Source organism: Molothrus ater, chromosome 8 (assembly GCF_012460135.2).
Source record: "Molothrus ater isolate BHLD 08-10-18 breed brown headed cowbird chromosome 8, BPBGC_Mater_1.1, whole genome shotgun sequence".
Taxonomy (NCBI): Eukaryota; Metazoa; Chordata; class Aves; order Passeriformes; family Icteridae; genus Molothrus; species Molothrus ater.
In genome coordinates this window covers 31320651-31595437 of record NC_050485.2, presented here as the reverse complement: position 1 = coordinate 31595437, position 274787 = coordinate 31320651, and the positions used below count along the sequence as shown (strand labels likewise).

At 42.2% G+C, this 274787-nt stretch overlaps 4 protein-coding genes across 8 annotated transcripts; 2 read left to right on the top strand and 2 right to left on the bottom strand.

Moving 5' to 3' along the window:
* Positions 1 to 42241: 42241 nt before the first annotated feature.
* LOC118688530 (CD59 glycoprotein-like) lies at positions 42242 to 46551 on the bottom strand. The gene is made up of 3 exons (XM_036386186.1): positions 45977 to 46551; positions 45053 to 45169; positions 42242 to 44494 (listed from the first exon to the last, which is right to left on the bottom strand). Exons 1-3 carry the CDS (start codon positions 46029 to 46031, stop codon positions 44292 to 44294), a joined length of 375 nt encoding a protein of 124 aa, XP_036242079.1. The 5' UTR covers positions 46032 to 46551; the 3' UTR covers positions 42242 to 44291.
* Positions 46552 to 46636: 85 nt separating this feature from the next.
* On the bottom strand, positions 46637 to 175245 carry TACC2 (transforming acidic coiled-coil containing protein 2). The gene is given in 26 exon segments (XM_036386185.2): positions 46637 to 47205; positions 47956 to 48076; positions 48896 to 49002; positions 49337 to 49497; positions 54865 to 54908; positions 59000 to 59076; positions 59499 to 59642; positions 65455 to 65535; positions 66431 to 66571; positions 66695 to 66866; positions 67610 to 67725; positions 68544 to 68605; positions 72332 to 72539; positions 73627 to 73687; positions 78291 to 79593; positions 86156 to 86319; positions 115962 to 116093; positions 121550 to 121675; positions 136848 to 141244; positions 141246 to 141472; positions 141475 to 141724; positions 141726 to 142506; positions 150241 to 150416; positions 160919 to 160996; positions 165717 to 165847; positions 175207 to 175245. Coding segments are annotated over 24 exon segments (9150 nt in total). The 5' UTR covers positions 160952 to 160996; positions 165717 to 165847; positions 175207 to 175245; the 3' UTR covers positions 46637 to 47139.
* A 4786-nt stretch (positions 175246 to 180031) lies between these two features.
* Positions 180032 to 190289, top strand: NSMCE4A (NSE4 homolog A, SMC5-SMC6 complex component). Its single transcript, XM_036385972.2, has 11 exons — positions 180032 to 180263; positions 181401 to 181481; positions 182020 to 182150; positions 183141 to 183289; positions 183602 to 183701; positions 184975 to 185065; positions 185541 to 185635; positions 186411 to 186459; positions 187122 to 187213; positions 189603 to 189694; positions 190195 to 190289. Exons 1-10 carry the CDS (start codon positions 180059 to 180061, stop codon positions 189684 to 189686), a joined length of 1077 nt encoding a protein of 358 aa, XP_036241865.1. The 5' UTR covers positions 180032 to 180058; the 3' UTR covers positions 189687 to 189694; positions 190195 to 190289.
* Positions 190290 to 191194: 905 nt separating this feature from the next.
* Positions 191195 to 260121, top strand: ATE1 (arginyltransferase 1). Of its 5 annotated transcripts, none has more exons than XM_036385712.1 (12): positions 191195 to 191292; positions 192455 to 192518; positions 192873 to 192935; positions 193413 to 193516; positions 194261 to 194533; positions 197007 to 197236; positions 199945 to 200073; positions 209174 to 209206; positions 214559 to 214740; positions 217564 to 217663; positions 241767 to 241887; positions 256998 to 260121. In XM_036385712.1, the coding sequence occupies exons 1-12, from the start codon at positions 191205 to 191207 to the stop codon at positions 257174 to 257176; spliced, it is 1566 nt and encodes a 521-aa protein (XP_036241605.1). In that variant the 5' UTR covers positions 191195 to 191204; the 3' UTR covers positions 257177 to 260121. The 5 variants fall into 5 exon arrangements, with proteins under 5 accessions (XP_036241605.1, XP_036241604.1, XP_036241603.1 ...); XM_036385711.1 differs by lacking the exon at positions 199945 to 200073 and adding an exon at positions 198917 to 199045; XM_036385710.1 differs by lacking the exon at positions 191195 to 191292 and adding an exon at positions 191470 to 191586.
* Positions 260122 to 274787: the final 14666 nt, after the last annotated feature.

Sequence of the window (274787 nt, the reverse complement as noted above, 5' to 3'; positions counted from 1 at the left end):
ATCCATGCAATCAAAAGCCATTCCACACCACATGGAAACTACAGCAGCCTGCAGTCTGGTATGCCTTAACTTGCAAATATTTTCTCCAGCCTCCCACACAAGGTTTGAATAACCATGGATTCTGACAGGAGGACTCAGGAAAGGCTAAAAAGATGGTTACATTTAAAAGAAGGAGTGTATTTTATTGGAATTTGGTAGCAAACCTCATGTTGTACCTTACCATAGTTTCTATCATGGAACGCTGCTGCAACCTGGCTTTTAGGGTGGCCTAATTCTCCCAATTTAGTGAGGAGACAATCAGGTATATAAGGAACTATTTTTACTTAATCTGAGACACAAACACTTTAAAATAGCCACATTCTGTCAGCTGTGCTGTTCACAAAAGTATTTTCCTGAAATTCGCACGTGGAGAACCAAAGGATGAAGAGTTGTGAATCTTTGATGTCCAAGACATAAATACAGTTATCCCCAATGCCCCAACTTAAAGCAAAACTTGCTTTCAGTAGAAAGCTTCTCTTATTCTGGTCTTATGAACTGTAGTGGTGCAGAGGCCACTTAAAGCTCAGCTGAGCTCCCTGGCTTTGAAACAACTCAGTAATTTCAGTATTCCTCTCTGTGGAATGTGCAAATGCAACAGTTGAAAGTGATTGTGATGACAAACAGGTAAACTTTGGGTGTGAAGTGAGTGGGTGGCCCAGGGACTCTCCTGTTCTGCACTACAAAGTAGGCACACAGAGATTACAAAGGACAGAATCTATATTTTACCCCCGTCTAAAAATATTCAAGCACAAGCTCTGCACTGGCTTCTTCTCCATGCAATGCCACTTGACTTCAGTGTAGAAATTGGTCCAGAGCCCAGGATATTCCAGCAGAACTATGAGACAGACACTTATTTCCTCTCCAGTTGTCTCTATTCATAGTTTTCAAATGCTGGCAGGTATCCCCACAAAAGTCTTCATGGCTGGCAAAAAAATGTTGGCAGAACCCTGCTGTGCCAGTCCTTTACTCAGAACCTGCTTGTGATTCTCCTCACTGAAACAGGTTTGGACATCAATTCCTGCTGAGATTTCAGTTACTCAGAATACAGATTATAATAAACAACATTTGGTGAGTGACCTGCAGCAATATGTACCATTAAGAACAAGTGTTTATTTCACAAGGTGTAGAAACTCCCAGAGGAACAGCATTACCTGAGGAGCAGCATGTATCTATCCATATAAATGCAAACACACAAATTGAAATATGCAAATCGCATACATATCTTGTAAATATAAATACACAACTTGCATGTCTTGGCAAAGAAGCAGAAATATCCAAAAATTCCAAAATACAACTTTCTAATTGTACTTTCATGATGGATAATTTTACCCAGCAGAGGAAGTTCAGCAACTTTATAGATATGCAGAAATAAAGAGCTATGAACAAAACCTCACTTCATTGCTCTAAAGAAATGAATTCGGCCTGGGACAAAAAGGTTTTGTGAAAACTAACAGTTATGTTGCCGTGGAAAACAGGAAAGAAAGCCTGGCCAGTGAATTACTGAGTGCAGAGCAAAATGCTGTCACTATATTCTGTTTTTATGGGTTCAATATTGCAAATTCCATCCACATGCAGTATGCCTCCTGTGCACTATTTTAAGAGGGGTGTTGCTGACCTCAATGGGGCTGCTTTTCATAGAGGCTGTGACCAGGCAAGGTCATTACTCTGCTGACACCTTCAGTGTTAGCATCCAAGGAAAGCTTTTCAGTCATTAAACTCCATCCCAGAGAATGAATGTCTGAGTTTACTGCAGTGGCATGGGGCTAATTAGGTAGTGTTTATTACCTAATTAAATTATTTGCCATAATGGAGAGAGACACACCAAAAATTCTCCAAGGCTGCAGCCAGAGCGACCTGGGGAAGAACAACCCTTGCTCTTTCAGGGTTTCCAGTTCTGAGCAAGACAATCTCTGAGAAATGAGGTTGTCCTGTCCACCTCAGGAGTAAACCCTTGTGTATGGCCAGTTTCTGAATCTGGAGAAGATGACACTGATTCCTGAGCCAGCCTAACAGGTAATGAAGGAAAAACATCCTCTCCAGGCCTGCAGGTAATCAGCTGAAGCACTGCAGAAGGTTTCCCTGCAGCCAGTGCCTTTCAGCAGAGCTCTGCATGTCGTGGGCACCTTGAGAGCAGCGCAGACAAAACCTCCCTGTGCCTCCCCCAGGAGCAAAGGAGCAGCAGCTTCAAAATCCCTGCACGTAGGAGCAGATAGTTTCATTCAAAAGCTGCTTTAAAGCACATTTCCAATATGCATTTTAAGGCTAAAACTTCATCTCTTCTGATGAAATGATGTTGACAGAGCTTGGGAATTTAATCTCACGTGGAGGTTGAATTCGTTCAGCTTCGGCTGGGTCTTGTTATTAATTTGATGTTGAAGTAGAAAAGCATCCTGATGTAGCTGCTGTGGATAAGCACTGGTACACAATGATGAAGTAATTTCCCAGCCTTTTAAGTACTCTGTTTTCCTGAAAGCCATATTTAAACACTTTGAGTTCGTTAGGAGTTTAATATTCTTATGTTGCAGTTGTTTTCCTCATTCCTATGTGCATAGCATTATACTAAAATACATATGGTGATTCCTCATTTTCCACCAAACAGTGAATTTTTATTTTGCTTCCATCATTCTAAATATAAAATTTATCAGCAAAAAAAGAAAAAAATGCCCTTTCCCCCTCTTTTGTCTATTTTAACCTAAACCCGTTCCACATTACAAAAAAAAAAAAAAAAGTGAATTGTCTTTAAAATACAGTGTCCCTGCAATAAAAGGATTGAAATGCTTTCATTTCGTTTCAAAGCTTAAAAGATGAGAGCTTAATCTTCTTCAGAAAAGGGCGTATTCTGCACTGCAATGTATGCAAAGTGCCCGGGGGGCCTTCAGCTCACCCTGCTGCTGCAGTCAGGTCAGGACAGTGCCTTGCTGCTGTCATGGGGCAGGATGGGAGGCAGAGGCTCGCTATTTTCTGTGTTTTATTTGTTTAATATTTCACTATGCACCGTGTTACAGAGGTAATTTACATTTATATTAGCCACTACAGTGCAGAGTAAAGCTGGGGGTTGAAGCTGCTCTCATTTGTGCTTTTACCAGGAGCTATAACATTAAACTTTGCTGCAAGTCCCAGTCCTCAAAGGGCTGGGGCTGGAGATAGTACTGGCTGTGCCTTTTAAATTGTTATAAGCCATGATTTGAGTTGTATTTCACAGGAACTACTACAGCAGGAACAACCTGAAGCAGGGGAAGAGAAGCAGTTGCAGGGCAGCAGTGGCCTGGCCTGAGCTGGCTTTGGGGCACAGGAGCTCCCTGCAGCCTCTCCTGTCCTCAGTGACCACCAGAAGGGATGGAGCCCCAAGTCCTGCCCTAAATCAATTCAACAGACATGTAAAAACATGTTTTTTTGGTCTGTTTTTACCCTTTGGATCCCCTCCCCTGTCTCTCTGGTGGGGAGTGAGCTGTGTGGGGCTTGGTTGGTGGCTGGGGTTAAACCACGACAGAGTGAAAGGAAGAAAAGTTTTACTCAGTTATAGCAAGACTCCAAATATCCCAAAGATTCTTGCACACCCTTCTGGCTTAGCTGTGGCTGGTATTGCCCAGGCTGGGGAATCCCTTGGTGATGGCACTCTGGGTTTCCCCCCCTGGTCACAGCAGTGTCCCATATGGTGACAGTGCCACTGCTGGTGCCACCAGCCCTCAACCCCTCCCTGGTACCCCCCTGTGGATGTTCCCCATGGGGATGCCCACACAGGTGGCCTGTTTTTCAGGGTTTTTCACAGGAGGAACAGCTCTGCAGGCGGAGATCCAAGCAGAAATGAGGTGTTTTACATCAGAGGAGGAATTACAGGGACGCTCAGTGCAAGGTAAAAACTGCCACAGGTCTGTAACACACAGGAGAGCACCAGCACAACCTCAGCTGGTAATTTCAGATGGGGTTAACATTTTTCCCAGCCCACTCTTGCCCTGGCAGGTGCTGTGCCAGTTCAGGTATCACCTGGAACTCTGAGCTGGCACAGAGGCAGCGTTCAAGCCCAAAACTGGCACAAGCTCCAGAGAAAACACCTTGGCTCATCCACTGGCATGTGGTTGTGTCACCCAGACAGCCATTAAAAAAATCTTCAAGAGCTGGAGTGTATGGAGGCTCTGGTTAACAGCTAGCATTGTAACTTTTAAGTTCATAAAATAAAGTAAGCTGTTAATAAAGATTTATTTAAAAATAAGGATATCTCTATAAAATCCACCATATTACATTATACAACTTGAAGGAGATAGCAAAAAAAAAAAAAAAAAAACCACCCAAACTCAAAACCCAACTCTGTGCCTACATTTAAAAAGGAAAATATAAATACTTGTAATAATTTCAGAGTATGTAGGGAATGTAGAAGGAATACAAAAACCTTTGAATATTTAGGTTTAGGAAATATGTGAAACAATGAGACTCTGGAGACATTCCCAAATGGCTTTTTAGCCTATTGGTGTCCCCTTCCCAGGTTGTTCCTTGAGTGCTGCTCTACATGTCCTTCAGAAAAATTATTTTGTGATCACTTAGATTGGTTTCTGAGCAGAAAAACTGAGCTCCCTTCAGCCCTAATAGTTCCTGTTTCTTGGGTGAAATGCCTGTCACCCTTTTTGGGCAATCACCATTTTTCCTATCTCATGGTTTCTGAAGAGCTCCCAGGAACTCCCAGCATGATTTTCTTTTTATACCTCCCTTTGTGCCATCCCAAAACCTCTGCTGCCTTCAGTAATGTTCCTTTTAATTTACGTTGGAGGAAAGATTACAACTGACCATTGCAATTAAAACAGCTCAAATTTGATCCCACACTTGACCAAATTTTGGTGTTTGTATCTTCCAACTGCTCTGATTTGTAGTGTGGGAAGCCACAGCCTTTGCACATGGTGCTCATTGCACAGTGGGTTACTGCTTGTAAATCCATTGAGAATATTCTGTCATCAAAAGCTACCCAAATTGGGTCTTACCAATTCACAAACTTTTGTCTTTATTACATTCTCTCTTGTATTTGTACATTTTTAGTCAGTGTACGAATAAGGCTCTTTTGGTATGTTCTTAATAGATGCAGTAATGACATGATCTATAAAATCCTCTTCTGCCAACAGTTCCTATCCATAATCCACCCTGGATTTATCACTGATGGGGACAAACCTGGAGCCAGAACCAGGAAATTCCCAGGAAAATACAGAACCAGCTCCAGGCCTGCTGAGGTGGGGAGCAGGATTTTACATGGAGATAGCAGCCCCTGTGCCTGGGGCACAGTCAGGGCCTGCCCCAGGGCAGGAAGGCAATCCTGGCCTCTCCTTTTGGTCCCCAAGGATGCTTTGGGAGACAAGAAGTTTCCTCTGGACCCCTTTCTCCAAGCCCTGTTGCCATCAAGGACTCAGAGCTGCCCATGGCTGAAATTGAACTGCTGCTGAAAATTATTTCACTGACAATGCACTGCAGATATTGCTCCAGCTTGTCTGGCTTTTCAGCATTTCCTTGCTCTCCACAGAGTTTCCACTCCTGCTAAAACCAGCTCCACAGGTTGTGGCAGCAGCTTGGAGGGGTTGTGTAAACAGCAGCCCTGCCAGGTCAGCTGCACCTCTGCTCAGCCGGTGACAGCGCTGGCTCTGCTCCCTGCCACCTGGCATCCCCAGGGACACAGATGTTGGCAGCTGTTCTCCTGCCAAATGCTGCCTTTGCCATCCAGCTACTGTGCTCATCCAGCCATAAAATTTATCTGTGTTAGCCTGGTGGCTTTCTATTTCAAAGGGAGAGATATATATTATATCCATATGTTTACACTGTAAGGGGGTTGGATTTTTGTTTCTCCTGATATCTGGAATGACAACATTTCTGGAAGGTGCATTGGGTTTTTCTGTGGCATTTCGGGGTTATTACTATTCTGTAGATAGCTAAGTTATGAAATGCATAATTTTTCTTTTTTAGTGCAATTCTGATATTAATGATGAAAAGATTACTGCTTCTGTCAATCCTGCTTTGTCTTGGGAAAAAAACCCACAGAACTGACTTTTCTTTTAGATCATTCTGTAGGTTCATCACACCTTAGAAACCTTTACAAGTGCCTATAGTGGCATGAGGCATGTGCCTGACTGGGAATGACTTCACTTCTAGGAAAAATACCTCTGCAGATGTTAAATAATGTCTTATGGACCACTAACACAAGGATTAATTAAGTTTAGAAAGAATAGACATAGAGCTGATGCAGTGTGAAAAAAATGAAATAAATATTTGATGCCAATTAAGAGGCATAGCTTCCTTTTTACAGGGATTAATTGAGCTACAGTTTTGTTAAAAGCATCCTTCAGTTTTGTTAAAAGCAATACAAACTCAATAGAAGTATCTCATGGTCCTGTTTTAATTAATTATTAAGGAGCAAGAGTAGTCAAAATCATCAAATAAATTAATCTCTCTCCATTAAAAGCATATCAGGGTGGTTTGCAGTGGCAAACCACAGCCAGATCTGACATTTCTAAGGGAAAAAAAGAGTGGCCAAAGAAGGACAAAAAAGAGCAGCTGTTTTTGTGGCTGGGAGAGAACAGAGGAGAACCTTTGCTGGGGAAAGCCCCAAGCTGTACTGGGCACAAAGCTGCCCTTTAGTGTAACAGTGGTCACAGGGGTCTCAGGATGAGGGAAGAGATGTAGATCTGACTCCATATTTCAGAAGGCTTGATTTATTATTTTATGATATATATTACACTATAACTATACTAAAGAATAGAAGGGAAAATTTCATCTCAGAAGCCTAGGTAAGAATAGAATAGAACAGAATGATAACAAAAGGAGCTGTCTTGGACTCTGTCCGAGATAGCTCAGCTTTGATTGGCCATTAATTATAAACATCTAAGATGAGCCAATCAAAAATCTACCTGATGCATTCCACAGCAGCAGATAACCATTGCTTATATTTTGTTCCTGGAGCTTCTCAGCTTCTCAGGAAGAAAAAATCCTAAGAAAGGATTTTCATAAAAAGATGTCTGCGACATTTAGGGAAGAGCCCTGCAGGGTTCCCTCATGTAGTTGCAAGTTTATCTCTGGGTGCATACAGCTTTTTTTACAGCTTTAGGGATATATTTTGTTTTATTTGTAGGATACAGGTTTTGGATTAAAAAACATCCCAAAATCTTAAAGCAAACAGTTCCCTTGGTTGGAATTTGGAGTTAAACTATATATATATATTTTTTCCTTTTGCACCTTTTTCCTTTGAGAAGTCAGGAACTGTATTTTCTGGAATTTCAGCATTGCTCCTCCTGGGTGAGGGCTGGGAGCAGGAGGTGGCTCCTGGATCTGGAGTGGTGGAACCCACAGTGAGGGGAACCCCCAGGAGCAGTGCCTGTCTGCTGGGGAAGCATCTTCCTCCTGTAGGGTTAGGGAGCCAAGCAGCTCCTGACTCCTGTGTCCTTAATTTGAGTTCTTTAAATGAAGAGACTCCTGTGAATGCTATAAAATTGCAGTTTGAGAAATCAAGGACCAGTGGGCCATGAGAGAAAGCCAATTCAGTCCACAAAATATGAGAGCCACGATAAGGAAGAACAAAGGACAAAAGGAAAAAAAAAGGCAGAAATCATGGCTAGCAATTCTATGAGTAACCCACTCACTCCTCTGCAATGATTAAACATTAAACTCCCACAAGCTAAGCAAACAAAAAAAAAAATCTTCTGAATTCCCCCAAGGCTTTTGTCTTTGTAGCAAGGTTTGAACTTGAGGGTAAGTGCAGCTGCATCCTGAGATGAGTTGAGCTGTGTCTGCCCTGGAGGTGCTCTCTGGGTGAGGTGTCTGCACAGGGGTGTCTGCACAGGGGTGTCCCTGGCCAGGCTGGCCTCAGGTTGGGGTGATGAGCACTTGGTGCATAAAGCTCCTACACCATCCCTACAGATGCAGCAGTGTCAGACTTCCTGTCCCCCTGCTCCACCTTTCCTGTGTGAGTTCCACTCCAAGGAGGCAGAATTGCACCTCTTGACTTTCCCTACAGAGGAATAATCTGTGCTTGCCTCTCCTTTGCTGTTATAGCCCCAGCAGCTTGTCCTCCTTTAGCTTCACTTCATTCACCAGGCAGATCCCAGGCACATGCAGACTGCCTGTAGCCCCAAATTTGCCTTTTGCTACTTATCGCCTCTCTGCAACTTTAATTGTCCCAACTAACTTCAAAAAGCAGAAGGAGATTTTAAAATCATCCCAGCTGACAAAGCAGGGAACTCAATTGACGTTTGCAGAGCCGCCTTGCCAAAACAAAGACTGCAAAAGCTGCGCTCTCCTAGGTGGACTCAACCACTCAACCACTCGACTTTATCAAAGACAGGAACGGAGCAGCAGCTTCCCACACGGCTCCCTGGAGCCCAGCTTCCCTGGGGAATGCAGCACAAGCCTGCACAGGCACGCCAGGGCGAGCAGCACACAAACAAATCTTCCTTTGCAGGGTCCCACAGCGCTCTTGCCCAACGCAAAGCTTGGCTTTCCACCTCCACTCTGCTGGAGGTAAACAGGGTCAGCAGAACCTGCTGAGGTGGGAATCAGGGGGATTTTTAGCCTGTGGATAGCACAGGATGGTAGGGGGTGAATTTGAGGTGGTGTTGTCCCAGGGGGCAGCTGGAGAAATGGGATTGAAATCCCCAGTTGCTGACAATGGGACTTTCCCACTGGAGCATCTCCCCCACTGCCTGGGCAGCAGTGAATGCCAGGAGGGTCTGTGAAGGAGCTATGATATGATTCCAAGAGCTACAACATGATTTTGGGTATGTAAAGTCGGCAAACAGAGGTGCCCTGGCTGCACACTTGCTCACAAACACACCAGCTTTGTGAAAACACCAGGATTCATCCAGACACACCAAAGGTCAGAGGTGCAAAAAGGATCCCTGTTTGCTAAATTTGAAAACAGCCCTCTCCTGCAGCTCAACCCTGTACACCATCTCTTGGAAGGGAGTGAGGCATATGAAATCCAAATTGGAAGTATGCTATCCTGGATGATTATTTATTCAAAGCTCTGGCCAAAACAATGAGACACTCACAGTCTATGCCTGGCTGAAATAAATGGGGCTGTATCCTGGTGGGGCTGTTCCTCAGCAGAACCAAAGGTAGGGCTGGGAAATTGCATCTGGTTTTGTTATCATGTCTAATAAGTTAATTCAGCCGTGTGAGAGGCTGAAAGACTTAAAATGTTAGGGGATTTTTTGATCTTTGCAATAGGCTATGTTTGTAGCTGGGGAATATGACACAGTGAATGAGAGGTGACATATTAAACTCAGCTGCTTCAACAAATGCACGTGTAAATAACACTGGTGGATTAAAGACTTTTAAAGGAGTTTTAAGGAGTACAGATGTAGAGCTCTAAGGGAGTTAAAGAGTTTAACAGAGAAAAACTAAATGAAAATGGTAAAATTGGAGAGGAAAGAAGGGGAAAGGAGAAGGAAAAACAAAAACAAAAAAAAAAAAAGAAAGGAAATGATGGAGTAGACATAAAAACAGAGGAGATCACTAGGAAGAAAACAAAAACAGAGACTGGCCTGTCCCCTTTCAGATGGTGATTGTGAAATGAAAAAGCTTCACTGGAACCCAAAGCGGTCACTTGGGTTCATCTCCCCTGGAGAAGGCTGCAAAGGCAGCGCGGCGTACCCAGAGATAGGAAAATGGTGAGTGCTGCTGCTGCTGCTGGGTGACCTGTTTTCTTTCATCTGATGAAGGTCATGACTTTGATATTTTCCACCAGACTGGCCCGATTTGGGTGTCGGGCTGTTTGTTTGTTTACAGATGGAGAAATGTTTCCGACATCTGTCTGCATTCTCCCAGCAGCTACCTCATGTTTCTTGCAACTTCCCAGCCTTGCCCACGGCCTGTTCTTGGAAGGTTAGTTTAGTTTGTGTTGGTTAAAACACTCTTTAGCTGAACTCACTTAACACAACACCACACTGAGGACTGTCTTAGCCTTTATGTAATGTTTTGCTAATTTTAACAAACAGGCTGAGTGGTTGGAGCCGCTGGGGTTGCTGAAGAGCCATGAAGAGATTACTCAGTCAGATATTTCTGGAAACGTCTAGATTTCTAGAAATACAGATGAAATCATGCCGAGATCAGAGCACAGCTGTGCAGAGAAGAGGCAGCTCATTTATCACCCCCATTGTCAAGCCCAAATTAGTCCAGCACTGGTTGGAGAAGTGATGTGATCACTTGGTTTTACAGCAGCTTGAGCAGAGAGCTGTGAAATGGGCAAAAGCTGAAATCCCCTGGAGCTGGGGGTTAACGAGTCCCCTGAGCCCTTGGAGCAGCTCCTGTCTCATCCCTGTGTGCATCACACAGCAGGGTCAACCTGCATCTCATTTCCTGGGACATCCCTTGGGCTTACCTGGTGCAGGAAACCAAAACAGTTTGGGAAATACACAGAAACCACAAAGTCAAAGCCTCGAGTGGAAATCTTGTGAAAAGCCAAGCTGTTCTCGGCGTAGCCAAGTAATCAGGCTTACAGAGTTGTGTCTGGCCCTTATTCCCACCCCCTGTGGGGCTCCCAGCTCCTTCCCACGTCCTCCTGGCCATCCCCTGGGGTGAGCCAGGGCTGGGGGTCAGCTGCCCAGTGGGCAGGACGGCAGCCAAGGGACCACGTGTCCTCTCCACCAGTGTCCCCACACACGTCCTTCCTTCCCTACCCCCGCTGATTTTTATCATATGGGCAGCCACATCCTTGGGTTTCTTAGGCTCTTTCAGATTTGATTTTAATGAGCCAGCAGGCTCTGAGTTCTGACAAAAAGTACTTTAGCCTTAACTCTGCTTTAAAATTGACTTCTGTGTAAGAAGATGTGACAAGCAATGTTTGTGAACTTGGAGCTTATTACCTGTGCAGTTTATCTACTAATGGCTATCCCTAAATGTTTTACACTTCCTACAGTATATCAATGTTATAATTGTGCAACTAATTGAACAGGGCTTTCATTGAATTATCCCTAGGAACAGTTTACAATTAAACACTCAACCAACCATTACCTAAAGCTTTTACAGAAACGATTACCATAAATTTCCCTTCAAAATGGTGATTTAGTGCAAGCATACTGCCATTTTTTTTAGCAAGAAGAAAAAATAAACTTTATGCTGTAGAAATGCGCACATGGTAGTTGGCAGACTGGCTCCTGACCTCAGAATTACTACGAAACATGTATTTTAAATACTGAGAAACTAGAGAGTAAATGTATGTACAGGAATGAAAGGCTGACCAGAATGATAAATGAATCAGGCTTAATCAGAAACAAACAGTGACCTATTCATAGCTCTTTCAAAAAGGCAAGAATTTTGCAGATGTTGTTGGGTCAAGTTATATAAAAAGACAGTTTATAACAAGCAGAATGTGTGTGCTGAAGTCAAGGGAAGTCTTCACAGACACATGTTTTTCCCATAGCTACGTGACTTTATTCCCCAGCGGCGTGGTTTCATTTTGATACATGCTCCTTTTCATCTCTGACCAGGGCTCCATCCCCATGGTAGAGGGATTGCTGGAGAGTGCACTGAGAGCTTGGAGAGACATGGGAAACTGGAGTTTTAGGCTTAACTCCCTTGAGACATCCCAATCCATGTTGGTGGGAGCCGTGCCCAGTGCCCATCAAAACCTGTGCCGTGGGCAGCACGGGGGTGGTGCTGCAGTGCCCAGGTCTTGAGCAAGGTCAAACATTGCTGGGACGTATCCATCAGTGCCCCTGGGGTGCTCACAAGTGTGTGGGAAACGCTTTCTTGGACAGCAGCTCGGGCTCCCATGGGCAAGGCTTGTCCTGGCTGCGAGCGAGGTTTTGAGAGCCTTGTGTTTAGAGTCCAGCAGGGCTAAGGAGCTCATCAAGAGCTGGAGACCATTTTTCTCCTGACTCAAGTGGTGGGAGAGTCAGGCAAAGGGCTGCAATCCAGCCGGCAGAGGAGCTGGGGAAGAGCCAAGATGAGCTTTTAAAGGGCTCATGAGTTGACACTGATTTGCCTTTGAAAACCCTGAGCATCTGCACTGAAGCTCAGAAGACCAGAACCCATTCACTGGCCTGGAGCCCAACACACGCTCCATTAAACCATATTTCATTTCTTCTAAATAAATAATCAGCCTCCTTTATGGCACCATAATATATCTGAGGTAGTGTCTCTGCTGCTATTGAAGTAGAAGAAGAGGGGAAGGAGATTGATAGCCAACGTTTCATGTGATGAAAGGCAGAATTAATCATAACCCAAGTACAGGATGGCACTGCTGCATCAGTTCTGGCCTGAGCCTGCCTCTCTGTGTATCACCTTGTTGCACAATGTTTCATAAAACACAGAAATGTTGAAATAGAGTCATCCTGGAGAGAACTGTTTATTCCCAAATTGTGGATCTGATGGCATTAAACAAGATCCCTTGCCTTGAATCAGGCTGTGTTTTGTCCACTGTGTGGCTGCAGAAGAAGTCAGACCCGCAGGGTCCAGAGGCTGCCAAGAGCTGTGCACTGAAATTTAAAGTGCAGGAGTGGGGTAGGACAAAGGAACATAGGCTGGAGGGTCAGAAAGGGCACAGAGTAGTCTGTAAACCCAGAAGGATTTAAAAAAACATTTGCACAACTGATCTAAAATAAGCTCATTCATGGTTCATGTAAAATTAGAATCCTCTTGGAAAATATTATTCAATTGAACAGAAATTAGAAAACATGTGTGGATCTGCAGGAAATTTGAGAGGTGAACACCCCCAAACTTTCTCTTCCTGTAATCTAGAGCCAGGTTTTGCCGTCTAAGCCCATGCCTTAATACAGTGGAAATTGTCAATTTTCAGCAAGAACCTGCAGGTAATGGAAACGAGCTGCTGATTGAATTTACCCTTCCAATGAGCATGACAGGAGGAGAGGCTGCAGTTGCTTATTTTCATTCTGTGACAAACATGATTAATGGGCTAAATGCATAAGTCCTGGTCCAGTTTCACCACCTCCACAAGGTGCTAAAGTCATTTCATTGAGAGAGGAAACACCAGGACTGACGCAAGGAAGAAGAAGAGCATGTGTGGCATAGCTTGGAAGGAGTGCAAGCCATGTTTCACCACCTACACCCAGACCTGAACCAGGATCCATATTGGAGGAGACAATCTGATTTTCAGTAATTTAAGATTCTCAGATGACTTCTGGCTGAGCATTTGGCTTGGAGAAACATCTGCAATTTCATGGCTGTGAACTTTTAGCAAAAAGGACATTTTCTTTTTAAATGAGGAAGGGGTAGCTCTAAGCACTTTGTTTTCCTGCTATGAAGCAGACAGTTTTTATCTCTACCTGCAATCTAAGCTTTGCAGACGGGGTGAAAAGAGACTCCTGTGTAACTATTCAAAAGTCCCAGACGCACAGAGAACCACAGACATTGTCTCTTAAATAACTTCTTGCAAAAGCTGTGCAGGCGATTCGCAGGTCTTCACAGGAACTCAGGTGTTTTGCTGGGGAGCATAATCTTTTCTAATACTGTTAATTTTAATAAGCCCTTTCTTGTCTGGTGGTTAAACCACAGGCCTACAAGTCACAACACAGGCATGTCGTTCCTGCTCTTCCTTGGCCTCGTGTCTCACCTCCAGCAAGACACAATTGCATTGTTACATTTTTCTGAATCTTGAGCCCTAAAACTGCGAGATATTTGCCCATCCGTGTTGCTTCGCTGAAATAACATTTGCAGAGCACTTTGGGTTGTCAGAGGACAGACACTATTTATTAATGTCATTTCTGATTTGGGCTACGCCCACGCAACCTGCTCGTTCATGTGGAACGGCGTCATTTCTCTGACTTCCTTTCTATGCAAAGGCTCGGTGTTATCTGCGTTAGGAAGTGTGATTAAGGAGAGAACTATGCTTCTTTTTAAAGGTTTTTTTTTTAGATAGATCAACTTAACATGTGCTTTTCCCTTCACAGAAGTGATTTTAGTTTTTGTTCTCTGAGCTGAAAACCCTGCGACAGTGAGCTACAATCCTGAGATAACAATGAGAATTTTCTATGATGGCTTGAGTCCACGTGCCACTAACATTTTCCTTGAGGTGCTAAGCCTCTCCTTTCAACACCAGCATCAGTAAAATTCAAGGGAACTCCAGTAGTTCAGAACGAACCTTGGCTGGAACAATTCTTGTGGAGGCTGTGCATGCTCGGGCATCACTTATAGGAAGGACTGGCACTGACGTACGAATATTTTATTTACAGAATCTGTGCTAATGAACTCTCTAGCTAGCTGTGACCCAGGAAACACTCTGCAGCTTCTAGAAAGTGCAAACCGAATTAATGCTCATGTGTGGACGTGAAGGTCAATGGGTAAAGGCTGAAGAAATCTAGCAAAACCCCATGTCAGCAGCCTGTTGAATCAGCTCTTTAAACAAGCTGCTGGATGTGGATGTAGGGTTTTGAAGTCTTATGTGCTGACAGGCCCTTGTATTTGCCTACTGATGGCAAAGGCATTATATTTCTCATCAGCTGCACAGCAATAATTGGAGACAGCATTTTTATCACAGGCTCAATAGATGTTGCAACAAGCCTGGTGTGTTGCCTCTGTGTCTGTCGCCACATTTTAAAATTCACGGACTATGCCTAATTTTTTTTTCCTGATATGTCATATCAGAGTCCAAGCTGTTTTATGAGCAGTAAGCATTTACTTACCAGAAATACCACATCAGCATCCAGACATAGCAGGAATAACTGTGGTTGAGCTCATCCTTTCCTAAATGCCCATTGCAGGAGGACTGTGTCACTCCAGATTTTGGGTGAGCTGGTCAGCACCCATCTGTGTGTCTGATTCTCTGAAGAGATAAGTAACCAAATTCAGGCAAAAACCTGTGATGTGTGTGGGAAAACCAATGGCCAGATATTGCTTGTGTCAACTGGTAATTGCAATTCATCTTGGGAGTCTGTAGCCTCTGGTTATGTGCATCCTTTTTCGAGTATAAACAGAGATAAAGTTCTCTGAGATTTTCAGGAAGAGTGAAAATATTGAATCTCATGTCAAGGTTTGCACAAAACATTTGATTTCCCTCCCATTTTTGCTGTTAGTTCAAATGAATGGGATGCTCTGGAGTTTTGACCCAGAATCATGGAGTTCTGTGAAATTGCTTGATGCAGGTTAAAGCAGGATGTGTTTCTGTGAAAAGTAAAGGGATCCCATGTAGGGGTGGCCATCCCCATAGCAGCAGTAGAACAAAGGCTGGAGAGGACCAGGCAAACACTTTCTCTGACATCCCAAATGAGAGATGCCCACTCCAAAGCTGGACCTGGTGCTTTCAGTGCTCACACCCCACCCAGGCTTGGTCCTGCAAATGCAAATTATTAAATGTTTGGATGAGAAGAAAGATCAATTCTGCTTCAAAATCTCCTCCACACTGCCTTGGTGTTCAGTTCTGAGGGCAACTTTCCAAGCTGCTCCTGGGCCAGCCCAGCCCTGGAAGCTCAGCTTTTGTCTGAGTGAGAGCTGAGGCTGAGCCTGGTGAAGCACCAGCAGTTCTGGAAACCCCCAAGCAGCAGCAGCAGCAGCAGCAGCTAGGCAGCACAACCTGTATGCTGCAAAAAAACCCCTATTCACCACCATCCCAAATATTATTAATCAGCCCACAGTTTGTTCAGACAGGAAATTGTTACCGACCACTTTAATTTTACTAAACAAATGAAACCACCCCATTACTCATTCAAATCTAATAAACCGCAGCACACAGAGGAGGAAGTGAGCACTTCAGAATGGCTTGGAGAAAAGTTCTCACTTTGTTTTGCCATTTAATTAAAGCCAGGCTCTTTACAGGAAAGGGCATAATTAAATGGCAGCATGTGTACCATGATAATCTCCTCCATTGGCATCTCAACATGCAGCTGGCTACTGAAGGCAGGCAGACTCTTTGTGCTGCTCTCTACACTCCCAGAGCCTCACCTGCTCCTCAGGAAGAAAATGCACTGGGTACCAGCACAGCTCTCCTCTTCACACCATGCTGGATGATGCAGGACTTCATTAGCAAGGTGCCAATGAAATAAATTTCCTTATTGCTTAATGCCTGCAGATGTTCAGAAAGCAGCTTCCTGAAGATGGGCCCTGCAAGTCACCTGGCAGCCGTCGATTTTATCAATGCCTTGGCATTTCCCGATCATCAGGTCTTTAAAACATAAACAAAATAGTCCAGCTTTAATATTTGCAGTCCTAGCATTAGTTCAATATGTGATGTGATTTGTGTGCATATGTAAATATTGTCTTTGCAGGCAGAATGCAGACAAAGCATGAATGTACTTGTACCACAGAGAGGATTGCTGTAATTGTTTGCCTTTCTTCTCAACATCAAATTACTGCTTTAAATGAAGGGAATTTCTCAAACAGGCAGAAATGCCATTTTTGCTATGGGAATTCTACTTACTCCAGCTGCATGATGAAGTTTCACCTGAGAGAAGAGCTCATAAAGTGGAATTATCCTTTGTGGTGTTTTGGCTCCCAAAAGATGATTAAAGACAAAAAACACAGATAATCTCAATGAAGGGCAAATATCACAAAGAAACTTAACAGCCAACGTATTTTTGTAGCACTGGAAAGGCCATGAAGGCGTTTTCAAGCACACACGAGTTTGTTCCTGTCTGTACAACACCCCCTCCTTGGGACTGTTTGCGTTTGGCACCTTTGCACTCAGGGGATGGACAGTGTTTGCTGGAAGGTCCTTGCCAATTCCTTTGGTGTCTCACCTGCTTTGCCCTAGACAATCCTTAATCCAATGCAAACAGGACTAAAGTCAACAGGAAGATGTATTAAAGAAGCCTGCATAGTTAATAAATCCCCTATTAGTCACCATCAGAATGAACTGGTGTGTGATAAATCCTTTTTGTTACCGTGCTCCAGTCCCGTGCATGGACCATGTTATCCACATGAAACCAGCCCCTCTTCCCTTCCCCATCACAGATGTGCTGCAAAATCTGCAGCACTCAATCTGCTCTCCTTCCCATTCTTCAAAATGTTGTCCCTACCACTCTCATTAGTCTTACTTAATTTGTTTTGCTCTGTGGAAGGAATTACAGATTTGCCATCCTAGAGAACAGCTGACATTTTTACAGGAAAAGAAGTACATGATTCATAATTTTCCAGAAATCTGCACATTACATACGAAGCACATTAGGACCTTCTGAGAAGCAGGAAAAATCCTGAAACTTGTATTGTTCCTGTTTGTCTGCTTTATGTACCTGTGCAAACAGCACAACAAATCTCACAGGCAGCAAGGAAAAATTGCTGTGCCCTCTTGTGCATCATCACTCAGCTGAAAGGAGAGTGGCTGCACCTTGAGGAGAAAATGATTTTAAACAGTGCCATTTTGCAATGGCATTTTCCAGTGGTGCAGAGGACTGTGGAAGATCCAAGGAGGTGGAATTTTGGGAGCTGTAGGATAGACCTTTTTTCTAAGCCAGAACATGCATGAGAAATTTATAATGCAGTTCTGATTCAGTGTTCGATTTCAGTCATCCCTTTCTGCTTGTTGGTTTGCTTTTGTGGGATTTTTTTTCTCTTTCCTTTTTAAAAGCAGCATCCTCAGCTTCTCTTATCAGGAGCCATGGGGGGAAATGCTGTGATGAAACCAGACTGTCACAACAAGGGTCCTGAGGAAAGCTGGCAAGAAATACTATGGAAAGGTGCCATGGTCAAGGGGACATTCAACTCCATCTTCTTGTCATTTTGAGAGGTGAACTTGAACATGATGTACAGAGCTCTGAGGTACTGGAAAAAATATTAATAATTCAATCTAGTGAGTGTTTTATGTCAGTGAACACAGTCTCAGGAGGAAGAGCTGGATGTTTTTAATAATGTACTCCTCAGAAATCCTCAGAAACTCAAGAAATTATTTATGAAGTGCATGTGAGGACAACAGTGGTCTATCCACTAAACTAAAAATGCCTTTCTTTCTGTCCTCTACTTTTTAGGATCACTCACAGGTACCTTATATCCCAAAAGATGCACCACAAAAACTATTTTATATGTGCAACAGGGAAGCAGAAGCTTTGCAGAGCAGAGATTGTTTCTCAGTCCCTCTGGCCTTAATCAGAGCAGGACTTCAAGGCACTTTTTAGGATGCAATACCCTGCCTGGAGTGCTGCATCCAGCTCTGGGCCCTCACCACAGGCAGGTCCTGGACCTGTTGGGGCCAGTCCAGGAGAGGCCATGGAGGTGATCAGAGGGATGGAGCAGCTCTGCTGGGAGGAAAGGCTGAGAGAATTGGGATTGTTCAGCCTGGAGAAGAGGAGGCTCCAGGGAGATCTTAGAGCCTAAAGTGCTGAGAGGTGCTCCAAGAGAGCCTGAGAGGGACTTTGGACAAGGGCATGGAGCGACAGGACAAGGGAGAATGGCTTCCCACTGCCAGAGGGCAGGGTTGGATGGGATATTGGGAAGGAATTGTTCCCTGTGAGGGTGGGCAGGCCCTGGCACAGGTGCCCAGAGCAGCTGGGGCTGCCCCTGGATCCCTGGCAGTGCCCAAGGCCAGGCTGGATGGAGCCTGGAGCCACCTGGGACAGTGGAAGTTGTCCCTGCCTTGGCAGGGGGTAGCACTTAAATTAAAGTCCCTTCCAACCCAAACCATTTTGTGATTCCACGATTACAAAAAGCAGCAATCTGAGGTTCAAGGAACAGGCTCCCACATTTTCTGTGTCTGTTTTGGAGTGATCCCTCCAGCCCCTGCAGGCTGAGGCACTGGCAGGATCCATCCTTCAGGCCCCTCCAGCTGCAGGAGCTCCTCCAGAGCCGCCGCTCCCGCCCGATGCCACCCTCAGCCCTGTCCCTACCCACAGCACTGCTGGGACAGTGCCATTTCCTGCTCTGGAGCTGCACATTCCCTTTGCTTCCTCTGGAAGAACAATCCAGAGTGAGCAAACAGCAGCCTTGGGAGGGAGGCTGCTCTGCAGGGCCCTCTCCCTTGGCTCGCCCCAGCTCTGGAAGTCCCCGGCCCGCGGTGTCACCGGGACAGCTCCTCCCTGGTTTTTCCCTACAGATCCCGCTCCAGAGAGGTGGGACAGGGCCAGCCCTCCTCTCCAGGGCTAGTTTCCCTCATGCAGGCTTTTGTGACATCCCTGGGCTGCAGGAGGCTTTGGAATGACAAATTCCCCGCAGGAGCTCCCCAGCAGCACAGGTAGCCACTTGCCAGTAAAGAATCCCTCTCATACAAGGGCTGAGGTTCCTCTTTCTCCCCCAGCACCTTCCCAGAAGTTATATAAAATGATGGTATAGCTTTGTTAAACAAAACAAAAAAAAAACCCCCAAAACACCGAGCCCTAACTTTCAGAGCATTTTTAGAATCCTTTCCAGTGTACCTCATCCTTCATGTTTGCTCCAGCCACTGTTTAAACAGTTTGTGTTTGCTCAGGCAAGGAGATTTATATCCCGGATCAGTAAATAAACCTGTCACTGTGTGCTTTCCTACAGATACTCCTACCTGATGATTGCAAAACACAGCAGGCAGGAGAAGATGACATGTGCACAAAGAAAACTGGTGTCTTTAAGGAAAAAGAGCAGGAATTACAGCTCTGCTTTGGTGTGTGGAAGCAGACACACAGGCAGTCGTGGCTGCTTAGCCCCAGGATTTAGGTTTAGAAGTGTCTCTCTGAGCAAAAATGATGTCCAAGCTGGATGATAAAATATGAATCCAGAAAGTCTGTGGGTTAGATTTCACTGAGCTTTGGCTGGAGTTGCTGGATTGAGGAGCTCTGTCTGCTCTGGCTTAGACATTACATAGCAAAGCTTGTGATTTTTCATCTCCTCTGGAATGCCATTTTGCAAGAAATAACAATTCTAACTACTAGGTGCAAAGGAATTTTTTTAAAATAAACTTTTACCTTGTCCACCCGTGTTCAGAGTAGGTCAGAGAATGGAAGGAAGGTGCCCCCCTATTCAGGAGAGAGGAACTGAGGGGAGCTGGGCTGCACACAGACTTGGCTGTGGCATTTCAAATCCTTCCATCTGAAAACAGGGGCTGGTAAGGTTTAAATCACAAACACACAATAAAACCCACTTGAAATGAGTCCATGTAAACGAAGGGATTGAAAAACAGCTCTGTATCTCTGTCCTATTTCCCTTTCCAGGAAGGAACATCTCTTGGGTAACCTAAAAACAAAACAAAGTAGCAGAAAACTTTACTTAACCTCCAGCTAATTTCCTATCCAGACTAAATTTAGCAGGTTGGATTTTGTTTGGGGGATGTGCCTCCAGCGCAGTAAATTCAGAGGGATGTTGCCATTCCCCTAAAGCAACTCTTGTAGTGCTCTGGTTAAAACTGGCTGAGTTAATTCCACATCACAGCATAAATTTTTAACATGAAATGTCACTTTTGGTTTAAACAGGGCAGCACAGGGGTCTGGTGGAGCTGTGGCTGAATTCTGCTCCCTGGAAAAGCCCAGCAGCAAACACACAGCAGCAAACCCACACAGCAAACAGCTGCTGGAGCTGCCTCGCAGCCACCTCTGCCTCTCAGAGAGCACGGGAGGACAAAAACTTTGTCATGAAAGCTCCTCCACGCGTGTTTTGAAACAGACAGTCCTTAATTGAAGGAAGATCAAGTCAGGGACCAGCCCAAAACACTTGGATTATTTTTCCATGAGTCAAGGGTTATACTCAAAACAAAAATTAGCCTACAAATACCATGGCCAGGCTGGTGCACTGAGCATTTCCCAGCACAGGTCACTGCTGCCAGCCTCCTGCTACAGAGAAAAAACCATCTGACAAACGACTTGGAAAGTTTCTGAAACTTTATTCACTCTGTCTGTCTTTGCCTTGCTAAAACCTTTCATTTCAGGGCCTGCAATTATTTGCACTGCTGTCAGCTTGAGGTGTAGAAATTGTGGAAGGAGCATAAAAGGACAACAAATACATTTAGAAACTCTCTGAAACTGGCAGCAAGAGTTTCTGCTGTGTGTGTGGGGAAGCTGGAGACCAGGACGAGGTGCTTCTCTTACCTAACTGAGAATTGCATCTTCTTTGTGGGGAGAATCTTTCCGGGGTATGGAGATACCAGGTTACCAAACTGTCACAAAAACCATGACTAAGAAGTGCCTGCTGCTCACCTCAATCCTAAGATACTGGAGGAAGAAGAGGAAAGGAATAAATAATTTTTAAGTAAGTGAATTAAAAAAAAAAATCATAAGAACTTGTACAAATAAAAAGCAACACCTTTATTAAAGTAGTGCTTGAAGTTAATGTTTGAGCAGACAGTGTCTTTGATCCCATCAAAGTGAAATAATTGAAAGGGAATGACAAATGCACTGTCAGGCTGGCTGGAAAAGGTGATTTCAGGACACTTCCCTGCACCACATCCCCCCAAGACCCACCAGAGCCCCTGTTCCAGCCCCTGCCCAGCCTCAGCCCTGTGCACGCAGAGCTCCAGGGGCTGATTGGTTTTCCAGCCTGGCATCCAAGGTCCCTGTTTTGCTACAAGGCAGAATCTGAACGCTTGAAATGACATAAAAAACCTTTTTGTGCTCATAAATGCAGGGGCAGAGGCTGCAGCCGAGTTTTCCTGCTGTGCTGGGAGCAGCAGCACCTGGCACAGCTCTGGGAAGGGGCATCTTGCTCTTGACAGATCTGTGGTTTTTTATTTTCTTTTTTTTTTTCCTTGTTTGTGAGCAGAAAATAAAATTAAACTGCATAAACCACCCTTGTTAAACTGGACCCTTATTTTCTCCATGAACTAAAAGGTGCATTTGAGATTTTACTACTCACATTAATGAACTGGATGTAAATGAAAAGAAAGCTGTCTTACACATAATTTAGCATTCTGTAATCATTAACACTCTTTCCTAAGTCTATGGTTGATTCACTTTGACATTTTTTGTGGGATTTACAAACCCATTTAGCCTCTGTTGGACAAATGACACCGTGCCAGATGCAAGCCAGGGCTGAAGATGATTTAAGATTGTTTCCACTCTTACAGCAGCAGTTTCTCCTTCTGTCTCTAGCATTAACAAATAAACACAATTACAGACAGAGGAAGAACAAAAAGTTGCTTGCTAGCATGAAAGAAAGCAGCAAACTTTTAGGAAGAAGAAAGGAAAAAATAGTTTTGCAGTAAGGGTTGTATTTTTCATCTGGTGACAGCTCTGGCAGGGATCTGTGAAAGCTGATTCAGGGCTGGTTTGCAGAGCCCAGTGCAGGTGGTGTCAATGCCTTTAACAAAAAAAAAGCTATGAATAATGAATAATACATAACCAAGCTTTTGTTGAGTAATTATTAATAGGAAACACACCATTTGAGATAAAGGAGATTCGTAGCTGGCAGAAGGTGGTAGGGATCACCATAACACTGGAGCTGGCCATCCATGGGGTTTACTTGGCACTCAGCAGAAAAGGAAATGTATTTTCCCTGCTATCTCCCTGAATAGTTGAGAGTGGAGCAAATCACCATCAGCAGAAGGCAGGAGAAAAAAAAATCTGTTTCTGATGCAATTTCCCATGTTTTCAATCAACATTTTCCATAAGCTGCCTTTTGGTGATGCATTTAAAAGTGATGTAAATGCTGTGATTGCAAAGAGTATACATATATTAAAGGAGCACAATAATAACATAAATAATAACAAACAAAAATATATACATATATAGACACATGTATATACATATACATATATATATATATATATAAATGTATATATATATTTATGGATTGGCTGAAGAGAGCCACTGCCATGGTTTCTGGAGGAAATGGGAGAGAAAAACAAATTATTTGCTTCTTCAAGCAGCTGTGCATTTGTGGGCCCTGGAAACACAGGTACTGTTTTGCAAAGGGGTCATTGCAAATGAGAAATGAGCTCCAGCTCCATCATATCTCCTCCCCCACGCTGTGAAAGGTCACAGTTGGCTGAGCTCCATTGTAGCTCCCCTCAGAAAGTGGGGAGGGAGTTCAGAAGTTGTTTTTCCCACCAGAAATAAAAAAGAAAAAAGAAAAAGAAAGAAAAGAACAATTGTACACCATTTCCATTTTCTGAAGAGGAAATGGTGATTTGTCTCAGCCATGCCATTGCCTGGGAATTCAGCAGCCTTTGGTACTAAAGGAGTTAAGCAGCAGGTTTGCCTTAAATCTTGAGGAAAACATGTTTGAATTGCTTTTTTTCCATGGTAAATAAGCATGAGTCCTTCCTAGCACCTTCTGTGTTTGAGGTGCACCCTGCCCCTGGCTTGGCTGCTTTTTGCTGAATCCCACCTCAGCTCTCACCCAAATAATGTGCCACACCTGAAAGGTGCACCCACGCAGGAAAATCTCAGCTTAAGGAAAACAAGTAAGAAATGCACTGAAATGCTCTGAAATTCCATCTCCTGAGCAGACACGAGTTCCAAAGCACCAATTTATTGTGTTCTGTGGGCTCCCTCATCCTGTGGGTCAGGGTGGAAAACCAGATGAGGATCCAGCAAATGAATTTTTCACTGTGACCTTTTAAATCATCCCAACAGCATGGGTGCCACTGGAAAAGCCCCAGATCCTCTTTTGTTGTGAACCAAACCCTACTGCAAAATTTCTCTCTGGGTCTCGTGTCCAAACACAAACCTTTTCTGTCTCCTCAGCATGAAATTCTGTGTTCCAGCTGTGCTTTGGGTGAATCCTTCCCATATTTTCTATTTTTTCCTATGTGAAACTAGCTGGTTTCCCTCTCTGCAGAGGATCGAGCTTGTCTGGGCATGACCCAGGCAGATTAGGGAACGAGGCTGGGCTGTCTGTGCCACTTGGATGGTTTGAGATAATCAATTCCTCACACAGGCACCAGCTATTAATGGGCTGCTTTCTGGAAACTTCTGATTCAGAGCTCCAGAGTTGTCAGTAACTCATTCTGATCATTTATTTTCATGTCAAGTAAACAAAATGCTGCCTGCCTCTAATCCTCTGAAGGAACCCCAAGTGGAGGCAGCATCTGAGCAGAACAGGGGGGCACTTTTGAACTTTTGATGTTCATTTCCCTCTGTCCTTCTTCCCCTGTCTTCTGAGTAATTCAGAGGAGCTGAATCTTCACACCTCGAATTCATATAAAATCGGATTATTAATAAATTATGCTCACTGGGTGAGAGTGAGATGAGAATCATGGCAAACCTGATGGTGACATTTAGTATCACAACTTTAAAAAGCTGTTTTCAACAGCACATTGCAGGGTGCAGTTGCCAACAAGAAGACAGAACATGCAGACACCTCATTTTTGCAGGGTTTTCCACTCTGCATCAGCCATGTGATGACAGAAGTGGTTCTTATAACTATTTATTTAAGGCTTTATTATAATGCTCATGCCAGAGGGCCCTGGATTAAGATGAATTGCGAGTTTTAATCATGTCATTTCATTGTTTTTGTGGACCTGCCTTGGCGCTCGCTTGTGGGCAACTGCTGGCTTTGCAAAGAAAACTGTGTGAAAAGTCTGTCTTGTTCACTGCCCTAACAATGGACAAACCCCCAGCCCGCAGGAGGGTACATCCACTGTTCTGCACATTGTTCATGCTCTGAAAAGGAAGAGGAACGGGGCTGGGCTCCTCCAGAAATGAGACAGAAATGCCATTGAGGTCTCATTTCCTGCGCGGGGCTGGCGAGAGCTGGGCTAGAGCTGTGTCGTGGTTTGTAGGAGCTGCTGCATCCTCCTGAAATCACTCACCCAGGGTGAAAAGGGCTGAGAAAGGGTCTGCTTTTAATCAGTTTAACATTCTGAGCTGGGGACAGTCCCTGTGAGGGGGGAGCAGAGATCCCCTCAGCTCCACCCAGTGAGGAGTGGGAGCGAAGCCCCAGGAACATCTCAGCATCCAGAGCAGCCCCAACGTGTCTGGGCATCCAGAGACCATCCCTGACCTGTCCAGTGATGGTCAGCAGGGCCCTGGCCACCAGCAGCCCCACATAATGCCCAGCTGGGCTTCAAACCCGCTGAAGTAATTGTTTAAAGTAGTCCCAGCCAAGCAGAGTGGAAAATGTTAGAGCTGTTTTAGGTGCTGCTTGTACACACTGCCACTCACATTCATTAATCAGACTCCAAAAATGATGGATGCCTTCAAATGTTGTTGCTTGTAAGTGAAAGTTTAGGGGCTCTGGTTGTTTGACACTGGTTTTGTGCCATTTGAGGGTTTTTTGGGTGGTACATGATGATCCAGCTCCTTCCAGGGTGTGGGGCTTTCAAACCCATTCTTCCTCCCTGCTAAAAATCATGGATTTGTGAAAAAAAATTGCAGTTTAGCAACACTGGGCATGTATTGGGTGGATTTTAAGGGACAAGAAATCATTGGTAGCTTCTCCTTTCCCCTGTGTGCTTGGATGGAGCATGGAGAGGCAGCTTCATCTCTTCATGGCTGCAAGAATATTCAATGAAATTGGCAACACTGCACTGCAAAACCCCTCTTCACTTCCAGGAGCTATCCTGGGAGAACAACATAATGTTCATTTCAACCAAAAGTAAACATTCTGAGCAATATTTTCGTTTATATGTGTATTTTAAATATATATTGTGTTTTTTTCTGGGAAATTAATTTCCTCATCTCATCTTCCTCCTCATTCTGTTTCACCTGAAGTGATGGACACCATGAAAGACATTTCTTGATCCCAGATGTGTTCCATTTCCTGCAGCTGAAATTGAAATCATTGCCTTCTTCATAAATACCTGCCAGGGATGGAGATGCACTACTTAAGAACTTTCTGCAACTGCTTTGGTTTGAAACAAATCAATCAGAAGGATTTGAGGAGGTAGCCAGCATTTTCTAATTTGTTTCTACTGGCAGAAGTGCTGCAGTGAGGTTACATCCAAACAAATTTGGTGGCAGCATCTGCTTTAACATGACCTAAACGTCTAAATCTAACTTTAGAAAGTGACTTACAGCAGGTTCAAGCAAGGCTTTCAGAGTTTTTATTTCCACTGCTTTAAGTGAAGAGCTGGGCCATGGGGTTTGTGATTTTGGGATCCCTGGAGGGATCCTAAGCCCAGCAGAGTCCCCAACATGTCCAGAGGAGCCCATCAGTGCTGTTTGTGCTGTTCCACAAAGGGTTGGACTCACCAAGGGATGGCTCTGGAGGCAGAGAGGGTCTGTTTCGATACCCCACCTGACAGCACTGGACTAAAATGGGCAAATGTGGGTGTTTAACAGAAAAATTTCAGCTGTTTTATGGTCCAGATCACGTCTCTGGACAGTGCTTTAGTGCACAGGACTCCTCTGTGTTTTATTTCTTTTTATATATATATATATATATATATATGTATATTATTTTTGCATCCAGGCTAAATAGATGTTGAAAAAAAAAAGCTTTATTATGTTGTATCAAACACACATTAAAAAATATAAATGTATAATGTATAAACAATGCCACATTTCTGAGCTGCATGAGAAAATAGGCTCTTTAGGGGTATTTTAAATATTTAAGATGCTATTCTGGAATGAAATTAGTCACATTAATAATCCTATTAAAATGTAAGATCAGTGTCCAGAGATGTAAGGGATTATTACTGTACATGATGTGAAGAAACAATTAAGTTGCATGTAAATGCCTCATGTCCTGTGTAGCTTTGGTCTTTAGGTATTTTATTGCAGGATTTTCTTTTCTCTAAAAGTTAGTGGTAAAAACACATCTCAGGTCAAAATAGTAAATAGTGAATCACCCACAAACTCAGCTCATTTCCTATCTCTCACTGAAAAAATGTTGATTCCAGGCATGGGAGCAGAGCTGTGAGCCAAACAGTAATTTCTTTATGGTGTGGATGACTCAGAGGAAAGAATGCCTCATGGGGATAGCAGGAGAAAAAAAACTAAAGAACAAGGAAAAAAGTAAACTTTCTTTAAAGAAACAGGCAATCAAGTAAAGGGCAAAAGGTCAGAAAAAGCCCTCAGCTGTTTCTGTGATGCTCCTGTGATCCTCTCAGTGCCCTGCAGCTGCTGCTCTGCCCTGGAATGCCAGGTTTGTCCCCAAGGCAGGGGACAGCCAGGGGCCAGCCCAGGGCCATGCTGAGCCCAGCCCCATCTCTGGGTCCAGAGCCCCAAATCCAATCCAAACCAAGACTGGGAACTCATTTCACACCATCCTGCCAGGCACTGGAACAGGAGTTTTCTTCCCAGCACTGCTCCTGGTGTGAAGCCCTGGGAGCTGATCCTGCACTGGATCTCTGCTGGGAGAATGATGCAGAGCCAGCACCTCTGTTTTGGGGAGGGGAATTTAATGTTTTTAATGTTTTTAATGTCCAATCCCTCTTCAGTAACTCTACTTAATATTTAGAGTTAGAGTTATTAACTCTACTCAAGGATTTTGGGACCTCCAGCAGCTCTTTTTTTTGTCACTGTTTCCTTGTTCACAAATGTGAATAAAAGCAGTTTAACCTCCTCCATAAGTTGCTTTGTGATCTCTTGATGGGCCTTTAATGATTACAAATATTCCTTGCCCTCCCTGGGAAGTGTCTCCTCCCCCAGGCAGATTTATCCAGTGGGGTGAATTGATATTCATCAAGCACATTTCATGAAGGCTGATTGAGAAATGGAACAGAATTTCAGCTCAGCTTTCAGCAGCAATATCTCATCTCATTGCCATTCTTTTTTTTTTTTTCCACAGTGATAATGAATGATTAATTTCAACAAGCATTGCTATCTACATTTACATAATTATTTATGTGCAATTAAAACATCTTGCCTGCTGTTCCAGAGTCAATATCATGTGGCCAGGAGCACAAAACGAGATAAGGAGGCAACATTAAAATGTAGGGTAGCTCGTCCCTGTGGGGTAACCATGTGCTGCTTTAATGTCACATATTTAAAGCCATGCTCAGGACCAATTAATTTCAGTCTGTGAAGACTAAGAAAATTATTTGTGTTATCTCAGTACAGATCATTACCCTCTCCCACGCATTTTAGGAGCATTCCAAAAAATGTGATTCAGGTTCCAGCACGATATAATTTGAGGCCTGAGGCAAATTTCCTCTTCAGCACCTTCACTTCACAGGGATGCTGCAGCAAATGGCCTGATCTTTATGTACAGTGATTGCTATAAGAAATAAAACAGATTTCTCTGATATTCCATGAACACTTAAAATACGAAATAGAAACGTGCCTTTTGGAAGAATTCTTTAAGAGCTAATTCTTGTCGGTGTATGGAAATGCATTAAAAAATTAAAGTTTCTATTTTTAAACAAAGCTTGAATTGGAATTGACTTAACTTCTTTCCACTCAAATTCATTTCCTCACCTGCTAAAATATAGTAGAACTGTTTCAGGAGTTGGATTTATCCCTAGGAGTTGTTTCCAGAAGGTGAAATTCACAGCGTGTAAATAATCCGCAGGAAGAAAAGACTTGTTAACAACAGATTGGCATAAATTATTTATTCCCTGCTACCAGGCCAGGCAGAGCTGGGCCCTGTGACAGTTTCCAACCACAGCAGGTTGGGAAGCACTGGGTGGGGAGTCAGAGCTTCCACAAACATTGGGGAATAATGAGACTGTAAATCCGGAGTGACCTTTGCTGCTGGGGTGGGATGGAGATCAAAGGGCTGAGATTTCCCTCTGCTGCTCCCTGCTCAGGGCTGGGACATCTGAGCTCCACCTGGCCCTGAGCAGCTTCTGACAGAGCACAGGGGAGAGCCAAGTGCCTTCCCTGGCTCTGGGCTGTCCTGTTTTCCTTTGGGTTTGGGGTGGTGATGGCCCACAAGGAGCAGGGTAGCAAAGCTGTCACCTCAGAGGGCACTGCAGCCGTGCCACTTGTGCCACCCCTTGGTGCCCCAGCAGCTCTGGCAGCTCACTGCCCCTCACTGTGCTGCATCAGAGCTTGCTGGAATGCTTGAGGTGAGTCCAGCAGGCTGCTTATCAAATGTCCTTATCAAAAGGATAAATGCAGTAGGTCCATGCTGGGCCTTCCTAACTGGAAACACACTGACCTCACTCACTTTTTGTGAGAAATAATTTCTCTTTGGTACAGATCTGCCTGATTAACAGGGAGAGAAATGGCAGGTTATTTACTCATTGGAAGGCAAACAGCTGGAGTAGGGATACCCACACCATGATTTCCCATGGGCTGTGAGGATTTTGGGGCCTCCAGCAGCTGGAGGATGAGTGCAGGCCATGGCTCCTCCATTTGGGCATGGTAGGATGGAGGGAATTGTGGAACAGAGGTTCTGAAACAAGCTCAGGCTGCAGGAGATGGAGCACCAGGAGCCCTGTGCTCCACACCCAGCAGAGGCAGAGCCCAGGATCCCCCCTGAACCCCAACAGGTTCTCCCAGCCAGAGGGTGGAAATTGTCCCTGGCTGTCCATAGGGAAAAGCCCTGCCAGGGACAAGGTACACGTGGAGGAGGCTGCTCTGAAGGGGATCAAACATGTGGAGGGATCCACTGCCAGGGGCATTTGTGATGACAGCTGGGGGAAGGAAAAGCTCCAGGTTTTCCAGTGGAAAAGGCGACGTCAGGCGGAGCGGCCTCAGGAGCTGGGAAAGCCCAGCAGGAACAGCTGAGATCTCCTGGTTCCACTCAACACTTGACATGGAAATTGGAAAACTTGGTTTGGGAAGGACAAGACGCTCAGTGTCAGTGGTAACCAACACATCAGGAGTCTGAGAGAAAGGGGAGCCCCTGCAGAGGAAGAGCAGGAGGTGCCCAGCAGGCTGAGGGTGATGGTGCAGATGTGTCCTGCTGAATTAAACATCTGCTCTGGGTTTGTCCGTGATTCCAGCAGCCCACACTCGGTGCCTTCAGCACAGCAGGGGATGGTGGGACACCCACAGCCCCAAAAACAGCAGGACAACAGCAAGGAGAGAGGGGATGAGTGAAGGAGCCAACTCTGCCTCAGCATCAGCCCTCGCTGAGGCACCACTGAGAGATCCATGAGCAGCTCCATTACAGTTAAAGTTTTGCAGGCTACTCTTTCATTTGGAGTTAATTAACAGTAATGAGAATATTACATGGATTAGGGGGTGGCTCTTGTTTAGCAGAGCATGGACTTTGTTTGTCTATCAGGACTATTCTCATTTTACTGACTCTCAGATCCTCATTAGATATTAAAACCAGGAACCTGCAGGGGAAAAGCCCTTCATCACATTTCTACTAAGTCAGTGTTTGTGTTGTGTAGGCTATGGTACTCTCTAATTATTTCTAACTTTCATTAAATTTGAGGTTTCTTTCTTATTAAAACATAATTAACTGGATGGGATTGGAGAGAAACTATGCTTAATATCAAGAAATTGAATGTGGCAGAGCTTAGGAACAAAAGCAGGGAGGTGAGACTGTCAATATTTTGAACCTTCTGACAAATCCCCAGACTGTTTCATTTTAAAAGGGCAGCAACAACAAACCTTCCAGAAAATCTGCTTTCATGTTTTCGTGCCCATGGTCATTTCTTTGCTGTTTGTTTGTTTTAAAATGCTCCACTCCACTGGTGGCCATGGTATGCTGGGTTACAACACAGTGTTTCCAGACATGGAAGAATGTTTATATATCTGTGGGGAAACATTTAGCTATCTTTTAAAAATAAGCTATTTATGTATCTGGGTGTAAAAGACTGATGTTCAGTTCAGAGCCTGGTCCCATCAGCCTTCCCTCTGCTCTGGGTCACTGTGGTCAGATTTACAGGCAAGATCTGCAGTTATTTTTTTATGGTTGTCCCTGTAGCTGGAAGACACCATCATGAACTTCAGAGCCTTCATAACAAGTAAACTCTTAACATAGAATATTTGCAGGAGTTTGAAATATATCTGGACAAAATAGCTAAACAAGAAGAGGCTTTAATATTTTTTTAGATTATTTTATTACAGTCTGTGTTCAGTGTTGGAGTTCTTACTCAGAGCACAATGCATTACACCAGTCTTACATATTGATTTTTATTTTTTGGCCATTTCACAGTGCATTTGCCTGGTTCTGCTTTCTGCACTGGCATAAAGGTGCAGCCATTCTGTGTGAGTGAAAAGCTGGAGCATAACTAGTCCAGACACCAGCCTGGTGTCTCTGCAGGAAGCAGAAATTCCAAAAGGGAGCGGGACAAAGCTCACAAGTCTGAACTCATCCCACGGGAAAGGCTGGTGTGTGCTCACAGGGCTGCTCCTGAGTGCATCCCAGGGAAACTCTGTCCTGCCTGTCCTGGGGCAGGGAATGGCAGAGCCAGGGTTTGCACACAGGGACAGCTGGCAGGGGAGCAGCTTCTACCTCTGCAGACACTGACAGGACAAGGGGGGATAATTTCAAACCAAAAGAGGAGAGGTTTAGGTTGGATGTTAGGAAGGAATTGTTCCCTGGGAGGGTGGGCAGGCCCTGGCACAGGTGCCCAGAGCAGCTGGGGCTGCCCCTGGATCCCTGCAGTGCCCAAGGCCAGGTTTGGCTTGGAGCAGCCTGGGACAGTGGGAGGTGTCCCTGCCCTTGTCAGAGGGCTGGAAAAAGACAATATTAATGTCCCTTCCAGCCCAAACTATTCTCTGATTCTATGAATAAAAACAAACCTGCGAGCCCATGGTTTGGGAGACAGATTTTTGGTTTAACTATTACAGGGGTGCTTTACAGGTAAGGTGACCCAAGGACAAGTTTGGCTGCTTTGTGATGTTATTTTCATTGCTAGTGTTATCACCACCCTCCTAAAGAGCATGAACCCCCACAAATGTATTTTAGGGTTTATTTTGTGTAGAAATGCAGCGTGCACGAGGCTTTATCTCCCTAATTCAGGGTTGGAAGTGGAGATTTTTTCACGTGCCCGGCTCCCTGGGGCTGGCGATGGCTGCGGTGGTTCCTCATCCCCGGCTCCTTCTGCAGCACCCACGGGAACGGCCGGAGCTGATGGATGCAGCGGGAAGCACCTTTGGGAGGGCAGTAAAATAATGTCTACCCCAAAGAAGGGGACCTGGCATCCCGTCCCACCTGGGCACGGAGGCTCCGGGGAACGCGGGTGGGATGGAGGCGCCTTTGGAAGGGGCTGTTTGCTGCTGGAACACGGAGCGGAGCTGTTCCTAAATGCCGGGTACCATCTGCTGGCCAGCGGGAGCAGTGCGGGATGGAGCGGGGACAGGGACAGGGATGGGGCTGGGACAGGGATAGAGCGGGGACAGGGACAGGATGGAGCGGGGACAGGGATGGGAGAAGGGACAGGGACAGGATGGAGCTGGGATAGGGATGGAGAAGGGACAGGGACAGGGATGGAGCGGGGACAGGGATGGGAGAAGGGACAGGGACAGGGATGGAACAGGGACAGGGATGGAGCGGGGACAGGGATGGGAGAAGGGACAGGGACAGGGATGGAACAGGGACAGGGATGGAGCGGGGACAGGGATGGAGCGGGGACAGGGACAGGATGGAGCAGGGACAGGGATGGGAGACGGGACAGGGACAGGGATGGAGCAGGGACAGGGATGGAGCTGGGACAGGGATGGAGCAGGGACAGGGATGGAACAGGGATGGAGAGGGGACAGGGATGAAAAAGGGACAGAAATGGGAGCAGGGACAGGGAGCATCATCTGGGGCTGGGGACATTCTCAGAGCCTCTGAGGATGGAGCAGGGCTGGAAGCATCACCCAGGTCTCAGGGCATTGCCCAGTGGGAGTTTAAGAGACAGAATCCTGGTTAGGATTAACAAACAGGCTGGGTTCAGCACATCATTCATGCCATACAATTCAAACCCCACAGAGAGTAAATTAATTGTCTGAAAAATTCTACAAGAGAGCTGGAGGACTTTTTGTAAGGGCGTGGAGTGACAGGACAAAAAGAAAGGCTTTAAAGTGCCAGAGGGCAGGGCTGGATGGGATTTTGGGAAGGAATTGTTCCCTGGGAGGGTGGGCAGGCCCTGGCACAGGGTGCCCAGAGCAGCTGGGGCTGCCCCTGGATCCCTGGCAGTGCCCAAGGCCAGGCTGGACAGGGCTTGGGGCAGCCTGGGACAGCAGGGAGGTGTCCCTGGGGCTGGAATGAGATGAGTGTCAGGTCCCTTCCAACCCAAACCATTCTATCAGCTCATAAATTGACCTCAATCAATGGGCAAATTAATCAGCATCTCGGTTTTGTGTAGGTGCCAGAGTTCACCAATTTCAAGCCCAGTTTTTATCACCTAACACAATAAAAGCCAGGTACAGAGATGCTTTACTCAGCTCAATGCCTGCAGATGTTTTTTTTTCAGAGCTCTGGGGTGTCCACCAGCAGTTTGGAAGTTCCTGAACCAGTGCTCAGCTCAGTCACTTTGAGACCTCCTGCCCCTCTCCCCAGACCTCAGAGCTGCCTCCACCTCTGGCCAGCAGCTGCAGATGCAGCTTGGCAAACTCCAGATTTGTTGAAACCTGTGATGCAGAGAAAAAAAATATATATATTTATAAATACAATATTTTTAAGCATATAGAAAGAAATATCTCGATATGGTAACCAGAAGTCAAAAGAATTGAGTCTAAAAGGCCATTTTAAAGGTTAAACTGGAGTGGGGGGAGGACTCTGGTTGCTAACAGCTGTTTGCCAACAGAACATTCTCTGGCATTTTCTTTGAGGAAAGCTCAAAAGATCTTTTCACATTAGCAGTCCCCAGAATGGGTGTTAAGTTTCCTATTATTGTAAGAACGGCCTGGGAATCTCGGTGCCCTGCGTGGGAGCCAAGCGCAGGCAGCAGCTGGGGAACAGTGGAGAAGTGCCCAAGAACTGCTGCCAGTTGGGAGAAAGGAAAAATTCCCAAGGAAAAAGGAGTTTGCAGAAGGAGCTTGAAGTTGAGTTGGGGTGAGGAAACATGAATAAGTGATTATTTTAGTATATGGAGGGAGAAAAAAAAGGGGGAAAAATATGTTTTAGTGATTCTGAAGAGATCAGAGTGACCAGGGATACCAAGGAGGAGCTGGGGAGAGGGAAGAGCTGCAGAGCTCCAGGACAGGACAGCTGCTCCTGCCCTCCATAATCCCTGGGAAAACAGGAGCTCTGAGCTGGGAGAGAGTCTGGATGGATTCCACACCCTCAGAGGAAAGGGACATTTGTTTTTGTATAGCCTTGTCTCTAAAATCAAATTGATTTTGGTATCATCAGTGGTTATTGCCTCCATTCCATTTTTCTCAGCAAGAAGAGGCAGCACTCTCCAGGCCTGCTGCAGTTGGGTGGAATCAGTTTGGAGAACATCAGGCAGCTGTGGAGGAAATGAATGAGCCAAAAAAGGGACTCTGGTCCCCTGATCAGACAGTTCCCTATTGCTGTTTGAGATCTTGCTCCATCACAGGAACAAATCACAGGCACAAATTAAATGCAATTTAAGGACACTTAAATATTAACAGAAGGGGGCTGCAGATGAAATTGCAGTGGCTCTGAATCTTCATTTTCAGCATTCCTGTCAATCACTGTCATTGCTGTCATTACTTTGGATTTTCAACACAAATGATGAATAAATTGTACACAAACACAGGCGTGTATCCCTGTCTGTGAGAGAAGTTTGGTTGCTGCATGCCAAGAGGTTTTTGTGCTCTGAGAATTCAAGAGAAACGAAAAAGTTTAAATATTTCTACATTGCTTCAGTTTAAATTGCCAACCAAGAGGACTTTTATATTATTTATATCAAATATATTATAGATATATTCTATTTTTACTTTAATATGACTTATTTATAATATTTGCAGCAAGATAATAGAGACAATGTTTTGCTGTTCTCTCACTCTGGAGATGCTGTGGGTGAGAAAAGGAAAGGAAAAGGAAAAGGAAAAGGAAAGGAAAGGAAAGGAAAGGAAAAGGAAAAGGAAAAGGAAAGGAAAGGAAAGGAAAGGAAAAGGAAAAGGAAAAGGAAAGGAAAGGAAAGGAAAGGAAAGGAAAGGAAAGGAAAGGAAAGGAAAGGAAAGGAAAGGAAAGGAAAGGAAAGGAAAGGAAAGGAAAGGAAAGGAAAGGAAAGGAAAGGAAAGGAAAGGAAAGGAAAGGAAAGGAAAGGAAAGGAAAGGAAAGGAAAGGAAAGGAAAGGAAAGGAAAGGAAAGGAAAGGAAAGGAAAGGAAAGGAAAGGAAAGGAAAGGAAAGGAAAGGAAAGGAAAGGAAAGGAAAGGAAAGGAAAGGAAAGGAAAGGAAAGGAAAGGAAAGGAAAGGAAAGGAAAGGAAAGGAAAGGAAAGCCTATGGAGGGTCATGAGTGTGATGGTGACCAATTTGCAGCCTCCTGGCTGTATTTCAGTTGGAGGAGCTGTGACAACTCCAAAATCAGATGAATTCTGATCACACTCACTTGGATTTACGTGGTTATGATGAAAAGCACCTCCCCACTCCTGGGCCAGATTCCTCCCTCGATGGCCCTGCTGTTCCTCAGCCCAGCAAGGAGTTCTGCAGATGCTCTCATGATAAGCTATGCAAAAATAGGCTCAGTCTCAAACTAATTCAGGCATTAAGATAAGCTGAGAGTCTAAAGCTTTATCTGAATCTGCTCACTGGATTCAGAGTGCACAGGAGCAGTTTCCACTGATACCTGCACATTACAGATCAGCTCATCCCCTGCCCTGTGCTTGACATAATTACCTTAAATCAAATTACTGACAAGATGTAGATTCTCCTCCTAGTCCTGCCACTTATTATCAATTTTAAATTGTAATTACTTTTTTTTTTTTTTTTAAATTCAGAAGGTCCCCAGCTTTCAGAAACAAGTTATTTCATCCCTACAATTCAGGAAATGATGTGCTGAGAGGAGCAGACACTGTGGCAGGGGTTTCTCTTCCTGCCTGTGATGTAGTTCTGTCACTGCTCCCATTCCTGGGATAGCTTAAACCACCCAGCAGAGCTGGGCTTTATCATGGTGTGTACAGAATTATCTGCTCCAGCTGTGTGCAGAGAACAGCTTGGGTGCAGGACTCAGGCATTGCTGAGGAGCTGGGCCAGCCAAGGGCACTTCAGGGATGCTGAGCAGCACAGGAATGGCCTGCACAGCTCCTGCTGCCTGCCAGCCCCAGCACGGTGCAGGGAAAGTGAAAATTGCTTTATGCTGCCATCAGTGTCCCTCTGTGGCAGCTCTGGGGGTGTGTGTGCTGTTCCTGGCCACCAGTGGGGTGATCTGACTTTTCCAGGGTTAACACCTGGCTTTGTGCAGGCTGCTGGCCTTAGAGGCAGTGAAAAAGCTGAGAGGTTGCCCAGCACTCTGCTGATCAAGGTGGTCACCCCCAGCTACCTGTGCCTGCTTTGGTTCCACTGAGAGAGGCAATTCCAGTTCAAGTGGGGGTGTTTGAACTATATTTTAGGGTAAAAAAAAAAGCCACAAAACAAACAGCTGCTCCTGAGAACTCCCTGAGTGCACCAGAGCCAGTGTGGCTGAAAGTTGAATTCATTTTGTCCTGTCTGGAAGCCCTGGCCGTGTTCTGTGAGAGCTGCAGATTCTGAATCACTCCCTCCTTCCTGGGGGGGCTCACCTCGACAGGAGAAGGCTCCAGGGAGAGCTCAGAGCCCCTGGCACGGCCTGAAAGGGCTCCAGGAGAGCTGGAGAGGGACTGGGGACAGGGGAGGGAGGGACAGGACACAGGGAATGGCTCCACTGCCAGAGGGCAGGGATGGATGGGATACTGGGAATTGGGAATTGTTCCCTGGCAGGGTGGGCAGGCCCTGGCACAGGTGCCCAGAGCAGCTGGGGCTGCCCCTGGATCCCTGGCAGTGCCCAAGGCCAGGCTGGACAGGGCTTGGGGCAGCCTGGGATGGTGGAAGGTGAAATTAGCAGCAAAGAAATGAAGGTGATTTTTCTGCAGAAGCAATAAAGAACAAGAGCCCTGATGCTCAATGCTCAACCTTAAATGAGCCCTGATTTGGCTCTGCAGCCTCTTCAGGCTTTTCATGCAGAACCAGGGGAGCCTAATCTGATTTAAAATGAATCCAAAAAATTCCCAGCATCAACCACAGGGAGTGGGACAGAGCTGACATCCAGACAGGCGGCCCTGGGAGGGAACCTGGAGCTGGGACAGGCTGGGACACCTGAGGGTCAGTGTCTGTCTCTGTCTGTCTGTCTGCAGGCACCTCACTCCAGCCAGGGCAGCCTTCCAGGGCCACCAGCATCACTGAACATTGTCCCACTTGCAGCCACTGGCCCCAGTCCCAGCTCCTCTGCCTGACCGGGGCTCGTGGCCACCTTGATCTCAGGTATGGAAATTACAGGAATGGAAATGCTTCTGCAGGAGCTGGGCAAATCTAGAGCAAAAGTGGTTTAGACAAGAAAATAAAATTTAAAAGAGAGCTATTTTAAGCCTGTGAGTGACTGTATTTCTTGGGACCAGTGCAGCCCACAGGCCATCTGTCTCCTGGAGAGCTGCTCTGTGAGACTGGGCACAGAGAGATCCTCCAGCACACCATGCCTTAGGAATCAGCCCCAAGACAGGCAGCAGTGTTTTATCTGCTGGCTCAGGACAGCCCATCCATGGGCAGTAATCCCCTCCTCATCCTCCTGAGGAAGCAGCTGAAGGAGAGGTCACCAGGATTTGCCCCGAATAGCCTGGGCTCACAGTGCAGCCCAGAGCCAAGGCTTGGATCAGCATAAAAAGCTTTGGATAAGCCCTATTAAAGCAAAGGTCAGATGAGATCACTCCACTCCTGATCACTCATGAGCAAAGTATTGTTCTCAGTTTCCACAAGGGAGCCTGGCTTTTGAGGAGCTGGGTTTTCCAGGGACTGCTTTGCTCTGATGTTAACAGGAGGTGTCAAATCAAAGCAGGATTTTTTTCTCTCCCCATGCTTGTCATCTTCCTCAGAAGAGTTCCATTGAGGCCAGCTCTGAAAAACTTTCTGGCTGGCACAGACCCTCATTTCTCCCTAATTTATCCCTAATTTATTATTTATTTATGAAATTACTAGCAACTGATGAAACTCTGCAAACCCCTCCTCATTTAAAGAGCACCAGACATCCATGTGCTGGCATTCAGAAGAAAAATCTCCTAAATCTGGAAAAAAAAAATGGCTTGGAAGGTGTTGGGAAGATGCTTTAGGAGAAGCTCCTCCTGTCCTAAGCCTTGGGGTGAGTGAAACAAAGCAAACCAGGGACAAACCTCTCCTTTTCAGCTGCTGCACAAAGCACTGCAGAGGGGCCTGGTGGATCTCTCCTGCTCACAGCCCTGATTCCAGGAATGCTGATAAACCTCTGCCAGTGCCCCCAGGCACAGCCCAGCTCGGATGATTTCCCCAGGAACATTTTTCCCCGGCCCAGTTCACTGCCCCCACTCCTGGATTTGCTTCATCTCAGTCACTGATTTGCTCTTTGCAGAGCCCTAATCACTGCAACAGAATATTTAACAAAACCAGACGTGTTTATCCAATATGAGGAGTCATAGCTGGCTGGGAGAATGTGGAAACAAGAGATGGAGACTGCCAAGTGCTCATGAGCACTGTTCATGGTACAGTGCAAAAAGACAGCTCCAAAAAGTGAAACTTAACCCTTAAGGACTAAAGGAGAGGAGGGCAGAGCTTGTTCCTTGCTGCTCTGTCCCAGCCACACCTGTGGTGGTGTTCACAGAGGTCTCAGGATGAGGGAAGAGATGAGAATGTTGACTCCATGTTTCAGAAGGCTGATTTATTACTTTATGATGTATATGATATTAAAACTATACTAAAAGAATAGAAGAAAGGATTTCATCAGAAGGCTGGCTAAGAATAGGAAAAGAACGATAATAAAATCTTGTGACTGACCGAGACAGTTCAGACAGCTGGGCTGTGATTGGCCATTAATGAGAAACAACCACATGAGACCAATCCCAGATTGCATGACCAATCACCTGTTGCATTCCACAGCAGCAGATAATCATTGTTACATTTTGTTCCTGAGGCCTCTCAGCTTCTCAGGAGGAAAAATCCTAAGGAAAGGATTTTTCAGAAAATACCATGGCTACACACAGCCAGCTCTCAGGGATGCAGAGCATCAGAAGTGAGGCTCAAATCATCACTGGACACTGCAGGGTGCTCATTTCCCTTCTGTGACTGCAGATCTCTCCACAAGTGTGCCCTGACCCCAGCTCTGCAGCCCCAGCTGTGGTTTGATCGATCCTGTGCTACTCTCAGCTCCTGGCTGGCACCAGCGGGGCAGAACTTTGCTCTGGAGCTGCCTCATATGAGTTTTGGCCATTGGAACTTCAAATGCCCACAGAACAGCAAAATTAGAGCACAACTTACCCTGCTGATTAAGGCTGGTAATCAGCAGAGTGTGAGGAGGAAATTCAGAGGTTATCCTCCTATTAGAAATGTCATTCCAGTGACACATAAAGGTGAGAGCTTGAATTTAATAACTGAACACTTGTGGAGATTTTGCTTGCATTGGAAAGCCCTCAAAAATTGTAAAAGGGTTAAAGAAAAGTTCCTAAAAGGAGATGAACACCCTCAGGATCTCAAGGATATGTTGCAAAAGCTCTCTTTAGGTTGGGAGAGCACAGGACCAAATCCACGAATCAAAAGTTTCTTTAGGGAAAATCAGGCTGTGACCTGGCTGAAGAGAGAGCAGCCAGTCCCTCTGAGCTCCAGACCTACAGACACTGATTGTTTTTTCACTGAAAATCAGAAACTGAGAATGGCTGACATTAAAACATGACATTGAATGTCTCCAGTGAAGGCAGCAGCAATCAGTGATTTGGACACCAGTCTTATTTTTTGGCTGAGTCTCTGCCAGTATTCAAATACCTTCTCCCCTTGGGCATTTAAAGGAAAAAATTAAAACTATTTTGGTGAGGATGAAAGGCAGGAAGTCCTGAGAGAAGGGAAATTGCTTCAAGAGAGAAATTCCTCCTCACCTGTCAAACATTATCTCATACTTGCAAGTCTTTTGGGCTTGCAGCTAAGAGGGTTTTAAGAGGAGTATTGCCTGTGGGGCTAAGTCAGGCTGCTGTACAAGTTGTAAGGAATTTTAAGGAAAAGTGCACTCCTTAAGGGATTACTAGTGCTAAACATGGAAGAAAGGAGGGTTGGGTGGCTAAAGAAGAGGGCAGGGTTAGATGGGAATTTGGGAATTGGGAATTCCTCCCTGTGAGGGTGGGCAGGCCCTGGCACAGGTGCCCAGAGCAGCTGTGGCTGCCCCTGGATCCCTGGCAGTGCCCAAGGCCAGGCTGGACACTGGGGCTGGGAGCACCTGGGACAGTGGAAGGTGTCCCTGCCATGGCAGGGGTGGCACTGGGTGGGATTTAAGGTCCCTCCCAACCCAAACCATCCTGCGATTCTGTGATAAAATGCTCAGCCCCATCCTCCCACCCTCATCCCTCTGCTTTAGTTTTGTTCCAGAAAAGTGCATTACCTGTCTCCCTTGGAAACCCATCCCTATGGCAACATGCAGGAATGTCTCCATGCAGACATGGCACAGCTTTGACAGCCCCTTCTTTTTGTCACACTTCTCATGGCACCGTCCCGAGGCTGTCGGGAGATGATGGGAGCTCGCCTCTCTCAAGACGCCACTTGGAAGATTTTCCACTGAGAACTTGCTTTTTGCAGTCTTTCACTCTCCTGGCTCTTGAACTCTCAGTCTGTGTATCACAACTGTGATTTTGTATGAAAAGTGTTGCAAAAAACCCATGTATTTGCCTTTATCAGCAAAAAGCCCTAACCCCAAATGTGATGTTTTTGACAAGACCTACTTTCCACGGAGCCACCCTGCCAAGCACGAGCTGCTTCTGTGCTTTTTCCCAACTCAATCCCACACTGGCTTTTCACTTGTGGGGTTTTTTATTTTTTCTCAGATGCTAAGAAAGTTCACCTGCACCTACACTGCCAACACTGTGAATTTCTTGCTACACTCTTCATGGGATTAACATTGTTATCATTTTCCCCACTCTGTTGTGAGTAAATATGCCACCTCTGAGTATATCACAAATTTTCCAATTAAAAACACCCCCTGCACTGCTGGCTGTGGGTGATAAGAGGGCTCCAGGAATTGCACTCAGGAATTCTGATTGAGAAGCATGAAATCCTCCCCAAGGGCATGTTACCAACCACAGCCAGCAGCTCTGGGCTGTGTCCTGAACATCTGCAGGTCCAGAAAGGTTGAGACCCTTTGGAGTGATGCTCTCAGTGAAATCTGCCACAGTTGGGCTTTCTTTGCACACAAAAACATGCTAACACAGGCTGCAAGGGTGGTTTTTGTTTAATCCCTACTGCACAGAAATGCATGACTGAAATTTCACATGAGGAAAAAAGGTCAAAAAATAAACTGTGGTTTGTGACAAGCAAGATGTACTTGAAACTTTCATCAAATTGCACAGTCAGAATTGAGCTGATCTTGTCTGATCTAGATTTTCAAGGCCACAAGGATTGCTTAGAATTGCACCAAGAACAAGGGACAACTTGGTACCTTGTGCTCACTGTGGAAAAGGCAGGTGTGGAGGAACAGACACAAATTAAATGGCAAATTCTCACTCTTATAGAGAGCTCAAGGCTCTCTGCTCAGCTGCCCCCTCCTGAGAAGTCCCAGAGGCAATGGATGCCCTTGACAAGACCAGGAAAACAAAGGAATGCTGTTTGTACAGCCAAAAACAAGAGGATAGAAAGAAATAGTGGAAGTAATGATTTGGGGCTGTAGTTACAACTGGGATTTTCTCTCACTTAGAAAGGAATTTTTTTGGAGATCCTTCCTGGAGGTGAAAGGGCAGAGTGACACTCACACCCAGCTCTTACCCAACTGAGCCATTACATAAATCCAGCTGATACAAGAGATGAAAAGGAAGTGCTGTCATTCTAAGTTGCAGCAGAAAGCATTTCAGCATCAGCCTCTCTGCTGCTGACATTAAAGGAGAAGGAGCCTGTGGCTGCAGCAGGAATTAACCTCAGAACAGCCAACTTTCTATTGCACCTGTGACTGGGAATAGCTTTGCACAGTCACGACAACAAAAGCATTAAAATATTTTCTGCAATTTAATGGAGTTTAAAAAAGATCCCTTCTATTTTGTTTTTGTTTCTTTTGCTTGTCTTCCTGTCAATGCTTGCCAAAAACCATCACGAAACCGCTCTGAGAACACCAATCCACAAAAGTTCCTCATCCTTCCTAGATATCCACATGCAGACACTTCAGGGTCATAATTGGGCAGGAAAAAATGTCTTTTTTTTTTGCTGTAAAAAGCAAAGCAGGGCCCGTGATGAGCTGGGAGGCAGGAGTGGCTGGAGGCGTTGGGAGCTGCCTGAAGATCCCAGTCCTGGCTGCTGTCAGGAATGACAGATGGTGTTTGTCAAGAGGATAGAGATTTACCTTCTTACTTTACCATGGAAATATAGCAGCAAGAACACTACCAACATCCACTATTTTATCCAACAGATTTAAGAAATATATCCCACATTAAAAAAAACCAACAAAAAACAACAAAGCCCAACAGGATTCCTGCAGGGAAACAAAGCACCAGATGCAGCTGGAAATCCCAATTAAAAGAAGCAGTTGTGTTTACCAAGAGACAATGTCAGCCATTGCATGTAATTTATTTTCTCATTAAGGAAATGCACTGAGCACATACAGAGATTACATTCAATACAGATTTATCATCACAGAACCATACGAAGATAAAGATACAATCAATACCTGCTTCCTGTAGCAGAAGAGATTGAAGGAACTGCTTCAAGCTGAGAATGAAATGAAAAATACTTACACCAATTTAAATGATTTTTTATACAAATGAGACACTGGAGTCCAAATTAACATTCTCAGCCAAGATCTGCTGCATTGTTGCAATCTTCATATTTAACAGCTTTATCAGAGTGGTGCCTAGAGACTAAAAATAGACCAAGCTGCCTTGTCTGAGCCCACCTGAACAAAACCCAGGAGAATCCAGCCAGTCTGAAGCCACAACCTACATGAGATGATGGAAGGATCCACACTGGGAAAGAGCACAGAAAAACAAGGAGACAGCTCAGCCCCTGTGACAGCTACAAGGCAGGCAAGGGTTACACTCGGCAGGGAGGGCTCACTCATTGACCTTTGCAGCAGCTCTAGAGTTTGCAACCTGAATAAAATTTTGGTCAATGTGAAGAATTCTACTACACACTGCCCAGAACTGATTTTTCAAAGAATTGTACTGAAAAAAAGTCACAGCACAAAGCTAGAGGAAAAACTACTTTGCCACGTATTTTGTGAGTTCCATGAATTTCATTACCTAACCTTTTTCCTACTAGGCAACTAAAACTAGAACTGGAAGGACCACCTCTACTTCAGTTACACCAGCTGGACTTTCAGCCAGTCCTGTGCATGTTGTGTGCCAGGGGTTGGACCAGATCATCACAGCTGGACATTAAAATCTACAAATTTCACTCATCTGCTTGCCTGGTGCTCTGAGTTTTGGATCAAAGGAGGTTGTGATGCACAATGCCTTCTACTATGTGACCCCTTCTGGATCATTTACTTGGTAAAACTGCCAGGAATGGGTTTATTAAAAATACTGATTTAGTCCCTCTTTACACCTCTAAAGACCTCCAAGTAATTTCATTCACTTTGTAAAATGAAAAGATAGATAAACCACCTCAACTCCACCACATCACTGAAGGAGGAGACCTGTACAGATATATACACTCTTACTCTCAAAGACTGCAGTTTAGGGCAGTGGAGAATTATTTACATAACTGAAACCTCAAGAATTATAAACTTAAGTTATAATTTGCCTACAAGACAGGGATTAATCACTTGTTTTTAAAACCAGCAGGGGAGATAGATTGAGCCAATCTTTGGATGGAGTACCAGTTCAAAAACAACTTCCAAACTCTTTTTTTTCTTCTTCTTTTGATGCTGTGGCAAAATTCTCAAAGGATCAGAAAAGAGAAGACTGGAAGGTGTTTTTTCCAAGGAAATACACACACAAGCATAGAACCATTGAATGGTTTGGGTTGGAAGGGTCCTTAAAGACCATCCAGTTCCAGCCCCCCTGTCAGGAACATATCATATACAACAGAATATACCTCCATGCATTATTCTCTTAATCACCTTCTCTTACCAATTTGTATTAATACTAAATCATCTGTATACACTAAATAATCATCATTATTAATACTAAATCATCTCTTAATCACCTTCTCTTACCAATTTGTATTAATACTAAATCATCTGTATTTCAAGTTTCCTTTTGTCCAGCATGCCAATATGCTCTGAAAGATTAACTTGCTTGCTAGAATTTTCAGTCACTTTGTGCTTGAAAATTTTAGCTTGGTTTTGAATATCTGCCAACAGCAAAAAGCATTTGGCAGCCATTTGCCCTTGACCTTACTACCAGGTTACCTGCAGCCAAGATTTCTCCTTATCCAAATTGCAGGAAAATAAGCAACAGGGCAGCATTCCTTACACAGAGATCAAGACCTATTTAGCAGATGAAACAATTTTTATCTAAACATCTGTCAGGTCTTCCTACAGCTTTTTGCCTAGTGAGATAAATGGTACATGGAGCAACATGATTAGCAAATATTATCACCCCTTGCTAAGAAGGCAGAGCTGTTGCTTGAGGATACTTTTTGTTTTCATTTTGCCCCTCATGTCAGCTTCAACAAGGGGTGCCAGAGCAGAGTGAGGATGAGGAGGGGGAGGCTGCAGGAGCTGGTGACCCTGGGAGCCAGGCTCCTGGCATTGCAGTTGTTGGAGTAGCAGCAGTGCACGCTCACCCCGGGCGCCCTCGATCCGTCGCGCCTCGCCCGCTCGCAGAAGGACCTGAACGAGCAGGACTTCATGATGCCACCTGGAACAGAGCCACAGTGAGCCCAGAGGGGCTGCAAACGGCCCCCTGCTCCCACCTGCACCCCCCCAGCACCAGCCTGACCCCCCAGCGCTGAGCAACAGCCTCGGGTTTGGCTGCTCATCACAGGAAAATGAGTACGACCTCAACAAGGCAGCGCACCAGCAGCTCCCACTAAAATAACTCTGATTTATCTCAGAGGCAACTGGTGCAGCTAAAATACCTTGGGATGTGCCCAAGTGCAGGGGCTCATTAGCTTCTGTTCCATCCTAATTTCCAGCTAAGTCACTTAAGCAAAAAGTGGGCAATAGTTAAAATGCTTCTTTTTAGCTTTCCCACAGAGTGGGTGCAGCTCATTGTGGCACACTGACAAATCATTCCCTGTGGGATTTTGTGACAACAAAACTAGGACTGAGAACCATTAATGGGGTTTATTTTAAGAGGAGACATTTAATTTTGGTTTTCTCCTTAACTTACTCAGCACTCTTCTCTTTCCAACACTGATTATTTCTTTCTTTCTTTTGACAAATGCAACAGGTCTGACACATTTGTGACACTTACTTGCTTGTCCTCTAATGACTGCACAGGCGTCTGCGTGGCCTGGGCACTGCTGACTTCCTTGTCTGTTGCAGTCATCATCACTAGAACCTACACAGGTGTAACACTGCAGTGCTTCACCTGGGTGGAGGGAGAAGAGACCATTTAGAATTTACAAGAAGTATTTAAAAATATCAATCTTTCTAGTATGGTTTCGAGCACACATTAAAAAATGAAAAAAAAAAGCTTTGGAAAATCCAAAGAGTCTGCAAATCTTTTCAATGTTTATTTTTTTAGAAATGGGTCAAATATTGATTAAAAAATAATAAAAAAGATCAACCACAGATTACTTAGTTGTTATAATCTGCATTTAAAATAATACAAGAAACATTTGATGTTCTGTAACTGCATCCATATCTTCTTGTAATGTTTTCAGAGCAGAGCCCAAATGTTGTTTTTTTTCCCCCCTCCATCATGATCTTTGGTCCACAGTACCATGAGAAAGCCCATTGTATACACATAAAATCTTACAATGATCCAATTTTCCTCTTCTCCTGAAGTACCAATTCAGCTGGAAAGCACAGCAATGTATCTTGAGTTTTGCTCTTGTTTAAACACCACAACTATACCTCAATCCTCTTTCTTGCCTCAAACTACATGGCATTTTCAAAGGAAGGCAAGCATGAGTTATGAAGATATTTCCAACACCACATTTGAAGCTTGCAGAGCAGAAATCCCACCCTTGCTATCAGTGGGGACATTTGAATCTGTTAGCAAACACATTTATCTTTACAGAGGTGCAATTCTGTGCTGCTAACCACACACACAAAACGACCTGAAACCAACCCAGCCCAGGAGAGGAGCCCAGAACAGCAGAGAGGCTCAGCCATGCTTGAGGTAGGGAATGCAAATGAAGTAAAAAAAGGAAAGAAAAAGGAGCTGACTTACTTTTGAGGACCAAAAGGGAGCTGACAAGAAGCAGGCTGAAGACTGTCCACATCATGGAGATCCAAGAGATGCACCATTAGGCAAAGAAAGCAGTTTGTTTGCTATTAGAGCCTTAATGCTTCTCCTCCATCCCTAATCCTGTGCAGAGGATAACTTACAGGATAAAGAGGTGTTCAAGAGTGCTACTTATGGAGCCTATTCTGGTTGCACCTCTGATCACACCAACCTCAGCTCCACCAGCCCTGCAGGCAAATTCTTCCAGGAGCAGGAAATTATTCACGTTTCAGTGCCAGACATGCTTAAAAACCATCCTGTCACCACATGGCACAGCCTCTGACTCCTCCAACAGCCTCATTACATTTGCCCATGGGATTTGCTGGATCAGGGTCAGAGCATTAAATATTTTGGAGGATTAAGCCTATGCTTGAGACTTGAGTGGTCCAAATCCAACACATAGACACACATATATATATATATTTAGAGAGACATTAAGATATAGACCTAGATATGTGCATATAAGCAGCAGACTCTTGTGACCCACAAAGTGCTCCAAGCAGTGACCCATGAAGTGCTTTCTGTGGAGGAATTAATTCCCAAGAGCATCTGGTGCTGAAATAAGCAAGTAGCAAGTGAAGGACACAAAAGAGAAGAGAGCCATACTTATCTTCAACTTTCAACGAAAAAATTTATTTACAATAGAGAATTTCATTTGTGACATGCATTTTCCTTTTTTTTTTTTTTTTTTAGATTTTATTTTACAAATCAGCAAATGCAGATAAAGTTTACATTCCTTAAGGCAAGAGTCCCCATGCAAGTAATACATGTTTATATTAAATCCAAAAGACATCCAACATGGGAACTCATGTACAAAGGGAAGGCTAGGATCAGCAATTTGTATTTTCTTAGAGAACTTGACAATCTCCCTGATACAGGAACTTTGAGATCAACTTGCTATGAATTATACTATGAAAATGCAAACAATAGCAAGAAATTCTGATAGTCATCTTAGTACTGCATACAATTAAATCAACTTTATTTAGAAAGAAAATACAGTAGTGCATACGAAAAAGTGAAAATATAACCTGTCCACATAAATGTATGGACATCAGTGTGCCAATGGTCATATTGCACTCAGTATCGAAGTCCAGAAATTTGGTTAAAAGTTAGCTTTTCCCCATTTTGGCAATCAGTTCATCACAAATCTTTGTTAATTCTTCTATCTCTTTATTCTGGAAAATAAAATATGAAGTATTATGAAAAGGATTGTTGCATTAAGATGAGGAGGTTTTTTGAATTTTAATGTTATCTAACTAGTGAGAAAGGTGTGGGAAAATTAACTTTTCTCCAGTGCTGAGAACAGGAGATCTATACATACAGATATATGTGCATATATAGTACAACTAAGTGTTCATATTCATAGTACAGCTACATGCATTCAAACAAATGCTTCCTTTCTTCCAAAAACAGCTCCTCCAGTTTGAATAAATCAAATTTAGCACCAAAGCAGACAGCTTCACAGCAGTCATTCCCAGCACTCCACAACAATACAGAGTGGAAATTTGTTTCTAGGCTGCACTTTTCTATTTTTTTTCATTATTTTCACCCTGCCTTGCAGAGCTGCAAGCAAGGACGAGCTGTTCTGTGCCAAAGCAAGCTCCCTTGGCTGAGCTAGAGATATAAATAGGCATTTCCTACAGACACTTTGGAATTAGCATTGGAATTACAGCTAGCACTAAAAAGGGAAACAGAACCTGAGAGAAAAACCTGAGAACTGAAGCAAGCCAAGGCCTGGGCTGCAGAGGTGCACCCTGAGCTCTGCTCAAGGCTGAGCCAGCCCCAAACACTTGGGCTCAGACCAAACCTGGGTCCAGCTGGGGCACACAGGGGTTTTGCCTTAAAATTTGGGGAGTGCTGCTGTCCCCAAGGCCAGTGGGCTGCAGGACAATCCTCAGGCAGAGCTTGGCTCCTGGTTTATTTACCTTTTGTTCCAGTGTTCTCTCCAAGGCATCCACTTTGAGCTGCTCCTTGCGAAGGCTGGCCTGGTACGCTGCCTGCTCCTGCTGGGCCTTGCCTCTCACTTGTGCAATTTCAGCATTGGCTCTGCAAAACACACAGGGTTTGGTCACATCAGGATCTCCACAGGAAAGGGAAGAGGGTGCCCCAGGGTGGACAGCACCTGAACAAAAGGGGGGAGAGGGCAGGGCTGCCTTCCTCACAACATCCTGGGTATGTTGTGAGACTTGTCCCTAAACGCTTTTCACAAATCCCTCTCTTGCTCAGCAGGGGCTGCAGAGCCTTTTCTTAGTGTCTGTGTTGCTCCCTTTGTGCTTCTCTCAGACATCTCTGCTGAGGTCACAAATATGACTCAGGTGGAAGTGTTTTATGGCAGTTTCCAAACCTAATCTCCAGTTCAGGGGACTGTACTATGAGTCCTGAACATGATCCCTAGAAAGGCTTAATTGGTCATTATGTGGAGATCTAGAAAAAAGGAACTGGCTAATGGCTTCTTTCTTGATCCTCCCATGAAAATACATTAACAAGTATAAAGAAGACATTACCTAAATATAGAAATTTTAAGGGGCTCTGTAGGGTCAGGAGCTGGAAGAAACACAAGCATATTGCAGGAATTCTCATTATTGCATTTCTTTCCACCTCTATCACAGAGCAGCCTGTGCTTTGCATATTGCAGGATCAGTTTGGGATGTGAGGTCCAGCCATGGGAATCTTTCTGCAGCATGAACTCCTGAAAAATGTGTACAGTCCATGCACCAGCCCTGGAAGTGTCCAAGGCCAGGATGGACAGGGCTTGGAGCAACTTGGTCCAGTGGGAGGTGTCCCTGCCCATGGGAGAGGGTGAAACAAGATGGTTTTAGGATTCCTTCTAACCCAAATCATTCTGTGAATCCATGACTTGATTACCTGTCCAGTTTTTCCTCAGCATGAATTTTGAGTGCCTGGTACCTCTGCTCCTCCTTCTTCACTCGTGACAAATATTCCTGCGCACATTTCTTCAACACTTCTTCATTCTTAAAAGAGAAGATGACATCAAATTTAAACCAAGAGGTAAAAATGCAGGACAGGCACCTGTTTGTGGGAGTCACACACAGCTGTTTGAAGGGCTGCAGTCCAACACTGACACCCCCTGAAAGAGAATATTACACAATGTAAAGAGATTTACAATTTTTCTGTTTGCATTTGATAGCTGGCTGCAATCCTTCACCTGAGGACTATGGTTTGGCATGCAGAACATCAGCATCAGCTGGAAACACAAGTCCTGCCTTCTGCTCAGCAGCACAGCACGTTCTGGTCCACAGAATCTGCTCAGCTCTGTTCTTTAAAGGAGATGTTAAGGTGACTGACCTTCCGAAACCCCTCCAGGACTTCTTTCATCTTCTCATATCTCCTGAAAAGATCTGCCAGGGATTTCTCCACTGAGTTCAGATCAGCCAGAGCTTGCTCCTTCTCCACTATGAGCTGCTGAACAGTGTGGTGGGAGACAGATTTCTCTCTCTGCTCATCCTCTGAAAGAAGAGAGGAGTAGAGAAAAGAGAGGTTTTCAGCAGGGTAACAGGAGTAAGTCCACTGAGTTCACTATCATCTACAGTTTCTACTGTACTCTGCCCTATTTGTGTATTAGTAAGTTTACAGGATCCAGAAAAGTCAGATTTATATAAAGACACAAACCTGTTTTGGCAAACAGTTGCTAAATACAGTGATATTTAGATATTTTGATGTTGGGGGAAAATGTGAATGTATCTCTGTACTGATGATTTCTTCACTCTGAACTCAGCTGTTCCCATGAAAAGGCAGGTGTTGGATTTCCCCTGAAGATGCACTAGCTGAAGGAAAGGACATTTATGCACATTCCTAGCACTGGCCACAAGTTATCTGCCACTGTTGATAAATGCCTGTCACCTCCTGGCACCTTCTAATCCTGCACAAACAAGGCACTTTGGTCAGTGCAATTCAATTCTTCCCTTGGAAAAGCAGTGTTTTACCAGCTCTCAGGATTGCTGGAGCAAGTAGCAGAAAGGAAATCTAACATCAGTCAGACTTCCTAAGTGTAAAAAAACTGCAAAAAACATCTGCCAAGCTCCTCCTGTGTATAGTTAAATTTGAGCCAGGGGTGGTGGGAAGAACATAACAGGAATACAAATCCATATGGAGGAGGAATTTTCAAGGGAATTGACCTCATAATAAGTTGGAATATCCACGTAACACTGGAAGAAAAGGTCTGGCATTGTCTTCCAAAATGCTGCATTGTTTCCTTCACATCCTAAACTATGATTCTTGTGCCCATGTTTTAAGGGGTACTTTGCATGATACTGAAAGGAAAACCCACCCACAAAACACAACAGTTTTATATTACCATTTTCCTTTGTTTATGACAGAAATTAAAATAAGGTAAAAAGTTCTGTGGAAAAAGCATGGGGCATTTCACAATGTACAACTTTTCCTTTGGGCCTTTATATTTGGAAACATAAAGAACTAAACAAGTTTGGTGTTTTTATTTGAATAGAAGATTTCATCTGAATTATTTATAGTGCTGGTCAGCTCCAAAATGCCAAAGCTGATACTGTCAATTCCCAAACTGAGATTCATCTCTTCCTCTTGCATACTCCATCCAAAAAATAAACATTTTTGTTGGCCTGACCAAGGCTAGAGCAGAGATGATGCCACACTGTGCAGGAGCTGCTGGGCTCCTCTGCTCACCTCTGACAGCACCTGGCTGGGGCAGAGCCTGACCTGAGCTTTTTTTGCTCTGTGTGATACAGAAGATGAAGGTTCTCAGGACCTGCTTGTAACACCTGTATTTTACTGGTGAACAAATGCCTTTGACATGGCAGAGAAGCCCAGCTGTGTAACACAACATCACTTGGATATATTTAACACTTCATTAAAAAGAAACATTCTTTTCTATTTTGCTTTCTTAGAGACACCCTCTATTCCTCTGCAATGTCAAAATTAATGTGTTCTCAATTAAAACAAACAAAATTGTTGTCTTTTGTTTATTTTTCTAAAGCTCAGAGGCTGTCTCCTTGTGTTCCAGCAATAGATTTGCTTAATTGTGCTGGAGAATACACCCTGCCCAGATAATTCCAAACCCTTTCCTGGCAGGATCCTGTTCTCTGGCAACACTTCTGTCACTGTAACTCCATGGGCAAGAGATCCATTTGCATCCTCATCCAAAATATTTTAATGTACTTAATATCACATCCCTACTTTTTCTGAGACTTTTGTCTGAGGTATTTTAGCCACTTCCTTACTTGTTTCCAGGGTGATCAGTAAGTTAATCATTCATGTCACACTCCCTCACAGCTACTGAGCTCCTCCTCTTCCTCCCTCCCCCATCGTGGTCCCTCCTCTCTCCTCAGCTGGATCAGCTCCTCCAACACTCAACCCCCAGCACCATTTAAACTCACTCACGGGAAACCAGGGCAAATGTTACAGAATCCCAGAATGGTTTGGGCTGGAAGGTCCCTTAAAGCTCATTTAGTTCCACTCCCCTGCCATGGGCAGGGACACCTCCCACTGCACCAGGTTGCTCCAAGGAACATCCAAGTGATGCTCCCAAACCAAAGTGGTTAAATACAACAAAAGGCAGAAACCTGGCTGGAGGGAGACTAGAGTTTTATGTGATGTTTTCATAAAATCACAGAATGGTTTGGGTTGGAAAGGACCTTCTATTTTCTAAGACTGTGATTTAGTTTCAATAGAATGTGCTGGTAATAGTCTGCCAGTCAAATCTTAGACAATTCGCTACACATCCTTAATTCTAAATATGTTTACGAGGTTATGGGATAAAAATATTTGAATTAAATGACTTCCACATCTGCAACCCACCCTGCCCAGGGCTCACCAACAATCACAGCAGTATGCTCAGGACTAACACTATCCAAATTGACAGAATCAGAGCAGCACCACGGCAGATCCGCTTTCAGGCTCAGCTCACTACTACTCACACGACTTAATGGGAATGCAGCAAACAGAGAACAAAAGCAAAAGAAACTAAAGATGCAAAATGCTGGTGTGAAAGTTGGTGTAAAGCTTTACTTACCAGGCTTGCCTGTTTTGTTTTTGCAAGCAAATAGCAAGAAGCAACGAAAACGGAAGCAAAATAGAAAAATCGGGAATTGTTAGGAAAGCAGCAAATAAGTAATGCAACAACCTGTAATGCACAAAGCATAACAACTGTTTGTTTTTCACAAGGAGAATCTCATCATCTATTCAAATGTAAAGTAATAAAAAAAATCTCATAATGTAAAATCTCATAATGTAAAATCTCATAATGTAAAATCTCATAATGTAAAATCTCATAAATCTCATCATGTATTCAAATGTAAAAATAAGGATACATTTTTAACAGGAAAAAAAAAAGAACAACAAATCAACATTAGAAAGCTGTCAGTGAAAAGGAATTGGGGTGGGGATTTTGGCTGTGAGCCAGGTGTGTGGAGGGTGCAGGAACATTGGGGTCACCCAGGCTCTGCTCCCTGGCTGTCAGAGCAAACAGCACCAAGCACAAAGCAGCAGCACAGCCTGGAAAGCCTGGTCTGTCCTCTCCCCACTCCTCAGAGTAAACTAAAATGTGTTAGGAGTTGAGGCAAGTGTAAGGAAAAAAAGGGAAAAAAAAAATAAAAGCACAAGTAAAAAGATACACCAAGCGACACTAAACAGGGATCTCCACACTGGCAGCTTGCACAGTGTGGCATGAAGTAATCACAGCAGCTAAGCTGGGTAATTTTGAGTTCCATGTATGTGTGACAGCAAATACTGAACCTTCCACAGCCCTTGGAATCAAAGGCAATTGCTGTTTGCAATGCACATTTTTCAGTGCCTTTAGAAGCAAACATGGGCAGTCATATATTGTTAATATGGGACATTTTCAGTATTCATTATGCACACACCAGCCTACAAAAAGCTCAGCAGGACCTATCAACCTCACTGAATATTCATCAAAGGGATTGGTGAAATTGGTTTATGTGCAGTGCCCTTCTAACAGGGCTGTATAAATAGTTCAGAAGGGTTAAATGATGAACAGAAACAGCACAGGCATTTCTTTTGTTAAGATGCATATTCTGCTTCAGCACTGAGGCATCACTAACAGGTCACTGAAGTACATGCAAATAACAAACACACATTTTTCCTCCACATGTGGCATTCGGATGAGTGAATTCCTTTATCGGAAGGCACAGCAATTTACAAGAAATGGCATGACAAAGTGGGACAATTAGATCAAAAATTTACATTAAATGCAGGGAGAAGCCTCACATTTAACGTATTACCATGCTGTAGGATTTGCATACTGCTCTAATGAACACAGAAAGGATGTTTTCTGTGTAGCTGTGGTTGGTTCAGTTCCTTTGCAAACGGACAGCAAATTAAATTACTTATAGCCTTAGCCCTTAAATACTCACCACAGAGCATCTGAGAGGCTCTGACACTCTGAATCTGAAGTTTAAAGATCTATTTACTCATAGTCAATGGCCCAGTACTTACTGAACCTTCACTTCTTTGCAACAAGAGGAAGTGGCAATGGTGGAATGCACCAAGGCTGTGCCTCTGCCCCAGGATTCCTATTCTGTATCTTACTGTTGCACTGCAGTCTCAAAATCTGATTTTAAAAAAAATCTGTTTCTCAAAAATAGAATGCAAATTTATCTATTGTTTACTGTATGCATAACTTGGGGAAGAAAGGACAGGTCTTTTGTGTGTCTGTAGGACTGGCCAGGTTCAGAGTGGACGCCACACCAGGGTATGTAAACCAAAATGAAATAAGTTCTTTGCATACTCTGGTCACTCCTGCTTGAACACTTGCATGATGACAATGACACACACCATGTCAGAAGGCAGCACACTGGCTCAGTTGTGCATACAAAAGGCAATGGAGGCATAATACCAGAGAGAATGAAGCCTGGCCTCTTATTAGTGGGTTTTATTCCGTATTATATATATTTCATTAATTTATTTATTATAGTTGTCATTCTCACAAAATTTATTTGCAGGTCCATTTTACCCTTCACTTGAAATGAGGCTGGGATGCCTCCCAATGGCCAAGAAATCCAGGAAGGCAGCAAAAGCACCAGACACTGGTGCTCTTCTGAGCAACTCTGGCCTTGGAGATCCCAAAATTCCACTCAGCCATTTGCCTTTCTGGGGAACAGCTGGAGCTGAAGCAGTACAAGGCAGCACAAGCCACTGGTGCTTGTGCCTGCTATAGCCAGACTAATAAAAAGAGCTTTGGAAATCTTAGAGGAGGCTTTAAAATCACATCCCAGGGGCAAGACCTCACGTGCTGAGGAACCACACAAGCCCTGCAACCTTAGGGTTTGAAGTGCTACTGAGGGTAGAGGTTTTTATCTGTGAGACATGCTGTTAGCAAAGGTGGTTTTTAATTACTGAGAGGCAAAGCTTGTCACAATTTAGACTTGAAAGGAGACCCCTGTGTCAGTAAGTAACTGGGGGGGTGGAGGATTGGGCACTTGTAAAGTCCCAGCTGGGATTGGAGTTAATCTTGGTTTTCGTCTGATCGATGCACTTAGCACAGATAATCCCTGTTGCTGTGAAGAGCTAACTTTGGGATCTGCCTTTAAACAGCTGTGAGCTGATGCCTAAGGGGTTTTTAGGTCACTGAAAGTCTCTCCTGGAGAAACCCATGAATTTGAACCTGTTTCCTATGGGCTCTGCTGCAGAAGGGAAAGCCCTGAGCTTTCTGTGTTACCTGAACTGCCCGGGGGCTGCTGGCTGTGAGATGAGCCCTGACTTTTCCTTTTCTGGTGTCCTCAGATGCATTCACAATTCCCTGCAGCATCAGCAGATGCAGCCAGCATCAAAATGAAGCCCACAGACTTCAACCAGGGAGCACCTTTCACAGCAGGAACACCTACCTATCATCTGAGCAATCGTCTTCTCATATTCCGAAACTATTTTTCTGTAAGAGGGAAAACAAAAAAAGAAAAACTTTTGTCAAACAACATCATTGCTCATGCTTACTTAGCAAATAACACTATCATAAACTGAACTGTGGTGCTTTTAAGAGATACAGAACCCCAACACATTTTTATATGTTCTTTATTGCCCAAATAACAAATAAAACTGAGAATTTTAACACTGCATCTGATTTTTAACTCTCCATGGGAATCAATAAAGGTGAGGGGAGGAAGAAGAGATTGCTTTGAAACAGATTCTGTTTTTTGAAACATCACCCATCATGATTATAAACATAATCACACTGGCCTAACTCAAGTAGACCAGTGAAGACCCTGGTTTTTCCATTGCTTTCTCCCCTCTTCTCCAAATTTGTTTTGGTTTCTTTTTAATATAAACTTCAAGTAAACTTATAATTGGCATCAAGTAAACCTAACAGTAGTGTTGGCTATCATCCAAACTGTATCTTATCTTCTAAATGAATCTTTTCATGATTAAATGATTCACTACCACTTAAAAGAACAAGATCAAATTATTCAACTATGTAGCACAAAATCCATCATGTCCCATTTCCCAAATCTGTTTTTGAAGCAGAGGTGGCAAAATTCTACTTTTAAGACCGTTTTATTCGTACACTCACGGCAGGCTTTGAATTTCCTTCTTGAAAAGAGGTTAGCCAAAATAAGCAGATTAAATGTGATTTAGAAAGATGATCCATCCCTTCCCAGAGCCAAATAAAGCTAATGAAATGAGACTAGCTTGATCTGTGCTTTGATTCATGAGCCACGCAGGACCGTCTACAAAAAACAAAATTACCCCACACTTCATCAGAAGTGGATATTCCAAACAGCTCACTGGAGTTGGAGTAGACCTCTTTTGAAACTCACTTTCACTTGCTCCATTTTCAGAGCTCTGCTGCAGTTGGTGAGGTTACAGAAAGGATGTGGGAATAAAAGTCAGTAAGGAAAGGAGAAACTTGCAGAGCTCCCAAAAAACTACTACAATAACTCCAGAACTGCCTCAAATCTGAATCACAGACAGAGCCCAGAGCCCTGAGAAGGCCACCTGGCCCTAAAGTCAGCAGAATCTCCCCTGCCCTGGTCCTGCAGAGCACTCAGAGAGCAGGGGCTCTAACCCCAGCACTAGGATTTTTCCTTTCAATCATAAACGATGCTTTGGAGAGCAAAGGTAACAGCAAGGATTTTGCCCTAAAAGGAAGGGTTTGGTTTCATGTCCAAAGCAGATTACCTCAAAAGCCTGCTGTAAGCAATGAGGATTCTAAAGCTTTGTCATGTCTTGTGACAGAAGGCACCTTTGGGAAGTTTTAGCATCCAAGAAGAGGAAGCCAAGGACTCAGGGCACTCAGGGTAAGGAACACAACATTACAACACTGCAGCACTTCCCAGGGAAGGATTTGCTCCAGATTCATGTCCAAGGCCTCTTTCAGTGCAGCAGCCTAACTAATGGTCATTACAGCTGGGGAACCAAAGGATGCTGCCACATCATCCCTCTTGGGGAGGGCACATCTTAACCCCAGGCTGACACATTACACAGGCTTAAATGCTGCTATTTGAGACACTCAGTCTATTCACTGACTGCACATTTGTAAGGCATAAAACCACCAGAATCTAAGGCTACAAAGGGCCTCAGAGGTCATCTGCTTGACTCCCCTTACAGAGTCATAATCAATCAGACCTCCAAAAAACCATAATTAAGTATTTCTTGCCTGCCTCCAGTTAGACTCTTGGATCATGGTATAGCCCACTGTGGTTCAGCTCTTTGATAGCTACTGCATTATTAAACCTCTCATTCTGGCTTCTGTTCTCTGGAGTGGAATTTCCTCCAAATGATCTTTTCCTGGTAATTTAGATGAATTCAGGATGTTCCAGCTACACTATGCAGGACATGGGTACAGGAGCATTGCTTCTCCTTCTCTGGGAAGTGAGGCTTTTGTGCTTGCAGCTCTAAATAATCCCTTCACTCCCTGCTTATCATTATGTCATATCTCATTGCTGCATCTCTAATTTACCACACATGGACTGCTTGAACATTTCAACTTCCAAGAGAAATCTTATCTTGGTGCACATATGTGTATTTATCATTTTGTGACAATATTAGCCAGATTTTTTTCCTTTCATCCACACGTTCCAGGCATGTGCCTGTGGGAAATCTGGCTTGGTTATTGTGTTTTTTTTTTTTTTTAAATCAGATTTTCTGGAGGGTGGAGACACACACAAGCAAATTACTGAGTGGAAGATGAAGGTGCAGAACTACAGCGTGCCAGCTGCTCTGTGTCACCCCTGGCTCTCCCTCCATCAGGGAAAAGGCTGGCAGTGCCCACTGGCAGCCAGCAGACACGTGCACCCCGACACAGAACAGACCAAGCACCACACTTGAGTGTGAGCTGCACACTGAGACATTCCTCACAATCCCTCATTTTGTTCCCTCCTTGTTTGGCTCCCTGGGTTTGACTGCTCACAGCCACTCTGTTCTGTTGCTCCTCATTAAGCATTTCAGGGCTATGCCAGGGCTTTGTTCCCCATCCCAGCAGAGCACAAGGGAGGTGAGAGAACTCAGCTGGGCACTGGGAGGTGGCAAAAAAGAAATAAAGAGGCTGCCCTTGCCTTTTGCAGATGCTTCTCTTAAGATGCTTTGGCTCAGAGCCCCGTGCTGCTGCTATTCCAATCTGCCATGTGCAATTCCTGGCATCCATGCAAGCGTTTGTGGAGCTCTGCACTGCAGCTCCCTTCTACTCTCCCTCCCTAAGCACAGTTTTCCTGGATATAAGTGATTGCTTATGTAGGTCATCACTAGATAGAGAGTTTAGCTTTAAATCACTGAAACTCTTCATTTTGGGAAGAAGCTGGTGCTAGAACAGAGGGGATTTTAAAGAAAATACAGTCTCAGAAGCTATTTGTATAAATTATTACTTAAAGAGGGATGCTAAAATAACGTGACAGTCTCCTTTTCTTTATGAGTTAAGAGGGGGGACCATTTTTTCTGGTTTTTGAAGGTAGAAAATAATAAGCTTTAAAGACTCCATGAAGTATTTTATACACTCTCTTTTGCAATTGATGGCTTTCTCAGATTCAGATCAATGAGCAAGCCAAGCTCATTGTTTTGTCCTCCTTATGGTCCTACCAACTGAAAAAAAAAAAAAAAAGCTGAAAGCTTGAAAGGTTTTTCAACTGACTGAATGGAAGGCATCAGTGCTTCTTTGAGCAGCACTGCTCACATCATCCACTACAGGGAATTTGTTGTCATCCTCGCAAGAGGAAGGACCTGGGCTGGAAAGGGGGGTCAAACCATGTTCCAGTGTACAGATATTTAATGTACCAGAGGCAGGATGGAACAGAAATAGAACAGATACAACCAGAACAAACTGAAAACTCCGGGTCCTTCTGTCAGCTCTCAAAGGGAACAAGAGAGCAAAAGCCAAGAGAACTATTGCTTAACTAAAATCAACCTTAGTGTGTGCAGCAATTAAAAAATCATCTTAGTTCAAAGAAAAGGGTATAGAATCTCCCTAAAAGCCAACCTTGATAGTCCAGAGTGGTTCCTTTACAAGAAATGCTTTTCTACTGACACTGGCTTGATTTCTATTGTTGAACAACCTTACAGTGATGTCCTGGAGGCAGCCTGTACTACTGCAAACCTGCATGTTCTTCCCTACATCCCTTCCTTTTTCCAAGCAGAACTACTTATGGAGAGTGAATTTAATGTGCATTTAAGGTGCAACCCCTTGCCAGCTCTGCAGGCAACTCATCCTGTCTGCAACAAGAACCTCACCATGCAATCCTAGTGAGAATTCACACACCAACCAGAGGAAATCCTTCCATGGCATTAACCTGGAGTAAAACCTCCCTTATAACTCAGTATTCTGAGGGTGTGAATGAGATTAGCAACACAGAAGTTTTTAATGATTACCCTGAACAGTGGTGGCCACCATACAGAGAAAAGACAAAGGATCAGTTCAGGATCAGTGCAAAGCCTTAAGTTAAAAATAAAGCTAAGCAAAACAATTGTATGAGCATGGTACTCTGTTGTCAGGCTGAGATGAGGCTCTCTGACAGAGTAATCAAGTTAAAAACCCACCTCATTTCCATCACTTCCCTTCTGCTTTCTTCATATTTCTCTTTCCACTCAGATACTTCCCTTTCCTTGGCCACAATCTGAAACAGAAAACAAAGGGAATAAACCCCACTGGATTATACCCATTTATTCATTGCTACTGTTAGCCACACTAATATGATACATAGCTTTGTAAAATACATTATTTTATTCCTATTTTAACCAGCTTACCCTTTTTATATAACTATATAGCAATGTCAAGATGCACAGTGTACACCTGAAGTTTAATACCACAAAGATTTATTTTGATATCATATCTGCTTTTCACATCTGTAAAACAAATAAAACTTGCAGTGTAGCACCTTTTGCTTTAGCGTGGCTGAGGATGGTTCCAAGAACAGAACGACATAAAACAGAACAACATAAACAAGAACAGAACAACATAAAGCATTTGGGAGAAAACAGGCAAGAAGGGAACAACAAGGGGCAGGTTTTTCCTTTCCCAAGTTGTGGAAACTGTTACCTCTGCTCTGGCCAGCCGTAGTGCAGAGTCCAGGTCCTGCTGGGGGTAGAGCAGAGCCGTGGTGCTTTCTGCATCTGAGGCGCCGATGCGGGAGTACAGAGCACTTTTGGAGATGGAAACATCTGCTGGGATAGCAGGTTCTCTCTGTGGGTTTGTTTTTTAAATACAAAGAAACAAGCCATTAAACAGGTGTTTAGCTCATGGGTTTTCTGGGTGTGGTGCTAGGACTAGAGTTCTGTGCACCTTTAAATTACAACACAAACAAGGAGCTCTGAATTCAGCAATCATAAAATATACATTTGAGATCCATAAGAAGCACCAGGAGAGTCATATTACCTCTACAGAGGGAAAATAAAGACAGCACTTTGTTATCAATATTTTAAAGTCTTATCCTAGAAAATGTACTGCTTTTCACCACAACATCCACAAGAAATGCACATCAGCAGAAAGAATCAGATTTGAAGGCAGAAAGCTTGTTACGGTCCATAAAAATAAATCAAGAAACCAGAAGCAAGAGGACAGCTCACTTTCTTAGGTCTGGCCTGTCAATACATGGCATCTATCATAAAGAATACCACAGAAAAAGTGTGACTATGCAGGTGACACTGCTGTGCCACTGGTGTCCAGCATGCGATTAGTCAGTTAAATGAGGCTTTTTTTGCAGCTGTCAATTTTGCTCATATCAGCAGCCCAGATTAAATAAGGGAGAGCAGCATGTGAAATGAGGAGAGCAAAGAACAGGAACGTGACACTGAGATGCAGGAGATGTCTCACAAACAACTCTCGATGCAAACAACCCAAGCTACAGCACATTAAAACTGAGGAGATTCCAAAGGATGGTCCACAGAACCCGGAATGGTTTGGGATGGAAGAGACCTTAAATCCCACCCAGTGCCACCCCTGCCACAGCAGGGACACCTTCCACCATCCCAGGCTGCTCCAAGCCCTGTCCAGCCTGGCCTTGGGCACTGCCAGGGATCCAGGGGCAGCCACAGCTGCTCTGGGCACTGCCAAGCCCCCACCACAAGGGCTGGACCATGAGTGGGGAGGAAAGTCAGGTTGATCAATGCCTTTTTCGATTCAGTGATGGAAATGGATATTCAAATCCTGTTTTCCTTGCTGCTGAAAAGGGGATAATGTATTTTCCCAGTTTACCTGTTAACTTTGTGCATAAAACAATGTATTCTGTTCATTCAGGTTCACTAATGCTGTAGCTAAGTCTTTAGGCTTTATCTGCAATAATTAAGACTAGTAATCAAGAGTATTTCAATTATTTTTTACATAAAAGAGAAAATAATTATTTTATTGTATTTTATTGTCAAAGAGAGTGATGTGGTTTTGTTTAAGTTGTTTTGTTTGTATTTTTTAGAAGAAAATAGCAGAGTCACGCTCTAGTGACTGAAGCACAGGGATGTGAAAGGAGTAGATAATGTCTGGATTAAGGTTCAGTCCTCATTAATTTCAACATCACATATTCTTGTCTCAACATTGGTAAAGGAAACTTGCCAGATGCTATTCCATAAACAGTTATGCTATTCCTCACAGTTCTTCTCACACTGCCCAGCATCACAGAAAGCATCCAAACCCACTGCTCATGTTGTTGTAATCCCTTGTGAGTTCTTGTATCACACCTGACTGAAGAAGCTGTATTAGAAATTGTACACAATGCACACAGGACCAGATGTTCTGGATATCACATCTGTAAAGAACATGAAGAAACACTAACAACATTAAAAGACTAGGCAAGAAAATTTAATTAGAACAAGAATAACCTAAACAGTACTTACAGAACAACTCACTGCATCTTCATTTACAGGAGACTCTCACTAATTTACTTGGTATTTTTTGTTTTTACACCTAGGAGTCAATTGACTCTTCTGGGATTTATGGAGCAGGCTATCCCTTCTCTGTTTTTGCTACCTTTAACATGAACATCCAAAATAAGGATCAATTCTAGCAGAATTAGGAGGTGCAAGCTCAAACTCGGTGGATTTTCCTACCAGAAGAAAAACCATTCCAAGATCTGTCAAAACTGCACAGTCTGTGCTCTTAAAAGTATCTTCCAATGTAAAACAACTACATAGGAAAAAAATTCACCTGGAATACAAGCTCAGACACCTCTGTAAATGCAGAAATACAAAAAAAAAAAGTACTTTACTCCCTCCTTAATCACAAAGTAGGAATAACTGAGAGATAAGAGAGAGCCATTAGTTCATCAAAGCTGTCCCCCAAAGAAAGGCCACCCCTCAGATTGATCTGCTGAACTGCATCTGTCACATTTCAAAAGCCTCCTGCAGCTTAATTTGCTGGATCTCATAAAGAGATTGCTGGAAAATATTCATTGTGCCAAGAAGAAACACAAACGTTTTTCAAGCTCATATAAAAACATGTCCAAGTAACTGCTGGGAGGATGACAATTTTTAAAGAAAAAGATGTTTAGAGCATTTAATATGTACTTACAGGTATTTTTATGTAGTGCACAACAGATCATTAATACAGTAATGTTTTCTCTAGCTCTCTTTGCATTTGATGAAATTGTACAAAACAATAGCAATAATGACATGCAGAATAGCTTGAAATTTCCAAAAAATGACCATAAAAACTCTTGGAATTTAACCACTGAGCAGAAATGCTTGTAGCAGTGGTCCAGCCAGTGTTGCCCTAACTCTGGAAACACCCTGCACAAGTCACAGCTGGGCTCTCTGGCAGGAGTAACCAGTAAAAGTCATCATGGTTTTACTGCAAAAGTCAATTTTACATAGCTCCTAACTGATGCATAACTCAGTAACTGTTATTTGCTGCCTGCAAAATATTCCTACCCTGAGATAATAACAGCACCTGACCAACAGGATGATGGTATTACCCAAAATAACCCAATAATAATGCTTTAACATCTAATTGCTGAGAAGGTAAGCAGTTAATTGGGGTAATAATCATCACAGGGATTTGTAAGTCACTAAACCTCGCACAGAAAGATTAGAGTCTTCAGGGGAATTACTACAAAATGTAGGTCACTGCAATCTCAGTGTAAATATTTGAGAGCTCAACACACTTCTCTTCCCAGCACCTTTCACAGAGACCAGATATCTGACCAGAAGGGAAACAAATGCACATCTATTAACCAGCTGCAGTTATCTCACTTCCAGGAGGTCAGAGAGGAAGAAAATAGAGAAATGGAAGGAAAATGAAAACTAGTTTTTATCACAGCAGTTAGAGAAATGTGTGTTTAGCCCTGCTGAAAATGAGGCTTTCCAAGCCCCTGAAATGCTGCCTGGGTGTGCATGGAATGATGGACTCTTCTGACTGATGTATGAGCAGACAGGTCAGTGCAGGCAAAGTGAGAGCTACTTGTGCTTGCAAATACATGGAAAGCCAAGGAAAACCCAAGCAGAAGTTTTCTGCCTGTAAAGTTTTGCTAAAATCAATGGCATTGCTGCTTGAAGGAAATAATCCTTCTCCACTACCATGAGAGGCCCACAAAGCTGTAATGCACTAATCCCATTTTTGCCCATGCCCTTCCTTTCAGGTTTCTATTTTCCTTGGATCCTATCTCAGCACCCACAGGTGCTGGAAATTAAAAAATTACCTCACAACATCCAAATGGAGACTGTTCAACAGAAAAGAGCTAATTCACCTCAACACTGGAAGACAGAAATACTTGGCAATGTAAAAGTAGATGACTGGTCCTGCTGTTGTTTAAGTCTGTGACAAGAAATTTGGGAGTGGCCAAATAACTCCCCTCTGCCTGAGAACAGCACATCCTTATTCTCACTCCTAGTGCTAGCACAAAGTGCTAATATTTAATCTTTATTTTAGGTGATTTAATTTGTCATAACAAGTGCTTCTGTCTTTATTTATCATCCTATTCTTGTTACCCATCCAGTCATCATTTAGCAAATGTTAAATGCAATTATATAGCATTCAAAAAATAACAGAGGCCAGCCATCCAGAAGGGAATTCTGCCAGAGCATCTAAATTTAAGTCACTGCAGTCATCTGCTGGTTTCTGTTCTACTTAATCCAGGCCATCAGTCACTGTAGGTCACAAGGGGTGTCATCACAGGCTAATTTAACACTGAAATAGCAAAGCTACACAAGGACAAAAGTCCTTCCCAGCCTAACATGACACCCATGGTGTTGGGCTACAAGCATTGCTGGGCCTGGACCAACATGGGGCACTGTCATCTTCAAAAACTGCTGCCAGTTCTCTGTCAGAGGGGGGGAGTTTTGCCTGTTTTTCTCTCCTCACCTCTGCTTATCATTTTGTTTTCTTTGTTACACACATTAATGACATCTTCTAAAAAGTCACATGAAGTCTGTTCCCCATTTCTAAGTTCTAAGGAGTTCAAAACTTGTCTCAACAAAACAAGGTGCTGTGATGACGCTGAACAGCATCTTTAAAATGTAACCCCACATTCTGTAAAACTTCTGCACAATCTCCCCTGGGTAACTCACAAGTATTCACAAACACACAAATGCATTCTCTTCAGTCTAAAATAGTACAATTTGTGAGTTTCTGAACAGCTGGCTGGTTGCAGAAATGCAGATTTTAAGCAGAAGTTTTCTGTAAAGCCCATGAAGAACATCTATGTAATATTATGTGTTTCATCTCAGGTGTTTCCTGATGCTGGAGGTCCTGAATCCTTCATGTTCCAGCAAAGTGTTGGGAGGACAAGGAATTTGAGAGAGAATAAGGAGGTAGAGAGCATCTAGAGAGGATCTCAGCTCATTCTCTTCCAATACCTGACACTCAGGACAGTAAAGCAAGGGGACAAAGTCACATAGAGGAAAATTATTTTTGTTTTTCCTCCTTTGCTCTTTATATTCCTCATTACGGTTTCAGCTTGGTTAGTCCTTCTAATGAAGACAACAGCATGCTTTTCTTAATTAAATAGAAGATTGTAACAACATACTCTAAAATAGTTTTAAATCTGTGAGGAATGTGTTTACCTTAGTAAATATATGTGCACAGGAGAAACAAGGTGGCTCCTGGGCTATTTAAGGTATGTGAAATGAATCAAAAATGATCATTGTTTTTCCAGAGGAGCACAGTTAACCTGAAAAAAAAAAATCTTTACTTTTATGAAGTAGCTACTTGATAGCTGATCTTTAAAGCACCAAGAAATTCTACCCTGAAACCAGCCCAAATGCTCCAAATGCTGTTGTGATGCAATGAACTCCAGATCATTTAGGACTGGGCAAAGACTTTGGGCTGACCTATTAATGGACAGTACAAGAGGAAGGTTACTGGAGAAGGGCATGTCAGTAGCACATTCTCCTCAACTGGAATGAGATGTCTCACTGCAGCAGGACACTGCCATCCCATTCAGCTGATAGCCTTTTCCAAGAAAGCCACCAACATTTATGGAATGACTATTTTGGCTTTCCAAACACAGTGAGTTCCACGTGCATCCCTACAGCAGAGCAAAGCATCACTGTGAGGCACAACCAGCCAGCAGGACTTGGAAGTAGCAATGAAAAAAAATAAGATTTAGATCTTTATGAATAAAGACACATTGTGATGTGAGGCCTTTTTTCCTTGCGAGTTCTGCAGCCCTTCCAACCCTGCTGCAGTCCCTTTCTTCAGATGCCTGAGGGCAAGGTCGACTGATTTCTTCACTTCCAAACATTGAGGGTCAAAGGTGCCTGACTTCAAGCTGAAAATGCTATCAGAAGACAGAATGTCCTTATGGCCAAAGCAGGCCTGGTATTCTTCACCATCAAACATTTTAGGACAAATCTTGCTTCAGAGAAATGACAAACACCACCTGGGCCGCAGAATCCACCTCCTGCTGAAGGAACGCTGCTGCTTCTTGCCTGTTGTTAATTGGGGTGTGAGTGGGGTGACAGCATTTCTGTGTCAGCTCTGCTGCCAGCATGCTCCTGGTGTCCCCCCAGGACAAGCAGCACTCGGGCTGTGCACACTCACACACACAGGGCAGGCACAAAGCAGGTACCTTGGAGCGCAGGGAGGAGAGGGCAATCTGCCTGGCTAACTTCAGAGCTTCTATCCTCATGGCAGCAAACTCTAGCTCCTCCTGTCCAAGGGTTTGGTGGGGGAGTCCCCCACAGGGAAAAAAATGTGGTAAGAACATGGTAAGAAATGTCTGACACGCTCAAAAATGGGTTGTTAAATTTTAACGTGTAACTCAGATAATTCCTGGGTGACAAACACCCCAAATTCCTCTCATGGTCAGGGCAGTGATGCAAAAATCCAGGGCTTGGTTAGTTTTGAGGTAGCTGTGCAGAAAAATATTATTTATTAGGTGATCAGTACAAACAACACTTCATGTAAAAGAAATGATTTCTGAAGCTAAATCTTTATCACAGATTTCTCTCCTTTCATTTCCATTTTATGTGAATTTATGCCACATGTCAATCTTAGTTCAACCTTTGCCTTTTTTAAAATTTCACTGCAAATATTCCAGAAAATATGTCCTGACATACAGAACTGCTCTGCAGATCCATTTGCTTTTCCTAGAAGAAACCATGCCAAATTTTGCATTAGAGAAATTACAAGAAAAACAAAGCCTGATTTTCATTTCAGCAGAATTATGTCCTGAATCTCAAAAAATTAATCTATATACAGACTTACTAAGGCCAGATGACAAGACAACTCTCCACACATCAAGTCCTGTGCTCAAGCTTAAAAAAAATTTGCTTTGAAAAGACTTCTGGAAAATACATACATTAGAGGTACATAGGAAAGGTGTTGATGAAATTCAAGGTTATGGATGATATGAATTACATGAGTTAAAGTTCCTCAAGTCTTTGAAAGGGAAGAGTTACTTTGGAAAGAATTAAATAATTATTTTAATTCTTTTCCACATCCCCTCCAAGCCTCCTTCTACCCCTTTTAGATGAGGCAAAGCATTCCTTTGCCTGTGTATGGACAAACAGAAACAAAAGGACATTTTTATTTCTGCTACAAACCTGAAGTTTCTGAGCAAATACTGGGGGGTTCTTTTCTGCCAGGTCAGGATCTAGGTATTCAGGCTGATCACATATTGAGGCTTTCTTAGATATCCTATTGAGAAGAGCATCAGCAGAGACAAAGGAGTCTTCAGGAGAAGCCTGAAGGGTAAAGAGGAGGCTGAATAAGCAACAGAGATTTTGCCCAAGTTGTTCGGGACAAAAGCAAAATGCAAAATTTCTGGAGGAAAATGATCCCAAACTCTTATATCATACAGGACTCACGATTTCAATGGCCTCTGGAGTTGTTCCCAGAGTCATGGGCTCCAGGTCCTTCTGCTTGGCCTTGTCAGGGGGCTGTAAATGTGCCTCTTGGCTGGCAGCGAGGACTCGGGAAGCTGGGTGTGGGATTTTCATGCCAGAGGACTGCTGGCCTTCAGGGTCTTCAAAACTTGACCTGGAAAAAGATTGTGCACATGTTTTCAGGCTTCACAATTCTGCTTCTGGTAACAGCTGAGCAAGTCCTCTTCATCACTTTCATGTGTATATATATTAAAAATATATTTATACACACATTGTTCCAACTCAATTTTACATCATTATATCTCGTAACACTTTGCAATATCCTTTCAAAGCACTGCACTGGAGACATCAAAATAAAACCAGTTCCATCAGAAATGCCACATTTCTTCAGTATTTCTCACTTGCCTTTTTACCCCTTTCTCACTACCTCTCTCCAAAACACAACTCTTACTCACAAGAACAGATGTCCTTGATATGCAAAATTATTGGAAGTAAACACAACTCCCTTATCCTGGTCTTATGAACAAGAGCCCTTGTTCAGAAAGTGTATCCAGGGAAAACCAAGTGAAAAACTGCAATTAACAGATTTCTACACTAATGTGAAAATTACCTGAGTATTTGAGGAAAAAGCTTTAAGTAGGAGGCCACTGCCCAGTAAAACAATTGCTACACTGGCTATTTAGTTAAAATGTGAAGGAGAAATCCATGTCCTTATTCCCTCCTGAAACTTGTATCTCTTTGCCCTCTGTTCTCTATCATATGTGTACACAGATGGAGATCTATTTTTAAACAAATAACTTGGCAGCACAGAGGCACAGAGAGGAAGAAGTTCCTGTGTATGTGCTCTGAGGGTAACCCACTCCCCTGACAGGCTCTGCTCTGCTCACTGTGACCTACCCTGAGCAGGGAGTTGTGGAGTCAGACAATCTGATGGGAGGTGATTTCACTGGGCTCTCCTGCTGTGCATCAAACATTAGGTACAAGGACTGCTTCTTCTGGGTGCTGTCATCCTGCTGGCCACAGGGAAAGAGAAACTCATTAAGCAATTCAACCATTCTCCATTAAAGATAATTCAGGTCACTGAAGCCTTTAGTGAGCAAATGAGTTGACAGAAAACTAATAATACAGGGTTGTAATGCTGATACTGAGATGGATCCTCCTAGGAAGAAACTATTAAAGGACAGAACCTAAACAGTTCACTCTTTGTAGTGGCTCTTCTTCTCCCAATTTGGGGTTAATCAGATTTCTGGTTCTGTCAGGCAGGAGGCACCCCTTGGCTGAGGGTGTTGCTAAAATGTCCACTGAATATTCTCATTGCTTTAAGCACCACCTGAGTGATTTTCCTAATGTCCCCAGTGGATATCCCCTCATTGGATCCAGTCCAGCTATCAAATCCATGATTAAAAAGAAGGTGAAAAAAGGGATAATGTACAGAGCAGCATTCCAGACCTCACACTCATTATGTTTCTCTCCTGATTCCCTCCAGCTTCTTCAAACTTTTACTCCCAGTTTCTAAAAGAGTTCAGCAGTTGGTGTAGACAGCTCTGCACTCTGCACTGCTGGAAATACTGATTGGCTTTGAATCTCCAGAGAGAACTACTGTGATGCTAGCTTAGAAATAAAATCATGAAATGGAACAAGCTTTACAGGACACAGGACAACAAAGCACAGGCAATTTACCCCAGTTATGCCAATTTCAAGGAACTGGTTTTGCAAATCTGCTGCAGGCACATTATAATTAATTTAAAGGGTGGTGAGGCTGAGGGCATTACCAAGATAGTATATTCTGACAGGGGAATGCAAATGAATGGAAATGGAGGTGAGAACTTACAGGCACAGAGGAGCCTATTTTCTCCATATATTCTATTTCATATGAGTTGCCATATTCCAATTCTGCAACAGAAATAAAAAAAGAGGTGTTAATACAAGCCATGACACGATTTTTTCAGAAGTAAATGAGAGCTCATTGACAAGGGCCACTCCCACTCTGCTCAATACTTTCCAATGACATATTAAAAATAGATTATACAGAGAGAAAGTAAAAGGTGCTAATATTCACTCATTTTCAACAATGAACCTGACACTTTTCAGGCAAATCAGCTTGCCAGAAAAAAATTCAGCTTTTTAATTTGCCCCAGGGACCAGAATATTGAGAAGGTTTCAGAGTAGTTTCAGAGTACAGGCAACTTTCCCCTATCATGTTATCTTATCACAGAAAACACATTTTTTCAATAAATGTCAATGCTGATGCCAATTTCTTTTAAACGTATTTTAACAGCTGTTGAGAAAAAATATTTTCTATTTCTTCATGTTTATCACACTCCTAATTCAGAAAAACTACTGGGCTATCACTGAAGAAAAAGGTACCTAAAATGCTCATGAACCAGGAGTGAGGCACCAGCCCAGCTTATGGGGCTGTTCTCACATTTTGTTTTCTGAGAAAGAGTCTAAAGCAGGAATATTTACAAAGAATCCTAAGTCTAAAATGTAATAAAAATGCAAATCTTTACTGCTTCTCTGCTTCTAATCTCCCAGTTACACTGGGGGGAATAACCAGCATTTCTCCCCAGTCTTTGGTCACCCAGTAGTTGATACAGAAGCAGACAAATCTAACACAGGAAAAGAGATTATACCTTCCTGCACTCAAATAAAAGCCAACTCCCTACAATGACAACTTAATTTAAAATTAAAAGCGTAATTAATTTGTGCAAATGCTGTACTTTGTTCTGTTTCCATGACTTAATTCAATAAACCACTTGCATAATTTGATTCTGACTCTAAAGAAATCCTAAGGAAATGCATGCTACCATTTGCATTATGATAAAATCATGTGCTAAAATCCTTCTAGATTTGGGCAGCTTTTGAAAAGTAGAGCTTGCATTAAGAAGATGATAACCACCATTAAAACTTTTTATGTTTAAAAACAAACAACCCTGAAGAGAATCTCTAGTCTGATTTGTTGATTTAGAAAGTTTTTGAGGGTTCAATGTGATTTTACAATGCTTGAATTTTTTTTTTTTTTTTATTTAGTAATAAAAAGCACTGCACAAGGACTGTAATTCCACAAGCTATGTATTTTGTCAAACAACCACTGAAGAGGAGGAGCCACAAACCCTCAGTACTGGTTGGGGATATTCACAGTAAGTGAAGAGAAAGCTGTAATAGCAGGCTCCTCACGTTGAAATTCCTAGCACCATATGTTTTTAATGGTAATAGGGAGCCAGGCAAGATGGACAACCTCCTGGTGTCAGATACCAGCAACAGCCTTTTTCATTCACTTCTCTTCCCAGTGAAAGCAAAACCCAAATTGGAAGGGTGAATTCAAACCCTCTATGAGGGGCTGAACTTTAGGAGAAAGGCTGAAACCCCAGGTAACAGCAGCAAGTGTTTAGAAACTGCCTCTCTGTATCCCATTTATGCACAGACAGCCCAGTCAGGTGCATCAGGAGCATTTATGGAGCAGCTTTATGCTCCAGAGAGCAAGCCCTGAGTGCCCAGGCAGCCTCAGGGGCAGCAGACGTTCCAGCACTGTCCTCTGCTGGCACAGCCACGGGGATCCTCCACCTGCCTGCAGCACTGCCAGCAGCTCTGCAATCCCAATCCAAACTGACTGCTGGGACAACACGCATTTAACTTCACTGCTGACAAAAAAAAAAACAAAACCAAAAACCAGGCAGGACACAGATGGAAATAGTCCAAGTAGAAACAAAAGGAGTAACGCGGCTGGTTAAACGCAGTTTGTTTCGTCTCACTGCTCTCAGGAGTCTCCAGCACAATTCCTCTCTCTCCTCTCCTCTCAGACATCATCTCCCCTCCAAAATCTTAGGCTCCAGTTATCTCTATGCATTCAAAATCAGAAAAGCCCAGGATATCCCACGAAGCAAGACAATTATCTTTTATAAACACGTACAACAGACTTACTAAGTGATGTCCTCCAACTCCTCCTACAAATAGCTGCAAGATTACATCAGAATTTTCTGCTAATAATTACAGCTTATTTCGGGTCTGTGCAACAGGAAAATGGCAGCAGCTACAGGCAGTGCCTGACACAGATAAGGGCTGGATGCAATGGCTGGCTCAGGAGCTGGGCTGTATCTGTACAGAAGCAGTGTTAGGTTACAGGGTAACACATGGGTGTCTGGGAGAGGTAAAAATATCTACACTGAGAAATGGCCCTCAAATTACTCAGAAATTTCTCAAAGCTGCAGGAGCAAGACTGACAAGGAGAAAAAATTATTATTTTTAAGAGATATGAAAAGCAGAAGCATTGTTGATTATAATGAGTGTGTAATCTGAAACCCCGACTGTACCATGCAGCACACATGAGACAAGACAATTACCATTTAATTAGGAGCTTTGCTCACTTTCCTCTACCCACTTTGAAAGCTAAAATGATTGTTTCAGAGTGTCTCTTACTATTCCTTTGTTCCATTTTCTTCCATATAGTTTCCATCTTCCCAGATTTAGGGGGGCTTATTTTATAAAAAGTGTTTTTTAAGTTATTTTTAAAAATTCAAATACAGGGAAGTCAATGTCTAAAATTTATGATTTGACAATAAAGACAAATGAATTCTTCCAGACTGAAATACTTAGCTGTTTAGAATACTCAAAAGATTTCAGAAAAGCCCAGGGCACACAAGCATGTGAATATCAACAAAAGCACTGTGACTGTTGTTGCTTTTTGATGTCAAACACCTTGACCTAAAAGTTTTTAATCAGGCATAAATTTAGACCCAGCCTAAAATGGCAGAAAGTAGATTTAATGGTAGATTGGGACAGGGACTGAAAGGATGGGGGGAAAAAATGAATTCTAATCAAGAAGAAAAAGTTGAAGCCAAGTTAAACTCAAACATGCTTCCCACCCACAAAGCTGAACATCTGCCTTTGGAGCAGATGTTGCAAAGCAGAATTCCCTCTGGTAGCCCCAAGGAAGGCCACACACAAATTTTCTTAATTCTGTCCCTTCCAAATTTCACAGACCTGGAATGACAGCTCTCTAAACAGAAACTTCCAGCTTTAGCTCCCAGCTGCTCATAGGAAAGTATGGCAGGAAAAGACTTTTATAGTTGATCTAGTAGGGAATTTTATCTGGAAATATGAATGGTAACTCTCTTACAGAGGGGATATCCTGGACACTTTCATGCATGAAAATAATAAAAATATTTAGAGCCCAAGAAGCTGCAAGAGAGATGGCATGGTATGGGTGTTACTGCAATACAGAAAATCTGAACAGAATTTTAACATGGGACCTTTCCCCATGCAGGTTAAGGAACAGGCTCAGGCAGAATCAGTAGTTCAGTGACTCTGGAGCAGTATCAGACCCCATTCTCCTGTGAAGGCACTGACAGAACACACTGCTCGCAGAGAAGAACAATTAATCACACAAAGAAAGCAAAAGCCTTTTTCTGAAGGGCCCTCTCATTTCCCTTTAAGCACCTTTTCTTTCCTGAAAACTCAAGGCTGGACTGTTGGGGTCTTACATTCAGCTCCCCAGAATGGCCCAGAGAGCACCATTTTTAGGGTTCCCTAATAAGAGTCTGCATTCAGCAGAGCACAGACCAACACCCCTGGCCAAACCAAGGCCTGTCTCTCAGCAAAAGCCCCTGGCTGGAGCAGTACCCTCAGTGGGAGAGCTGAACTTGGTCTCATTGACAAAGGTGGACAGGTCAGAGGGCTGAGGGTAGTCCTGCTTGTCCGTGTTCAGGTCCACAGTCATGCAGGTCCACTTCTGCCCCGTCACGGAGGACGCCAGCTTCTCCTCATCCGTGGCGTGAACCACCGTGGAGATGACAGGAGGTGTTTCTGGAGTTGGCAGTGGAGTGGGATCCTGCAGCAAACAAGAGCCACTTAATTCCATTATCTTTCACTAACACATGGAGCAGCTCCATCTCTGAATTCCCCTGCACCAGCAGAGCCATCTCTTTAATTCCATAATCTCTGCTGCAGCGCTGTATGAAATACTTAATGGAAAATACTAACTCTACCAGCAGCAAGTTTTCCCAGTATAACTCAGCTCTTTGATGATAAACACTTGCATTGCAAAGCTGCTTTGATAACAGGGAAGAAAGAAGATCCAGAGCTGTTAAAATCTGTTATGCACTTGACACAAGTGGCACCCACCACTGAAGTCCCTGACTACCAAAACTGACTTTTCAGGCTTCCCTCATAGGAGCAAACCCTTGTAGGACCATGAGGTCATGAACCCTTTCCCCTTTCTTCACTTCTATGCTGTCAAGCAGCACAAATAAAAGGGCAGGATGGAGAACAGGAAGAGGAGCAGTAGCATGGAAGGAGCTGTGCCACATCAAAGCAGTCAGGCCTTTGTGGAAGGGCAGCTTTTGTCAACTTCTCTTCCAAGAAAACCACCTGCCAGCAGTTTACAACATGGAATCAAGCTATCCAAGCACATGCTCCTGGGAGATCAGCCCACTTGGTTTATTTCTATTTCCCTTCCAACCCACCAATTTGGCACATTTAGTTTCTTACTTCCTAATCTAAAAATTCCAGGGTGGATAGTGATAGTCTTGTTTTTCAGACTGAAGATATTTACTCATATCCTTGTTTCATCTTAACACAGGGCTTTCCAAAGTACATTAGCTAATACTCTAGCTGGAATTCCCAGAGAAAATACAAGAACTGCTATATATTGTGTATACACTTTATAGGACAAAAGGTTAATGCTTTATGGTAAGACCCCAATGCATATAAAGAATATATTTTGTAAAGAATATATGCATACTTGGACTTATGCATATATTCTTTACAAAAATCTCCTTTATTATTGGAAGAACAAGTCGAAAACAAAAATATCTTGTGTTATTAAACATTCAATTCCAATTAAATTAATAAAATTTCCTTCTTTTTACCCCTTCAAGGACACAAATTACATGCATCAAAATAAGGCAGCACTTTACCTGAGAAGGAGGATCTGATAGTGGGGATCTTTTTGGTGATTTTTTCACCCTAAATGTATCACTGAAAATAAAGTTCAAACTGTTAATATGGTAACAGCAGCAAGAATCAGGTCATTTCACACTTAGCAAGAGACAGCCACAGACAATGCAACCTCTGTAAGCCCTTCTGCATTAAAATCCCATCCATTAGGAAGCAGCACCACAGAGAACCATGCCATGGGTACATATTTTGTCATGCACTTGGAACAGGCCTCCCTCCCTCCAAAGCTGAGAGCAGCAGGATTGCCATATTTTTCATGCGAGCTCCTGACACATTCACAGAGCAGACTGCATTTCAAATTCAGCGGCAATTCACATCCCTGCTCCACCACAGGCGCCCTCCAGGGCCCTGTGGAAATGATTCAGCTTCTGTCTGCTTCAGTTTCACATCCCAAAATAGGTCTAACCCACACCTTCACCTGAGAATTCAAACTGTGATAAACTTAGGCTCCAATGACCCCAAAAACCAGGAAGAAAAAACCTGGTTTGCTTTAGATGAACTATATAAAACCATCTGAGGCAGATGCTGCTCCCCAGATGCAAGAATGAGCTGTGTCATTACAAATGGGCAGAAGAGACCTTTTTAAAAACAAATAAAACAAGAAATATGGCAATTCTGCTTCCACTTCCCCTGACACCTCACAGTGCAGACTGGGAGCACGGACACTGTAGCCCTCCAAAATCCCACAGGTTTAAGTCAAGCAAAATGAATGAAGAATATAAATTGTGTCATGACAGTATATAATTATTACTGTTGCCTTTATTCACAATTGGCTAAAAATATTTTCTAACCAGGAATAAACTAATTATCTGTCTGTTCTCTTGATGCACATTGCCAGAGTTATTCAAAACCATTGATGTTACTAGCTACAAAAGGGAGAAAAATACTCTAGCAAACTCACTGATAAAGACTTTATGTTTGAACAGAGATGCAGCAGCAAAAATTACTGAGCCCACCAGCTCATCCCTGATCAACGAAGGCAAGGCTGACACCAGAAATTCTAATGGTGGGTTTCTAATTCTAATTAATGGTGGGCAGAGGGTAAATCAATACCACATCTAGAGGGGAAAATAAATTGGGCAGCTGAATATTGGTGTGTTCAATGCCATTAATTATCCAGTTATGATGGCAGAATTAATTAGGATAACTTTTTCCTTCAAGAAAGACCAGCATTTTATGCAGTATTTACAAAGAATTGATTGTACAATGTTGTTCAGGGGTAGAAATAAAACTTCCATATTTTAGCTGAAGGATACAAAATTTCTATAGGTTTTAAAGGAGGATCTTCTTTGATAGGCAACAGATAATGAGGCAAACTCAATCACAGTCAGGCATCTTACTTAAAATAGCTTTCATGTGTGCAAGTGAAATGAAATCATTAACATAAAAGCTGCATGCTGAATAATAACTGATCATGCTGCAAAATAAATAAGTAAAATTAAAAAGCCCATAAATCAAAGAGGAAATTTGAATTGTTAGCTTAGAATTACTTACAACAGAGAACATACAGACATCACATCTTCTACCATCCTAAGACAAATAAGACAAAGAAAAGAGAGACAGACAGAAGGAACTGACAAAAAAGATTAACCTACAAATACTCTGTTAATGTTAATGTGTTAAGGCAATCTGATCATGCATATTTTCTACCTGTATAATCTTAACCCCTACTTTTTATTTTGATGTACACAAGGAGAAAATAAAAATATTCATCAAGTCCTTCAATGTTTTCTAGTCCAATGTTACACTTTTAAAACGCTTTCATCTTACAAAACACATTTTTCAAAGCTGACACCTTCAAGTTAATTCCTCTCAGCACACTAACTGTCCTTGCCTGCCCTGATGGAGGCCACCTGCTTGCTTTTCAGAACACAGTATTTGTCATTATATGAGATGCAAAACTGTTCCTGAATGGCAGCTAAGCTTAAGGAGAGGGCACAGTTATTCCAGGTTTTGTCATGTTTGCTGATGTGTTGTGACAGCACAGAAAATGCTACTTGACCATTTCAAGCCATTTACCCAGGTCAGGATAGAAAATGACATTTCTTTAAATCTCAGCTGGTTTGGCTCTCTCCAAAACCTAACCTGGTGTTCCAACAGAGCAAACTGGTTACCCCCAAAGCAGAACCAAACCTTGCCAAACATCTTGAACTAAGAGAAGTTTGCATTTACTTATAAGCTTGGCTGCTTCTGCTCATCTCTCCTCACATGCAATGCCCGTGACAGCTGGCACCTTCCATTTCCAAACAGCCTCCAGCCATCCAAGGGCTTCCACAGCAATGCCTGCACAAGCAATATCTCTAGAAACCACTTATTTTTGCTCATCACTGTGAGCTGGCTCTGGGGAGGCATCAGCTGCTCTTTGCTCAGCATCACCTGAGCAGTGTGATTGTCTCCAAGCAGCTCAGCACTCAGGGAGATGAGCAGGGAGCGGTTTGTGTCGAGCTCACATCTCTTGTAAAATCATTTTTCACAGGGAGGTCAATGCTTAAATTCTTGCAGTTTCATTCAAGAACAAAAACGGCTTATTTTTATTGATTTAGCACATGTTAGACTGAGCACATGGCTCAGATTCAAGGTAGTACAAGCTCAGCACAGGCTTAAACTCATGCCTGGCTTCTTCACCTCTAATCTAGAACTCACTGCCTTTCCACATGAGGAACTCATTTCCAAACAGGGTTTGATTTCTGCACCCCTCAACAGGGCTAATAAAGCCTGCTGCCACTGCCTACCCTGGCATCCCCTCTTAAGCCTGAAGGTGATTTTCTTCTAGAAAGTACCACAGCTGCAGGCTGCAATGGGTTATTAACATTCAGTCTCATCTTTGTAAAAAAAAAAAAAAAACAAACAAAAACCCACTTGCAAAAGTAGGTTACAGGGCTGCAGTGAGCAACACACAACACAACCCAGGGAAAGCAATGGCAAGCACGGGCTGGGAATTCCTGCAGCCTTTCTGACCCAAGAACTTGTGAGCCCTGAGCTGGGGGAAGCTTCACCTCCCCACCCTGATAAACACCAGCACTGAACTTTGTGATTTCAAGACAGAATTTTCCTGTGATGGATTTTCTCAAGGACAAACATGGCTTTGTAAACTCTCTGTAAACTCATTTTCCCCCTAAATTAATAACTTTGGAATTCTTTCCAGTATTCAAAGCAGATGGAGAACCCAAGAGGCCCACTCTGGGGGTCTGTCAACTCCAGCTACTGGAAGACACAAGGAGACTCTGGCTGGCTGCAAAAACTTAAAGATCTGGTGACATTAAAATTCTCCTCTGCACATCCCCAGTAAGATTCAAATTGTTCCTCTCTTGCTGTCAGACTTTTAAATCTTCTTGGTTTGGACCAAATCAGTTTGGACTGCAGGCTTGGAAAAATGTCATTTGCCACAAAGTTTCAGGTGAACCTCAAAAAGTAGCAACACCAGGAAAAAAAAAGGCTTCTCCCCCAAAGAAAACAACTCAACTACACAACTAAACTATCAGTAAGTCAGAAACTCCCCTAGAAAGAAAATAAAATAAAGTCACAAGCTTCCTCAAATCTGACAAGGGACTTGAATTAGAAGCTTAGAAGGTAGGAGGCTATTCAGAAAAATCTGAATAATCTCCATTTCACCCTGTACAGGAGATCAGCTTTTGTACTGCTTTACATTAACCATGTTATCTTCTTATCTTAAATTGGCATTTTAAAAATTTGCTCCCATTTTTGTTAGTCAGCTGGAACATTTAAACCATAAAGGAACCTGAACTGAGATACTTTCTTACAGATATACACAGGAGATAAATTTCAGATATATGGGACACTTAAACTTAGGGATCAACAACTCAAAATAACCATATCTAAGCAGATAAAGCAACATGCAAATCAGCAACCAGCTAGAGAGGTTTTTAACCAAATATCTAATAGCAAATTTATCCTGGAATTTGTCACCCATGTCTAAAAGCTGGATATTTCCCTACCATATAGTAGTTTTGGATATTTTAAACTTTCTGCACAGTTGTAAGCTCTTTCATAAAAAGGAATTTTTTCTTAATTGTGTATATATATAAATATATATAAAAATGTATTTCCATACTGCACTCTTCTGTTCTAGGTTATTTTCTTTTAAAAACCATAAGTCACTGGATGAAACCATCTTCCTGCTGTTTGCAGTATGAGATTTGTCACTGCCTTTCACTGTCACTATTTCACATCCCACACTCAAAACCAATGATTCATAAAATAGTTGTGCTGGTGGAATTACTTTGGTCATCTTAAACAGCATCAACTTCCCAGAACGAGGCCACAGAAAATTGGGTACATAACTGATAAAATTGGGTACGTAACCTATAAAATTGGGTATGTAACTGATAAAATTGGGTATGTAACTGATTAAATTTAACCAGGTTCAGAACTACGCTGAGCCCAAAGACTTGAAAAATGCAGTTGCCTAACGTGGCTTGGTAGTTCTGGAAATATCAAATTATTGAGGAAACAGGTTGAGAGCAGGAACAGCTCAGCATGACTCCAATTGTGGCCACCAACACCCAAAGTCACCTCCCTCTCCCTACTGAGCTATAAATCCTGTGTAACTGTGCTAAGGGATGTGCTGCTTCTATTCTAGAAACGTCTCTGCCCTTTAACTTACGTTTTTAGTGGCGTCTTCTTCTTCTTGGCAGGTTTGTTCAGGCTGTCTCCTTCCATCCCGTTTGTTTCGTTGGCACTGGCTGGTATCTCAAAGGAAGCTGGAGATTTGGAAGGCGAGCTGGCAACCTTAGAAGAAGACTTGAAAGGGTCAATGGAGTCCTCACACATGTCGGGCTCGAAGCTGTACGTTTGTTGAGGCAGTTTGGGCGATTCCTGCATTTTTGTACTGGATGAGAAGGGGTTAAAATTGGGATCGTCCCACTTGTCGATATCAAAAGTGTAAGAGCCTTTAGTGATGGGGATTTCGTTTGGATCAGTGGGCGACTTGGTCGGGGTGGTTGGAGCATTGTCAAGCTTCTCCACCGGCTTTTTAGTCTTTGGCCTCCGGAGCGGCATTTTAGCACCAGGCTTTTTCCCTGCTTTTTTGGGAGGAGGAGCGCTCTCCTGCTGCTCTTCGCTCCCCCCTTTCTCCTCAGAATAATCAAACTCCAGCCTCACCGCTTTGATGGGAGGGTCCTCCTGTCCCCCAGTGTCTGGTGGAGTCACCTCCACGGCCTCGGGGGCCGTGGTTAGAGGCAGCGTTTTCCTGCTGCCAGGGGGGGAGTTCTGCACCTTGCTGCCCCCGGAGCTAAATGCACTAATCCCTTCCAAACGGTCCGGATCCGAAGGCTCAGATCCCTCAGGCACAGATGGGGCCTCCTCTTTCTCAGCAGAGATTTTGGAAGGTTCAGTACATTCAGGCTTTGCTGAGTCAGCCTTCACCTCAGGTGCTTTGTCCTCACAAGCTGCTTGGCCAAGCTCAGGCGGTTCTTGTGGGGTTTCCTTCACCAGTGGAGCATCCAGAGGTTTTTTGGCTGACTGCTTCTTTTTTACGGAAGCTGGTCTGGGTTTTTTTGTTCTCTTGAGGGTACTGGAAGCGCTGCTGGAACCAGTACTGTAGGCATCTGCTGAGGGTGCTAATGTCTCACTGTTGCCAAGGTAAGATGCTCCATCAAAATCACTGGCCTGCAGGCTGAGAGACCGGGACAACGTGGATTTGGACACTGGGACCGAATCCGTGGATTTTCTCCGGACATTTGCTTTGGGGTCACGATTCTTGGGCTCTGCAGAGCTCGGTCCTAAGGCATGGAGAGAATCAACCAGCTCAATGTTATCAAAATCCAAGTTGTAGGTTCCACTGCTGGCTATGGGCTTGTCCTCGTCGAAGACAGCGGAGAAGGAATGGCAGGGGGGACGGAAGGGGCTCTCCTGAACTGGCTCGCTGTGTGACACATCGGTTACGGGGTCAGCTTCTGAACACAGCCCTGTGGGAGCAAACAGAGAACTCAGTGCACTTCAAACACCTTTCCTGAACTGGGGCTTACGAGGTTTTATTACAATCTAATATTGCTACAAGTAAAAGGCGTTAAAATCATACAAATTGACTAAGCAAACCAAAGTGACTTTTTCAATAGCTGAACCAGATTAGGAAAAAAACAGATCTGTTCTCCCCAGAACAGGATTCAAGGCAAGTTCCACAAAAAGACAAAATATGTACTTGCAGTACCTCTAAAGCACCTCTTCTAAACTATCACTTACAGAGATGGATATTACCATAATATGCTAAATATTGCCAATACCTGAAAAACTGCACATAAAGCACTTTCTTACTCCCATTTTCTACTACTATAAAGAATTCACACAATTGTGTCAGAGCTTTTATGAAGTAAATCTCCTGTAAATTGACTGGTGCTTCAGTAACTACATGTTGACCTTAAGTTTTGTTTCCCATGTGCTATTTTTACCAATTTACCCAGAGGAAAATGGTTTCCTCTCCACAACCCATCAAGGCTGCTCCTCTGTCTGCCCCAAGCAGTCAATAATTACAAGTTTATAAAAAGACATGAATAATTGAGAACTTAATATGAAATAAATTATGGTAAAGGTAAAAGAAACTAAACAAGGTCATTTAGAGAACTCCACAAATATTTTCAGTTGAAGAATCTTCTTTTAAAAAGCTAAAAGCTCCCTACTGATTATTTAAACCAGGTTTTTCCAAGTGTAGTTCTAACTTGTTGATGAAAAGAAAATTTTGTAGAGAGATTTATGTCAAAACTCTTAATCCAAGCAGCTTTCCGCTGCAATTAAAGGTTTTCTTATTGAATAGAATCCTAAAATGATTTATAGGAGTCTCTTCACTTGGGATAAAACAACTATTGGACAAAGTAGAAAAAGAGTGAATAACAAAAAATCAGAAAACAGAGAGGTAGAAAAGCAGGAAGTTGATGGTCCTTGCTGCCTTCCAGCTCATTAAGTTGATTATGCAAATGTTTTACAAATCCTGCATATGGTTTGCTCCTGCTGTGACTGTTCTACTCTGACCTGAATGAACCAGGGACGCCTCTGTCCCTGTGTGTCCCTATGGGGTACCCCAGACCTGGGACCGCTCTCTCCAGCTCCCAGCTCAGGCTGGGCTGAGCCAGCTGCTCACAGCTCTCACAGAGGAGCAAAATGCCCCCGTGTTTCCTGTTGGAGCAACACAGCCTTCTTCACACTGTCCTATTTTTTTAATTATGCAATTATAAAGAAAAACAGTCAAACAAAAATGAGTCTTTTGCTCAGCCCTAAACGATTTTAGAGACATTTCTGCTCATCCTTTTCATTCCAATCCTGACATGTTTTGCAGAAAAACTCTCATTTTGCTCTGCTACATTCATTAACACTGTTCATAAAAGCCATACAGACAATCAATTATTATTTTAGTGAGAAGCTATGAATGGATTAAGAAAAGGGAAAAAAGATTTCCTTTGTTTCAGAAGAAATTGTGTGTCTGCAAGGATTATTATTTATGGGTGTAGAGCACAGAAAAGGATTTTTAAGGGAATTGGACACATTTCCCAAAGTGGCACCATGTACTTCCAGAGACTGTCAAAGGGATGACAGCTACGCAGTTTCTCTTTTAAGACTGTGGAAGTTCACTAGGATACATCAATTAAAATAATATTCTAATGTGGTTTTTTTTTTTGCTAAATGAATGCTAATAGCGTGGCAGTACTTCAGAACAGTTTATTTTTCTCCTTAATCCCCACTGGTTTGGGCTTGGTTTCAGCCTGGCTGAGGGGTCATTAATTAGGCTGGTGCCCACTTCACACACACATCACTTGGTGACACTGATGGGACTCCTTCAAAGGGCACTCAGAGAGTGACACAGACCTCCAGCATCAGCCTCATCTGTCCCTTTCACCCCGAAAGGAGACTGGAAGGCACTTCAGGGGAACACATCACAATAAACACTGGGATGCCAGTGGAGTACAAATGTAGGTCAGCATGAAATCAAAGTGGGATCTGAACGAGGAGTCATCTGCAGTTATGCACTGTTTGCATTCCTGCCTACGTCAAAGCCCTCAGCAGCATCGAGGCCCTTGCTCCAAGTAGTTATAAACATGCACTAAAACAAAGTAAAATAAAATAAAATAAAATAAAATAAAATAAAATAAAATAAAATAAAATAAAATAAAATAAAATAAAATAAAATAAAATAAACCATTGCCCTGCAGGACTTGGACTGTAAATAAGAGGCTGAGGTTTGGGATGCATCGTACAAAAGGAGTGCAAGGCTTTGCATCTACTCCCAACAAAGCAACATTTCAATTCTGTGGGCTCCACACAGCGCAAGGCTTTAATCTTCTTTAACTGCTTATTTCATGACTTCCTCCTCATCAAATCCTTTCTACTCAAGAGTACGGATTTCTGCAGAGCGCTGCTCGATATTTTTATTGTTTCTTTATGAAACAAGATGTGAAACTGTCTCAGCAAACAGCTCTTGGCAGTAGAGAAATGCTGCTGTCAGCCTCTTTTGGCTCGCTCCTGGTAGCAGCAGAATTGCTGGGGCAGGAGGCATAAATGGTACTCGAGGCTTTATTACTACAAAGTCATGAAGACCACACTTTCCTGACATTAACAGCCTATTCAGAGAGCAGAGACATTTGTCCTTTTACAACACAAAATCAAGCCAATCAGCATCACTACAGTATTTTATTAAAATGCAGTTTGAGCACAAAGGAACATACCACAACACCAGCTATGGGATTTAAGGCAGGATTTACCTGCCCTAGAGAGAGAGCAGCACAACATTTTAAACCAGGTTTACGCCTTTTATTAGCACTGAGTCACCCACAATTTATACTGGTAGGAGCTGCCCACAAGAAGATATTAAATTTTATAAAGCTCTCCAAGAACCTGGAGGATAGCTGGGGAACTTACACTGCAATAAAAAAACCAGGCAAGTTCCTCAAACCCCCAATTTCATTAATTAAAAAAGAAGGTCCAAGTTCTGCTCCTTCCACTGGGAAATTCCTCTGATTCCAACCACATTTTCACTGGATCAAGTATAAAAAAATTCCCAAACCCAAACTCAACAATATAAATCTCAGATTTCTTGTATCCAGGTGATGAGACCTAAATATTAAGAGTTACCTGGCGTATTTAATACTTGGCATTTTCACCTGGCACCTGCTATGGAAGAACCAGAAGTTGCTAGAAAGTCACAGAATCACAGAATATCCTGAGTTGGAAGGAACCCACAAAGATCACTGAAGTCCAACTCCTGGCCCTTCACAGGACAGAGCCAGGAATCCCACCCCGTGTCTGAGAACATGAATAAAATATTATAACACTGTGTGCATTAATAAACAAAACAAATTCCTGTTGCTTTTTACAGAAGTAGCCAAGGCAAGGGGCTACTTTGCTGAAGCATCTCTAAAGCAGAAATAAACTGGAAATAGGCCTCAAGACTGCTGATCTGGAAACAAAATGAAACACTCTTCTGACAGGCTTAGCAATAACGTTTAAACAGATGTAATAAGCAAATAGAGAAGAAATTGAATATCAGTTCTGTTTTCTAGAGAAAAAGCAAACAAAGGCAAACCTCTGGAAAATGCATACACCATGCATCCAGTTACTATGTTATGAGGAAAAAATGCCAAAAGCATATAGGAATTGGAATTGCCTTACACTAGAAATTTGAAACATGGTTTACTTCAAGTTCCTTCTTCTTATGGAAAGCCTTTGATGTCAGAAAATCAATTAGTACCACTTGTTTAAAGTTCTGTAAAAATACTTTTGTCATTTATTCTAAGATGTATTCTAACATTGTATAGAAAAGTTTCTTTTCAAATTTTCCATATCAGGCTTCAAGAAGAAAAACTCTGAAGAAGAATGCTGTCCATACCAAAAATTTAATTTGTTTTTGTCTGGACCATAATGTGTCTATTGGAAAGCCTGACCTTGAATTTCCCTGGCACCAGAAGGACTCAAAAATAGGTACCCCATATCCTGATTGTTGGGCTGTAAGGCACAGAGGGGACTCCAGATCTCACTTTCCCCTGAATAAAATCTGAATTCAGTAATCACCTGGGGAAGGCAGTGAGGGTGACAGAAAGTTCCTAGGCAGGAATTCCTGGCCAAAACCAGAGTACTTGGGAGAACGGGCTTGGGGGACATTCTGGTGCTCAGATGGATGAAACAAGGGACAAGAGGACACTGCTATGGGAAGCTGAGGAGACAAGTAACAATAATTTAAAATAATGGCAATAATAACCTGCAACCTCAAACACTCCAATGTGAGATTATAACCCGTGTTTCCCAGAATTATTTAGGGAGGAATGGAAGGGCTCATTGGTAGCAAGTCCTGGGGCTCAGGGGTAGTTTCCATCCTTGCTCTGTTGCTCCTCTTCCTCTCCAGACTTGCCCTCAGACTGACTCCCCTCCTCTGCTCTGCTGCTGATGGACCAGAGCCATGCAGCAGGTTTTACCCCACCAGGAGCTGCCACAAGCCCAGCACCAGTCCAGCTTAGTTCACTTTCATCATATTTACTAAAGGACCACTGAAGTCAACCTAATTAAAACCTCTGCTCTTGCCTTTCCAGCAGTGGGGGGGTCCAGCTGCTGTGCTAATGATATCATGCAACACAACTGCAGCCATCTGCATAAGTAATTATTGTCAGCTAGAGATGAAAGAATCCTTTAAACACTTGCTGTGCTCCCTCCTTCCTCCCAAACACGCTCTGTCACCCATCCCAAGTGAAGACAAAGCCATGTGGCTGCTGGACCAGGAGCCCAGCAGGACACTGCTGCCTCTCCCTGTGCCAGGCTCTCCAGCTGCCCATATTCCTCACTCCTCCTCTAGTGAAACCTGGGTTTTAGCTGTATGGTGCCACCCAAGAACTCTGCTTTAATGCCCCTGAGCCCTGAGGAAGGGACCACAATTCTCTTTGTGTGCAGCCACATGCATAACTTATGAAATAAATAAACTAGAAGACACTCAAGGGGTTTATACAGTACAAAATGTTTAACTTTTCTCATTTCTAAACACCTAAACTATAGTCTTATTATTATTTACTTCTTCTAAAGATTTCCAAAACAAATGAATTGCTTTGTGCTGCCCTCCTACATTTGGATTTTTTCTGCATTACGCATCTTCTTCCCCTCCAGTCAATTCCCCTGTTGTCTAATTGTGTTTTGCATCATTTTGGATCACTGAACAGATCTCTGTCATTTTGCTGTAACTTGCCTCCCATGGACAATCTGATTTGCAAATGAACTGGTTTCCCCTCTGCCATCCAACGGCCTCCAATAAAGTTCACACTGGCTGTGAATAGCTAAATTCAGTTTCCCACTTTTCTTCAGAAAAATCTGAAAAAAAAAAGGAGGGGGGAAACTGGGATGGAAGGAGACAAGAATCACATGTGCTAGGGAAGCACATGTGTAACCAGGGGCTTGAAGATAATCTACTGCAGTAATTAAAAGCACACTCCAACCCTGTTCAGCATGTGTGTTCTTTTGTTCTCTGAGTACTTATTTTGTAATCATTGGATTGCCAAAGATTTAAAAAAAGGAAAAAATATGCAAAATGAGTCACTTTTGCTACAATGATGAGGGAACTCTAACAGCAGAAAGGAAAAAGCATCAGGGTGCCTCAGTATTTACTTTTTATTTTGTGAAATCAGTTAGTAGAAAATCCTTGAAGCTTCTTAAAAACCTATCATAAATCAAGATCCTAAACAACATTGCTTAATGAGTAACTCCCTTTGGTGGGATGCTACAACTCTTTCCAAACACGAGTGTTTGGCAGCTTTAGACTGCTGGGAAAAATATTATCTGCATACAATTTAGCCAGGTGATCAAGATGACTTGACTTTCAGATGGAAAAAAAGACAGCACAATGGGGAATTCAGTCTCAAGCTGTTGAGCTGTCATCTGACAGCCCAAACAAAGCTATTTTGGGCTAATAGCATGCTTTCTACTCCCTCATATTCCATTACTCAATCTGGAGAACAAAGAACACTTTTTGGGGGAAAGAATTTCTTTGGGTTTTAAACACAATTCTCCCTTTTTAAAGATTTTATTTTCCCAGTATGAACCAATTTTCACATATGTATACCATACATACATTCATATGTAGCTCCATGTTCCTCCTATAAAATCAGTAATTCTGTTTTTTGACTACCTCCTGTTCCAGTAACACATTTGCAAGTGGCTTTTTGTTAATTGTCACAGTTAACAGTGCTCACACATGTATCTGCATCTGCAAACCACATCTCTTTTTTCTACTCAATGGACTCTGTAAAAATCCTAGAAAAAGAAGCTTGGTTCAAAAGGAATAAAGTTTTTTTCTAGAGAGCACCTCTTTCTTTAATATTCTTCAAATGTTATGAACAGATTCTCCATTACTTTATTCCAGGAGGCAGCAGGGTTTTTTTCCCCTCTCTGCATGGGTAATTAATTACTATTCCAGAAGCCAATTGATTAGCATTAATTCCTTGCCAGTGCTTAGAGAAACACCTCCCTGCACATTCACCTCCCCCAGTAACGTGTCCCACTCATTACCTGTATCTTCCACGGGCAGCTGAGGTTTTATTTCTTGCTCTGCTACGTCTGCAACAACTTCTGCTGCTGCTGCTGCTTCAGGGGGAGGTGGTGGAGGTGAAGGTGGTGCCTTGACAGGTGTAGTGGACTCCGGGGTCTCAAATGCTTCTTCGGAGTCAGAGCTCCTGGGGAGAATCAAAACAGAAACTGGTGAGCGCAGTGAGAATTCATGTTTGCAGGTCAGGCTTGGCAGCACTGGGATTCCTGAGCTGGTGGCACAGACCTCAGCTCTCAGGCTACCTCTGTGCTTCCCAAAGGAGACCTGACATTCCAGGATGGCTTCCAGAGCAGGATGTCATGGCTGTGGTTTTCTCCCTAGACAAGGATTCATGTAATTTGAATTACAGAAGTGAACACACACTTGGAAATGAATCCATCCTGCAAATCCTGCTTTGCAGTGTGAGGGTGGCTCAGCCACAAAGACCAATACCCCTGTGCTACTCCCTTGCATAAGCACACCTAAATTAACTAAAAAATACAAATAAAAAGACTCTTCTGAAGAGAATTTCCTAGCTTCATTTAAAAACCCCAAACATCTAAAACAACACCAAATTTCTTTGTGTGCCCTCAAGGGTGAGAGAGCAGACATGGAGGTGAGGTGCAGCCAACTCCTGTGCATCCTCCTCCCATGGCAATACTACATTCTATTTTCAGCAGAATTTTACCAGAGCCCTTTTCAAACAGACCTCTGTGACACAAGGAAGACAGCCTGTAAAATGCATGGAAACCTAGTATTAGAAATAATCCTTTTGTGGCACCATGTGCTCACAGGGACACAAAAACACAGAGACCACCATGGGTTGATGCCAGCCCAGGAACGAGACAGCAGCACTCAAAATGGAGTCATTCAAGTGAAACACAAGCTTGAAAGGGAGCAACTCTACAAAATGATGAGGAACACAAATATTAATTAAAGATATAAACCATTCAAGGACACACCACTTGCTCTTAGAGGGATATAGCCATAAGAAACTGTCCTTCTAGGTCTGGAAACTATAGATCATACTTAAACTGAGCCCAAATGATAAACATTTCATCCTTTGTTTGGGAGCAAGGAATGCAGTAACAATGGTGTCATATTCAATATGCACTGAACATATGTTCAGTATACATTCAGTAAGAGTTTCTGTTAGTCAGATGCAGTTTTGGACTGTTGGTCTGTAATGAAGTAAATTGAACACAGCAGTTTGCTGAAGGACAGGACAGATTTGCCTCTTCCCAGTGGTTCTGTGTTGCCATAAAATGAGAAGCCATTTCATCCAGAAGCACTCCACAGGCCAGCCCAAATCAAGGGCTCCTCTCATTTTGCTTGAGTGAGAAGGTAGCTCTGAGCTGCCAGACTGTTTGGTTTCCTGAGACCCCTGATTATTTTAAGCAGCCCCATGTCAGGAGAAATACAAACACAGGATTTACATTCGTTTGCCTAATTCTATCACAGTATAAAGCCTTGGGGAAGAAGAGACCCCAGTGTCACCTCAAGGAGCACAGTGGTCCCAATTTTCCCTCTCCCTCTTCTCTGCAGAATCCCAGAGACAGCTCCCACCCCACTGGGATGCACATCATGACCCTGTGCCAACCAAATCCTGGCTCATCACCCCTGAAGCAAAAAGAGTTCTACTAGGTTATAACTTCAGGTGTTTGGAGATTTCTTTTTTTCTCCCCAAACCCATACAGCTCAAAACCACTGTGTCTGGCTTTCCATTATATCTGCTCCTCAAAAACCCTTTGTGCCACTTCTTTAACCATCCTCATTCCTCAGGCCACAGAACAGTCAGACTGGAACAGGCACACTGCATCATTTCAAATCATAGCCCTCCAAAGATGCACCATCTTTTAAGTTCTACATATTTTAAGCTTAAAGAACATCTGCAAACAAAGGGCTTCTATAAATAAAGCTTCACAATAGGTATTCAACAACAACAACAAATAAGCTTTCTCCTCCCTCCATGGAGCTGGTTCAGGAAACTTTAAAGTTGAAGAATCAAAGAGAAACAGAGTTGTGTGATATTTTCCCAGTGTCATAAAAATAAACCCAGGAAGTTATCATCTAAACCAACAAAATGAGAAGTAATTCATATCTCTCAGGCTTTCATGTAGTTTTTCATTGTGCTGCACTTAATTAATGTTTCACCCTTTACAATTTGAACTCAAAGTCTAGCTCAGAAACACTCAAACAATAATGTTTAGACTCCTTTTTCCCAAACTGTCTGTACAGGACTCATAACATATACAGAAACTGGAATGGAAAAACCTCTATTTTCATATCCTACTCAAAGAATGATTTGTTAAACTGCCTTGATGGAGCAGTTCTGTGTCCTCCTTAGTTAAATTATGGAGAGAATCGGTGCCTGTTTATCTACCTTTTAAAGGAGGCCCCTCTGTTTATTTGGTCTCCTCCTTGGATGAATTGGGCAAAACCATTTGAAGTAAATAGAAATACTTGCTCTTTTTTGTTCACTGCGTGAGTTTCCACTCTGGGAAACCTCTTGAGTCTGTGGACAGACAGTTGAGGTGCCTGAGGTCCAGAAAAAGGCTTTGTTTTGCCAATATTTAATAATTCCCAAAAGATTCTGATGCAACACTCCTGATTTTCAGCTAGTACAATCAAGTAAGAACTGTCTTAACCATAACTCAAATCCTTGTTATGAGAAGCAGTTGTGCTCACAAAGAAAATTCTATTTAACAAAGAAACATGAAGGGAAGCTTAATACCAGAAAAACCTTCTTTATCATGGCCTGGGATCTGGGCAAGGGCATAAAGCCTGGAAGCACATTCCAGTACTATGCTCCAAAGTCAACATGCATCCTGGAAATATTAAATCTTGTGTTCAGTTTTCCTTAGTGAAAATACAGATGATCTCTCTTACACGAGGTATTTTTTAAGACCACAGTCCTACGTTCAAATGGTAAGAAAGATTTTCCCAGAAAAACAGGATTTTCTGTGAAAAGGAAATTATGTATTTCAGCCAGTTCAATTCACAATGCCTTTTCTCTGAGAAACTCAGGGAATACATGGGACAAAAAGAAATAATGCTGCTGCTGTACAGTTCTTGGTGCAAAGCAAGATTGCCAAATTGTGATACATCCTGAGAGCCGGCACCAACTCAAAGCTGCACAAGGAGCAGCCACCACAGGTCCAGCTGTGGGAAGGTTGTCAGCAAAGGAAGAGTTTTGTGCCTTCTAGAATATGATTCTGAAGCTCCAGCCAAGGATGAAGCAGAGTGTGAGGCTGCAGGACTTGTTTGTGGGGCAGTGATGAAGTGGGAACTACAGGAAGGAGCCTGGGACATTAGTGGGAGCTTACCCTCATAACATGTCATACAACTCTTTCCACCTGTATCCTCTGGATTATATACATAACAACTGAAAAAATACAGATCACAGAAGTCACAAAACATTCTTTCAGTCTGTCTCTTTCATGTCCCTTCTTGAAAGACACCAGTAAACAGTAAATCTAGCACATACAGATAGGGTCCCACAGCAGGGGAGAACAGGGAAATCCAAGAATCAGACCAGACCAATGAAATCTGGCATCAACTTGAGGAGCCTGAGCACTCCCACTCTCATATGGGAAGTCTGAGCTCTTGCCCAGCCTGTTACATAAATCTCTGGAGGAAATACTGAAGGCAGAACCAGGATTGACCTCTTTTCCTCACCTCTGGCCATGTGGAAACCCAGCCTCATAAGTTACATTACCTTTTTTATAAACCACAGGTTCTTACAATTGAAATCCTCCCGATTTCCATAAGGAAAAATTGCCTTTTTTCAGTGTAGCTGGAAAGTAAGAATGAGATTTCTTCATTCCCCAGCCTCTCCTCCCTGCCTGCCCTTGCCAGGCAGACACAGCTCTGAAGTGAGTGAGGTCACCCCAGTTGCCACCAGAAAACTCAATTCATTAAAAAGTGGCTTTCAACAGAGCTGTGGCCTTGGGCTGTGGTGGGAATGCTGCCATCTGCCTTGGGTTCCTCCAATATTGACACTGCAGCAGCACAGCCAGTGCCACCCTGCTCCCTGCTCTCGTTCCATAGCAGGGAAAGAGAATATAAAAGAAATTTAAAAGCAAGACTTTAACATGAGGACTGAGCTCAGGAGCATCACCTCCTACGGAGATGCTCAAGGGAGCAAAACTGGAACTGGGATGTGTCAAGGGAGCTCCACAGCTTTTGTAGGGTTACTTCATTTAATGCTAAATCGATATAGAATTTCTATTTAGCGTATAGCCTGCTTCAGGAAAAAAGACAAACATGCCTGACTACTTTATGGAGTACTGATCTATTGATGTGCAATATGAACAATCTGGAGAGGAAATAGGGGGTGATATTATGAATTTCTGAAGCCAGGAGTTGGAGCTGCATTACTGAGGAGTGCTGCCTGTGCTGGGAGTGAGGAGAGGGAGATGGAGCCAAAGGAGCTGCTCTCCATCAGCCAGGGTTGTGGATTCACAGCTAACAAGAAGACTGGCTTCAGGAGGATCTGCTCCACAAAAACAAAGGTGAACAGACTCTATTTCAATTTGCACATTTTCACTTGCACTTAGGAAAAAGTATGGTTTATTTCCTTAATTAGTGGAATGTGACCTGGATTAATTGAGGTCTCTCCTACCTGTCAGCAATATCACTGATGCCCTGCCAGCACTCCACAAACTCAACCTTCTCCCTGCTGCTCAAAAAACTCTGTTCACCAATTGTTTTTCCCCTATATTTTATTGACATGACAATTTCATTCTCATGGTGTATTTAGAAATAGGACACATTGGGAGGAAATAAATCAGGCAATCTTACAACACACACACAACAACAAAACCAAACTGTGCTCCACTGCCACCCAAGAGTGCTCAGAGGGAGATGCAATGAAAGCAAGGACTGCAAAGGTTTATTTGGATGTTTGCAGATTGCCCTCTGATTGCAGTGTGAGTAACATTTGGAGGTGTACAGAGAGACTGAGGACTCAGAAGATGAGCAATTCCTCCCTGACCAGTTTTAGCTGGTAGTAACTCCTGCAGTCTTTTCCTGAGGTACAGCTGGACTCCTTGAGGGAGAGGAGACAGAAATGGGTATTTTGTCTTTTTTTTTCCCATCTCATCTTTAGATCCCCATGTTCTTTACAACTGGCTAGAGCTGCAGCTCAAGGGGAAAATGTCTGTCCAAGTACATCCATCGCCTCCAGGAAATGTAAACCTCATTAAAGCTCTCTGCAGACCTATTCCCTGAGCCTCAGGACTCAAACAAGGAATCTGACACCAGGGGATCCTCTCAGCTCCTGCACCAGGTACTGGCAGGGACCTGAGGCAAACAGAGTCCAAGGCCATGGCATGAAGGACCCAGATGAGCAAACACTGCAGTGCTAATGCAAAAGCACCATCTGTGGCAGGACCTGAAGGAAACAGATTCCATCAGGCCTGGCCTTGCAAAGCATTTGCAGCTGTTATATCATAAATTTAAGGTATAAATTTCACATGAATATTTACTGAACAATTTATCATGCACCATGAGAGGAAACTCAATCAGAGAGAAAAGGAGAAAAAAAAAAAAAAAACCAACCAACTTTTTAGATTGTTCAATTTAGTATTGAAGATTAATTTTGGCTTTCATTCTGGGTATCTCCCACTGGGAGATGAGCTGGAAATAAAAAGGAAGAATGAGTTCTGTAGTTTCACCTCCATCAATAATTTTCAGAGATGATCCTCATAAAGCCAGCATGAATAATTCAGGTGTGGTTTACTGATGAGCCCAGAACCAAGGGTGCAGGAGTGGCTGCATCCTTCTGAGGTCAATCTGGTTGTGTGTTACTTAAGCAGGCACTTTTACTGCAGTGGCAAGGCCCACACAGGCTGATAGATCTGGAAAGACACTCAGTAACTCCAAGCTTTAGAGTTTCTAAAGCCAGAGAGACAAGGCAGACAGAAATATGCATTCATTTCAGTCAAAGCTCATTCACTGCAAAAATCTGATAGAACTCTTTCAGATTTCCAGGTGTCATTTTCAATGGTTAAAATGATCTTCTCTTAAAAATCCCCAAACCCAAGTAAGCTACAACACAAAAAGAACACCAAGGCAGGATGTTCCAGCAATACATCTCTCCAGATGAAGATCAGTCCTGCTCTCAGCTCTGCCTCTGAACTGCTGCACATACACAGAATAATAAAACAAGTTTGGGTTGGAAGGGACCTTTGAAATTCATCAAGTTCAGTGCTCTTGGGGAGCTCAGTTCAAGTCTGCCTTACCCAGCCAGGCTGGGGCCTTTAAACAGCATGGACAGATTCTTGTAAATGCATGCAGAGTCCAGAGGGGGAAAATGACTGCTCATTACATTTTATATTTGAGGGCTTTTCCCTTTTGTTTATATAAAATTAAATAACTGGCAATCTGTCATAATTCATCTTGTGGCATCATTTGTGGTTCAGTTACACAAACCCAATACAGAGACATACACTGTCTTTTAGTCTTTTTTTTTTTTAGACTGTAACAAACACAGCTCTGCATCATAATTCAAGAACATCAGGAGAGCCCAAATGGTAATTCCTTTCCTGGAGATCAAATTACCACTTCAGGTCAGCAGCCATTAGCTGACCCAAGGGCCTACTCAAGAGGACCAAGAAATGTTCTACAGCTACAACAAAAGGTCATTTTCTTAATCCCAGCACTAGGCTGGGATAATACCAAAGATGTGCCAACTTTCTATGCTGTGATTTTTACACAATCTTTGCTATTCAGTGACTTCCAGCTAACATGACATTCCCCAATAATTAGCTTCTTTTAACATGATTGTTAGCTATTTCATGTTTTGAATATGAAACATCCCTACAGATTTAAATTTTGATATTAAATTTGTACAGCAACGCACAGAAAACAGAGATGCAATGGTGGAATTATCTGGTTATTTTAAGTATTAATATTTGGTGTCTACCAAATTGGAATTAGTCTACCTATCAAATCTAGCACCCACAGATCTGCTGAATACATGGTTTTAGAAAACAATGCAAATATATGTGGTGAGTGGCATAAACCTCACAAACTTTCTATTATGCTCTAGAGGCATAAACCTTACAAACTGTTTTCCCTTTCTCTAATAAAACATACCTTTGGAATTATAGGATGTCTCAAAAGAATTCAGGGCCCCCTCTGGGGTTTGGAGCAGATGATCTCCAGAGGTCCCTCCCAACTCCAACCACTCTGATTCTGTGAGAACCTTTGGCCCAGAGCAGAGCACAGCCTGCAACCTCAGCCCAGCCTGCTGGATGGGTGACACTTCATGGACCACGGAAAGCCATCTGTCCTGCTGCCTCTGCCCCCTGGGAATGCTCCCAGTGCTGGATCTGATGCTTGTATCAAATCAGGAGCTGGGGGAGGTACCAGCACGTCACTTAGTGTCACCATTTACAGGACAGCTCCCTCAGGGACACATCTCTGACCATTAACTACTAATGGACCTCTCTCACACTACTCCAGGGAAAAGTGACAAGATCACCCATCCTAGGATTGAATAAATTCACAACAAACCCATACTGTGAGGAGACCAGCCACAAAGGAAGATGATGTTGGGAAGGAAACAGATCACCAAGCTTTCCTTCAGCTCACATCCTGCTCCCACAGACACCATCATCCCACAGGAACATTATTACTGATGTGCACACACAGGATGAGGATAAAGCCTTGAGAATGTAATAAAATGATGTTTGGTACCTGCAAGGTGGACACAGGAAAACCACAGGGTACTGGTCTCTGAGGGTCTGCTCCAGTGATGTGCACAGTGCCCCAGACCTCTGACCAGAAGTCAGTGGAAATTCAGATTTCTAGCGCTGATCAGCACTGAAAAGTGCATCACCTTACAGGGGAATCCTTCAGACTGCTGGCTGGTGTGTATGGCACACGTACAGAATCTATATATCATATAATATGTGCACAGAAAAGGCAATCACACCTTGTGCTACTCACCTGCAACACTCCTGCCACATTCTACAGATTCCTGCCTTGCAAAGTCTGACCATCAAAACAAAGCCAGAATTTCACCACAGGATTATTTCAGCTTAAACAATAATGCTGGAAAATAATTCTAGTCCTACCTTATAGCAAGAAGTTCCCCATACTGCTTTAAATCATGTTAAATATTTCATTTTCATTTTATAACAGTCACCACTGCTGAGTTACCAGATCTCTTTTATTTTTACTTTAAAACAGGATATGGCTCAATGGAAAGTATGACTCCAGCTTCTTTTATCACAGCAATTTCAAATCATTTTATAGAAGAAATCCATGAACTGGGATGAGGTTCATTTTCTTGGTATCTTCATTCTTTATCCTGTTGTCTTTCTGATGCATTAAAACACTAATTAAATACAATACTGTAGGACAGAGAAAGTAAGGGCCATTTAAAAAAAAAAGCTTTTTGTAAAAGAATGCAATCAAAACTGGAAGGTTTAAACAGAAATCATGTTTTGCATTCAGAGTAATATTCCACAAAATCATCTGCAGCTCCTTCCTCAGCAGAGAATTTCTGCTCAACCCAAGAGCAGGATAACATCACGTGTTCATTTTATGGCCTGAGCTATGAAGCAGCAGAGAAGCATCCTTTGCAATTCTCACTGAAAATGAGAATCCAATTCTCACTTAAAATGTCAAATAAATTCCATTCCATCGAAATGACACAAGAGCTCATATTGACAGGGATGTGTGCAGAAAGCAGGGCAGCAGCTCCTCTCCAGAGGAGGATTTTAATATTATTTCAGCTTAAAATTCCTACAGAAAACACAGCTCCCCAGAAAAACAACCACTATTACAACAAAGATGACCCTTTTCAGCCCACAAGGATGTGTGGTGAGAGGCACAAGGCTGAATTTTGGGACACAAGCAGGAGGGTGATCCTGCAGTCAGAGCCAGGTGAGAGGGGCAAGGCTGAATTTTGGGACACAAGGAGGAGGGTGATCCTGCAGCCAGAGCCAGGTGAGAGGGGCAAGGCTGAATTTTGGGACACAAGCAGGAGGGTGATCCTGCAGCCAGAGCCAGGTGAGAGGGGCAAGTTTGAATTTTGGGACACAAGCAGGAGGGTGATCCTGCGGTCAGAGCCAGGTGAGAGGCACAAGGCTGAATTTTGGGACACAAGGAGGAGGGTGATCCTGCAGCCAGACACAGGTGAGAGATGCAAGTTTGAATTTTGGGACACAAGGAGGAGGGTGATCCTGCAGCCAGAGCCAGGTGAGAGGCACAAGGCTGAATTTTGGGACACAAGCAGGAGGGTGATCCTGCAGCCAGAGCCAGGTGAGAGATGCAAAGCTGAATTTTGGGACACAAGGAGGAGGGTGATCCTGCAGCCAGAGCCAGGTGAGAGGGGCAAGGCTGAATTTTGGGACACAAGCAGGAGGGTGATCCTGCAGCCAGAGGCATCCCCTGCCTTGAGCAGTTCTGTGCCTCCCCTCACCCTGAGCCCAGAGGGTGTCAAACCCTCGGAAGCTGCCCCAGAGGATCTCAGCTGAGGTGTCAGTGATGGACAGCAGGGTGGATTTGCTGTGAAGGGGTGAATATGGTCACACACTGCTGCTCTGATGCCACTGAGTCACTTCTCAGCTCTTCCACGAAGGGGGGTTCCAAGCTGAAGTGCTGGGATAACTCAGTGTCTGAGCTCAGAGACAAGAATCTGCATTTTCTTTTCTAACATAGGTGAGATAACAGAAATAAAATGCTATGGCTTCCCCTTTCAGATCATTATGTGGGACTTCAGCAATGTAAAGTAGTACCTTGTGTGTTATCCAAGCCACACAGATCAGTTTGGAAATGTGTCTGCTGCAATAGATTGCAAAAAGAAAACTAGGAATACCTTAAACATTAATCACTTGCTATAAAAAGGCCCGTTTTTCCTCACAGGATGGCTATATTTAGAGAACAGGATTAGAACTGCAGTGGAGGAGAACTAAAAGGGCATAAGCATCTTAAAAATAATGTTGAATTTTGGGTTTTAGCCTATTGTCTTATAAGCAGTCTTCCTACCATAACTGAAATGGGAAGAAGGAATTATTTTTTCCTGCTTTTTCTCCTTGTTTATTCAGCAATTTTGAGCACATTTTGTGCAGAAGCCAAATTCCCACTCCCCCAACAAAAGTCATTTCCTGCTTGCACACAGCAATGCTAGAGAAATGTCTCAAGCTGTGGGAAACCACATCTGAAGGAAAAAAGACTGCGGGATATAACATGGCACACTTACAGCAGCACTTCAATCTACTTAAATCATTTTTCTAACTGATTAGCAAGAAGTTCCCCATATTGCTTTAAATCATGTTACATTTTTCCTTTTTATTGCTTTTCCTGAGATCTGGCAGGGTATGTTTTTCAACACCACTGATATAAATGAATAATAAAACAATCCTCCATCCTTTCTGGCCAGCCTGCTTTCTCTTTTACTGGCTTCAGCCTGAATAATGAAAATATCTACGCCACAGAAACGGGACTCAGAATTGAAATTGTTTTTTAAATCCCCACGCTCTTCTCAGGCAGATGCTTTATTCTCTGAGGTACAACAGGAAAAAGCAATTTAATTAAAGGCACTCTTCTTCAGACATCACAACTGCAAATATACTAATGTGTCCCTAAATCACCAGAGGCTGCTGAATATTCGACCACAGAAATCTTTTAAGAAAGATGCAGGCTACCCCAATATCAAAGATGGAAAATGCTTAAAACAAATATAACCAGTTAATACACAATAATCCCAGCCAGTGATGCACTTTGCTCACCCTAGTGGGTTAGGGGTTGGGGTTTCAATCAGTGGTTGATGTTGAAATATTTAATACCCCTGGCAGGTATCTTTCCTCTTCTTTTAGTCCCAAGGTCTAAAATTTTAATCCAGGAATCATCATCATGTGAACTGTGCCCCCATGAAGAAGCATCCTGTGCTCCTGCTACACAGCATCACCAATGGGAAACAGATCAATAATTCATCAGGAGCCAGAGCCACAGGTTGGGAATTGCTTTGTTTACTGCAGCCACCTTTTAAATGCAACAATGTGGCTTTGCAGAGCCACCTCTCAGCCCTGCCACGCAGCTCCAAACAGGACCAGGGGACAGAACAGCACGGGTGGATGTGTGACACCCGCCATTCCTGGGGTCTGGTTAATCCTGGGAGCACAGAGATGCTGAAAACAGCGGGGTGTGGAACGGGCTGTGCCCCTGCAGTGCCTGTGGACGGCCTTTCCTTTCAGAAAGGAGACAAGGATTACACGGGGGTGGAGAAGAGACATGGGGAGAACCTTTACTGAAAAGGAAACAGAGGAGGAGAGACCCTCTGCTCCATATTCCGCCTTTTTTGGCCCCTGCACAGCCTCCCTAAAGAACTCTGCAAGATCCTCTCTAACCCTTACTCCTCTATTTCAACACCTAAAGCAGCTGCATGGACAGACACGTGGCCAGCAAGCAGTAGGAAAAAAAGAACAAAAAATATATATCTTGACCTCTTAACAACAACAACAAGAACAAAATCTCTGCTTGGTCTCTGCTCATTCCATCTCCTGCCTCGGGTGGGTGAGATCCAGCTGCTGCTCCAGCCCAGTGCAGCTCTGGAGGGCTTCCCACTGCCTTCATTCACCTCTCCCATGGGCACACTCGGTGATGCTGCAACTCTCAGGGAAACATTCCCTTCCCTTCCCTTCCCTTCCCTTCCCTTCCCTTCCCTTCCCTTCCCTTCCCTTCCCTTCCCTTCCCTTCCCTTCCCTTCCCTTCCCTTCCCTTCCCTTCCCTTCCCTTCCCTTCCCTTCCCTTCCCTTCCCTTCCCTTCCCTTCCCTTCCCTAGCTCAGGAAGCACCAACTCAGCACCACAGTGTGATGGAAAGAGCAAATCCCTGATCTCCAGAGGCATTTCTTTCACCAGCTGGGCTGCCCTCAGCTCAGCCAGGTGAGGAGCAGCCTGAACCTTCCCTTCCCAGGCTCCCACTTTGCTCCTGCACTTGGCAACTTAAACAAAGGGATCTGAATTCCCTGCTCATCTTTCCTCTCCTTTAGCAACCAAACCCTTTTCCCAGCACAGTGCTGGACTAATTTCTAAGGAGAGCAATGGGCTGTTATTAACAAGACCAATAAATGCAGGTTTTTATGCTGAGGGGAAATCAAAGCTCTGAAGGAGCAGGAGCTTATGTGATTGTAATTGTACCCTGTGTCAGATACAACCTGGTTTACATTAAGCCCTACAAAAAAAGCTGCTTTTGTTTAGGAAAACTGTACCGTGTAAATATGGACATAACTCTAAGGATTCCGATTAATCAAAATCAAATAAGCTTAAAATGGAAAGACACAGATTTTCTCCAAGTTTACATATTTGCCCCAACAGAACCAACAGCCCCAGTTCTTCTTCTCAAAGAGGTTTCCCAAGCATCCATTCATCCCCTGAATCACTCCTTGCAGCAGAGGGAGAGGAGCTATAGCAAACAATACTGCAGGGCAGCAAGAAACAAGAAACAGAGCTCTACAGTTGTCCTGAGGTCTGTCTCAAACACATCCACAGTTGCTTCAACCAAGATTCAGTTCACATGCAAACTCCAGTTAGGTTTCCAGAGCCAAGGAAGGATCTCACTGTCTTATCTAGTGTCACCATCAATGAGGGCTCTCAGGCCAAAGCCTGCCTTACAAGAAAATTTAAGACTGTAGCGGAAAAAGGAAACTAATTCAATTTTTTCCCCATTAAACTGGTTCTAATGGGAATACAAAACACGATATCCATAGCCTGCTGCTAAATTCAGATGGTTGCTTAAGAGCATTTAAGGATCTGAAGAGAAATTACACTTTTCCTTTCTTTGCTTTTTCCAAAGTAAAAATACATTTGCTTGTTTGCTTCTTACAGCAAACCCGCCCACTTTCTCTAAGAGAATGCAAACTGCATTGAATTTCTAGCTGTAATTACAACTCTGCCTCTTGCCACTCAAAATCCTGTTTACCTCGGCTACATAAGAAGCTTGGTACATAGCTAAATCCTCGCAAATCATCAGAGGTGGATAAGGAAACAGTACCCATAAGACATGAGCAAATACAAAAATGATAGGTGTATGGTTTTAAAACAAAGGAAATGTGCTTGTAAGAGACAGAACTGCTTTTCTGGATGCTGTAATCATGTCAGAGAAACATTCAAAGCACCCAGACTATTACCTCTTGAAACACACAGTGCTGAAGAGCATCTTTGATTTAAATCTAACAATCAGTTCCTCTGAGTGCTGGGTCAAGGCAAGCAAAAAGCAAAAAAGCCTTTTGCAGCCAGGGAAGCAGCTCTGCTGGTAAATGACAGCCACAATGCATGTGCAGGAAATGCCTTTCATTCATGTTTTTACCACCTCACATCAGTTTTTATTTTCCAATTTGCCTGCATGTCATAATCCATAATAGATGACAGCAGCTCCATTACACATGGCATAGGGCAGCCCACTCCGTATGGAGAGCTTTAGAGCACACATGGGTTTGCCAGACGTGTGCTGTGCCTTGTTAACAGAGGGCTGAGGGAGGCTGGGGTCTTTTCATTTTATTTTCAAGGCTAAACGTGACCTGCCTACTTCCAGTGACAGAAGAAGTGGTTGATGTAACCACCTCTCATATCAAAGGGAGCGCTGTCATTGACTTCAGAGATGAGATCCTTTGGGCTCAAATAAGGGAGGCTGGAATGAAAGACAGGGAAGCTTGACAGAAGAATCTCCTCGTTACTCCTGGTACATCTTAAGTAAAGCATCCCCATGGCTTCCAGCAATTCACCCTGTTTAGCAGACAAGCCCAGCAGATAGAGCATCCTCTAATTACTGATGGGGGATGCTCACTGAAGGCTGTCAGTAAGGGGAAGAAGAAAACAAATTTATGTTTCTACATAATAAGCTGACAATAGGCAGAACTGTCTGTCAAGGGATTAACTCAGACTAAATATCAATTCGGTAACATCAGCTTCCCTTCCTCCCAAGATCCAAATTCCTTCAATATTTTTAAATTTTATCTATATATATATATATATCCCACTCTTCCATGTATATGTATTTATTTGGACCATTTTCCTATGTATGAGCATAGAGTACTGTGCAAATATTTCACCAGACTGATTTCTTTCAAACTTTTAAGAGCCACACAATGGATTCTTCCATGTTTGGAAGACAGACAAGCAAGGGCTGTTTTTTTTACAAATATGGAGCGATAACTTTTATAAATACATGTGTATACAGACTCTTACACAAAGAACACTGCTCACATCTCCTGTGCAGAAGGCTGAGACAATCCCGTTTAAATTTTTCTGAGTCTCTCCTGTAACCAACAGACAAAAGACCACGCAGCAGAAGAAATATTGAAAAACAACCCACTGGGACACCAGCATCTTGGCCTGCTACCAATGATCAGTGACATTCAATTTCTTTCTTGGAGCCTGCTCCAGCTCCCACTGAAGTCAGTGGGCATTTCACTATCAACTTCAGTGGGAGCTGGCCCAGGCTTCAGTCATTTTCCTCTTGGATTGGCAAGGGATGCAAACGTTAGAGACGCAGCACATAAAGCTCCTGATGGGAGGAAATAACACATCAGCACCCCTTTGGCTGATCAAGAAATGGGCACTGAATGTAAATCCTGCCAGTTGCTGCAAGGACAGCAACCATAATGCAACCAGAAAAGCAAGGTGTGGTTTGTGCTCAGGAGAAAGAAACCCTTTCCCCTTAAAAAAATACATTTCAGGGATGACAAATGCCTAAGAGCTCCCAGCATTTAAAACCCTAGCAACGTTTCCAGTTTGCTAATACTTAAAAACGTTGCCAAGAGATAGAAATACACTGCTCTTACAAATAAAAGCACTGAAGATGAAGGTGGCAGCACTTGGCAAGCTGATTTGTGCTCGCACCCTGAGCAGGGCAGCACTGGCATGTCAGACAGAGCACACAAGGATGCCATCTCCAGCTGTGTGTGCACCCAACAGACCCGTGCACACTGAACATCATCTCACTGTCGCCGGCTCTTATTTCAGCAGAGCCCACTCCTATTATCTGATGGAAACGTGCCCCTGACTGAGCTCAATCTGTGACCACCAGGGTGCCTGCTGCGATTTGCAAAGCACACGACAGAGCTCATAGCGTCAGCAGCGAGGTCTGAGCCACCCCACTTTCATCTGCAGTTAACTTTTATTGTCAGGGGCTTCCCTTGGGCTCTCCCTTTTTTATCATTCCAAATTGACTTTTCTTTTTTCTTTAAATAAAAGGGCAATTGTCTGCTGCCAGCGAGTGCTAACAATCCACAATGAGCAACAAAACACCCCGGGCTGTCAGTAGCAATAGTGGGTTTATTGCAAATACTTTTATCCTGGCTGAAACAAATTTACATTAAAATTGGGAATTTGGCATATGCATGCAAAAAGGGCATATTTAATCATAGTTAAAATCTTAACCTAGACCCTTTTCAGCATGGGTTCTATCACCAATTTATTTCTACAACTTTCCCTAGTGCTTAATCAAGAAGTCCATCATAGGATACTTTGGAGGAACTCAGCAGTTATTTAAGGAATTTGCCTCTGTAGTTTTTTTGATGCTATTCTAGTCCAGTAATGATTCCTGACTGACACCCCCCTACTCTAATGAACTCAGGGCAGGCAAAGCCAACCCTGCTCTCCCTTTGTGGAGCAGCTCTCCTCAGGGCAATCAGCCTCTGCTGATGGCAGAAGTGATGGCTTCAGGGATGCTGGAACTGCATGGGCAGCTGCCCAACTTGCCTGGGACATGGCCAGATGTTTCTGCCTCTGAGCCATCACTGCCATTAAGGAATTTGCTTATGTGTGCAAAGCAAGCCAAATGCAACCTCATTTAAAAAGCACTGGTAAAAGTTACAGTGATAAGGGTAGAAAGTTAAAACCTCCCATCAGAACTGATGACCATGACATGCTACAAGGATGTTCTTGTTTCATAAAACAGGCCCATGATAAAGAAACACCACCATTCTTATCTCATTTTGAAGAGTATTTAGTTGAAGAAAGCAGCACGACCTCTTGGTGATTTTTTTAATACAAGATTAGCAATACCTTCCACAAACTCTTCCCAATGACATCAACAGTTACTGAATGATGCCTGTGCTAAAAGTGCATCTGTTGATTATGTCAGCCCTTAAAAGATCATCTTGAAACCCCACAGGAATGACTAAATGCAAAACATGAGTAGGTTTGTATACGAAAGGAGTCATTGAGAGAGATGACAATGTAATTTACTCAAGTACCCCTCAAAGGTACAAATATATATACCTTCATTTATATATATATAAGTATATATATACACACACCTTGATCTTGCTCATCCAACAGAATGCATTCTTAAAAGGCTGTGAAAATTGAAGACAAAAAGCCTGAACACTGTTTTAGCAACATGTCTTTTATTGCCCAGTCCTTGGACCGCTGTTAATAATCAACAGCAGTGTGTGCAGATGAAAATGTCATTTATAGTCCTTTAAAGACAATGAGGCATCCATTTATTCCACCATATTATTAAAATAGATGATTTTTATAGGAATGTCAGATGGAACTATAGGGGGGAAAAATGTTAATTGCTGAAGCTACGCATCAAAAGAACAAAGGATGCAGAAATGCTGTTAGGCCTCTATCTTACAAATATAACAAGACACTGTCAAGCAAAGCTATCTGCTGATATACTGGAATATGACAATAGGGAGCAGATACCCACTTGTAAGGCCTATTACAGAGGCAAAACTATCAGTTACTGCTCTATCATTCCCCAATGGCTCTGAAGCACTTACCTCAAACACACAAATGATGTTTCAACCATAATCAGAGCTACCTTAACAAGCATACATTAAATTGAAAAAAAAATTTAAAGAGACCTGTATGAGGTTCATTTGTAGACCAGCCCTAATGGATAAATACCTAAAACTTACCAAAATACATATTCAGTAATGGACACAGTAGTCAGACATGTTAAGATCAATGTCATTTATATAACTGTAATGACAAAAGGACACAAGGCAGTCCTTCTAAAACCTGTTCAGAGGTAAGGTCCATGCTCTGGCATTCCAGCTTACCAGCCTGGGGTGGAGGGTTAAGGAGAAAAGACTGTTGGCTAAGTAAACTGACAAACCCCCTAGCAATAAACTACAAAATCTATTTACAAATGGGAAACAATGCTGCTATTCCTGCATGCACATGCACACTTCTGCACTTTTATACGTGATTTAGCCACCCAGAAAAGTGCCAACTCTCTCTGAACAAGCACAAATTGTCTCCTTTTTCCACCCTCCCCCAGCAAATCTTTGCGAGCCGGCCTTCAGCGAGGAGAGACCTAAGGACACCTTGCTTATGCTTCACAGAGGATCTAACACCATGGCAGGGATGGATGTGACAAGGCTGAGGCTCAAGAAACACAGTATCCGTGCAGAGAGAAGCCCTGAAAAAAGCCCAGCGAAACGGAGCTCCACGCTGGGCGTTTTAAACCGAAAACACCGAGGTGGCGGTGGGCTCGGGAACGGGGAAGGGGCTGGGGTTTTGTTCTCTGGCAATGCTCATTGTGTTTGACTGACCAGGCACCCGAAACACGGACAGACAGAACGCACGGTGGCAGGCACACGCGGAGCGGGGTGCCCTGGCAGCGGCACGGAGCTCTCCCACACCCCGCCGAACAAAGGCCTCAGACACCCCCACGGCAGCGCCCAGCCCGGGCGCTGCACGGCACCCGCACTTACATGGCCTCAGACGGCTCCCGGACCAGGCCACCTGTCTGTGCCTGCTGCAGGGACTGCGAGCCTCCCATCCTCAGCGCGCCCTGGGCTCGGGGCTAGGCGACAGCAAGGCCGGCTTCCTGCGGAATCCCCCCGGCGAGCAGCCCCGGCAGCTCCGGCTCTGTGGAGGCTGCGGTGCTGCAGTGCAGATGGGAACAGCTGCTCGCATCAGTGGCAGCACAGGCACGAACACTTCGGCAGCTTCTCCTCTCTGAAGGGTTGCCAGTTTTGGCCGTGGGTTGTTGGTCGGTTTTGGGGTTTGTTTTGGTTTTTTGGGTTTTTTTTTTTTCTGTCCAGATGAACGGTGTTTATAAAATAAAACAAAATCCCGGCCGCCGTGACGGGGTAATCATCTGCTAAACAGCTCCGGTGCAGGCGCCTGGAACGGTACTATTGGCTATGGAAGCCGGCTTAAAAAAATAAAAAAATAAAATAAAAAAAAAAAAAAGAAGACGAAGAAAAGCAGACCCTCCCTTTAAGCACACATTGTCAGCTACTGTGGCTCTCTAAGGACCTGCAGGCAGGACCATTACATTGTGTTGACTCAGCCGATTTGAAATGCAAATGCCCGTGTGCGCCGGGCGCCGCGCACACATCTCCCCCCAGCCCCGACCAGCCGTGCTCACCGGGACCCTGGCACGGAGCATTAACGAGCAGAACGGCTGCTTTCTGCTCCTTTCACACACCAGCTCATCCCTCTTGCGGGAAAAAAAATGGAATCTTCCGTGAGGAACGTAGGGAGAATATCATGAGCAGCCAAGGTAAACAAGCCAAAGTGGGAGCAGCTCCATCCGACACTAGGGCGCTTTAACCATTATGCTCCTGCCTGCACAGACCCCCTTGCTGGACAGGGATCACAGACCCCCTTGCTGGACAGGGATGCTTCATATAGGTGGGGAGGATTTTTAAGAGCACGGATTTCCAAGCCCTACAAATCAGCTCGTCCTTTTGCCATCTAGGTGGTACCAGGGCACTGGGAATTCTAAGATGCTGAAAAGGATGGGCACCATCGCTCTCCACATCCCTGTTGTTGGCAAATAACAGATGATGCACATACAAGATGTGTTTCACATCATTAAAGGAGAAAAAAAAATAAAAAATCAGTTGCACTGGTGCCTGTATCAGGGATGAAACTCTAGGGATACAAATGGCTTGAAGCTATGTAACAACTCTGGATACATCACAGGGTGGAGGGGTCAAAAGGATCAGATAAATTTAACAAAAATATTAAACGTGCTGACTTCCAAGCACCGACCACAGCACAGCTTTTATGCTCTAGTGGAGGCCTCATTAGGCTCAAGCTTTCAACAGTTTTGGAATTTTTTTTCTCTGCTTGAATAAATCCAGTTGGGTTTTCTTGCTTGACAGGAGAATGACTACTGAATACATGTATAACATTCTGATTCTCTGGGTGCACCCACAATAAATTGTTCTTGTTTAGCAAAGATTAAGAACTTTTCATTTCCAAAGGCTGCCTAAAATTTAATTCTGTTTTATGAACAGCATCAAGATAAATTACATTTTTCTTTTCCCTTCTTTTTTTTTTAACTATAGGGGAAAGCCTGTGAGCCAGCACTTTGTTCAGCCACAAGCTTCCGAGCAAGTTATAATTTTGGGGTTGTTTTGTTTCTGATAAAAGCCAAACCCTCATTTCTAGCATCTCATTGCTCAAGACTCATCCCAAGTCCACCAGAGAAGCAGCAGCAGTGCCTCTCTCAGGGACTGAGCTCCAGAACTTCTGGAGCAGGGCTGGGTGCCTGAGCCACAAGTGACCCCCAAAGTCTGCAGCATTGCCCAGCCCTGATCTTCCCTTGCCAAAGTGGTGGCAGCTCACTCCACTCTCTGTATTTGCCACTCACAAGTAAGGAACACACGGGAAGTGCACAAAATATATGAAAATGTCCTATATATTCTTTGGCAGCAGATTTGAAACAGTTAATAACTCCAGGATTCCCATCCAGTATGGGAAATCAATGGTGCTGGCCAACAGACTAAAATTCCATGTCTGGATCCAGAGTCCCTCACTCTAGTGTGTGGTAGCTCTGCCTAGTTTTGAATATCATAATAGCTCCCTGCTGGATTTCATTTGTTACAGAGAAAAGGAAGACTCAGAGAAAAGAAAAATCCCTAGAAAGGCAAACAGCAAATTAAGTAAAGCCCTACCAGGTACCTGGAGGCCAAGAGGGAGAACACAGGCACTGTTTGTCCTGGCAGTGAGGAAAACAGGGACACTGTCCTGGCAGCCAGGAAAGCAGGGATACTCCTAACAAGTGCAAAGAGTAACACTTAAAATGCCTGTGTCAACTCCTTCAAGTTTCACATGTACATTTATTAAATAAACAAAGCCCTAATAAAAGGAGGCAGGGATTGAATCCTATTCTGAGTCAGCATGATCCTTTCAGGAGCTGTACAGTGCAGGTTTGCTTTTTTTCCATTCTCCAACTTTTCTATGCAACAAACATTTGAACTGCACTAGAAATGCAAACCTGCAGGACAGGAGGAAGGGCTTCAGCCTTTGGAGCCCAGCTGTGGCCCTGCTCACTCTGCCCTTCTGTCTGGGTTACAGGGGGCTCAGGGTTATGGTGAGGGGTGTCACAGGCAAGGCACTGCCTCCTTCTCCCCTCCCTCTCATCCCAGCTCCTGTGCACAGCTCAGAGATTCACGAGAGGACAGCTCAGCACCTCTGAGCTTCTCCTGCTCATGAGGAGGACGGGATTTCTCTCTTCCCTGTGAGAAATAACCATGCAAGCAGCTCAGCTGCAGCAATGTGAACTCCTGCTGGCCCATGGTCTTTCACAAAAAAGTGTGCTGTAACTGAGCCTTGGACTGGAGAGAATTTGTTGCCTATGGGATGCAGTAACAAACACTAAACTGATGTTTCTGGCCAACCTGTGCAAGAAGCCTAAAATGCAGATTTACTTCTGATTTGGCCATAAAATCTGTTACACTACAAAGCTGCAGCCCATCCTGACTGGTAAGAAATACCTCAGATGAGAGGAGCTCCACCTCTCCTGCCTGGCCCCAGCTCACCCTTTAGGCCTGCCAAGAAGCATCAACTTAGCACTAAATTTAGTGTGGGCTTTTAAAAATACAAGAACTGTGTTGACACTCTGAGTACATTTGGTAAGAACTTCTCTGGAACCTTAAAAACACACAGATGTAGCTCAGAAAGAAAAAAATCCCACTGTAGCTTCAAAGGATTTAAAAATGCCCTAGGCACTTCAGCCTAGGGTTTAAAAGCCATGTAACAACTTATTGTGATCCCACTGCTGAAAATCCTATTTAAGTATTCAGTACCATCCTTTAAAATTAATCATTTTCTCTTTCTGCCTCTTTCACCCATTTAAGCAAGAGCCATATTTTGGCCTCTACTAAATTAATGTTTTATTGAAACTGGATGTCCACTGATTAGTTGTTTAAAACACTCTACAGATTCCTAAATATTTGGTCTGATTCCATTTCATGTTTATATATCAATTCAAACTTCGGTCACTTGCACCCAATTTGAAATTTTTGGCTTCCATCAAAAAACAATGCTGAGCAGGACATGATAAGGTTTGAGATACTGAAATTTATGTTCTGTTCCTTTGCTCCTGGCTTCAGTGTCCATCGTGCCAGGCATTTACACAAGTTATAAACATGACCACACATACACACACACACAGAGAGAACATCAAAGAGCCTGCTGAAAGAAAAGCCTTCCTCACACATCTATTCCCCAGGGAAGGAGGGGTGAATATTAAGCTGCACCTCCTAGCTGCAATGCATTATTGAGGTACTGTGCAGAAACAAGCACCACATAAAGAAAATGCAAAGACAGAGCAAAACCAAACATCCCAAGCAAAAAAGGGATTTCTCTGGTATATGAATGCTGCTGCCACAGCTCTAAGGAACAGTACTTCCTACAAAAAAAACAAAAAAAACCCCAAAACAAAACAAAAGATGGGGTAATGTTTTAAAAAACAGATTATTGTTTAAACATAATTGTCCCCCTCAATAGTTTTTATGTATATATATGTGTGTACATATATTTATCTAAATTATATATATATAATTATTTATTTATTTAAATTATACTGCCTTTGGACCCCAAAGCCTTGAATGCAGCTTTCACCCCAAAGCCTCTCTTATTTGTAAGCTGCCTGGAATCAAAGGGCTCATGGCAAGGGCTGTCCACGATATCAGACTGCCAAGGAACAGCAACACCCCTCCAAAAGCACTGAGAGGACCAAACTGCTTGCAAAATCTGACTCTGTATGGACAGAGTGGCAAAGCAAACCGTGCCTGGGGAGGCTGGCTGTGTTAGAGAGCACATTAGCACATTAAAGCACTGCCACCTTTTGAAGTGCAGTGGTGAGAACCCTTTTAGGACACCCAAGGCTGGGGACTGCCCTGGAAGCCCTGCAGGACACCAGCCCTCCCTGGGCTCTGCTGCTGTGACCCTGCCTGCCAAGCCCTTCCAGCAGTGCAGGGCCCCAGGAGCAGAGCTGCTCCTTGTGCTCCAGGAAGGCTGAGCAGGCTCTCTGCAGCCATGGGGGCACTCAGGCTTGGGCTTCATCTTCCCAAGGGTTATACAGCAGCCACCTGACAGGCTTTTAAAGAATTCAAGCATTCTTCACTACAGGCTACACAAAAATATGTAAATCTAGACATGTTGTGCATATTTCTGTGCTTCTTTGCTCACCATGCATTTTGTCAGTCCTGGGACACCTTTATTTCCTTTAGCTTTGCTTTTATTCTGCAAATCAGACTTTATTATTCCTGTAGCCAGATTTTTGCTCCTTAGTCTCATCTCCCTCTCTCAGAGAGCAAGAGAGGATGTATCTTATAATTTCCATTTCCCTAGAGGACAGTAATTTAAATTTCCTTCTCAAGGAGCTGAAGTTGCTGCTGGAACACCACAAGGCATTTACTCCCCTGCCTTTGGTTCTTCCCATTTTCCTGTTGACTTCAATCTCATGTCATGCCCTGAGATGTGCCACAAGGAATCTGTGCGAGACCACATTCATAATGTGCTTTTTTTTATTCCAGCCAGGTCCCTCCATGCTCAGCTCACCACCTGCACTGCTGTGGGACAGGGACAACATTTAACACTGCTGCTGTCATTACCTCCTTCAGAAAGTCACAGCTAAGCACAGAAACCTAACCAAACCCATTTTCAATCTTTGTCTCCAGAGGTGTGATTCAATTTTTTTTTTTTCTTCTTCAGGGAATAGAAGAAAATTAACTCTATTCCAGCCAAAACCAGGACAGCACAGTACTATATGTGAGCAGACCATAATTTAGAATTAAAAATCTTTATTATTTTGAAAGATGATAACCCAAACCACCTCCTGGAGGGCCAAGCTGTGACCTCTTGCTGCTATCAGGTAGCAAGAGCAGTGAAAAAAAGCAAATTTTTTTCTTTCTCTCCCATAACTTTATGAGGACCTTTGTGCTACAAATAAAAGAACAAATACAAAAGTTAGCTGAAACATGTGACAAATTTATCCCATTTTGGTATACTGGCAAAAACCAATGAAAGGTTAACACAAATGGGAACATCTGTGCTTTAGCAGTGCCTAATAAATAGACAGGTACTGCAGTTTATGGCCATGGTATAGTTATTATTATAGTCTATAATTAGCCATTTAAAGATGCATTTATTGCCATCCTTCTAAAATCCAGTTATCCTTAGCTTAATTCCATTCTAGTACTTATAAATCAGAAATTTCTACACAGAGTGACAGACCTTCAGATTGAAATCATGGGTTTATTGGTTTGGTGGTTTTTTTTGTTAGCTGTAGGTTTTGGATTAGTTTTTGCTCAGCATTTATCTTTTAATGGTCTAAGAGTGGGGCACTGATTCACAACTGGAGAGAGTAAATGAAATCTGAGCAGTAAAACAATTGCAGAGTGTTAAATCAGTGGGATATTTTTCAATACAGTTTTCAAGGAAAACAGATGCAATTTGTTCAATTGCCTGTGTACATCACCTGGCACAACTCAGCCTTATCCACGTCACCGTGGTACAAAATTATACAGCACCAAACACCACCAGGAGATCCTGGGTGTAAAGCTTAACAGACTTAACTTGTTCTTACAGATCAAATACTTTGATAGACACACTGTCTGCTCCACCACTTATCTAGATTAACATAGTGTGAGTGCTTTATTTGCATTGATACACTCCTCATGAAAACACACAATGTCCCAGAGTTTTAAGCCTGAGCCCACTGACATCTGCTAATTCCAAGGAAACAGGAGAGATCTGTGATGATGCAGCCAGGTTGGACACTGAAGCTGACAAGAAACAAACATTAGAGTGAGTTTCAAATAAAAATAAAAATAAAACCAAGACAAAACATAAATAATTGCACCCCCTCCCCACTGATCCCTGCTTGGTTGCTAAGGTCACTGCTTAATCTAAATTGCAAGTGAGATTAATGGCATTAAGAGTTATGAATAACCAAGATGCCTGCTTAGTTATTGAAATGTCCAGCACGGGAAAGGCAGAGGAAGGATAACAAAAGGGGCCCTGCACGGTGCTGCTGGGGGGCTCCAGGCTTTCAGGGGCCAGCAGTGAATCACCATCAGCGACGTGAGAACTGCACACCCCCGCAGGATTCCACGTTCCAAAGCCTCCCTCGGAACTGAGGAGCCACACCAAGCGGGAGAGGAGGCTCCCAGGAGCTGAGCACGGCCCTGGGTGTGGGTGCTGCCCTGAAGGAGCAGGGCTCTGCCCCACACAGACCCTCAGGGGAGGCAGAGTTTGGGGTCAGGGCAGGCAAACCCCTCACACCTCACTCTGCAGCCTCTGCTCTCCTGTTTGCTGCTTTGCTTTCCTCTCCTGCCGAGGCACAGACACTCCTGTTTCAGATTTTGCTAGTGCTCTAAGAGCCAGGCCTGAATTCCTCAGGTCACAAATAAAAACTTTAAACTCCTATTTACCAAATTTCTGGCCTGGGCTTCAGACTGGGACCACAAGCATCCCCACACCAAAGGAGGGATTTTGTTTTCCTGCTCAATGTGCCTCTGCAGACCGTGTCCACAAGCCAAATGCCCAAATTCTGTTGACATTTCCAAACAACAGAACTGCAAAAACACCATCACAGAACACAGGAGCTCATCCTGCTTCCATGCTTCTTTTTAAGTCTCTGAACATCCTGAGGTGTAAGATCCCTAGGGCAGCTGGAGCCAGGCTTGTCAGGAAAGGAGCTGCCTCATGCCAGGGCATGAGGGGGACTGACATTTTTAAGGGTTTTATGCACCTGCCCTCAGCTGACAAGATCAGTGCTGATAATGCTCTCTGGGAGCACCTTGTTGCAGGAGATCTCAGCAAGCAGAATCCAAAGGCCTGCTGGCCTCAGGGCCCGAGTAAAGAATTAGATGATGAAAATACAGGATGAAGAAAGCAGACAAGAACAGTATTGCCCCTGGTGCAATGCTCTGCTGTGGCTGCTAAGGATGGGTGGTCAAATGACTGCCTTAAAGAAGTCAGCTTGCAGCTTCAATTTCATTTCATGAGAGTTAACACAAAATTGGTCTGAAGTATGTTCAGTGTGTCTCAATGGCTTCTTTAAGCTTTTGCTTTCAGAAGATTTAGCATTAGAGCATCCCAAAAGCACAGGCCATATTTTAGCAAAACAGTGACTATTGAGAAATACAAAACACACCTGACAACAGTTTTAGCCCATTTATTACCTGATCTAGGACAAGAGCTGATCCCATACAAGTCCTTCACCCTCCTGGCAGTGTCAGGAGCTGTCACTGTGTGTGCCACAGTGCCAAGGAACAGCATCCCAAGCCAGGAGTGTAATTTCTGAATATGTACTGCCATGGTTTTTGTAGGATGCAGGATGATCAATGCTGTTCTAAGACTCCTTGTGGATGGATTAATTAGCGGAACGACATTTTCATTTTCATGCTGCTGAACCTGTTCTAGCAGCAAGGAAATTACCATAAATTGCCTGAGGGAACCTGTAAAATACACAGGAATAACAGGCAAACAGAGGGCTACCATCACCCTTTTGTCCATGCCCTCAGACTGAGAGCATCTTTACAAGACACACAAATAATTGCTCTCTTTGAGCAAACCTGCAGGCAGAACACCCCAGAGAGCACAAATTCCCAACCAGCAAGTGGTTAGAAAACAGGTTTTCTAACCTGACATTTCCCACTTGTGTCAAGCACCCACTAATGCTTTGCCTTTTAAAAATGGAGCTGCTGCAGCTATTTGTTGACTGTCCCCCCACATCACGGGTTCACCCACATAACCCCCACCATGCCAGTCCCACACCCAGCTACAAGAAAATACACAACATTTTGGGCTTGAAACACAACAGACAACCCAGAGTTTGATGCTATTAATAATAAATTGAAGATGTCAACACAAAAAATCCTCCTGCTTGAGGCTGAGCAGTACTAAACACACACTCAGGAGACAATCTCCTTAAACACCTGGAATTCTGGAAAGGGATGAAGAGCAGCACTGTGGCTCATTCCTGTCCATTTTTACAGGCCAGTTATGTGGAAGGGATCTATTTTTTATACAGTTTTTCAGGTAAATGCTTTTCATGGTGTCAGCCACAAAGCCTCAACAAAAATCCTTAGGTTTGGTTTATAAGAATTTAACAACTTCATTTCAATGCCTTCTATCTGTTGCTATCCTGAAAAAAGCATCACTTCACTCGTGCACCAGACAGTCCAGACAAGCACCTACTATCCAGTTCACATGAGAAACATAAAACCCACAAAATTACACCTTCCTTCTGCCCCAGAAAACCCCAAACCCAAAGCCCTGCAAACTCCCACATTTTGGAAGTAAAGAGGCATTTGTATCCCACACTTGCACTTCTCATCTCTTCCTCGCTCACTGCACTTGTCAACGTAAATGTTGTAACACATTCCTTTCAAAAGGGTTAAATTCACTCAAGAGGAAAAACCCTGAGTTTCTGAATCCCATTTAAATCTCTTCTTGGTTTTAAATACATCATTAAAAGCAACTCGGTCTAGAATTATCAGTATTGGTCCAAAATGAAGGCAATACATTGATTTTTTTATTTCCTCAGTTTCATACCAAGCCTCTCTGAAGGTGGGCAAAAGGAGAAAACTTGTTTTCAACACACAATCAAGCAAATAAAACCCAGAAGTCATAAAGCTTATCCTGTTTTTCTGCCTGACACCAATTCTTCAGCTTTGCTTCCTCCCAGGGAAGCATTATGAAACATTTTGGAAACCAACAGCACAGAAAGTAGAGCTTTGTGTGTAAACACTGTTGTGACTTTCTGCTTTCAGAGAGATTTGTTGCTGTGCTTCCAATTGGTTCCAGGCTCATTTCAGGAAAATTAGGTAAGACAGAAATGTGTATTTGATTTCAGAGATCGACAGACATTCCCTGTCCATCCAAAGTCTCTCAAATGTTCAGGCTCCAGTCTGCTGTAGCTTTTGGAAGAAAACTGACCTGGTATCTGACAACAGGGAGGGCCCAGCTCTGCATTCCCATCAGCCACACAGAACATCACAGGTGCAATTTTCAAAGCAAGCACTGAGGCCACAGCAGAGGACAAGCTCAAAACCAGCTCTTGGTTTTTGTTCTCCAGAACAAACCACGTCCATCTCTGTTCCCCACAGCACAAAGGGATGGAGCAGCTCCCCAGAGACTTTCCAGCTCTTCCATGGGGCTTCCATAAACAATCAGCTACTCTCTAGCAGTATTTCAGCACTTCTCTCAAATTATGAAGTGTCTCTGACACGGTTCATAATGTGACCATCATAATCACAGAGGAGACGGAAATGCTTCAAGGATCCATTTTACAGAAAATCACAGAGTGGCCCAGCAGCTGCACCAGTTCAGCACCTTACCAGACACTTCCCATCAATGTGACAAAGTGAAACAGAACCCAATTTGCAGGCTATTATTTTCCATGGCTGATTTGACTCGATACACAGGAACCACATAAAAATACAAGGTAGTCTGAGAAGTATTCACATAAGGGGCTGATTACAACAGCAAACAGCTATTTGGACAGTAATAATTTTGCTTTTCAAGAGGGTGCAAGAATGATCTTTTGTCCCACAGACAACTCTAATTCTCACCTCTGTGTGCATCTTAACTTCCATGAAGGTACAAACACACCAGTTCAGCTTTGGAGAAAGAAGCTGTGGGTGACAGGATCACTATTCTCAAGGCATAATGATGTGGGAAGTAAAAAGATTTCTAGAAAGCTGTAAAAGCAGGCTCCAAACACATAATGAGGGTGCTGGGAGTGCACATTTGGGCTGCTGACATCCTAGGCTGGATTTGGATTCTGCATTAAGTTGTTCTACTAATACAACATGTTGCCCAAAGAGGCAGTGGACTTCCCACCTCTGGAAGTGTCCAAGGCCAAGAGTTTCTTATGCACACACAGACATTTACATTATTAAACATACTACATCAATATCAAAACAAAACAGAAACTTCAGAGGCACAAGCCAATCTAAATATGTAAGCACAGCAGCTCTGCTTGCCTGCAGAGTTCTAAAGTTACTTCTCCTGTCATTGAAGCTGAATTCTAGTGAAAAGGAAAAGAAAATCCCTGTGTTTTAGTGGTTCAATTTGGATTTGTAAACAACAGTCATTTGTGACTGCACTACAGCAGTGAAATTGTGAAATCCAGGTAAAGCTCAAACAATTTTGGATGATTCTCTGGAAGGAGCCAACATCTTGGGGTGAGCATTTTCCAACTTAAAATCTCATATGCCCATTTTTCTCCATTTTTTGAGGATAACCAATGTATCTACCCTTCAATACAGAAAATCCTCTCCCAATGACAGAAAGTGCCTACTGGTGCAAAACACTTCTGTTCTCAGTGACACACAGGTTTGTGCACTGCACTGTCACGGAGGAAAACTACAAAGGCCTGGCCTAACTGTGCCTCAGCAGCACCTACACTAAAGGTGAAGACACCATTTTTCTGATCAAAACAATCAGGAGTTTAGAAGAAATAATTAATCAACATTTCCTAGATATTACAGTCGATAGTTTTTTCAGCAGCATTTGCTAATAGCTCTTTGTGCACTGTTCACAGCAGAACACGTCTATTGTGTACATTTTAATTCATAATTCAGAGTACCCTCCTGCTGACAGCAGCATCTTTTGACATTTCTGAACAGAGCTGTAGTGGCATAACTGGATTTCCTGTGGTGCCTCCTGTCTTGCATCCCACTTGTCACAAGCTGCCAGTGGGTATGTGTGGGGTGGAGAATGCTGCTCTCCAGGGAGTGCCCATCTCATCTTCTCAGCTGTGCTGTGACCTTTTCCATTAATAGATGTCACAATAAGGGCAGGCCTTGATTGCTGAGCCCCAAGAGCAGACTGGTTAATCACCTCAGACAGGAATATCCAAGCACATGTCTCATCTATATTTGAGATGGGATGGTTGGGACATGATCTTTATGGTTCCTTCCAACCCCAATCGTTCTATGGGTCTGACTCAATTTAGGGGTTCTCAAAGCAAAAAATGTGCTGGAGCACCTATCAAACACTACAGCAACAGTCAGTTGAGATCTGAGGCAGTGAAACATTTAACTTTGAAAAAAAGGTAATATTTATTCAGCAAGAGTGAAACCAGATGAAAAACTTCTTCCTTCACTACTGACAGTGACAATGCAAATCAGGTGTGGGGTGGGGAAGTTGCTGGCAACATCTGAAGGGGAATGAGCACAACAGTCCTCTTAAATAGGACCTGATCTTGCACAGTTTCACACCCAGAAACAAAAAAGCCCAACAAAATTTAATTCAATAAAGGAAAATATTGGGGAAAAATCTAAAAAAAAAAATAATAGTTTAAAAACAGAAGGAAAGATCAGCATAGTAATAACCAGTGTAACCTAAGCTCCCTCTTCTGGTATTTTGGAGTACATACACTGGATTAGCCAGGTCTTGATGAGTCTAATTTTAGATTCAAAATCCAGCAGCAAAGTGTTCATATAACACAGACAAAACACCTGTCAAACTTACTCAGCCTCTTTCACACTAGAAACATTTCTTAAGCAAAAGATGTAAAGACATGGCAAAGTCTTGTAACAATTGAAATCACACAATACCTTTTTTTTTCCCTTGTGAAACCTTTGGTTTCTTCAGCAGGCAGCTCTACACCATCACCAGGGGCCACAGCCAAAGGTACATCCTCAGAAACGTGGTTATCAACTCCCTCACAGCTATCAGGCTTGGAAGTGCTGCAAAACAGGTATTAAACAGAAGCTGACAAATTTCAGTAATGCCCATGAAGCTTTAATAGTCTCTTTATAGGATGAACTTTGGCTGGATCTGCAAGGAGCTGTAAGGAGCACATCATCCCCTCCCAAATTCCCTCTCTCTCCCAATTCCCAAAAATTACTTCTTCCTCCAAACATTATTTCACTTTATTTCTCAGCTGACCACAGCATCAGCCTCTATAGACCATAATTAGGTGCTAGAGAATTTAACTGTATATGAAATCAGTATAATAAATAAATAAATCCCTAATGACTGCTTTGCTGTTCTCACACAGCCTTTTCTCCTCACTGTACAATATAAATATTCGATGAAGCAATTTGTGTTTTAGCAAAAACCCCTAAAATCTGGGACTAAAACATTCTCTTACTTTAAAAGCTCTCCCTAGGCTGCAAAGGTAAACACAGTAATCCCAGAACTCATCACATGGATGTGAGGTCCCTCTGCTCAGCAAAGCCCCAGGCTCAGGAGCAGGGCAGCAGCCACACAACTCCCCCTGCTTTCAGCCACACTCATTAGCAGGAAAGGAACTAATAACCAATGACTTCATGTCTCAAAAGCAGGAGCAGTTCAAGGTCTTGTCATGCCACACTGTCCCTTCCAGGACAGAGGGACACAAATATCCTGGGGTAGCAGCCACACACAACAGCCTCCCCTCCTGCTGGTGCTGCTTGCTGCCAGAGAAACAGACACAAATGCTGATGGAAATGTTGATGGAAACAGGACGTGGCTTCTTACAGGTTTCCTGAATTAAATATAAACAGCTATCTTAGTCATTCCTTTCAAACTTTTCTCTCCTCTTCCCCCAGTAATTACACTGGAATTGTAGGCAGCAGATGGAATTGTGTTACTGATGAAGAGTTAGTGAGGTCCAGGGACAGGCTGTTCCCTTCTTTGGTGCACAAACAGAGGACAAGCCTAAACCACATCCCTGACTTTAGTCACAACACACAGGAGCACGAGAACAGCCACCTCCCAAAGTGCTTGTGCACTCAGGCACTAAGATCACCAAAGCTCTTTGTGAGTGTAGTTTACCTTGATTAGCTTATATCCACAAAGCTGCTTTGTGCCATGTGGGACAACTACCCAGCTATCTCTTCTAAGAAATTATCCCTGCTTTCCTCACTCCTTCCTTCCTTTCCTTCCTTCTGTTTGTCCAAACTGGCCTGATGCTGACACAGACACCCGAAATTTTCAGCCCCATCAAGTGAATACAAATAAATAAATAATGATTAAGAAGCAGACTGTTTCCTTTTTCATGCAAAGGCCTTTGTCCTTGGCTAAAAATGTCTCTGTACTAATATAGTAACAGCATCCTCTCTATACCAAGGCTGTGACTATATAGGGGCACAGGGAGAGCAGTGAAAGTAAGATTTTTAAAGGAGAAAAAAAGTGAACTGCTAAAAATAAGTGAATGCTGAACATCTGTTGGAGAGCAAACAAAGAGCTGCAAAACCCAAACAATTCACAAGAGGGCTCAGCCAAACAAGAGCACCAAAGGCACACAAATTATGGCCCTGGTGTTATGGACACACAAAGCTGCCCCAGTCTTACACTAGCACCTGTTTCACCCACACTCTTCCCTCAGGTCCTAATGATCATCTGCAGCTCTTCAGCTTCCCCCTCCAAGCCTTTCCACATCGAATCAAACCCTTTTCAGAGATATTCTGACTAATGAGTGTCATTCCCAACACTAAAGCAAAGCTTGCCATCAACACATCAGGATTTCTGGAAAAGCTGTGCTCCCCATCCTTCCCAAAGCCCTGTGTCCACCCCTCCTCCTGCTCTGACGGACTGCACAAATCGAGGCAGGGGAGCACAGAACAGAAACCCTGCCAAAACACAGACTTTCTGTCCACTCTGAGCTCTCCAGCCTAACCCTGCATCAACTGGGGTCCATCTGTCAACTCATGGGACTTTTACCACCTCAGACATGAAGTGGCTACATTAAAATCTCTCCACAGCTCTTATTAAAACAAGATTTTCCATCAAACTTTTTTCTCAACTGGTAATATTTTAATGGTTGCAAGAAGAATATTACCAAGAGGCCCAATACTTCTCAGTGCACAATAAACTATACATTGACCAGTATTTATCCTGTGGAGATGAGCTGATTAGAAAACAAGCATTTTCAAGCACTATCTCTTATAAGTAAAACCTCAAAAATAATTTTCTGACTTGTGTGCACAGATAGTGCATACTCTCTGTTTGTGCTGCCAACATTGAGAAGTACAGCCCTAAACACATGCAGCAAGTGCCTTCTAAGCTGTCATCTTTTTCCTGAGCATTTGCAGGTTTGGGGTTTTTTGCCCACAAGCCAGGAAGGAAGTTGCAGGGAACAGACAGACACTGCTCAGAAGTGTTTCACACCTCTAACCCGGAGCCCAGCTAAGCTGTGGTCTTGGACAGACAGGGCTCTTATTTGCCTTCTCCACCTTTCCAAGCCAAACATTCCTCCTCCAACACAGAAGTCCTGTTGCAGAGCTCTGCACCTGCAGAGTAAAGAGAAAGCTGTGCCTGGCCAAAACTTCTCCTAGAGCAACATGTACTGGCAAATCAGAGTGAACTTGGCCTTTCATTGCTGAACAAAAATGCTTGGCAGAACCACCAGTGAACTTTCTACCTAATTCTTTTCAGGGCACTTCTCTGTAGATAAATAAAATCTTACTGAGCAGATGCTAGCATGTTGTCCACGATCAATATGGCAGCAGCAGGAGAGAGGCAGTCAGTCACCCTCAAGAAGCCAAACAAAGATAGAGTTTCCTGACTGGACAGATGGAGGGACAACCTGATCTCTTACTCTGCCCTGCCATCTGGAAGCCATTTAGCACAAACTGACCCCCATCGTGCATGCACCATTATTTTTCCCTGTCAAAGTGCACACCATCTGCATTATGTGACACCCCTGATAGGGAAATGCACAGAAACAAAAGCAAATTTAGTAAATAACTAAATATTTTGGGGGAAAACACTTTATGATTGTGCCTTACTGCAGACAGACTGGAATAACACCATGGCATTCAGAGCCCCTGTAACATTTCCATTTTGCAGAGGTACCCAGTAGGCAGCACAGAGACATCACACTGTGCATTAGGGAATTGTATCCACTCACACTGAAATGTACTGGTGCAGTGCTTCAACATAAAATGCCAAAAAAGCAGAGACTTTAATAAGATTATTTTACTTGTATCAGCAATAATCTGCTCCGTGACACAGGTGAATCGCTGATGACAGATAAGACAATGACATGAATTAAAAAAAAAAACATTACTGAGGCTCCTCCTGTGGGTGAGAGAAGCCCAGTCCTGCTATGTGAGCATAATCCCAGTGTTTTAACACTTTCATATGCTACCAACTTTATATTGTTGGCAAAGCCCAGGGAAGTCAGCAGAGCTGCTGCTGCAGGAGGAGCTGCACCGGGACTGAACACACAGGAGTTAAATGCAGGCACTGATTTAACCCCTCTCTGCCAACCAGCTGCCACCTGGGGGTGGGCACAGTGACAGCCTTTGGGTTGGGGACAGCAGGAAACCCCTCCTGCAAGGCTCACAGAGAAACCAGCAAGTGGCAACAACCTGGACAGGAAAGACAGGTGAAGGAGAATGGGCAGGCTCTTATATCCAAAGCTGCACACGGATGCAAAATGAAGGAGCAAGGGAAACCAACAACACTGACAAGAGTTGACTTGTGCAGAACTTTACAAAACAAACAAAAGAGTTAAAGGCAACAAACACAGAAGAAGCACTTACAGCCAGCTTCACTCCAGTAGGCCACAGTGCATTTCTCTGTCAGTTTCCTCTGTTTCAGGAATTGGAAAATTACCTACACCCAACGTGAAATACCCCTGGTTTGCTACTTTTTAGTGCTGAACCCTTGCAAAAATCCTTGCAGCTCCCTCAAGGCCAGGATTTGGAAACCACCAGATCCTGTGGTTGCTGCACAGTCCCTGTGCCCTCACCCCTACTGGGCTCAGCCACCCTGGATGGGGCAACCACAGCCCAGCCTGTGCCACTGGGGTGGAGCAAGGAACCCCGAGACACCCTTCAGACATCAACAATAAAACATTTAAAAGGCACAAGTTATGGAGGAGATCAAAAAGGAGAGGTATAATATAATTAACTCGAAATTCCAGATTGATGTGAGAATGCAAGAGTGAATTCATGAGGTTTACAAGCAACAGTGAATTAAAGCACTCTGAGACTGCTCTCCCTAAATGTTTAATTATAGACAGCTTGTGTGCCTTTTTCCCTGCAAACAGCAAATTATCACCCCCAGGGCACACAATCTTCTGTTCCACACTGTAGTCCAAAGACCATATACAAATCTTTCTGGCACTTTTGGTGCCTTTTCCATGCTTCCACATTCAGAAAGTAGTTCACAGCTCCACCTCAATTAATGCTCACTCTTTTCTAACTGCCTCACTACTACAGCCAACAATCCATTAGCAAGAAAAGCAGAATACACAAAAAAAAACATCAGTAACCCAATTACATTTGTTAAAAACAAAAGAAACACAACTTTTTGAGTAAAAACTTACAAGAACTGAAAGAAATCCGCATCATTAGCTTCCCACTGAAAGCTCCTCTAGATCATCTTACAGTGACTGTAGGAAAATGTTTGTTTCTCACAGTCTCTCCCAGCCAGCGTTGGTGACTAACCAGCTTGGGGACTGGTGGCAGAGCAGGATGGGCCAAACAGCAAAGTCACCCAGCTTTTAAGGTGGATTGAGCAAAACACAAGGTCCCTCCAGCCTCTGATGGTGCATTATTGTGACTTCAGCTAACAAATGTAATGCTAGCTTAAATATACTGTGTGTGTTTACACTTCACTGAACTCCTGGTGATTGAAGGGTACACACACCCTACAAGGCTTCCTCTATTGTTCAGATAAATTTATATGCCCCAAGATCCTGACAACCCCACCACCAACAGCACAAAGAAAGCAAGTTTCCCTTCTCAGTGCAAGCGAAGGCAGACAAAAAGGCCAGAGTCCAACAGAGATACCTGAATGCTTTATAATCAACATTATACTGCTTAAAAACTTCCCAAAGAAAATGCTCCAAGGATTATTTACCTTGCACTAATAATAATTTAAAAAAAGTATAAGCACCTAAAAAAATACAGGGCATATATCCACCTTCACATGTCACAACCCTCCTGTGTGTTGAAGTGATAGAATCTCAGGGAAGGGTAAACAGAATTTTCTTTTGAAGGCTTTGACAAGGGGGGATTTAAACTCTGGTACAGATCCCTGCTGAAAGACAGAGGCAGACCCAGCAAACCCATCAGCAATGGCTCCAGCAGACAATTATCCATGCAAGGAGGGCAGCAGCAGCTCCTCAGGCAGTGCTGAGCTCCTGGTGCCCCACTCCCCATCAGCAGGGAGCAGAGCAGCCCCTGCCCTGGCCCAGGCACAGTACCTGGCTGCAGTCAGCTCAGCAGCTCCCACGGGGACAGCATTGCCAGAGGCTGCACACACAGCTGAGGGATGCTCACGGGGATCCAGGGGAGAAGCCAACTGATTATCATCACCTGGCCCAGGAGGGCTGCAGAGAGAAAAGACAGAGAGAAAGGCAGCCTTTAATGTCTGAGTTACTGCAGAATTACTGTTGTTGGTCCTTCTGAATCCCTGGACTTGAGCATGAATGAGCTAACTTGTGTGTTGGGGAACACAGAGGAAGCTGGCATTTTTAATCTAAAGTTGCTTTTGTTCCCACAGAACTGAAGTCTCTGGGTTTTTGTCTGACTTACAACTGCAGAAGCAGTGAGACAGTACAACCCCACAGCAAATGAACCCCATTGTGCTCCTGATTATGAAAAGCAAATGAGAAATGGAGCTGCAGCTTGAACAAGAGAAATTACAAGATTCCCTCACTCAGAAACCACTTAAAATACAAAGAGCTTGATGCTGGTTTCCACCTGAGCTGGGGAGTTCCATCAGTGGGGGCAGAGAGTCAAAGGTGTCCAGGTGCTGTGGAGAGCATCCAGCCTTGTCCCATTCCTGGGAAAAGCCACTGGGTGCCAGCAGCTCGTGACTGAACAAACCCATTTGGAAACACACAATAAGGAAAGGAGCTATGCTGAAAAAGAGACTTTGTTTATTTTTACAAGACACCAAACCATGGGAACCCCCTGCAAACAATGTTTTTGCTGCTACTTCAACCTGACTTTGCCACATGACCACCCAGAGATCAGGGCTCTGGAAGCATCATTTTTCCCTGAAATTCACCAAAATTCTCAAGTTATTTGTAAACTATTAAGTGTGACCTTAAACTGCTGATGGAATTTCACACTGCCCTGGATCCCCTCTGTCCATGCTGTTTCCTGTACTACCTAGTGAATAAAACACTGAACACACAGGGATGGTACCCCACACACAGATGGATGTGAGGTGTATAAACTCAAAACTGTCACTCAGCATTTGCAATTCCAGCTTATAAATAAAAAGCTCTAAATCAGAGAACTCAGCTTTAACTCTAAGTGATTATTGTCTTACCTAACTTCAAATCCAGAGATCCTGGATGATTCTCTACTGTAATTTAATTTTGAATCAAAAAACATAACAAACAGTTAAAGTTTATTATTACAATGTCAGTGTTATTCTGGTAATGACTGAAGGCTGCTGGTCAGTGTTTTTCTGGTAATGACAGAAGGCTGCCATCTGAACGTACTCACACTCCCATATTTTATCTGAAGGATTCTGTACCATGTTCATGTGGGGAAAAACAATTACAGCTCTGAGCAATTGACTGCCCACAGGTTCTCTGGTTGAACCACACCTGAGGGCTCTGCCTGTTGTAGGGACCTTTGAGCCAAGGTGTTTACAGGTTCTAAAGTCCTCTGGCTTATTACCATAAAGGGACAGGTTTTCATCCATTACTGAGTTGCAACTGGGGCATCCTCTCTGGTTTGCCTTGAAATGAGTGTGTAGAAAGTAGATTTTTGACAACAGCACTTTACAATTTCTTTTTATGTACATAATGAGTGAAGTGAGGAGATGGGCAGGTTTTCTTCTTGGTGTGACAGAGCACTAAGGCTATTCCTGTAAACACCTAGAAAGCACAGCACAAACCCAAACTGCAGCTGAAAGTGCTGTGCCCCAGCCTGGTGAGAAGTGTTTGCTCCTCACCACTCACGTTTCCTGCACAACTCCCAACTCCTGGACAGGGATTTTCATAGTTTATGGACAAAGTAACCTGAAACTCAGGCCTGGGGAGGTGATGGAGAAGCTGCTCCTTGCCAAGCCACCCTGCTCTGTGCTGCACAAACAATGAAGCCATCCATGAGCTGCTCAAACGAGTTCCACAAGTGACATTCCTGGGAATCTCAACTGCCTTTGGCTCTCCAGGAGCTGCCACCAGGTCCCTGCTGCCAGCCCTCTGCAGCCACCAGCCTCTGAGGGCAGCTTGTTGCAAGAACTGAGCTCCATAAAAAGGCCATGAGCTTTTTCCATTCTGCTGCCTCAGTTCTGGGTCGAGCCGGGAAGAGGATCGACATAAAACTGCTTCCAAATTCTGCTTATGACAGGCATGACTGAAATAGTTTGCAAAGGAAAATACCTCACAGTTTAACAAGCAGTTGCTTACCAACAGCTGCAGCGAGCACACTGAATTCTGCCCCAAGACCACGGGGTTCAGTCTGTTATTAGTGTGTCACAAGAGAAAGACACTGCCCATCAAGTGTCCTCAGGCTCTTGAGTTTCACAATTTCACTTTTAAGGCCTCTACTTAGCCTTGAAAAGAGATTTTCCAAGTCACTGTTGGAAGGCAGGTATGCAAATAACAAGTTTCAGGCAAAGCTGGACCCGCAGTATTCATTACATATCAGTGAATGAATGAGAAATAACTTCATAAACCTGTTTAATTTCTTCTTAAACACAGCAGGTCTGACTCTATGTGAGAAGCCTTCGAGGCAAGGCAGAAATTTAAGATACACACAGGGACACAACTTGGCACACGTGGACACAGAGACAGTGAGTGCTGGGTGCTCTGCTGGGTCTGTTTGCTGCTCTCCTCCTGACATCCCTGAGATGCAAGCCTTAAACCCCCCATTTCACAGCAAAGTCATAAAACACTCTGATACTGGTGCTGGAGACAGAAGGCAGCTCCAGGTCTTGGCATTTACTCCCTGTCCATGTTTTTCCAATCAGGAGAGCTGGATGAGGCTCCCTTTGAACACGCAACAAGAGCTCCAAGTTTACTCCAAGGGAAACCAATAAGCATTTCATACTCTGCCATCTCCCAGCCCCAAACATTTGGCTGCTTTTAATGAGATAAGAGCAAGATTTGTGGATCCTGCTCTTACTCCAGAAATCTCTGGAAAATGGCACCAACAACCACAAGGCAGGACTGAGCTCTCAGTGCTCTGATCACCACTCACTGTTTTGTTTTCATCAGGACACAAGATGTTCTCACTGGGTACAGCAAGGCTGACAAACAAAATTCTTCATATTTCATACTTGGCTTTCTAATACTTTGGAGCAAAGAGTCAAATTTTTAAGCCTCAGTTTACCCATACATAAGAAAAAATATTAATCAATCCCAGAAAAATATTGAGAGAATTTGCTATTTCTGTTAAGCTCTTATACTGCAATTCTTTGGACAGGAAAAAGATCTAGCAGCACCTACATCAGTTACAAAATCATTCATTCAAACACATTGTACCTCCTTAATTTTGATCCATCTTATTAATTCCTTCATAATAATAATCTTCTCACAGTTCAGTTTGCAACTTAACTCTTACATTAACCATATTCACTGAAATAAACCCAGTGTCTAGAAAATCCAACAATAACCTGTTACAGTGACTCTGTGTCCCTTTGGTATTTCTGTTCTTTAAAAGTATTTCCATGATTACTGGTACTCCTGTCAACGATTCAGCAGAGAAGGAGGTAAGAAGTTATTTCTCATGTAAGAAATCAACATTACAGATATCACTAACTAAAACTAAACTTGTTTAGGGAACACCTCAGACCTGCTGCATAAGATACAAACAAAGCATTAAAAACAAACAAACCCCTCTTTTGTTTTCCCTCCTGCACTACTACTTATGAACTTATTTAAAACCCATTTAAATGTCAACAGTATTTCAGGAAAAATATGAGATTCTAAGATTAAAATGGAAATTGTGGCTTTATTTCCCAAGAAATTAAGGGAACATCCATCCTCACAGGACAAGTCCATGCACCAGCAGCAGCTTAAAAGCTCAGACACAGCAATGACTGGGGGTCACTTTTGCTAGTCACTGTGCTTGGATTTAGCCAAGGTTTTACTTTTTCCACCTAAAAACGCACTCACAATCAAAAGTTCAAGTTTTGGGCAATACACTGCCTTTTGTAAACCCAACAAAAGACCTACTTATGCATTTAAATATGAGATTTTGGAAAAATCTCTCAAATTCCATACTCTGAAGAAGAAATGCCTTAAGAGACTCAGACCAGCACTTTGTACTTAGGCTCAGCCTGGGCCAGGCTGAGCCCTGCTAAGCAGGAGCTGTGCAAACACAGTAATGAAGGTATCCAAGAAATGAACTGGCATGTGATAATTAAAAGCAAATAAAAACCCTGTCACACAGGGGGAACACGAGTTTGATGCCCAGTGCATGGCAGCAGAACTACACTTGTGGAAAAAAGGCACTGTCACCAAGAGACCAGAACTGGCTCCTGGGGGAATTATTCCACATTTCCATGCTGTTCCCCTGAGCAGGACTCGAGGAATCAGCAGAACAGGTCTGGGTGCTGGGTGCCTGGAGCACGCAGGGAGGGTGGGGCAGCCCCTGAGTCACAGCTGTCCCCAAGGGAGGGACATGCCACCACCCTGGCTGGGCCAGCTGCGGGCACACGGCTGCGGTCCCAGCAACGGGAGAGTCCCTGCCCTTCCAGCACAACCCCAACAGCACCAGGAAGGCAAACAGGAGCTGGTTCTGGAGACATGAAATGACTTTTCCAAGGCTCGCTGAAGGCAACCTCCACCTGTGGAAAGCAGCCCAGCTGTGCAGCAGCTGGCAGCGCCCGCAGGTAACTCCAGTGTTCTGCTGGAGCTGTCAGGGAGCCTGCACCGGCATTCCCAAAAAGTGCATTTTTCTGGCACTCCTTGTGGAAACCCTGACAAGATAGAGGAGTTATCTTGGCAGGGGATGGGGTTTAGTCACACATTACCTGAGGGTCTGCACTTCCTCTCTCACCCAGCCCTCCTTGCTTAAAAAAAAAACCCTAATTTCTGTGACATGTGCGCCCAGATTGATCACTGATTTGATTAGTTGCAGCAACAAAATAGAATTTTTTTTCAGCGTTCTACATTACTGTGGTCGCATTAAAGCTCAGGGTGAGTTACTACATTAAACAAACACAACTATATTAGATCCCAATACTTAAAGGCACTGAAACATGTGCTACAGCACTACTTCCTTCACAAACTAAGAGAGGGACAGCAGAAAGCCACATAAAAGTGTCAGAAGCATAAATCACGCCTGCACAGGATGAATAAGCATATTTGCTGTGATAACTGTCAACCATTAAAAAAAGCCCATCGCGTCACCACGAGCAGCTTTTAGAGCTCGGAAGGGCTCGGGAAGGGCTCTGGGTCACATCCTGATGTCACTGGAGCAGGATCGCAAAGTTCCCAAATCCCCAAAGTTCCCAGGCAGCAAACCTGAAGCAGAAGTTCCTCAGTGCAAACAACACACACAGTCTCCTCCTCACTCCAGCAGAAACCCCAAACCCAGCCAGAAACCAGGGCAGGAGCCACAAAACCACTGAGGTTTATTTTTTTTTTGGGGGGGAGGGGGAAGGAGAGTTAATCCTGACCCAGAGCTGGAGGCAGCGCAGTGGGAGCGGGAGAAACAGCGTTCAAAAAAACTCAAAAAAACTCAAAAAAAAAAAAAAAAGAAAAAAAAGGGGGGGAAGTAACTTTAACTTTCCCACTCACAAGTGTCTACTTACCAACGCCAGGAAACAAGCAGCAGCGCTCCTGCCCGCGGTCATCCTCGCCGTGAGCGCAGCCCCGCGGCGCAGCCCCTCACACGGCCCCCGCCGCCCCGCGCTCCCCGCATCGCGGCCGGGCACTGCCGAGCCCCGCTGCCTCCACTGCTCCGGGAGCCCACAAAGGCCGAGCAATGCGAGCCCGGAGCTGCTGCTGCCGCTGCTGCTGCTGCTGGCAGGCTCCTCCCATGAGGCTCCCCGAGGAAAGGCCGGAGCGGCCGCGCTGCCGCGCCCGGGTCCTCCCCCGCCGGGCCCGGGGCAGCGCAGCCCGCCCGGCCCGCGGGGCTCCGCGACAAAGCGGCAAAAACACCGAGCTAAACACCTCACACCGGGCTGGCTTCTTTTTTATGGAGGGGTTTTTTTCCCCCCCCTCTCCTCGGTTTTACGGTGGAATTTCGGAGTTTCCATCCGCTGGAGGGGAGGGGATGTGGGGAGATTAAATTACGGTGTTTGTAACGCTTAAAGCGCGCACACACAGCTCCCAAGGCTTTAAGAATCGCTTAAGAAGAGCCTGGTGTAATTCATGGTGTTTGGCAGCTTTTTTTTTTTTTATTTTAAAGTTTCAGTTGTTTTGCCCAACTTAAGAACTTTTAAAAATGCTTTCAGGATGCAGATGTAAAACTTTTAACAACTTTCACTGAAGCATTATGTGTTTATAGCTGAGCAGGTAACATTTTTAAAAATCCAAACCAAACCATTTTTAATCCTGGCTTAATTGTTGGGTTAGATTCCAGCCCCTAAAGTCACCCAGGTTTTCTCCTAGGTTTTTTTTTTTTTTACCTGCCTTCTTTATAGGTTAATCTCCTTTTTCTGTATCTTCTTTCTCATGGATTTCTTTCCGGCCTTCTTATAACTTCCTTTACCTGCTTTCTTATGAATTTCTCTTTTTTTTCCATAGATTTTTACCTGTTTTCTTACAGGTTTCTTTACCCAGAAGAAAATTAAGCAGTTTAATTAGTTGCCTGCCCTTATTAATCTCTTGGTTTTCCTATGGGTTTATAACAACACAAAATAAGGGCTTTACAGGTAATTAAGTCTGCATGGGGATACACCAAATTGCATATACGAGCTGCCAGCACCCAAGGAATTAATTGTCTCTCCCCAGAGAGATTATTATCATGTTTATAACACATAAGCTTTATGATATCTCTCCCACAGCAAGAGAGTTGGTAGATTGGGCATTTGGTAAGCAGTGGAGATATTCTGGATAAAATCTGGGGTTACAGAGACTCGGTTTAGCTGAGTTAGTTTCCCAGCTGACTCCATGTCTCCGAACTCCTCAGCTGTGGTGCCAGCCACATCTTGGGTGACAAAACTAACACTTCCTCCTCAGAGCTCAGTCCAGCCCCTAGCAGGACTCTGCATCTCTTTTTAATATTAAGGTACAGTAATGGTAAGTCCTCGTGGGCTTCTCAAAGCACCAATTCAGACCTGGGCTGCAGGGGGGAAAATATTAGCCAATTTTTAATTTTTAACTCTTTTTAAAGAATCCAATGGTTCCTACTTCTAGCCCTTGTCTGACCTTTTATAAGCAAAAAGAGGCAGCAGATTTTTGTTCAGGTGAGTTTTGTGTTAGAGGAGAACTTTCCATGTAGTCTGAAAGGAGAAGACAGAGATTTCCCCTCCACGTGTTTATTGCTGCTTTTAACAATTCAGGTACCTGAACAGGAAATAGAACACAATACCAAATGATCCCCAGACACCAAATCAGACACTGTAATGGGTTAAAATACTGAAGGACATGTAGAGAGCCAGCACCATCTGGGCTGCAGGGCACGGCTTTTCATGGGGCAAACACTGTGCATGGTGTGGGGAGCCAGCAGCACCCACTCTGACAACAAGAATTAAGATGAGCCTCAGAGTTAAAACCTTCTGGAGAGAGCATCTCTATCATATCCTCCTTCCCAAACAGTAGGAAACCAGCCATGGAAAAATTTAGGGTGATTTTTGATACAGGTACAAGGATCCAGCCCCTCTCTCATTTTGGGGGAAATTAACCTTTTTTTTGCCATCTGGAAGCCATTTCACAAATAGCTTCTGCAGGTATAACTGCCCGGGGTGGGTGGGGAGGGGGGAAACCCTGGAAAGAGGATGATTCATTAAAATAAATTTTCATTTTCTTTGCGAGCAGCAGTCTGGCACAAAGCCATGGCCACAGACAAGCCATGTTCCTGCTAACAGAACCAATCCCAGCATTTTTAGAATAAATGCTCATTTTTCACAAACAGCATGCCTCTACCTGTTTATTCCTTAGCCTCTGCTGTGCCAAAACCCTTTGACCTACAGTGAAGCAATTTCAAGGCACCTTTGTCACAGAAACATTTGCAATTGTCTCCCAGTGCCCTCTGCTATTTAAAGGTGGGAGCCTGAAAGGCTGAAACTTCAGAACAGCGTGCTCAGGTGTGCCTGGGCTACCTGAACTTGGGGAGTACAGAGGGAACCAGCTGAAAAGCAGCAGGGAGATAAGAGATAAGCTCCCAGCAGACAAGGACAGGGCAGGGGTGGCTGGGGCAGACCAAAGAGCTGCCAAGGAAAGCCTTGCAAAGGTTTCTCTGGAGGTCAGAGCTGGACCAGAGCAGCTGATGAGAGGGACTGGGAGCAGGAGAGATCTCATCTGTGCCAGAGTCCAAACCCTTCCCTGGCTCACAGGGAACCACAAGGAAAAGTCCAGAAAGCATCAGGATGGAACATAGCAGGGGGGGACACTTACAAATGTAAATTGTGGAATCACAGAATGGGTTGGGCTGGAAGGGACATTTACAGGAACCACTCCCTGCCATGGCAGGGACACCTTCCACTATCCCAGGAGCTCCAAGCCCTGTCCAGCCTGGCCTTGGGCACTTCCAGGGGTCCAGGGGCAGCCACAGCTGCTCTGGAAAATCTGTTCCAGGCTCTTACCAGCCTTTCAGGGAAGAATTTCTTCCCTATATCCAATCTAGCCCTCTTTCATTTTAAAGCCATTCTCCCTTGGCCTATCACGACATGGCCTTGCAAAAAATGTATGTGTGATTTTAAATTGCTCTCTATAAGAACTTGGTGCCCATTTTAACACCCTTCTGCAACAAATCCATATAAATGTACTTCAGTTTTAGAATAAAACAGGAGTTTCTTGTTTGCATTTCCTGCCCAGAGGTTCACAGCCATTCACTCTGCAAAACCACTGACCCAATTAACTGCAGAGAGCCTGCCTGAGATACCAAGGTGTTTGTCTGTGACAAACACTTGAACTTTTTATTTCCACTTCTTTCCACACACAAATTGCCCACAACCATCATTTGTGGTGGCTGAAAATTAGGTTGTGCATTTCCCAGCAATTTGTAGTGGACAGGCTTTAGGATGGCTGTCTCTTAAATTCCCAGATTTTCACATTAATCCAAAGGAGAGTTCAGTGTTAACCCATTACATCTTGGAGGATGAAAGTGATGGGAAGCTGCCATTTTGCAAATTTCCAATTAAGTGAGGCTGGTTTTTAGAAAACCCTGGGTTAGACTCAAAGCCTCACAAATTCCAATGATAACTTCTCTGGCAAATCAAGTTTATTTGGAGTTTCTACCAGAAGATTTGGAGAATGGTAGATGTAATATAAGTTTCATGCACCATCACAACATTCAAAAAAAAAAAAAAAGAGAAGATGTGGAAAATTGTGGAGACTTTTAAATATACAGCAAAACTATCTTTTGAGTGTTTAATGACATTGTTAGGAAGGGGAAATGGAATTTTTAAGTGTCTATTTATTTTTTTCCATAGTTGTTAGTAACTGAGCAATGTATTCATGCTTTTGCTTCCATTCCAGGAAACAAATCCAATCTTCTCTGTCTGCTGCAGAGTTATTCTTAGCTGGCTTTGATATTTCTATCAGCTAGGAGAGCATAACAATGTTATCATGGTTACAAATTCCAAAGATTTTACATAAGCTCTTGAGTGCCTTAAAAAAAAAATTTAAAAGGCTTTATTGATTATACTGTTTGTGTTTCAATAGGCCAAAGCAGCTAGGAAAAACAGTCTGGAGAAGAATTTTAAAAGGCAGTTTGATGAGTTTCATGGAGCACATGCTCCATGTTTTTCAGAGCACCATGGACAAAGAGAAGCCAAGAGGGACAAGCTGGAGAGGGGCAAACACCAGGCCAATGAATCACTTAAATCCTACTTGCCTACACAGAGCCTGTCTTCCTAATTTGATTTTTTTATCTGTTGAAACAACTGGACACCCCTCTTATTGAAGCAGAGCAGGACAACTGTGGTTGTGTATATGTGTGTGTGTATATATATATATATTTTTATATATTTATATATTTATATTTTATATATATTTATTATATACATGTATATATATTTATATATAATATATAATATATAAATATATAAATATATATAAATATTATATATAAATATATAATATATAAATATATATTATATATATAAATATATATTATTTATATATATGTATATATAAATAAATATATATTTATATATATATATATATGGTTCTGTATGTGTATAGTGCTTGTAGGATGGTCTGGGTGGGAAAGGATGGCAGGACAGAATTGAGAATTGTCCCTGGCTGAGCTGTGCCAGAGGCTCAGGGCCAAGTCCTGTGCTGGGATCACTCCAGTGGAGCAGAGATTTTGGGCCAGGATTTACCCCCTTGCAGGGCAGGCTGCAGCCTCTCCCACAGCTGTCTGGAAAGGAATGTACCAGGAGGGAAAGCAAGTCAATTAGTGAAATTAAATTGGAAACAACCCTGTGCAGTCCTGGGGCACTTTTGGACAGCTGGTTATTTCACTGAGGATGGTGGATACCAAACAGGGGAAGGGGAAGGGCTGAACAAAGAGCAGGTGCCAGCACATTTCAGCAAGGAGAAGGAGGTTGCCATCACATTCTGGGGCTGGTCCTTCCCCACAGCACAGAATGGTGGCAATCAGCATTTCCCAGGGACCTTAGAATCCAGAGCCATCACACCTTTGAATGCAGCAATCAACATTTCTGCACTTATTACTGCAGTTTGAAAGGGAGAACAACTTCTAGGCCAAAGAGAATACAAGAATTAACCTGTGAGGTGAGTGTAGATGAACAGGCCCAAACAGATCCATACAACATTTTTTTTTAATTTTCCAGGGTACCCAGATGTTGGAATTGGAACAACTAAAAAATCCCCTCTCGTTTTTAGCAATGCATCTGTGGATTTCCACACACCTGGACCAGTATAAGATAGGCTTCAAAAAATCAACATAAAAGACAGGAGGGGAAAAATAGAAAGAAAAGGGTAATGCAAAAACTATGAGTTCTAGCTCTTCATCCCTGTGTCTGTAATTCTGTTTTCAGAGATGCCCTCCATGGGGTTCAAAGCTGGGTCTAATCCTATTTTGCATATTCTATTAGACAGAGGGACCATGGAAGAAGCTCCATGGTATATCCAATTTTCCAAGAAGCCAGAAGATATTGTGTTGGAACAGAGAGAACAGGGGATCTGTAAGATGCAGACATGATTTTGAGAAAACAGGCAGATTACTTGGAAGAAGCAAGGTTGAAAAATACATCTGGGGAAATCTAATTAGGAGGGGAAAAAAATGTAATCAAAGTAATTTTTCACTTCCTAGAAATGGGAGATGTCTGTTGGTAAGAGCAAAGTTATCTTAATTTTTACTCTTCTGTGAATAGAAAAATACCAAACTTAAATATCTCAGACTTCACACGGATGAAATTCCCACAGAACTGCCCATCCTGTTAATTCAGTTCAGGACTGCAGGCATCTCCAAAGGCACAACTGTACTGACAGCTGCACCTACTAAGGATGACAATGACAGTAAGAAGGGAGGAAAATAAAGAGAAAGAATTCAGATACAAAGGAAGAAGGGCAGGGGAGATAAGTAATCTGATTAATTTTGTGCATTTCATTTATGTGTAAGTCACCTCCAGCTACTTTTCCCTTTGTTTTGTGAGCCTGAGATGCTACACACCTGAATCAATTTTGAAGTTAAAAAATAAGGAAATGAAGAGCTGCATAATCAGTGTTTTGACAAGATTCCTTTTAACTCCAAACTCTTGTTTTCAGAGGCTAACAAAGCAAAGCCTTAGTGCTCAAAACCCACTTTCCTGATCTGAAAAGCAGTTCTACATTCCCCATCTCATCCAGCAAGACTGTTAAAATATTTAATGCTGTATTTGTCATGCAGACAAAAAAAAAGACCAAGTCATATTTACTAAGGAGTGAACATTCTTTTTGGAGTTCTTGAACCTGCCAATTTTTGATGGCAAGAGCAAAGAATGAAGCAAATCCAAAAGTATGTCTGGACCAACTTTAGAGATCTTGTCTGACCTATGCAGAGGACATAAGGAATGTTTTTCAAGTAGTTTTGCTGACTCCAGCTGCTGCCATGTCCTTCCCAAAAAAACAAAATTGTTTTGATTGGTAAGTGATGGGAGTCAGTGCAGCAGAACTCTGCATTCCCTCAGAGCATGGGTGCCGCTGCTTGCAGTGTGCCCACAGCTCCCTGTGCTCCTTCCTGACTGCACTCCCAGCCCAGCTGAGCCCCTGAGCATCTCTGGGAGCCTGGAGCGCCAGAGGCTTGCGAACAAACCCAGAGCTCTGCCAAACCAGCACATCAGCCTCTGTGCTCTCTGCACCTGCACATCTGGGCATGGCTTCACAGCCTCCCCTCTAAAATCTCCCTCAGAGCTTTTTACAACAGACAGTGGCAGCCTCTATGTGCCAGCTACTTCAATTACATCAGCTTATCAAAAATCCATCCCATCTCTAAACACCCCTACAATTTTGCCATCGTTTCCAATTTTATTCCACGCTCTGCCCAACATCCGTCACAGTCCACGGTGCAAACAGGGGCATTTCAGGGACTTAAGAACTCATTCCATAAAAGAAAGATGCATGGGTTACATTACACAAATGTAGGTTACATTACACATATGTGGGTATCAATTGCAAAAGGAGAAAAAACAAACCAAGAAAACCAACTCAAGTCCTGATCTTCCTTTCCAAGTAATCCTCAGACAGAAAAGTGAAGCAAATGGATGCCCAGTAAGTAGGAATAGTGGCCTTTTGATGCCCAAATGTGGCCATTAGGAATACAGGTTTTCTGTTATTGACTTGGTAAAGAGAGTTAAAAACATCAGAACAAGCTGGTTGTTGGTTTTGGTTTTTTTTAAGTCTTTTTCAGTGCAGATAGGTTTGCCAAAATCCAACCCTTCCCTGCTTCTGCTACTGGCACAGCTGTAGTTCCACAAGGAAGTGTGGCTTCAGCCACAATCTCCTTTCCAAAAAATGACTGTCCTTTGTTGTGCAGATTTGCAGGGAAGTGATTGTGCTGTACTGCTGCCTGCAGACATAAGGGCTCCCCTCATCAGCTGCCCCCCTAAAGGTGGTGGGGACGGGAATCTCTGCAGGCTGTGCTTGAATTCACTGCTCACCTCAAGGCCAGCCTCCTCCCAGGGCATAGCCACAAAGGGAAGAAATTCCTCTCTTTCCTCTCCGGGAAGAAATCCCAACAAGAATCTAAGAGTCAGATCACACAACTTCACCCCCTTATGCACAATTCAGTGGGTTTCAATATGAGGGATCTTGTAAGAGAGGGATTATACAGAATTGGTGGAAGGGGAAGAAAACAAAGCTGAAATAATTCAGAACCCTCTCCTTCTCATTAAGAAGGTTCTAAATGGTTCTCAGAACCATTTCCTGCCCCTAAACACAATTTACTTCTTACTGATATTTATTTTGAGAGCTGGGGAGGAATCTTTTTCTCTGGAGTTCTTTATATCTGGTCCTTATCCTCACAGCCAGCTCTTAAGAAAGGTGCACCTCATTTGGCATGGCTGTAGTAGTTTATCCTCTGTAAGGATGACAGGGCAATAAACCACTGCAAAGCACTCAAGGCTTTGTGGCTGACATACACAGCATATATGGAATACACCTTGAAATTTAATGATACAAACAAACCCAGTTTTAATCTCAGAGGAAAACTGGATTGGTCAGTGTATTGGACCTGATGAAGACAGACCTGCCAGCTCAGCTATTGCTGTCTGCTACTTTTTTTTTTTTTTTTTTTTTGGTGATATAAACTCATATTGCTCTAAAAAAGAGCCTGACCAGAGCAGAGGCTCCTCTGGCCCCCTGAGACTCCCCAGTGTTTCAGCCTTTTGGACAGCCACAGGCCAAAATGAGCAGCTGCCTGTTGATGCAAACCCTCCTCACGCTGGAAAAACAGGTGATAATGAATTCTTGAAGCATATGAAGCATTAAGCAACTACTCCATGAACTGTCAGCAGCTGTTTCAAGAGCCCTGCCCTGCCTGCCACAGGTATTTATTTAAAGTATGGTACCCACCCTGATATGAAACACATGCACAGACTTATGCTCTGCCCTGAGTCCCTTATGGCTCCTGAGCCAGCCCCTGCCAGCAGGGGAATCTGTTTGGGAATTTCAAAGCTACCCACTGTGAAGGGAAGCAAACAAAAAAAGGAAGGACCTCGGGAGAAATAACAGGGTCTAATTTCCTTGTCATTTTATAGACAGATCCTTCAAGAGAAAGTCATAGGGCTGTCCTGGTTTCCAACACTTCTAATATTTTTCTAATATACATTCTGCTCACACAATTAGATGACATTCAGCCTCCATCCCAGCAGGCAGAACTCCCCCACATCCTCACCACAACTGAGCCACTTCAGGAATTTTCACTTACAATATGGTTCTATCACCTCAGCCTTGAAGGAATGTGGCACTGGGACATTTTCCCTCATTGGTCAGTGAGTGCCATCTATGTTTTTGGGATTACTTAGAAAGATTCCACCTCTGCAGACCATTCACTGGCATTGTCTGATATAGTTTAGCTTTTCCCTGTGCCCTGTGCTCTGCTGCTGTCTCAGCCATTGCTGCCTCCTCAGATACAGAAAAGAGAGGGACAGTGTGCAAGGAAGCTCTGAGGTTACAGAGGAAGCAGTGACACGACTAGATAAAGGGAAATCACCTGTTCTAAGATCCTAATTATCATGAATTAACTGCACATCAAACTAGGAATCCAAACAGCAAAGTAGAAGCTCATTAAAAAAGGAAAAAAAAAGCCTTAGCTTTATTAAAGCAGTTACTGCTAGGTTTGGAAAATAAAAATAAATAAAACCAAAAAAGCAAGGCTCCACAAGTCCCAGCTCAGAAGAATTCACATCTGAAACCACTCCATGTCATTAGAAACACTGAATAACACGGTGATCAAAGGCACTGTCAGTGCAATTATTCTGTACAGGAGGATAAGAGGGAGGCCCAGACAACTAACTGTGAGTAATTGGGTTACTCCTTAGGCTTGTTTTTAAACACTGCACTACACCATGTGAATGCTGCAGGTCTCATTCAACTGGGTCACCAAAACTGAGGCAAAAGTCTTCTAACTTAAGGCTAGGAAGTGCAATTTGTATGCCTAACTTCAGGTGATGAGGTGAGAACACTGGGAAGCAAACCCACACAAGTAAGGACAGGAATTTGGCCCAGCAGATGGAACAGCTCAGAACTCTGCTCCTCAGCGTTCAGGACCTCTCTGTCCTTACAAATATGTTTTGTTTTTTTTCCCCCCACATAATTCACATTTAGAAGCAACATATATTTAAGATAAAGTTAAGAACAGAGTAAGTGACATGCCCTCCCAAAGTGCCCAGACAACGGGCACCTGCCTGGAAAATTGCAGCCCTCTCCAGCCCTGGGCTCCTGCCAAGCATTTCACGTAGTAATTCAAAGTAAATACCTTTCAGTGGGTAATCCTGCCACAGCCATATCTTGAGGTTCACTGAGGTCAAGGCTCTTAGGCTCAGTTAATGCCAGTGGTGATAGCTTTCCTTTGGCATCCTCGAGGGAGATTTCATGTTCTGAATTCATCTTGCTTGGCTCATTTTCAGCAACAACAACACCTGCACATGCAGAATGCTCGCCCTGCTCCATCGCAGGGAGGGCTGGAGAGTGATTTCTGTACAGGTGTGCCTCCTGCTCCTCAGTGCTGGAGTTTATAGCTAGGTTTCCCTCAGCAGTGACTAACATCCTTGCAGTACCAGTTTCAGGGATGTCTCCACTTTTTTCATTACCTGTCCTTGCTGAGCTTAACACTGTGTCACTGCTCTCTTTCACCTCTCCCTCAGTCATGCTGCCAGACTCTAGTTTACAGGCAGTTTGCAAGCAATCATCCTGGCTTACTTCAGTTTTTAAGTAATCTATTAACCCATGCATGGTCACGTTCTTTTCTTGCTGTGCATCTTGAGAATCCCCCGATGTTTCCAAGCAGTTCCTATTTACTGCTTCGTCCTGTATCAACTGCACGTCACTCTGAGACCTAATGTCATGCACACAATTGCTGTGAATGTTTTCCTCCTGATTTTCCTCAGGTGACACCCTGAAACTGTCTGGCAGTTCTTCATGGCTGTAAGACCCTCCTGGGACGAGCGTTGGAGCTGCCATGTCAGAGCTGCTCTTGGCAACCTCTGCATCACCGTACTCACTTCTCCCCTGTTCATTTGGCTTAGGATCCTGGCACTGTGCAGCAGGAAGACTTACATCCTCTTCAGAGGGAGCTGGTTGTGCATTGCACTCTGTAATTAAGTTATTTCCCTCTGTGGCAGCAGCATCTTCTACGTCCCTGCCCTGCCCATTGCCTGCAGAGATAACAGCTCCGGTGGGTTGCTGCTGGCTCTCGGAACACGCAGGGAAGTTCTCAGCTGCTGCTGCTGCTGCCCCATCAAATGAAGCTGGTCCTTGCTTCTTTATCTCTAAGCTTATTAGTGATTCAGGATCAACGCCACCAGCACACACACCCTCCTCTCTTTCCATCTCACTGCTCTCAGTGGGTTTGCCTGGCTTTCGCAGATTTTCCCGGGCTTGTTCGGCAGATGGAGCGCCATCCAAGCCAGGGACCACTTCTGAACAGCCAGAGGGCTGCCTGCTTTCCTCAGGGTCCTGGAGACTTGCTGGTGGCAGCTCTGCCCCTGTGTTTTCTTGTTGCAGAGCTTTGCCCTGCGCAGCTTTGCAGGAAATCTCAGTAGCTAAAGACAGCTCTTGCCCCTCTGCTTCTGAGGTGCCCTCGGGAGCTCCTTCGCCCGCCTTGTTTGGTTCTGAAAAGTTCTCAGCACCACGGAGTTCTGCTGTGTCCTTGGCCACTGGGCTCTGCTTGAAGCCTGCATGGTTTTCAGTCAAAAGCTGGGGTAATTCAGCACTCAGTGTGCTGTGGACAGTTTTCTTAAAAATCTGGCTGATGTGCTCCCTGAAGTCTGGGATGCTGGAGCCAATGTCCAGAGCGCTGCAAGTCAGAGCCTCATGCTCCCTTCCAGAGTTCTCTGCAGACTGCTCAGAAACACTGATGTCTGCCCTGGTTATGTTATTATTCTCTTTTGAAAGCTCTTCCATTTTTTCTGAATTCCCAGGTTTCTTTAAGATCTTACCGTACTTGTCATCTACGCAGAGATTGGTTGCAATTTCCTCATTACAGCCTCCTCGTGATGATGAAAGGCTCAGCAGCTTCCCCTCTGTAGTAGGGAGTGCTAACAGAGACTCTGCTGAACTGTCACTTTGCTGTTCTTTGAAGTTTAGCTCACTTTTTGTTTTGTTGGATTTAATTGCAGAGATCTCTTTCTTCAGCTCCTCAGAATTGAAGTGTGATAAGTTTCCAGTTCTCTGTCCTACATTCAAAGTCTCTGACAGGGCAAACATTTTGTTTCCATCACCCTGAAAACTTTGGTCTGGACACTCTTTTTCCCTCACACACATATTCCCTCCAGAGCTGTTTTCTGAGTTTGCTGCTTTATCTGTGCTTACCCTGGGTGAGGGACCTAAGGGTGCTGACACCTGAGGACCTGGGGGACCCTGCAAATTAGAGTTGCCTTCTGAGCTGCTTTGGGATGTTGCAACTTCCAGCTCATTATTTAGTGATTCCCCCCTAGTACCCTTGTCCTCGTTGATTCCAGGCTGCTGGCTGGGATGGCTGAGTGCAGAAATTGCAAAATCTGCTTTACAATAACCAGGCTGCTCTGTTGCATTTTGAATGCAGCTGGATTTATGTGAGTTAGCAGTGGGAATGTCCTCCCTGTGTGCCTGTAGTGGTGAAGGAGATCCTTGTGCCCCTGGACTTGCATCAGGCTTTATATTGCTTGTTTCTGGGGCAGAAGCACTGTCCTCACAACTCATCTCCGTGTTTCCATCTTTCTGGACGATTCCATCAGCAGTCAGAATATTTTCTGAGTTTTTTGCCATTAATGGCATTTTCCTTTGCATTTCTGGATGAGATATTTGGGGATCATTTTTCTCAGAATTATCAGAACTATGTGCTATTTCTGTATCTCTTGGCAGAGCCTGTGATGTGTTAGTGGCACTTGCTGAATCCTGTGTCCCTGGAAGAGCATTTACAGCAGCAGCAGCAGCAGCAGCAGCACAGCTTTCAGCAGCATTATCCTCTCTCCTGCACACGCTGCCTGGCTGCTCATTCTTTTCAAGTTCTTTACAAAACGTGTCTCTCTGACATGCTGCTTCATGCTGCCTCGCTGAGATCAAAGAATTATCACCCTGCTTGGGCTTGCTGGAGTTGTGCTTACTGCAGCACTTCTCTCCTGCCTGGAGATGGGTTTTGTTTTGCTCCTTGCAATCTTGCAAATTAAGCGCGGTCACACCAGGAGCGTTGTGCCCGTGTTTGCTCACGTCCTCAGCTCTGCTGTCATCCCTGTCCTGCTCCTTTGGCCTGTCAGAGCCACTCTGGGGCAGTGCTGGACCTGGCACAGGAGATTGCCTGTCAGGGCTGTTTGAAATGTCCGGAGGTATTACCAATATGTTGCTGTGACTGTCTTGGTCTGGCCGCTCGGGTTGTGGTGCCCTTCCCTTGTTCTGCTGATCATCTGCTCTGCTGGCAGCTGGCAGCCTGCCCTGGTGCTCCTGCTGTTCAGGTTCTGTGTTTGAGCTCCAGGCGCTGTCACCAGCAGCAGACAGTGATTGCTCTGCTTGGGGAGGAGCTGTTGGAGCACCCTCATTTTCCTGCCCCTCTGGGACACTGCCCTCCAGGACCCCTGGAGAGCTGCTCGTGTCCCTCTCAGAGGGGCAGCTGTTTGCAGTGACGTGGCTGTCACCCCTTCCCTCCATGTGAACTTGGGGATCAGTAAGTCCTGAAGTGCTGACTGCAGTTTTGGGGGGTTCTGAACCAGCCACCTGTGTATTTCTGTGACTTTCTGCAGCCACTTGCTCCAGCTGAGCTTGCACATCCAATTTACATCTACTTTTCTGAGCCAAATCTTCATCCCCCACAGAACTTTTCACTGCAGTTTGGAGCTTCCCTTGTTGAACACCCTCATTTTGGTTTCCATCCCCAGCACTGCTGTGTGCAGCTGCAGGTTCCTGCTCTGGATCTCTGTGAGGTGCCTTGCTGATGTGACTCTTCTGTTCTTTGGTTTCCTGTGAGGCCTCCTTGGTTTGTCCCTTGGTCCCTGCCAACTCATTTAAGGCCTGGAGATTGAGTTTTAATTCAGGCATTTTTGCACTTTCTCCTGACTTGCTGGAGCTCTCAGGCTTTTCTTGACTCTCAGTTTTGTGTTCAGATTCCAGCACAGCTTCTCTAGCAAAAGCCTTTTCCCAGGACTCATCCTGCTTACTCTGCTTGATATGATTGTTCCCAGGGTGGAGGAGCAGTGAACTGTGTGCACCATCTAAACAAACCTTTTCAGTCCTGTCACAGCCTGACTGGTCCCAAGTTTTGCCTTCTGCCTCAGTGTTAAAGCAATCAAAACTCCCTGGGCATTCCTCCCTTGCCAGCTGTGGGGAAGCCACGAGTTTGTCCTGCAGGCCATCTGGAGCAGCTGTTTTCTCTTTGCTCATTTCTTGTTCAGGTTCACAACCATGAGGCTTGGAATCCCCTTTGGGCAATTTAAAGTTACTGTCCAAATTCAGAGGCTTTTCCCCACCTTTTCCCCCCAGGTCACCTGTTGAAGTGTTTTCACAAAGACTGAATTTTTCAGGATCGTGTTCAAACTGGGTGTTTTCCATGTCCTGGTGGTGGCTACTAACAGAGCTCAAGAGTTGTTTTCCTGCCCCACTTGAGCCCTCAGGTAATTCACTTGTTTCTGACACTTGTGCATCCTCTGTTCTGTTTCCATTTTTTCTTCCTGTTACATCCACCCCCTGTTTCTTTTTGATACAGCTCTGTGGATCTGCTCAAAGAAGTACTTAATGCATATTCTTCCAGTAATAATCTTCTATCTACCACTGAATTTTCCTTGGTGGGGCTGATAATGCTTTCTGTTTCAGAAAGTGTGGTGCTTTCTCTAGACACATCATCAGCTTTTATAATTTCATTGCTATTGGCTTTTTTTGGGCTTTCAGTTGTGACAGCTGATTTTTCTTCTTCTCTCTCTCAAATGATAAAGGCACACTGAACTGCTCAGCACTAACAAGCTCATCCTCCTTTTGAAGCTCTCTTTGAAAAAGGGGTTTGTTTTTTTCAGAGGCTGTTTTCACTGCTTCACTCCTCACTGGATCTTGAGAGCCATTTCCAGGCACATATTCCCTCGAAGGCTCTTCTGGCTTTGGTACCAGGAAGAGATTTGGAGGGCTAGAAGGCAACTCTGACATTAAAGTACAAGGTTCTGATTGCTCCCTTTTTGCTTCCAGATAGAGCTGGATTTGCCTCATTCCCTCTAGCTGTTGTTTCAGCCCCCATCTGTAGATTACAGATCTCACTGAAGCCCTGGGCATTCACAATTGCTCCAAATTTTTCACCGTCTGAGCCTCCTGTTGCTGGCTGATTTGGGATTAAGGTTTCCTTTTTCATTAGCAGCCCCTCTCCACCATCTGTGTTCTGTCTACCTTGCTGCATTACTGCCTGCAGCTGACCTACTTCCCAAACTCCTCGCTGCTGCTGCTGCTCGGCCTCCTGAGCAGTAAAACCATCTCCTGCTGCTTCACCCCAGGGAAACGCGCTGCCCTGTGGCTCCCTCCTGCCACCCAGCTGCTCATCCTGCTGGAGCGATCCCGATTCACCCAAACTCACTGCTGTGGCTCCTTGCACTGCTGCGAGTGCAGGGCTGGGCTCCTGTGGCATTCTGGGCTGGTTCTGGCTGCTTTGGGTGCAGGAGGCAGCAGTATTGTCCACATGTGCTGATGCCTCTTCTTTGTCCTGCCCTGCACCTGGTGATGGCTGTGCTCTGTGGCAGTCTGATGAGGTGTGTGGTTTGTCACTGCTGCCTGTGACAGGTCCTTTGGCACGGTCTGTGGCAGGCAGGACTCTCTCCCTTGCTTCAGCAGAGTGCTTTAAGAAATCAGAGTCTGTTTGTCCTCCTTGCTCTTGCAAGGCAGTGCTCTGTCCTGTCCCCTCTGGAGACCCCAGGCTGGAATTTAGGCTGGAATTTGGGCTGGAGAGCTCTTCAGCACTGTGGCTACTGATGCTGCCAACAATGGAAACATTTATTTGTTTCATATCAATAAAGAAGCAAAGAAATAAGAAGAAAAGAATAAAAACCAGTTTGTGGCACTGATGTTTCAAAGCCATGCAGTGCATGCACTGAGAAGCTGATAATCTGCTTTCAGCAGTTAAACCAGCAGATGAACAGTGATTTAAATGCTCATTACTCTGTGAAGAATGTTCCCAGGGTTACCTGAGAGCCACCATGCTCATGGCATGCATTTTAACCACTCCGAAATCTCAGATGAGTGTGGGGAGATGGGACACACATCTGACAGACTAAAGGAGCAACAGGGGAAAAACAGGAAAAAAATAACACTGGGAAAACCCACAGCACCTCAAAGAAAGGCTTTTTGTTTCTGCTTCTAAGAGACTGCTTTGGCAGAGCTACACAGTAAGTGCTGTTATCTGGCTGTACTCGAGTGTGTAGCAGAAGATTAAGAAGAGCCCATCTGCTGAATGTTTTCTCCAACTAATCAGCACAGTTGATTCTCACCAAAAGGTCAGAGGCTCACCCTGCCCAGTGTGGGATGCTGCTGTGCCACCATCCACACCCCAATGATGAGCTCATTTCATTGCAGTGTTTGATTTCAGTGCATCCAAGCTGTAACCCTTGGTGTGATCTCTCTCTCCACCCATTAAAGATATGATAGAAAGAACAGAACCAGAGATGACTAACTGCAAGAAGGAGAAGTTATTTAAGTATTTTTCACTGTGTGGGCCTCAGTTTTTTCCACACTGAGGTTTGTAGGCCATGAAATAGGTTAACCTTGTTCTCTCACTCACCTTCCATGCCTGGGCAGGGGAATATGGAGAGAAACATCTGTTTCAGACTGGATGTAGGATTGCAAGGGCATTCCCAGAAGAGCAAGGGGCAGTGTTTACTTGACATGAAAGAATGAATCCCAAGCAAGGCAGGACACAGAAAACACACTGCCAGGCACTGGGTGGTCAGTGCAGAGCTGCACAAGGAGAAGTGGCTCAGAGCTTTGCCACAGCTTAGCAGTGACAGGTTACATTTCAGAAATTCCAAGTCCCCTTTAGATTGGAGCTAGAGAAGATGCTTAAAACACCTCCTGTACAGCCAGGCATGGATTGGATTTTAAGTAATCTCCAGAAATCTGAGAAGCCTCTCTCTGCTTCTCTGCCCAAGTTTAACACACAAAATACTTGATGGAGAAGTGACCAGCTCTGGGGTCCCTGCAGATTCAGTTTGTGTTTATGCAAGCACAGCACCCTGGGCTATGCTGCCATGCACAAAATGCACTTCCAGCTGGGGCCAAGCCTCCTCCTTATTCTGAGAACTGCCCAGCAAACAATTTCTTTAGGGACAGCTAAAGCTGAATATCATCAGTCTGTCTTAGGTGCTAAAAACCTCCTTCAGAGTCATTGCAGTGGAAAACAAAGTGGTCTTTAAAGAGCCATTGAAATTTACCTGTATTAAGGCTAAGCCTCAAATCTAAGGTAAAATATAACTTAAAATTCATATAGAGTTCAAACAAGCTTCAGCAGTGCTGGGCATGGGTTTGAACATTTAATTCATAGCACCAATACATTTTATTTAAATGTTCAGAAAACAATTTGTTCAGAGGAATTCTTCTCTCCCTAGCACACTGAAGACACTTATCCATATGAAACTTACTGACACTGGGAATACCAGAGATGGCAACAGAATATTTGGTGTCTGCTGGATCACTGACAGCACAGGGCATGACAGGGCATGAGCAAACAGCAGGGAGATGCCAGGAGGTTTTCCCCAAGCAAGGAATACACTTTATTATTGACATTAATTTTGCACTCGGGGAAGCTTAATTAGAAGAGGAGGGACAGAAACCACAACACTGAACTGGGGAGGGGGTGGAGAAGTGGGAGTCAATTGTTATTGAGGATTTTTGCTGTGTTGCAGGTCTATCTTCTTACTGACTAAATTGCTCATTAGCAGTTTTGTGCCCAGGGCTCTTCACCCTGGAAGCCAGCTCCTGTCAGAGATATGGTGATCAGGAGGAGAACAAAACTGGGTGGGGGTTGAGGGGGGAAAGCCCCTTTACCCTCTGTGAAACTGAGCACTGGAAGAAGCAGAAAACACCATCCACAGTTATAATTGCTCCTTATCATTTATCTTTAATCTCCAGTTCTTTATTTATCATTAATGCCATCTGTCAACAGAGCTGGTAAATGCACAGTAATAAATCTGGGATGGAAATGTTGGTAATGTTCACTATATAGAGCATTCATCATCATATATTTGCATTTTTCAGATTTCATCTGACTCAATTTTCTCTTAAGACTTTTACACACGACTTCTTTGTTACATTAGACTTCTGTTTGCAGCTATTAAATATGAAACAGTTCCAGACATGTCTGGAGTGGTTAAATATTCTTGATGATAATATCCAAACCCATGAACTGTCTACTGCCATACTGGTGTCAACTTTGTTAAGAGCCATACTAACAAACTTGTGACTTAGCAAGTTCAAGGGAGATGGCAATCCTATCAACTGAGTTCAGCATTATGAATCAATCAAAACAATTTTTCTGCTATTCCAAAATGCTGAAAAGTTGTTCATTTTACTGAGGAGCAGATGAAGGAATTGGGACAAGTTTGTAATTAATGTATGCTGAAGAGAATTAAAATGAGAGTGCTGGCACAGGCTGTGACAGTGAGTTGAACTATCACTGTTAGAGTGGAGAAGCACAGATTCATCATCTTGCTGCTGCAGCTCGCCCAATGTTTTATTCAGAACACAACAGAACTGAAAAGTCTGAGTTTTCATTCAGCAGGATTGGCCCAGGCTGACCTGTCTGGGATATCTCTGTTTATATTTCTCCCTCTGATGGAGCTAACAAGGAAAACCATTCAGGGAACACATCCTTCCTACATCTTCCTTTTCATTATTTGCCATCTTGCTTTTCTGTCTGCAAGGCATGCTGGGGTTAGACAAACATCTGTTGGGAATGCCTTAAGCACAGTTGATCCTGCTTTAGGGCAGAAGGATGGACTGGATGACCCCTTAAGGTCACACCTAGTCCCATTATCTTCCACTCTTTTTAAAGGGAATAACACTACTGGGAAATTACACCACATGCTGAGGATAATTCCCCTGAGTAAAACCCAATCTACATTAAATCAATAATTACTTTCAGGGAACGTGTATTTTTAGACAACCCATTTAATACAATCAGCATAAAGCTATGGCCCTTAAAGTTGGTGTTTTTAATCACAGGGAAATAAAGTATGGTCTCTTTTGTGGGTAATCTGATCTAGCTCAATATTATTAAGGGGAAAATTCATTCTTATTTGAAACAAAACATGCAAATGACAAAGCATGGAAGAACATTCAAGTTCCTCATAGTTCATGTAGAGTTTAGGGCAGAAAAAGTCATTTTGCTGTGAATAATTGCTGCATGTGATGGATGATGTTAAGAAAAGAGAAAATGCAGTCATGCAAAGACATAGGTGCATCTGTAGCTTGAAATATGGGTGTCCCACTGCACTCAAGAGTTACCAAAGGGAACTTTTCCCTCAGCTTAGAAGTTAAGAATTTTCAATTTCAAGGCCCTAACATACTGAGCATATGAATATTTTGCCTAAAATGTTTGTTTTGCATAAACAATTCTTGACAATTCACTCGTTTGGAAGCACATTGCAAACTTAGCAATTAATTTTTAAGAGCTGCAGTTAACCTCTTCCACCCTCAGAAGATTTTGTGGCAAGTCTGAATTTTCCTGGAGAAATTTAGGAGTCCTGCCCAGTTACTAAGCTGTTTATTAGGAGAGCACTGCCTGCTCTGTGTTTAGGGGGTGAAGCTATAAAGGATGTTAAGAAATCAATGACTTTTGGTGCACATCCCATAAATACTTCCAGATTAAGAGCCATACCCAGTCTATCAACCATTAACACTTGAAGTCACAACTCCCATTCTTCTGTTTTGTCATCCACAGCAAAGACAAAGGGGTCAGGAGATAAAACCAGCAGCAGCCAGACAAAATCTCTGGCATTTAGCATTTGCTGTCTGAGTGGGAGTGTGTGTGGAAAGGGGGTTTACAGATGCCCAAATATGATAAATGTATTGGAAAAACAACAAGAAATGAAGAAATGAAGATACCAAGAAATGAAGATACCAGAAAATTGTGGAGTGTGTGTGGAAAGTGGGTTTACAGATGCCCAAATATGATAAATGTACTGGATAAACAACAGGAAATGAAGATATCAAGAAACGAAGATACGAGAAAATTCTAGATAATTCAGAATTTCCATTTCTAGTTCCTTTTCTCCCGTTCTAAAACATGCAGTAGTTACTGAAAGGACAGGCAGCCCTCCCACCCCAGCCACACTGGTGAGGGAAAAGCATCAAGAGCCAAAGGCTGTGGATCCCAGAGGTCACCCACGGCTGCCATCCACGCTGATGTCACTGTGAGCCGCAGTGATTGTACTCCCAGGAGCCTGAAACCCGAGCATGAATTTAGAAAGCACCCAGGGGAACAAATGCACAGCCAGCTCTGCAACCACAGCACATGCAGAGCTGCCTCCCAAATGGTTCTGTTCTCTTCCCACTGACACATGAGAGATCAGTGCCTACATTTTGAGTTTACACATTTGGACACGGCGCTTGAGTTAAGGAATCCTGCATTTTGATCTGTCCCTAAGAGGTACTGAAAGTTAGTGAGGTATATGGAATTCATTTCCATATTCCCGTTCAGAAACAAAACAAGGCAAGTGACAGTTTTAGAGACTGGAACAATTCACTTTCTGAACTTTTCAGTGTGAACAAGCACATGAGAAACCCATCATTGCTGAAGGGCTGCTAACAGCAGCCAGGCTCCCCCACCCTCCCTGTGCATCTAAGCTTTCAGGAAAAAGTAGGAAGCAGGAATAATGATCTATACAGTCCTCTGGGGAGCCATCCTCCCCTTCTCCCCCACCCTCAGTCACTTTTCACCTCCTTGTTCCCTACACAGAAGAAAAGGCAGGCCCTGCAGTGTTTTAAGTATGACCAAATGAAATTATTCTAACATGAAAGAGGTAAGCTGCTGCAGCCAGCAGGGCCAGGCCTCCCATTCCATTCCAGAAGTGGCTCCTGGTCTCCATCTGAGATATGTGGAGCTCCAGCAGGAAGCAGGGCACTGACAGAGTGTCCCACAGGATGTGTGGCAGCTTTGTCACCCCACAGTGGCTCTGCGGGTCCCACAGGATCTGTGCTCTGCACTCCGGCTGGGAGAGCAGCCAGGGTCATCCACAAAGAGTGCCGCACCCCCTGAACTGTTTCTGGGTGTGTTATCCTTTAAATTGATGAGTTATCTTTTAAATTGATGCATCTGCTTCTTGCTGAGCCTGCTGGAAGAAGAAAGTGCCTCTGGGGTAGGGCTGTCCAGCTCCCAGGCTGTGCACCTGGAGAAGGGCAGGGTTACACCTCTCACGGACACCACTGCAAAGCCTGAGCCTTCCTAACTGCCCTGGCATTTTTATTCCACGTGGAAACTTCACAGATTAATTGTGTACTAATTACTGATTCTGCGTATTAATTGCTGACGAGCTTATTTTCAGCACAAAGCACCAGCGAGTAACAGGTAAGGAAAAAAATCGGGCTGAAACAGTGATAAAGTTCGAGCCAGAGACATTTTGAGCTCCAAAAGACAAGGGTTTAAAAGCAGCCTGTGAGAATTTGTGGAGGACAGAAGAAAGGCACCCAGAGGAAAAGGAAACGTGGTAATTTTCCACGCAGAGATGCTCCGGCCCAGGGTGGCAGGTCCCACGCCCTGCAGGCTCTCAGAGTTCACTTCAGGGTGGAAAAGATGCGCTCAGAGCAGCACAGGGGAGCGAGTTAAAAATAAACAGCTGGAATGTGGAACTTCAAAGATTTTCCGTTCATTGTCTTTGTTTCTATTTTGGCAGGATGTAACTTAAAAGACACCCAGAACAGGCATGTGCCAGCGCTTTCAGGAGTGAGGCTAAAGAACAAGTAATTGCCTGAGCTCCCGCCCATTTGGTAAATTTCCTGAAACAAGAATCCTGTGAATCCTTTCAAGCTGACTCATCCATGTAACATTCATCTCCCACGAGTCAGAATTTTGCATGCTGCAGTGCAAAGCTGTTTTAGCCAGCTTGAATATAAACCTAAGTGTTCTAGGTACTCACATTTTGGAAAGGAACCCCTACAGAACTGCCCTTCTGCCATTTGTGAACAATACATTTTTAAAAATGCAAAGTAGTTGCAGAATAGGATAAAGTTACCATGCTAATGTTAAAAAAAAAATAATAATAAAAAGCAAGACTGCACTTGCTGCAGGCAAGCCACAAATGTTCCAAGCCCAAGGTAAAAGTCTCCACTCAGAGAATCCATGTGGATTCTGGTACAAATGCTGTCTGATATTGTGAAATTCCACAAACAACTCCAGTTTGCAGCAATGTTAGTTATGATAAATCTATGGTAAATATCAGCACTTAGCAGCACTCATCATTTCCTCTCTTTTTCCCCCTCTCCATAATCTGCATACTGATTAGAATAGCAGAAAATTACTGCTTTGCTGTAACAAATCAGAATGCATCATTCTTCTAGGTAGCTTCCTAATTTATAAAATAATTCTGTTTTCTTCAGTAGGACAGCATGGTTACTCACAAACAATACAGTGGTTATGCACAATACCATCAAGAGGAACTAAAACTAGAGGATACATGTGGTATTTGTTAACTGAAATAACAAACAAGCAAAATGCACATTAAAAATCTCACCCTGTCCAATTTTACATCATTATTCCAATATTTGATTTTTTTCCTAGCTACTGGGATTGACATCTATGGCTTCCCTCATTAGAGGCACTCAAAGACAGGAGAAATTCATCCAAGAAAAAGGTGTTGCATGTGTGGACCTGGTGCTCAACAGTGGAGTGATTAAGCCATGCATCTCCAGGAAAGAAGTGCAACCTTTCATCACTTTAAACTTCATGCCTAAATACCTTTATCACTGTAAATTGACTTAGCAGTCTTAGTCTTGCTGAGACTCCATTATTTTCAGTAGATAATTAAGATGTGCAAGTGGCAGTCAGAAGAAATAGAATTAATAGCAAAAATCCTCCTGTGTAAGAGCTCCACAGCACAGCCGAAACTGTCCCTTCCAGAAAACAAGCTGCTCTTTTTTCATAAATCCTCTTAGATTATGTCATGTGTCTGAATTTCCCTGAAATGTCCCCAATGTGGTCAATGATGATCTTATTTAATACCTAAATTTGGACTTCAACTGCCAGAAACTGTTGCAAATATCAATAATTTTAAAACAGACGGGACTACAATGGAGTAGAATAGACTAGAATGGAATAGAATAGAATAGAATAGAATAGAATAGAATAGAATAGAATAGGATATTGGAAGGCACCCACTATGATCCAGCTGCCTGAGCACTTCAGGGCTCACCAAGGGTTAAAACAAAGACTCTTCACTGTTGCTCTGTCTCAGATGAGAGTTTATTAGTGCAAGCAAAAAGCATGGAAAGGTTGGATCAAGGGTTACTACAACAGCTGGAGCTTGGTTTACAGCTCTGCAGTAAGGCAAGAAAATCAGTTTGGTGATCAGTGAGCAGTCTGGTGGTGTGAGGTTATTTTGAGGAGTGCATCATCATCATCATCATCACCACCATCATCCACCAGGATGACAGATCTCCCCCCAGTTATCAACAGCATCAGGGCTCCAGTGTTTTTCCCAGGAGGAAACTTCATGTCTTACCTTGCAGGTCCTGCAGTGGATGGGGGTGAGCTCTGCTCAGCCAGTGGCAGAGCAGCAGCAAGAGCATCTGAGGGCCCCTGACCTCCAGACTTTGCTGTGCTCTTTTTCTCAGGGCTCCTTTTGAAATTGTGGCCATTACCAGGAGGTTGGCCCGATTCTGAGTCTTGTGGAGTGTTCTAGAATGAAAAGAGAGAACAAATGAAGTAGCTGCTGCTGTTTTGGGGAATACATAAGCTTAAGGAGTTTTGTTCTGCCCACAGACAGACAACCTCTGTGGTGGATTTCCCTGCTTTGATGGAACTTGCAGGTTCTAAAGCCATTTTTTTTTTTTCTTAACAGCAGAAAAACAGAAGGAAGTGGTTGGGCCAAAATTAAGTACTAGGAAAAGAAGAGGGAGAGAAGAATGCAACAATTGTTCTGAAGCAGCCACAGCCTTTACTGACCCAAGGAGGGTATCATCTTCTCTTCCTCCAAGCCTGGCAAATGCTTCCTTGCTGAGCAAGTTTAAAATGAGAAAGGATGGAAACAGGCTATAAACTTGGGCACTCATAATATTAGCAGCATATTTTGGAGTTAAGTTAGAGATAAAGCCAATGGCACTTGAATCCAAGTCCAGATTCCTTCCCTCCCACTTCAACAAAAGCTCAGAATGCCTCTGAATTGAAACAGAGGGCTTGATTCTTCACCAGGCTGCCCTTCTCTGATAACAGCGACAGGAAATGCTGTAGTTTCTCTAGTGACAGCTAGAAATGCTATTCCACAACTGTGGCTGTGCTGCATCACCTCTTCTCAAAGGGAAATAATTACCAGGGATCTCCATCCATGGAGATATGCCTTACATGAGTGGATTTTTTTTGTTGTTTTGTTTTTATTGCAAATTATTGGTTTTGCTGCAGGGAGGAAGAGAGTCCTGGGCAAGCAGATTGTCACATCAGGTAGTGAGTGGCACCTTCCAAATGAATTTTTTTTTTGAAGAAGTCTCTTTAGAACATGAAGAAGAACTAGAAAAAGCTGTCCTGAACAGTAGCTGAGGATGTTCTTTGAGCATAGCAAAAGAACTGGAGTAATGGAGAGAAACAACCAAGTGAAAAGAAAAAAGTCTGAATGAAGGCCTTTATCAAATCCTCTGGCACATCAAGCAATAGTTAAAAAGAAGGAAAGCTGCTTCACTAAACCACCCTTAACGTAAAGTCACTGTGGTTTTAATTCTTAATTCTAGCTGTGAGAAGCCTCAGGCACTCTAACCTAAAGACACATAAGTGTATTTACTAATGGCAGAGCCACTGCAGGGCAACATCAGAGACTGAAAGCACATCACACAATGCCAGCTCATCTCTTGGGGTTTCCTTCCCCCCTTTTAAAGTTTATTTTGTTCTCTCAGTAGTCAGTAAGTTGCAGAGAGCTGTTGTTGAGAGGATTACCCTGCTCTGTGTGAACATGGTGTGCTCCCACACAGCCGAGAGCTGCTGGAGCTCAGAGCCAGCAATGAGACACCCAGTGGACAAGCAAAGTGCAATGAGCAACTGAAAAGGTCAGGGCACGCTGAAAATACAAAAATACTGCCTTTATACTTAAGATAAATTTGATTAACTCTCATATCCTCTGCCTTTCCCTGGAGGAGCCCCTTCACTGTAGCTTTGCTCTCCTTTATCTCTGCACGTTCCTCTGGGAGAGACCAAGGGCTCTTGGTTTCATGATCATGAAGCACTTACCCAGCATGTGCTGACATCTGGCATTCAGAATATTTATCTAAGTATATATGTTGGCTGCAAACCCAGAGTATATGGCAAAAGAATAATAAAACATCAAAAATTATACAAGGAAATTTGTTTTCTTCAGCCAGAGTGGAAAAAAACAGAGCTGAGTGAGCTTACAGGGCTCTGTTTTGATTTTGGCTTTTGTTTGCATGAGAAATCTGCTTGGAGAGTTTACTTCAGTGTGCAGAGAGAAAGAGCTATGAAAAAATGTGTTATTAAATGAATTACCAGGAAAAAACCCCAATCAGTGGGTGGGTAAATTCCCACCCAGGCAGGTGAGGCAGCCACAGTGCCATGCTCTTAGTCCCTGTATCATGTCTCATCTTGAGAGGTACAGGTGGGTCAGATGCAAAGCTGGGACACAGACAAATGCCTCACAGCAGCAGCCAAGTTAAAAAATCATTTTCAGGCCCCTTGCAGACAGAAATGACCTCCTCTACTTTCCCAGCAGGGCAGGCAGGGTTGGGAGAACCACACAGAGAACCCCAAGAAATTAGTCCAATTTATTAAATTGTCCAGATGCCTCCAGCAGTTGGCAAGAGCAGTGAGAACTAATTATTCATTTTTTCCTCCTTTCTACTACTGCCACCTCAAATTTTCTCCAGCTGCTCCGGGTGCCAGGCAGGAGGAACACCTCACATCTCTCCTGACATGAAGAGCTGCATGTTTTGTCTCCTTCTCTAAATTTAACATTTAACATTTTCCATAGATTGTTTGAGGTCAGGGGACTGGTGATTTTTTTGTTTGGTTGATTGGTTTTGACTTTTTTTTTTTTTTTGTTTTTAAATAACTTTGTGCTTTCAGGGCACTAATGTTTAAGAAGTTATAGTTCATCTCCAAATGATCCCCTCAGTGACTGACTTTGGCCACAGAAAATTCTGACTCTTGTTCTTGCAGTTTATTACCAAATTTAACAAGTATTAAAACAATCTTAGCAGCACAGGCCCTGTTAAAGCAGAGGAGTCTGAACTGTGGACACTTCATTTCTTTCTTTCTGTTGGATGTTTGAATGATCAAAAAGCTGCTCTAATACCTAGTAAGGTAAAAGCACACACATAGGTTCAAAAGAAGCTCAAAAGAGTATTTTAGCCATAATCTAAAATAAATCTTAATGGAGATATGTACATGCAAAATGAACTACTAATATGCCAAGATATTGAAAATCTTCATATATTGGTTTTCTGCACTTAACGTATTCATGTAATCATACAAAAGAACGTGCTTTGTGAATCTAAGCCAGAGAACAGAAAAACATAATTCAATTTTTCGATTAAATTTTTTAAATTTAAGCTAGTTATGCAAATCAGGTGGTGAACTAGCTTTGCAAAGCAAGCTTTTAAAATTTTTAATTAACATGTGTGAAAACAATTATAACAACTGTGTTTTGTTCACAAGTACCATCAGACAGCTGCAGTTAAATAAATTACTTTTGAGTTCCAATACATGCAGCCTCTGAAGTGATTGACTACAGAAGCTCGCAGCTAAATTTGTTCTATATTTGTTCCAAGTGTAAAAGGATTCTCATTATAAAGAGTTACTTAACTGGAAGACTTAAATAATTATTATAAAAACCAGAACACAGAGGTTCTCAGCATTTTTAAGTCTCGGCTAATTAAAAAAACCCAACAACAGACCAACCAGCTTTGTCACAGAGAGCATAGAAACAACAGGAGGAAAACTAAACAGCTCATACTTTTCTCCCCTTTAAGGCAGCACAATATTTAAATGAATACAAGTGATTCTCCTGAAATATACAATGTAATTTCCATTAAACCCTTCCAGAAGCACTGGAGTCTGCAAGAACGCAAAGTAAATCTACAGGATCACTTTATTCTCCCAATGACTTTGAACAGGATGCTAAAAAATAAAAAAAAAAAAAAAAAAAAATTTGAAAAAAGGAGGAGAACTCCATTAACACTGCAGCCAAAAGGATTATGTGCACTGCTGCACTGGAGTTATCACAGCAGAAAGAAATGCCTTTAATGCTGCCTGGGAGCCTGTGCAGAGCCCAGCTCCCAAACCCCAGCTCCCGAACCCCATCTCCCAAACCCCAGCTCCCAGCAGCACCAGCACAGCCTCACGTTCACAGCCCGAGGCTGGGGCTCCCCAGCCCAGCAGCACCCCCAGAGCACAGCCCAGCTCTGCCCCCAGCCCCTGCATTCCCACCCAGCCCTCAGAAAGCTGAGCTTGGCCTGGCTCCCCTTCCTCTTCCTCCTGCCCCTGCCACATTCCCCCACGGAGCTCATCCTTTTCCAGCGCTGCTGGGACCTGCCAGAGCCCTGAGGAGCTCAGAGTGATCCTTGAGGGGTTACATTGAATTTCCATTCCCTCCAACTCCCCCTGGTTCCGTGGAGGGGAAGCTGGAGCAAGCCTTTACAAATCTCAGGCAATAAACCAGAAATTGCCTTTCCTTGTCCTCCATGCCTTCCATTACAAGCTGGGGGAGGGAGTTGTTTGAACAGGTTTTCTTTAAAAAACAGTCTGTCTGTTAGAGGTTGTTCACATGGTTGGGAAATCAGGATTTTTAAATGGTTCTTGAAACTTTTGAAGACAGAAAAGGTTTTTTTGAAACCACCCTTTCACTCTTCTGGCTTTTGTTGTTCTGCAGGAACAGTAGCCAAGCTGTAAGTTAGAGTTTTAAAACTTCATATCTTTGGAGAGTCATTGTCTCTCCCTTGTTTGCAGAAGTGGTACCAAAATAAATAAGTAGATAGTGAGGGGATATTGCTTTAACAGCTGGAACTTTGCATTAAAATCAGTGAACACTGGTCAGCAGAAACAGTGAGCCATCACAGAAGAGTAACAAATCACTGCCTAATACATTGAGCCAAGCTTGAGCTCCATGTGACACTTCAGATCTGAAGAATTACACTAAAACTCAGTTTCATCACCTGGCAAGGGAGCTAAATGTGACTTTAGCAAACAACTTGGTGCATTGCTGCCCCTTTGTGAGAGCGGCTGGGCTACAGCAGCTTGCAGGGGATGCCTGTCATGACCTCTTCTGGCTTTTCTTCCCAAACACTGTGACTGCTCAATCAGTTGGATGTAATTATGACATGATCAGATAGGAAGAGCAGACTCCATCCTTGAGGGAGTCTCTGTACAGAATTTTGCAATTACAGTAGATTTTTTTCTTTAATCAGTAATGGTGTAATTTGCTGTTGCTCTGGCGTGGTTTATTTGTCTCTCACGGGAGGAGAATTTTAAGTTCATACCTATTCTAATTAAAACCCTCAAAGGGGCAGGAATGCAAAAATTGGCACTGGCTTCTCATTTAATTTAATTTGCTTCTCACAGATACAAGAAGCAAAGTAAATTGTGATATGGTAACAATGGCATTTGAAACATTCTTACAGCTTTTGATTGTAAGCACCCATGACCTTCTCTTAGAGATAAAGGGCTGCTTTTCCTCCTGAGAAACACCTACTGAAATGACTCTGGCTGAGAACACAAAAATAAACACTGCTGTGTGTAGGGGGGTGTGTGTGTATACTTATATATTCCAAGTCACCCTCTTATCCTTGATTTAGCTTTTTTCCCCAGAACACACAGCCACAGCAGGAACAATTCAAACCTTCAGGCTTCAGTGCTTGTGTTTATGACTATTCCAGTCCACTGAGGGCACCAAATTGTATTCTTTAGATTCTTGTACTGTCACCATGGGTGTCTTCTCAACCACCCTGAGAATCCTTGCTGTGTTTGAGGAATATGCACAGAGTTAATGGAGCCTGGCTGAGTAACTCCTCCATGGCTCTCCTTAACTTCACCTTCCCACCTGCCTACTGTGATCTGTGGTCAGCAAGCAAAGGAAAATTCGGAGTTAGCTTTGTATCTTCACAGTCTGGCTGCAATTGTTTTCCTTTGTCCCTTTCCTGGTGTTTGGGGAGTGCCTGGATTATTTTCTTCAGGATGGCAGGTGCATGAGATTCAGCAAGAGAGAGAGAATAAAGTTGATGAATTTGGGAAGAAAATCTTCATCCCCTAACTCGCAATTTTCAGTCAGTATAGTTTTAGCTAAAGCAGCTTTCTGCTGAGTGGTCCTTAGCAGCCTGGCAATAAATGACTTGAGAAGATGCTGTTGGATTTAATAAAGCACTATAGGAAAATAATCTCCAGGCTGAGTCCCAAACTCTGTTGTTCTTCCCAGCCAACAGTGTTTGCCTGCCTAGTCATTTCAGAGCTGTGGAAAATGCAGGTCCAACATTTTCACACTATTTTTTAAATGGAGAAATGTAGTAAATAATTACAGAGGAACTTTATGAATATAATGTATTTTTCCTTTTAATCTCTACCCATAAATTCACGTCCCTTTGAGAAATGATGATGGCTTTACAGTTGTGAAGGAAGCTTTAACCATTAACTCAGAAGAGAAGGACCAGTCTCCCAACCTCCTTTTCACTATACTTTCAAATTAAGAACTCTGCCACAACTTTGAATCTTCTTCTTTCATCCCCTCTCCCTCACTCACAGGAAAGATGTAAATAATAATGTGAATAATAATTATTCGTTACAGTGAGAAGTGTCCCAGAATTTGCTGCATTTGCATGAAAGGACATGTAATTCTCTGGGAAAAAAAATGTTCTTTTTGAGTAAACTCAAAGAAATACTTGACATTATTCACCACGGAATATTGGACCAGCAGTAATTACCACTGGAAGTAAGAATTAATTAATTGAAGTGGTGGCTGGAGGTCTGTCAGGACTATGTAAGCATCAGGAACAGACTGCAGCCAACTGACAGCAACATCCTGATATGCACTGGATGAAATGGAAGGAAAAATGAAAGGGAATCATAATTCAGGGATTAAAAATTGTGAATCCCAGTGGACACAACAAACCCAGAGAAGAGCCCCTGTAGAGTAACAGAGAATCACATTGAAATGCTCCAGGCAAAATTACTGCGCAGAAAACTGGGGATGAGTTTTTGTTCCCAGCTGACCATGAACAATGGAATGTATACAGAAGTTACTGCACTGTTCAAAAAGTGTGTGAACACCCAGTTTGAGCTCAGAGGGGTTTGCCCAGTTCCCATCTGTGGGATTGGAGGCTGGATGCTGGGACAGAGCTGCTGCTGAGCCCAGCATCCCTTGCTGATCCCTGCAGCACCAGGGTCTGCAGGGAGATTCATTACCACAGCAATTAACCAGAGCCACCAGTTCAGAGGGACTGAAATCAGCTGGAAGATGGGAAAAGTAATAATGCAGAATATTAGCTGCAGGATGCTCAGCAGTCAGATTTGCTCCTAAGAAATAAGTGGGGAAATCTGAGCAGGATCACAGCAGGACAACTCCAGACAGCTCCAGACTCCTGAGAAGTTGTGGCCCCTCTGGCAAGTGTTGCCTGTCTTCCACATTTCACAGCAGAAAACAGGAACAAAAAGATAACCACACGTTAAGATCTATGTTTAAAGAGAAATGAACAATAATAGAGATGTGGAATAACCAGCTTTGTTTGCTTTTTTGCTTATTTCAGAAAACCAGGAGGAAGAAAGGATAAAGCAAAATATGTAGAAATAACTTATGTCTAACTGACTTTGAAATTCCCCCTTCAACTCTGGGGCAGGAGATGCATTACTAGAACTTCCATTCACCTTCAAAGCACATTTAAATTACTTGGTGACTTTTACTTTTCTGTAGTTGTGAGAAAGGCTGTGGAATATGACAGTTCTCCTTTTCAGAACTCTGAGTGGCAAGAATTAAAACCCTGAGTTAAAAGTATTCCATATTAGAAAATCCAGCCTATTCAAGCTTTACAAAATTTTATCCTCATCTCTCTAGTTATAAAGAACTCTTTCTATTTTTAATATCCTCCACCCACCTCTTTAAAGTAAGAGCAAAACTGCCCTGATAATGGCATTATTCTAGTGAAAATAAAGATAAAATACAGTCAGGGAAGTCAATAATAATCCTGTAACATGCAGTCACTTTGGGAGCTGTCCCTGAGCTCTCTGCACAGCCCCTGGAGCAGCATGGATGAGGCTGGGACACATCTGGGATCACTCTGCATCCCACAGACCATGGGCCTGACTGTGTCTGACATTTTAGGGAGCAGATTTGTTGGTCCTGCTCAGCTTGGTCTCATTTCTAACTGTGGCTTTATGAGCTGCACCTGAGTCCAGACTATCCAGAGGTGCAGGGTTGAGGAAATGCAGTTACATCAACCTCTGTCAAAGTGAGGGTTTTCCTTTTATTAATATTATGATTTATTAAATCATGTGGATGATTTTTGGACGTTTGGCTGTCCAGAAAAGTCAAGGAAAAGGAGACAATGTCATTCCTCCACAACACCCAGGTTTTTTTGGGTGGATTAAGAAAGATCTTTTTGATGGGCAGCACAACAGCTGAGACCTTGTACAGTTCCCTAAACTGCAGCACTTCCCACAGCTTCCCATCAAAGAACACATCCATTACTTCACCTGCATTTGTCCTGCTAAGGGACAAGCATCAAACTGGGTCAAAGTATCTGTTAATCCAGAATGTTTATTTGTCAATTTGAAGACCTTTCTCTTCATGTGGAGTTTCACAGTTTTTTTCAAGGAAAATGCATCATAGGAACAGTTTATATTTAATTCAGCAGAAGCCCAACAAGCTGTGCCACTGCAATACAGCAGGGCACAATCCTAAAATCTCTCAGCAGTTTGGATTTTGTGTGCTTTACAGCAAAACAGAACATGGTTAGTATCAGTATATGTGAAATCACTTTGTTAGACACACTGTTGGCCCCAGCCTTGTTTTACCCAAGCATTTTCTTTGTTCATTGCCACTAAATTTAGCTGATATTCTCCTCAGAGGCTGGTCTCTACAAGGCAGATTGGGTATTTACTTTTTCTCCAAGTGTCTACTACAATCTTCCTAGTAGCACATTTATTCCACAGATCTTCCCACTCATTAAATGAGTTCTAAACTTAGCACAGGCCCTCCCAGCTTTAATGCAAACCATGTGTGAGGCTTCCAAATGACTCACTGAGAGCATGAGCCATGCAGGGGTGTTCTCTGATAAGCACATAAATAAAAACAACTCAGACCAACTGGTTCTGAGCATAAGAACCACCCCAACTGAGCTATTTCAGTGGTGTTAGGGTTGGAAGGAAAGGCAGCCAGCAAAGGGGGTCAAGCACAGGCTGCTTCTCTAAAGCATTGATTGCTACCAAAGAAAAAAAGTTAAAAGAAACCAGATTTTTTTTTTACAACTTGCTGAAAACTTAAATGTATCTGCCTTGCAAATGTGCAGTCAGTGTCACAAAACCCAAAAGCCAGAAGCAGATGCAGAAGAAAAGGAGCAGCCAACATTTTGAATGCAAACCATGCAAACCAGGTTCATCATCCACTACCTGCTGTGCTCCTTGGCTTGGTGGTATAAGGATGGCTTTATTGATATTGGGGAGTTTCTGACTGAAAATCAAAATATTTAAGTTTTGTTGCTACTTCTTGTTATCTCTCTGTTAATAGTGGTTTTTAAAATAATTTGGATTCTTAGCATATTTTGCTTTGCTTTGGAGGGCGTTGGGTTGTCTTTTGTTTTGGTTTTTACAGTCTGAAAAGGAGACCAGAAGCTTCCTTTCCTTTTAGAAGAGGTTTTTTACTACATTTCTTGATAAATTCAGTCATTTTAAAATAAAGTCTTCTCAGCCTCAGGATGACTCCTGAACAAATATGTTTGATTTCCAAAAGCTTCCTGAGTGCAAGCTGTACACTATGGAGAAGAAATTCTCATTACTTAGTTATAGAAATTTAGGTATTCCCCTCTTCCCAAACCTTGAGAAAAGCTGGGACCAAATCTTGGGCTAACAATAAAATGTGGCAGGAATGATCATGAACTATGGAAGATTTTTCTTCTAAAAATTATTTATCAAAAGATCTGTAATAGTTGTAATACTGATTGCCTTGAGAGGCCTCACTTTGCAATGCAGAAGGTGCAGCAGATCTGCTGATACCTGAAGTGGAAGCAAAATGAATCCTAATGCATTTTAGCAGCTACCACGACATATGGAAAAGGAGAGGATAAATACATACCAGAGTTTTAATTGTTTTAACTGTTATTAAGCTTGTATCAACACAGTAACTTCTAATGTAACAGTACACCAGGAGCCAGAGCATTTCACTGCCTTCCTTTTGAAAATCTAAAAACAAACCCCCAAACTGCACCATGCATTAGCAGCACACCCTGGGAGCACGGGTGCAAAGTCCTGGATGGGAGCACAGACAGTGCAAGGTCATTTCTGAGCCAGGAGCAGCTGCTGTGTGCCAGGGCTCTGAGGGCACCACAGGCACTGCCCAGCCCCCAGGGCCTGCCCTGAAATGGGGTCCCAGGACCCCATCTCAGCCTCCCCAGGGCCGCCATCCCCTGTGATGCCATAGGGCTCTGGTGCTGGCCCTGGGCCCTTCCCTCTGCTCAGGGATGTGCCTGATGCCTGGGCTGCCCAGCCCTGCTGACAGAAATAGTGTTCCTTTATTAGCACCTACATCCCATAAAAACCCTACACTATGTCAATTTGCTGATAATCAGGTGGCAATTCAATCACAGAAGCAGAGAAGAGATGCAGTGGTCACTTGTGGGTTCATGACTCCAGCTGTGAATCCCAGTCCTGAATTTGATGTTATTTTTTGAGGGTAAAATCTTCCCTAAATGTAAAGTGGGGAGGCAATATAAGGAAATATTTGCTGTGATTTTTTTCCCAGTAGTAACTCCTAAACGTCAGTAACAACTCTACTGCCCAAACCGTGCCCTGATGCTTTGGAGCACTGTCATTGCCAAAGGGAAAAAACCACACCAAGTTGCTTTCAATTACCATTAATGATACTTAAATATGAGTGTAATGGGGAGCAGAAGATAAATATGGGGTAAGTGGCCCGTGGAAGCAGTTTCTGAAAGGTTTGCTCTAGGCTAGGAGGGGAGGAAAAACAATTTCCCTGTCACACTCACCTCATTCTCTGCACTGCTGTTCTCGTTGCCCATCTCAACTCTGATGTCCAGGATCACACAGCAATTAAAGAAAGATCACTGGAAGAAAAGAAAAAGCTCTTAATGTGCTGTAAAAAAAAAACCCCAAACCAAAATAAAACAAAAAAAAAAACCCTGGAAATTCTGAAGGGCTGCCATCTCAGCCACACAGCCAGCTGCCCCTCCTGACATTCAGCCTTACAATGATTCTAAGTCACAAACTGGGGGAAAAGAACTCTTAATGCTTTTATTTCCTCATGTCTCTCTGCTGTCTTCTGGAAAGACAGTCCTTGAAATTCAGCTTTGTTACTCTGGATTATCCCATGACATTTGAACATGCCAAAGAAAGACATTTTCCTTGCCAAAGTCACTTTGGGTGGACAGCCCATAGGAAAACCTTGCTGTTTTAACTGCATTCAAACCATTTTTATTACTTGAAATTCCTGGACCAAAATGTCTTCTCACATTGTCAGAACCGTGGTGTTAAACCTGAATATCACTGTAACAAAGAAGTTTCAATCAAAGCACTCAGAGAAAGAGTAAATGGATATTTTTTCCTGAACACTGGCATCATTCCCTGCTTTTCTTAGGCATTATTCTGTTACAATGTTGTGTTCTAAACACCTTTCTTTAACTTAAGAGGATCTGCCTACCATAATTACTATTGGTTTTATACTAGTTCAGTTCTAATTATTTAATTTCAAAAAAATCTATGAGCAGTTCTAGAGTTAAGTGTCTCTCCCAGGCATCGTTGATTTCTATATTTCTTTTTAAAAGGATACTCAATAGTAAAGGTCCACACCAGAGATTCACTTACAGACATTCTAGTCCTAGACATTTTATTTGGGGGCTCATGCATTGAAATTCATTGTATTTATTGTATTACTGAATATTGTATCAATATTATTATTGAATAAGGGAAAATTACACATTATTACAGTCTCTTCAGGTTTTTTTTTCCAAAGAATTTGGGATTTCTCTGCAATGTGTGTCAAGAAAAACTCCATTAAACTTAGGCTGTAAAAGGGAGATTTCACTTTAAATGCCAAGGAAACCAACCTTTTAAGGAATGTTGTTAGCTTATTACTACAGTGCATTTTTTAAAACTTGAAATATTATTTTTCTTCACAGGAGGCTTGTGGAGAGGGAAGTTTGGTGCTGTGCTCTTAAGCTGTGCTCTGTTTAAACTTGATTGTCTTCAGGGGATACAGCAGTGCTTGAACTTGCTCCTGTGGAAACCACTGGGGCCAGGATTGCACTTCCAGTGATTAATTAGCAGCGTGAGGTTTTATCTGCTGAGATTGCTGCCAAATCCTCTCCTGTTTCAAACAGTTTTAGAACTGTTTTAAAACAGTTCTGAGCTATGCTGAAAACTGGACATAACATTTACAAAATCACTGCTCCCCAAGTACGGAATACTCCATCGTGGAGTAATGTACACACACAAATCTTCCCAGGCCCAGCCCAGTGAAATGTTCCAACACAGCACATTAAGATTATAATATTTTAAGTGTGTATTGATATAATAAAGCGTTCTCACACTGTTAGGGCTGCTGACTAAGGTTTAAATGCACAGGAGGGAAAGAATAACTCCACTATAGCCATGTGCTTCCCCCAACAGCCAGCACAATTCCTCAAGAGTGAATATTGTGGCATTTCTGCTCCCCTGACCTGCTGAGCTTTTCTCTTCCCAGATCTTTTTCTGTCCCTACAGACATCATGTGAAAACACCTGAAAATTCAGCCTGTGCCCTCACAAGCACTTTCAGTAACAACATAAACTGGGGAATGGATGAAATCTCCCAAATCCCCATGGAGTTTTTAGTTAATTGGGGTGGGGTCTTGTATATCAATTGTGCAAAATGCAGATTTTGCTCTTCAAGTTCTTCAACAGATTAGCCAATGTATGTCATAATGTTGTCCTATTTATTTTAAAGTAAATTCACTCCAGTGCATAATATACTGTCAATATTTCTGCACCAGCTCAGCCATACTGACTGTTAAGGACAGCAGCTGCTAATAGAGGCCAAAGTTCTAATATTGAGTTGAAAGATAACAATATGTTTTTTACAGTTTTAAAATTAAAATGCACAGGAATCAAAGTAGAAAATGACAAGAGCACAGCAGAAGTGCCAGCTGTCAAAAATCTCCACTAACACGTCTTATCATATTGTCTACCCACTCTTTTCTTTCCCTAGAGCATGAAATTTCACAATTTTCACCCAATTCTCACATTACCATCTGCTTAATAATGAAGATAAGTGTCATAAATAGGAAATAAAGACATTATAGATTCTCCAATAATGAAACAAGCAATAATAATAATAAAGTGTGAATTACATTGCAGAGTGCTAAGATAATTTTTTAGATTACAGTGTTACTGTAATCCTTTTTACAAACATTATTTCTAAATCATTCAATGCACAAGCATTACTTAGGTTGCAAACTAGAAGTGCTTTATCATATGTATAGACTTTCAAATAAACATTACAAACATGCTAAAAATCCATCCATTAAATAAACATAGCTTAACCAAAAGATAATATTCATCATCTTTCTACAGGATCTTTCACAATTTACATGTCATTATTGAAATGATTTGAACGCTACATATCTCAGAAACAGCTCAGTGGTACCAAATTGGTCTGTGCAGCCTGCAGAGACTTTTGAGCTGCACAACTCCAAAGTCATTTTCTGGCATGGCTTTTTGAGCTGAACAAGAGGAAGCAAAGAAGAGGATGTTTAACGTTGCACTTACATTCCGGGATTCATCTGGCACCTTTGGCTTCACTGACGCTTTTAGAGCCTGTCTTCAAACCATTCCTTCCATCTTCACCTCACCAGTTTTCACCTGATTTTCCTCCTACTTCTCCTCAGACTCATGAAATGTAGGCTTTCTCTCCAGGACCCACCTTCATAACCTGCTCAACAACCAACTTGCCTCCACCCCAGGCGAGAGGGAAAACGAGTTACACCTCCTGAGCCCGGCCTCCCCCTGCTCCTGCCAGGCTGCTGAGCCTCTCTGCCTGCCAGAAACCCAGGTTTCCACAAAAGCAACCCCAGGGAACATCAATTTTGGGTCAAACATCTTTCACTTCTACCGTTTCTTGGCATGTGGTATAAGCAGTGCTTCTTGCAAAAAGTGGTTCAGTGAAACTGTGTCAATGACACACTGGAGTTATGTGTTGTTTTCAAGGGAAAATTAGCAATTGGGGGAAAGAAAAAAAAAATCTATTCTGCATTTTGTGTCCAGGTTTGTTTATGCGTTTAAGCTCATCTTTCATTTTCTCATATTACCCTTGAAAGCTGTCAGAAATACCTGCTAGCAAATGTTGATGTGCCTGTTCAGGTTATGGGGAAATCATTTCCCATTTAATCATCCTGAAGGGTGGAGACGTGACAAAAACCCTTTGAAATGTGATGTTGCAAGAAGTACTGGTTTATGGGCGAGCTAATTGTTATTATTAACCCTGATTGTCCATTCCAGCAATGCTTCCACAAAACAAGAAATGCTTCCACAAAGGGCTGCTCAGAAACACAGCTGGTAACCAAAGACAAGAGTATTTCTCATTAGTGGCAACTCCAAGGGATTAACGAGTTTCTGTGAACACCAGTGGTGCTTTTTGGGGCCACAAACCAAAGGAATGGTGCACTGTGGGTTTATTGCACCTCCAAGAGTGTGAGGCAGCATTGCTGAATGCAGCATGGAGAAGTCATACCTGACATGGCTAAAGGGCAGGATTTCATAGGGCAGCAATATGTTGTCTGCTGACTTTTGTTGCACAAAATCTTGGTCTGTAAACTCCTGACTTGGAAACATAAAGCCTGTTGTGAGCTGGAATGCACAGTTGCAAGATCAAGGGCTGAATGAATAGCCCTGCCTTTTAAATCTTTCTTTTTTTTATGAAGTTGGTGATTCAACATTCTCTGGTCTCCCCAGCCCAGATCAGAATCCAGTAAATCTGAAGTTCATAAACTCAAAATTTTAGTGTGTTCTTTCTTAAAACCCAAGAGGGGGGCATTGCACAATTGATTGTCTTATAGACAACAAATTATGCAATGTTTTCTGTTTAGGCTCTCTGCCATGAATTTAAGAGCAGGGATCTTGTGGGAGCTCAGGAAAGCACAAGCCTGGTAATACATCCTCACTTCTGCTAGCTGCATTACTTCCTCATCAAAACAAACCGAACTCACATTTGGGGCTATTCCATGTCTAAGCTAGGGCCAGAAAATGCCACAAAGTGAAAGTGAAGAAGCTGCCTTGCAAAACAATTGTCTGGCAGAAACTTTGGGGAAAAACAACCTTCAGTAATCTGTAGATGATGATTTCTGATTGTGTGTTTTTATCAACATGCATGCAAAGCAGAATCCCTCTGTTTGGCTGAGTTGTGTAAAGTTTGCAAAGCCACACAGGCAACTCCTGCACTGGTGCCAGAACTGTGAGCCCTGGTAAATGAGGGCAGTGACACCAACACAGCCACCTGTGCTCTGGCCTGTGAGCCCACAACAACCCTGACTGACAGCACTGCCACTGTAGCTTTGGGTCAGTTCCCTGACCCACTCTCATGTCCAAATTAGGATTCACTAATTCACTTCTACCCCAGCTATCCCAAGCAGCCCTTCTTGACTGCAAGCTGTTCCCACCTCTGCAGAGGCTGATCTCTTGCTCTGCTCCAGTCTGAAGTGTAAACCACCAGCTCTGAGAGAATTCCCCATACTCTGATGTCTCTATTTATTCTCTTTGAGTTTATGATGGAACTGGTGGGGGAAGAAGTACTCACATTGGGCTGCTTTGCTCTTGTTGCTGGAATTTCCCCTGTGGTTCCTCATCCACTCTTCATGCTCATCCAGGGAGAGATTGTCTTTTCTTGGTCAAAACAGGATTTAACACAGGAGGACTGGAAGACTTAAACTAGGGGAAAATACAGCTCAGACTTAAAGGTAAGCTTTGTAGTGGGTTAATAAGTTATTATTTCAGTAATATCCAAATAATTTGTCATGAGTGATCAAATTTAATCCAAGTACATACAGTATTGGGTACATCTACCAACCACATTACATAGCTATGTTAGTTTCTTGTATATTGAAGATATGCTACCTTAGGTATTTGTAGAAGACAATTTGGGTTGAGGTCATTTTACTTTATGGTACAAATACTGCCAATTTAAGACAAAATGTTTTATGTTCCTTACTTTCACATGATTGATGCTACATATAAAACATTGCAAAGTTCTGCTGAAGCACTGAGCATACTATTACACACCAGCTGTTCCCACAGGCAAGAGAAGAAAGGGAAGGTGTTCAGAATTTTACTCTTCTCCAGCCTTGATGTAATAGTGCAAAACCATTCCCAATTTCTGCATATTCCAACAATATCACAGAGATCTGCAAGAGCAACCACCCTACGACAGTCCTTTGTCTTGTGCTTTCTCACAAACTCTAGAAGAGCAAATATCAAGATCTGGGGGGGGGGGAAACCATAGCCCACCATGAGAATTAATAAACAAGTAATGATTTTCAAGTGCACAACTTGATGTGGGGAGGAGGTTGCTTGGTAACATCAGCAGCTGGAGCTGCTGTAAAGCCGTGATGTCGCTTGGCAACGCTTGGAAAGCTGAGCTGGATTTTTGGGAGAGTTGTGAAATTGTGTTTTCGTGCCCTTCCCCCCAAAAAACCAGAGACTGCCTATGGAGATCACATCACTGAGCCCATGTAGGACTCAGATTCAGAGGACAGCAGAGGATGCAGCCCAGCCTTGGCTGATGTGCCCCACTTCATGTACAAGTGTGAAAGAAAAGAAGCAGGGATGCTGAGTGCCTGCCACTAAGACATGAAAGTATGTTTTAAAAAACAGGTTATGAAAGCTAATAATTATTCTTCCCATTTCTGGCTTATTTTCAATCAGGATGATTGAAACCTGATTCAACCTGGCCTCGAAAAATCCAATTGATGACATACTTCGATTGCTTCTAATCAGCCCCATGTGGCACTTCAGGGCACTCCTGCATCTTTCAGATGTTTAAGTTATGTTTTATGGCACAAAAGTGCAGAAGAAGACACATATTTCTTTGGAGATTAATGGATTTGCCCAAGGTTAAAAAGCTGGCCAAGTGGCAGAACTAGGATGTCAGCACTGGCTTCCTCAGCGTGCTGCAGTTACCAGACTCTGCTGGAATTTGAGTTAATGTTATTGGAACCTCCATCAGGAGGTGCCTTTCCTAAGGAAACATGGGGGTGCTAAATAATTTTGGTTTACTTTCCATCTAGTAATATTTACCCAGCTGAAAAAAGAAAGTCTATCATTTCAGCTCTTAACAGAACTTTCCTAATACTATATAGTTTCAAGCAATAGTAAATAAAAGTGATTATGGGAATCTTAAGTGTGATTCTGTTGTATTCTACTTATCCCCTAACTGCCTCTCTGGAAAACATGGGTCTCAGATAATTTTGTGTTTTATCTGCAAGTCCCATGAGGATGTCATGGCCACCTCAGGGTGCCTAAAATGGTGCTCAGTGCCTACATCTGTGGATCTCAATAATCTTTCCCTTGTGCATTGAGCATTAAATGTTTTCAGGTCACGTACATTCCCTTCTGCTGCTCTGGTTGCAGATGTCAAAAGTACTGCATAGGGCTTAGTCCTTAAAGTGATGCCAAAAGTGTTTCATAAAATATATATGATCCAAATAAGAATATCCAAGTATTGGAATGTTTCTCTTTCCAAACCACATTTATACCAGCAGTTTTTCAGCAGATTCCATATGCAGCACTTCAGTCAGTGGGGAGGCTGTGGATGCAGACAAAACACAGCTCTGTGCACTCTCTCTCCATGCCCACATGCACATTCCAGCCATGGAGAGCTGCACACAGATTCCTATTTAAGTTTTGAACACCACCAGCTGATAGGGCTTGGGAGCTTTAGAGGAGGCTGACCTGCATAACTCACCTGGTCAGTCTGTGCCTATCATTGTGCAGGACTGCGAGATATTTCCTTATTATTGCTGCTGGGCTTTTATAAACAGCTAATTATGATTTATTAACAATATCTCCCCAACACTTGCATTATGAGACATATATGACTGTATAAATCAGGTCCATAGCCAACCTGACAAGTTTTACATGTGTTTTCACACTCTAAATGCAAACAGTCATTCAAAGTGAGGAATTTCTGTTCCTAAATCTCCCAATTTCTGTTCCTAAATCTTCTCCCTAAAGCTGAGAAGAACATGTCCTGTGACTTGGGGCAAAATTCTGGAAGTAGTGGTGGGAGGTCTGATGTGAGGGGAGGATTTTTAGAACCTGCTCTCTGCTCCTCAAACTGGTCTGCCTGCTCTGGTGTCCAGTCTCAGCACTGGGAATGGTGGGATACGACTCCGAGAGATAAAAATCCACATTATGTGCAGCAGAGGAAGAAACGAGGTGGGGATCAGTTGGTTTAACAGGTCTAGAGGCAAGGATGAATAATTTCTTTCACAGAATTCACAGAATCTCTGGGTTGGAAGAAACCTCCAAGATCATGGAGTCCAGCCCAGCCCCAACAGCTCAACTCAACCCTGGCACCCAGTGCCACATCCAGGCTTTGTTAAACACACCCAGGGATGGGGACTCCAGCACCTCCCTGGGCAGCCATTCCAGAACTTTATCACCCTTTCTGTGAAAAACTTTTTCCTGCTATCCAGCCTGTATTTCCCTTGAGGCTGAGTGCTCTGGTTGTGTCAGTGCTGCTGGAGAAAGAGCCCAGCCCCAGCTGAGCACAGGCCCCTTTCAGGAGCTGTGAGAGCGATGAGGGCAGCCCTGAGTCTCCTTTCCTCCAGGCTGAGCACCCCCAGCTCCCTCAGGGGCTCCTCACAGGGTTTGTGTTCCAAGCCCCTTCTTGCCTCTTTTCAGGTCCTTCCTCCTTCAAATTATTTTTCTTGCTTTCCCTTCTGAGTTTACCTTCTGTTTCTTCTGTTCATGCATTCCCTTTTTTCCCCTCCCTTTCTCCACGAGACTGAGTGGAAAGACAAGGCAGAGCAGAGTTGCCACAGGCACTGGTTTTCTGAGAGCTGATGGGAAGGCAGGGAAGAGGCAGATCAGGGACAGGGGCCTCCTTCCTGCTTGTTCTGCTTTAGCTCTGGGGTCTGAACCAGCTGCCAGCACCTGTCTCTCCCTACTGTGGATGGCAGCAGTATTTAATCTCCCACTTTCCTGGCCTGAAGTGTGTGTCAGGCTTGGCAGGTTGCAGCTGCTTTCTGGGCTTTGTGCTCACACACCCTCCATGCCCACACAAACATCCCAGGAGAGGAGAACTCTTCTCGGGCTCCTGGAAAGCCTCCAGCACTCAGACACTCTCCTCAGGATGTTTATTGGTTTTCTTTCTGCTGACACAACACAGGTACATAGCCACCTACCACACAGTCACACATATATACACATGCATATATGAAATATTCCATATATATAAATGCAGATATTTTGTGCAGATTATATCCTTAATCCTCAGTTAGAGGCCATGGAGCCTGATGCTGTTTTTAATAATTTCATGATAGCCATTCGATCACTGAGTGAGAATAAATTAGATAAAAACTCAGCTATTTAATGTTTTGCAGTTGTCAATACTCTTGCTCCAGAAATGCTGTGTTTTGTCAGTAGTGAGAGCAGGCTGTGAAAATAAACCTCTCTGGAGAGCTGCACACCAAGACAAGTTGTTAATGGCCAGACAGGGGTTAGATTTCATATTCTAGTCCAAGCAAGTGTATTAGGTTTTTGCAGGACTAACTCTGGGAACTGAGTCACTGACCTCTGAAATTGAAGTCAAGATAGTGCTCATGAGTTGTTTACAAAGACTCCCGAGTTTCGATGAAAAAATATTTACTTTGAAACTAAATTTGTTGAGTTTCTTCAGTCTTCTGCACCTTGAAAAAGTTAGATTAAGTAAACACAACACCTAGGTGTACTCTGAGCATTTAGTTGGATTACTGTGCAAGTTCCTCACCAATTCACAAAGCAGGAGAATGCTGCTGACATTTTAGAAAAGCAGAAATTGAGGCACAGGGGAGTTGAGTGATCAGGCTGTTAATATGTTGTGTAATCCTGAGCTAGGCAGGAAAGCACAGCTGGTGTTCAGCCCTCAGAATCATGATACAGAATGAAGATGATTATTGGTTTGATGTGGCGTGACTGTTCTAAAAGAAGAGATTTTATTTGACTTTTATTTGATTTTATTTTATGGAATATTCCCTGGATTATGGACTTTTCTAAGTATGATCTAACCCTACACAAAAAGACTCCATCAGATTTCAAGGCTAATCAGGACCAAAATGTTTCCTCAGGTTTATTTGTAAGGTCATGAGAACAGTTTTGTGCAGAGTAACATCATCCATAAATTAAAAAAAAAAAAAACAAAACAAAACAACAACCCAGCATTAAGGCTAAAATAAATTTATGTGCTTTTTTCCAAAGGATAATAATTGCATACTAATAAGAATTCTTCCTTACAGACATTACAATAGTTTCATACCTGTTAACATGTTAAAAGTAATGTAATGAATTAATGTTTATGCTATAAACATAATTATATATAAATTATAAATTATGAACCTATTTTCCTATAAACCTAAAAATTATAAACCTACTTTCCCCCGATTCCTTTGATTCAACTAAGCAGAATTGCAAAACAAGATTGAGAGGAGTCAGTAACAGCCAGTCTTCCATGTATTTATAATGCCCTGGTGACAACAAATGGTGCCTGAGCTGCATTATCCCCCTCCAGACCAGGTTTGATGTTTGCCTTTGTGGCAGTGGCTTTTTTAGAAGATGATCTAATGCTGTGCTGGTGGGAAGTGGTCCTGGTGATCCCTGGTGGTTGGTGGAGATAAAGTTACCTAAGCTGCTCACTGTTGTTACATATGGCACAACTCTTCATCCTCCTGACAGACCTAAACCTAATCAGCTTCACCTAATGACAGATTTAAACTCTTATAACTTATTGCCTTCCCCCAGCTGGGTCTCCACTATTTATATTCATGTTCTCATTTTCCACTCATTTTCCACAATATCCAGTTTCAGAAGTTCACTCTTAATTTACAGGTGTATTTTTTCATTGGCATTTCATCATCATTAAGGAATATGCCAGTTGCAGGCTTCACAGTACCTCAACTCAATCTCAGGTTTGGTTTGGGGAGGGTTCCCTGGAGACCAGGCTCACAAAATAGTTGTTATACATAATTATGCACTACACTGGCACTTTTAAGCAGGGATTATAACCTTGAATATATAAAAATTCTACTTTAAAGAGGAATCCATGACAGCATGCAGGCAACTAAGTATACCAGTCACCAGTACCAAAACATGCATATTAAGCATATTTCAAGCCAGTGGAATGAGCACAAAATAAGGCCTACAATTGTTTGTCCAGTTTAAAGTTCATGTGAATACAGATTTAGGTTTCTTCTAGTACCCAAATGTGAGTCTTTTGCCCTTGTTTGAGAAAACTCTTCAAGACTACTTGGTGAACTCCTATGCATCTGGAAAGGAGTAATATTCTTCTCTGAAAAGTCTGATAGCCCACAGATTGACTCTTCAAAACTCTTCATACATAAGAACAGAACTTGCCACAAAATGATAATATGAGACTGTACAATATATTAGTGCAAAGGGATCAAGTATAATTTTTGAAACTCTTGAGATCTTTTTGCCAGCAGAAATGGTTTAATAGTGCCACAATTGAAATCTTTGTTCTGGGCTGGTGAGTCTTCATGCAGGAACTAAATATTGCATATAAGGACAATTAAGAAATGTTAAGCCTTGTTTATTAGAATTCAAGAATATTTCCATGATCAATGCTCCTGACACATTTCACCCCTTGGTGTGAGCATTGTGTGATTTAAGAGTCTACCAAAGAAACTGAAAAAAAAGCCCCCACTTTATGTAGGCCGTGAATTTAAACCTCCTGCCCCTTGCATCATGCAGAGATTTTCATATGGGTTCAATAAAACTGTGCAATGCTCCAAAAGTGTGGCTAAAATCAGGTCTTTCTCATCAAGAAAGTGGTTAAGTGTAATTTTCAGTTTACAGTTGCAAGTTGCATGGAAACTGTGAGTAACAGCAAAAAGTAAAAAGTAGGCATGCAGCTGGGCACAAGAGATTCTAATAATGACTGTATTTTCAAGAGTGTCAATATGCTGCAGATATAAAACACAGACACAGAAAAACAGACAACAGATCCCACTGCTGTTAGAACTGACAGCTTTGCATAATGGAACACACACATCCCCCTGAAGTGCTGGAGAATAAAAACACACATTAAAATATGGGCAGATGAGGTCAAAACCTGCAGATTTATGAAGCTGTGCTGTGAAAACTGGGATTTTGATACTCATGAACAGCTTCTTTGTCCCCCCCTTCCCTTACTGCAGCAGTCGTGTTTCTGCCTTCAACAAGGAGTTGCTTATGATGTCAGTTTGTCAACATCAAAAATCGTTGGTGCTTCAAAAGATCTAGGAGGATCCTCTCTGCCTTTTTTGGAGAGTTTGTGAAAATCTGACAGTGAACCCTCAGTGCACAGAAATGGTGCTGTTTGGCTGACACTTCACAGAGTCACAGAAAATAGAGCTGAGGAACAAATCCTTCCCTATTTTAGCATCTCCCCAAAAGAGGTATTTTTTACACATTTTGGGAATGGGACAAAATGTTCTGAAATAATATTTACCAAAGAATTCCTTTGTCTCAGTTTGTCAGTTCCTCAGATCTATTCTGCAGAAACATCTATAGTGTTGGTTCACTGATAAAGTTTTCTGGTTTATTTCATTGTTTCTAGGGAGATTATCTCATCATCCTGCTTTCTTACTCACAATTCTGCTGCTCATGTTCCCTTCTAAAATATTCCTGTAGAAAATATGACAGCTGTTCATATCAAAACAAAAATATTAGCACTATATTAATCACAGTATGTTTTGGTAGCAGGAAAAAACTGTTTTCATCCAGTCAGGTTGCCATGAACCAGCAAATCTTTTCTGATTACTTATACTCAGAAAAGCAGATTTCATCGAGGTAATAAAATAAATCATTCTTACCTTATATTTATGCACAGACCCATTAAAGTCCTACCAAGTTCCCTGCAGCACACTACTGTTTACACATGAAGCAAATAAATATAAATATCTGAATCCATTTGCAGGGACTCAGAGCTGGCTGAAGCTTGGGTTTGACCAAGAATAAAGAGGGCTGGTTGGATCTTATGCTTGCTGGGAAAGCAGGGAAGTAAATGACTCTGTCAAGTCCTAACTAGCATTTAATGACAAATTTGATTTGGCAAGAAGATATAGTTCAGTATTTTGTCAAGCTTGCTGAGGCTTGTATATTCTGTATATGGATCTTGACCAACTGCTGTATTTTCATAGGATCCTGCATTAAAGAACTTCTAATGAAAACATACAAAACTTCAATCAAACCGCGTTTCACCATGCGATTTTTAGTACTTAGAAAAGGATTATGTCAAGAAAAAGAGAAACTATAATCTCTGATGGCTCAGCTCTTATCCTGGCTGTCAGAAGTGCAGCTCTTCAAACCATTAGTTTCTGCAATTAAATGTGGAATCAATTAACTGCACTTAAGCCATCCATTTAGCATTAAGCCTAGATCATAGAAGTAGGGTAAAATGTTACTCTTTTCAGACTAGTTATGGACTTTACTGATAAAACTCCAACTATAATGTAACTCAGGTCAGCTCAGATTGGCTTTTCCCCAGACTGGGTTGCTTCCCACAGCAATGCTGTCACAATGTTACAATGCTGGATGAAAACACTCACTAGGAAATTCATGCATGTGCAAAGTGCCCTCTGATCTCCTTGGGCCAGGACACCCAAGCCTGTCATTGTCACAGGACTCTGCCTTAGAGATGGGAAAATGACTGGATGTGATGCAGATGCAGATGGAGATGTCATGTTACTTAGAACTAAGCCTAAGATCATCCACCTATAGGACCATCTGCCTTTTCTGGTCAACTACCATCATTTTTCCTGTCCAAAATCCTTATAAAATAAGATTTATACGTTCTAAGTATCAGCATTGAATTAAAATTTGAATCTACAAGGAAAACATTTTGACATGAAGGGATGCATTTTTTTAACTCCTACATGTATATTGGAGGATTCTAATCCATCTTTTGGGCTGTGTAAAGGGAAAAAAGTCTGCTCCTAAGTTATTAGCAGCTTGATCTTGAATAGTTGAATCACGAGGACAAAATTCAAGCTATAAACACTCTATTTTTAAGGTAAGATCAGATTTTGTGGAAAATACCTGCTTTATAATACAGACAGAAGCATGCCTGCCATTGTCATCCTTTGCCTGTCAATAAGATTGTTAGTTTTGCCTGAAGATAAACCCATTTTTTAAAGCTTGGAAAACAGTTTCCAAAACATTATGATAATATAAACCCTGCTCAGTAATAAAATTCTGAAATAACTGAAGTGGCCACAGACTTACCCATTGACAACAGATTTCAATGTCATGTCATCAACGTTAAAAACAGTAACAATTAAATTTTTGCTCATCTTATTTTGATTTAATTGGTTCTCCTTAGTGGGTAAGACTGAAACTGACTTCAACTACCTGAAGATCTATAAGTTTTGGGTCACCAGAGGCAATATTGTACCTACAGCTGCTCAGTGTTGTGTTTTACAGCCTGAAACAAACTCTGCTATGCATGAAAGACAAAACATCGTAGACAGTTCCCACTTAAGAACATCATCAAACATCTGCATAATCTGTCTAGTGAGCAGCCAGCTCATTTCATCCTTGAAATTCTGCATGAGAAACACACATTCTTGTTGTTACATGGCAACTTCAAAACAACAAGCAATCCTTTTTGACACAAACCCTCAGAACTGTTTCTGCAAAAAAGAAGAACAAGTGGAAGAGAGCCACATTTAACAACTCCAGCATTTGCAAATAGTTATGACAGTCTGTAATGTTGTAACTTGTTTTTAAAACAGCTATTTTAGGACATGCACATTTAATGATTAGTCTCTTGGTCTTAGAGAGATACTGACTAAACAAGACATCATCCTGTAGACACACTATATAGGGTATGGGATTGTAAAACGAGTTATACAAGAGATCATGAAACTATAGAACCTCAAAGGAGACACTCTTTTTTTCTGGTACAGAGAAAAAAAAATTCTTTTACTTGTCAGACACTCCCTTTGCCTTTTTGTAATGTCTAAAACATAATTAGTAAACTGTTTTGAGTCTAGACATTTTTAAATTTAAAGAACTAATAAAAAATTACTTACCCAATTTTCCTCTAGACTAAAAATGAAAATGCACAGCTCTGTCCCTGATTTTTATAACCTTCTGCACTCCTTCCCTCCTGGCTGGTGTGTGGATCCCCTTTCTCCCTGGATCACATGAAAGTGTTCTATTAATGTGAATTGGCTGATGTTTGAGAACACTATGCTGGAGAGCTATGAGTGTAAGGAATCTGACCCAGGGAGCTGTGGGGCTATGACACATCACTTCTGCACAGGAATTCTCAGTTGCTGGATGGGAATGACAAGGGACAGGTCCTGTTCACTGGGTGCAGCACGTTGGCACCGTGTTGTTGTTGTTGTTGTTGTTGGGATATGGATTTTTTTTAATGCAGGGAGACAAGTTCCATGTTAAACCAATGTAACTGGGATTCTACCAGTTCTATCTGGCTTTTTACTCCAGCACTGTAACTTCCAAGTATCAGGCTGTCCCTTTCACCCGACCTCACAAGCAAAGGTTGGGAAAAGTGATCAATTTAGCACGTGATAAATGTAAATAACAACAGCACTGCTGAAAGTGACAGCTGCCCGAAGGAAACCACTGCAAGGCAGCACTGCTCTGCATATTTCTAAGGAATGCCTTGCTGGAGCTCAGGATAAACACTGAAAGCCTAGGAATGCTAGCAGATTACCTGGCAGGATGGAGAGAAGGAAAAAGAAATCTTCTGCCCCCGTTGCATTCTTCATCCCTGTGCCTGAGTTCAGTTTTCCCTTGCCCACATGGGCAGGAGAGAGGGAATGCAGCTTTGTCTGTTCCCTTGTGGGATAAGATGGAGCTTTCAGCACTGCTTTGCACGGGGTGGTTGGAGTTGGAGTGTGAGATGTGTGAGCTTTCCAGGGAACCAGCCCCTGCCACCTCAGCACAGAGCTGCCTCAAGCATAAACCCCCAAAGCACATGGCACTGCAATGGGAAACCCACACCAATCACAGAAATGTCCTTTAAGTAGAGCATGTTTTCACTTACATGGTACTTTTATAAATCCTCCCTTGGAATACACTGCTCCAAAAAGGAAAAAAAAACGTTTTTTCTAATAGGCTGGGAGTTACAGGCTTTTAAACTCATAAATATAAACATATCCACATCAGCACAAGATATGATATGCTGGGATAGGATTAAACCTATCCCAGAAGTTCTTAGGCTTAAGTCAGTTGTTTGCATGGTATTGGCAAGGTCTAAGAGGTGATAATTTCTACAGATTGCTATAAGAAATAGTGAATTTATGAATTTTCTGTGAATACAGAAATGATTAGCACATTAAAATTTTTATGTCCAAAAAATTGCTGTGCAGTTATGCAAAATATGTGCACAAATCTTTATAACACTTATTGGCTTTCTGCTTTTGCAAAAATCTGACATTGTTCCACATTTGCTTTTAATTTGTTTATTCCTCCATTCAAGATGTTCTGAATGGACCACCAAGGCTGCAGCAGTCTGGCTGTTCTCCACTCTGAGGTACCACTGATATATGTATATATTTCCTACTCCTTCTTGCAAAGATTACTTTTATTTTATTGTACTTTATTTTATTTTATTTTATTTTATTTTATTTTATTTTATTTTATTTTATTTTATTTTATTTTATTTTATTTTATTTTTCTACACTGCTGTTTGATTGTAGGGAAAAAGTGGAAGGTTTTCAGCATTTTGGCCTCCAGCAGCATGACTTCCACATGTTGTTATAGTAGCAACCTGGTGTCAGTTTTTCACTTAATGAAACCTTCCAAGTCCATAAAAAGAAAGGGTTCCTGGTGCCAATGAGGGATTGATCCTAACAGGATTTTTTCCTTGACATCTCAGCAAACTGGGACCTTTTTTTTTTCACAGTTCTATTAATAATTGTTCTTTTGTATGTCTCTGAAAATACCTCTTTAGACTGGCACAATGTCTATGGTGATGTGATGGGCTGTAACCTAATCCACACTGCTGAGGGAATATCTGGTGCCAGATTTTCACCTCCCACAGGATTATCTGTAAATACAGCAATAAAAGCTGCTGCAAGAATCAAGTATACTAATTCACACTTCTGCATTACTAAAACAATTTTTTTTCATTAGCTACACTCATTAAAAGAGTTTTCCCTCATCTGTGTTTGCTTGCAGAGCTGGCAGCTGAATGCCAAATATTTCAGATGTTTTATTTCTGATGTTTTCAATCCTGTGCTGCCATGTTTTTAGACAACTAATTTCTTGCTTTATCTCTTCATCCTGAACAGGAGCACTTATTTTGGTGTATTCAAGGGAAACGAAAAAAGGTTTATGCTTTAAAATCATAAGCAACACTCCTGGGCAGTGACTAAAAGGTCTCATTTAAAGACAAATCTTTTTCCATTAATGGCTGGGAACATCTGCTAGCAAATCAGTGATGCTCACATCAGGAGGCCAATTTCCAGAACTGGACAAGTGAATACATTTGACAGTGAAGTGAAATAGTGCTAGATCCACATTTTAGGGGCTCTAGATAAGGGCACCATTGTGCTGGGCAGTTCCCAAGCTGAAGTGCACTGGGAATCCCTCTTGTAATTCACTGCTCAGCCCCATAAAAAAACACTTTATTGCTCTATATGTGGTGACAATGGAAACTGACCTTTCCTTGCTGAAATACGGTATCTGTATGATACTGAAAATTGTACAATTTTACATAGAATTCCGTTGGAGATCTGCTGCTAAATGCCAGAAACTCTACATTCATTTCTGCTCCCTGAGAGGAGCAAAAGAGGGAATGATGAAAACTGCACACAATGAAACTCTCCTGCTAGATCTGAAATGTTTATTTTAGGATTCCTCTATGTGTCTCTTCTCACTTCAATGAGAACAGGGTTTTATGTATATGCATGAATGAGAACTGAATGAACATCAGACAAAAAATAGTCTGGGTGTGTGAAGACAACTGGAAAATCTTGCAGTTAGCTGCATGTAGGACACTTTTTTCACTTACTATTTTCACTGTTGACAGTAACAATTGACATATATACACACTAATAGCTAGGAAAGCACAGATCTGATCATCCGGACAAGCAAAACAAAAACTCAGGGCAATATATTGCAGTGTTTTGGAATGTTGAGTTTTTATTAAGCATAGTGAGATGACAGTAAGAAAGCGTAATTCACATTTGCTAAGCATGTATTTGCATCCTGAGTATTTTTTACCATGTGTTTATGTACTGCAGTGTACAATGGGCCCTGGTCTTGTTTGGATCCTCTCTTTAGCCTTTCTGTGTCAGCATCTGAAAGCAAATTACTCATATTGAATTTGCAATGCAAATTTGACAGCACTCTACAAGTCACACAAAGAATAGAAAATAGTTCAAGAGCTCAAATATGATTTATTAATATTAAACTGAAGTATTACATATTTTAAACATATATTTTGAAAAGTAGCTTGTGCATACTTGCAGTCTGTAGTCCAGCTGAAGTACTGGTTTGGGCAAACTGAAATAGATCCATGTCTATATACTGAGTCAAGCTGATCTATGAAGATATTAAAGAAAATACTTCCAAAATACTTTCAAACCTCTACCACAACAATTAGAACAACATAATAGTATTAATCAACAATGAAGGGCTAAGTGTTATGATTTCCATTCTGCAGGGACCAGCAGGACCAGGAAATTGATGATCCCTCTGTTCTCAGCATTGTACCTCAAGTGGTACATTCAGAGTTGGGCCCTTCACTATAGGAAGGACATGGAGGTGCTGGAGAGTTTCCAGAGAGCTCTTCTGAGGAATGAATGGCTGAGGGAGCTGGGAGTTTTTAAGCTCAAGAAAAGGATGCTCAGGGGGCCTTCATCGCTGTCCTCATTGGTGATCTGGAGGACGGTGCGGCGAGGTGGGACCGGTCTCTGCTGGGCCTGCAGTGAGACAACCAGAGGAAATGGCTTTAAACTGAGACAGGGGACATTCAGATTAGATATCAGAAAATTTGTTTTCACGGTTTAGGTACTTAGGCATTAGGAATAGGCTCCCAGGGAGGTGGTGGAGTCACCATCCCTGCGGGTGTTCAGGAGGAGCTGGGTGACGTGCTTTAGGGGTTATAGTGCAGTGCTGGGTGGGCAGCTGGACTGGATGATCTCGAAGGTCACTTCCAACCCTGATAATTCCACGATTCTAACTAGCTGGTCCTTAAAGTCCCTTCCGACCCAAACCATTCTACGGCCCAGTCATTTATTTCATCTGCCAGAGCACAGATCCCTGCTCAGGGACGAGCGCAGGCGTTTCCACGGATTCATCCCTGTATGAGAGGCGCTGGAACAAGCGCAGCGCTCCTTTCCCTGTCGCTTCCCCTCGCTCCCCTCAGAAGTTGCTTCCTTTCCCTCTCGCTTCCCCTCGCTCCCCTCAGAGCTGGCTGTCCCCGCCTCCTTCCTCACGGCCCGCGGCTCTCCGCGCCCGTAGCGCCCTCCCGAGGCGGCGGCGGAGCCGCGCCCGCAGCGGAGCGGCCTCTGCGGCCCCGCCCGCGCCCGGCTTCATGCACCGCCAGCCGCCACTCACAGCGCCCGGCCCCGGGCAGCGCCCGGAACTCCGGGGAAGGAAGTAGATTGCAAAGGAGCGCTGTGGGATCGGTAACCGCCCCTGCGGCCAGGCAGAAAGGCCGAACCCTGTTTGCTGGGGAAGAGGCCGCGCAGAACCGGGGCGGCAAACAGCGCCAAGATGGAAGATCGCGATCTGAGCGGAGCGGCTCAGCGGTCACCGGCGGCGCCCGCAGACCCTTCCACCAAGACCCTCTGAGGCGAACTGCGCAGGCTCGACTCGGTACGTGCATCCCGGGAAGCACGGCAGGCACGCGGGCCGGCGTCATCCCGGTGGCATCCCGCGGTTCCCGGTGACAGCTCCGCGGCCGCCATGTCGCACACCGGCAGCAGCGGCGACTCCTCGCCGGACTCGCGCCGCCGCCGCTCGCGCCGGCCACACGCGCAGGATGAGGACACGGCCGAGGCGGAGGCGGCGGGCGAGAGGCTCCGGCAGCTCAACATCGGCGAGGGCGACGACAGGGAGCACAACAGGATGATCCGCAGCCAGTATCGGGAGCTCATCTCCACCGTGCAGCGTAAGGAGGCGGCGGGGGCAGCGCCGGGGCGGTCCGGGCTGGCGGCCGGGGGGGCTTCCGTGGCTGGCGGCCGCTCCCGCGCGTGTGGGGAAACGCCTGGGCGAGGGAGCGTTCCTGGCAACTCCGGTCTCTCGGGCTAACGATGCTCTGGGTTTGGACTTAGATCGAAATTTGACTCCCAAGGAAGCAGGGAATCGCAAATCATGGATTGGCTGGAAAGGACCTTACGGGTATTCTCGTTCCAGCCGTAGCAACGACATCTTCCACTGCCCCAGAGGCTGCTCCAAGCCCTGTCCAACCTGGCCTTGGGCACTTCCAAGGATGCAAGGGCAGCCACAGATTCTCTGGGCACCCTGTGGAGACACTTCCTGTATCTAAAGGTTCTCCAGTGTGAGGCCATTCCCCCGGTCCTGTGCCAAGTCCCTCTCCTGCATCCCCTGGGATAGGTTACGAGGGATTCAGCTGCACTAACACACATGTGGTGCCTGCGCTGGTGCAGGAGAACTTTAGAGATGCGGTGAAATCCCTTAATTTCACTTTTGTGATGTCTGAGCTTTAGTTTGAAACTGTAGGTATCATTATGTGCCTGGACCAGAAAGTTATTCCTGGGACTCCCAAAAAATGCTATGTAGTTTTTAGCATTTCTCCAGACAGGTGTGTGAGTCCCTCTCCTATGTGCATTTGAGTGAGCTGTGCTGTTTTCCTTACAAAAATGTGGCCATGGTTGTGTCAGTAGCGCTGCCAAGTTCAGGCAACACCTGGGATTAGTTGTTTAGTAAATAGCTGATAAATTTGTTCAGTTGTTTTACAGGAGGCTACAGTGCAGTTTATGGGTGATCAGCCTGTTTATAGAAGTGACCTTTATGCATACAGTTTTAGGGACTGGTTAGCTTCTTTCTTGGAAATTCCACTAATTTCCCCAAGTCAAGCCTGTTTTGCCAGTGAGGTAACTGTTGAGTGATCTCTCCCTTATCTAGACCCATGAGCTTTTTGTTCTCTTTTCTCTCCTTGGCCCAATTAAGGAGTGAGGAAGCTTTGGTGGGCACCTGGCCTCCGGTCAGCATCAAACAAGCGCAGTGTTTCTCACTGCTTCTATGTTTAAGTAATTCAGGGTTTCCTTTGTGTCTTTTCCCACAGAAAATCGAGAATCCATGCTAAATTCAAAAAGCAACAGGCTGACAGAAGCTTTGGAAGAAGCCAATAGACTTTTTGATGGAGGTAAAACAAATTCTGTGGTCTTTCATTGATGTGTTTGGCCAAGTGTGAGGCAATGATGCCTTACAAACAAAAGAGGGCAAGAGTGAGGTCCAAGTACTCAATCAGAATTTTTATATAAGTTAAAATAGATATGTTAAGTTGAAGATTGGTTGAGTAAGTTGATGTGAGAAAATAAATGTCATTACAGTTTATTTGCTCTTAGAAATAACTCCTTGCTTTATTTTGATTCACTGGAACAGTGTATATGAGTAATGCACATAAAAGATAGCAGTGTAGAGGGGTTCATTTCACTTGGAATGGTGGAAAACATGTCAGTGAAAAATGGATTTGTTGTTCAAGATCATCTGTTACTTTTCCATGGTTTGTCATTCTTTCCCTTTTTTAAATATAAATATTGTTATGAGGATTATGTGTATTAGAGGTCATTGCAATAAAAGGATTTCCAAAGCACTAAAGCCTGGATAGTCCCTGTGCTGAATCTGATAATTCTATTTGTGACAATTTCATATTAATCACCATAAAATCCTTTCTGTAACAGTTTGCCGGGCACGAGAAGCTGCACTGGATGCCCAGTTCCTTGTCATAGCATCCAATATAGGAAAGGAGAAGGCCAATGAGTTACACTCAGAGATGTCAGCATTTGATTCAACAGCATTTGCAGAAGACTTGGTAAGTTCCAGGCTCTGAATTGGCCAACATTTCTGCTGGAGGTTTGTCCTGTACCATAAAGCCTCAGATTGTCGGGCAGTACTTGGCAGTTCTGGTGGAATTTAATGCTCTTCCTATCAATTTTTTTGATAAACTCTCTGGTGACTGTTGTTGTCTTAAACTATCTATTAAGCACTTGCAATAGGGGAAAATCTGACTTTAAATGCAAACACCACCCCCATTATTGCACTGCTGCTGCTTTATCGTGGTTCTGTCAGTTTGTGTTCTTAAAGTCTTCTGCTGTTTTTTCAGTCATTCTTCTGTAGTTTCTCAGTAACTAAGTAGTTTCTTTATCATGTCCACTGGTTTCTATGTTTTTGGATAGAGTTCTTGAGGCCCTGTGTCACTGACATGAAATGGGACTTTGGGAGACTTGAATGCTTTCAGACTGTTTGTCTCTTTGTACTGAGGGGAAGAGTTGGATTAGAACAGCTTTTAACCAGGCTGTTGGCTTCTTTGCTCATTGAAAATGCTTCCTTATGTTACAGCAGATCAACAAGGAATCATGAGTGCTTGCTTAAGTCTATAAAAAACATAAAGTTCAATTAAAAATTTTTCCTGGGTTAGTGTGCAGTGGTGGATGCAGGGATAGGCCAGATAAGGTCTGTGATATTTGAGGGGCTGGGCTTCCTGCAAGTGTGTGGTGTTCAAAAACTGTGAGACATCTGAGCTCTGAAATGCAATATGAGTAATGTTCTGCTACTTCACACATCACTGAAAATGTGTTGGAATCTAAGCAGTTTTGTTTACCTATGGCTTTCATTGGTTGCTGAGCACAAGGGTGAATTTGAGTGTTTATCTGTTTTCATGGTATCCTCAGGAAAGTCACAGTTCCTAGGCAGTGGTATTAAATGCTAATTTATCAGGCAAACACCACCATTGTATCACCATGAATGTACCTACTGCTGTACCTCTAAGTAATTTCTTATTGCAGCATTTTTTCTCTTGCAGCTGACCTTCATGGGTATAAATCGCACAGAAGTGGAAGAAACTGATGACTCTGAGGATGTTCCAGATGATTTTTTACCCAGTCATGCCTGGCAGAAAATGGGGGAAGAAGCACCCAAGTACTTCAGGAGAGCACCTACTTTTCACTACATGTAAGTTTCTTCAAGGAAATAGTGTGTACTGCAGCTCAAGGTAATGGCCTTGGCTGATTCTTGTCTTTGGTGCCCTGGCTTGAATTGAGTTAAACTGAAGTCACAGCAGAGTGTTGACAAGGCATGAGGCTGTCAACATACTGGAACAACTTTTGGGGCTGGTTCTTTGCAGAAATCTCTAAATGTGATGAAGCTTTAGGTATCAGTCATCACTTTGCCCTTTCTTGAGGAGATCCACTGCTTGGTATAAAGATTCCCAAGCATACAGTGTAAACCAGACTTGCATGTGTGTGTTCTTTGTGTTTTGGTTAGGATGGGATCTTTCAAGTCTGAGCCTCCTGTACAAAAGCAGCGGATTGAGAGGCAGAAGAAAGCTACCAGAGGGAAAGCAGAACGGGCAATGCCTGCTCAGGTTTGTTAAGTGTTATCTTTATTAACCATTTGTTTGGCATAGTTATTAAAAATTACTTTTAAATCTTTGTTTGTTTGTTTTGGGTTTTGCAATTATAAACTGCGTAGTATTTGTGACATCCCACCCTTAAGGGGAGGGGAGCATCCAAGTTCCTCAGTGCTGTGCTGTGCTCTGCTTATCTCCAGGAGCCAGAACAAGGACGTTTGTCCCAGAAAAGTGCTGCCTTACCTTCCTATGGCTCCTTCTCCAGCTATACCCTGTTGTTTCTCACAGTGTGTGATTACCAGCACTCCTTGGTGGTTATTGCTAACAATCCTTCGTTGGCTCCACAGCCATCCAGCTGGAGTTGGAGACACACACACCAGCCCCTTTCCTTCTGAGCTTCTACTAAAGGATTCACACTCCATTATTAGGCTTCCTGATTTGTTTTGTGTGGACTGCAGTATTTCACTGAGTGGAAGGAAGTAAGATTTACAGACCAATTTCATGTTCAGAAGTAGGGTTTACAAACTGATTTTCAAGTTATGAGCTTACTTGTTCTGTTGCCTGTTGCTTTGAAGGAAAGAAAAAAGAAACTTCTTTACATTAGTGTGGTGCCCATTTTTCTTTAAAAAGTGTCTAACAGGATGTGGCATTTGCACTAAAATGTGGTTAATAGCAGCAAGCTAATTAGCTCACATAACCACTTCTTTGTGTTTTCTGTTTTCTTATTCTTTGTGTCATTCACTAGCAGAAAAGCAAAAGTCTGGGAATACTGAAAGAGGCTTACATCTGAAACTGCAAATATAATCCATGTTGTTACAGGGAAGCCTCAGCTGTGATAATGTGATAAAGATATAGAGGCAAATGGCTGATTGCTGCCTTTTAAAAGGCAGCCTGCTCAATCCAAATAGTGATAGAAAGGATTTGTTCCAGTTTGTACTGGGAAGAAGAGGAGCTGGAGGGTTTGTGGGTTGCTCTAAATGCTCATCTTCATTAAACTCACAGACTGTAGCACTGTGTAACCCAGCTCCTCAGAGCTATTGAAAAGTAAGTGTACACCTGTACACAGGCTCAAACCATGCAAGCCATGGCCTTTCAGATTGACATTGTAAGATGGGAATTAAACCTAAAGCTCTTCAAAGTTATCTCATGTTTGCATAAGTGTGTTTGTTATGTTTGCATGTAGGGAGAAAAATTCAGCTTTTATGTTACACATTCAAAAGAAGCCCTTTGCATATTCTGGTAATTGAACAACAGTTATTTGAGGTGAATCTCTGTTTCTTTTTCCCAGTTAAAAGAAATGGAGCAGTCTCATCAAGAAGCTACAGAAAAAGAAGTAGAGAGGATCTTGAGAATATTGCAAACTCATTTTGAAAATGATCGTAAGTATGATTAAATTAAGCATTCACTAGGGAAAATGAATATTCTCTGTCTCCTACAATGTGGAGTGGTAAAACTACAGAGACAAAAGGAGATGAAGTCTGCAAGTAGATATCTTTGGTGAAGCACATACACCAACTATGTATTTTTTTATGAACACTAATCAGCTCTTGTTTGACTGCAAAGTAAATGTAAATCCTCTCCCCTGATTAAATTCTGCCACTTTTAGATGGCAGTTAAATAGTCAAATGTATGGGTTTGTGTGGGGGAAATGATGGAAGAAGATAATCTACTATACAATATACTCTGTAGAACATCTGTTACTGCAGGCAGCTGGGAATTCTGGATTATAACTAAATTGCAAAACATCCCTTTAGCTTTTGAAAGGTGCACTGGCTCTCTTAAGTTTGTATTTACATCTGTCAGCTCTGTGTATACCACCTGTTTGTTTGAACAAAGGTATTTTTGCATCCCCAGCTAATACACCCATCTCCTTCTTTGATTTTGTGATTGATCCGAACTCGTTTGCACGCACGGTGGAAAATGTGTTTCATGTGTCCTTCCTTAGCAGGGTAAGGCATGACATCTTTTTAAAACATCCCTTTAGATACTAGAATTTCCTAGAAGTACTGACCTGTGTTTTTTCCTGGCTTTGATATTGAAGAATTAGGATTTAAATAGGAGGAATACGAATTTATTTTCTGCAAGCAGTCTGTGATATTTTGGTAATAGAATTAAAAAGGAAACAGAGTTGACTGACTTTATTTTTTTGCACTGCAGTCAATTTACCAACAAAACAGCAGTGATATTTTTGCAGTCAATATGTTTATCAAAAAAGATTCTGGCTCACATTTTCTGCACATGTAGAAAAATTCTCACAGAGTATGGAAGAGTGACTGAGGCTGTAGAAAACTATATTAGTGCAAGGTTTTATATTCTTTTTGAATCCATGGATTTACACTTCAAAACTGTGCTTACTTTGTCTAATAAATTAATTATAGAAAAGACAGAAACTGCCAAGGATATTTTGACTAATTCAGGTTTTGTGTTGAATAGAAATGTTATTATAAAGGGTTAGCTCAAGTATATTTAGAGAATAACAACAATTTTAATAAAGCATAACTTTTATAATCCAGCAGTTACACACTGTTGCTATATGGGCTGCCTTCTTTATGCATAAGTGCTGTGTTAAACTAGTTTTTTCTTATGTGGTATGCCAGTGAAGATTCTTTATCAGTATATGTACCTGTTCATGATTATGTAATAAGTAAAAATATGAAATTTCTGTGCATTATCCTAACTGGAAAACTCTTAAGTTATGAAACTTTAAATCCCACTGTTGTTTAGGATGGTCTTGCAAAAATAAAGCTGGATGAAGATGAATTGCCAATAATAGGTAAAATACAGCTTTAAAATACTCTAATTGTAACAACATTACATGTTACATGTTCACAAAGTTTTAGGTATATTTTTAACTGGGGATATGCAGTGAATGTAATTGAAGGCATGAAGAGATTTATGAGCAGCTGAAAGGATTGAATCTTTTCAAATATTAATATATGAAAAAGACCATACAAATGAATTCTATTAATAGAAATCAAAGGTTATTACCTTTCAAGATATATTTTTGCTAATAAGTAAATGAACATTATTGCACTTGGCCAAATAAAGATATCTTTGGGTGTAAGAACTCTCTTGTCTCAGAGTTGCTGCAGCTTCAGAACAGTTGGAAGGGAAATTCTTCATTCAAGGTTGAATGAAGAATTCATTCTCCATTCTTCATACAAGATTGGCTTTCATTCCCACAGGATATCAGTGGGGTTAAGGCTTTGGTGGGATATTGTAAGGAATGAAATATTTAGGTCCTTCTGAAAAAAGTTAGTTCCTAAGTTTTTAAGACTGAGACTAAGGAAGTATCTCAAGCAGTACATGGTACAGGCTCCTGATAGAGACTAACTGGGTGGAATGTGTAGGATTGATCTGATTTTTGTGAAGCTTTTGTGGGGAAACTGTTATACTTTACAAGTATAAATCCTGAAAGTGCTGTGTTTTGATCAGAGCCTATAAAACCCAGCGAGGGAGGGGAGGAGGACAGCAGAGCTGCAGCACGCAACCAGGTGGTCATAAGTCTGGACCAGAAAGAATGGAAGGTACCATGGAGAGCACTTCATACTTTGCATCTGTTCTTTTTTATTTAAGCCTCTGAGAGCTGTGCTGGGGAGGGCAGGTGTTCTGTGTACAGAAACACTGTACACAGTGTTGACCTTATGGATGCCAGAACAGTCACAGATCTAAGGGATATTTGTAGCTGCAAGAAAACGGAGAATTTGGGCTGTCATTCCATCTTTGATTCCTGAAGCCTGGTCAGTTTAAGTGCTTTGAAGCTGTGCACTGGCTTCACTGTTTTATACAAGGCCTGGGTAAATATGGAATCTGTTTATTCCCTGATGTACAATACTTGTCTCTGGAGGCAGAGTTATCCATGCAATTTCCTCACTGTTTGTAATAAATCTTAGACAAAAAGTAGTTTTGAGCACACATACTCCTCCTTTGTCCTCACTCAGAACGTGAAGGAGAAATGTAGTAATTTGAAATAGTGCTTTAGCATCTGTTGTAGTGTGTTTTTATATTTTGTAATACTTTGAAGTAGTTTTGTTTTGTATTCCCATATTTTTCCCAAATGGTTTATCCCAAACTGTGCCCCCCTCCCTTTACCTGTGTTATCCCTCTCTGGGATGAGATCATCCCCTAACCCCCACCCTGGCTCTCTGTCAATCACTCAGCATCCCATCCCCTCCATCCAGAAGTTTCTGTCCAGGTCATTGAGTGATTAGCCAGAGGCCAGGGGTCAGCCCCCCAAGCCTTGCCCCACACGCTGTCCTAAATGTCCATCCCCCAGTACCCATCCCTTAGGGTCACTTATTGGTTGCTAAAATGTTACCTGCTTTGGGTTTCCACCTCCCTTTAAATGTAACCTTGGCACATCTCCCTGGGGCTCTGGGCAGGAGGCCCCCTGAGGTGCAGGAGCTCCTTGGGGACTCCTAATAAAACCTTGGATTAACCCCTGCTAAGAGTCGGCCCTTTATCATCTACCGCTGTCTCTGGTGTCTCTTGTGCTGCAAAGGCGCCCAGCCCAGGTGCCCTCAGCACCCTTGGGGCATAGGGAGTGTCTCCCCCCAGCCCAGGTGCCCTCAGCACCCTCAGGGCACAGTGAGTGTCTCCCCTCTGTCAGCCCAGGTGCCCTCAGCACCCTCGGGGCACACACAGAGAGTGTCTCCCCCCAGCCCAGGTGCTCTCAGTACCCTCGGGGCACACACAGAGAGTGTCTCCCCTCCAGCCCAGGTGCCCTCAGTACCCTCAGGGCACACACAGAGAGTGTCTCCCTGCCAGCCCAGGTGCCCTCAGTACCCTCGGGGCACACACAGAGAGTGTCTCCCTGCCAGCCCAGGTGCCCTCAGTACCCTCAGGGCACACACAGAGAGTGTCTCCCCCCAGCCCAGGTGCCCTCAGCACCCTCGGGGCACACAGGGAGTGTCTCCCCCCAGCCCAGGTGCCCTCAGTACCCTCAGGGCACACACAGAGAGTGTCTGCCCCCAGCCCAGGTGCCCTCAGTACCCTCAGGGCACACACAGAGAGTGTCTCCCTGCCAGCCCAGGTGCCCTCAGCACCCTCGGGGCACAGAGAGTGTCTCCCTGCCAGCCCAGGTGCCCTCAGTACCCTCGGGGCACACACACAGAGTGTCTCCCTGCCAGCCCAGGTGCCCTCAGCACCCTTGGGGCACACACAGAGAGTGTCTCCCTGCCAGCCCAGGTGCCTCAGTACCCTCGGGGCACACACAGAGAGTGTCTCCCCTCCAGCCCAGGTGCCTCAGCACCCTCGGGGCACACACACAGAGTGTCTCCCCTCCAGCCCAGGTGCCCTCAGCACCCTCGGGGCACAGAGAGTGTCTCCCCGCTGTCAGCCCAGGTGCCTCAGTACCCTCGGGGCACACACAGAGAGTGTCTCCCCCCAGCCCAGGTGCCCTCAGCACCCTCGGGCACACACACAGAGTGTCTCCCTGCCAGCCCAGGTGCCCTCAGTACCCTCGGGGCACACACAGAGAGTGTCTCCCCTCCAGCCCAGGTGCCTCAGTACCCTCGGGGCACACACAGAGAGTGTCTCCCCCCAGCCCAGGTGCCCTCAGCACCCTCGGGGCACAGAGAGTGTCTCCCTGCCAGCCCAGGTGCCCTCAGTACCCTCGGGGCACACACAGAGAGTGTCTCCCCTCCAGCCCAGGTGCCTCAGTACTCTCGGGGCACACACAGAGAGTGTCTCCCCTCCAGCCCAGGTGCCTCAGTACCCTCGGGGCACACACAGAGAGTGTCTCCCCGCTGTGTCGGGGCTGCCCCCCGGTGTCTGCCCACTCGGGACTGGCCCAGGGTTCCTGAGAGGCTCCCAAAGGGACAGAGACAAGTATCAGAAACTTTATTACTCTTGGTGGTAATTAAATTGAAATAATTCATCTTTGCTGACTGACACACTGCTGTCTTCTTTAACCAGGAGATCATAGAAACATTTCAGATAAGAGAAGCTATGATTACCCCTCTTTATCAGAGCACTGAAGAAGAAATGGAAACGGAGTAACTACTCAAGTAAGTTATTTTAGCAAAACTCAGAGAGGCCCTTATGCACGTGGGAGAACTTCAGGGAATGTGTGTGTGACTTACAAATGCAAAAGAACTGTAGGCAGGGTGACTGTAACACCTGGAATTGCTGTGTTGTTGCCCTATTCATGAAACAAAATGTAATCTAGCCTTGTATGCAATGATTAACTGGGAAAAAAACCCTTTATTTTTGAGTTTGATGGTCAGTTAAGTGATGAGTTAATTTTTGGAACTTTGTACTCAGGATGCAGTGTTGGAAAGAATCATAGCTTAGTTTTTCTGTTTGGGTTCTTAACTTCCTGACAGCTGATGTTGTTAATAAAGTAGTGTGAAGAAGGACTTAGAGGGAACCAGGCTGTCTTCCCTTCTGCTTCCATAAAATTCTTCCAGTGATTGGACTGAAGTCCTGTCACAGTTGTTTGGTCAATTCCAGATCCTAATGCATGTTGTCTTACTGCCTTCTCTTTTTTGTTTTTCTTTCCCCTTAGGTGCCTTAAAGAAAATACATCAGGACATTTGCTCAAACAATTGTTTTATATGTATATGTTGTAAAATTAAATATATTTTTTCTGGAACATCTCAATGCTTTATACAAGCTGCTTTGTTTCGAACCATGGAATGGGTTGGGTCAGAAGGGGCCTTAAATCCCATTTAGTGTCACCCCTGCCATGGCAGGGACACCTTCCACTATCCCAGGTTGCTCCAAGCCCTGTCCAACCTGGCCATAGAGACACTTTGAGGGACCCAGGGGCAGTCACAGCTGCTCTGGGCAACCTGAGAAAGTTTAGACTTGTCACAGAGTTCTTTATGTATTCTGGCTCAGTTTGCTACTTCATATGAAGTTTACTGTCACTCATGAAAAAGGTAAAAAGGAAACACTGTCCCTTCTTTCCTCTCTTGTCCCACCCCAGCAGCAGCAAGTGCAATTCACATGGTTAAACATCCCTGCTGGGATAATCTTGCTATCCTGTATGATTTTGGGTGCTGCAGGAGAATTGATACAGCCCTGCTGTTCTTGCTACTCTGGAAATAAAGGCTTGAGTTTGGAAATTCAGTCTCAATTACAAATTCCTTTATTCCAAACTCCTGTATTTGTTTGGTACTTTGGGCATTGAGCAGGCCGGCTCTATAGAGCCAGAACATTATTTTATTAAAAGTACTTGTATGAGAGTCTTGTTCCGTTCTCAGAAAACGCTCTGTGGAAGAGCTCAGGGTCTCTCCTACCCTTTTATCCTGCTGTAGCAGCTGAGGGGGGTACACAGGGATCCATCCCCACGGAAGGGCTGTTGGAGCGCGTTTGTGGGGCCAGAAGCTGCTCAGGCCGTGAGGGTGAGGGGGGACACGGCCGAGGAGCGCCAGAGCCGCAGCGATCTCCGCTCTCCGATCCGGCAGCGATCTTCGCTCTGATCCGCCCGCGGAGGAGGCTGGGCCGGGCCGGGCCGGGCGCAGCGGCAGCGGCCGGGTAGGGGCGCTGCGGAGCTGCGGGGCCGCCGGCGCCATGCCCGCCGCCGTGGTGGAGTACAAGGGATGGAAGGAGGGCTACGGCTGCGGCTACTGCGGCGCGGCGCGGGGCAAGGTGTCCGCGGGTGAGCGGGGCCGGGGGTTGGTGGCGTGGCCCAGCCGGGGCTCGGGGCTCCTCCGGCCCCGCCGCGCTGCCCGCGCGAATCATGGCGGCGGCGCCGCTTCCTGTGCGCGCCGCCCGCGCGCCGCCCGCAGCAAAGATGGCGGCGGGCGCCGCTTCCGGGCGGCCCGGGGCTCTGACCTGAGGCGGGCGGGGATGGCGGCGGGCGGCGGCTCCCCGAGCATCGTCGAGTTCTTCGGCGGGGAGGATGGCTACCGCTGCGGCTACTGCAGGAGCGACACCGGCAACATCTCGCACGGTGCGGGCGGGGCGGGCTGGGAGCGGGGCCGCCCCGGGCTGGCCGAGAAGCGGCGGCTGCGGGCGCGGGGCCGGGGAGGGCGGCCGGGACAGGCAGCTGCCTCCGGCCGCCCAGCCGGAGCTCGGAACGGCTCATACGGCCCGGTGCTCCCCAATGAGTGTGACAGAACTGAGCAGCGATTCTGTGCTGTTTTCCTTGTGTATTTCTGGGGAGTGGGAGGTGCACAGGGGAACTTAGCGCTGGTGCGGTCAGAGAAATAGGGTTAATTGCATCCCGGGATTTGTGTTGGGCTTAGGGTTTTTACATTTAATGTGGTTATTGAAATCAGTAATTACCATATTTAAGAATATGTCAGATCCCTATGCATAAGTGGCCATTAGCTACTCAGATTTGCAGTAACCGCAGAATCACAGGATGGTTTGGGTTGGGAGGGACCTTAAATCCCACCCAGTGCCACCCCTGCCATGGCAGGGACACCTTCCACTGTCCCAGGCTGCTCCAAGCCCTGTCCAGCCTGGCCTTGGGCACTGCCAGGGATCCAGGGCCAGCCCCAGCTGCTCTGGGCACCTGTGCCAGGGCGTTTCCGCCCTCACAGCCAGGAATTTCTTCGTATTATCCCGTCTAACCCTGCCCTCTGGCAGTGAGAAGCCATTCCCTGTGTCCTGTCCCTCTATCCCTTGTCCCAGTCCCTCTCTGGAGCCCCTTCAGACCCTGGAAGGGCTCTGAGCTCTCCCTGGAGCCTTCTCCTCTCCAGGTGAGCTCTCCCAGCCTGTCCCAGAGCAGAGGGGCTCCAGGCAGTTCTGCAGAGTTTGTTGTATTTTACAGCCAAACCACGGTCAGTCAAGTGTGCTGCTGTTGTTTATTTCAGGTATGTGGGCACATTCGATGACAGTTCAAGATTACCAGGATCTCATAGACAGAGGATGGCGAAGGTACGTTGAAAAAGAAAACACAAAGCCATGTTGTCAGTTGATATAACAGTTAGAATCTCCATTTAAATTTAGAATCCACATTTAAATTTAGATCTATAAATACACTTATATATCCATGAGTAATTGAACTATTTGTCCAGTGCTCTGTTTTACCTATTGTAACATGACTTTCAAACAGGGAAATATTCAGTGATTTTAGAAGGATAATACAGTCAGCAAAGAACTGAAGAACTCTTTGATATTTCATCATGAAATGTTTTGGTGTGATTTTTATTAAAAAACATCTTCATTTATTTTGTAGTATAAACAACAACAACAACAAAAAAATCAATGCATATTTATTACTCTTTTCAGAAGTGGAAAATATGTCTACAAACCTATCATGAATCAAACATGTTGTCCTCAATACACAATAAGGTAAGAAACTCAAAGTACACTTTTGTAAGGGATTTGACCACTTCAAATATGTTCCACCATTTGTGTTTGCTTCTTGAAATACATCATACTTTAGAAGTTGACCTACTATTAACGATACTTTGAACAGTAAATATCAGCTCTTGGGTTTGTGCATAGGGACATCAGCAGCTCTGGGATATTTTCCTGTAGGGAAATAACCTTGTCTGTAACCCACAAACACTGCTTTAGCAGCCCACTTGTATTTTAGTAATTCTAGAGATGAGCATAAAAACATGCCAGTAAGGACTGATAGTATTCAATAGAAGACAATGTAATTTCATTATCTCAAAAGTGTTGATAAAACATTTGACCACTCAATATAGGGAAACTTAAGAAATAAATAGAGATTACAATGTAATTTTTGTAAGTGGTTCCTTAACCTTTTTTTCCCTGAAACAGTCTTTCACAAAATAAATGGGTTTTTTTTGTCTTTTTAAGGTGCCGGGCTTTGCATTTTCAGGCTTCCAAGTCCCACAAGAAGGTTCTGAAGAAAATGTTGAAATTTATTTCCAAAGGAGATGTCTCGAAAGTAGCGAGCGAAGGTAAGAAACACTGAGTGCTTGAAAACCGATACTGATGTGTGGAAGGAGGATTTAAATACCTGCTTGAGTGGTCAGATGGCAAATGGGCTCTGAATTCTGTGTGTAGACCCCTGGTTGGGCTGTGTCTTGAGCACTTCAGTAACCCAGGAGCCAAATTGTTCAGGTGGCTTGGGTTATTGAAGAAAATATTTCCTTACTTTTTCCATAGACCAGCTTATTTTTCCTGGGCATGCCCAGGAAAATAAGCTTTCTAGCTTTCTAGCTGGGTGCTGTAGAGAGTTAGATGCTGTTTTTACTTCTATCATGAAACTGATAATCTGGAGATGACTAACTAGAGCAGCTGGTGGCACAGAAAAGGAAGAGCATAGAGGGTTTTTCCAGTCACTCTCCATTTATCCAGCACCAAACTCAGCAATTCTTCATGTTGGTGAAACTTACATTGGTTCTGAATCATTATAATCTGCCTCTTTTGTATGTGTGGGATGCTAGGTTTGTTTGTTGTTATTCGTTTAAAATATTTGACTGTCCAGTTCTAATGGAGAAGATAAAACTGTTCTCATAAATGAATTGATGTTCATAGTTTGGGATCATAAAGGAAACTCTGTGTTCAGACTGTTGCAATACTGTGGGAAAACACTTGTAAAATTGGAAACTAGTTAATTTAGCATTAATTTTAGTTGTGGAAAGTGTGAACTGTGGTTGTACAGAGAGAAATTCACTCATGCAGGTTTTGATTCTTGACAGAAGAGCCAATGGATTCCCATATAGAGGATGTGGCCACGTGTGATTTTCTGTACAAAAGCGAGTCTCAGGTCAGTCAGTCTGACCTGACTCCCTTGGCTGTGGATCAGGCTGAGAGGGTGGAGAATGAAGATAAGGACTCAGGAGAAACAAAAGAAGAGGGCAATGTGCAGAAGGTGGAATCGGATTCTGTTCAGATCTGTGCAGACAAAGACACCCCAGTCCCTGCAGAGCCATCACATTCAGCCAAAGCTGTTCATGCACCACCCAAGCCAGGTAATTTCTGGTAGTAATTGGAGCATGCTCTCATCATTCCACATCTTCTTGCAATCCCTTCTTTTTATCTTGATTAGTAAATTAATAATTGTTTGGCTTTATTTCCTGTGCTCCTTCCAGTTTATGGAATTACAGCGTAAAAATTTAGAGATGCTGGGTGTTATTTGTAATACTGTAATTTATATTTTGTTACATGAAAAAGTTATATTTATATTCTTTTCCTCACCTTCAGTAAGACTGAATCTCTAAGACCTGAAACTAAAGAGGGGAGATTCAGATTAGAAGCTTTTTATGATGAGGTTGGGGGTGCCCAGAGCATCTGGGGCTGCCCCATCCCTGAAGTGTCCAAGGCCAGGCTGGATGGGGTTTGGGGCAGCCTGGGACAGTGGAAAGTGTCCTTTTAAAAGTCTCTTCCAGCCCAAACCATTCTGTGATTCTGCCTCCTCTTGGGACATGGGTGGTTTCTGGCAGGAAGATGGTAAAGGGTGGGTGGATTATTGCCAGAATAATTTGAGGTAGAATTGCTGATAGACACTTTGTGGCTACAGGTAAGGCAGCCTTGTCTTACAGATCTTGTTTCCCATTTTGTGTAGCCTGTCCTGGCAAATAAAGGGAATTTCCATCATTGTGGTTTACTGGTACATGGTAGGGAAAATCCTACTGGAAACTTGCAGCTTTAGAGTTTCTGCCTGTGTTGGGACATCCTAATAATTCCTGGTTTCACTCACCTGTTGCATGTTGTGCCAGTATTTAGGGGAAGGAAGTACTTTTGTCTCTTTCTGTAGCATTGCTGATTTCAAGTGAAAAAATGTTTTTTCCTTAATAACCACTCATGCCTATTGGATCTGATTTTCACCAGCTTTATAAGCAATTTTTGCATCTAAATAAAAGGAAAGTTTTTAGAAGTACTTGATCAGAGAATCAGTAGTGCTGCATAGAAATATTACAGAATTTTTAAAACTGTATTTTATATTTTGATCTTATACAAGCCTTTACAACCCTTATATAGTTTATTGTTTATATGACTTTTATTGTGCAAATTTTCAAAGCTCTCTTGTTTTAAATAATAAATTAAAAACTTTGGCCTATGTAAACTTAGTATTGGAAAGAAATGAAGTGGCTGTTGACAGCAGATGGCAGACTTGGGTAAAGAATAGGAGTGTAAAAACCTGCCAGTGCTTTGGAAAAGGTGAGGTAAGGTCTTCAGTTAGGTTAAGAATAGCTTTGAGTCAAACTTTTAAGGACTGGAAATGCAGATAAGTAAAGTTGTAGTGTATTTCAGAAAAAAAGGTTTAATTTTACAGAGCAGAAATATTCATTATTGTGCTTCTTTCTGGTGTTTTTAAAGGAAGTGAATAATAAGTGCATCAGAAGCTTATTCAATTTTTTTTTAATGCTAGCTGGTGTCACAGGTCAAATTTAGTTTAAAATTTTCCAGATAGAAAAATGTTTAGTTTTTATCTTGGAAAATGTAGACTTAGTCAGTAATAAGATTGTTTAATTGCATTTTTATTCCTTTATAAACAAAACAGGTCATTGTCCTCTAGGAATAATGGTCTGTTTCTGCACAGTTTCAGATAGAAAAGAAGGTTTGCTTATATCTGTGTAGGCACAGTCACTGCTTGAAGAAGTTTTTCTTGCTAATTTACAGCTTACAGAAGATCCAAGACATGAAACAGATCCCGATACAGATGAAGTAATCATTCTTCAAATATATCATAAGAGTTTTAAATAAACTCTTCCTCTGACTTGTTTGCCTGAGGACAGGTCACACAGTGTCTGTAATTCCCTCATGTCTTTGGATCTGTGTTGCTTTACAACTCACAGTTCTTGTATTAGTAAGGAACACATGGATCAAGGTGGGAAATAGTGCATGGGTTTGACTTCTCCTTTTAGCAAATACCACTTCACAAATAGAATTCTATAAATGACTCATCTGTTAAACTGCAAAAAGTGAATTTATTGATTAAAACAGACAATCTGAAGATAGTTTTAAGCAAATATGCAAACTTCTGTGGCCTTTTCCATTACATGACCATAATAGCATTGGCAGCATTTCTACATCCTGCCTATGGATTCCAGGTGAGGAAAAAAATTAATGCTTTATTTTGGGGTGTGTGTCTTTACAGGAGTCTGTGGTGTAGCTACACATACACACACACAGACACAGGCTTTGAATGCAGAAGAGCAATTCTCAGTGATTTTGTGATTGTATTTCAAGTTTTTAAGCACAGCCTTGGCTTTGGGGTGAAATGGTCAAGGTGACTCCAGATTAGTGCTGCAGTAAGAAGCTGTGGAAGAATCACTGCATCAGTGCAGCATCAGGTGTTGGTGGTTGTAAATGTGAAAGGTCATGCTGAGTTCAGAGCCCAGGCTGCAGTAAATGGTGATTTTAGCCATTTCCATCCAGTGAGGAGGTGAGAGCTGTTTGCTGTCAGGTGTGGTGTTTAACTCTCTGCCTGTGCCCTTGCAGGGAAAGGAGCTGATCTGAGCAAGCCCCCGTGTCGGAAAGCAAAGGACATCAGGAAAGAGAGAAAACTCCAGAAGCTCCTGCAGAACCAGATGGGCACAGCAGAAGGCTCTCAACTTCAAGGAGATCAAGCTTTCCTCTTGCAAAACTCTAAATCTAAAACAAACCAGCCTAAAAACATTGAAGACTTTGTGTTTGTCCCTCTACCTGATGATGCACGACACAAATTGGAGGTAATCTCTTGTTCAGTGTTGTTGGGGTCAGATGAAGGAAAGGTCCAGTTAAGGAGTTTTTGTAAAGCTTAAGTCTGTATTTATGGCTTTATGGAGTAGTTGTGGCTTAAATCTTGAAATACATGTGGTACTGAATTATGTATATTTATATATATATATATATTTATATATATTTATATATATAGAGATATAGATATATATAGAAATAGTTATATAGATATATAGATATGTAGATATATATATATAGATATGCATCATAGGAGTGTGTATATATACATATATATATATGTGTATGTATATATATGTATTTATATAAATTACACACTCATGGTGCAGCTGCACTCTTTTTAACCACAGGAGGGTACTCTTGTACTGCAATGTCCTAGCAGTTCAGTTACCAAAATAACTTGCAAATTAATTTCATACAGAGTGACTTGAAAATGAAAAATTTTGAATTAGCCAAGTGTTGAATAATGAGAGAAATTCACTCTTTAGGTCTGCAATATATAAATACTTAAACTACCTAAGCTAATGGAACTTGACATGCAGAAACTTCATGAAATTAATCAGATAACAAGGTAGTTGCTCTTTACACACATCATTGGTGTGTGTTGATGTCTTTGAAAGCTGTGAAAATGTGAATAAAAAAGTTTGCTTAATACACTGGTTGCCACTACATCTATGAGACAGTAACTTGGAAGACTTTTGGACTTTATAACATTTGTTAATCATAAAAAGATTTTTCCCGCTATTTTTTCCATAAGCTGGAAAGCTAACTAAATGTTTTCTTGATCATTTTCAATGATGCTACTGGAAATGAAAATATTTGCTGACTAGAAGCCACAAAATTGATTTGTCTCCCTAACTCCTTCACATTTCCTGAGGAGCTCTTTAACAGAAGAATAATGGCTTTGTCTGAGCATCTTTTTAGAAGATTAGAAATATTAAAAAACATTTGCTCTTTGTGAAAGTACAACCATTCTGAAAATTGCATAGTTTTTGAAATGAATATGACCTTAAATATTTTTGAAAAGACATGCACTGCTGCCTCTGGAGTAGCATTCTTTTTGCTTAGGGAGCAATAATTTTTACTAAGGAGAATGTTTAATTTATAGATTACTTTTTAAAATTATTTTTGTGTGTTTAATGGTGATGGTGTGAGGACTGGTAACTCCTTGTTATGGTTAACTCATAATTGAGTATGGAAACATTGCTTCATCTTCCTTTTTCAATTTCAAAAGTACCTGGAAATCCCCTTGGGATTATTGCCATAAAAATGGGTTTTGGGTGAAGAGCAGAGAGTTGAGTCTTCCAAGCCTTTCAAGTATTTTTCAGTGTAATGTGAGACTATGAGAGAATATTTTAAGTAGCACAGAAAATCTCTTTAAAATGATGATCTGCATACCATTTGTTGGTATTATTTCCTGAAATTGTGTAGTTCCTCTCTAAGCATTTTAGTTAATTTGCAGTTTGAAAACCTTCTGTGTTATTCAGTGTCAATTTAAAAACCTTCAGTAGCACAAATTGAACTGGAGAATTAAAAGACTCTTGGTTTAATTTGTGATGGCCCTTATGCAGGAGGAGGGTAAAATTTCTCTCTGTTGTGATGTTTATATTATGTATAAATGTATAGTCATTGCATGATTTTTTAATAATAAATGTGTTTAACTTCTTCTGAAGGTGAGGGTGGTGAGATCATCTCCACCAAGTTCACAGTTCAAAGCCACATTTCAGGAGTCTTACCAGGTCTATAAACGTTACCAGATGGTCATTCACAAGGACCCACCTGATAAACCAACCATAAATCAGGTCAGAAGGCCAAATTTAATTTTATGCAAAGCTTCCCCTCCATTTCACATGTCCTGTTTCTAGGAGAAACAAATGTGGATTTTATATCCATTGTATATTCAGGAGCTTGTAAAATACTGTATCCAATAAAATCAACATCCTGAAAGTGCAAACTCTTGATACTTCTTTGTGAGTGCCACACATATTTGGTTTTAGTTGCAGGCAGAAAAGTTATGGATGCTGTTGGGTAAGAAATGGAGAGGGTGAGGCTCTTGGAGATAGAGATGGGCCTTAAAAATACAAATCCCATAAGAGCTAAATCCAGCTGGACACTCAGCCTGGTAACTGTTCTCCTTGGCTTTGGTTCGAGTGTTTCCATAAAAAGGATACAATGATCAGGGCCAACATGTGAGCAAAAGTTTGTCACACACACAAATTGTTAATTTAAGGTTCACCAGAGTGAAATAATTCTCTTCAGTTTCAGTTTAAGCCTTTAAAAAGTAACCTGTGCACTCCATCTGAATTTATAATTTGTTGCTGCTTCCTGCAATGAATAGGTGGAGTGTAAAAGTGAACTCTCAGATGTGTTACATCTCTATAAGGGAAAAAATGTATCATGAGTTTGGAGAAACAGTATGAGTAGGAAGAACAAGTAATTGTTGAACCAGGGCAATCAATGAGTGATGTGCCATTAAAAATAAAACATTTTAAGAAGTCCTTGAGACTGTGCAATAAAACTAAAATTTGTTAAATATCAATAAAAATAGGAAGTTATTTTATTATTATGTTTAAGGTAGAAAACTGACTTCAGAGGCTTTGAAGTGCATAGGAGGAGATCTTTCACTAGCCTGACCTTCAGAAGCAGATTATGTGATGACATGCACTCAAAACAGAATGCTTCTATTTCCCTTGCTCTGAAGGTGAGGTTAGTACCTGTCTCCTTTGAGGACCCCCAGTTCAAATCATCCTTCAACCAATCTGCCACTTTATTTGCCAAGTATCAGATGTCTGTACACAAGGACACACCTTCTGACTGTGGGGAGAACGAGGTACAGTTCACTGCATGCACCTTTCTGCCAACAGCTTCTTCAAATGCACACCCAGATGCTGGGAAATGCTAATCTAAATATTAAATCATTGAAATTGCCATTCCCGAGGTTTTTTTGATGGCAAAATCATCTCCTGCTTTCAAGTTCTTTCATGTCTTTTTTATATTTCTCCCTAATTTTTTTTGTGTTCTTGCTTAATTTAACAGGTGAAGGTTTTAAAATTCTCAGTTTTACTCCCATTCCATTGTTGAGCACACTGCTCACCTGGAACTCCCCTTTACAGTAGGAATAGTGCAGAAGTCTCTCACCAGCTGATCATCTGAGGCTTGATGAGAATAGGTTGCATATGGATGAACCCTGCTCCTAAAAGGCTGTTTACAGAGGATAATCCTAATCTAATACATGAAAAATAATTAAAAATACTCGTGGGGTTTTGAACAAGCAGCAGTTCTCCATTTTTCTGGCAGGTGGCACAACCTCCTCATTGGCAGAATTAATGAAAATGCTACCTCAGATCTCTCACTCTGTCTGCTGCAGATGTGCAACTTTATTATTGTGAGGATTTTCTGTTCCTGAGAGTGAACTATCTGCAGAAGTGAAACCTTGTAAACTGGGGCTGCTTTCCAGGTAGAATTGTAAAACCACATCATAATTTTTGGCTTTAGTTCAAGAGTGTAAGGAGAGCTGGGTTCTTATTTTTTTGTGAGATGTCTGTAATGCTACTCTGGAAAGCCATAAAATCCATTTCACTTTGTTTAGTAAAATAATAGGTCTCATAACAGTAAGTAGTAGTCTCTACCCTTTTTATAATTGCTGGCCTAAGTGGGTTTAATTATAAAAATGTAAAAGTTGGAGGCATGCCAAGAGAGACTGAGCTATTTACTAGATTTGTACCCAGCATTACCTGGGCAGATTAGAGACTTGGTCCTTCTGCCATGATGGAAGCATTTCAGCCTGGAAAGATGTGTTATGGACAGTCAGGTTTCCACCACCTGGAGGTGTAAAGGCTGTCCTGGGAATTGTTGTTGGAAGGAGATGGATTTCTGTTCACTGCTAATAGTGTAACAGATTTTTATCCTCTTTTTCCTTATTACTTGCCATAGGGGTTTCCCTGCTTTGCCTTTCTCTCCTCTCTTTGGCCTCATGTTTTGTGCAGGCTTAGATAATTCCAGGGGAAACATAAAAACCTTCTCTGAAGCATCTACTGAATGTAAAAACTTGGTCTGATGCTGGTGGGTTTGAATTTAGGTTCTTTTTCAGCCTTGGTAAATTATATTTAGTGTCCATGAGACACTAAATGGACAAGAAGGTTTTTTTATTCACAATTAGGAAGTAACACTCTCCCTTCAATCAACATTTTGTATTTGATCTCTGCAGGAAGTAAACTGAAGCATGTTTTGCACAAAAATGTGTTCTCATGTAGTTTAGAATCCTTTTTTTTTAATATTGAATTTGTGTGGGAAGAGTTATCTGAGTCACTCCTAAGGTACCAAGCAGGGTAAAACTGATCCAAGTTATTGAGAGGAAGGGTAGAAAATGCTGCTTGTAAGACCTCAAAACTTTTTCTGCTTCCTCTTTTTCAGACTTTTTAATATATCCTACAGACATTATGGAACCAAGGAGTTTTTTAAGCAAAGGGAATAAAATTCTCTGCTATACACAGGACCTTTTATCAGGATAGGAAGAAGTCTGCTTTGTGCTTTAAACTGGCAAATATCCAGGATTTTTTCACTTTTAATTTGTGCAAACTACTCTGTGAGATTCTTGGGGTTTTTTCAGGGAGAGTCCTCCACACTTTTGTGTTTGGAAAGTTTCTAGTTTAGGAAGAGTTTATAGCTTTATATTTGGCTGAACACTTCATATTTAGAAACCTGCCTATATTTAAATTCAGAATCATACAAAGATTGTTATGGGACATATTAACAACTTCTTTTGGGAATATATTCTTAGATTGTTGGCATTACAATACACTATCTGTTGCTAGGCTAGTTTAATATTAACCTTATTATATTAAAAAGCAATTCTGAAAATCAATTTAGAATTTTGGTGGTTATTTGAGAATAACACTAATGGGAAAAACTATTAAAATGTTCCCAGTATTAACAAAAGATATGTGAACAGTGAAGCTGGTTATTGCACAGTGAGTGTGGAGAAGGCCTTTCTGCCCCTCAGTAATGTAAATACAGCTTTCCATCAGGAGATAATGTGAGGATTGTCAGGGCAGGGAATTGTGGAATTGAACTTGTTGGCACTCTCTGGTTAATGCCAGTTTGAGCCCAGTGATAATTGGTGTTTTGGTGCCCTTCATGATGCTGAGTCTCTCTAAATTTTGCCTTTTCCTCCTTTCCTTCTGTTTCCCTGCTGAAGACTGCACAGCACCAATTGCAGTGTGTTCATTAAAATAATTGGAGATTTTGCTGGGGAGAATCCTGCAGCACATTTTGGTGATGCAGTACTGATTCCTGAGTGAGGCAGTGACTTCTGTTTGTTCTAATAAGAAGCAAGGTGGAAACGTGTGAAATCAACTTTTCCCAAGTTCCAGACTTGTGGTGAAACTTTGCTTTCTAGGGAAGCATCACCAGAATCTTCTGTTCCTCTTCCATTGGCAAGGAGAGGACTGGCTAAGGTAAAAATATATTGTCTCTCTGCCAAATAGGTTAATATTCTAGGAACAGTTGAAAGTATTCCCTTGCTCCTGGAATTAAAACCAATTTAGCTTGCAAGAGAAAAAAAAATTCAAATTGTTTTTTATCTTGGCATGAAAGCCACAACTATTTTCTGCATAGTCTTTTAAAATATTCATTATGCCATTTTTTTTTTCTTAGTTGGTCTGGTAGAAGTTGAATTTACCCTGGAAATCCTCTCACCCCTCTCAAGAACTTTTGATCACTTACTGCAGGAATTCAGCTTCAAAACTGACCTGGTTGTGTCTGTGCTTTGGAGTGGAGTCAATTCCTGATGTTACACAAACTTGTTGGCACTGAAGAATGTTTATGTCAGCATGTTTGTATTGTATGGAATTGGTGTCATGAGGAAAAACATAGCAGGCAATTTTCATGCTGAAGGTTTCTTTATAGTACTTGCTCTTAAATATGGCTGAGGAAAAATTGATTTTTCAGTTTTCCTCTGTGGGAGCACAAAACTTTATTAAGCTACTGTGTAAATGCATGGGCATCCACTGTTTGAGGAATATATGTATTTTTATTATAGTTGTTGGAGAAAATGAGATGAATTAGGGGGAACCTGAACAGATTGTGAAGTTAAAAGTATAAATAGCAATGAAGGAGTTCAGATAAAATAATGGAAATTAGGAATATAGGTGTATCCCTGCCTATTGGAGAAGTTTGTCTATGGCTGCTCTTGAATTAGCCAGGTTCTGAGCTGCTGATTTTTGGAAGCTATTGAAACAATCTGGATTAGTCTTTGCCCCATTCTTTGCAGTTCTTCTGACCCTTTATGAAAATGCTTGATGTGGCTCTTTATCTCAGGTTCAAAATGATCTCCCATTCCCAGGATAACAGAGCTGTCTTTTTCTTTTTTATTTTCAGTGGCTTTGTTTTGCTTTGTTGCTTTCTTGTTTGTTGGGTTGTTTTTAAAGCAGTGGAAGATGTAATTATGCTTAGTATGAGGAGCTGTGTCTGTAGCATACAAAACCCCCACAAATGTAATGAATTGCAAGGGTTTATTTGTTTGGGTTATTTCCTGGCTTAGTGGTGGTTATATTTATTTTGTGAAATGGGTCAAGCTATAAGAAAAAGAAATTGAAATCATGAAAGCTTAGAAAAACTGAGAAATGGAGACCTCTAATGAGCAGAGAGATGAGAGTAGGCTGAGCATCCTTCTATTGAAATAACCTTGGTACCCTGTGGCATCCAGTGAAAGCTAAGCTGGAGCATAAATTATTGAGCTGAGCAGCATATCAAGAGTAAAATAATTATGCAAAAAAATCATGTGGGTGAGGGCTTGTCCACCTTTTTTTTCATTTCTCCTAAGAAAAATAATAAATGCTATTACAGCTTTGTTGTAATAGTTCATGCACAGAGAAAGATATAAATATGGATTTGGGATCTATTTTAAAAATTGAGTAACTTTTAATAGCCTTTGGTTATACTTCTGGGAGAAAATGTGTAGATTAATATATGGAAGGATGATCTGAGAATAAGAAGAATGGACTTGTGTCTTGTATAATCCCAAGATTTGGCTCTTTGGGTGATCCAGTTCCACTGGATTTATGGAAGCTGTGTAATGGCTTGTCTGTGCTTTGCTAAGAGCAATCCTTATCTGCAAATGCTTTAACTCTTGCTCAGCACCAAAAATCCTTGTTTCTGGGTAAGAAATGCAGGGAGGATCTTGCAGAATACAAATCACCTGGAAAATGCTGTGATCCAGCTCTACCCCAGGTTCAGGATGATTTATAAAATACCTGGAGATAGGTATTTCAGAACATTTAGATCATTTCAGATAGGTATTTCAGAACATTTAGATCATTTCAGATAGGTATTTCAGAACATTTTGCCACCTGAATCTCTTGTGTTTTAGATGAAGCAATGTGATAGATGAAATGATAGGTACAGGTGTGGAGCTGTGGAGATCTGGATCAAAGATTTTACATGAAACAAATACAGTCAAAACATTTTTTTGCCTTTTCATTCAGAGGAGGAAATTTTTGATTCCAATGAAATAATCAGTGGCTAATTTGGATAGAACAGAGGGTGTCTTTAGCAGTTCTTAATGAAGTGTCATCTCATCAGAGGCATCACATTTCTGACCTCAAGTCTTTTTACAGCAGTCTTTGTCTTCAGCAAACCCAGCTGAAGTGTAACTGAAACAAGCTTATGTGGCAGCTACACAAGCTAGAAAACATTTCCATAAAAGATCATAAAAATTCTACAGTAGTTTCCAGAGAGAGCAGGAGTGAACAGTTTATTGCTATTGCTCCTGAAGCAAACGTTTTATTATTTAACTTTTCACAAGGGTTTCATAATGACAAACTTGTAGAAAAACAGTATCTGTTCCCTCTGTGAAAGTAGCTGGACTCTCTCTTTGCTTTGTGCTTAGCTAAATATTTGTCTTGGGAGAAAAGAATTTCAGGACACACAAAAGATACACTGTTTGAAAAGGTGCAAAAAATTACTGAAATACGTAGAATGGGGTTTTTCTTTCACCCTCCCCCTTTATTTTTTTTTCTAAATTGCTTCCCAGGAATCCACTTGAACCAATAGAAAAAAACTGAGTGAGTAGTCTGAGAAATGCCAAGGAGCACGTTTTGATCAGCTCCAAACTGGTATCAGCAGCCAGTTGCAAACTTTTAGGTCTCCCTAACCTCATTTCTTCTCTTCTATTCCAGTGAGAGAATTGCCTAAAAATCAATAGCCTTTGTGGTTATTTTTAGCCTTCTGTACATTTTTATTCAGCTCCTGGAAGCCATGGCAGAACATCTGACTGCAGTGCACTTGGATTTCACATCCTGGTAGCTCTGACTTTAGGACTTTGAGTATTTCTAGACCAGCCCAATGTCTTCTTTTTATTTGTGTGGCCCTTGTGACTGCAGTGCTGTGGATTCATGGATTCTATCATGAAATCTAAAAGCAAAAGAATTTAGGCATCCAGACAATTAAATAACTTGTCCACAGTCTAATTATTTCAGTTCAGATTCTTTTTGCATCTCAGTTTATATTCTTGATTTTGCCACTGTGTTTTCTAGGTAAATCCATATAAAATTAAATAATCTTTACTGTAATACTGATAAGCCTCCAGCATACTGAGAGGAGGTTTCTTCTGAGCCACAGTGACATTTGTCACTCCATAAAGGAATTGTAACTGAAATAAATGTACAATATTTCATTAGTCTCATCCTTGCACTGAAAACTACATTTGAGACATGCAATTAAACTTTAAATCCCTCTTTCCATTGTAAACTTTAAATCCTTCTTCCTAGTTTTGAAGGTACTTTCTTCACCTGTAGGTCTGTGGATATCTCTGAAACTCTGTTGTTTTTGCGTGTCTGTATTTTTGTAAGCAGTTGTTGTAAATGCTAAATAGAGCCAGCTCTGGGATAAGTCTTTGATTCCTCTGCTGAACTCTAATTTATTGTCTGGTTCAAGGGTGGTTTGCACTGTCTTTTCCTGTAAAAATGCTACATTTTGTCCCATTTTCCTGATTTCTACAGAAAGCTTAAAAATTTACTTCATTTTTCATCTCAATTTGAATGTATTTTCCTAGTGAGTTTGTTTTTATTGTTTGGTTTGTTGTTTTCTTTTCTGTGGGACAGTGTTGTTAGCAACTTACTGAAACACTGACTTATTTTTACTTTTTCACTGCACAACTTTATGGTTAAGAGTGATTATAATCTGTTTTGGGTAAGGAAGATTATTTCAATTAAAATATGGCAGCACAGAAGTGGTGCACTGGATTTGCAGGTTTTATGACTTGCCATCTTTATTTTTTAGTTTCTTATGCACCTTGTACCTCTGTGCAAAACAAAGCAAAAAAACCATGCGACCAAAATCCTTGGTTTATTTTAATCCCATTCAGAGATTGGATTTTAAAAAACAAAAAGAAGGAAGGCCCACGTCCCATATTCATTGCTTATCCTTCTGTATCCCAAAAAAAAGGGCAAATACTCAGCTTTCCTTGGCAGTGAATTGCAAATATGAGCAAACCCTTAATACTGTCAAAGGGGGAATGATAAATGTGTGCTTTTTGTGGAATATCTCAGATAATTGTGCAGCCCCTGCTGCTGGCACCTGGAAGGTTCCTGAGAAGGACGTGGTGTCCTCCTGTGACATCAGGAGCATTTCCCTGCAGAAATCCCTGGGCTGCCAGGTGAAACCCATTCCAGTTTAGCTCCTGAATCTCTTCCCCCTGTGTAAAAGGGAGCAGGTGTTAACACTCTGCTTTATTACCTCTTTTTAACGCTGTGCACATGCTCTTACTCCAGCAAGGAGCTTTGGGTTGAACCCGACCTGCTTTTTATTTTTCTGCCTTCTTTTCTCGCTTTGATTTCATTCTCAGTGATGTGTTTCTTCTTAGTTTTAATAATTATGTTTAAACTTGCTCCCTGTTGTTGAGTTGACTCCTTCTGGCAGCTGTAATTAGCTTGCACCAAAGTAAAAATGATGTGGATTTCTTATATATTATAAAGCTTTTAAAAGCTTATGTAAATCAGTTGGAAATTAAAATTAGAAAGGCATGGCTTTGTGAAAGGAATTTGAATTGTGTTTGTGTGACATATTGAGTTATTTTACATACAACATCAGCTTTTGGCTGTGTTTCTTTCAAGCTTTATTGAATAATTTTTAATTGTGTTCATAATAATCTTGCAGTGTTAGATGAGTTTGTTAATTTAGAAGCTGAATCTAATGTATAAATTAGTTTAAGAAAATTATCTAACCTCTGAACTTCACCAGGTATCATCAGGTGAAACAATTTATAACAAGACTTGGGTTTTTTTCCCTTAAGATTGTGATACAAATTCAGGTGCAGTTAAGAATTTTTTTCTAGCAGCTGTAACAGCAGAAGTTATTAAACTTCAAAAGTTCCCCTTCACCCTCAGAGCCAAGGGACTGGGCAGCAGGGCCTGGAGAATTGATAAAACTATTTGAAAAGTGTCGTGGGCTCAGATTTCTCATCATAGGGCTTAGTTTGCACTCCACAGCTAAAGTTACAGGTTAAGAACTGTTGGGGGTCTTCTGACATGAAAATTAATTACACATGGTTTATTTTTTCTGAAACCTGCACTTTCTACAACCACTGGCTGTAGGGATGGATGCACTCATAGTGTAGGAATTGTAACTCTGTATTTTTACTTCAGGAAAATAACTCAGTAATTCAAAATTTTAATTATCTTGTTTTTTCTTTAAATATTATTGGTGGGTTTTTTCCCTTATCCACCAAACCAAAATAATGCTGCAATTTAATTAAGATACCACAGTCATTTGTTCTTCCAAACTCTGAGTAATTTAGATTGATAGACTAGATCTGAAATGGTAAATTATAGGAAATGTACAATCCCCTGCCTTCACCATTACAGTATAGAAATTCAGTGTTCTTCCATAATTTCTGTATCCAAAGGTTTCCCATCAATCCGTAGATCAGCAGGACAAGATCAGCAAGATGAGGCAGCAATAATCTCAGAACTTAATGGAATTCTTGACAACAAAATCTTAACAACAGTCAGGTTTTTGTAGGTGTCCATATGTATTCTTTTAATCTAAATTTTAATTAGAAATTCCTATTTACTATTACTTTGCAGTGTGGGAACTGCTGACTTATTAAATCACCCAGCCATTACAAAAGGGGGGATTAAACTGTGTATTAAAGTAGTTATTTAACAAGGGAATGTGTAGGGTTAAATACATACCAGAACTCTGCAATGTGTTTATTGTGGACTCCACCAATAAGGAAGTATTTGTATGAAATAAGTAAATGATAGTAAGTGAATAAGTATTGTATTTTATTACTCTAAGAATCTTGGACAAGCTCCAGATCATTAAAACATTGCCTTTTTGGATAATTAGCAGCAGCACATCATTTTGTATTGAGGCAAAAATCCAGGTTTGAAATGCTTGCACTTTCAGGAGGTTGATTTTCTTTCTTTTCTTCGCCCTTCCTCTTCTTTAAAATTAAAATGAACTTGCTTTTAATTTTGAATGTAAATGAATTAATTTCTGTTAAGAGGTATGAGGGCCCCATGCTTTGGTGATAGGGGAGGTATCAATGGAACAGTGGGGAAAGACTCCCTGTTGCAATGAGTCCCAGAGGAGGTTAATGTGTAATTTAAAGTAAAGGACACAGAAACAGACCTGTATTACAGGGGGGCAATTCTCTCACATCACATTTTTAAAAACCATCTCCTGTTTTATAGAAAATAAAGTACTTTGCATAGTTAATTATTATATCTCTTTGTACTTCTAAAGTGAATGTGAGAGTTTAAGGGTTTAAATGAAATTTCCATAAACAAAGCCTGATGATGCTTTTCAAATATATGTATTTGAAAGAGTATATTTAAATATTAATGTATCCTCATGCACTGGTGATGGTTTTCTTTCTTTTTCTGCTTTGCATGTTCTTGGACCCTGCTGAACCCACCTTGGTGCAGTTCACACGATTCCTCTGTGATTCCCCTCTGGAGGTATGTATTCACTCAGGATGGGAGTTTGGAAATGAATGCATTTCATTTCTTTTGTTTCATGAATCTATGAGTATCCTCTTTGCTCTCTGTAGACAGCCAGCCATGGTTAGAGGTGGTGGAGGTGGCTGGCACAGAATTCCTGTCTCCACCAACTGGTAAAGAAGGTTCTGCTGTGTTTCCACACAGCCTGAGGACTCCTTTGCTGGGCAATAAGTTCCCACTGAATTTCACAGCACTGCATTTAAAAATAGAGGCACAAAAGGCCATATCTTTCATGGTTTTCAATTTATTTCTATGCAAAGAAAAGAATGGATTACTAAATAACTTGTTAAACTTGTATTTGACTACAGTTTGAGATAGAAGTTGAGGAGAGATGCTGTTGCTTCATTTCAAGTGAGCAAACTGCCATGGAATCCTTGCAGTGTCTTTCTTGTTAGTCTCAAAGAGCTCAGGACGGCGTGACTGTAATGAAATTGTCAGGTTATAGTAATTACACTGGTAATTTGATCTGTCGCACTTTGAGTGAATCCATGTGTGCAGAGTTTGTTGCTTTTCTCTGCTGAGTCCACTGGCCCTTGCATTCCTGAAAGCTGAAGAGTAATAGAGCTCATTAGACTTTATAGGAAAAGGGCTTTTATCACCTCGTCAACTCGTGCAGCAGACTGCCATTATATTCTTAATTTTGTATGGCTACGTAGATGTTGATGCACACTACCCTGCCAGCTTTATACCCATATTGTTTCTTACAGACACTTTTTATTGACATTTCCAAGCTTGAATTAAATTTTGTGTGGCACCACTACAGATGTCTTCAATTAGATGAAGTTAAATAAAAGGGGTTATGTATCAGAGGCCAAGGGATTCTTGAAATTCTTTATTCTGAAACAGTTGCCACAAGCAAATCTAGCAGTGTGTAGTCTGTTTACTCTTTTGAACAAAAATAATTTAAAATAAAATTTAAACCTTACATGTTTTCAGTTTGTAATTTTTGGAGTTTTTAATGTTATCATTAGCTGCAAATAGTATGAACACCCAAACTCTTCCTGTCTTTTTTACTTCCTCATTTTATTATCCAGTTTAGTTTCTGTTTTGGCTATGGGCTCTGGCAGAAAAAAATGAATGCTTTAAAGAAAAGATACAGTATGAAGAAGCAGAAAATGATGCAGTTTTCTAGCAGTAAACAGCATAATGTAAAGTGAATTGTTTGAGGTATTTTTTTATTTATCCTTTGATTTTAGAGGCTGCATTTAACATTTGCCATTTTAGCAGGTCCCACAGGCAGATGTGGAACTGTGGTCATGGTTCAGCACAGGGGAACAGCCTGCAGGACTCTGTGGGCTGGGACCCTGCTCTTGCCAGGGGGGGGATTCCTGGGAGAAAGTTCCAGGGGAAATCCCAGACTGTTCAGGGTGATCCACCTTATTTTTGATGCTCAGTGAGTGAGGAAGATGTCAGGGACCAGTTGTGTCAGCATCACTGATGGTCATCTCAGTGTTTGTCCTGCCCAAATTGCTCCATCTTGTCCTGAAATAGCAGCTGGAAGGAGCCTCAGCACTCAGATGGACCATGGTGTTAGGCAGTTCAGGGATAATTTTGTTTTATTCTCAAAATATTCTCTAATTGCTGCTTGGATTTTTTTTTTCATCTTGACCGATGTTAAGCATTAAACTGACAATTTTCTAAAACTGTTGTCAAAATCATCTCTCTGAGAGAGCTGCTGATTTATGCCCATTGTTTTGGGTGTGCTATAGCAATATGTTTTCCAGCATGCATTTATGCTCCATGGATTTATGAACATTTGGTGTCTCCTCTGCCTTTTGGATCACTCAGTATTACAGGATCTCTCTGGAGCTATTTACATTCAGTTCTTTTTTAACCATCCTGAATACTTCAAAATCATCATCTTGGTTTGCTGCAGCATTATTCAGTCTTCACTGGAGAATGTGATAGATCCAGCAGGATGGAAGGTGATCTGTTTTCTGTTATGCAAGTGATCATTTGTTCTCATTAACCATGCTGAGATGCTTTTGGATTCTAAAGAACTGAATTGTTGTGAATCTCAGTCTCTGCTCTTCAAAAAGCACATCAGCCTCTGTTTTGCATTGTTTTGTTTATTGATAGGTTTTAATTTTCAAGAGAACTAGTAAGTGAGACCATTACAAGCCTGTAATTCCCAGGATCATCTTCTTATAAAGTGATATTTGACTGACATTTGATGCAGTGTAGCTCAAATTCTAGACTTTTCCAGTCAGGCACAGAATGTATGTGTAAAGAATGTCCTACCAATCTCTAATGGAAGTAGGATAATGTGTTGCTAACCAAGGCATAGAAATCTACCATATGGCAAGTTTGTGTGTGTGCCATTGGGAAAGGAACTGCTGGAATTAATCACTTTGCTTATTTGGCAAATAATTTCCACTGGAGCAGAGAACTCAAGGCTTTCCTGGTTTTTTTTTTTCCTTTGATAGCATAAATTTAATATCGTCCCTCCATGCACAGCAGAAGGTAAAATGGAAAAGTAGAAAATAAGAAATTTCATGAAGCCTCCCAGAGAAAAATAATCATGCACTGTACAGACAGGACACATTTTTGGTATTTAATAATACCAAATAATAATTATAATTATATAATAATAATACCCATAATAATAGCATATAACAATACCCATAATAATTATAATACAGACATTTTTATAATTATCATAATAAGCAAAATACCTGTTAATATTAAAGTAAAAGAATTACCAATGTGCTTTGAGGAAATTCTAGTGCTCTCACCATCACTGAAGTTCAATTATGAGCAGTTAGTACACTAAGGCACTAATTGGGCTATATATAATGCCAGTTCTGTTAAATATTTAAATTTTAATAATGGATTATAAAATGTGAGCATTCAAATGTGCTCATGGAATCATTAGCTAGCAGGATATGAAGACAGGTAGAATGAACATGGAATATGTTGTATTTTTCTCTTCATGACAGTGTAAACATTGGAGAGAAAATTGTGGTTTCCATTTTGTCCTGGATTTTTTCAATATCATCAGATTATAGTAATTCCTTGTATTGAAATAGGACTATAAACTGATAATTTTAAATACTTTGGTCCTTCTGGATTGATTCCAGGGCTAGTGTATAATTTTGGGTAGATAAGATAAGCCCTTTCTGGTGGGGCTTGCTCCCCTGATGTCACTGGTGAATTTTCCATCACCCTTGACAGACACAGTCCCAATGGAGATGTCAGTGGTGTGAAATGGTGTAGCCTGCTTCAGGAAAATGTTTCCTATTCTAGACCTGTTGCAGGTCAAATTGCCTGGATAGTGCACAGGAAATCGAGTTAAGGAGCCAAGTATTCATTGAGGAATGGGAGAAAATGTAATACTGACAAGCATTACAAAGGATTACATTGTATGAGAATTTCTGAAGGTGGAGGGAAACCTTACTCTTTTTAAAATGTTATTTGCTTAATGTAACAGAGATCCCTGTCTGTTTTGCCTGAAATCAGTGCTGTGCTCATTATGTTTGTTCCAGAACATAGACCCTCTTATGTTCATGACATTTCACTGTAATTGCATTAGTGAAATAACTGCAGATTGTGCTTTACCAAAAGTTTTAACTGATGTTAATGCTCAGTGTGCAGAGGTCCAGTGACCAAATCCATGTGCTGCTCTTCGGAGGTTTGGGGTCACACACAGACATTTATTTAAGTTCAGAAGAGTTTGCTTTGAGTGAAAATCTTTTCCATGGTGGCTTAGACTATCTTCTTTAACATTCATTAAATCCTATATGATGAATTTTTGACTAAGAAAGAAAAAATGTGTTTTAACTGAAGCTTATTTAAGCAAGTCTGTGTTCCATTACCAGCCACATCTCCCCATGGCTTTGAGATGTTTCATTTTTCTGTCACTGACTGCACTCTGAGAAAGGAACTTAACCTGTGCTGAGAAATCCTTAGAGAACATCTTTTGCTTGACTGTGTCCCTGCTTTAAAATCACTGACCATGTGATTTCATTTGGCTCTGCTGAAAAGTTGATGCTGCTGAATGAAACCATAACTGTTGGATAAGTGGGCTTTACCTGAGCAAGAAAAGCTGAGTTTAATATGCTTTATCTGGGTTTAATGTTCTCACATACTGCAGATGGAGCTCTCAGATGTTTTCATCATTTCACTTTTAGAGTATTTGTAGCTCCACACTTAGTTTTATGGTATATAACTGTGTAAAAATTCAAACATATTGTTATGTGGCCTTTATTTTGGGACTTGCTGGTTGGGTAAGCCAGTTGAAATGATTTTTGCTCACGTGATTGATTCCTTTTGACACATGTGGTACCAATTAGAGTAACTTCTCCTGCCTATCATCTCTTCAATCAGGGCTACTGTATCAAGATACTTGATTAAACCCACCTTCTGCTGATGTAATGCAAAACAGTTGGTAATAGCAGGCAATATTGTCAGATTTATTGAGTGAGAAGCAGCTTTCTGAAGACCTGGCAATGCAGTGAAAAACATGACTAGATGGATAATTAAGTTGAGCACAGTGGAATTCAGGATTAAAGTAAACTTGACGTGGGAGAAAATGGCATAGCAGAGTTGGTTGTGTAATACAGTTTAAATTAGGGATATCATTTTCTTCTTAATTTCAAGCATCAGTTTCTGGCTCGAGGTGCTTTACCCCATCCAGAGTCAAACTTCAGTGCACATCCAAAACCACAACACACAACAATAGCAGTCCCTTGGTGTTCTTGCAGGGTTTATTCTGATGTGGGCTGATAAAGAAGAGGTTCCACAGATTTTGTTGCCACACAGTTTCAGGTTCTTGGATAAAAGGTGTTTTGTTAGTTATAGAGAGTAAACATCACACAAAGAATGAGCTGCTCAGGTTTTTTTATAAATGGTCATCTGAAATAAACTTAATTGCCACTTTGAGGAAATCAATTTCTATGGCAAAAGTGCTTCCAGTGCTTGGGGATGTGGAGGAGAGAACCTGGAGGTCCTTGCTGTGACAGGGAGTGTTGGAAGCACCAGGCTGGCATGTAATAATTCATTAATAATTTGAAGAAGCACATTGGTTTGTCCTGTCAGTACCATAAGTGCTGGATGGCAGAGGCTATTTCAGATTCACGTTTGGGATGTGTGATATGTGGGTTATACCCATTGTGAGAACAGCAAAGGGCACAAAAGATCCAGTAATAACATTGCTTTCCCTGCCTTTCAAATGTCTTTTTTCCTTTTTTCTAAATGCAGGTGGCCAGCAAAAAATTTTACAGTATTTACTTAGGTGTTGAAATTCTCTTGAAAATTATTTTCATACTGAAAGTCTGTCAGGGAGTTAATCCTTCTCTTGTTCTTACTTAGGCAGAGCATGCCCCAAATGGACCAGAATGTGGCTATGGCTCCTTCCACCAGCAGTACTGGCTGGATGGGAAGATAATTGCTGTTGGTGTAATTGATATCCTGCCCTACTGTGTGTCCTCAGTCTATCTGTACTACGACCCAGACTTCTCTTTCTTATCTTTGGGAGTCTACTCTGCATTACGGTAAGAGAACGTTTTCCTTATCTGCATGGAATTAATACTTGTTTCTAAACTTGGAGTTTTATTTTTAGTCTAAATATATATTAGTAACACTACCTTTAGCAAAATAGTTGTGGGGTTGGTTGCCTTCCAGGTAAAGTTTTAATTGTCATCCTTGACTAGAGATGTAACTTTCTGGTTAGCTAAATACTTTTACAGGTTAAGAAAACACACAGAAACAAAATGCCTCGTTTTTATTGCCGCTGAAAATAATTTAATATTGCTTGGTTTCAGCAGGAAAAGCCCCTTTTTTTTGTCTGAACAGAAATAATTTTTCCTTTGACCTTTTTCTAAGCCCAGGTACCAAATGAAATTAATCACTTTTATAGTTTTATGCACATTGAGATCATAAATAACAGATACCTAAAAAGCGTTGTCTGCTGAATTAGTGCTCTCCTGCTGTACTAGCACGAAGTATATTTTTCAGGTATGTTAATCTCATTATCTTTCTCTTCAGAAAGCCTGATGGAGAGAGTAATCCTATGAATTTTAAAGCCTTAAATTAACTATCCAACATGGCCTTGCAAAACAGTAGGAATTGTGGGTCTTGCTTTTTGCTGTGAACAAAACTTGTGTGTGAAATTGCAAGTTACTGCTTTTCTTCCACAGGCAATTTTATGATTCCATTGTTCCTATAAGTGAAAAATACCCACCCTAAATGAGTGGAAATACTTGTGTAACTCTATTTTTTCCTTACCTTTTTTGCTTCTGTGTTTATATGAAAGAAGCTGGCCACAGACAAATGTGGTGTTCTCATGAAGCAGCTGGGTTTGAGCCTCGTGCCAGACATGTCTATGTTCAAGGCTGAGTGTGAGAAGCTGTAGCATGAATATTTTCACCTGTGGGGATTTGCACTGCACGATGTCAGGTGCAAAAGGAGCCCTGGAATTGGGAGATCCAGGTTTCACCTTTCTCCAAGGGCTCCTGCTGAGAGGCACCTTCTCAGCTCTTGTTCAGTGTCACCCTCCAGGGTGGGTAAATGGCACATTTGAGCTATGTGAAGCACAAACAGCACTTTAAGGAAACTTCTTACCACAATTTGTTCATAAACCTTTTCTGTAATTAATAAACCACATGCAATTTAATATCTCAAAGGTCTAATCTGAATTTGACTGGATTTTGATTAGGATCTGATAATTTTGTAGAATTAATCAGATTTAACAAATCTGGAAAAACGTTGGAACTCCTAAAAACTTGATATTTTTTACTCTAATGGTTTAGATTTTTAGAACTAGTCCATTACAAATGTTAGATACTTGAAATTAGACTAATATTTTCCTTGCGAGATGAACATACAAAATACTAAGTCCTCCTAAGAATTATTTTTTAATATTTGTAATATCACATTACTTTATGTAATAATAGACTGACATAATCCATGCTTACGAATTCTTTAAATGATTTAAAATTTTCTACATAATAAATTTAAAGCTTTTTAGCTGCACCATGAGTGCATGGCTCAGCTTGTGAAAAAGCAGCTTGTAAATTCTGCAGCATTTAAGGCAATAAAAAAGAGTTCCCAAAAGTCCTGGAGGGAGCCTACCTCGTTCTTCTTTCAAAGAGGGGAAGAAAAAAGTTGAGTTAGGGAGGACTTAGGAAGTTGCAAAGGAATCTGATACCTCCAAAGCTGTTGCCAATTTTACTCCAAGGAGGTTGGACTGCATTGCTGTCACTTCCATTTCATGCCACTCTGAGAATTGTTGCTGCTGAGTTGTAGAAAGGATGGGATTTGAGCATCATTTGAAATATGTAGGCATGTAAGTAGAGAGCAAGGGGAGAAGAAACTGCTTAGAAATGCCAGTCTTGCCACAGGAAAAAAAAAATCAAGAAATACTGAGTAATGCTAATTTAATTTTAAGGGATAAATTGCCTCCAGTGTTTGTAGATGCTTCCTATATGAATGTACTCATGTCTTGGATCAGAGAATAGTTTGTGTTGGAAGAGACCTTTTAAAGATCATCTATTCCAGCTCCCCTGCAGTGAGCAGGGACATATTCTTATCCCTTTGACACAGAAAGTAAAACCAGCATCCATTTTTTATCCAGTTTGTTATAGGAGTGATCTGCACAGATAGAAATTCTGCAAAAATGATCATTTATAGAGGAAGCACTGGCTGAGTCTTTGTAGTAACAGTGCTTTCCTTGTGCCAGTAAAATAAAAACCAAACTTTTTTTTTTTTAATACATTGACCTTTTTTTTTCCAGGATAAATGAGAAAATCATACTAACAAGCATGGGATGGGTAAAAATACCTTTTGTTGCATAAAGATGGATGTTTTTACATGCAGATTGCTGGAGCATTAATGATAGAACAAACAAGAGACTTACCCTTGAAGCTTATTTTTCAAAAATACTCTGATGTTTTCCTGAGCCTTGTTAACCAGTAGAATTCCAGAATACCAGTAGGTTTCTGTAGAATTCAAATGTACACAAATATAGATAAGAAACATTAAACAGAGGGTCTTAGTCATTTGTATTTAGATATCAAATCAGACAGCTGGCAGACCAAAACACAAAAATGAAAGTATTTTTAAGCCTGACATGGTGTTGTGCATTTTGATGATTTGTTTGTTAGGTTTCCAAGTAATAATTTTCAGTTTATTATGTTTGGGATTTTTAAAAACATTAGTTTGGAGTTTATGATGCTAATTTTTATTTTATAGAAGTCTAGTCCTTTTATAAGTCCTAGATTAAGAGCCAGATAGCTGTAAAATATTTCAATATGAAGAAGTAAAATGGCTTTAAGAATTGTATTCAAATGTAATTAGTCTTTTCTTTCCCCTCACAGGGAAATTGCTTTTACCAGACAGCTTTGTGTAAAAGCTCCTGATCTCTGTTTTTATTATATGGGTTTCTACATTCATTCATGCCCCAAAATGAGATACAAGGTAAAGTGTGTTTTCACTTATTTCCTTAGTGTGCTGTTATTCAAAGCCTTTGACAGTGTTCATAGTAATACAATATTTTGTAATTGTCATTTTGCATTTTAATGTAGACTTCATATAGTTAAATTTGAATGCTGGTTACTATTTAACTTGGCTTAGGGATTTTTTTTTTCCCCAGTTCAGTTGCATGTGCTATTTATTACATCTTGGCTTAAGAGAGGTTTTCAAGGCTGTCAGATAATGTTTGTCATTTGCTTACCTGGCTATCTCATGTTTACAGTGTCTCTTTCAGTACACTAAAATTCTCCCTTTTTGAGGCTGGCATATTTGTACCTGTTGCTTAGTGACTCCAGGCAGTGATAAGATGTCTTCTTGGGCTTGGCTGGGTTTTACTCTTTATTTTTTGTTAGAGGCTCTGCCCATGAAACCAGTGAGAAGTTTGGTGAGCAGAGATTTTGAGGCAGAGCAGATCTTGAGGAGACGATCAGGAAAACCCGCAGAACATTTACAGAAACCACTCTGGCTGCCTTGTAACCCCTGCTGGTTTCACCTTTGTTCAGACCTCAGTGCCTAAGAGTATCTCTCTTGTGGTTTTAGATCTTGTGAGATGTTGTATCTTTTCTCTTTAAATGCATCATTGCTTTTGGATATTAATATGATACAACTTCAGAGTACTGAACATTGATAGCAATTTGCTGAACACTTACACATAACCATTTTTATCGGTTAATAATGTGGAAAGATAAAAAGTTGACAAAATCTAGAGAAAGAGGCAAAGTGTTTTCATTTCCTTTTTTCCCTTCTCAAACTGTGCTAAAAATCTGCAGTGTTTTCAAATGGCCAAAAATTGTGAGGCTCACTAAAGTGATGGCTGTGAAGGAGTTTCAGCTTGATTATGGCCTGCACTACAGGTGACCAAGAGGATTGTCTTCTGAAAATAACAAATCCCTCTTGTTTTGGTAGATGATGTGTCTGTCTGTGTGTGTCTGTGTGTGTGTGTGTGTGTCCCCTTTGCCAATTTGAATTTTTATGTCCATCTGCTGGCCAAAGAGAATATTAAGTTTGATGGAAGAAGATAGGTGAGTTGGAAAAATCTGCCCTCTCTCATCTGAATCATCTGAAAGGCTGTCACATCACCAGCTTGAACCAAAGGTTTTGATTGCTTCCTTTACTCTTTGGAGATATTTAGAAGTTTGGGGTGATTTGTTTATATTGAGACACTGCAATTTAACATCCCTTGTCTCTTCTACAACCTGCATAGTGCAAGACTTACAAAATGAGTGGATGTCATTTACCAGGGCACTGAAAAAACAAATCTGGCAATAACAGCAAAAAAACCCCAAAAATCCCATTTCTGAAAGGTATCATGGTTAAGAGACTTTTGGATTCAGCTGCTTATAGTGCTTTACTAAAAAATGAACTTTGTGTACTTGGATTAAATGAAGCTCATACATGAGGCACTGCATTAAAGGACCCACTCCACATTTTTATTATTTACTGCAATGTTTTGTTGAGCCTGTGCTGCAGTTTGAAAATGATTACATCAAGAATACAACACTCCCACAATGCTTCTAGATTTCATTCTTAAATAATGGAAATTAATTAAATTGTAGTGGGAGTATTTTACTTTTTGTTTCCTTCACAAAAGCTCTTTTTCTTCCCTTGCTTAGAATTAATGACTATTTGATATGACTGTGATTTGGTAGAATATACATTTTAGTCTTCCAGAAATCTACACAAGTCACTGGTTGGGTAATTAAAGCTGGAGCAGGGACTGGGGAGGATAAGAAGAAAAGCCTGTACCTGTGTGATTAGAACACACCTAATGCTCTCTGCTGGGACAGCAGTAATCCAATAAATGAATTGCAAGGGCCTTTGTTCTATTTTATATTTCCTTTCCTGGATGCATTTGTTTGAGAAGTAGACCAAAGTAATGAAATTGAAAATCAGGTTGACATTAATTCTGTAGTTCCACTTTTCCCTCACTGAAACAGAACACCAGAACCAAATTATCAAGCTAAGCCCTGAAATGCATTTTGATAATGCTGCTGCTCTGTAAGTGATTGGGAGTGGTGAGGTAGGGTGGGGAAGTACTGACTTTGCAGATTAAGTAATTTCAGTAATGCCTGGTTGACTTGGAGGCATTTCATGTTAAAGACTTTGCCTTATTGCAATTTAATAGAGAATTTAGAGGCTCCCTTCCCTTAATGATACTGCTGTGGAGCAGTGACAGGCTGTGGGTGACTGATGTTAAACTGGTGTCAGGTAAAGAAAGAAAGAGAAGGAGCTGGAAAGCCATTCACTGGGTTTCTAGCCCTTTTCTTGTGATTTTATTTGCAAATTACTCATTTTGGGACCTTCAGAAAGGGAGGCTGAGCACAGGAGCAATTCTCTGTAAGAGAAGTGTCTTATGAGAACACAGCATTTATTTACAGTGAAGGCACAGAATTTGAGGGATAGTTATTGGGATCAGTGTGTGACCATCTCATCTGCCATGTTCTCTTCCCACAACTGGTACAATTTGCTGTTTGAATGGAGGGTAATCCACTGGAAGATTGGAGGCCTGAAAGTCCTGGAAGCAGATCCCAGAGCTGGGATTCCTGTGGCACAATAAGAGTTGGAGAGTTCTGGATTCTCAGGCAGGAAGATGAATGGTTAGAGTATCAACTAACTCATGGATCAGACATAATTACAGAGGTTTTTAAAATAAAGCTCCCTTTTCACTCAGTGTTCCCATTCCTTTTGTTCCCCAGCAGCCAACGTTGATTGCAATGTGATTTTAGGACAGTGGAGTCCCAGTGAAATTTCTTTTAAGATGGGGGAAGGGACTCCATTGCAAAATTAGGATATCTTTTAGTTCCCAGCCCCTCTCTGATTTTTTCCCATGTATGGGTTAATATTTACAAACTGGTAAAATAAAATCTACATTAAATTGAGACAAAAGGATTCCTGTAGTCCTATTATGTTCATATGGAAAAATCCAGTGAAAAACCTTAAGCAATGGCTTTGTTCCATTTTTTTTCTGTGTAGGTTAGGGTAATACAAGATTTAAATGGTGCTCTGAAGAAATTCATGACCTTGTGGGAAACCTTCTCGGGCTCTGTTAGATGTGGTAGTTCTCACATTGGAAAATAGGCTCCTGGAAAATTTTCCAAGAGTCATAAGATGCAAAGTCTTTTTCCCTAATGCATTTTGGAGTGTGTGATAAAGTTTTAAGCATAGTATTTTACTTGAAAATGAAGTTGGTCTCAGGGTTGCTTCTCATGTGTTTAAGTGCTGTCTGTGTACTTGTTAATGTTTTCAGTTAAATGCAGTAATTTGCAAGCATATTTATGGACTTACAGAAATAAAAGTAGCCCCTTTAGCAAACAGCCATATCAGAGAAATGCTTGAGAGGACCTTGGATTTTCTTCCTGGATTGATAGTCTGTTTTATCCTGCATCCTTCAAGTAAAAAATGTCACTCTGTGTCTCTGTTTCTGAATTCACATTTTCCAATCACTTCTGAACTCTTTAAGGTCCTTTCTGTTCTTTCCATTGCAGTCCTTTCACACTGATTTTGAGTCTTGTGGTGGGTGATGTTCAGTGGATTTTGAGATTGTGTTTCTGGTATAAAAAGTGTATTTGCTGCCTTGCATTAGCCATTTGGCCTCAGTTGACCTTAAATCCCTTTCTCCTCTAAGTTCTTGTGCTGGGAAGGATTTGGTGACATTTTCTATGTGAGTTTCCTTATTTCTGGGTTTTGGGAGGCTTTTTCGGTGTTGGTACTTGCATAGATCTTGTGAATGCAGTGCCCTTTCTCTTTAAAGGTATCATGGCTTTTGGATGATACAATTTCAGAGTACTGAACATTGATAGCAATTTGCTGAACACTTACACCTGATCATATTTATCTGTTAATAATGTAGAAAGATAGAAAGTTGGAGCATGGATCATTCCTTGTTTGGGTCAAGGATGTGCTTCCCCTGGAGGCCACCCCTCTGGTGCTGGTAAATAACTCTCAGAGCACTTGGAAGTGCACAGCAGATTTAATGTCTTTGTGCTCTGTTATCTCTGTGTGCCATTTTAAGGCCATTCTATGATGTGAAGAGGTGTTTTGACTGAAACCTTTATCCAGACTTGTATGCAGGCCAAAGTAAATGGAATTATTTCAAACAGTCTCCTTTGGTATCAAGTCATGGCCAGACTTCAGATAGATGGAATACTAGAAAGGGCTCTGAAATGTCAGAAAAGAAACAAAAGGCTGATTCAACTGTGATTAATCATTCTTAAACTAAATACCTCAGACTGATTGTGGTTGTGAGTGGTGCCCCTGGAATTTTATGGCACTTGAGAGCCAATTTCTTTGGCTGCTTTCAGGAATTTCAGCATCACTCCTCGTGCAGCAGTGAAATGCATCCAGTGGTAGGCTGCATGTCCATGTCCACAAGATCCACAGGAGCCTGGCTCATCTTCCCCTGTCCAGACTCTTTCACCATGTCTCACTATGGAATTTAATTAATGTTTTCAGTAAGCTCAGATTTGCTGTGTAAAGTGAAATTTGTGAGGGAAGGAGATTTAATGTGATCCTCTGGGATTTTGGGGGGTGTAAGCACATGCTTGTTATGGTTCTGCCACTGACCAGCAAAAAGCTTTGCTAAATGTGTCATTAGTTCCACACAAAAAGAGCTGGTGCTTTCATACCTTCATGTGTCATCTTTTTATTCTTATTATCATCTTTATTATTCTTTTTTATTCTTTATTATTTTATTCTTTTTAGTCTCCTTTTCTCATTGGTCTTACTGTTTACCTTAAAATGGGAAAAATATTTTTAGCTGGGAGTAGTTTGGACGACCAGAGTTGCCCTGAAACTACTGGCTTTTCCAGGATTAATTTTGTAAGTTTATAGGAATAAATCTGCATTGCAATTAGCACAAAACAACTTTTTATGTAAACAGATCATAAAGAGTCAACTAAATATCCTGAAAAGTCAGTGCTTGTTGTAGAGTGCCAAGTTGTTGCTTGCAGCACCATTTGATAATAAAGAAGTGAAGTATCTGCATTGTAAAACCATTATTTAAGAAAGCAGTAAAAGTTTTGGCAACACAGTGGTTTTGCTTTTTTTGGCAGGACCATTAAAAACAAACAGCAAATAATAAAGACAAAAACATACAGTAGTGAAGTCCTGAGAATGATAAGCTGCACAAGCGAGGAGCTAATTCCTGCTTTTGTGTGTGTCTTATTAACATCATTTTTATCCTCCTTCTGCCTTCCTTCCTTCTGTTTTCTCCCTGGACTTCCCTGGATCCTCCCTTACATCAGCAGCTAAAATTGAACATTGATTTCTTCAGAGCTCTGGCCTTACCCAGCTGCTCCTGCTGATGGGCTGGGTTAGTGCCTGAAGAGAGACTCCTCTGAATTCTGCTGGAGTTTGGGCATTAAAACCCAAAGGGATTTTGAGAAGTCTTTTAGAGTGACCAAGACTTCCAGAAGGATTTTGCATGATTGACTTGATGTACACATGTTAAATGTGAAAATCAAGCTGCTTTAATGTTCCTTCAAGGTTTATCTGGTGCAAAAAGGCCTTATCTCTCTACATGTATTTTATCACATGTGTTTGACTGGGAGGGATGTCTGGTTTTTGGATGTCAGAAGACAGGTGCTCTTTTCAGGATTGCAGAGTCCCTTAAAATCTTTTTTCTTTTGTTTCTTCCTTCCATAAAAGCTTTTTCCTTTCACCTTTCCTTATCTGAAAGCCTGCACCAAATAAATGGAACTTAACATGTTGGAATAAACAACTATGAGAATGTGGGACAGAATAAAAACAGCATGGGTGAAAAATTATTAGTTCTTTAGTTCTTGATGCCATGCTAGTGATGAATATTTAAAATCTTTTCTCCTTTACTTTTGACAGCTTCTTACAAAGTGTTTGAGGTTTGTTTTGTTCTTCAAGACACTTGTAGAGAGGTTGTGAAAACCACATTATTATGAGCATCAGCAAGCAGGAATAAAGAGATTCTCCATTCTGGATAGCAACAGCCATAAGTGAATGCTGACAGGGGATTTCTACTGAAAATGTAATTATGTAAAGCAGGATATCAGTGTCTGTGTATATTTCCATGTTTTCATAGCAGGTAAAGATAATGAATGCAATTACTCAATTGCTTCTTTATTTTTTTTGTAAGCTGTTGTTTTTTACTGAGTATAATTGGTAAATTATTACAGTTGTTCCTCAGTACAGGTGTTGAGGCTGTGCTGAATTTTACACAGCATTTTTCTGCAATCCCATTTTTCTTCTAGAAACAGATACAGACCCCAGCTGTGTCTTTTTGCTTAACTTTATTTCTTTTTTTGTCAGTCAGAGCTCCCTTGGGACAGAAGTGACCATATCCCTGGGGATTTATTTTTCTAATGTTGGAAATGTTTATATTCCTAATGTTAAAAATCTGTGTTTCTTTTTATTTGTTTCTGGAGTTTAAGATGAAGTTTGTAGCAGAAATGAAGTAATATGGATATTTATGTTTGACTATTATTTCTAGGCCTTTATCAGGGGAGATGATGTTTGTTCTGTAGGTCTCAGCTGACCTCTGACATCAACAAGTCTCTTTCTCATTATTGCACCTTGAGAAAATAAACTTGGCTTGGATCAAGTTATTTTCATGTGGTCCATAAAAAACCCAACCATATTCTGTATGTTCAGGATTCCCAGTTCAAATGTTGTGAAGAATAAACATAGAAATGTGATTAATTACTGGCATTAACTACCTACATTTGCACATCAGCACGGATGTGCTCTACACCTTTTACTTGTTACAGGAATCTTGTTAATTTGGGACAACCTCACTATGATTTTTTTTCTTAATAAATACGATTTTGCTAATTTGTGTAAGGTTTAAGTGAGCTAAAATCCTACCTTAAAAACCCAAGAGAAAGAGGCACAGTTAAATTGTTGGTCAGTTCTGTGCTGGTGGATGTTTTCAGATTTACTAGAGGTAACTTCCCTGTCTCTGTCAAAGCGAGCTGCTAAAAAGATTTATTCAGGATCATGTTAATAAACCTGAGACAAACCATCCTCTGAATGATGGTAGCTGGTGGAAATTTATCATGTCTGATTCATGACTCAGCACAGTCATAAATTCCCTGCTCATTTCTGACTTACACTAAATCTTACTTGAAGGCTCATTTGGGGACTCCATAGCAACCACTGGCAGTTAAAAGTGAGAACTGTAAATTGTGAAATGCTGAGACAAAAGAGCTGGGGATTTTGTTTGGGTGGCTTTCTTGTGCTTTTGGGTTTGTTTTTTTTTTTGTTTTTTGGTCTTTCATTTATTTTTTTTAAGGGAGAATAATATATTTTACAATTTATATGTCTTCAGTTTTTTCCTTCATGTGAGAAATTAGGTCAAAATTCCCATTTCAGAATTTGCCAATTATAGTTCTACAAACCCATTAGTCCTTGCTAGTAACTGTAAGAATGCAGGGAATTAAGAGTATTGTTAAGGTTTCTATCAAGCAAATGAATTGATGTAGTGCTGCTTCATCAGCTTCAGTTTTGTTGATTTAATCATTTTGGATGGTCCTCAAACACTATTTAACACCCTGTATTCTGAATTTTGTCTTTGTAACTGTCTCTTGGTGAGAATTCTCAAAAGTGAGTTAAAATTTGAGTATTCAGAGATGGTCACTGAACAGTGCTGTGATGGAAAAGGTGAAAACAGATTTATGGAGATAATGCTCTTCACTTTTCTGACACAGTCCCTGTGTAAAGCTGTTCACAGCCAGGCCAGCTCAGATGTTGGACAAAATATTAAAGTTCTTGTGCTCTACAGAAAAGTCAAATCTGTCACCAAAGTATGAGTCCTTAAAACTGATTCATTTTATCTGGGCACCACATTTATTGAAGATGGCAACACTTGGAGTGTTGGATCTCTCATTCAACTCCAAATCCAGCTGCTCTTATTTTTGCTATTTTGCTGATTATGTTAGCTCTAATTAGGCAATATTGTCAAGTGGAATTTATTTGGTCTGAAAGCCTGGAGCTCCTGCTTTTCCTGGCTCTGCCATATTTCACTTGTGGCCTTTACAGTAGGAGCTAGCTGACAAGCCAGTTAATCTACACAAGAGATGTTTTCTCTCCAATTTTCCAGGAAAGGTTTAATGGGAGATACTTTAATGAGGCCTGGTTTAACTGAGACCTTATTAATTTTACAGAGGTAAACTTTTACACGGTACACTCCTCTGAAGTGTTGCATGTAGTCTAGATGAGAATTCATTATTGTGATGATTATTTTCTTTCTCTGAGTTTGTTTAGCTGCTGACTGTACAGTCTACAAGCAAGAGTATAATTAATGAACAGGGTATATTAATGAGGTTCTATTATTTATCCTCAACCCTGATGTTAAACACAGTCTAGTCTGTAAAAAGTACAACATCAGTACTTGGATGGGAATTTAAGTCCCAGAATCCTATAGAGGTGAATGATTTGGAGGCAGGAGGGAAAAGTGGAATAATGGATTGTGTAGTCCATCCCTTTGCTGCAGTACAGCTTCAGTTATATTTGTGTTAACTTTTAAAAGCTGTAGGATGTGAGCCGAGGGCCTCCCTTGACACACTCTTGCACATCTCTGCCTTGGTGTGAGTATATAACAATATATAACATAAATAATATGTGTAACATATATAATATATAACATGTTCTTATCTTTTCTTGTTCTTTAGTGGTCATCCCACTGAAATTCTTTTTCTTAATGTCTCACCTAAGCTTTTTCTTCCTAAAGAAGATTATTATTTCTTTGTTGTTGTGTTTAATTTTATAGGTTTTTTGCAACACCTTTCTTTTTAAACCTGACTACCAACATGTCTCTTCATGGCTTCTCTAAAAACCTCAATCAACCATCCCCCAAAAATACCCCTCAATTCCTTCTCCAGCTCTCATTTTCTAAGCTTTTTGTAACTTTTTAATGCAGCCTAGAAGATTTTCATCAACCAATGTATTTTTGTCCTAGAGAATGGTGGCTAAAATTAGGTCCTGAGCTGCTGAGGTCAGCTCCTAGCATTTGTTTATATAATATGAGTTACTGCCTTCATTGTGCTGAAGATGGTAGCAGCCTCTGGAGGCAAGGAGAAAGGGTGGAAAAGAGGAGAAGAAAAGGGAATTGTGCAACTACAAAGTTTTTAGAATGGGCTAAATTTGGATGTGGGCTGAGTTATTTTTATTGTCAAGGTTCGTGACTACGTGACTGTGAAAGAAAATGTGTTTATGCTGTTGAATTTCTCTGCTGTCCATTCTGCTTTAGCTAAGTCTGGGTTAAAACTTGCATTTTTCTTCTTTCAGGAGAGAATATTGCATTAAATGAGTTGACAGGGCATATAGGGTTTTATGGTTTTTCCTTCCAGTGCTTATGGAGATCTGCTGGATGAATTTTATCTTCCTTATAGTAGTAAATTATTATTTATAGTATTACAGTAAATACCTGAAGAGACAGCTCAAAGTAAAACATGAAGAATTAAAACCTAGAGCAAGGCTATGATAGTACTGGGTTGCAGATGATGGTAATTAATTGTGTTTTCACACCACCAGCATATCCCTGGTAGGGGACCAGATTATTTCATGTCATCCTGTGGTAGCCACCACTGTTACTTAGATGCAAGTAATTTAAAAGCAAACTTGTATTTTCTTTAATTGGTATTAGAGACAGTCGTTGAAGTTTGTGGAGCTTAGCAGGCTCTTGGGTGGTGCTGAGTTTTCCCAAAGTTCCTTGAGGGCTCTGGGAGGCTGCACAGAGCAGGGCCCCAAGCAGGAGGGTCAGAGGAGAAGTGAAATATTTTTGTTACAGCTTCTTTAAAGTTTTTTCTCAGTCTAATAAAATCAGTTCCCAAAGGCTTTAAAATGTTGCCTTATTGTGGAGACCTGGGAGCTTGATGAGTTGTTGCCTTTTCCAGTGCAAATTAAAAAAAAAATAAACAAACCAACAAATAAACAAAAATAACAACCTCAAAGTCCTCCTTGGTGTTTTCAGACACTGCCCCGAGGTTTCTGCTTGTCCTGTGGGAATTAACCACTGCCAAAAACTTTATTTTGTTTAGTTGTTCTCAGCTGAAGAATGGAACTGTTCTAAAAGGAATGGCTGAAACTGTTCAGAGTAGTTATTTGCTGTGTTAGATGTGTTGGACAATTTGGGGATTCTTACTAGAAAGGTTTCAGGGGAGTAGATCATCCTTTTTAACAGATACTGTTTGCTTCTTCCCCTTCTCTTGTTCAGAATGAAAACGTTTTCACAAATAACACTGAGATGGGATGACAAAACAGGGTGTGAAAATGACTCCTTTGTTCATTAATTGAAGAAGAATGGATCTGTGGAGCAAAAGTACATAGCACCCAAAATCTATCTTTGTCCCAACACAAATGCCCTGTTGTTCTGTGAATGGACAGAAGACAAGATGAGCTTTTTGTTCCACTGATGATTGATTTTATTTATTTATTTAAGCTATTAGGGCTAGTGTTCTCAAGGGATGCTTAGTGATAGTATGGGTAGTGTATCCATGATTCATGTAATTATTTTTTTTCTTATGTTCTTTCCATTTTAGTCTTTATCAGTTGGCATTGTGTGGCTTGTTAATTGCTTTTAACTATCTTCCATTCAGGAAAAAGGGAGGAAGGTGGAGAGATGTTACAGTATATTTTGAGGCAGAAGTATTTAGGAACATTTTTGGCTGCTGTCCTTTAGATGTGCAGATCTCCATTCAACTTACTTGACTCAAACTGATGAAAGTTTTTGTAATTTAAACTTATATTATGCCAATATATATTGGCCTAATGTATGCTAAGCATACCAGTGTTTACAGCACTTTGCTGTCTATTTTAGAAGTGTGTTAAAAGTGCAGGGAAGTGCATGAAGCTGCTTTCTTGTTTCCAGATATGCATGCACGTGAGTACAGGGTGCAGCTTACTGATTTTAAAATAAAGCTGGGTGATTGCCTGGGCAATTTTGAGTTATTTTTAACTCTGAAAAGCAGGGATTGTCAACTGTTAGAATGGCAACAAAGTGCTTAACCTCTGTAAGTGCAGTTCTAATTTAATACTCCCCTAATCCTATATTTGGGTGGATGTTTAATACACTCTTGAATTACCAGGTTTTGGAATGATCAGGACTTACACAGCCTATAGTATAGTTACTAATTCCAGCCCATTTGCCTCGAAACTTGTTTTTTAATGTGAAGGTGTTTATAAAGCAAAGTTTTCAGGTGTTTATAAAGCAAAGTTTTCAAACATCTGGCATTAAAACTGAAGTGTTGATGTTTCAGCTCAAAGACTTTGGGGATGCATAATGTTAAACAGTCTGTTTTCCTGAACATGCAAGTAGACATTTGTGTACTTTAAATGGCAGTAATTCAGATGGAGGCATAATGGGGAACGTGTTCTGCCCAGCTGAGAGAAGTGTTGGTCAGTTTTACAGGGCCACAACCTTAATGGATGCAAAGCTGCACAAGGAGTGACTGCTGCAAAACCTCCCATATCATTGCATTTTGTTCAGCTTGTGTGATAAAAATGAACTTACTTGACAAGAATTCTAGGATTACAAGTTTTATGTTTTGTTTATAATTATGGAGACAGAGTTTAATAACATAAGGAGGAGTTTGAAAACAAGTCAACGTCAAAAAGAACATGTTGAAAGGATACAATTATTTTTACTGTATTGTGTCCTCAGGCAGTTATTATTTCCTGCAAAACAGCTTAACAAAAATTCAGTACATCTCTATCTAGCCATGTTTTATGTCTTATTCCTCCTTTTGTTTAGTGTCCCTGTTCTTGGATTCTTTCATCAGTTTCTTACATCTAGCATGGTCTCAGAGGGAATGCATTGAAGCCCTGGAGCTCTCTCATTTCAGTATTTTTTCTGACAGCTAATGTATCTACAGCCTGGTTTTCAGTTTGGAGTGGAAGAGGAGAGAAGAGGGGAGGAGGAGAGGAGAGGCAAGGCAAATATGTCCAGGGCTCTGGGGACACCTCAGAGCCTCTTCCAGTGCCTGAAGAGGCTCCAGGAGAGCTGGAGAGGGACTTGGGACAAGGGATGGAGGGACAGCCCCAGGGGAAAGTGCTTTCCATGCCAGAGGGCAGGGTTAGAGGGGATATTGGGAAGAAATTCTTTACTCTGAGATTGCCCAGAGAAGCTGTGGCTGCCCCATCTCTGGGAGTTCCAGGCCAAGTTGGACAAGATTTTGGGATAGTGGAAGGTGTCCCTGCCCATGGCTGGGGAGTGGAATGAGCTGAGCTTTGAGGTCCCTTCCAACCCAAGCCATCCCATGGCTCTGTGATTGCAGGATGATAGGAGCTGGTAGGTGCTGTGGTGGCAGTTTGGATTCTGGGGCTGCTGCCTCTGACAGCTGGCTGGGCTGGAGGTGGACGTGGCCCCACTTCACTCCCCACTTTTCCAGGCTGGGACACCAACCAGCCATCCCTTCTGGGGTGGCAAAACTGTCTTGGTGTTGCACCCACCCCAGGATTTTGTCTGTTGTGACCTGGTGCAGGGTCAGATGGCTTCAGCTCAGCCCTGTGGCTGGAGCTCCACGTGCCAGGATGGTCCCAAGGTGGTCGGATGCTCTCCTGCTGAGCAGGGACGCCTGGGAGAACACAGAGGCTTTGTTTACAAATTCCCCTCTCCCAGCAAACAAAGCAGGCTTGTTTAACAAACCCTCCACAAACAAAATGGACCTAAAATTAGAGTGCTTGGTTCATGAATGAAAACTTACTATGAAAATAAACATTTTTAGGGACAATAGGAGAAACTTCTTTTAAAGCACACGTGTTTTGATGGTCTGGAATTTTTGTGCAGATACTCATTGATCTTTTGTGCAGATAGCTGTTGCTTTGGTTGCTGTTAAGGTTTAAGTTCTAACACATGCTTGGAACACTGGTAAAGTGAGCCTCTGTATTTATTTATTCAGTTTTTAATCTGCAGATGTAAGGGAGACAAGTGGGTTTAGATTTTTTGGCAGAGATGCAGTACTCTATCTTTGTAATACAAACTGTAGACACCGAAAGACTGAGATTTATCATTGCCCATTTTCCTCCTTCAGCTTTTTAGTCTGAATAACATGTTTGTGTGTGCATTGGGGATACATTACCATGAATTTCACAATATTCTTTAGTCAGGATCCTGCAAAAATATAGGTTTCACTAATGAACTTTTCTGTGCTGCTGTCTCTCTTTGTCCTACAACTTCACTCTTTTTCTCCTATCCTAAAGTTGCTGTTAATATCTATTTGCCTGTATATGCCAGTGGTTTTGAGGTTGTTTCTTCAGTGCTGGGCTATGTGCATTTCAGTGTTGAATGACTAAAGATAAATTACTTGGCTTTTACTCAATTTTTCATTGCTGGGCTTAAAAAACTTGTCTGGTGTACCATGTATAGGTAGAAAGCCTTAGAGTTAAAAATCTCATACTGTTCTGAATTACTGGCTTCAGAATATTATTTCTTGTTCTTAGATGTATGAAAGCAGCTAGAAAAGAAAAAAGCTGGACTGACAAATTTTAAAGTGACCTTGTTTTTCAACATGATCTAATTGTGAAAAGTTTGAAAACCCCACATAGCATATCTTAATCTAAATCTGAATTCTTAATTAGGAGTATATTTCAACTTGTGAATATCAGTGTTTCACAATTTGCAAAGCTGTCAATTAGTCTGTTATTTATTATGTCTTGAAATACTCCACGGGCTGAGTCGGTAGCTGGGCATGAGAAGCATGAAATTATTTATTCAGTATAAGGCTACCCTCACCCAGACTTCCTTGGGAAGGTCTTATTTTCTTGCCCTCAGAGTCTGGATGGATTTTTGGCAAGTTCTCTTTTGGCTAGGTGTTTTTTAAATCCTGTTGGAGCAGGACTTTGGGAAGTCCAGGACAGGAGTGGTGTTCCAGGGGCGTGGATGGTGTGGGCAGTCACACAGGGACAGCTGAGCTGGAAAAGGGGGCTCTGAGTGGCATGAAGGGTTGGGTTGAGTTTTGGAAGGTTTGGGGCTCCGGGCAAAACTCCCTGCAGAGTCATTGGAGAGACACTGGGAAAGATGGAGAAAGCTTGGACACTGATGGACACTGAGGGAAAAGGGCTTGGAAGTAAGCACAGAACGCAACATCTCTGGAGGCAGACATGCTGGCAAAGAAGAGTCAAAAAGGTCAAAAATCCAGAGAAACTGGGTAGGAAGAGCAGGTTTCCATGTGCCCTGTTGGTGCACAGTCCTGGACAGTTTTATCCAGGAGCAGGGAATGTGCAGTTGGATGGAATTGTGAGAGCAATGCGGGAGTTGTGCATGAGTAAAGTGAGTAAAAAGAGACTTCATAGATACCTGAAAAATAATAGATAGATATTATAGATATAATAGAATATGCAGATATAGTAGATATAATAGACCTGATAATAATAATTATATATATAATATACCTATATTCTATAATAGAATATACCTGTTTTCCTCTTGTATAGTCCTTTAGAATTGTTGATAAAAGGGTGAGGAAAGTCAGGTTGCAGTTGAAGTGAGTCTCATGTCACAAAATAATTTCTTGTCATTTTCACAGAAGAATAAAAAACTAATTTACCTTGGTTCACTGTTTGGCACCTCATAACCACAGCCAAAGTTTCTATAAAATGAAAATAAAAGATTGTGCACCCCTCACACCCATTTCTATCATGCTGGTACTTTAATTCTGTTGAATTTCAATTTTCTGCTTCCCACTGCGTAGTCGTATAGTAAAAAAAAATTAATACATGCTCACTTTCATTGAAATTCTCTAAATTTAATTTTATCTATTTTTTCTATTAAGTAAACGTGGTGTGTGGTGTTTTTACTTTGATAACTACATAACAGAAGCCACTTTGACAGGGAATTAATTTAGTTTGCCTGTGGCAAATGTCCATAAGCTACAGATGAAAGCTGTTCTTGTAGATGTGACTCCAGCTAGTGAGGTATTAATGATGAATGTTTAATGAATTAATGAATGTTTAAAGCTATTTGATATCAGCGTGACAATTCTGTGCCTCTAAGGGTAAAGCACGGGTATGATCTATTAGGTTGTGCATATTTTTCCTGTGAATATTTCACCTTATATTAAATATAAGAAAACAAACTTTAACACTTAATTTCATACATTTAATTTAATGAATTCAAGAAATACTGTCAGTTTATGGCAGCCCTTCAAGAGAAGGATATGGGATCCACATGATTGAAGCACTCATTGCTTTTTGTGGTTATTTTTTTGGTTTTTTTTTTTTTTATTCTTTTGCTTCTTCCAGCTGCCAAAATAAACTCCTTTTGAGATAGACCTAAGTCAACAGAGTTGGTGTGTCTCTAATGAAGCATTCTTCTTGAGGCCCCCACTTGGATTTTATCTTTTTGTCATAGTTCTTGTTAATCTCCCTTTCCAAGTTTAATGCTAGGGTCTCCTTAAGAATGTCTGCTGCAGATTCAAAGTAAACAAGGTCCATTTCAGTAATCATATGATTTTTATTCCCTCAAACACTTTGATTTTTTTGTAATAAAATGGCAATTAATATTACTTTTTTTTTTCCCTGTAATATACTTTAAAAATATCAAGTTGTTGAAAAAGTTGGCTAAAATTCAAGGAAGCTAATAGCCTTCAAATGTACAGGCTTAACTCTTCTTTATTACTGTTTTTCACTGAAGTTTCTCAAACTGTGCTGCTTTTTTTAGCATTCTTGAGTAGCCTCTCTACAGATAAGACAGATTCTGGCTTCCAGCTCCAGAACAATCTGTGTGGTACTGTCTTTAATTAGCTCATTCCCAACTGAATTTTAGATTGCAGTTTCCAGTTAATGTTAGCTGCTTTTATATATTTTATTTACAGTCACAAAGTCACTTTTCCTGTGAAGTGTTTTGAACACACAACCTTTTGAGTTCATAGGGAATCTCAGTCTCTAAATGTGCACAAATCCACCTTGAATTAGAAACATTCCTTGGAATCTCAGTCTCATGTGGATGTTGCTGTTCTGCCAGTTTAGTGTCACTGTACTAAATATTACTGCATGGGAGAGATAAAATGGCAATATTTGAAGCTATGGAAACTTTTCATATTCTGAACAATATTCTTAATATTCTAATGTTCTTAATATTCTGGTGGCAGAATTCCATCCAGTTGAGTTTTCCTGTAAGTACCATCTCATATCAGCCTTTTTTTTTTGTGTACATCAAACACAAAGCTTATGCAACAATATTGAAAGTTAAACTTTGTTTCAATAGTCTGTTTTAATAAAATACCATTGTGTATAGCACAGATTAGGAGATAAAAACAGGGGGAAAAAAGAAAGGAACTTTGAGAAATGTTGAGTGCAAAAATAGACACATCATAGTTTGGTGATGTAAAATTATTTAGAAAATAGGCTTTAAAAGTGGCCCTAACTTTATGTAAGCTCCATACTTGTAGTATTTATCTTTGTTTCTCATTTTCAAGAGTTGTATTCAAACTTATCTGTGATTTGGATATTATTATTTCAGTTTTGGATAAACAGTAATCCTAGGGCAGCTCAGAATCCACAAATTTGCTGTTGCTCTCATCAAAGGTCTGGAACCCTTGGTAAATAATGCACTTTATTGATCTTGAAGGGTCCATTTTGTAATGTTTGTACTGTTGGCTCTGCAGTGTGAAACACCATCTCCAGGGCAAATTCAGCCTGATGGGTTTCATCTGAATTGTGACTGCTACTGAAATCTTAAGAATCACAAATGTAGAATTTGTGGGAATATATCTATCCATCTTTCTTACTGAGAGTAAGAGGAATGGAGTGGGAGGAGGCACAGATATTTCATGTCTTGTGTCTGAATTAAGAAATCTCACTGTACCTGGACACCCAGTGGTTTGAGTAAATCCCTAAGCGCAAAGAACAGGAATATAAAAGATTGACAATTAAAAATCTTTAAATTAAATTTTCATAAGTATTCATGTAAACATGTGTGTCTATCTAGTCATTAAATTTTTATGATGTAATTCCTGAACATAAAGATTTTTTTTCCTCTTTTGTGCAAGCCTTATCACTAGATTTATTCCAGACCCAGTGGCTTTGATGCTGTGACTTTTAAGAGAGTGGCTTTAGTTGCTTAGAACAAAGACAAAACTCTCACTTTACTGCTCTTTATAAATGACAAAGGACAAACTCTTAGCAAGAAGTCTTGGAAGAGAGAGCAGGGCTGGAAAGTGGCTGTGAGAGGATGCCCAGAGCTGTGTCTTATCTCCAGCTGCATTCCAGGCTGATAAGGCAGAGATGATGCAGCAGCCCTCTCTAAGGCTCTCGACCATGCTAATTACTGCTCACTTTACAGCTTGAAACCAGAATTATCTCATTGATGAATACAGTGGTGTGAGAGAGGAGACCTGTTGGAGTGTGGGCATGGATGTGGTTTATCTCCAGCAGCACTTTGTTGGTTTCTTGGACGCTGTGGATGGAGTGTTTGAATATTAATGTGCCGCAGGTTGTAGCTTGGAGCTCAGCATAAACACCCAGAGCCTCCCTTGGCCTGTTCTACTCAGTGACTGGAGGGAAAGGTAATATTGGCATAAAAAAGGAGGAAGAAGAGCTGCACAGACTTGGAGACTAAAGGGAAAAAGGAAAAAACCATCAAAACCTGTCCCAAATGTTCCCTTTTTGCCTCAGTGGAAAGCAGTTTTTTCTCTGGCAGCCCATGAGCCTTTTCAGACACCTGTTGGCTGTTTCCCAGTATCAAAAACAAGCTTGAAAGTGTTCAATATTTCAGATCATTTCTAGGAAAGAGGACAAGGGGAAAGCAGCTATTTGGAGTGTACACTAAGCTATGGAGATAGCAAAATCCAAACAATTCAGGAGTAGCACGTGTTGGGAAAACAAAGAAACAGTAAAAGTTTCTGAAGGTGTTTTGAGGGGAGGAGAAGCATTTCTTTGAAAGTGCTTCTTTGCAGAGCACCTTAGGCAAATAAAGTGCTGAGATTTACCTTCAATCTCAATGAAATTTAAAATAAACTTAATTTAATTCCACTTTTGTGGTGGGTTAAGAACATGTAGGTAGTTAATAGCCAGATAATTACATGATAATTGTAGGATAGTGAATGTGAAACTTGGCTGCCTTCCTTTTTGACTTTCAGTCATTATTTTAATCTGCTTTACACTTACCTGAAATATTCTGTGTACCTGGGGGACACTATGAAAACCTTCTGAAATGCTTTTTTTTTTTATATTTAGTGAAGTACAGCCAAGTATGGTCAATAATTGTAGGAAGTTATTTTGTTTGACGTGTAGAAACAAATGTCAGAACTATTTTTACTCTGGGTTTATCATCAGTTATTACTCTTAATACATTACATGGACTTGGGAAATAAATAAAAAAGAGGTGCAAGTTAGCAAATTATTTAGAAATTTGCTTTGAACAGTCAGTTTAAACATCACTGAGGAACATTTAAAAAGACAATTAAAAGTAATAGTGATGTAATTAATGGATCTAGATAAATGTTTGCTGTAGATGGCCTTACAGGTCCTTTCCAGCCCAAACCATTCTGTGATTCCATATTTCTGTTGGAAATACAACATCAAATTATATTTACATTTCACTTACAGGAATTTGGAGATTTACTTTGGAATTTCATATTCCAAAAAATTTGTGAGAAGGTGGGTGTTTGCTCTGAGTTTCCATGTTTGAGGTGCTTTGGGAAGCACCTTATAGCTCCCTGGCTGCCTGTAAAATTCCCATTACACAGATTTTGTGATGATGTAACTAAATGAGAATGAACACCTCTTTCAGAAGAGCAAGGACTGGCACTTCATGTACTCGAGTTCTGTGAGCTGCAAAATAAATTCTGGCTATTATTTGTAACATCTTTTAAGGATTACAACACATTATTCTTTAATGAAACAGAAAGGTGGCTAAGCTCTCAGGAATGCAGCTCTGGGATCCTAAAAATGTGGAGTCCATAATTATTTCAAAGTTTGCAGCTTGGACAAACTCAGCTTGTTTGATGCTGGCACTGCAGTTTCAGGCAGCCTGGTGAGATCCAACTTGTTAATTCAGTTACCCAGTGATGTAACCCCTGTTTGGTGTAGATTTTCTTGTAAGCTGAGGACTTTTTGATGATAAAGGTGAAGTCTCCAGCCATGTCTCCTGGATACACAGAGCTGCTTGCCTCATTCTGTGCCTATTGCTTACAGGTTTTTTGTTTGTTTAAAAAGATGTTCAAAACAGTGACTACGAGGTGGGAGTGAATTTGTGGGGGCAGTTTTGGGGCAAGGAGGGGTGGGATTTTGTTGTTTTTCTGAAGTCCTTTAGGCCTCACACAGCTGGATGCCGTGTGAGAGAGAGGCTGGAAGCACAGAGGGCTTGGGATGTGCAGCTCCTGTCCGGGCTGGCACTGCCCAGCCGGGAGAGCACAGCAGGTCAGGTTACCAGCCAAGGGCTCTCCTGGGCACCCACAAACTCCAGTTCTGTTTGTGGAATGAAATCAGGGAGCAGGGGGCTGTGCAGCACTCTGCTGGGGCTGCCAGGCCTTGGCTTTCAGGGGAAAAGCTGAATTCCATAACCTGTGGTGGGCAGTGCTGCCCAGCTCTAAGGGGTCACTGTTGATCATTTGGGGTTGATTTGTTTGTGTAGCCAGAGCTGTTCTTAGGCAGCTGGCTGGAAATGGAGTCTTAATTCACTTTTAATAAAAGATCAATAGCTTTATTGTGAAAAAATAGAATACAGATGTAAACTGTACCTGGTAAAAGAATTAAATGTGAGATTAACCTTCCTGTTTGGTTTTTTTCAGTGCTACTGGTGCTTGACCTTCATTTTTGAGACTATTGTCTTTCTTGGTAGTTTTACATTTTAAGTTTTACTTAGACTACAAAAACAAACTCTGCTGGTGTTTTTCATCTCAAGTGCTTACCAAATCCCTCAGATTTTGCAAAATATTTAAAAAGTAATCTCCAGACTAAAGTCTCATTAAAACCTTTGCCCTTCCTGTAGAACAAAAGTTCAGGGAAGTTCTGGCTGATTGTAATTTGAAAACTGTAAAACAAAAACCATCATGGTGTGAAGTATTAATTTAGGCTTGGCAGTCTCTCTGTAAAATTTATTTCCAGAAGCTTCCAATTAAAATGCAGCATGTCTAATTGTATAAGGGAAAGCACCTTGAAGGTTCTCTCTTTTTTATTATGTAGGAAGAAAAATGCCACACATACTAGTGACAATAAAACATCTTGCAGGTATTTTTTACTAAAAACCAGTCACATTTATGTTGCAATGTGTTGACTTGGTAGAAGGAGCCATATGCTCAGGAATTTCTTAGCCATACTAATTTTCAGAATTGCTTTTTAGCCAAGCCATTTGATAGATTAGTCAGATATTTATCTTTTTGTATGTTTATCTAATCTTTTTGTTCCTTTAATCTAATTTGTACCTTTAATCTAATTTGTACCTTTGTTACACATTGGGTTGTTATGCTCCTTGAACAATGCAATTTAAAAGGTTTTCCCCTGTGGCTCTTTGCCCTGTTTCAAAGGAAAAAAAAAGCAAAATTGGGAAAAGGACAGGTTAACCAGGATGGTTAAAGGTATGGAATACCTCACCTCATAGTGCTGTAAAGAATTTAATTCCCTTCAGTCTGGTGGAGATAGCACAGAATGGTTTGGATTGGAAAGGACCTTGGAGATCGTCCACTCCCATCACCTTCCACCAGACATGGAGTTTTTAAATTCCAAAAACATTTCAAAAAGCAAATTTTGTGTCTTGGATATTTCTTGGCAAAATGTAGATGCAGAGAGAGAAATATGTGCAGTTGTTTTGTATTGACAGAGTTCATTTCATCTGCAGGTGGTATTGGGTTTGAGAAGCTGAAATCTGAGACAAGTGCTTGGGGATGGTCTGTACAATGATACTTTTTGTTGAAAGTCTGGTAGTTAAATATTCCCTGCATGGTCTGGACAACTTAAACAGTTCTACTATGTTAGAGCTTGTGTATAATGAGATAAAAGAAAGCAAAATGTTTTCAGTTGTGAACTCTTAGCATAGACAGAATCACTTCTGAAATGGATGCTGACTTAATCTGAAGCCAAAGAGAAATGATTTTCAAAATCAGTTTTGCAAATCTGATTAAGTTCTTCTGTGATAAATCCCTTTGCAGCACTTCCTTTTAGGAGATCCCCTTTCTATTTTGGATTTATGTTGGGTGTATGCTGCAAATCAATATTAAGAATAAGAAGGAATATAAATAGTATGCTCAGAGGCAATATATTTAGATGATGTAAGTACTTTAGAATGAGTAATGAAATTGGAACATTTTTCTTGAGGTACAGATGCTCATGTACATGAGGCAGAATCTGTGGTGTTCTCAGGTTTAGGTGGTTTTGCAGTCCAGGAATAAAGGGAGAGAGGAAAAGGGTAGGAGGTGGATTTGTTTGTAGTGGTTTATTTTCAAATACATAAATATATTGATTTTAAATATAAGCAAATCTGAGGTTTTAAGTATTCTGAAGGAAGTAAGTAAATTGAGAGTAAGTGCTTATGGAAAGGGTGGGGGGAGGCAAAAGCCCTCAGAAATAATTTCATTTGATGTAATGAAGTCCTGTGGGTTCCCTTTTTAATTCCCTCAATATAGACACAGTGCAAACACTGTTCACACTCACCTGGGCACGTCCTGGGTTCCCCTTCCTCTCTGGGGTGACTCATGGGATGTGGGTTTGAGCAGCAGAGTAAATAAAACATCTCTACAGGAGAACTTTCTTCTTCTAGTGGGTTTGGAAACACTTCTGGGGAGGGAGGATATCAAAGAGAACCAAGGGCTTCTTTCATTTTTGCCTCTGGTTCCACTGAGTGTCCTGGGTCACTGATGTGTCACCCCCACAGCCTCCTGTGCATCCAGGGAAGTTCATTAACAAGCTCCTAAATTTTGGGGTAAGAAAACATCTAAAGGAAGTCATCTCAGAACTATTTTTTCCCTTTCCTCTCCAAATTATGGTGTTTTGATGCCCAAAATAAATATTGAATTTTGAATATTTGAATATTGAATATTTATTTTTAAAATTATAACCAAACTAGTAATGCTGCAATGCAGTTAATTTTAGAATTCTGTAATATTACAGAAGGAAGTGGGAAATTTGGAATAGGGCTGCATAGTGACTTTCATGTGTGGGATTCACAAATGTGATAAATTTCAAGATGTGGGAGCAGGATCTCAGAAACTGAGTTCCTGGGCTGTCTTTTCTTAGAGCCATGAGTTAAATTCATGCTACTAGGAAAGATTAATTTGCCACTTGTATTTTCTGTGTTCAAGCAACAGCTCTGAAAGACAGTTCCTTGGCTATTTCTGCCTTCTTGGCCAGTTGAGAAAATGTCTTTAAATCAACAAGTAATTATGTTCAAATTTTTTAAAAATATGACTGAAAAGGCATATTTTTTCCCCAAGTCCTTGAACTGTTTCATCTGGGTAATGATGATTAAAAGTTCTTTAAGCACTACCTTCACACAGCTTTCAACTATTTCTGTTTAGAGAGCATAACATTTCAAAGTGGTTTATTTTAAAATGTCACTTCTATTCTCTGGCTTTAGAGGATTTTCTAGGGCCTTGAGGTTTAAGTTTCTGAATGGAATTGGAGGAATATTGTTTTAATTTAATATAAAAATTTGCCTTAATTAAAAAAAAACCCAACAAAACAACAGTAGTAGTTACAAGTCAGTCCTGGATATTTTGCAAATGAGATAATCAGTCAGACAGACCTTTTCAGAAATCTACCTCAGGTATTTGACAAGGCTCAGCATGAAACTTGGTTATTTTTATCTTTTTTGCACAGACAATGGTGACTTTTTATCACACACAATTCTTGTATTTCCTTCTCAGCTGTTTACTCTTGGTGGGGAATATTTTTAAAAGTGAATTTTTCTTTAAATATCATGAAGAGTTGAACAGTAAGAGCATGAAAAGAACTGAAAATTTTTGGTGGCTCTGATTCTCCAGAACTGTGTGTTAGTGCCTAAAGGTGTCCCTAAAGGAATGTCTTCACCTCCAGGCCACAGGAACTTTGCTTTGTCCCTTCCAAAACCTTGCTCAGCTTCATGGAAGGCTTTCTTTTAAATCAACTTCATCTTAAGATGATAATCTTAATTTTTTTTTAATTACCCATTTAATGTCATTGACGTGAAGAACTCTTAATGGCATCAACTGGAAGGTGACTTCAGATAATGCCCAGTCTTTTAATTTTTAATTTGTATATTTAAACCTTTTCATTCTCTTTCCTGTATGGCTGTTTTTCAAGCTGAGATGTGTAATGAGTTTGCAAGTGAAAAATTAATTTGCTATTGCCACCATATGGCTGTGAATGTTGAGAGTGTTTGGATTGCATGAGTAATGCCTCAAAGATAGAATTTTGACTTAAGTTATAGGCTGCTGAATAATCTTATTTTAAATCAGATGAAGATCTGATTAGGGGAGGTTATTATTGCTGAGGTGGTGATTTTCTGTGTAGCTGGAGGGAAAATAATTAAGGCTGTTTAGTTTCTGGGAATGTCTGTAAAGAATATCTTCTTAATAAATCAACTAAAAATAGTAGAATTTCACTAATCATTACCTGTAAGCTAATCCAGGAAAAGCTCCATGAATTAAAGTGATATTATTTAAGCAGCAATGAAATAAATGCTCCATCACTAATGTAATAAAAACAGCGTCCTGCTTACTGTTCAGTGGGGTTTTTCTGTTAGATTTTTTTTCTTTTTGGTCTCCATTATTTGGTAGAATTACCAACACTTGAGATGAGCTGCTTTTGGAGGTGCTGAGTTTTTTAGTGCTGGCCCCAGCTCAGCAGAACTCCAGAGAATAACTTAAATACAGAGTTCCAGTAAGCAAAGCCAAAACTTTCCGAGTTCATCTTGGATATCATGGAAGTGTGTTATGTTAATTTTACATTTTCATCACGTGCCAAGGTTGAGTTTGTGCTCCTGAGATGGTGCTGAAATGACTAAAGCCTGTGATTTCACTGAACACTCATTTGGTGTAGATTAGATTAAAAACTATTCTTGCTCTTTGGAAAATCGCGTTGTAGCCAAAGTTCTCATGCAACTGATATGATTGCTGTCTTTTTGGTGTCGTTTTTTTCCATTTTTTTTTCCATTTTCTCCCCTTGGCAGGGTCAGTACAGGCCCTCTGACCTGCTGTGCCCTGAGACCTACGTGTGGACACCCATTGAGCAATGCCTGCCCCTGCTCGAGCACTCCAAGTACTCGCGCTTCAACCAGGATGGAAAAGCAGGTGAGGCTGCACAAATGAAATAGCTCTGATTTGCCTGTCTGCTTCTAATAAATCAGAATCATCTGCTGCTGAAGCAGCATGGAAATCTTACCTGTAAAGGATAAAAAGTGTGCAATTCACATCTCCTGCAGCAAACGTTTATCTTTTAAGCAATGCACATTTTAAGTATATTCTGTCCTATAGGCTGTAAGTAGTTAAAAATTAATACATATTGCTGCCTTTCAGATTATTTTCAAATTGTATTTGCTATTCTGAGCATGAACAAAACCAATAAAATAATTGTTCCTCGCTTGCATTCCTGTTGGATGAATGCATAAAGGAATTAAATTGGAATCAATACAGGGAAGTGGAAAGAGTGGAGAGGCTTAAAGGCATCAGGTGCTTTTGTTAAGAAACAGAGTGGCAGATTTAGCTTCAAAATCAATTAAACATTCAGTTTAATTGGTGTGGGTATGAAGAACACAATAAACAGCAGAAGCACCTTAAACATCTTGACATAATGTGATATAGTTTTACACATTGTGTAAAACAGGTACTTAGTGATTTACCAGTACTGACTGGTTGAAGTTGTTACTGACCAGAGCACAGTGCAGTGATGCTACTGGAAAACAAGGCAATAACATGAAAAAAAATCATTAATTTGCTTTAGTTACTCACTCTGTGGGCCAATGGCAGGCCCCAAGGGAGCTGTGTTAGACCATGCTCAGTGTGGTGCTTGGGGGAAAAGGAATAACTTAACTTTTGCTATTAATTGCAACTTGTTGAACATCCTCTTTTTGAAGGTTTTTTTCTCCTGTGAGTAACATTTGAGTGTGGCTGTGATATTATTCAGAGATGTGTGGCATTATTCAGGTTAAAAGGACTGTGGTTTGTTTCTAGACACCTAACACAGATTCACCAGAGTCTCAGCATTCTTCAGCAGCTACTTCTTTCTTTTTGCATGTTTTTCTTTTTACTATTTTTACTTTTTTTTTCTGTTTGATCTTTTACTTTTTACTGCAGTTTAGTAGGATTCCCATGGCAGTTAACTGCTCAAAGGGCAGGATGCAGATAAATTAAAGGAATTAAGCTTAAGCAGGACTGTGAAGTTCTAGAAATGCTGTTGAGTTCCTTGCATTTCCTCACCCTCTGCCTGTTACTTGGTTGCTCAATAGAAACACTAAGAAGAAGAAGAAGAACTACAATAGTAAGGTTCAAATAAATCCATCATTGTTAGATTGGTGAGGAGAAATTGGAAAAAATTACTAAATTAGGAGGAATAAAGGAATGATTTTGGAGGCCAGTGATGTTTGGGAAACTTTTGGTGTTCAGAAAGGAGAGAGTGCTGAACTGGTGCCTGTGAAGGTGTTAATAACCCTGTGCCAGCAGAGGGGCAGCATCTTGTGGATGGTGTGAAATCCCTGTGGCATAGCAGGCGTTTGGAAACCACAGGAAACAAAGCTCTGCATCATTATCAGCCCAGAATATCTCACTCCAGACACTACTGGAGCTGGGGCTTGTGTCCTGTGGTTTAAGGAAATTAAAACATAGCTGCACGTTGAGATGCTCTGGGCCTGCTGGGAGCTCGTGGGCTTTGGGGGTTTGGGTTGCTGCTCAGAGGAAGCCATTTCTCACCAGTGAAATCCTCATTCTTTACTCTCTCCAACAGTCACTAATACCAGTTTAATGAAGTTACAGTGAATTTTAAAAAGAGCAATACAAATGATGGTGTGCTTTATTCCCCTTGAATCAGCTTTCTGTGGCACTGTCTGTAATGGTGTTTGTTAAGTGGGGCATGATTTATCAGGAGTGGGACTTCCAGCACTGAAACCCAGGGCAATAACCAGAGCCAGTAAACAACTGGGAGAAATGGTGTGGCTTTCATTGCTGCCTGGGGCAGTGAAGCAGTCACTGGCAATGGCCATCTTCTATTGCTGTCTGGAATGGCAGAAAATTTGGGAAATACTGTCTCATAATAATTTGTTCATAATTAGTATGAGACACAATTCATGTTTTCAGCATTTTCTGAATTTTTGAATGTGCTTTCCTTTAAAAAAAATCATAAAAATTTACATAATAAATTTACCAATTGCAGGTTCAGTAGAGTATGTTATGTGTTTTGATCTTTCAAGCCTCTGTAGTATGAAAAGGATTTTTGAGTATCCATAGACATTACATTGCAGAGCTCCTTCTTAAATAAAATCTACTTTTACTTTTCTGGAATAAAAATAAAAAGATACTCATAAAAAGTGGCTTTTTATTTTAAAGCATAAGAAAGTATCAATTTACATAATTCATGCCGTGGAACAGATTCTTCATTTTTGTTCTGTTCGCTTTGAAAAATTTAGAAGACCTGGCATCATCTTATAAATGAGAGAGATTAATGAAGATTCTGATATTATTGACCAGTAGCCAGGCATTTATTTAGAACTGAGTAGTTTGTGAGGTGGTGCACTAATGGAGGGTTTGGATACTGATGCAATCTGGAAATTGAGATAGTGCTGAACTTTATTTAATGGCCATCAGCTGTAAGTGCAGATGGAGATAGGCTCAAAAAAGAAGAATTAATTAAAAGGTTGCTCTGCAGGTCAGTGACTTTGATAACACATCAAAGTGATGAGCAGAAGTCAGTCACATGATAGCATTTGCTGAAAATACTCCTGGCCATGGTCTGCCTGCCACACCCATTGACTCCCTCCCAAAACTGCTCCTCAGGGTTTGACTTCATTGGAGTCTTCCCTAAGACTGAAATAAGAGCTCTGTGGAAAGATCTATAAATCATTTATTTGGTATCCTGGCAATATTTTTGTCCTTCCACTTTCCATTTTCTAGACTATCTCAGTGTCGTGTTTTCTCTCTTTCTAATATCTGTTGAGATTTTCAGTTTGTTGCTCCTGGGAGAAGTCTGGGAAAAATATCTTCATGGAGCAAAATATCTACTTTTGGGATGGTTATTAAATCAGTGGGAAACTTCAAATCTTTCTTCCCATCAGTGCTGGACTGTCAAGATGTTTAAAAAGCAACTTCAGATGAGGGCAGATACAATCCCAGTCTGAGAGTGGTGGCTTCAAAGCCTTCATAGTTACATGACTGTGTCACAGAATGTGGGGTGTACTTGGTGAAGCCAGGGTGAACATGGGGCTGTTACCCAGGTGAAAAAGCTTTATCCAAATTTTTAGGCATGGCCCACAGCAATCGCAGTGATGGAAGCTGCTTCCCACCTTCCTGTGTCTGCAGAAATTGTGTGAGCAGAGCTTTGAGAGCTGTACTTCAAAAGGACTTCAGTGCTTTTTCTGTCTTAACCATTTTGTTTGCTGAAGTTGATAAATTGGCTAAGCTAATACACATCTGTTCAACTTCCTGCAGATCTAATAATAGAGTGAAATCAAAATGGCACCGAATGGAATACATTAATTAAAATGAAAGTATTTTCTTCAGCACATTAAAAAAAAAAAAATTGCACATAACAAATGCATAACACAGGCTTCTCTGCCCTTGTGTGTTCTTGGAGACAAGACACTCTTTGCTCCAGAGGGTATGGTTAACACAAACCATGATGGATGCAAAAGGGTGGGATAAAGGCAGAGAGAGGCACTTCTGGGTTTCCTGGTCAATTATGATAGTAGACTAAATTATAGTCTATTAATAGACTAAATAGTATTAGACTGAACTGACCTTTTTGTAAACATTGCTGTGAAGGAGAGTTTCAAAGAGAGGGATCTAAGCAAGTTTCTTCATTGTCTTTCAGAGTTTATAGAGAAATCTTTTGCAGTGTGAGAGTTGTAGGAGAAATTAAGAATATGGAGAGACACATAGCAGTTTCCTTGAAAGCATAAATTTGTCTGGGATAAGATGCTGTAGTCAGAGGTGGAACTGCAGGCAGATTGCTGCCTGCAGGTGCTAGGGGTGAAGATGGACTGAAGCAGAGTGGGGGAAGCTTTACAAGTGAGGATCTCTGATGTGATCAGGGTGTGGGAGCTGGCAGAGACATGGATAGAGGATGGGAGGAATTTTGCAGTAGTTCATGCAGGTAGAACAATGAGAAGAAGGGCTTGACAAGAGCAAGAAATGAGTGGTGGTAGGATTCAAACTTGAGCATCTTACTAGGTATTTGTGGAGGTGTGAAGGGAGGCTGTTATTTGGATACACCACCTAAAGAGACTACAAAGCCAAATGATTCAGCAACCACCTTCTACTCCTTGCTGTAGACCAGGCTTTGCATCTGCCACCTCTGCACAGCACTGAGGACCTTTTTTCTTCCAGCAGAGTGGAAGAAGTGGAAGTCCTTAGCAGAGCTCAGGCTCTAAGCTGTGTCCAGCTGGTGTGAGCCAAAGTGACGATAGGCAGTGGGATCCAGAGGAGAGGATTTGCCTGTTCTGTGCTTTCCAGTGCTCAGACTGCTGCACAAAGGACAGATGTTGACATCCAAAAAGCTTTTGAAATTGCCCTGTGTTCACGTGCAAGCCTTAGCCATGAGAATAAAACAAAAGTTAAACCCAAGCCAACACTAAGTCCTGGAACACCACACAAGGCTATGGAGAGGTCAGAAAATCCTCACTTCACACTCACAAGAATCACTATAAAAAGCCCATTCCATGTAATTCCTCCTGAGTTCATAGGAGATCATTCATTTCTGAGTTACTGAACTAAAGAGAATTACTTCAGGTTTCCAGTCCTTCTCTGTATTAATATCGTAACATTTATTATATGTTTTTACCAGATTTTTAAAGCTTTTAGCTGAAAAAACTGTTTTTTTAGAAATACATCTTTATATGTATATTTATCTATCCTGCTCATAGTAAAATGCAAAATAGTGAAATGCAAAGTAAAATACTAGAGTAGCAAAATGCAAATAAAAATCCCAGTATTTAACAACTTCTGGATCCTCTTAGTAGTGATTGCATTATCTTAATGCTTCTTTCAAGCAACTGAGTGTTATTAGTTCTAGTAAATAAAACTTAAATAAAACCAGAAATCTACAGGCATGTGCAGTTATACAAAACTGTTTATTTTAAATGCATGTTTTTGTGCATAATGCTTCCACTTGGAAAACAGTTTGTCACAACTATTTCAATAACTATAATTTCTAGTGTTATGTTTTTAAAACATTTAATGTACAATTTTTTAGTGCACTATGATACCAAAGAGTATTTCAAACAGGTTTTATACTTATTGTGTATTTGAACACAAGTATTTTACTGACTTTTTTTTCCCATCCAGTACAGAGACTGTTTAATTTTACAATATATTTTAAAAATCTAGTATGTTGGTGTGATAGTGGTGTTGTTGCCCTCCTCCTTTGAACAGAAGAGCCACGATCACATATTTATGTCCTGTGAGTGAACTGTGGTTGCCATTTGGTCACGTCTCAGAGTTCAGCTCCCTGGCAAAGGGCTCTGTCTCTGTGGGATGGATGCAGGCAGAGGGATTTGGGTGTAGGCAGAGAGATTAATGCAAAGGCCAGGATATGTTAATGTTTATAAGGGTGGTGTGATGCAGATTAATGTTTACAAGGATAAATGCACTGAACTTCTCGAGAGGATGAAAATGTGGTCGCAAAACTGTCACAGATGGAAAACATTAAACCAATTGTTCAGAACTCTGCAATCATCTGATTTGGGAGAAATTGCTGCTTTGCTCTGCAACAACTGCTGCTTATAATTTATTTTTTTTAAAGATAGTGTTGTGTACTTCAGAGAGTTGGGAAACAGTTTAAATAAACTCTGATGGATCACGAACTAAAGTCTTCTAAAGAAGTAACTTTCCACTATTATCACAGCTATAGGTAATAAATTTGAATTCGGTAAGAAACAGAAATTGAATTCTGCAAGAAACAAGACAGACATCCCAGTTCTTTCTAGCAGCTTCTCTAGAACAGACACATCTTACAAGTTTCTCTGTTTCTAATTAAGTTCATGAACACTTTGAGCCATCAGAATGCATCTTTCTAAATCCAGTGTGATCTTTGAGTGTACAAGATGTTTAAACAATGAAGATAATGCCAATAAGGTGTAGCCAGGCACATTTTTCCCTCACTTTTTACTGTGTTTGGATTAAATTGAAATGACTGGCATGGGGTTTTAGCCTCATATGCAATGCTTCTGTAATACAAAGGAAATGTTATTCTCTTAATTTGTGGGTCCTAAGCAACTGCCACAACGTGAATTGGTATCGGGGTTAGAAAATGCAAACTTTAATAAATATTTGTGATTTAAAAGTTTGGATTGCTTTTAACATATATGTAGCATACTAAACCAGTGCCCCTCGAGCAGCATAATTGTCTGACTTCTGGTGTGGTTTGTGAAACCTTTGGCTTGGACTGCAAAATTCTCAAAAATGTGTTAATCCACGATGACCATCATAGAGATTGTGAAACAAATGGATGTATTTTGGAATTCCTTTTTTTTTTTGGTGGACATTCCTTGAAAAATTAAGATATCTTGGCATACTTCCCTTCTCTTTGTGTTGAAGAGATGATTCTTAGATGGGTTTATGCTCAAGATACTCTTAACCTTTTGAATGTTGTGATATTTGATTTTCCAGCAGAATAATTCTGCTTTTTTTTTTTTTTGGTAAAGTTTCAGAAGAATGTGGGGAAAGGCAAGGCCTGCCAAATCCTGTAGAAACCATTTTCCATATGCAGAAGGTGTTAGAAGCACAAGAGCAGAAATTAAAAGTTCAATAACGTGGGACAAGTAGAGCAATCGTGCAGATTTATTTCGTGCTGAGGACAATGAGTGTGTGGGACTGGTTTCCAAATGTGATAAAAGTTAACAGCTGTAATTAGGCCCAGGCACAGAGCAGCCATGGAAGGGACACCACAGGCATGTGCTGAGCCACACTCCAGCATCCACCAGGGAAACCTGTGCCAGGGTCAGACCTTCTGGAATGATCCTCGTGCACTCCCTGCTCTGGTGACATCATCCCAGCTCCTCACATGGAACCTAATTGATTCCATGTTTTAATTAATTTAGCCAGCAAATTGATTGCTGTAATTTGATTTATTTAGCTGATAAGCTACTGCCAATTGCTTCAATTTTTCATATTTCATGGTAATGTTTGCATTTGTAATTCTCAGCTTGACTCTTGTCTCTGGTTTTTTTCCTCCTCACATGTCAGTCTTAATGAGGACTTTGCCCTTCTTTTTGAAAAATCCTCTGGCTGCTTTCTGCCATGTTCACTTCTATGCAGTTCAGATATTTTAATAAATAGTATATAAGTCTCTTGCTCCTTCAGATTTTTTTCCCTATTTTCTCACCATTGTTTTGGAACTGTAACTCCTTAAAGCATTATCTCTAACTTTTGTCTTTTATACTGGCTTTTCATAGAAGAATGGTGTCATGGAATGGTCTGGGTTAGAAGGGACATTAAATCCCATCCAATCCCCCAGCCATGGCAGGGACACCTTCCACTGTCCCAGGTGCTCCAAGCCCTGTCCAGCCTGGCCTTGGGCACTGCCAGGGATCCAGGGGCAGCCTCAGCTGCTCTGGGCACCTGTGCCAGGCCCTGTTCACCCTCACAGGGAACAATTCCATCCCAAAATCCCATCTACATCCAACCCTCCTGCAGCTTTAAGCCATTCCCCCTTGTCCTGTCATCTCCACTATCATCAACATCCCTAATCTTTCCCATTTAAGATGCATTACAATTCTCAACCATTAATTCACAGATTTAATAATGTGTTTGATATGTCTCTCCCACCAGTAACAGAGTCATTTTGATTATGTTCCTGAGATGACAGGTCCCATGCTAAAGTCTCTGCAAAAATATCTGTGCAGTTTCATTCCCTGCTAGCCAGTGATTTAGAGTTGCTTTCATGTGCTCTTTCCAAGTGCTTGTTGGATTTTAACTGTGATTTTCCCTTCTCTGTGATTTAAGTGTGATTTCCCTGTCTCTGAAGAGAAATTAATAACTCAAAATGCAGAACATTTCTGTGTTCTTTTAAATAGCTTGGATGCTACAAGGAACAGAAAAGCTCAGCTAACAAAGGTTCTGAGAAGTGTGGAGGACACACATCTGATGCAGCAGAAAGCTTGGTCAGGTTCCTCAGTGCTGACTCAGAGTAAATAAAACTCCCCAGAGTCAGAGCTGCGCATTAGAAATGCCCGTGGGGTCCATCAGAAATGGGTCAGGCCATGAATGAGCCTGTAAAGCTTTGACTTTGCCAGTTCTGATCTGCAAAAATGCCTTGTGCAGGTTGCTGAGGGCCTGGAGCTGCAGTCAGGAAAGCTGGGTTAGGGAGAGCATGCACAGGAAGGTGAGAATCAGAGATGTGAGAACATCTCACAGTGCCCCTGCCTTCAAAACAGAGTTAAACCTGTGCTGTGGTCCTGCTTTGGGCCCTTGTCAGCACAGTGCACTTAAACTGAAGGCAGTTGATTAGATAACCAAAAAGTGTAGTTAAAATAGAAAAAAAATCCCAAACCCAAAGTGCCCTGGGTGTGCAGTTAATATTCTTCATTAGCAGTTCACATTCTCATTTCTCGTATTTGAAGTCATCAAGAACAATATTAAAGATTCAACTTCTTTTGAAGTGACTGCTTCATTTTGTCCTCTGGAAGAACATCTAAAAGTAAAAGAAGTTATCTTTGTCAACTTGCCATTTACTAGATCATATTTTTTGCACTGCTTTTTTTTCCTAAAAAGCAAGTCCTTGGAGGAATATCAGTACCAGTCCTTGGTAGGACAAGAGGAAACAGCACTGAGTTGTACCAGGGGAGATTTTGGTTGGATATTAGAAGTTTCTTCATGGAAAGGGTTGTCCAGCCCTGGAGCAGCTGCCCAGGGCAGTGTTGGAGTCACAGTCCCTGGAGGGTTTTAAAAGCTTTGTGGATGTGGCACCTGGGGACATGGCTTGGTGGGTTTGACAGCGATGGGTTAATGGATGGACTTGATGGCCTTCGAGGGCTTTTCCAACCAGAATGATTCTGTGCTTCCATGATTTAAATCTTGTCCTTCAGTAGACATTTTCTAGTCACCTTTTAGTAGGTTAGAATAAATGTATTATATGAGAGCTTCTCAACTAAACTGGGAATTTCATGCACGTTGTTTTATGTGCGCCGCTCTTCGCCGCGGAGCTCCACAGCGTAAACCACTCGTAGGAGTTCAGGCGCAAAGCCCAAAAGTTTGGGTTGGAAGATGCTTTTAGGATTTCTCCTCGTTGCAACTTCCTGTCTTTGCCCATTTGAAGGATCCCTATACCTGTAAAACTGTAATTCCCCTGCTTTAAGGATCATCCACAGTGTTTTGATACTTTACAAACGTGTTCTTTTTGATCAGTGCTTTCAAAAGTTCCTATTTTTTGTTAGAGTAACTGCAAAGATTTGGCTGATTGAGAATATCCTGAGCATTTTACTGTACTTCCTTTGTGACTTGTGCTTTCTGGTTTTAATTAAGAATTCTTTTCATTGGAATTTTTTTTTGTGTTGTTGTTTATGCTTCATTTTAACTGTACTCTTATTTTGGTTTGAGTTAGTATTTTTGTACCCCAAGGCATAGGGGTCTTTAATATTCCTTAATGTATGAGTCTAGTTTGAAAGAAGCAATATGAGAAAAAGCACATTTTAGCTCGCTGTTTTATATAAATATGACTATTAATGGGTATTGCTGATTGGCCCTTTTCTTTTTGAGGATGACATCCTATACTTTGCTGGTGAACAAAAGAAATTATGCTTTAAATTGGGTAAGAAATGAGCTTAAATTCAAAGGTCAGAAAGATTTGGCTTCTGATTGCGGTGAAATAATTTTTGATTTCCAGTAATTAATATCTCCTATGTTTCAGTCATAAAATTTGAAAAGTTAATGTGTTTCTTCCTTTTACAGTTTCTTTGTTTTAAAATCATTGATCATTAACTGTGACAAGGTCATGTAAACCAGATGTAGCTTTTCTTTAAAAAAATATTCAACAAGGCTGTAGTGTTTCTCATAAAAATTAACATCACCATAGTGTAACCAGCAAGGGATGGTGCTTCTTTTTGCCATTTTTACACCTAGTTTGAAAGCTTGAGTATCATGGAACTTTTAATCTCCCTATAAATTGAATTTTAATTTTTTTTCTTCATTTGTAAAAACGGGAACATTCTGTTCATCTTTTTAAAACCATGCAAATCCTAAGTGCTTCAAAATTGAAAATTAAAAACTGCAAACAACATGAAACAAAATCTAAACCCGAGCACATCCATGGGCTAGAAATGCAGCAGTTGTCAAGTGTTTATCTTCAGAATTTTGTTCTGTGGATTTAATGCTTAGAGGTAAAATAATTCCTTTGAGATTCCATTTTTAAGCAAAATGGAAATTTAATTTATAGTGTGAGTTTCCTTCATTGTCTACTTTTAAAGGGAATCACAGGTTTCAGCTAATGACACAGATGTAAATATTTTAATTTTTTAATTACTTGGTTCTTTGCCTTTTCCTTTCTTTCTTTCACTGTTTTATCCTGCTGTGATGGGGGAAAAAATCCAGGTTCTCTGTGTAGTATGGATGCAGAATAACAAAGTGATGATGGCCAAATAGTTTAATGATTCCAGGGAGTTGAAGGAATATTTAAAGAAAATTAAACTTATGATCAGAAACAGAATCATTTCAGAGTTTAGCAGGAGTACCACATTTCTTTTTGTGAGTTAGAAATGCCAGTCCTCAGTTAGGTTTCTTGCTAATTCTGAGTCCATTCTGTACAGAAAATATAGGAAATATTTTCCTGTGACTAATGTGGGTTGTTTTGGAAATTGGCAGTTGTCCTTTCTCCTATTTAGAAAATGGGAAAGTCAATACATTTGTCCCTTTACTTTTAATTATTTTTTCACTTGTTTTCCTATAAGTGGAAAAAAAGCACTTTAAAGGAAAGTTAGATTGCTTCCATCTCTAGATTATACCCCTGAGAAATGAAACAACGTCATTTTTGTGAGGAGTCTGTCCAAGGGGAGGAAGGCTCAAAAGAGGAGCAGCACAGGATGCTGCAGCTCAGGCTGCCCTTCCACATCACTGTTGATCAAAACCCCCTTGGCCCAGCTCAGCCTCCACCAAAAAGCTGGTTTAGTAATATTTTCTACAGAAACTTTGAGCCATCGCCCTTTTTCCAGCGTGGTGTTGGCTCTCAGGCTCCTGCAGAGCTCACTCTGCACTCCAAGTCTCACTTGCCCAGCTTTGTGCATGCTTACCCAGCTCTCTGAGCAGATGGAGCTGGTTTGCACTCCAGCTTATATTAGGGAGTAATAATAAAGCTTAATGCATGTGAAGAATAAAAATATTTGGATGTGAGCTTCCCCAAATAACGTTAGGAAAATGCTAATCCACCCCTGAGCTGTAAGGAGAAGACCATGAAATTCTGGATTTCTTTAAAGAGCACATTGCTGTCCAGCTTTCTATTGCTGTGAATAAAAAAAGGTGAAATCACTCCTCCTTATTTCATGCTGGTGTTTCAGCAGGAATGCTTATCAGCATTTGAAAATTGTGTTTTGGCTTGGCAGGGAGCTTGTAGTTTTAGGGGGAAGTTGATTTCTGTTGTGCAGAGAAGTAAGGACTGGACTGTACAGGAGTTTGTTTGGCTTCCTGCTGCTCATGTTCCTCCTCTTCCCTGGCGTGTGGGAGCTTTTTTTGCATGAGTGCAGGCTGAGGCTGCCCTTTAGAATAGAAAGCAAATTCCCTTCTTGAATAGAAAGCAAATTTTTACCATTTTACCTTTAGGTGAGGGTGGATGAGTGAGCTGGGTCAGGAACTCAGACCAGAGCCTGCCCAGACACCCCATTGCATGAGAGGCTCTGGGTCACTCCTGCTCCCTGCCTTGTTTTCTGCTGGCATTTAGAAACGTGCCTGATACCCTTTGTGTTCTCAGAGAGGAAATCCTCCATGTGTGGATTCCATTTAGCAGGGTTTTGGGGCTGGGAACAGAACATTTTAACACCTCTGTGCAGTCTTTATGTGGGGTCACAGAGGCAAGGTTGAATTAGAAGTGAAATCTCTCCTATATTCAAATTTCAATAGGCAACTACAGCATAGATAATTCGCTGCTTTAGGAGTATAGGGGAGAAGAAAAAGAAGTGACAGGTAATTTATTCAGTAAGAATTCACCTGTATTTTTAGCTCTGAGACTTACAGGATAATATTTCTATTTTCAGTTGGCAGCTGCAGTTGCCCAGTTTTCTAAAATTACAGGAACTTTCAATCTACATAATTGATTGCTCTATATTTTGTGTATCTACCATCCAGACTATACTGATAGATGTAACTGAATTAAGGGATGAAACCTTGTATATTTTTTGTGTTAAATGACAGTGTCTCTTCTGTAGACTTTAATAAATCAACAGCTCAGGAGGTGAAAAATGAGAAAGTGTGAGGAGAAAAAATAAGAACTTTAAAAAAACTTTTTAGTGATAACAGTACTGTATTCAGTAATTACAGAAATGACTAAAATTGCTCTAATACGCTGTTCCACTATGTGATCAGTCAGGGTCTTTCCAGAAATGGAAGTCACTAAATAAAGTTTCTTCACTAAAGCTTCAAAGGATGGGGTTTTTTTCTTATTTTCAGCAAGGAACTTTTTTTAATAAAGCATTTGGTCTCATTCTGAATTGCTGTATTCCAGCATCAGCCACACAGGGAAGGCCTGCTTGAGTTCAATTGGCATCATCTTGAATAGAGAGCAGATTTTACCATGTGCCACTCAGCAGGAGCAGATATTTAATTTTTCTTATTGGGAGAATAATTTCTTTGTTAAAGTGTGCCAGAGCCCAATCTGCTTTTATTTTCCATTAAATTATTTTACATTTATTCTGCTTATATTTAAATTGTGTTTAAAGGGAATAGTTTCCTGAATTCCCATGATGTTGCCTCCAGACCAGCAGCAACTGAAAGGTGGCTGAGTTCTGACTTTCAGATTTGTTATGATGGTGACACAAGTTCCTATTTGCCATCTCTAAAAGCTTAACTGGTACTTGAGATTATTTTACTTAACATCTCAGTAAAAGGTTTCTTTTACAGATGGAGTTTAAGTTACATACATTTAAGTACTTTTACAGAAGGTTATTTTTGTTATGAAAGCTTTGATTTTGAGGGGAATCAGTGGAAGAACAGGTAATCATTGTAGAAATTTGGGATGTTATTTTTCTTTGCAAGGAGTAAAAATGGAGGAAGGGCACAAATGCTGAACGAGAACAGAGTTCAGCTGAGCCAGGAGGGCTGCAGTGAAACCAAGGTACAGTAGCTTTAGTCTCTCAAAGAAATCAAATCTGGGGCCAGCAGCACTGCAAGCCAGGACATGAACTCACCCACAGTATCAGGCTTTGGGAGTATTTGAAATCAGTGAGTATCAGTGAGCAGGGACCAACTCTAAAATGCTTTTGGCACAGAGCTGTGAGGGCTCAGCTTGGCCTAAATCCATCCCAGGGCACAGACTGGGAGTCAGTCTAGAGGTTCAGTAAATAGAAACTTTCCAATTTGAGAAGTTAAAATAACTTTACGCTTGTGTCACCTCCAGAAGCTAAACTTGCAGGTTTTTTCCTTGGTGAACTCTCAGCAAGGAGGAGGATGTAACAGAAGAGGCAGAAGGGCTGGTGGTAAAACCAACCAACCCATTGGGATATCAGGGAGGTGTTGGCCACACATCAAAAACCTGATGGATTTCACAGAGGGAGAGAAAGCCATAAAGTGTTTTTGACTTGGTGTTTATCTAAAGCAATTGCCAACAATAATTAGTGGGGAGCACAATCTTAGCAAGTACTGCTCAGATTTTCTTCCTTCAAACCATGTTTTCCCAGTTAAGTCTTAAGAAACACATTGTGCTTTCATGTCTGGAATCAAAACACAGATAAAAGTAATGAAGTCATTCCAAACTTGGTAAAGCAGCCTTCATTAAGTTTCACATACTAAATTCAGGCAATCAGCAGGAAAAAAAGTTTCTGGACCATAGAAATTTCTATGGATGAACAGGGGCAGGTTCTTCAGTGTGTCTTGCACAGAAAAGAGTTTCATGGCCTCCTTTAAAACATAAAGAAGCATTAATTAAAAGCAGAAAGAAGGTCCAAAATGAAGTCTTTGCATAGTTGGTGTCCCAAAATACTGACATTCCAGGAAGCATCTCTGTTATTACTGGAGATGCTTAAACAGATTCTCAAACTGATGTTTCAGATTCTAGGTTGACTCTTCTTGGTGACTTTTTGAACCTAAAGTTCAGAAAAGTCCAAGATTTCTTTTCCTATTATTTTGTAATAATTTTACTAATTTATCCTGCCGTGGCCTTCAGATGTGTGGCACATTCTGTGAGTTTCTTTAAAGAGTTTTCTAGCACTGTAGTGCAAATTTTTCTGACACACAGCAGCTATAGTGTATTATTGTTCAGCAGTAGGAGCATCAATGGGATTCATAAAAATAAGGAAATTTTAACTTGTTCAGTCACACTCTTATATGTATGATTCTGGATAAATTAAGGCACAAGGGGCCTGGATGTGAAGGAAATAAGTTTTAATTGTGGTGTGTGTATTTTTGAAGAGGAATTGTGTTGTACCCACCCAGGGAGTGCTTGCACTGCTCACCCTGTTGATTTACAGAGCTCAGGGATCAGACTTAGGTAAGGACATGTAACCCCTAGAATGACACTCAGAACCAGTATAACTGAGGGAAAAGCAGACTGGGGCTGGAGGGCCAGGGAGTTTCACCTGGGAAGGTGGTTTATTGCCTGATGCTTACCTGAGGAAGCAGCCTGGAGGCTCCCTGCTGGTTTCAGTACCTTTGTCCCAGCTGGTGTGGTGGGTTTTGCAAGGGGTTTTGTAAAGGCAAGTCTCTCCTGGTCAGTTCTGTTTGAGTTTTTCCCAGCTAGAGTTTGCCTTCTGGCTCCAGCAGCACTAAATGAATGTGAATTTTTAAATGCAGCAGTAGAGGTGTTTTCAGGAATGCCATCCATCACCATGAGAAACGTGTGATGTAGGATTTACCTCTCCACACCCTGCAGCCACAGTTCCTTTGCAGGCTGGGTTTGGTGCCAGCCACAATCCAGGAACGCTCTGCAGCCCAGCTTCCATCTGCAGATGACATTTCTCACTTCATGCAGCTCTCATTATGCATATTGAAGTTAGGGGCATAAGTTAAGGTACTGTGGACACTGTAAATAACATTTTTTTGTGTTCTGGTTGCCTCTGCAGTTGATGAAGGTCGCCTGAAGGAGCTGGGCAGGGTGAGAGTGCTGCACAAGAGAACCGTGATGCCTTACAGCGTGTACAAGAAGAGGAGGAAGGGGCCCAGTGATGAAGCCAGTGTCCAGCAATATGCAAGCCTGGTGGGACAGACCTGCTCAGAGAGAATGCTGCTGTTCAGGAGCTGAAACCCCCTGAGATGGCATTTCAATGGCTCCACATTTCATTGCACTGCCCCTGGGTGATGTGTACCATAGTCGTGTGCTGGTGTGCCCACTCAGACAGGCTGAAGCACAGGCATATAGCCAGGCTTGTGTCAATACATGGTGCTGTGTGTAAAGGCCAGCTCCAATAAATCTTACAGTACAGCAAGGCTTTAGCAATATAAGTTTAGAAAAACACGCTTGCAGTATATTTTAATTAAGTAGTTCTAGCCTTTCTATGCATTATGAATCATTCTAAGTATCTAAGCAAAATGAAAAACAGGTTTTGGGTTTTTTTTTCTTTTGTAGAGATGAAGGTTGACTAAATCTAGATTAAGAATCATTAAGTTACAGATGTTTTCAAATAGCACCTTGGGTATCTGTTGTTAAAAATTGCTGTGAAATTTGTGCTTGCATTTGTATGCTCCTAAAATCTTGCAAGAGGACTGAAACGTGCTATTACTTTCCAGCATGATACCATTTTATTTCAGCAGTATGTTTAAAAAACAGGAAGGAATTATTTTCACTGCACATTCTTCATTTGTTTAAAGCAGTAAGTCAGTGTCAGAGGTCCCAGTGAGTGTAGGAGTTCGTGGTAGGTTCTCAGTGGCAGGGGATGCAGTGCTTTGGAAAACTTTTCCCTTCAGAGAAGAAGCAGAACAGTTGCACTATAAATATACCAAAGATATGCAGCCAAGTGGCACAGTGGTTTTTGGTATAAGCCTTATCCTTTGTCTAACAAGAGTGGGTATTTCAATGCACATGGCTGATGTGAAATAGAGCTCAGGAGGTTTATCCTGCAGCTCTCAGTGCACATTTCAGAACTATGCTAACAAAAACAAGACAAAAGGTACCACTGCTGGGTTTTGTTGCAGGTGCTTTTTTTCTGTAGAATTGTACAGGAAGACTTAACTACCATATTCCAGCTTTTTTTACTGACTGTTTTGTTTCTGGTGCAGCAGCTCATGGGTTAACACCTTTAATAACATTTTAGTAAATACTTCTGTTGGAAACACAGGAAGTTGTGATCCTTTATGAAAGCACTTTATTATCTCATATATATGAGCATTGTCTGTGTCCCCATTAAGTCACATAAGTTGGAGGAATTTGGGGAAATAACACTGTTGTATAATTCAGTAATGTATTACAACATTGTAACATTACCAATGCATTTGTGCTTCTTATCTTCTTGGATAACAGGGGCTGGTATTTACCTTGAATCCACTTGGAGTTTCCTGTTAGCCTTTGAACAAAGATTCTTATTCAAGGATATGTGGGTGGTTTTCCCCCAGAAAGGAAACAAGTTCAGTTTTACCCTCTGAGGGTTACATCTCCTGTCATTCATACATTCATTGATTTAATTTTAAACACTTGGCCACTGTTATTAATCATTAATTTTTATGTGGAGCAGACGTAAGAACTGGGGGAATCAAGTGCAATGCAGGTTTAACTTTGTTTTTCATATCTGTTTGATATGAAATTAGTGTATATTGCAATATTATTGATAGTACAGCTTCAATAGCAACTTTAAAAAGTCATTTTATGTTTTATTAATTGGGCTGTACAGTATTGATCTGCTCCCAGAATGGTCATTCACGTCAGCATCTTATCTGGTGTGTGTTTATATGTGGCCTGGTACTGAGAGGTTTCTTTGCACTGTACCTGCTGGTTTGTCCATGCCTTACCTCAGCCTCCTGCCATGTGGAGAAGCACTGAATAATCCTCATGAAGATTATTATGAAGAATTCCTTTCTGTGGAGAAAATACTTTTACCACTCTGTTAAACAGTGTAACATTTCCTGCCTACACAGTGTGCTGAAAAGTGGTGATGCCCATATGGCTTGCAACCAAAATAAATGAGAAAACCTTTTTATGTGATACAAAATCAGTTAACAAGCACTGAGGAATTTCACTATGAATTGCAAAATCTTAAAGGTTATTGAAGCCATTTAATGATGAGCTCCTGGAGAAGTTACAATTTCTGTTCAGTTTCAAGGAAGCAGACTTAGTGTCCCCACTGAGAGTTCCATCTCTTTGTGCCCCTATTTGTCACTGATATGCCTTGGATTAGACTTTTATCTGATGCTATTTCTCTTGGGGAGCTTTTAAGGACTGCAGTTAAAGGAAAGGGAGAGAAGTATCAACCTAAAAACTGAGCACAGCTTGAGGTTGTCCTTGGTGTGGGCACTCACTGGAGGCAAATGAGCATTTCCTGTGAGTCTGAAATGGTGCTTTCACCTTCTGACCACCCCTGGGACTGCAGCACCACAGCACACTAGGCTCCTGGCTCCTGCTCAACTCAAATATGGATTTATATTAAAAAGCAAAACCAGGCAACACCGAGATTAAGTCCAAACTGAGTTCATCTCCTGTGGTTTGCTGAGATCTGACTCACTTTAGTGTTATTTTAGAAGGAAACTGGGGCAGTATTTTTGAGGACTGATGCCTCCATCCCTGTTTTTGGAAGGGAGACGGAGGCTGAGGATGAAGTTCTGTAAATCTTGCCTGTGACTTCAGTGGAGCTGAAAATTCACTACTATTACAATATTATTTAATATATTGTAATTGACAATTACTGAATTTAGAGATATTTAACTTAGCACAAACTATTTTATAAAAGTTTTTTTGTGTGTGTAGCTGGTTTGGGAGAGTCCATCTCCAATGTAAGGTTGCCTTGTCCTGTCATCTGTTGATAAATGAGCATAAAATGGTGGTAAGAAAATGAAGAGTTGTGACCATTGCTGAAAAATGCCATTTTTTGTTTTAGTTGGAAAGAAGTGGGAAGCTTACACATGTCCAGCATCAACACGTGTCAGTAAATTCAAGAACCTGCATGTTGAGTTTGTAAGTGCTTTTTAGCAGGCCTGTTTGACTTACAAGTGTAGAAAATAAAGTTATTTCCAGTCTCTGTGAATTATTATAAGAAATAATAGCTCTGAATGTGATTTCTGCTTAGTTTGTAGGAATTTCATAATCCTGGAGATTGACCAAGTGTCCAGTGAACAGCAAAATCAAAGAATCCATCAAAGGGTAGCAGCCTTTAGAAGACAGAACTTGCAAGTTTAAAATCATGTCCAAAACTCATGACCTGTTTTGGAATGAAGTTTTAGTTCCAGCCAGGCAGATTAATGAAGAGATTGCATGAAATATAATTGATGCTTCTTTTCTGAGTAGGATAAAATAAAATAAAGAGACTTTTCACAAATGAAGACTAGACAGGACCAGCTATTTATTTGAGTTCAGCTCGGTTGAACAAAAACCTGTCTCTGAATTAAGGAGCCAAAGCAGCCAAACACAAAAATTTGGGTTGTGTGCATAAAGATAACCCAACATTGCATCATTTTCTGACTGAATAAGGCAGAATTCCAGCTAATTCTGCATTCCTGAAGGAGACTTTTCTCACAGCCCAGCACCAGCATGGCTTGAAATGTTGGTGGGACTTTTTCTGTTCCATTGCTCCTGTGGAGTCCACATCCATCAATCTTTTTGAGATTCTGTGAATTTCCTTGCCAGGTGATCACTCTGGAGTTCCAGCCTGTGTTGTTGTTATTAGATTTCTAAAGTCCATACCTCTTGGGTGTATTCTCATGGCTGCAGATCTTCGCTGCATGGACTCCTCCCTCTGCACGCTGTTCTCTCTCGGATCAGGGCTCCTCCAAGGCTCTCCCTGACTGGCTTACCTGCCCCCTTTTATCCTGGTCATCTTCATTGGTTACAGCTGCAGCCCATCAAGGGCAACCAGGACCTCTGGGGCAAAGCCTCTATACAGATATTCAAATACATTTCCTCTACTATATTTCCCCCTTTGCTTTTACTTAAGTTAACAGTTGTACAGATGTTTAAATACAATACATTTTCTCATGACTCACAGGCCATGTTCAACACCCACATTTCTCCATGACTCACAGGCCATGTTCAACACACATAGCTCCTTGCTCAAAGGCCATACTCTTTCACAGCTCCCTGACCCAAAGGCTATGTTCCGTCACAGCTCTTGGCCACCACAGCTCTCTGCTATCTTATCTGCTGTTAACTATCACGTCGGGGTCACCACTTGTTGTTCTTCTATTATTTCTAGAGTCCATACCTCTCCGGTGTATTCTCATGGCTGTAGATCTTCACGGACTCCTTCTGCTGCACACTGCTCTCTGTCAGGTCAGGGCTCCTCCAAGGCTCTCCCTGACTGGCTTAACCCCCCACCCACCCCTTTTTATCCCGGTCATCTTCATCGGTTACAGCTGCAGCCCAATTAAGGACATCACAGCTGCAGCCCATCGAGGGCAACTGGGACCTCTGGGGCAAAGCCTCTATACAGATATTCAAATACATTTCCTCTACTATAAGCCTGATCAGCCAATGTTTCTGAGTTCCCTCTCATCATGGTTGTCCCAGATAATCACCCAGAAATGATTTTGTGCTGTCCTGGTCAGACTCTCTACCCAAGCCTTAAGGTCTCTCTGCATTTGGAAGGGTGGAGGCAATTTTCAGGGCAGAAATCATCACTTTTCTGGGAATCACCAACATTTCCCAAAACATTGTAGCCCCATCTTATACCAATATATTTATAGAGCTGCACCTTCAGTCACACTGAGTGTAAAATGCTGAATTACTTTTGCATTTTCCAAATTATTTGGGGTTTTTTAAGTTAGTCAAAATGAAGGATGGTAGGAGCAGATGTACAATAGTAACTCATCCTAAATGTAGCTAATTGTGGTGAGTGGGCTTCTAAAAGTGTTTTAGAAAATAATCTACTATATGCATTTTGTAGTACATTTAAAGCTCATCTCGTGAGAGCTTTGTTTCCTAACAGCATTAAAATAAGAATGGGAATTAATTAAATTAACATGTAAGCCTGAGTTCAGCATATATTAATGCTCTCTGCATTAATACAGAGCAATCTTAACTCTGAAAATGCCCTTACTGCTGATCTCTGACAAGTAGCAGCTCAGAAGCTTTCTGGCTGGATTCTTTCTGGTTATGTTTTACTGTTTTGATGTTTATTCATTTCCTTATTAGAACTATTCCCATCAGATTTTTGTACTTCCCATCAGTTATTTCCACTTCAGTTTTGACACATAATACATGTGTCTGCCAAAAGTCCTGCTGAGAGATTGCTATCAGGACAAAAGAAAGTGTTGGAAAGTCTGTTAAGCAGTGAAAAGAGAGCAGAGTCCACAGGGACAGTCAGTCTGCAACCTTTGTGCTGCAGAAAAAGCAGGATTTATTTATAATTTAGTCCACTGCAGGCTTAAATAAATGTGTCAGATTTCATTCATTTCCCTTTGTCTGTGACATCTGATTGTCATTGTCCAGGGAGAATCAATGGGGCATTGTGGAACAGGAAAATAAATTAATAAATGCACTGCGTTTGTGGCAGCAAGCTTGAGTTAAGGGATGAAATCACATGGATTCTCTTGGAATTCTCACTCCATGTCTGCACAGGAGCAGGGAATGGGGGCTGGATGGGGCTTCCAAGAAGGATTTGTTGCTTCTCCCCTGTCTCCTGCAGGCTGGAGCAGAGCAAGGACACATCCACCACCCCGAGAGGATTCCTCACTGTGTGCATTCATCTCTAACAAAGCTCCTGCGACTGATTCTGTGCAGTAAATACTGAAATAGTATTATAGTATTATTTATAGCAGTAAATACTGAAATATTGCCAGTTTTAATGTCCTCTCTCCAATTTTGATCCTTTGGTTGGTGCTGCCCGTGCAGAGCCACCCCTGAGGTTCCTCTTTGCAGCAGCTCCAGCCCTTCCTGGAGACTGGTGCCAGCTCAACCTGCTGTGTTTTCTCTAAACAAATCCCAATTACCTTTCCAAAATTTGTGGTTTTAAGATAATTTATTGAGCTTTCTTAAATATTGTCCCGCTGATCCACTTTTTTTGCCCTCGTGCCAGCTGCCCCAGTAATTGAAGCAATAATTATTTCAGTGTTTTACATTGGCAAATAAATGTTAAAATTTTTCACAATTATGATCACTATTCTGTCTGATTTTTCTGTTTAACACAGATCCCTCTTTGCTGTTTATTTGCCACACCTCAGTAAAAGGTGGTGGAGATCCAACCCTCGCTGTCCCAGCAAACAGGATTTTTTTTTCCTCAACTGCTCTGAACCTGTAACCACCAGATGGCATTTCCAGCCTGTGCAGGTCATTGCAGCATTAAAGTCACTTCTTGTCTGAGTATCCAAATTTTCTGAGTCTCTTCTATTAACGTCTCACTCTGAGTTTAATTTTTTACTCTGCTTTTAATTTGGGTCTATGAGGAAAAAAAATTAAAATTGTCAGGTGGAGTTGATGAAGTGGTGTTTTAGTTGAATGAAGCACAAATTTATTTAAAAATCAGGATTAAAAGCTGTTTCAAGAAAAATAATCTCGATTTTTTTTAATGCTGAATTTATTAGATATTTTCTAGTACCAGTAAATTACTGAAATCAAGATACATAGGACAATTACAGAGGGGTCAGTTGGCAGATTTACCTGTCCCCAAGTGCTCTTGGTGCTGTTTATTTCCATGTTCCACCCAAACCACGTGCAGCTGGAGCATTCACAGTGTCTAATGTGCATTATTTTTGTGCTCCATCCATATTCCTCTTTCATTCTTAACCTTATTTTGATACCAGGATTTCCTTCTCACCTCTGCAGAGAGTTAAATGATGTCAAAATAAGGTTTCTAATAGTGAAATCAGAGGTCAGGAGACTGCAGCACTTCATTGCATGAAGGGCACTGCAACCCATTTGTTTTGTGACTGCATTTGTCTCTGTTGCTCAAGGTGAAAGCAAGGACACATCAGCTGAAAAAGCAAGGCCCCCAATTTTAAATTAATTATTATTTTTCATACAAATACATTATTGTATCACCCAGAAACCTGGAGGAGGCCTGGCTGCAGCAGCTGCTCTTTGTGTCCTCAAATTGAGATTGTCCTCATCCCTGACATTTTTGCAGTCCATGAAATCCCAGATGTGCTGAACATTCTCCTTCCTGAGCTGGCTGTGCTAAAGGGAGTGAAAAACTGCTTTTCCTGGGCAGGGACATCTGCCATGGGACCAGGCTGCTCCAACCCCATCCAGCCTGGCCTTGGATCATTCCTGACACCCTTCACCTCAAACCCACCCAGGTGATCCCTTCAAACCTCCTGTGTCCAGGAAGTTTTCATCCTGTGTTCATCCAGTTTAATGGGATGGAGATATTCCAGGAATCCAGTGCAGTAGGATGAAGTTGGAGCTTCTGCATCTTCTTTTGGTCAGATTTTAATACATTAAATCTATATTTTTCTTTTATTGCCTTGTATTGTAAATAAAAATAGTTAGTATTTACACTGTGGAGGAAAAGTAGATTAATGGAATAATCAAATAGAAAAATTAGAAGAATAGAACAATTAAATAGAAAAATGATATTTGCTAAAATTAAAAATGGACATTCCTGAAAAGACAGAACTCTCTTTAAAAAACCCAATCAGTCCAAAGGAGTGGAGTTGTCAAAATACACCTCCCATATGCAGAGAGGAATGTGCTTTGTATGCCTGAAGATTCTGATGCTTTCAAACAGCTGCTTCTCCATCCCCACCCCCTTTGTGTTTCCTTTTTGCTGTTGTGCCCTCAGTTTTTCTTGGGCACATCTTCCAGTTCTTCAGACCTCTTAGGAAGGGAGACATTGATCAGTGACAGGAGCTCAGGAGCACGTTTAGCCAAGGGCGCTGTGCTGTTCAGAGTGACCTGGGAGAGAGCAGGAGCACGGTGACATTTGCAGTGGATAATGGATAAATAATCTATTGACTGTGGGGCAAAGCAAAGGCAATCAGCAGGAGGGCTGTGATGGTTTCATTGAGCCCCATGAGCAGCACTCTGTACATTGATCCAAAAACGCCTCGGAGCTGCAGCTTCTCAGTGTCGTGGCACTCCCCATGGGCACCTTATTTTGTAATTTGCTGGTTCTTCAAAGTGTTCTGAACTTTCCAACATCACTGAATCCCTCACTGAGTGTCACCCTGTGCCAGGTAAGAAATTAAAATCCAGGCTGCTGAGTGGGAGTGGTTTCCTCCCCTTCTCTCTTTGTTGAGGGCTTTAGAAGTGACTCCACTTTTCCTAAAAGTGAGGTCAGGGAAGCCAAATTCACCCATATCTGGCCTTCACCAGGCTCCTCATGAATGGGCTCCACTGAGCATGTTCATTTTTTATTACTCTGCATCATGCACAAGTGACATTGTGGCTTTAAAAGCCAGCAGTTCATCCTCATTTGGAAGCCCTGCAGTCACTGGTGATGTGTAGAAATAGCTGGGTATTTAATAAAAAGTTCAATTCTGACATTAATAGTTGGATATTTAATAAGAAATTTGACATAAGAAGAAAGTGGTTTCCCAGTTCCTCTTCCAGCCAACATCTGGGATTCTTCCCAAACCTCTCTGTACCAATGTTCATTATTGTATTTTATAGTAAGTAAAATCAGGTTTACAATCTCCTGAACCTTCTGGTGGTACTAAAAATACAGCTAATAATTGTCTATACATCTTGTTTTTACTGGAAATAAAAATCCTCTGGATCGAGACGTAGCCACGTACTATAGCCAAGTTGTAAACACTTGTCCTCCAAAAAAATGTTGAAATAGAGTGGAACATGAATTTATAAGCTCAATGGTTTGTCTTAATTGTGTTACCTCTGACATCACAGGCTTGGTAGAATAACCACATCTCTCATGATTTCACCCTTTTCTAAGGGTTTTCACCTGTGGATTTGTCCCTTTTCCTGCTGCACACCCGCCCTGCTCCCTTTGGCGTGTCAGGTCCATCAGGATCCCATGCTTGGCACGCTGCTCAGCAATTCCACCTATGGAATGTGTGTGCAGAGATGGTATCTGGCCACTGGATACATTACCTGAGATTTCACAATGCTCTCACCGAGTTAATCCTCCTGTTTTTCAAGGATTGTAGAGGTAAGGAGGGCCATAAATTACCTGCACTATTGTTTTTGTTGTTGAATTGAACTAAGAAAAATGGAGGGCTTTTTATGTGCCAACTATTTACTTAGCTGCCTGCAGTTCTGTGCAAGTTTTGGGTGAGGAGGTTTTTCACAGTTGAGTGTGGTTGTGTTTGAAACAGAAAATGGTAAAATCTGAAGCTGTTAGAGTTGGTGCAAGCCTTCACCAAGTTTCTGATGATTCTGATGCTTGCAGCTTGGAATATTTTGCACACATGTTCTGACTTTGCATCCACAACATTTCTTAAAGCAACAAGTCTGCAGCAGACACAAGAGCTACCATCAGGAAACTTGTTTGACAGTTTAAACAGGCAGCATCTGGGTTTCCTACATTTCATAGTACACAAAAAAGAACCGGGATTGCCCATAGCTCAATTAATTCAAGATGTTGTCGCATGGTGGAACTCTGTTTTGGAGATGTTAAAAAAAAATCTAATTGGAAAAAGGGGTTTTGCCCTCATGTTTGGCTGAGTTTCATCAATATCACCTCCTCAGTGGAATAATACTGAGAGCAGTTGGCTTGAATTTGGAGAATTAAGATAAATTGGTGTCCATCAGGGCTGTCCTCCTGTGCTTCCAGCTACCTCTCTGTTAGAAGTGAATTTGGGATTTTCAAATTTCAAAGCAGTCTAAGAGATTTGAATTGGGGGCCACTTAAGTGTCTTTTTAAAAAGCACTGAAACTGTCACGATTATCAAGAAAAGGAGCAGTTGCCTTGCAGGGCTTGGGCTCAGCAGAACACATAAACAGATGCTTAAGGCAAAACCCACAAGGAATGTTTTGATGAGGCGGACTCCAGGAGAGCCAGGACACCACAGTGAGGTCCAGCCTTGCAGCAGAGGACATAAAACATCTCAACAATTTGGTTATAATTAAAAGGACTGTGTTCTGGGACCTGCTTCCAGATTTTTGTATCTACAAAGGACTAATATAAAATAAAACTAATATGAAATCTGCTCTTCTGTGACAGAGTGCCCCCAGCTGCCTGGAAGTTGGCTGGGTGGGAGAAGTGGGAACGCTTTCCCAGAAGCTGCAGTCGCGGCTCAGGTTGCGATAGCGGCGTTGAATACCTGAGCCCGTGGTTTCATCTGTTGGCTGCACTGGGGCTCTTTGCAGGGCAGGAGATTATTCCAAGAGTTGTGTCTCAGCCTCTGGCTCCTGCCTCTGGTGACACGAGGTGCTCCTGCCACAGGAGCAGGTTTCACACGGGCTGGGCCGGGCCATGGCCGGAGCTGCTGCCATGGCTGGTGAATTGCTGGGGTCTCTCGCTGCTCACAGGGACCCCGAGATAAGTAAGAAAGTCTCTTTTCCCAGCCTGGTGATTGAAGAAGGAGTCAGAGCTCTTCAGTTCTCAGTCTCAAGGTTGTTTATTGTGTCTTATCTATAAAACTCTTTCTCCTGTCCAGCCAAGGTCTGCCCAGCAGGACAGACAGAGGCACTCTGCCTGCCCCAGGGCAGGATTATGTCTTTATACTAAAAACTACATGTACAATGTTTACAATAACTTCCCAAAACCTGTCACCTATGTTAGACAGTGAGCTTCTACTCTAAACCAATCCAAAAGTGCCACCATCACAGCAGAAGATGGAGGCCAAGAAGAAGAAGGAGAAAGGCTGGATACACCCAGATCCCTCCATCTTGCCTCCTGAACCCCCATACCAGAAACCCCAAAATCTACTTTTTGACCTTGTGATAAATTCACTATCATTCTACTTAATTTGTCATGGCTTGCAGATCTTCATCTAAGGTTGGTAATTTGCTCCACAGGTCATAATCAAACCCACAGGCACCTTGGGCTCTGTGCCAGGGTCTCTGAGCCCCCTGGCAGGGGTCTGGGCTGCTCAGGACAGCCAGAAGGATGTCCTAGGTCCTGACAGTGAATTAGCCCACAAATAAAACCAGTTTTGTGTCAGTGTCTGTACTCAGAAATCCTTCCCCACACATCTTCCTGGCTTTTTGAACATGCAGTGAAAATCATGCACACTTACTTGAAACTTTATGTGCTGACCTGAGTATTATCTCTGGGGAGGACTCCTTGGGTCAGTCAAAGTGAATTAAAACCAAATGCGTCTGTTTTTCATGTTTACTCTTTCCATAAACACTGCACATATGCAGTGTGCAGCTGCTATCCTGGAAGGTTTTCTTCCCCCTGTTGGGGGGATCCGTGCTTTAGGAGCATATTCTGTTGATAGTGCTCTAGAAGGAAGAAGTGATGCTGGCCCACTTGACAAATCATTTATCAAACTGGAGGAATTTCAAGGAAGGTAAGATGGGCTAAGACAGTCAGTGCACAGAGCATTTCAGTAAATAAAAGTCACAGGAGTCAATGCCTTTTCCCCTCTGCTTAGATCAACTCCAGACAAAACAAGATTGAAAGGTGCAGAACATTTCCTTGGGGGATGATTACCATTTATTTTTATTGATTAGGGCTCTCAGGCTGTGACCTCAAGCACTCCTTGCAGTTCCTTCTCCCTGCTTTGGTCCCTCCTTGCTGCTGGTGTTTGCTCTGATGGAGCAGCTTGTGCTCCCCTTTGGCACTGAGGGCTCCCCAGAGCTGGTGTGCTGCTCCATTTTGCTGTGTTGAGGCCAAGCCTGACACCAGGAATGTGCTGAGCCACTCAATCCCTTGGATGCACCATTCCTCCTCCTGAAAAACAGGGGATGATATTTAATGAGCCCCACCAGGAGGTCTGACATCCTCAGGCAAGGACATGGAGGGGCTGGAGCGTGTCCAGGGAAGGGAATGGAGCTGGGAAGGGGCTGCAGAATCCCTGAGGAGCTGGGCAGGGGCTCAGCCTGGAGCCAAGGAGGCTCAGGGGGCCCTTGTGGCTCTGCACAGCTCCTGCCAGGAGGGCACAGCCCAGGGGTCGGGCTCTGCTCCAGGGCACAGGGACAGGAGCAGAGGGAACGGCCTCAGTCTGTGCTGGGGAAGTTTCAATTGGATATTAGGAAAAAGCTCTTCACAGAAAGGGCTGTTCAGCCCTGGCACAGCTGCCCAGGGTGGTGGTGGAGTCCCCATCCCTGGAGGGATTTAAAATCCATGTGGATGCAGCACCTGGGGACATGGGACAGTGGTGGCCTTAGCAGTGCTGGGTTGATGGATGATAGAGAGCTTTTCCAGCCTTAGTGATTCTGTGATTCCATGAAGGGATTGTAAGTGCAGAGAACCACTGTGGGTGCTGCAGGGTGGGGCAAAGCCCAGCAAGGAGTTGCTCCATCAAGAAAATGACAGATGAGGTGAAGCTCGAGGACAAATTGCCAGAGAATTTTTGTGAATGAAAAACACGGCTGAGTGGAAATGTTTGGGTAACAGGGAGCTGGACCTGCTGACCACCTCCCTTCCCACCTCAATTATTCTGCAGTTCTAGGGCTGAGATTCCAAGATGGACTCTTCCTGTCCCATCCCTGGGCTGACGCGTGATGGGAGCCACCAACCTGGGGGAAGAGCACGCACTGAAACCCTTTCCTGCTTGAATAGGTTTGCAGAATGTCAACCAATTTCCCCAGCAGCCAGGACCTTTTGGATTCATTCTACATCCTTTTATTGCTGTTGCCATAGTGAAAGACACTCATTCACCTTTGTGGGAAACTTAATAAAAATCAGTCCATGGATCATTAGAAATGCTTGTGGTGAATTTTAGAGACGGGCTTTTCACAATCTGTTAATCCACTGGCTGAAGAGTTGGTTATCCCATTCTCTTGTGTGGGATCTTTACAGGACACAGAGTAGCTGTGCTGCCATTGACTACAGTTGTCTGGAAATAGGCAAAAAAGGCTCACAGCTACTGTGTGGTTTAATTTAAATGCCAAAATTACCTTGGGGGTGACTGTTTGCTCTCCAGAGAATGGAGCTGCCTGGGAAACCCCTGCAAAGTACTGAGCACACTAAACTGGGCTGGTATTCATCAGAAATTGTGGTTTAGGGGCTAAATGAGAGGGGCTGCTCCACAGATACTGAGGATGTGTTTGGGTTGTTGGGTGAGTTAACAGGGGGGCAGATTTGTGCAGAGCCAGATTCCAGTTGGCACCCTGGGCCAGTCTACCTGGGTGACAAAATGCAAAATACACCCAGCTACCCCTGCAAGAACTGCTTCTGGTTTGGAGGTGTGTGGGTGCTGATTATAAACCCTTGCTTTTCAGAGTTCCCTAAAAAGGCAGGAGGAAGACAACGGGCAGAAACAAACCACTGTGAGCACTGGGACATTTACCCTGTAGGGTTTTTCTGGTGTTTCATTTCACAGCAGACATTTCTGCAGTCATAAATGAATCTTTCTCCCATCCAAACCCATGCAGTGGCTTCACCATCCGCAGCCAGGCTTGGATCCCAGCTCAGGGGCTCTTCCTGCCCCCAAAAATCCCAAACCCAGGCTGTGGCAGGGCATCTCCCTGGAATGGGGAACTGCTTCTGGTTTGGAGGTGTGTGGATGCTGATTATGAACCCTTGCTTTGCAGAGTTCTCTAAAAAGGCAGGAGGAAAACAACGGGCAGAAACAAACCACTGTGAGCACTGGGACCTTTACCCAGTAGGGTTTTTCTGGTGTTTCATTTCACAGCAGACATTTCTGCAGTCACAAATGAACCTTTCTCCCATCCAAACTCATGCAGCAACTCCGCCATCCTCAGCCAGGCTTGGATCCCAGCTCAGGGGCTCTTCCTGCCCCTCCAAAGCCCAAATCCCAGCCATGGCAGGGCATCCCCCTGGCATGGGGAACTGCTTCTGGTTTGGAGGTGTGTGGATGCTGATGAGGAAGCCTTGTTTTTCAGAGTTCTCTGAAAAGACAGAAGACAACGGGCAGAAACAAACCGCTGTGAGCACTGGGACATTTACTGGGAAATATCAGGCAGAAACAAACCACTGTGAGCACTGGGACATTTACCCTGCAGGGTTTTTCTGGTGTTTCATTTCACAGCAGACATTTCTGCAGTCACAAATGAACATTTCTCCCATCCAAACTCACTCAGAGGCTCTGCCATCCTCAGCCAGGCTTGGATCCCAGCTCAGGGGCTCTTCCTGCCCCCCCAGACCCCAAACCATGGCAGGACATGCCCCTGGCACGGGGTGGCTGAGCTGTGGCCAGTCCCCAGCCCTCAGTGGGGATCCCTGCATTGTGCTGGGGCTGGATTGTGCTCTCAATGGGATTAGCCTGGGGAAGGGGTGAAAGGCTGTGGGAAAACCTGCGTGTGTCGCGTTTCCCCGTCGGGCTCTCGCAGCTGAACGTCGCCACCCGGCCCACAATGGGGTTAAAAAAGTTAAGGGAGGCTGTTGTGGTAGCTGGATTTTGAATTATGTATTCATGGATCTGCATAATAGCCTTTCAGATGGGGTATTGTTGTTTAAAGGCACAGTCTGGGGATTGTGGAAGGGGAGACAGGGATGGAGAAGCACAGAGGGTGAAGAACGTGGAAAACTTAAGACTTAATCAAAGGAGAGTGACAAATTGTATGAAATGAGATTTTCTCCCCTGCTTGCACTGTGCCTACAGGACAAGTTTTCACTTGGAAATGCTGACTCCTCTCCCAGCCTGATCATATTTGTGTTTTCTCTCTTGGCTGGGCTCTGAGAGCCCTGAGAGGGAATGCAGCAGAGCTGTAAATGCAGATCCCTGCCCTGCTCATCCCTGCTCACCCAGCTGCTCCTGCATTTTCCTGTCTCCAGCACAGGTGAGATGAGCAATGGGAGCTTCCCTGGTTTGTTTAATGCCAGGCTGCAGCCATCAGACATCCAGGAGAGGGAGAGGTGTTTGGACAGGGATGAAGATGGGAGAGCCCCAGCTCAGAGCTCCCAATGCAGCCTCAGTGACACAATCACCTTTTATCCACAGCTGGAAGAGGAGGGCGGTGATGGGCAGGAGCAGTGAGAGGAACCCTCTTTCCTGCTTCTTTAATGCACACAACACAACACTGGGCTCCAAACACATTTTCTTGTGAGCAAAAAAAGATTTTTTTCTATTATTCCCCCCCGCCCCCAAGATTATCTTGGAAATGCAACACAAAAACTATTTTCTCCTCCAAAGAGTCCATTCCAAAATGCAGGAGACTCTAATCACGCTGTAGTGGGCCCTCCCCAAAGCCTTCAGGAGCCTTGTTCAGCGTGCCAAACGCGCTCCTTGACGGGGAGAACACATCCCCTTTATTCCACAGCGCTGCAGAAGTGAAGAATTCCCGTTCTGCTCCAAGTGGATGTACAATCTGCAGGAATGTGCCCAAATAAACTCGCTGATTTGGCAGGGCCAGCACTAAATTCATTAGTAGAACATACATTATAATGTCCCCAATCAGCTCAGTGTGGCCTGTGCTGCTGCTGCTGCTGAACAAACGTGCACATTGTCAGCTGTGACAGCCTCTGGAATTTGGCCCCAAGCTGCAGTGCCTCAAGCACAGGGATTTTCCATAGCATCTATTTTTAGTAATTATATAGAGCCTGCTTAGAGTAATACCTGGACTCCTCTTGATGTTCAATGTGTTTATTCTCCCTGTGAGGTCGGCAGGAATGAGCACAAGCCAGTTTAGCTGTGCTGTGGCTCTTTTCTGCTGAATAGCTGGAAACTGGGGAGGTTTATGCCTCTGCAGGGGAGGCCCAGCCACAAACACACCAAGCTCGAAGCCTTTTTAATGCATTAGGTGCAATTAAAGGTATTTCCAGAAATGTCAGGTGGCCACCTGCTATTGGTAGAGGGTGGACAATATGTTTTTCTCACTTCTTGTATTTTTCTTGATGTTTTGTGTGTAAAATACCATTGTTATATAGATGTAAACACAGTCCATTTTACATGACAACAGTTTTCATTTCCCAGAACTTATGAGCCAAGGAGGAGATGCACTTGATTAAACTGAATTTTAAAGGGGCTTTTTGGAAGTGGATTGAAAGTGACTATTTTTTTTTTGTTGTTGTTGTTTTAGCTCTCTCATTCTCTCCTGTAGAACTGGCTGTGCTGGGCAGTTTTCTCAGTGGGCCTTGCTCCCATGGTGTAGCTCCACTCCCTGTGGAGCCACAGCTCACTCTGTGTCTTCTAACTCCTTCTAACTCCTGTGCTGGCTGGGCTGGGTTTTTCTCTCCTGCCCCTCATGCCATCTTTTGGTCAGCCTTGACTGGTTTTTGAGGGTTGGTGCTTGCCACATTCCAGCTGGTTCCCTGTGCCATCACCTTGGGCGCATGAACAGGCTCCATCCCAACAAACAGAATTTTCCTGCGGCTGTGTTTTTCAAAGCTGCCCAGACTCATCCTCCTGTCAGTCACATCCACTTTCTGCTCCTTCCCTGCCTGACCAGCCAGCAGGCAAATCCTCTGGCTGCCCTCATGGTGGTGTCACCTCTCTCAGCTTCCGAGCTTGCTGTGACATCCCCTCAAGTAACATCTGGGCTTGGAGGTGCAGCTGCCCCCTCCTCCATGAGTTTTGGCCAGCTCCAGAGAATGTTTGACTGTCCTGTTGCTCGGTGTGAGGTGCTGCTGGGCTGCCTGGATCCTCCCTGAGATGTGCAGATATGGGAATAGGTGGCCACTTGTGACAGTGTTCGCAGGGGTCTCAGGATGAGGGAAGAGATGAGGATCTGACTCCATGTTTCAGAAGGCTGATTTATTATTTTATGATCTATATTATATTAAAACTATACTAAAAGAATATAAGAAATTATTTTATCAGAAGGCTAGCTAAGAATAGAAAAAGAAAGAATGATAACAAAGGCTTGTGGCTCAGACAGTCTGAGCCAGCTGACTGTGATTGGCCATTAATGAGAAACAACCACATGAGCCAATCCCAGATGCACCTGTTGCATTCCACAGCAGCAGATAACCATTGGTTACGTTTTGTTCCTGAGGCCTCTCAGCTTCTCAGGAGGAAAAAATCCTAAGGAAAGGATTTCTCATAAAAGATGTCTGTGACAGCCAGTCCCTGGCTGTTTGCATGGCACCCTCTCCCTGCTCTCCCAGCCTCTGGAAAAGGCTCCCTGAGCACATCCCTGTTTTCCTCCTCTGCTCCCACAGCCCTGCAGATCTGTCTCCTGTTTTCTTCACCTGGGACCAGCCTGTCTCTCCTTGCTGCTGCTTCCCCTCCCTTCCTTGCCCCCAGTCTGTGGCTGCCCCTGCTCTGCCCTGGTGCTGCTGAGTTTACTGAGGGTCACCCCAGGGTCCTTGTGCCTGCTCAGCTCTGTGCTGCAGCTCTGCCCAGCAGAGTTCCCTCTCTGCTCAGGGCTGGTTTCACCCTCAAGTGATGCTCTGAGGGCTGAACCCCTCTGCTCTGGGGGAGCTGGGGGTGCTCACCTGGAGGAGAGAAGGCTCCAGGGGCATCTTAGGACATTCCAGCGCCTAAAGGGGCTCCAAGAGAGATGGAGAGGGCCTTGGGAAAAGGGTCTGGAGTGATAGGACAGGGGGGAATGGCTTCAAACTGACAGAGGGTGAGATGGGAGATCAGGAAGGAATTGTGGATGGGCAGGCCCTGGCACAGGTGCCCAGAGCAGCTGTGGCTGCCCCTGGATCCCTGGCAGTGCCCAAGGCCAGGCTGGACAGGGCTGGGAGCAGCCTGGGACAGTGGAAGGTGTCCCTGCCCACTGGGTGGGATTTAAGGTCCCTCCCAACCCAAACCAGTTTATGGTTCATTCTCTGATACGGCTCTGACAGTCCTTCACC

Excerpts from the sequence above, each read along its gene's own strand:
- LOC118688530 (XM_036386186.1), bottom strand. The coding sequence starts at position 46,031 with ATGATGTGGACAGTCTTCAGCCTGCTTCTTGTCAGCTCCCTTTTGGTC. Across the intron at positions 45,170-45,976 it reads CTCCCTTTTGGTCCTCAAAA|GTGAAGCACTGCAGTGTTAC; the intron begins GTAAGTCAGCTC and ends CCCTCCACCCAG. Across the intron at positions 44,495-45,052 it reads AGTCATTAGAGGACAAGCAA|GTGGCATCATGAAGTCCTGC; the intron begins GTAAGTGTCACA and ends GCTCTGTTCCAG.
- NSMCE4A (XM_036385972.2), top strand. The coding sequence starts at position 180,059 with ATGTCGCACACCGGCAGCAGCGGCGACTCCTCGCCGGACTCGCGCCGC. Across the intron at positions 181,482-182,019 it reads CAATAGACTTTTTGATGGAG|TTTGCCGGGCACGAGAAGCT; the intron begins GTAAAACAAATT and ends TTTCTGTAACAG. Across the intron at positions 182,151-183,140 it reads CAGCATTTGCAGAAGACTTG|CTGACCTTCATGGGTATAAA; the intron begins GTAAGTTCCAGG and ends TTTCTCTTGCAG.
- ATE1 (XM_036385710.1), top strand. The coding sequence starts at position 191,484 with ATGGCGGCGGGCGGCGGCTCCCCGAGCATCGTCGAGTTCTTCGGCGGG. Across the intron at positions 191,587-192,454 it reads CACCGGCAACATCTCGCACG|GTATGTGGGCACATTCGATG; the intron begins GTGCGGGCGGGG and ends TGTTTATTTCAG. Across the intron at positions 217,664-241,766 it reads GCCCCAAAATGAGATACAAG|GGTCAGTACAGGCCCTCTGA; the intron begins GTAAAGTGTGTT and ends TCCCCTTGGCAG.